Source organism: Aricia agestis, chromosome 5, assembly GCF_905147365.1.
Source record: "Aricia agestis chromosome 5, ilAriAges1.1, whole genome shotgun sequence".
In the NCBI taxonomy this organism is placed as follows: Eukaryota; Metazoa; Arthropoda; class Insecta; order Lepidoptera; family Lycaenidae; genus Aricia; species Aricia agestis.
In genome coordinates, this window is record NC_056410.1 from 7,985,719 (window position 1) to 8,229,453 (window position 243,735).

Consider the following 243,735-nt stretch of genomic DNA (forward strand, 5'->3'; position numbering starts at 1 on the left):
GGATCTATACATAATGGGAATTTTCTGGGTTTACTTGAACTTGTGGCTCAATTTGATCCATTTTTAGCAAGCCATATTACAAGATATGGAAATAAAGGGAAAGGCAACCCATCATATCTATCGAAAACAGTATGCGACGAGCTTATCAATTTAATGAGTGGTAAAGTTCACAAAGTAATTGTAGAAGAAATACAATCAGCTGGGTACTTCAGCCTCTCAGTGGACTCCACGCCTGACCTATCACATACGGACCAACTAAGTATTATTTTGAGATACGTATCGCCGTCTGATGGTATGCCCGTGGAACGATTTCTTACGTTTTTAAATTTAAAAAGTCATACGGGAGAAGAGATGGCAAATATAGTACTCAGTTATCTAGAGGGTTGCAAAATAGATATTGCAAAGTGTAGAGGACAATCATATGACAATGCTGCTAATATGTCAGGACGATACAAAGGGATGCAGCAAAAAATTTTAGAGCATAATAAATATGCTATATTTATACCATGCGCTGCACATACTCTAAATTTGATTGGTCGCAGTGCTGTTGATTGTTGTACGATCGCAGTGAATTTTTTTTCAATTGTGCAGTTGTTATACTCTTTTTTTTCGGCTTCTACTCACCGGTGGGCAGTTTTAAAAAAAATAATAGGCAACGATAGCGTTCTGAAGTCGCTATCGGACACTCGTTGGGAAGCGCACGCTGTAGCTACGAGTGCAATATTACAATCCTATTCGAAAATTTTGGATGCTTTACTTGAAATTGCTGAGGACACAAACCAAAAAGGGGAGACCAGGCTTGAATCACAAAATATTTCAAACAAAATGCAAGAGTTTGAGTTTATATTTATGCTCACTTTGTGGAATGATATTCTACAAGTTTTTCATCGCACCAGTAAGGGGCTTCAAGAAGAAGGATTAGACCTTAAAACGTGTGCCAATTTGTATCATTCTTTATCGGGCCATCTCGTTGAAATGAGGAATCAATTTGAAAAATTTGAAGGCGAGGCAAGAAAAATGATTCCTAATGGCGAATATAAGGAAACTCGAAGACGAACTAGGAAGAAACAAGTCAATGATGGAAATGCAGAAGATCTTGATTTGAATCCTAGAGACAAATTCCGCATTGAGACTTTCAATGTAATAATTGACACACTTAATGCTCAAATGCAAAGAAGAGGTGATGTATACCACGAAGTTTCACAAAAGTTTTCATTTCTTGCGGATCTAAATAAGCCATGTTCAGAATATGAAAAAGATATCCAAATACTCTTACAAGCTTACCCAGAAGACTTCAATGAAAATTTCCTCGGCGAATTTAATCATTTTCGTAAATATGTTCGAATAAAATATGAATCTTCAGAAACAAAGGTCACCCATTCCAATCTATATGAAATGATTATTAAAGATAAAGTAAAGTGCGTTTTCCCAAATATAGAAGTGGCATTTAGAATCTTTCACAGCTTAATGATCACTAACTGCTCTGCTGAACGATCTTTCTCACAACTGAAAAGATTAAAAAATCCGCAAAGAACAAAAATCCGTCAGGACAAACTTAATTCTTTAGCATTAATGTGTATTGAGGCAGACATACTTCGTCAGATAAATTTCGACGATGTAATCTCGGAGTTTGCTCTGAATAAGGCAAGGAAAAAAATGTTTTAAGTTTTAAATTATACATACTACACATATTTTTAAGTTTTAAATTATACCTATTATACACTTTTTAATTTTGATGGACTTTCATTTTATACTTTATACCCACCAAATTTAAGCAATAGAGGGCCTACACAGGCTCTGTGCTTAGGGCCTCGGAAACGGTTAATCCGCCACTGATCACTAGGTATTAACAGGATTTATGAATTATCTATATCTATTTTTGACGATTCCTAAGTAAGTAATAAATACTTAACGCGCGTTTAATTTTGCGTCTCAAAGTTACGGGAGACATAAAGTAGATATTATAATACTAAAATTATAGTGACTTATCTACGAGATTAAAGTCTTTGGTGGCTTGTAATTAATTCTGAGCGGGACTCGTGCCCCTGGAAAACGTCAAATATCAGACTTGACATTTCTTTCGGCCGATATACAAAACGATATTAAATTTATGAATTCAATAAAAGATTTTTTATATACAAATATTTCCGGTACGTATTTTAATCACGGCGCGGCAAAATTGCCTGGGGTGGATGTCTTACTTTTATTATATCGCGTATTTTATTAGTTTTTTCCTAGAGTTTGTATTACAGTATTAAATCTTTTGTATTATTTCTGGTTTCTAATACTTATGTACCTCAAAGTATGTACATGATACACAAAATTATATAATATGTATTATACGAGTAACTTAGTATTATAATGTTGAGCCCACAGGATGCCAAAGAAAGGTGCATAAATTATTATTAATAACAAAAAACATGAATAATTCTTTTTTCATTTTTACTCAACTGAGTAAAAATGTAATCTGAATGGTATACAGCATGACTGGTGAGACATGTTCAGTACTAGAGGACGTGATATTTGGCTATTATATTAACTAGTTGAAAAAAAATATATAAAAAAAAATATCAATTGATCACTGAGTAAATGTAGCTTAAAGTTAAATAATTATTTACCCAACGCATGGACACCGCGCGCGGGGGTGGTAGCGCGCGGCGCGGGGAGCACGCCGCCGCGCCGGCTGCATAGTAATTAATACTAAGTGTCCATGATTCATATTTTATTTAAAGAGAAATTTGGTCAAAAATTAAGTACCTAATTTTATTACATAATTAAAATGAGAATCGAGAACCGAGTACTCTACTTAAGTATTGATCATGTCTCACCAGTTGTGCTATAATAAAATTTTGTATAAGAAAGAATTTGCTAGAACTTTCATAAGCGTAATCCATCGACCAAAGAATTTTCTGTCACAAACACACGTAAAGTGAATTTCCATATTATAAAGACTCTGAAACATTATCCTAATGGGCAAGTAATGAATTTTTTGCTACCTCGGACTTTGCTTTAAAAGGACCGGTACGTACGAAAAACATTTGGATGTGCTATTTATGCAACAGCGATTAAAGTTTTAAAAAATTAGAAAAAAATATATTAAAACAAATTAAAAAATAAATACTAGGTAATGTCCGCGGATTCACACGCGTAAAAAATACTCCCATATTCATTTGTACACTCTGCAGCAGATCAGAGAATGTAGTGAAGGTAGGTATCAAAATTTATGGTAAATATTTACCATAAATTTTGATACCTACCTACCTATAGTTATAATACCACCTCAATATTTTATCTTTCGATATTAGATACAGATTAATTTGGAGTTGTTGACTCGGATTCGTATTGGACATGTATAAATGAAGTTTATTTATAGCAACATTTCCTATTATGAACTTTAGTATTGACTTGAACTTCTTTGAGGTATGTATATTCTATATTTACATTGTTGGACTTCCATTGGTTGGGCATTTGATATTACATTAGTTTAATAATGCTAAATATAGTATCTGCCACGACTGAAATTTATGTATAAGCTATATGCCAGCCGCAAAACAACCTCATATTATGCTTATTCAAAGTAGGTATCTTCATGCTGAATTTCGCCAAAATTGATGAAGAGGATTTTTTTTTAAATTTATTAGAGTCAACAAACAGTAACCAAAGTACATATTCCTTAAAAGAGTATACAAATCAATGTTATTAACTGTGGTACCAACAACGTTAAATACAAATTACTACAATATAATAATTAAAACAATGCACTCAGTAAAGGGGCAGATGTAGACAAAATATACAATAAATAAGAAGATAAACTATTGATAACATATCCATACAAATCATAATACAAATTTACAAAATATGATTTATGATTCGTAGATTTGAAGAATTAAACGATAAGTACATAGTGTCTAAATTACTGTACTAGGTAGTTATGCATGAAAAGGTAGACAGATAACCATAATTTAGTAAAGAATAAAATTTTCTTAACCCATAAAATAGTCCTAATGGTCATAATCATAATATAAATAAGTGTATGTATCGAAGAAAATATATATTTTTATAAATACCGTATCAATATTTTCTCACATCCCAGTCTCCTCATTAGGCGAGCACGGTTACCTGACAAATTCCTAAAGCCTAGCGCTAGGTTTGAGCGAAGTTAATTTTGTGCGACACACAGCGGTCTTCCATAGTTTTCGACCGCTTAAATCTTTTTCTCTACGATTCTTTGAATATTACCTGCTCTCGAGCGCGGAGATAATAATGCAATTTTTGTATAAATAAGGTTTAGTCTATTTTGTTTTTTCTGTAATACAGTATGAGTATTTTGCGGCTGCGTATTCATAATATTATTATGTTTTCACGTCATGTTTTTTGAGTTTTCAATGCCCACGCTCATTATGATAAGCTTTTCTAAAAAAATGTCAAATCAAATCAAATGTCTTTATTGCCAGAATGTTGTTAATATAAAGGTCTTAATAATTCTTATGGTTCTAACATTCTGCCATAACAATGGCGTGCAATGAAATTATTAAGTTTTTCATACATTTTTACGACAGAAAATTTATAAGTAATTATTATCATTCATTAGTAAGATATTCTAAGTAATTTCTCATTATTACAAATGTCAAAATTAAGTTAAGAAAGTCAAATAATCTAAAATAATGTCAAAGTTAGCGCATGTCAATATAACCTTAAAACTAAATCAACTACTTATCTAACTACTTATACATTAGAAAACATAATATTATACAGTATAATCTAAATAATTTTATATTATGTCAGTTTCATTACAAAGTAATATCAATTTCAGTAATAGTCAATATATCATGTCAAAATATAAATAAAATTAAGCAAAATATAATGTCAAAGAAGTTAAAATAGGGCTTTAAATGTCATAAATAAAATTTAATTAGTTACAGTAGTTCTATTAATAATTATTACCTATTATTAAGAAATTCTTTGATGTCGTTATTACGACAAAAATATTAATACAGAAAGCATAATATTTGCTTTCTGTATTAATATATTTTTTAATTCCCTTAATGAGCTAGTTGTTGTCATTGATGTTATGTGTGCAGGTACCTTGTTATAAATCTTTACACACATTGCATTAGCTACTTTTTGTGGCATTAGCATTATTTAAGAAAACACTCGTCTTTGGTTTTTTGTCTATGATTAACCTATTCCCAGTCCCAGTCCCAGTCCCAGTGCGAGTTCGACTCGCGCACGAAGGGTTCCGTATTATAACCATAAAGTTAATATACCTAGCGGAATAGAGAAACAAAGGCCTGAGCAAGAGAGATGTCACTATCAGTAGCACTGCGTGGTAAAAAGAGACATGTGATACATGACAGCAGCATTCTTTTTTTGACGTCCAGTCGGCACGTGCCGCACGTTGACAATAATATTAATCTCATAGAAATCATGTTCAATCATGCTTGTGTAAGTGTATACGTACACATATTTTTACACACAGATGAAACCAATTTCGGTTACGTTTGACAGCTCGAGATTGTTGCTCTATTCCGCTAGGTATATTAACTTTATGATTATAACAGAGAAAAAAATAAGAAAAAATTGTAATTAATAATTTATTTTATTTTAATTTTACTGTTAGTTATTGAAGTATAAATAGAACTGTGTATTTCTTGAACATTTCAAGTAGGTATTAGTACCTACTTGTTGCCATTATTGATTCGAACAAAAAATGTCCCATATAACAAATGCAAAAAACACGTTTGTTATTTATGGGAGCCTACTTAAATATTAAATTACTATTTTTAAGTAATTTTTGTTTATATTGCGGTAACAGAGATATATATTTTGTGAAAATTTCAACTCTCTAGCTATCACCTTTCTTGAGATACAGCCTGGAGACAAACAGACGGACAAACATCCAAGTCTTAGCAATAGGGTTAAATTAGGGTAAAAATGGGACCCATTTTTATCCTTGGGTACGTACTTCTTAATTACTGAACGTAAAGAAATCACGAGCACCGCAACAAAACCTCAAATTACGTTAAAATTAATAATTAATCATTCGAAAAAGTAATTTTATAAAACAGAAGAAACAAAAAGATTAAGTGAAATTTCTTTGCGAATATTCCGGAGCCCGCCAGTCCCTTGGGCTCTGATCACTGAAACAATCAGTTCAGTGGAAGGATATTCTTTTCCCGCCAAAGAATTCAGCTCCCCGGAGAATTTGTTTTTATTAAAAATTCAATAGTGGTCTTGTAAGCTGGAAACAATAGCGGGGTTCATTTATTCAGAACATTGATTTTGTGTGACCTTGAGGCTAGTTACACAAAATGTTTGAGTTTTTTGTTCTTATTAAACTACTATACAGTATATTATATTATACCGGGGAGTAATTGTGATTGGGATGAGAAATCAAGTGCTCTGTGCTACCTTTCGCTACTTAAAATTCGTTATATACGAATATTTAGGATAAAAGGTGTAATTGTTAAAAACTAGTATCCTAAATACGCGTAAATACAAAATACCTTAATGAATATTATAATATGTAAAATTAGCTAGGCTGTAAAATAAATATTATCAGTTAACACAACACCACAGAAAAGATAATAATACAAGTAATAATACATCCAATATATTCAATATCGCTTTCAAATAAAGTGACTTCCGAGGGTCCTAAGCCGCGCATAAAAGTGATCCTACATCCCAGAAACCCCCACTTTTTCAATATGGAAAATAATATGTCGACCCAAATCAAACTGTCAACGAGTACAATAAATCCATATGAGCAGAAACGTGTAAAAGTCGCAAATTCACTATAATATTGTCCACAGGTAATGCACTGGTAGGTAATCCATCATTTACTAACGTCAGAAATCCATTACTGGCTGACTGCGACTCGACCGGCTGTCTAAGCAAATAGCCACGTAATGGAACCGGTAAACGTGATGGTTGGAAATTATTTCTTCAATATGTTCCTTTTAACGCTAGTCCTAAATATGAAAAGAATTGGCTTTTACCTACTGTCATCTTATTAAGGCTGTCCAAAGTAGCAAGCTCACAAAACTTCATACTAAATACCAAATGTTGTGTGGGTAACTCGTATTGTATTTTAGGCCAAAGTTACGCCCTCATAAAACCTATACAAAATTGATATCTTCACGTTAGAACGTGATGGATAGCCACGATTGCCAACATGATACCACAACTGTCTATAAGTACTACACATTGGAAAGGAATAGAAAATTATAAATCAAGTACCCGGTGAACCTCTTATCACTTTCCCCGTAATAAAGGGTGCAATTAAACCTACCGGCTAAATTTTTAGGGGTTAGGTTAGGTAGAGTCCATTTAACCAAAAAAATAGGGTGTGAATTTTTTTACAATAACATATTTTATCGCACTTAAAATCGTTGCAGATCGGTCACTTGGCGGTGGTGGGTAGAGCGGGGGTGACGCGGGGGGTGGCGCCAGGAAAGCGCGTACCTTACGCGCCGGCGTCGCGTAGTGTCCATTAATTGTGCTGTTTTTTAAGGAAAACTTTCGGTAGCTATTTCTCATCATTTTAGTACTCAGTGATTATAAAAGAAAAATACGAGTATTTTTATTTTTAACCAGGATCAATATATCGAAATTTGGCCGGAAGGTTTAATTGCAAACGTTTCGAGACTAAAACTAACTCTCTCTCTCAAGTTTTAGAGTAACGAAATCAAAAATTCTTTTTTACATTATACAGAATGTAACAAAACTAATTCATTATACTTTAGGGTGTGTAATGTGTATGTGTCCCTTTTATTATAGAGTTCATTGTTAAAGTAGCAGAGCTGAAAGAGGATTTTTTTTTGTTATTTGTAAGGACTATTATCCCAGCGTCATGACTTTTTCTATACAAAGGTAAAAAAAGATTAATAGATAATATTGTGTCCCTCTTAAATCTACATTCTACATACCCTAAATTATGACATAGTTTTGTTACATCCTGTATAGATTTTTATTTATATAAATAGATAATATTATGTCCCTCTACATGTTTATCCATCATCTCGAATATGACTTAGATAGGATGTTCTGCGATCGCTCGACTTGCCACAGTTGCATTCACCGTAGAGATCGAATGCCAGGTTAATAGTGTTTGGAGCATAGTTTCTGTTTTAGAAATTCTTTTTGGTGAATAGACAGTTTCACAAATCTCCGCTATGATTGCACGTCTACGATACAATACAAGTCCACAAATTCAATTCTATTCCTTTATGTTCGCATTGAGAAATTGAAAAGTAGCAAAAGTTGAAAGGTTTTCATGTCCAATGTAAAAGTAATTATATTTCGATAGTTCATGCTATTGTGCTACACCGATTGATGCTCAGTTTTGTTTTTCGAATGTTTCAGCAACATTGTACCTAAATAATAATTATAGTAATTAATGTTTGATAATAATAATCATAGATTGTCTGAAATGTTTGATAATAATAATCATAGTACTCATTTCTAAGCACCTAACCAAAAAATACTTTTGAAACCACTTCATGCTGCATGCATGGCAAAAGTATAGCCGCCTTTAGGACGTTTCAGAACTTGCAAAAAGAAGACCCACCGCATTCTTTTGAGAGAAAAAGGAATGAATCGCGACCAGCTTAAATATTATTCCAGCGAAAAAAACGCCGTTCCAAAAAGTTCAGTTGCGTACCAAACGCGGCTAAAGTATGCAAAGGTAAAAACCGCCGAGCCGGTATTGTGGCGGTAAATTGAAACGGATACAAGGAGCAAATCCGTTTCATGAGATTTACTGACGAGATTCGACTTTTGTATCGTATCGGCCGTACGTTTTCGCTCGATTCAATTCTTGAGTAAAGGCGATTTAGATTTTCAATTTTACTCCCATTCGGTCGCGTGTATGGATATAAGAATTTTTTGTTTGATTTGTAAAGATCCCTCCGAGGACCCTATTCTTTGTGATAATAGTTTGTCTTTTTGGGGTATGAATATTTTTGATGGTTTATCATATTCAGTAAAAAGTGAAGGGACTTGGATATAAGTTATACGAATTTCAGATATGCTAAACCTTTTATAGTCTAAAAAATTATATTCGTTTGTTGTTATCGCATGCGGCTCCATATTCTTAATTCGAAATTTTTTTTATCGTCCAAACTACGAGGCAAGACACTTTCATAATATTTTGAAAATAAACGTGACAAGGCTTAAACTATAATTTAATCTATAATAATTGGTATCAGCTATACAATTAACTTCGAAATACCAAATAACATGTTAGCAATAGAGTCAACACGCAAGTTGGCGTTATACAAATTTAAAGCACACACTGCTACAGAACTGTTATGTTACGATTTGTACCACAAAGCCAGGGTCAGAGCCTCAGGCCAGAACAAAGGTGCAGCCCGTTTTTTATTCCGAGACAAGGAAGTCGGAGCAAAGATTAAAGAGATTTATTTTGTTACCAACTTTTTGTTGGTAACGTTAAGTAAATATTCGCGTTAACTCACTCGAGCGCAGATGAATGTGTTTGGCAGATTTTGTTATATTAAAACTGGAATTATATTTCACTTAACTTATTTTCAAAAGTTTTCCGAGCGGAATTTCGAGTTGTTACTATCTAATTGTTATATTCATTGTCATCAATGAGCTCAAACAAAGTATTTAGATCAATTTAACCTACGAATACGAGTAATAAAAACTAAGGAATCGTAACTCCCATACTATTACCGTTTTAAATTTGGTTCCTTTTGATCTGTCATGTAACGTCAGCCTAGTACCGCTCAAGGACACCTAACTATTGCAAATGTATTGAAATGTGTACCTTTTTTAACAAGTATTTGGGAGCATGTTTTTTGACGGAGTTACTGTTCCTTAGTTTGTATTATTCGTAGAATTTAACTCATTCATTATACATCTGCATGATATTATTTTGTCATAAAAACAAAAGGATAAATATGACATACTTACTGTAATTATGTACAACAATAATAATAATTTATCAGCCAAGACCAGTTTTTTTCAACATGTAGGTCGCGATCCCCTGGGGATCGCTAAAGGTCGAGAGAACTATTTCAGTAAAAAAGATAAAGATTAAATTAAATATTGATTATTAAATAGGAGAATTTTAAGAAAAGGATATATTTTCATTAACACACACCTACTTTCTTCATTAAAAGCAAGGGCTCGTGAAATATTTTTTTCATACCAGGGGGGATCGCATCATGAGAAGTTAGAAAAACACTGGTCTAGACTAAAAGAGCAGCGTAGAGAAATCGGCGTAGAGCGTGACGTAGCGCTGCGTAGCACGGCGCGTAGCACCCTGCTAAATCTTCTATTTTCTTTCTTAATCTTTAATATTATAAAGTAAAAAAAAAATAGTATCGCTACAAGTCGAGAACAGCTAAACCGATTTCGCTTGAAATATTCATGTCATGTCATGTCAAGTCCGGCAAAGATTTATATTAGTAAGGAAATGGTACAAAGTGCACCGGTTTATACCTAGTTATAACAAAAATATTTACACAATATAATGTCAACTTGTCTTTCACATTGGAAAAGTCACATGACAGAGAAAGACAGAAAACATTGAATAACACTCTACGTAAATAACTTTATTAGTAAGCATAGTAAACTACAATATGGCAGGCAACTCGCGTTTGAGCCGATTAAACGGTATAACGATGACCGATAAAGGTCTACAGGATTAACCCATAAATTTTCATTACTCCGCATCCCAAAACTGACATGATATTAAACCTGTTACTATATCATCGTTTCGGAAACTGTACACTTTTCAGCAACAAAATCATTCTATTACTTCCGTCATCTACGGAGTACTATTATACAGGGTGTAACAAAAATAAGTGATAATACTTTAGGGTGTGTACGTGTTCCTTGTGAAAGTAGCAGCGCTGAAAGACCAAATTTTTTTTCACTTTTTTGTGGGGAAACTCGTGACGCTCGGGCCCTTGCCCATATAAAAGTGAAAAATTTTTTCGTCTTTCAGCGCTGCTACTTTCACAGATAACTCTCTACAAAGAACACGTACATACCCTAAAGTATTATAACTTATTTTTGTTACACACTGTATATTCTGTGGTTCCGTTTAACAGTTAACTTAGATTTTCACAAGATTTTAAGCTATTGCATAGCTTTTATCGCGGCTTAGAGCGCGGCAACCAAATCAAGAAATTCCGTAACGAGAAAACCTTACACCCCCCACTCCGACTGGCACAGTTCTGTACTGGTAGGTGCAACGTTGCCAGACTTTGGCAAGGTGTTTGTGTGCATGCGACTAGACGTATGCGAATTATAATTAAATTAGTTGATAAAAAATGCGATACGATTTTTATGATTTTTTTTTTTTTTAATGAAAGAAGGGGGCTAACGAGCAAACGGGTCACCTGATGGAAAGCAACTTCCGTCGCCCGACGACAACGAGCAACGACACTCGCAGCATCAGAAGAGCTGCAGGTGCGTTTCCGGCCTTTTAAAAGGGAATAGGGTAATAGGGGAGGGTAGGGATGGGAAAAGAAGGGAATAGGGGAGGATAGGGAAGGGAATTGGGCCTCCGGTAAACTCACTCACTCGGCGAAACACAGCGCAAGCGCTGTTTCACGCCGGTTTTCTGTGAGAACGTGGTATTTCTCCGGTCGAGCCGGCCCATTCGTGCCGAAGCATGGCTCTCCCACGTATAAAATATATAGGGGGTTTCGGGGGCGATAAATTGATCTAGCTTGGAATCGTTTTTAGAAAATGTCATTTTATTCGTATTTTATCGAATACCGAGCAAAGCTCGGTCAAATAGCTAGTTGCATTTAAATGCGAAAGTGTGTCCTTCTGTCTGTCTGTCAACTCCTCACGCCCAATCCGCTGAACCGGGCGGGTCGAGAAAGAACATAATATTAGAATCTTTTATCCTGGAAAATTTTACAGTTCCGGCGCGAGAAACAAATTTAGGCGTAACGGAGTTTTGGGCGACATCTAGTATAATATTATATCGAGCCGTCACGCATTGAGATTTGAAAACAATTTATAAAATTCAATGCAAAAAAATGAAACAAATATTCGATATCATAAATGACACAGGTCACAGCTTATATTATAATTAAAATCGGCAAGTACATACCAGCACAATTCATAGAAAAGCCTTTGTAGCGTTTTCGGGAATCAAAAGAGAATTCCGATTCGGTTAAATAAGAATTTTAATAAACTGGGGCTTCGCAGTATTCCGGAGAATAGCCCCCTTTATTAACGGCCATGTTGAGTTCGCCGATTCAACTGTAAAACTATAGTAATACTAATTGGAATGTCAACTTGAACTTTAAAATACTAGATGACGCCGTAACTCGGTTATTCCAAAATTCGTTTATGGCGCAAAAACCGTACATTTTTCTGAGATAAAAACTATACTTTGTCCTTTCCCGGGACTCAGAGTATCGACATACTATACATTAAAATCGGTGCGGTGGCTTAATTGTGAAGAGGTAACAGACGGACAGAAACACTTTCGCATTTAAAATATTGGTATGGATTAGTCATAATATACTCGTAAATTATCATACTTGATGGATATGTCGATAGATAAGTACAGAAATATTTTTGATTGTCTTTCACAATCAAAAATATTTCTGTACTTATCTATCGACATATCCATCAAGTATGATATAGTAAACAAGTAAGAAATAAATATAAAAAACTTTATAGGTGTCAAGGACACCCGAATGGAACGAAGTTATTTCTTATGTTCAAAAAACCTGTATACATATTATACACTCACGAGCTTTTGCCCGCGGCTTCGCTCGCGTTAAGAAGTATTATTATTTATTATATACAAACTTTCATCCCCTATTTGAACTCCTTGGGGTTGGAATTTATCAAAATCCTTTATTAGCGGATGCCTACGTCATAACATCTACCTGCATGCCAAATTTCAGCCCGATCAGTCCAGTGGTTTGGGCTGTGTGTGATAGATCACTATGTCAATCAGTCAGTCAGTCACCTTTGAGTTTTATATATATAGATAAAAATTAGTAAAGAAAAACGCCCAGGTACTAATAAAAAAGTGTCGAGGCCAAATCATGGTCAAATATCGTTCTGTCTAGCCTTCAGATTTATGCCGAACGCGCGATAGAGAACTTCGTTCCAAAAAAAATTGTCAATATACACAAGACACAATAATATCATCAACAGAGAGCAAACAAAATAGTATAACATTATAACAAAATGTCGCTAAAAAGTAACCACCTACAGATCAATCGCTCAATTTCAAACTAGACGATCGGGCCGCTACATATATTAAAGTATTTTTACCTTTTTTCAGAAACCTGCACCGGGTTTCTGAAAAAAGGTTTTCGTTATTTTGTTGAGCGGCCTAGATACAACAAGAGACAGCCGGACAGATTGGCGGTTTACAAAACAGGCGCATAAAGAAAAAATGTTAAAAATTCAAGTTAGCTTATTTTATGCCTAGTCTATTGAAGCGAGCTGGCAGCCCTCGGGCTATAGAAATGTCTATAGAGTATTGACTTACTCATCGTCAGCTACTTTTTTGAATATTTGCTGGTGATGTATTTTTGGACTATATATTTCCAGTTTTGGTGATTTAACATCTTGACACACTTAGCTGAAAGCATTTTGTATAATTATCTGGGAGCACGGCAGTGCTCCAGCCAAGCTTTTTAGCAAAGGCACGGCCGTAGCATACTTTTCTCGAAGCGGTTCGCTGCTTTTTCACACCCCCTTTATCTTCGATGTTAACAAAGCTAGGGATTTAGAATTTCGATGTCTAGTAGCAAGTATTAAAACTAGCTTAACCTCCAAATTACATAACATTTCGATAAATAGTTTAATAGTTACGGATGATCAAAGTTACTACATTTTGTCACTCACTGACTGACAGATCATCAATTCTAAGGTACTTCTAGCAGACTTAGAAGTAGCTTAGAACCTTGAAATTTGTCAACAAGGTAGGTTCTTATCCACAATAAAAGGAAAAATTATGAAACTGGCCAAGTGCGAGTCGGACTGGCGAAATCCTGAGATCTAAGTCGAAGGAATTCGTGTCGAAATTGTATTGTTCACGGGTGACAAACGATATTCAGCATAAAGCAATTTTGTTTTTAATTCCCAAAAAACTTCCAAAAATTAGGACACAATTTGACGGTCGATTAGCAACGGGCCCCTTAAATCACTTTCGGCTATCCAATCTACGCAGTACACACACCTACTTGCTATTCGACGAAATAGTTTAGTTACAAGGTTTGTTCACATTATAACGAAAAAAAATAGTAGCTGCTATTATTGTGACGACCTCTGTAGCTCAGTGGTGAGCATGTTGGTAGCTCAAGCCGGGGGTCGCGGGTTCGAATCCCGCCGATGGAACAAAAAGTTTTCAAAGTTCCTGGGTCATGGATGTGTATTAATTATGTGTATCATATATATAATAAAAATCTTAAATGTATGTATAGTATAAAAGTATTAAATATATTTCCGTTGTCTGGTACCCGTAACACAAGTCCTTCAGGTACTTACCACGGGGCCAGACTGACGTGGTGTGGAGCGTCCATAGATATTATTATATTAGTTATCCACTTTATGTACTTCATTCTTAAATAATTATGGTAGGTATAGAAATTGTGTACACTTTTTTTTTCGCTAATAATGAGGACACAATTTGACGGTCGATTAGCAACTTAAATGCACACGGGGCCCCACAAATCACTTTCGGCCATCCAATCTACACACACCTTTATCAACCCTCGTCATCTGTAATCGCGGCAGACAGGCCCGTGCTAATGAGAAAAATAATGAGCGCGACTCAAAGCTGGGCTTAATCAACACCTCGCTGTATCGAAATAACTCTGCCCCTTTTTTCGTTAATGACATTGATATATTAGACGATATCCTTTATGCGTTTCTGCTATAAATATTACTAGCTGTTTGACGAGCTTTTCTTTTCTAGAAATGATGAATCATTTTTAGAAAATGTCATTTTATATGTGTTTTATCGAATACAATGCTCGGTCAAATAGCTAGTTTATTATAATCAAATAATATGAATGACCAATAAATATGAGAGATATCATTACAATACCTTATTATCTAAATCTAGCTCGTGGCATAACTAGATATTACTCCGTTTATCATGAAATAATATCAAACAACATTTCAATATGTACGGATAATTAACAGTAATCCTGCAATGGTTTTTCAGACGTGATGTATCTTTGTCCCGTTTCTTTGCGATTCACTCTTTTACTTCTACAAATCTTTAATTAAAAACAGCACTCGATCCACATCGGAAGAACCGATGAGTTTCTTTTTCAATTACAGAAATAAGGGTAGATAAGAATACTGATGTACAAAAGCCTTTAAAGCTAGTTGTTGAGTCCTTATTGAACGCTGTTTTGCTTTAAATATTCAATAACTTTTAAGCTATTGCATAGTTTTTAACGTGGGATTTGAGTTATTGAGCGTGGCGACCGATTGCCGAATCAGAAATTCTATAACGAAAATTAACCTAACACTGTCTAGACTTCAGCACAGTGTTTGTGTGCGTGCGATCAGACGTATGCGTGAGGACTAGCTGCTGCTAAATGTAATAGCTTGACCGCGGCAGTCCCCGAGTGCCATACTTGTTTTTTATAATATTCAAGGTGACTGTATATCCTTCAAATAGAATTTAGAACTAAAACTTTGTAATACGTATGTATGCATGTAAAAGTAAACAAAACTAGACACCGGAGTATCCAATAGAGTTTTTGAAAAGCGACATTTTATCACAGTTTTGAATCGTTCATATTTTTCCTTTTACGTTACAACTGCCCTGAGGCAGCCCGAGAAAAGCCTTTCCAATATAGTTATTTTTCAGGACAAAATCTACGTTTGCTTTTTTAGGTCTACAGTAATAAAAATAATATTGTCAAAGTGTGTATGTCTCTTTGTCTGTCTGTAGTACACAGCTTACCTCTTAGCCAAGACCTTTTCTTTATCGCTTCTTTATAGAAACGCCGATCAAAATATACGGAATTGACATAAATAAGAGTTCGTTAATATGACGTTGACGTTCGACTCGTCTTATGTCAATTACATACATCTTGATCGACGATTCTGTAAAGAAACGATAAAGCAAAGTCTTGGCTACAGGCTCTGTACAGTGTACACAGTACACACTCTGTTCTCTTTTTACGCTTTTTGGTATGGAGATACTTAAAGACCCGTGGTACATAATAATTAATAAGTAAGTATATTTATATGGTACGAGTATGAACAAAGTTGTGGGCAATACCTAAGAACCTTTAAATTTAGATTTCTGTAATAGGTACTTAGCGCTAGCTGTAAGTATACTTCTAGCAAGTAATTACAGTACTCAACTACATGTACAGTGCAACACAATACTATCGGTACTACTTCGTAGTCGTGCAGATAACTCTAAAATTAGTTTAATATTTCAAAAACTTTATTTTGGATAAACAAAAAATTATAGCAAAACCACAATAGGTCCTGTGAATTATTCATATCAATCACGAATGTAATTCAAGATAACTCTAGTTGATACAACGTTGAAATTATAATGTCCCGTAATCGCGAACAAGAAAAATGGCGCCCGGAGGATCGTGACGGGAATGCCACAGACAATATTTATATCCGCACAAGAAATGTTTATTTTGTGTCTACTATTTATCATTTTATTCTTGTACCATTCCTTTGGTTTAGTTAGAGATTACATGTTTTTAATATACTGGTTTTTCGTATTAATCTAAGAGATAATGTTTTTTTTTGTTTCTACTTTTAAGGGTGGGTTGCACCAGAGGCGTAGTTATAGTTAAGGTTGAGGTTATCGTTAAATATGGCGTCCATTATGGACTTTACTAGGGAACAGTTCATTTTGTTATGGTTAAAGTTAAAGTTATAGTTAAAGTAAGTGGTGCAATTCACCCTAAGTGTAGTAATGATTTTTCTAGTATGTTATTTTGGCGATGGTCATTAACCCATCGATCGTGGAAAAACGAGACACAATAGCTTATCTATTGTTATCGCGGCCGGATGTGGCCGCTTAAGGCTTCATGAATGGATAAACGTTGGATTAGCAATCAGATTTTTATAAAAAAAAATTATAATATCTGAGGTAAGTAAATAAAAAAGTTGTTATTAGTCAATAAAAAGTGTACCAACGCAAATAACCCATACAGTAGCCCAATTATTATGGTGGCCAAATTTAATTTTATGAATAACCTCAGTTCTCAGCAGCGCGGAAATAAAAACGCGCCAAATTTTATACCCCTGGCGATGAAATTAACGAAATTGTTAACATAACTGCCCAAAGGCGTCTTCACACGGTCATTGGTATTCATTAAAACAATTTAAATTAACAGCTGGACGCTCGATTGAATTGTAAGGGGTCGCGCAGACGAGCGATAGTCGCACGTTACCCGCGCTACATCTTTTTTATTTATGATTACGCAAGGGAAACGCTTCATGCGTGCCCCGAGTTGGGATGTGCCGCAGTTACTGAAGCACCCCAATGTTACCGCTATGCCTGTCGAGGAATGGCCAGAGATGTAGGGAATACTCCACTTTTCTCATGACTTTATGACGTGGCATAAATCAGAAGTAACGCTGTCAATTGCCATAATATTGTGTACTCTAAAGTATAATTTAGTACCGAGGTGTTTCATACATATTAATTGAGGCATAGTTTTGCACGTGCGTAAAATTTAAACTAACACTCACGTGACAGCTGCTTTGCATCCACGTTACATCCACGACTTGTCCAAGCACTAGAGCAGTTGTCACCAATTAGTTTCCCTCGGGGTCCATATTAAGAAATGAAATGACCTACGCGGGCCACACATTAAAAAAATTGAACAAAGGTAGATTTACATATCAGTGAGAAAAGTGTAAATTTTTGTAGCAAATTATCTCTCTTATGTTTGGAGTAAAATTGGTGCAAGCTATTGATATTAATCCTGGAGATGTTCATCAGTAAGTCGAGACTGAAATTTATTTTTTACGCAGTTCGTCTTCGAAAGTTCTTGGTCCGCACACAATGGGTCTGCCCTAGACGATACTTGTAGCTCCAAGTTCAAATCGTGTAGCTCGTTTGCGTCGATCCCGAATTGTATATTTTGCAGAAGCGTTGATTACGACTAACGATTCGTTTCATTATTTCCTTTCGCTTATCGGCGTCGGCCTGCATGAGACCTGCATGCAAATGCATGTAACCTCTACTTTGTGTTGTTATTGCTTTCATTGTTGTTTCATTGTCGATTTATTTATTTTTACGTACAAATATTATATATATTATTTTTGTACCAATAAAAAGGTTTAGTAAAAATATCGTTATTATAATATAAGAGCTATTCGTATTCAAAGTTTCAATTTTACTTTGTTCTTCTGTACTATTTGATTTCAGTCCATGACATTTTTGATAAGTTCGATAGATTTATTTTCTGAGCACTCCTTTTACTATAAATACTTTATAATTTTATATATTAAAAACAAAAAGCACGCACCCATATTTTAATAAGTTTACCACAAAGTAAAATACTTTATTTGAAAGACAGTCACAAGTAGACCACGGAAAAGAGCTACGTTTTGTTGCAAAAAAGCGGTTTTTTGCAACAAAACTTAGCGGTAAACGTCTAGTCTATCATAATAGTAATAAAACACCACGATTCAATAACCTCATATTTAGCGGGATAATTCGTTCATCGTCTCAATAAACACTAACGAACGTGTTTCAGATAGCGCCGGCGATACTGCCTCAGTAAAGACCCCCATTATTTCCCTCATTAGTTCGAGAATACCAAGGCTTTGTGAAAATCGTTTTTCCCCTGATTGATTTTCCTCTTTTTCTTGTTTTCTTTCATTATTAAAGTGCTTTAGATTTTATAGGAGCACGCATTACCATGGCAATTGCTTACCTAAGTTGATTTTGGATTGAGTTTTTAATGTAGATTTCTACTCCTGCTCCTTCACTGTCCATGCAGTCAGATTATGGAACTCGCTTCCTCATACTGTACGTGATAGCTCCACCATCAGTTTGTTCAAAAACGCTTAAAAGAGCATCAATCTTAATCCATATAATTATGTATCTATATATTATTATCTCATATATAAAAATGGATTTTCAAATGTGTTAGTCGCGCTAAAACTCGAAAACGGCTGAACGGATTGGGCTAATTTTAGTCTTAAAATATTCGGAGAAGTCCAGGGAAGGTTTTAAAGTGACACGAAGTTCACCGGGACAGCTAGTATATATATATATATATATATATATAAAAATGGATTTTCAATTGTGTTAGTAACGCTATAACTCGATAACGGCTGGATCGATTCTGCTAATTTTAGTCTTAAAATAATCCTTGAAGTCCGGGCAAGGTTTTAAAGTGACACGAAGTTCGCCGGGACAGCTAGTTAAATATAAATATATAATATTATAGTTATGTTTATTATAAATTATTTACTTTGATTAGTATATTATATAGTATATTATTATATTTGTATATTTTATTATTATTGTATATTTTTTCTTGTATAGAATGTATGTATTATATACTTAGATTTAAAGTTTAATCTTATATTTGTGCACGCTCTACCTGATGTCTTTTATATCTCTCTCCTTAGGGCTGCTGTAAGAAATTTCTTTAGAAATAAGCAGTTCCTTTGTGTCGTCTTTCTGTGTCAACTTTTATGTAAAAATTTCTTGTGTGCAATACATAAAGTTAATATACCTAGCGGAATAGAGCAACAATCTCGAGCTGTCAAACGTAACCGAAATTGGTTTCATCTGTGTGTAAAAATATATTGTGTACGTATACACTTACACAAGCATGATTGAACGTGATTTCTATGAGATTAAATTGTCAACGTGCGGCACGTGCCGACTGGACGTCAAAAAAAGAGTGCTGCTGTCATGTATCACACGTCTCTTTTTACCACGCAGTGTTACTGATAGTGACATCTCTCTTGCTCAGGCCTTTGTTTCTCTATTCCGCTAGGTATATTAACTTTATGGTGCAATAAATGTGAAAAAAAAAAAAATAAGGAGTTTTGTCACGTCTTGTCTGTTTCATCCAAGCATTAGTGATACGTGAAATTAAAGTACGGTATAGAAAATTGTATGACAGGCTGATAGCAGACCAACGTAATTTGGTCGTATCATGTCAATGTTAATTATGCAGTAGCATGCAACGCATGTAAGTCCGACATCTACCTATGAATCAATTTCTTTGACAGTACATAATTACTCGTATATTACTCAAAAAGAACCTGTATCCAAATACTTTAAATTAAAAAAATACAACAATACCAGCATAGTTTTAAAGTAAAATATTCGTTTAAGGGTGGGCTCAGAGTTCCATTTGTTTCGCTCAGCCAATTAGCTATGCATGAATTTTGCTCAATTCAGTTATAATAAAACCAGCCTTTCCCGCATCGTAAATGAAAAACGCCTTTATATCGAGCACGATACAAAATATTTTTCACCACAAAACCTGCGACTTGAGTCGTATCGTGTCAAAATATTAATCAAATTGATTTCATTGCGACAATCAAAATGAAAAGAGTATTTACCCAGAAGAGAGAAACTTTCTTCATATTATAAAACATTGAGCTTATAGGTCTATCGAAGTTCAGATAGATCTTCAGAAGTGGATACCTCCTAAAGTAACCGCGACCGAAACTCCATAGTTGCTGATCGTTCTCACCTCTATAGGGGTGATATACATAATATACATAATATGGGGTGGGGGTCATATACAGGTATACTTTCAGCTTTTATAAAATAACTTTCTGTAGCTGGCTCTTGGGTTATATAAAGTAAACTGTGTCCTGAAACGCAACCTGAATAGAACAAGATTGCCTTCTCTGGCGAGTTTAATTCGCTCTAGTTATATTATTCAAAAGGATGTTAATTGCTATAGATGGTAATGAATGATGTTACTTCTAAAATTCAATCATTCAATGATAGATTGGAGATTACAGGGGAATAAATCGATAAGTGTTAATTTATATTTTATACATTTATTATTATACTAGCTGTTGCCCACGACTTCGTCCGCGTTAGTATAGTAGATCACGTCCCAAGTATTATTTACTCGTATTGTACAAATATATTCAATATACACCATTGACTTTCCTACGATTTTATAATTTAGGAATTTCACGCGACCGTACATTTTTCCGCAAAAAATAGCCTATGTCCCTTAAGGTGGTCTATTCTTCATGTTTGCCAAATAACATAAAAATTGCTCCAGTAGTTCTTAAGAATCTTAAGATAATAAGCAATTTCATAAAATTTCCCCCGTTTTTCCACATTTTCCTCTATTTCTTTGCTCCTATTAGTTGTAGAATAATAAAATATAGCTTATAGCCTTTCTCGATCAATGGGCTATCTAACACTGAAAGAATTTTTCAAATCGGACCAGTAGTTCCTGAGATTAGCGCGTTCCAATAAGCCCTTTCAAATAATTTCCCCCCGTTTTTTCCACATTTTCCTCTATTTCTTCGTTTTCATTAGTGTTAGCGTAATAAAATATAGCCTATAGCCTTCCTCGATAAATGGGCTATCTAACACTGAAAGAATTTTTCAAATCGGACCAGTAGTTTCTGAGAAAAGCGCGTTCAAACAAACAAACAAACTAACAAACTCTGCAAAATTATAATATTATATAGTACTAGCTTTTGCACGCGGCTTCGCTCGCGTGGAATTTGAAAATCGTGTACAATACGAATATTCTTGCAAATCTCCTTTAGAAACATGATGTTTTTCCAAGACCAAAAGTAGCCTATGTTACTCTCCATCCTTTCAACTAAGTCGATGCCAAAAATCAAGTCAATTGGTTGCTTCGTTAGGCTGCGAAGAAAGGACAAACAAACAAACAAATACACTTTCGCATTTATAATATTAGCATTGATAGCTGTTTCCCGCGACTTCGTAGGCGTTACCATATTGTAATAACGGAAATGGATAATTCCCTCCTTTTTATGGTCCCTTACTCAAATGGTAAAAAACGGAACCCGATTACAAAGATATAATATCAGCTTGTCCGTCTGTCCACATCGAGGCAGAGCCCTCCCTCCCTCATATTAATCAAATGACACTCGAAATCTGTATGTTTCACATGTTTCACTTTTAAGTAATAACTTAGTTTGTTCCTAAGGAAGAAGAATTAAAAGTCAACACTAACGGCGCAACATGTTTTTGCTTGGCAACATTACCAGGAGGGGGTATGGAGGGAGGCGCAGCCGCCCCAAGTACCGGCCAGGTGGGGGGGGGGGGGTTTGGGGGGGCATAGTAATCAAACGACACGCAAAATCTGCATGTTTAGTTTTGGCTAGATTAATTTAATTTATAATAAAACTGTAGAAATGACAATTCTGTACATTAAAGATATCCAAAAAATAATAAGTGGGGGCTGTTACTACATCGCTATAGAAGCCAAAATTGTGGTTAGTTTTTTGTCTGTCTGTCTGTCTGTCTGTCTGTATGTCTGTATGTTTGATCCACCATCACAAGGATAATTGAATTATATTATGAATTTTAATTAATTATGGTCCATCACGCCATGGACACTTTTTTTAAATAAATATATATTTATTGTTTTATAAATTACATAATAATAATATTAATGTCTTGAACGGTGAGGTCCCAGTCGGTGTGGCGGCCAGTAGGTCTGACATTTTCTGATTTCCTTAGATTTTATGCTGCTCCACCTTTTGCCTTTAGATGTTGTGACATTGGCTTGGTGGAGAGGGGTCACTCAAGCTGGGTGGAGTTTCTAGGGTGTTAAAAAGATATCGTTCTGTGTCGAATCTACCCGCCATGTGGCTTAGGACTTTATCGTTCCTGTCTTTTATAGCCATTTTTATGTTATAATATTTTATGTGTTCGGTTGACACCTCCGTGGCTCTTTTTATGAAGCTTGCCACAGCGTCTCCATCAGTGTCAGTGTAATAGACACAGGTGTTAGTGTGCCGGGATATGGCTACAACTGCATGAGGAACGCTGTCATGGATTGCCAGCTTTCGGGACTTGGTCTGTATAATGATCACCGAGGGACTCGTTAATCCCTGAGCTTCATGGATTGTGAGGACGCGAGAGTCCGTTCCCGATCCATAGCCTAATATAAAATAATACTAATACAGATTAGTGAGGGCTGCTTTCTCCTCTTGTGTGTGGACAAGATACAGGGTATTTAGATCGGTTTTAGGTATTCTCGCTCCTGTATACTTCATTAGCTTTAGGGACCTCACAATTTCCTTCGATGAATAGATGTTATTATAGACCATGCTTAAGGCGTATGCCACATCCATAGGGCTCCTGTGTGTGCAAGACAACTCCTGGGTGATGCTGGTTACCAGGTTTGGACGAGTGTAATTAAGTTTAAAGAGGTTTTCACGCTCTATAAACGGGAGTTGGTTAATATCTCCAATGAGGATGACATTGTTGGCGCCTGTTAAATGATTCGCCATGACGATTGAGCCGAAATGGTTCATGAGGGCCTCGTCAGCTATCAACTTTTTGTAGGTTTCTTTTGTCCCATTTACCAGCAAAGAGGCCATGGTACGAACTTTATCTTTAACTTTGTTGCCAGTTCGTAGCGATAGCCTTTGCTTTAGATCCTCGGCTGCTTCGATTGTCGTTGTTATTATAACGTCTGTTTCCTCATTGAAGTTATTAATGATCCAAGTTGTCTTCCCACATCCAGGAACCCCATTGACCCACGAGTAGTTGATAGGTTTCGCGAATATATCCCAGTCCATGCTGGATTCGGGGTCCCCAGATAGGACTTCTGCCATTTCTAGTATCCTGTCTTCCAGCATTATTCTGGTACATTCCGCTATTACCACTATTGGATCCTCAAATTTTGTGATAAATTTGAGTGTTCCCGTGCGTTTTGTCTCATCCTCGTCCAGAACCACGAATCCGCAGTCGGCACTTAATGCCGCCATATACTGCCCTGTCGTCGCCCCGGCAATTATTGTGGAGGTGACATTGTCGTATATGGCAGCTTTTGCATCCTCGAGTCTTACTTCTAACAGCTTTTGATTTTTCCGCTGATAGGCCTGCATGATCTTATTGCAGGCCAAGAGCTTTATGGTCTTATTTGCTCTTATTATCGCCTGGAACTCGAGGAAGGCATTTATTATATGATCTTTGGGGTTCTGGGCCAGTCTGAGTTTTGGCGGGAGCACTTGCCCGAGATCGGCTCTATATCTTTTGTTTTTATTTGCCGGTGTTTGTGTAGATGGTTCCCTCAAAAAAGCCTCCATTGCTAAAGCCTGCCGATTTGTTTGTGAGGAAGCCTTGATCCGAGAAAGGGTGTTTTATCCTTGATCATTCTTTCACGATGAAGTACTTTTTTGATGGAGCCCACAAACGCTTTTAATTTGGCCGTTGAGTTTAGAGACTTCTTTAATTTCATTTTTATCTCTCTCTTTCTCATCCTCTTTTTTGTTCTCCCGTGATGCTTGGAGTCGTCCACTTGCGGAGGATGAGTTCGCCTTATTGCTGGGTTGGGACGCTGCTGGCTGATCATCACGATTCTTTTTGAGGAAGCTTAGGTTTAGGTTAGAATAATTTCAATTTTAATAAATAACTTAGGTTGATCCTAAGGAAAGAGAATTAAAACTCAACACTAACGACGTAACACCATTGTCCTTAGCAACATTAACAGGAGGAGGGGGGGGGGGGGGGGGGGGGCATATATATCTGCAAAAACTTTATTCAAATCGGATCAGTAGTTTTCGTGTTAAAGAAAAAAGTTTGATACAAAATCTTGCCCCTTCTTTTGTCCGCTTAGAGGGGTGAGGGGAAAAATTTTATACACCAGATATTAAATTGGTAAATACAGTTTATAATATGATGTAAGTTTATTAAAGAAAAAAGAGTTTTATACACCAGATATGAAGTTGGAAGAAGACAAATATATCTGCGAAAACCATATTCAAATCGAATCGGTAGTTTTCATGTTAAAAAAAAGTTTGATACAATATCTAACCCCCTCTTCGGCCCCCTTAAAGGGGTGGGGGAAAAATTTTATACACCAGATGTTAAATTGGAAAATACAGTTAATAATATGAAGTTAGTCCATTGAAGAAAAAAGTTTGATACAAAATTTGACCCCCTGTTTGGTCCCCTTAGAGGGGTGAGGGGGGAAAAATTTATACACCAGATGTTAAGTTGGAAGAAGATCAATATATCTGCGAAAACCGTATTCAAATCGGATCAGTAGTTTTCGTGTTAAAGAAAAAAGTTTGGTACAAAATCTTACCCCCTCTTTTGACCCCTTAGAGAGGTGGAGGGAAAAATTTTTGTACACCAGATGTTAAGTTGGAAGAAGACAAATATATCTGCGAAAACCGCATTCAAATCGGATCAGTAGTTTTCGTATGACGCTGGAACAAACATACAGACAGACAGACAGACGGACAAAAAACTAACCACAGTTTTGGCTTCTATAGCGATGTAGTAACAGCCCCCGCTTATTATTTTTTTAATATCTTTAATGTACAGAATTGTCATTTCTACAGTTTTATTATATGTATAGATATAGTATAGATTAAGGTACTTAATATTGTGTATTATCAGTAAATAATATGATATAATACACAATAATGTGTGAGTGGAAGAGCCATACTTCGGCACGAATAGGCCGGCTCGGACCGGAGAAATACCACGTTCTCACAGAAAACCGGCGTGAAACAGCGCTTGCGCTGTGTTTCGCCGAGTAAGTGAGTTTTCCGGAGGCCCAATCCCCTACCCTATTCCCTTCCCTACCCTATTCCCTTCCCTACCCTCCCCTATTCCCTTCCCTTCCCTTAACTCCCCTATTACCCTATTCCCTCTTAAAAGGCCGGCAAGTCACCTGCAGCTCTTCTGATGCTGCGAGTGTCCATGGGCGACGGAAGTTGCTTTCCATCAGGTGACCCGTTTGCTCGTTTGCCCCCTTATTTCATAAAAAAAAAACAAGTACCTGATTAGGGAATGTTATTTTCTAATATTTTATAAATATTCGAATATATTCGAATAATAACATATTTTACCCTTTATGTATAACCCTTTACCTGATATGTGAAGTTTATTTCAGAAATTAAGCCCGGCTTTACCTTAATTAAATAAGATTTTTTTCAATATCTTATATTTATTTTATTTTATTTATTTAACAATTTGTTGCACATACAGTTTTACACAGAAAGAAAGACGACACAACAGGTACCTACTGCTTATCTCTACAGAGATTTCTTCCAACAGCCCTACGGAGAGAAATTTTATGGGAAATATCAAAAAGGGTACTAAATAATTATTATAATAATTCTCCGTGTAAACATAGAAAATAAAGAAAGTAATATATTATCAGTATAAATATTCCGTTATAAGACCTTGTAAAATGAATATTAGTTACTTTTTGTACGACAGCACCTTTTGTTTAGTTTAAAACAGTTAATTTTTTAAAGGTCTTATGAGCGTACTTCAAAGTCTCTTAAAGCGTATCTATTATTTTTCTTTAATTAATTTCTCAAATATTAAGTCTCCATATGAGACATTCGAACAATTATTGATAATTTAAATAACTACCTAGTACTAAGAACATAAAGTGCGATTACTATAACTAGAAATACTTATTGCTACGACTAGTGCTAGTCAACTTGTGCTCTCAAAGGATATAAACTTAACTCATAAACTGGGAATGATCTCACATCAATACGTGCTGCTGACAAACTCGGTTATATTACAAAGTTAACTGTATCTAGCTTAGATAAGTTACTATAATGAGAATAGGATAGATGAGCTATGAGTTATGACCTAACAATCAATAAAAAATACTTTGTTTGCACCTCATATCCCTCTCAAAATCTGTCAAAACTTTAAAGAAATCTTCAAAATATACTATGGTGGAAATCTTCAAAATATACTACGGACTATGGTGTTTTACGCTGTGGTCTTTCAAATATTTGTAGACCTGATTAGAGCAGCCGACTCTTTAAATATTTTATACATACAATAACATACATGCCTGCAAGAAAAGAGCGTGTTCCCTCTTAAAAGGCCGACAACGCACCTGCAACTCATCTGATGTTGCGAGTGTCCATAGTTGCTTTCTATCAGGTGACCCGTTTGCTCGTTGGCCCCCTAATTTTATAAAAAAAAATATACGCAATGCACTCTAAAAACATTACCCTCCTAGCACAGTGGGGTGAAAATCGCATTGGCTTGGTATTGCAAAAACGTAGCTGTTAGCGCAGTCACGTTATGCATCGGAATAGTGACAGTAAAAAAATCAAACTGTCAGTTCGGCAAATGTTTTCCAGAATTTTATGATGCCTACGCATAACGATTTTGGAACAATTTAGCTTGTAGTTTTAATCTAGACTGCAAAGAAATCTATTTTTAACCCCCAACAAGAAAGACGGGTGATATGAGGGGTGCGATTCTTCCTGATCTGAAATAAATGGTTATTATTATTATTATAAGTTTGACGTGTCTGTCTGCCTGTCTGTCTGACTGTCTGTCTGTCTGTCTGTTTATCTGTCTGTGTGTTGTCCGTGGCATCGTAGCATCCAAACGGGTGGACCGATTTTGATCTAGTTTTTAGTTATGATATGGTATGGTAGAGTAAAAGCTAAGCTTAGATAACTTTAAACAAATAGTAGAAATATGATATGAAATGACTGTATAGGAAGATTGTTGATTACAAAAAAAATCATATATATTTTGATATTTAACTGTTACAAAGTACTTAATAACAAGCACAAGTTAACGTAAATATGTATAAGTATTTATAATAAAATATAAGAAATAACAACTAAATAACAAACATCTCTTATTGTTTACCTGTGTTTACCTGCTCACTAAATATTAAGACAAACACGTTATACTAACAAGAAATGGCGAATCTAACTTATAAGTTTGTGTAAATACTTGTATTTGAATAGGACAGACTACATAACTGTTGTCACATATTTACAAATGAACAGCAAAATAAATAGAAAGTAGCAGCTACCTAAGGTAGAGCTTTTGTTGGAGTTCCAACGGTACACTGTACTAGGAAATGCTTGCAAAACATTTTCCGCAGCATCGGAGATATGTAAAGGAATGTATTTCATTACAAAACGTATTAAGTAACAAATTCAAATGCTATTAGTGCATTGACGGTACGTCCATTTAACCAAATGGCTGGTCGACATACCATTATTAAAATTGGTTTTTAACCTGATAATATGCCCCTCTATCCTAAAAATCTTAAATAGTAAAACAATCAAAATATATTTTGATAGTATGTTAATGTTAGGCTGTACCATCCAAGATCAAAAGAAATTAGAGAGATCCTTAAATTTCCATCCCTCTTAGGAATTCAGAAATGCATTTATTTTAATTATTAATATGCGTACAATTAGGTGATACGATGTGATAAATAACATTGTTATTAGCTTTGTCCACACTGACCTTTTTCTGTTCGTCAAGGGCATGCGTTATAGCGCAGTCAACAGCGAACCGTGACGCATGCCCTCTGACCGTATCCAAAAAACAAAAATGACAATGTTGGCATTGCGTTCGTTGACGCATTCAAGTACTGAATGGGCCAAAACGAAAGTTGAATGAAAGAAGATGACGAAAATTGAAGACGAAAGCGCATAGTGCGGACATAGCTACACATAAAAATGTGTCTAAATTTTGGCCTTTGCTACATTTATTAAGGCACTTGTCATGTTCTCAAACGTTTTCCGATGTTTAGAAAGTTGCACATACACTGCAACATGAACAGTCGTACGGAATTAATGGTTACCATCAGAATGCACGGAGCGCTCCCCCGCGCCCTACTGCCATCCAATTTACCTCGCTGCCGAATGCGATGCATTCCTGATGCTTCTAATTTGAGACCTAGCTCTTAGACGTTCTAGACTTTTCTTTGTACGCCGCAAAGGGTAAGGAACGAAATCATAATGATTTCCTAGGTTCACGCGTACACGGTTTTGTTCAATTGTGGACAAAAGAAAAGTACCTACTCAGCGACAAAATCCATAAATGATGAAAACATGATAAATGAATTCGGGATTCTGTAAAAACATTGTAACAATTAAAATCGTAGCAAACAAAAGCGTATATCATCAAAGAGACAAAATTATCCATATCCCGCTGCTGTGTGTCGCAGAAATAAAAACATAATTAACGCGGCCAAATTGTTATATATAAAGCGAATAAAATATGCATTTTTACCACACGGGATTCCGAAATATATTCCACTTCATCATCGCCATCCATTTATGTTAGGGTTGTCAAAAATCAGAATTCAAAAGTTCGTAATTTGATTACCAATCCACTCTGTGTAATGCATGTCACATAAAATATTATGTAAACTGTCTGTTAGTTCGGTCAACGTAGCACAAATATTCAGCCTTTGGCCTTGCCTTTGGCCTTTGTGAGCTGTCAGGCCAAACGAAATGCGACAGCAAAGACGTCGGCGCTCAGGTTTCAAACCGATCGTTACGGCGAAATTCAACTGAAAAGTATACGTTTCTTGACACTGTGTATTTTGTCTGTTAGATATTTGTCAAAAGTGCTTTATATTCCGAAAAAAACTTTCAGTTTGAAATGTCTCCGCGAATGAGGTTTTGAATTTAATCCTTTGGAGCTTGACACGCGTGCCACGTTATAAAATGATCTAAAAAATAAACTGAGCAGCTTAATAATATTTTAGTCGAATAATTTTGTATAAGTATATTAAAATGAGTTGATGGTCATACGTCATTATCTAATGAGGTATTGAACAATTTTAACATCAATTTTATAAATATGCAGCTGCGTTTATGCACAGACGCACACAACTAGGTACTACTACTGAAGGTCGCTCGACAAAAAGTTAAGGGTAAAATTTTAATTCCTTGTTTTTTTTGTGTACACTATTGGTAAAGCAGTAGCCAGTGAATATGTTTTTGGCAGATATCGCGTTAATTGTACCCATGTGCCGATGGGTCCCTTCAAATCGTCTGGTTAATGGTTATTCCGATCTTAAAGTTATGCGCAGCCCATGACATTCACTTTGCACCAAAGTAACAAAATTAAAAGCACACAACCCTATATGTATGTTATAATTAATTTATTCGACTGTCCATGCCATTTGGTGGTTTATGAATTTTTACTTTGTTGTCCAAGTTTTATGGAATATCCAGCGGGGTTCCGACTGAAATTTGTTTATTCTGTGACAAAAAATAGTGCGCTGCACACGGGCTAAAAGCGTTGATTACACCCGTAGGGGACGTTAAAAAAGAACAGATTAAAAACTTGTGAGTACCTACGGGTCCGGGATTTAATTTTATTTTCTGTGAGCTTCGAGTGACGAGGATTGAAATAAACGGGCATTTTCGATTTTCGGCTTGTACATTTGAATTTAGAATGCCAATATACGTACTCGAGTCCGGTCGCTGGGTAGTGTTTGTCTACCTATGTTCTATAATAACACGCGCATGAAGTTTTAAAACGAGATTGCTCTAGTCTTGAGCGCGTGTAAGAGTCCCTTCACATTAAGTCGCCAGTACGGCGGCAGCAGCGCAACTTGCATACCAAAAAAGAGCAGATTATATACAAGTCGCGCTGCTGCCGCACTGCTGGCGACCTGCAGGCGTAGCATGGTCACCATAGAAACGGTTTCTTTCTACGGAAGAATAGACAAAGTGACAGTTAGACAATGGAAATCCGCCATTTTGCCGATGAAATCTGCCAGTATGTCGATTCTTTCCCATGTCTACTGTTGTTATGCTAGCCATGCTGATTTGAAGGCACTCTAAAAGACTAAATATGACACACACAACTCCGTTGCACCAATACTCGTTTATCGCGGGAACTGTATATTTTCCGGGATAAAAAGTATCCTATGTCCTTTCATGGGACTCAAAGTATCTCTATAGAAAATTTCAGTGAAATCGGTTCCGTGGTTTGGGCGTGAAGCGGTAACAGACAGACAGACAGACACACTTTCGCATTTATAATATTACTAGATGACGCCCGCAACTCCGTTGCGCCAAAACTCGTTTACCGCGCGGGGACCGTACATTTTTTTCGGAACAAAAAGTATCCTACGGGACTCAAAGTATCTCCATGCCAAATTTCAGCAAAATTATTTCAGAGGTTTGGGCGTGAAGAGGTAACAGACAGACAGACACACTTTCGCATTTATAATATTAGTATGGATTAGTATGGATAGCTTAGCTGAATCTCTCCATCCGAAAACCGTTCTTTAGAAAAAGAGTTGCAATTGCGATCAAAAAACTTCGGTTCTAAAACCGTAAAGCTAATATCAATAGTGAAATCATGCAGCAAACGAGCCGGACAAAATATTACATCGATCCAGCAATTTATTCGAAACGGCGTGCAAACTATCCAAGTCTGTATCATAATAAGTGCATCGAGTAAGCACAGAGGGGCAATTTCCGAACGATTGTAATAACAATATCCAGCAGCCAATGGCCAGCCGTAAAAACAAAGTAGACAGTGGTTTTCGCCTAGAATTAAATTCCCGCCGTAGCCTAAACAAACGCGGCCGCACCGATTGGACATACTTTATTCGTACGATCGGTTCCATACCGCTTCTCCTATTCTGTGGCCCTGAAAAAGATCTAAAGCTAAAGTGACCACAATAATAACATAAAGCGGATTGTTTTGAAAAGTGCCATTCTGTTAATGCGACAGAATCAGACATCATTGTTATAGAGATCGTTAACTGTATGAGGTTATCATGTTTTTATATGGACTGTGGGATATATTCGGTTTATTTGAGTGCAAATTGAAAGTGTCCATGAAAATTTACAAGAATGGACATAATCAGATTATTATGAGTTTATCCGATACCCATGAAGACGGAATCCATTTATATAATTAGCTTCGTCGGAGCACTGGGAGCTTTTAGTAGGACATAAAATTATCTAAATTAATTAAACATTAAATTTAACGGTAGGATCATACATAATATTATATTAGGATATATAAATTGATTTTTGTACGCTTTTAAGTTAAGAAAGATAGAGAACATAATAAAAGAGAGGAAAACTTAAAGAGATATTCTTTTAGAAATAGTTAAAAAAACTCACAAATGGGGTAGGTAGTTACTAATCATTAGATGGGCTAATTTTATCCTAAGAATTAAGATGTTGTAATTAGCTAATGCCTTCCTTCATCACTTCATGTGATTAGTTAAGTTGTTTACTGCTACGAACTTATTGTTGAAATCAATAAACATAACCCAGTTAAAATGAAAAAAAACCTGAAACAGAATATCTTATATTATATAAAATTCTCGTGTCACAATTATGATAGTCAACGTACTCCTCCGAAGCGGCTTTACTGATTTTAACCAAATTTTATATGCATATTCAGTGGGTCTGAGAATCGGTTACTGGGTACTTTTTATATTGATACTCGTAAGTGCATTTGTTGAATAAATAATAGTAAAATATTACAACTCGAGACTGACGGCGACCATTGTTTGTGCGACGGGATAGCGATGGACGTTGCCATGGTGACATACTTATTTAGTCACTTCAATAAAATGATACGGGCGAAACACTTTATAATGGCAAATAAACGTTTGCCGGGACAGCTAGTCATTTTATAAGTGAATACTAACGCAGTAAACTATTTCCTTTTAAAAGTAGGAAACTAGATTATTTTAACAGTTAACAGTACGAAGTAATGCAGTGACGTATCGTGCAAGGGTCTGCAAGCCCCACGCTCCCCGAACTCATTTCCATCCGTATTTTATTTCGAGCTCAAGTGCGATCTGTGATGTGAAATACTTTACCATAAATCACGGTCGAGTTTTAGAATTAATACTCCTACTTTTAAATTGAATGCCAACTTTAACTTGTCAATTTTACTTTTCTATATGCAGTTTACGTGTAACATTTCTATTTGCGAGTATTAGGGCCTGTTTTACCACTTCCTGATGAGGCTATCCACCAATTAACTTGACAGATCAAGTATGGAGAATCTGTCAAAAAAGTTGTAAATAGCCTATTGGGCACTTTATCAGGAAGTGGTGAAACAGCCCTTAGACATGTAGCAAGTTGTCATTATGATCTAAGCCTACTCTATGGTACCTAGAGCAAAATGTTTAATTACAGACTTGAAGAGGAGAGTTTGTTTTTAGGGTTCCGTACCCAAAGGGTATAAACGGGACTCTATTACTGAGACTTCGATGCCTGTCCATCTGTACGTTTGTCTCCAGGCTGTAACTCAAGAACGGTAACATCTAGATAATTGAAATTTTCACTAATTATGTATTTCTGTTGCCACTATAAACAACAACAACAACAAAACATAATTTTTTACTATTTTGCCACTATAAACAACAACAACAACAAAACATAATGGTCTCAGAACACTTCGTGAGCGAGTCCAACTCGCACTTGGCCGATTTTGCTTTGTTGTTAAATTCATATTTCTGTAAGGCTTTCATAGTAATTTTAGTACTACTAAAGAGAAGGAATTACTATAAGCATTAGCATATTCAAAATTTAAAAGTCAAAATATGTAAAGAATATGGCGGGTTTATAGCGCTGGAATTTTTCAAGAGTAAAAATGAGTGAACACCGGCGAAATATAATGAGGCCGTTGAGAGACCAAAAAATCTCGTTTATTTCAAAAGTATTCAACTAAAAATTACCATTTCTGTAAGGCGAGGCAAAATAGACGAATTATTACTGAATAGGAGAGCTCGAATCGATTTGTTGAGGTGTCCGGAGGAGTTAGTTTACCGGAGGCCCAATCCCCTACCCTATTCCCTTCCCTACCCTCCCCTATTCCCTTTCCTTCCCTACCCTCCCCTATTAACCTATTCCTTCTTTTTTTTATGAAATAAGGGGGCAAACGAGCAAACGGGTCACCTGATGGAAAGCAACTTCCGTCGCCCATGGACACTCGCAGCATCAGAAGAGCTGCAGGTGCGTTGCCGGCCTTTTAAGAGGGAATAGGGTAATATAAGCGGAGGGTAGGGATGGGAAGGGAAGGGAATAGGGGAGGGTAGGGAAGGGAATAGGGTAGGTGATTGGGCCTCCGGTAAACTCACTTACTCGGCGAAACACAGCGTAAGCACTTTTTCACGCCGTTTTTCTTAAAAGGCCGACAACGCACTTGCAGCTCTTCTGATGCTGCGAGTGTCCATGGGCAACGGAAGTTGTTTTCCATCAGGTGACCCATTTTGCACGTTTGCCCCCTTATTTCATTTAAGAAAATGCAACTTATTTACAAAAAAATAACCTTTTCCTACTAAAGCTCTGAATATCCTCCTTAACACTTTTGTATATCATGTAAAAAATGAGTTTAGTCAACAAGTTGGTATGTTTCTAAGCTTCCATACTATGAAAGTTGTACATATGTACTATCACAGAAGTTGATTCCTAGGCAGATGGGGGACCTACGTAGTTTGGTCGCGTTACGTTAAACTTACCCGACAGGCGACAGATCACAATAAACATTGAATTGACATGATCTGACCAAATGACGTTAGTCTGTCAACTGCCTAGGAATCAATTTCCTCGATGGTACATTCAAAGGTAATATCAGAGTAGACAGAATGTATATTGTGGTAATATTATGTATTGACGCCTGCAGTATGCAGTATCACGAGGGCGAGGATTCGAAACTGTTGTCAATCAAAATGACACTGAATGCTCGTTCCATTTTGTTTATCCACAGAAATAGTTAGATGGCATTGCCAGGAGAATATTATTAGTGTAAAACCATAGTCTAGACGTCCATAGTGCACATCCTGTGATGCTTTAATGTTGGGGCGAAATTAACGCAGTACCAGGCCTGTCCCACTCGCGCCTTTAGGTATCGAACTGTAAGTACCCCTTTAAAGGGGCAGATCACAAGGGACTCACAAGCGAGCGGTGACGCGCGCGCAAGATTTTTTCGTTGCATTTATTATCTACGTACTGATTTAACCGCTGTGACAGAATCATTATTAATCTGATAAATATGAAAAATTGAAAAAAGTCAAAGAAATATTTCAATAAAGTAATTTAAGACTTTAAAATATGAAAAAAAGATAAAAAAAATACACAAACATAGCAAATAAACCAATTTGTTACAAACAAACCGCATACTACACATAAATAAACACAAGTTACTATGTTTAAGTTGTAAAAAAATCCTGACCAGCTCCTACACTATAATCGAATATAAAACTATTATAAAATATACGTTGGGTTACTAAAATTTGATATTCTGTGGCAATACGCACCTCGAGTTTTGTGGTAAGGGGCCTTGCACGAAAACGAAACGTGTAGTGGCGATATTTGCACTTTATTGCATTCAAGTATTTATAGGGGAAGAGTGGGAACAGCTATAAAGCATGCCTACGCTTTTACATAATATCTACTCATTTCAAGGTTTTATATAATTACGCGGAAATTTGCTAGAAAAAGCAACTTTTTAACACCTCCATCGTAGGTATCGCAGACACAATAATTTTTTTTTAAATTGTTATGCGGTAGCCGCCTGCCGTTTGAGGATTGATGAGTTAATCTTATATCTTTAAACGAGCAATTCTTCTTGTATATAAATATATAATTGGAAACTCGGAATCGGCTCCAACGATTTTCATGAAATTTAGTATATAGGTGGTTTCGGGGGCGATAAATCGATCTAGCTAGGAATCATTTTTAGTAAATGTCATTTTATTCGTGTTTTATCGAATACCGAGCAAAGCTCGGTCAAATAATTACCTGAGTCAATTTTGTGTTGCTCTTAAAATGTTATTAATAATATGTAATTCGATCAGATTTTTAATTGTAATTTATTTCTAATTTATGTTCATAATATAATTTATAATTGTTTTTAAATACTATTTAATGTAATTTTGCATGTTGTTGTTAACACTATACTAATGAATGTTGTGTTGCCTATAAATGTGTGTGCATCAGGTATTGAAGACTCTAGTACTACACTATCAACTGTAATTTTTTAAATGCATATGCTGTTGGTAACCATAATAAATAAATAAATAAATAGCTATAGTATACATAATAATATGCCATGGGTAAAGTAGAACCTGATTCTATTAAATAGTAGTAGTTCTCTGAAACGGTCATGTCTGTAATAGGTCCGCATTCTGCCTTCTGAATTTCCCTGATAACATAAATAAACATAATTTGGTCAAAAGTAAGTTCCTTATAACATTATCGTTCTAAAGTTACCAATAAAAATATCAAAGGTACAAAGTCGGCTATTAGGAAATTAGTTGGTGAACTAGGGGAACGTTGTAAAGGGAATGCGATCTTTATTCGATTTTCATTCGGATACACGATATTATACCCTGTGCACTAGTAATAAGATGGCTGTCAACTGAAAATCACATTTGGCATGTATGTTTTTACTGCAACCGCAAAAACAGGTACGTCGCGATTATAAAGGATTTATTAGAAGTGTATTTCACGAGTCATTAGTCAAATGGTATAATTACTAACGAAGCAAACTTTACACAACTTCCTACAGGTAAAAAGAAGACAGTTTATTCTTTAGTTGTTGGCACAAAGAAGTTTACCGAGGAAACTCTCTGTGTGTTGTGAAACTTTAACTCAATGCAGTTTTTGTACCACTGTGTAAGTAAATATTGAATTTGTATTGACTTGGTTCTACTATTTCGCAGCAGACGCAAAATAATAAAAAATCTGATGACGCCCGCAACTCTGTTGCGGCCAAATTCGTTGATCTTATTCCCGGGAATACGTGGGAGAGCCATGCTTCGGCACGAATGGGCCGGCTCGACCGGAGAAATACCACGTTCTCACAGAAAACCGGCTTGAAACAGCGCTTGCGCTATGTTTCGACGAGTGAGTGAGTTTACCGGAAGCCCAATCTCCTACCCTATTCCCTTTCCTACCCTCCCCTATTCCCTTCCCTTCCCATCCTTACCCTCCCCTCCCTGTTCCCTCTTAAAAGGCCGGCAACGCACTTGCAGCTCTTCTGATGCTGCGAGTGTCCATGGGCGACGGAAGTTGCTTTCCATCAGATTCAGGTTTCCATCAGGTTTGCTCGTTTGCCCCTTATTTAATAAAAAAAAGAACCGTACACTTTTGCGAGATAAAAAGTATCTTAAGTTCTTTCCCCACAAAGAATCCCCATACCTAATTTCGGCAAAATCGGTTAAGCGGTTTGCGCGTGAAGAGGTAACAGACAGACACATTTTCGCATTGATAATATTAGTATAGATTACGATGCACTTCAAAGAAAGATTGTATTTAATCATAAGCCATTAATTACAATATAGAAACCACAGTTTCAGAATTCAGATGAGCATCCTGTATCACGTATATTTCTATACCTAGATACGTTGTAAATGTTTAGCTATGCCCACACTGTGCCTTTTTTGTTAATTAAGGGCATGCGTAATGGTGGCCATACACCATCCTTCCTATGGTCCAATCGGCATGACGCTACCGATTGGATCAGTTAGAACTGACCGTGTGTGGGAGTGGATTGGCATGACTCATGGCGATGACGATAGGTAGGATGGTGTATGGCCAGCATTATAGAGCAGTCAACAGCGCACGTGAGGCATGCCAGCGACGCATGTGCTCTGACCGTAGGTATCCAAAACTTTCGCATTGTTATTTTTTTGGAATTTCTTATGACCAAATAAGCCGCACATATATTCCACCCAGTAAAATGTTCTCGTCGCACATGTTACAATAATTCTGACAGACACTGCAACTGAACAAAAATGACAATGTTGGCGTTGCGGTCGTTGACGCATTCAATTATTGAATGCACCAAAACGAAAGTTCAATGAGAGAAGATGACGAAAATTGAAGATTAAAGTGCATAGTGTGGACATAGCTTTTCCTCTACCTCTCTTTTCCAATAGAATAAAGTACAAACATCTTGAAGTAAAAAGATTCATATCTCTATTTCATACTGTACAATAACTCGGCTGGCTATTTGAAACTTCCACACAAAAGACATCAAGTCTTCGATCAAGCGATAAGTTATAAAAATTTTCTATACCATTGTCGATTCGAAATGAAAGAATTATTTCAACGAATGTTTGTTAAAAATTTTATCGGACATTTTCTTTTCTAAAAAACTTAAAAAGCATGTAATATAATTATTATTAATTAGATTACCGTACCGTATTACCTAAATAAACGTACATATTTCCAGTAGGTCTACCATGAGTTAAAAGCTATAGTTTTTATCGATACTCGATACCGACTACGTAAATATTTAGTATGGCAAATTTTACAGTGCCTCTAGCGGTCACTTGCAGAAGTAAAATAGCAATACTAAACATTTACGTAGTCGTTATCGAGTATCGATAAGTACTATAGCTTTAAACTCGTGGTAGAGCTACAGGATAAAAAGTATCCTGTATCTTTCCTCGGGACTCAAAGTAGGTATCTGTATCCCAAATTTTAACACAATTGTTTTAGCGGTTTGGACGTGAAGAGGTAACAGACAGTATGTCACACTTTCGCATTTATAATATTACGAGCTTTTGCCCGCGGCTTCCCTCGCGTTAAGAAGTATATACAAAGTTTCATCCCCTATTTTAACCCCTTGGGGTTGGAATTTATCAAAATCCTTTCTTAGTGGATGCCTACGTCATAACATCTACCTGCATGCAAAATTTCAGCCCGATCCGTCCAGTGGTTTGGGCTGTGCGTTGATAGATCACCATGTCAGTCAGTCACCTTTGAGTTTTATATATAAAGAAGAAGTATGGATATCATCTTCTCAGACAATTTGTTTTAAAAAGTATTACTATATTTTTTCTTATTTTAAAACAAAATTATAATAAACAACGTTAATGCCGTAGTCCTTATAAAATAATTTACACGTACTTAGTACTAAACTCAGTAGGAAACTTCCCAAATATATTCCTAAAGTTGGGCGTACACTGGCTGCCTAAATTTAAATTTAGGTTTTAGAACAACTTAGGGCATACAAAAAACTCGGACACAGACAAAAAGCAAATTAAAAAAGTTCTAGTCATTCAACACTTGTATATAAAGTAATCCTTAAACTCATAATAGGTACTCATAAATAGAGATTTAAAAATATATAATATAGAAGTTATGTTGTATAATAAGTGCCTACTGACAAAACAAACCTTTGTTTTGTCAGTGGGTGTACAATGAAAGTGTACAGGTTTAATTGATAACATAAAAAATCTTACAGAATTTCTGAAAAATGTTGAAGCCTCCATTTTACTGCGTTGCCGCTTTTCACTTTACCTGGCACGCGTAGACCTTTTTTTCCATAAGTTATGTGTATCTGAGGGGTTATTGCGAGTTTTATTCGATCATACGCATCGAGCACGTTAACGCGAATTTATATGGGATCAAAGCAGTATCCACGTTAGCCAGTAGATGGCGCTGCTTTGATCCCATATAAATTCGTGTTTACGTGCTCGATGCGTATGATCGAATAAAACTCGCACTAACCCCTCTGTATCTTCCCATGCGTATCGTAACATCTATAATACTGATTAATATTATATATGCGAAATTGTGTCTGTTTGTCTATAAGCTCTTCACGTCTAAGCCGCTGAACTGATTTTGCTGATATTTTGTATGGAGATACTTTGGGTCCCGCGAAAGGCCTTATGATACTCTTTATCCCGGAAAAATGTACTGTTTAGCGCGCAATAGACTAATATTGGCGAAACGGAGTTGCGGCCGTCATCTGATGTCTATTGTCCACATATTTCACAGTTTAATACAGGCTAGTGTGCGGTACCCTTATACACACATTAAGTACACACGAACTGCAATCCGTTCTCACTTAGCCCGCCGCTTTGTGCTCAAACACTGTAAAATGATTCGCTAACTCAAATTATAAGCGACAACAACCTACGTTAAGCATCTTGAGCGAAATTAAATGGGACTAGTGAGTGGCAAATGTGGCACGCGGCGCTTACTCTATTTTGGCAACGATTTTCATTATACATAGTACCTAATATGCTCTAGATTACATCCGTCATAGTCGCGAGCTTCTTCTTCATTATGGAGTGTAGTCTATGGAGGAGAACTATCTCTGTATGTAAACAGTGACGGATTAACCCTTCATCAAATTAAGCAATTGCATAGGGCATCACAACTGAGGGACAAAAAACATCCGTCCGGTCTGGTCTGGTCAGTTTCTGGAAAAAAGTAATGTTTTTAGATGGTAAAAATTTAAAGACCGATTCTAGTTGACATACGGATGGGGGGGAGGGAGACATAGGCATGGGTTGCTTAACCCCTTAGGGCATCAAAAAGTCTTAATCCGTCACTGTATGTAAAAAGTGTCCGCTGAAATGCGTTAAATTAGGGTGGCGCTACAGTAGCAACAGGGTAAATTTTAAATCATTTAGCAGCTTTTATTTTAGCTATTTTAGGTTATATTTTTCAAAATATATTGGTATTAACCCAGTAATTTTGTGACTCGGCTGTTCGGCTAACTTCAATTTATATTTTGTCACCAACGGCTACATTCATTCCATACCCTTTGCTGCAGCTAGCGCCACTCTTGGACGATTTTTCATCTGTTATTTACTGCGTACAGCTGGACACTTTTTCAAATATCCCCCATATAAGATAGTTCTCCTCCGTCTACCCTCCATAATCTTCATAGATATGCTCGCAACTCCGTTGCGCCAAAATCTGTTTATAGCGCGGCAGCCGTACTGTTTCGGGGATAAAAAGTAGCCTATGTCCTTCCCTGGGACTTAAAGTATTTCCACATCAAATTTCAGCAAACCGATTCAGCGGTTTGGACGTGAAGAGGTAATACATAGACAGGCGAACACACTAACGCATTTATAAAATTAGTATGGATTATTAAGGCTATCCCCTGAGCAAACGGCCTTGACCATACATTTGCCGCGTTGCCGAGATCGCACCAAAATTCTATTTTTTACTTATCGCAAAATATATGTAGTTAGTGAAATTCTCGATCTATTGGCGTGTGTTTCGTAATTTGTAAATACTAGGGAGATGCTGAATGTATGCTTGAATTTAAATAAATTGGTGCTACTTTGGAAGCTGATATCATGAGTATAATAAACAAAAATAGGTAAATAATAACGGAGAAAGGAATGTTGATTTTATGCTGAAGATTATTGCTGTGTTTTATTATAATTTTGTAGCTTTCAAATTATGAGTTAAAAAGACTCTAAAAACGGTAAATTACGGCATCTCCGTAGGGGGAGCGTCTTAAGAAGCGATTGGCCCTGACTTTGCTTGGGTGCAATTCTGATTTCAAATCCAAAATAATTAAAATTTATACGTGGGAGAGCCATGCTTCGACACGAATGGGCCGGCTTGACCGGAGAAATACCACGTTCCCACAGAAAACCGGCGTGAAACAGTGCTTGCGCTGTGTTTCGCCGAGTGAGTGAGTTTACCGGAGGCCTAATTCCCTACCCTAATCTCTTCCCTACCCTCCCTTATTCCCTTCCCTTCCCATCCCTACCCTCCCCTATTACCCTATTCCCTCTCAAAAGGCCGGCAACGCACCTGCAGCTCTTATGATGCTGCGAGTGTCCATGGGCGACGGAAGTTGCTTTCCATCAGGTGACCCGTTTGCTCGTTTGCCCCCTTATTTCATAAAAAAGTAGGTACTTAAAATAGGTTTACAAACACTTTTCTACACCTTTAACATTGTCAAAGAAATGGATTCATAGGCAGACCTATATAATTTGGTAGCATGTCAAACCCATCACAATTAACATTTTCATTGAATTGACATGATCTGACCAAATAACGTGGGTATGTCAACTGCCTATGAATCAATTTCCTCGATGGTAAATTACAAAATATTTTAAAAGACCGGCAAGTGGCAACAGACTTGCAAACATTCTGCGAGGATAAAATGGTCGCTTTGAAGAATCATAATATTATGAATCATGTTATGATTCATTCTTTTAAAATCGCATAATGCAAGTCTGCTTGCAATTCATATTTAGTAATTTGTACTAATTTGAAATTTGTCAGTTTGACAGTTTTGACAATTTATTTGCTGAATTGATTGAAAGGAATTGCTAAATGTGCCCCGCAAAAAAATTTTGCCCCGCAGATCTTCTGATCAATCCATGGGCGACAGCAGTGACTTTGCATCAGTCGATACATTTGCTTGTTTGCTTTCTTGTTTTGTAAAGTAAAAAAAAATAACGAAAAATATCGACAAATATCGACATTATTATTTACTTATAAAACCACAATTCGTAAATACGAATTCTGGTAAAAACACCTAACTGTATTTTTTTAAACATAAAACCGACTTCAAAATTGTACGTAATTGAGAATTAAAACTCCCTATCTCCAAAACTACTGAACCGATTTTGATGGAACTTGCACTATTCCCTAAGTTGAACAATATCCAGTACAACAAAAAAAGAATAATTGAAATCAGAACGGTAATTCCAGAGAAATCCGAACACAAACATAAAAACATACATACATATACTATTTGTTCAGACGCTGATATAGACTAACATATTATACGAAAATTGGGCAGTTCGGAAAATATTACATAACGTGTTGAATTGATAACCTCCTTTTTTAAGTCTGTTAATTAAATAGGCATTACTTACTATAATAATATTATGAGAAGCAAAAGAGGTTCGCAGTCGGTAGGATTCGAACCTACGCTCCCAGAGGGAATCTGATTTCTAGTCAGACGCCTTAACCGCTCGGCCACGACTGCCATACGATGGAGATTCAAAATTAAAGTCGTTTATAATATTAAAAAATAAATATACCAGTATGACACCTTTCAATTTTAACCTTAATTATGGTGATTAATCAGCTTTCATTTCTTGGCTAACCTTGAGACATTTCCTACTTTGTGCCGTTTGGCAGTGGGCAATATGAAGCAACCGCAGACGACGTGTCGCAGTGACACTACTGGTTTGTATGTATTTCTATGAAATAGGTACCCTACGCGCTACGCAGCTAGCGACACATTCATAGAAATACATAGTTAAACCAGTAGTATCGCGACGGCAGCCGTCTGCTGCCGCTTCATGTAGCCGGCTTCCAACTTGTACCTTCACTTATAAACCTAACATATTACCGACATAATAATATATTATATTATAATAATATGTATCTTATTTTTCTTAACAAAAAAACCAACAGTAAAAGTATAATATTACGAGCTTTTGCCCGCGGCTTCGCTCGCGTTAAGAAGTATTATTATATACAAACTTTCATCCCCTATTTAAACCCCTTGGGGTTGGAATTTATCAAAATCCTTTCTTAGCGGATGTCTACGTCATAACATCTACCTGCATGCCAAATTTCAGCCCGATCCGTCCGGTGGTTTGGCAGTGCGTTGATAGATCACTATGTCAATCAGTCAGTCACCTTTGAGTTATATATATATATATATATATATATATATATATATATATATATATATATATATATATATATATGAGTAGTGAAATTAAAATCGCTTCCTGATACAGTAATGCCTGTTTTCACCAACGGTCTCCTAACGCTAAGTGTTCCCTAGCGATCTTTGCGAGTCAAATATCTCTTAAAACAAACACATTTTAAAAAAAGTAATGTTTGCAAAAGTTCTTAAGACATGTACCCTTAATGGCCGCTAGGGGATCACTTAGCGTTAGGTAGCGGTTGGTGAAAACAGGCATACCTAAGTTTAAGTAAAATATTCTAAATATAAGTAAAATTTTGCATATCTTAAAGAAATCAAGTCCTAAGATCATTAAGAATCTAGTAAACTTTTGACTGCTCTTTTTACCCGTCTCAATCGAGACATAATTGCGCAACAACAAAAACCGAGGGTCCCAAAGTTAGAAATAAATTAAAAATTCATCACTTCGCCCGAAGTTTTAAACGATTTATATGAAACGGGACGCTTTACAGCAATTTTCATCTATTTCCAATCTAGCAGTCGAAAGTTATCGGTACTGTCATAGCCACAATCGAAAACTTCGAGAACTTTTGACACCATTTTAAATTCTTTATCATCCGACATTTTGTTGGAGAGCTTTATTTCTTTGGTAAATTAACCATTGAGAGATTGAGAAGCTTCTAGTTTAAAATCAGAGCCTTTATTTTTGTGACGTACAAAAATAATATTTTGCAATTAAAACGATTTTACTGTACACACGCGATAATTGATTAGTGATTCTATTGTGTACCCGTGGAAATAAGGTAGATAATATAAGCTTTGTCCACACTGTGTATTTTTCTGTTCGTCAAGGGTTGTCTGTTCAATCATTGAATGCGCCAATATGAAAGTTGATGACGAAAATTGAAGATGAAAGTGCATAGTGTGGACATAACTATTCTTGCGTAAGTGAAAGAGACAGGAAAATATATTAATAATTAATTTAATAAAGGTCAATTTACTTCAGATTTTATTTTAAATTTAATAACCAAATACAATGCAGGGTCTTAAGTTTTTTAATATACGGTATGTATTATTTTGTGAATTACGATTTCAACAATTTCGTGTGGTGTATTATCAATATAACAAGTAAAATGTGTCACCTTTTCCATTAATAACACCAATTTTATTTACATTTTACAGAAGTTACTGAAATATTATTTACTTACTTATATATTATGTGGATTGAGATATAAGATTATGTGGAAGACGGAACGTTTATCAATGACCGAATTACTGAACATTTGAATAGTGGCCATAAGTCACGTTTATTGGACGAGCAGGTACCTGAACAAAGAACGCCTAGACCATAAATCTGCGACAATTATTTTAAAATCCCATAGATACGTTTAATGTTCAGTAAATGAAGTGACTAATGAATTTATGATCGACCCCGATTTTAATAATTTACGTTTATGGTTTTAAATATACACGGAAGACCCAAAATTCAGTTTCCCTTCTGCTCAAATTAATGTGCAATGTACGGTGTCATATTAATAATTCTCTCTCTATTTTACCAAAATATTTCATAAAATAATTTCGCAAATATAATCACGTAAATGTTAATTGAGAATTTTATTTTGCGTTACATTTTGCTTATAATTTTATTCAGTGGCTTACGCAGACAGACACACTTTCACATTTATGCATAAGATAAGTATTTTTTGGTACCTCCGGACCGGACTATGTTAAGGGGGCGACTAACCCAAAATTTACGATATTTTTCTATTTCATTTTATACTTGAAAATAAGCCCCGAATTGTTTCATTTTCTAATATTAGATACTACATTATATTTCCAAGAATTCGATATGTCGATATATAATCTCGATAGAAAAAAATCACAAAGACGCATCTAATTTTCACGAATTTTTCATTTATTGCCATCACCGTGCATTGAACTAAGTTAATATTTTAACACATTATATAAAATTCTATCATTGAGATACCGACCAAGCGGATTTTTAAAATATTGTATATTTATCGAGTTATTAAGAAAAAACTAATTTGGCGATGAATCCGCGTCATTCTTTTTCACCTGGCATATGAAAGACGGGCGTGAGTGTGAAGAGCTGAGAAGGACGATATTTGATTTTTTTGGGTTAGTCGCCCTCTCAATGTAAAATGTTTACCGTGTAGGCATTCGGGCAAACTTAGAGCCACCTTAAAGCACATAATGTACTAATGGAGACCAAGAACGTTGGTAGCATATAAAAAGACGATAAATCCTTTAATTTGTCACCGGTTGGCGCTAATGCGGACGAATGGTCCTCCAGCAGGCCAAATTAAACTCAGTATAATGAAGTGGACGCATTCGTCTTCATTTAGCAGACCTTAGGATCCAACTAAGTTTATTAGATACATATTAAGTCGTCTGAAGTTTTGGGTTCAGTGGATGGCGCGGACCGAGATTGTTTGACAGTTCGGGTTTCGGATACACTTTAATAACTTCGGTGGTTGTGGGTTTTTTAAAAGGATTTCACGTTTAGTATTAAATTATTTATTGAATATAAAAGTTATCAAAATGATCACAGTGTTATGCTATGTTTGAAATACAGGCGGTTCGGCTATTACATAAACTTATATACTACGAATAATATAGTTTTTATTATTCGTAGCTTATAATAACTAGTATATTTATTTACATATTATTAACATTTTTGGCACAAGGTTATACTGAGCTATTTTAGGTACTATTTTATATAACATTGTATAAAATCCGGTTTTAAAACCTTGAATCTTTGCATCCATCCATCATTATGTATTTAATCAATAAAAATGTACAGACTAGTGACTACAGTAAATAACTTTAAAATATCACTGAGTTACTTTTCAATTATTAATATTAGATAGTAATTAAAATAAAAATTTGATTACTTAAATAACAAATAAAACGCTTTAAAATTCTGTTCTCGTGCAGCAGTTTATAGTCAGGTAAGTATTTAAAAAAACGTTCAATGGGCATTATCCAAAAAAAATCACATGTACTTTTTATATTTTTTTCGTTAAAATAGGGTATTTTAAGAATATGAATTAAATAATTTTGAAATTCGTTGGCTAGTTTTTTCTCAATAAATTTTTAAAGTTTCGCTCTGACGTCATCATCGGCCGCAATTGACCTCTGTAGTATGTTTTAAATTTCCGTTCAATATTATTTATAATGGCTGGTTCGTCAAATAAAAGTTCTCATTATGTGAAAGCTGATACGAGAAGCTTACCAAAAGTTCGAAACTTAATGTTGGTCGAATTTATTGCTAATTTAACGCCATTGAAGGTCAAACAAAGGTTAAACACATTTGTTCAAAAATATAAGTAACTAATGGGTATTTTTTTCGTTCATATACAGAAAAACGATCACTGACCTTATTCCTCAAAATGTTTTTGTAATGAGCAAAATTAAAAAAAAAATGGACAATCCCCATTTCACTACTTACCTACTACTATTAAAATATGCTTGTAGTCTTACACATAACTAATTACAGTATATTATTATAATTAATTTACCCAAATAAATTATTATTATATTTTTCAAAAAGCACTGTTTATGGAATGTTCTTGTTTATGATTGAAAAAAATCTAATTTAGTAGGTAGGTATTTTGTAAAATTTTACAACTTTTATGTCTTTAATAACTTTCACAATAAAAACCCATTATTTTTAATCAAAACCCAGCAGCACTCCCATCACTTCTCGGGTCAAAAGCTCCCTCTAACATACCATCTGGATGTCTCACTAAAGCGCCCGCGTGGCCAACCGTATCAGAAAACTTAGGAAGCATTACGACATTATGACCTAGGTCTTTTAAATAATCTATCGTGTCCTGATCGAACCTGTCCTCGATTTTCAAATCGCATGTGTTATCACCAACAATAGATCCATAAAGCCATCTAGGTGCGGAGACACTTGATTGCAAATCTAGACTTTGAATGACGTACCGATGAAAAATCGCCGCCTGCGTTTGTGGCTGGCCGTCACCACCCATCGTACCATAAATCATAACACGACCGTCACTCAACCTGGCAGCCGCGGGATTGAGTGTATGGAATGGTTTTTTTCCTGGTTTCAACGCTCTAATATGATCCTGTTTTAAACTAAAAGAAACACCGCGATTCTGCCATAAAATTCCAGTTTTCGGCAGCACCACCCCGCTGCCGAAATCGTGGTACACGCTTTGAATGAACGACACACAAAACCCTCTGCTGTCCATTACACCCATCCAAACTGTATCTCCGGGGCCCGTAGCCTTCCCGACCTCCGAAGCTCGATTGAGACTTATACGACCCGCCGTTTCGCTAATTGCTCGCCCTGATAGCAGGAAGTTAGGGTCCACTTTCATATAACGAGGGTCAGTTATGTGTTTGTCTCTTAACACAAATGCTTGTTTCGTAGCCTCCACTACGGCGTGAATAAATTCGCCTTCATGCTGTCCATCAATATTAAGTTTCTCGAGTGTTGCCAGAATTGACAGCGAAAGTATACCCTGTGTGGGTGGGGGAAGGTTGAATATTTGGCCGTGCTTATGACTCACTCTCAGGGGGGACTTCCTGACGGGTGTGTAATTTGCGAGGTCTGATTTTGTGATTGGCATACCGAGTGAGGCCATGTCCGCCGCAATCGAGTCTGCTAACGGACCCCTATAAAAACTATTTAAGCCATTATTCGCCAATTCCCGTAAAGTTCGCGCCAAATTCTTCTGGCAAAATCTTTGTCCTACAGCAGGTGGAGTGTTGCTGCATACAAATGTTTTCTTGAATTCAGAGTCTCCCTCAAATTCTGTCTGTAATGCTAGCTTGTCGGTCTGGGATTTGGACATTGGAAATCCATTCTCAGCATAGTAAATAGCATCAGCTAGTAATTTTGATACCGATTGCCTGGGATAGCCACAGTCTTGTGAGTATCTTAAGGCCTCCTCCCAGCCTCCCACCGTTCCGGCTACGGTGATAGCAGACTTGGGGCCTTTGGAAGGTATTTTATCAAGGCCAGCATACAACTGGGGAGTGGCCAAACTTCCAGCTGCACCGCACGCTTCAATGGCCACTGGCTCTCCGTGAGGTGGTACGATAAGCCAAAACCCGTCTCCTCCGATGCTATTCATGTGAGGATATACTACGGCGATTGTTGCAGCAGCCGATACCATGGCTTCCATAGCCGTGCCTCCGTCTCTGAGGACTTTGAGAGCACTTTGGGTTGCGAGATGGTGGGGCGTCACCACCATTCCTCTCGGAGCCACCTTGCTGGTTTCCATGTTTGGTGACCATTAACCTGCAAACAAAAAACAAAAATAAAAAAAAAATATATTCAAATCCCTGAGCTATGACTATCGGCTAAAATATAAATTGCTGATAGTACCGCGTAAACAAAATTATTTGTCATCCCCAATATAAGTCATCCGACTTTTGTCGAGAAAAAGTCGTAAAATATGTTTTAGAATACCCGACTGGGGACATATTGGGAGCCGGACGATATTGAAAATGAAGGTTTTTCTATGCATTGAAAGGTTTATAGCCCTTAAGTAACGATGGGATACGAGGGAATCGATGACACAGGCTGTTCTACATTCACTTTATTATTTTGAATTTAAGTATTATTTAAAATAATACTAATATACCTACTTAAGTAAGTACATAATTTTTTTTCTACATAAAATAAATTATTTATTTTATGTAGAAAAAAAATTATGCAGATTAATTAAAAAATTATCTATGGTTCCGACTTTAAAAAAAAAAACAGTTATTTGAAAACATTTCAATCTCACTTTTCCATAGAAGTGTCTGTTCTTTTATTGGTCTACAGTTGGTTAACATAAGCCAACTGATTTCCATTTCCGTTCGTTCCGTTGAAAACGATTATTTATTGTACAATTTTAATTAAAAATATTAAAGAAATGTCGACAATCCCAAAAATTTAATGACATCATAGTCAATAGTCATAATGTACTCACATATTCCAGGTTAATAACGGTACAATCACGACATAAAATGTTTGCACAGATGTAATTTCAAGCAAATATCCACACGAGTATATTATTCAAGACGGAATAAAACAGATGAAGGCAGTATTATTTACCATCGATTTTACAACGTAACATTTGGTATTCATAGAAACGAGTTTACGTGCGAACGGCCGACGATCTCGGCGACCATTAACATGAACAACGATTTTATTGTTGCTATACACCACATACTGTAATCTTGTATGTAACAGTATCAGTCACATAATAATTATTCGTTGCGCCAAAATTCGTTTATCAAGCAGGAACTAGGTATACATTATTATTGATAAAAAAATCCTTAGTATATAATCCTTAGTGACCTTTCCCAGACCTCAATGTAAGGGTATTTGTGCACTACACGGAATCTTACCTTCCGGCGTTCATAACTTTCACGTTTGCCATATTAAATAAGGTAGGAAATCGGGATGCCGCGCCGCGCTGGATGGTAAAATTCCGTGTAGTGCACAAACGCCCTAACTCTAGTTTATTATTGACGAAGTAAATATATTGTAGTTCTAGTGCAGTGGTTGTTAACCGGTGTTCCACGAACCACTGGTGATCCCTGGAGGCATTCCAAGTGGTCCGCGAAGCCATCCTAATAATATGTGAGAATTTAGAAGTTAGTAAAGAGTATGCAGACACAAAAATAACATTAAATTAAAACCTGTAACATTTAGATTTTTGCCGAATAAAAAATAAATGAGTGCTAATAATAATAATTATAAAGTTGTCCTTGTTTTCTTTATCAAACAAGCCTTAATTTAAGTAAACCAATTGGGTGGTCCCCGACAAGACAAAAAATTGGTAAAATGGTCCCTCATGACTAAAATGTAAAACCACGTTTCTAGTGTATAATTTTTCAATACATCTTCCCAATTCCAAAGCAACATGCGAAGCGAAGTTACTGCAGTACGTGTACTTACATAATTTTTCTCAACTTTCAACACTCCTTCGATTAAGATAATTAATATAAAACAATAGAAATTAATTCAAATAAATTTTCCAATTCAATGGAGGAATCAAGAATTCATCGTACAGAATTGCAAAGTTGCAGTACTTGCAGTTCGCTATTTCTTGGAACTTTGACTGTATGTCAAAGTTTTATCTATGGGTGCCAGCCAAGTTATTAGTTATATTGGATTGGTGAATTGGTTTTATAATTGCACGTACTTTTGCGACACTTTCTTAAATCCTATCTATCATTTTATTATCATATTTTTTTAAGAATTTTGTTGTTTGTCATACTAAGGAAGTCGGATTACTTCCGACTCCTGCCGACTCCTCCTATTTTCTTCTATTTCAATTTGTTGCGGGTCCCAAGACAGCTTTAGCATGTCCCTCGGGCTCCCTGAGATCGTATCAAAGGGTTTTCGTGGTTGGATACCGCTGTCAATCCTGGCGACACAGGAGATACTGTAGTAGTGGTGGACCTAAGGCTGTTAAAAAAGAAATAAATAGATTACCTTTGGTTATTATTTCTTCAGTGTACACACAAAGACTATAGAGTGGTTTTTAAGTTTGGATAGACCAGTAAATATGTATGGCTTCGACGTTTCGCTACTATAGCGGAGGTGATGCGAATATTTAGTTTCTGATCTGAAATTAGTGACGAAACAGCCGAGCCATACATATTTACTGGTATGTAGAATTAGTTTAAGTTAGTGTCAGTAGAGTTAGGCCGTGTATCTACACGGCCTAACTCTACTACTACATGTAGAGCCAATACTTCTGAATCTTCAGAAGTATTGGCTCTACATGAGATCTCATATCTTTTTCACAGTGTAAACCTTATGTGGTCGTCTCGGCAACATTTTACATTCCTGTTTTTGGTGGGATTTAAGTTCTTTTTGAAAGTACTTATTCAAAGGTATTTTAGTTAGGTACTATCTAAAGTCTCGTGTAAACTCTTATGTCCTAATTCGTGAAATTGGTGAAAGTCTCATATTATGCGAAGGTTATAGGTTTTTAATGTTTTTTTTTTGTTTATACTAAACTTAGATTACATACCCAGCATTACTAGCACTTCAGGAAGTAGCTAAACATTTTGATGATTATCAGTGTGTCAGTGAGTCAGTATGTCAGTGACGAAACAGTATTAAAGCTAGTTAGTCTATTATTGACATCATATCCTAAGAAAATTGGTACATAACTATCTGGTACATTGGAAACCAACTCTATGAGGGTTCAAATAAACGACGAAATGCGTTCGCTTGGCTCGTCTCGGCGGGTGCACGGTAGTCTGGTTATAAAACCGCTTATTTTCTCAAAATATTTTTATCTATTACATATGATGAAAATAAAACAGACCTTGGTGAAAATAAAATTGCTTACTAAACTAATAGATAAGTATTAGGTACTTACTTTGAGTCAACTTCTCAGTCGTAATTTTTATTTTTTATTTGGGAAAACGTAAAGGAACAGCTGCTTTGAATTCACTTGGTATATTAATTTAAATAAATAATGTATTATATCATTATGGTATTAAAAATTTAACCAAAACTGGTTTTATATTCATAGTTTGAAGAAGATAAAGCGATCTAGCTAGTCTTTCCCACTTACATAATAACGTGTGATTTAAGCGACAAAAGTGACATAAGTATAAGATTTATTTTCCGTCCATGCCTAAGCCCGAGCGCGCACTAGCGGCCAGGCCGCGGTGGCCATCGAAAGTATGTCTATGGCGGTTTCATACGAAGGTATCTATCTCGATGGCCGCCGCGGCTTGGCCGCTAGTGCGCGCCCGGGCTAAGGGGCGATTTCACCAAAGAAATGGAACGCGTTCAAAGCACTCTGAACCGGTTCTAAACGTATAAGCGCGATTATAGCATCGAAATGCATTTCACCAGTATAAACTGAACGCGTTCACAGCAAATCCGAGTTTTATCTTCTGAACGCCCAAAGTCCGAAATTTAACGTCATAAAACCCGTTCAAGCCCTGTCATGGCGGAACGAAAAACATAGACAAAATAAATGTCAAGATGACAGTTTTGACACATACGTTTATTAGTTTATGTATTGTTTCTTGCTATTTTGTAGTTAAATTAACGTGAAAAGGCTTCAAAATGATGAAAACATGTAAAATAATCACGTGACGTCACGTAAACTTAGATTTATTAATCGCGATCAAAAGAAGTTTGTGAAATCCAATCGAAACAAAACGAGATTCACGTCGCAGCATGAACGCGTTCAATGGGAACTAAGTTTTATGTGTGTTTGGTGAAATCCCACCTAAGTGTCTAAACACACTATGTCGAATTTCCGCGGCGGAAATTCCGCATGATTAGGTACGTCAGCAATGTCAAACGCATACCTACAATATAACGCGACGGAATTTCGGCATGGTGTGTCATCGGTAATTTAAAATACATTGCAGGCGGAATCAAGCCGAACTTCCGCCGCGGAAATTCGGCATAGTTTGTTTAGACACTAAAACCTACAAAAAAAGCTTAAAAGGCGTCACATTGGGACGCGTTAATAGAGTGGCGTCAGACAAGTTGGTGGCACTGAAAAAAGCCAGTCATCTGGCACAAGTAATTTCGAAGACGGATAGGCCTACTCTTATTACTTACCTCAAAAGCAAAAACATGTTTTCTCCCTAAATGCTCCATGATTGGCTCCCGGTCCCCAAAGTGATACGAAAGAAGGGGGAAAATTTCAATAATTCTTGCTCACTGGTTGTATTTGCTCCAATTCACAAACTTTTTTTTGCAAAAAGGAAACTGTGCTGTAACTTTTCATTCACATTTTTAAAAAGTACAGGCTAGATCGTTTGAAAAATAAAAAAGGAAGAAACAAAACGCAACAAATTATTGAGTTTATGACACAATTGTAAACGTCCACTGAAACTAACTTACATAATATTAAATAGCATTACTTGGCGAATATTTTGACATACATTTTCTGTCAGTCTTCGTTATGAAACCACGTTTAAGTAATCCCGCGGTATAAGGTACTGTTACCAGCGGTTTATTAGGGAAAATGAATTGTGATATTTTCCCATAGTTAAAAGTAGCCTATGTGTTAATCCAGGCTATCAGCTAACTCTGTACCAAATTTTATTACGATCGCTCCATTCGTTTAGACGTGAAGAAGTCACAAACATACAAACTCACAAACTTTCGCCTTTATAACAATTTACATCGATGCCAGCAGGGGCGTTTTTCCCTTAGGTGCAATGTGTGCACACGGGCGCCGCGGTCCTAGGGGCGCCGAGCGCCGCTCACACTCGGCGCGCGCCCGCACTGGACGGCCGCCCCGGCCCACGCTTTATTGACCAATTATAAAAAGAACTCCAGTTTGCAAACATTTTTGTGTAATATTCGAAGCTCTTCTTATATTTGTAGAATTACAGCAAAGCAAGGCGCGCCATGAGTGGCCCGGCTTTTGCAATATAAATATTATGATCTTTATTTTTCAACGTGCCAACAACCTTAAAACACATAAATGAAGATTATATTATTTGGTGTAATAGTGAGTGTCCTATCGCTCGTTTTTTCAAAATAGGTAGTGGGAGGATTTGGATTTAGATACAAAAAAGCACAGTGTTCTAATTTAGAAAACAAACTGTGCCATTCTGGCTCTTTGGATGTAGAGAAGTTAGAGCTCTTCAATGAAATCGAATTAATACCGATGTTGTGATGATGTGATGTTTGATAAGTATAGAACATGAAATTTAAAGTAAAATTGAAGTACTTAAGCGATATAAAATTTACGTTTTGGGGTTAGGCTTGTTAGGATCAGTCAAGATTCAAGAGCACATCATGGTCAAACCGAAAAAAACTTCAATCTACTGTAGCGATGTAGAGTGCTACTTATTATAGTGATGTACATTCGGAGGTAGAGACGTATTAAAACACCAATGGTCGGAATAGGAATGTATATTTATTTACACTTTACAGATCGGACTTCGGAGCTATATTTTGATTACAAGACGTAAGGTGTTAGTGCGTGTGAGCGGGACGGACGACACGGTATCAGGGCGTCTCTGTCTATCTGTAGATAAGAGAATTGTAGTGCAGCAATAGGCAGCTACACTACAATCAAATAACAATAGAGTTTGTTATCTATTTTATATTGGAGAAATTTGACAGTACCTATGTGGTAACTTGATGTGCTGTTATAGTTCGTCTGGTGGAACGAAAGAAGCCACCGCTTAGAGTCCTCACCCTTAAGCGGCCAGACAAACTGTACTTTTACTTTGTACCCATTTCATTTATTTTGACCGCGCGCGTGCTTGTTATGGGGCGCTAGGGTAATGTTTGCACACGGGCGCCACAATGGCTAGAGACGGCCCTGGATACCACAGATTATAAATAGTTACTAACTACGTAATCAATGTTTTATATTAGTGTGATGTTTGATGGTGTGATTAAATATCTCCGACTGCTAAAGATAGGTGTGATCTTCGATCACTCTAAACGTAACCGGGGGCCACCACCGAGCCACGTAAAAATTCAGTAGCAACGTATCCGTTGCGATTTACAATGTAGCTAGCGTGGCCGGCGGCTAGACCGATAAACAGAAATAAATTGGCTAAATAGATTACACGTCACTTTGATCTTTAGAATCAAATATTTAAAGCGCAAAGTGCATTGGCGCGCAGCCGGCGACTAGTGTCCGCCTGGAGGTCGATTTTAGTAAGCCGAAGCCGATTAATCACTTTAAATTTTCAGTCCGTCTGTCCGCTTCACGCCTAAACCACTGAACCAATTTTGCTGTAAGGTATGGAAATATGTACTTTGAGTCCCGGAAAAATGTAAGGTAAAAACGAATTTTGGAGCAACAGAGTTGCGGGCGTCATCTAGACTCTAGTTGCCTATACAACATCACGCCGCGCTGCGACCACTGATAGCCAAGCCAAGAATCAGTGGAAAATGTAAAAAAAAGGAAAAAAATATTTGTTTCTGTTAATTTGAATATGTTGACGCATATGAAGTTGCGGGAAACAGCTAGTAAGTAATAAATAAAATTAATTTTAATTATCAACATCTACGGCAACGGTAGTACCTATATGTACGGCGCAGCACACGTTGCTCGTCTGTCCCGCTTGGAGCAGACAAAGAACGGCCCTACAGGCCACTATTGGACCCGACGTCACGCTGCCGGCCATCGTTCGTGCGATGCTGGACAGCCAACACTCTTGGAACTTCAGTCGAGACATTCGCCGAAGTGGTAATGTCGTCGAAAGAGGAGGCGGAGCGCAGGCGAGAGGCGAAGGCGCTCGATCCTCGGAGAAGGCCGAGGCGGAGACCAAGCTCCCCTGCTAAAGCGGGACCAGACATGGTCACGATATCCAGCATTAGCAGGGGAGCTCGGGGCGTCAGTATGGGCTGCCGTCGCTTATGACATCGAGTCCCGGGTAGGCCACGATGCGCTTAGTGTTCCAGTGCATCGTCGCGGAGTCATGTGGAATTATCTATCCACGAGTTGAGCCTGAAGAGGCAAAGGTTCTGTCGTGTATCACGCGTTTCCCGTAGTCCCACCTTCAGGAGCAGGAACACCGTTGGGGTTTTAGTGGGTAGTCCCGGATGCGTCCGGCCGCTCCGGCCCCCGGGGAGTCCCACATTGCTAGGTGGTCCTCCCCAGGCCCCGGAGATGCGTAAACGCATTCCCCCAACGCAAAAAAAAGGTACCCTAGCTACTCTTAGATTTCAACGTCTTTTCTAAAATAAGAAACTCCGACGAGCCTTCTGCTTAGCCGTCATTTTGGCGGATACCGATGGTTTTGCCGGACATGGCTATTTAAGCCGAAGATGGCCGAAGCCGAATTTAAGATAAACACTATAATTGGCAACAATTCGCCGTATTCCGCCCGCGGCGGATTGTGACACGCATTTGTTTGCCTTCGACCGCAACATCGCGAAATCGCTAACGAACTTATTATTCGCCGTTCGGATGCTAATCCTCAAAGCCTCGGACACCGCTATTTATGTAAACCCGAAAATGTATGCGCATTTTCTTGCGAACGGAAATTCATTAAACCCGTCGCGTCGCTCCGTGGCGAATTTTAGTTCCAAATTTAAACCTGCAATTTTTTTTGTTTTTGGCACTGACACGGCGTGAACCATTGACTTTTTTGCCAAAGACCAATACTTACAAAACAAATGAAAACTTTTCAACATCATAATAATATCATCAAGGAGACTTTCAACGTCAATTAGCAATAATTATTATTGATAGGTAATTATTTATATTCCACTGCTTGACTTTGGCTTTTTGCGTTCAGCGTAGGTATGATAGAAATCCGTTTGAAATAAGGGTTCCGTTTTTTGCCATTTGGCTACGAAACCCTAAAAACTAGGAAAATAGGCCATCTAGAAATAAGGGGGCAAACGAGCAAACGGGTCACCTGATGGAAAGTAACTTCCGTCGCCCATGGACACTCGCAGCATCAGAAGAGCTGCAGGTGCGTTGCCGGCCTTTTAAGAGGGAATAGGGTAATAGGGGAAGGTAGGGATGGAAAGGGAACGGAATAAGGGAGGGTAGGGAAGGGAATAGGGTAGGGGATTGGGCCTCTGGTAAACTCACTCACTCGGCGAAACACAGCGCAAGCGCTGTTTCACGCCGGTTTTCTGTGAGGACGTGGCATTTCTCCGGTCGAGCCGGCCCATTCGTGCCGAAGCATGGCTCTCCTACGTCTAAAGATAAGGTATATGAGATACAGCCTGGTAAGTGATGATTGAATATTGATAGACGGACGGACAGACTGCGAAGTCTTAGTATAGGTAAAGGGCACCGTTTTACACGGTTTTACCCTTTGGGCACGGTCTACGTAACCCTAAAAAGCCGAGATTAAACAAACTACAACTTTCTTGAAATTTAAATAGTAAAGTCCACCCCACTTAGGTAAAGCTAACCAACTCTCTTAAGGTAAGGGCTAAGGAGATGTCCTAAGCAAACAAAAGCGAGTCCAAAGTTTTAATTTATTCGTTCAGGGACACATTTCTATTAGAATAGTGATAATATTAGGTCCTTACATATGAAATTGGCATTTTGCATGAGAGGATTCATATAAAGTCGATTTCTTTGTATACTTAATATTTAATTAATCAAAGTATGTACTATGTACCATCGAGGAAGTTGATTCCTATGCAATTGACAGACCAACGTTATTTGGTCGAATATGTCAATTCAATGTTAATTGTGATCTGTCAGCTGGGTTTGACGTAACGCAACAAAACTACTTAGGTCCCCGATTTGCAGAGGAATCAACTTCTCTGATAGTACCATTATTATCGATGCATTTTTGCCATAAGGGTAGTTCGTAGATCCCTATAATAAAAAAACGGAGGGACGAGAATCAATAAATTCTTTGAATGCGGTTTGGACTGCCACATCAGAGTTGAATTTTTTTTCTTGTAGGAAGTTATCCAAATTCCGAAAAAAATCGTAATCTGTTGGAGCAAGGCCCGGGGAGTACGGTGGATGTCGCAGACATTCCAATTGCAGCTCCTCCAGTTTTGCGGCCGTCTGTTGTGCTCCCGCACGCGCACCCTCCCCTTGGTGATATCTCAAGAAACACTATAGCTAGACTTCTGAAATTTTCACAAATTGTGTATTTCAGCTGGTGCCGCGCGCTATAACAACAAATACTAAAAACAAAATAAAGTTAATATTTTAAGGGGGCTCCCATACAACAAACGTGATTTTTTTGGCCTTTTTGGCTTGTAATTCATAATGGAAACATGTAGACTATACTTGAAATTTTCATAAAATCCTGAATAGGCTACTTGACCTATTTTTTTTTCACCATCCACCACCATCCATTTTCACCAAAAAAACTAATATTTTAATATTTTTAACAGTAGAAACCCATAAAAATCTTGATTGAAAAATATGCTTTTTAAATGATGCCGAAAACAATGTCCCAACGAATACTATACTGCACTGTCCACAACACTGTCCGCCATAGTGTGACGTCATATTTTTTGTATTTTATACTTTCTTTATTGATTTTTTTTATTTGCTGAATGTAAGTACGAGTCTAAAAGTGCCCAAAAATTATAAAATAATTAAATATGAAATTAGAAATTATTTGTATTGTTGAAAACTTTTAGATATTTAAAACTGATGTTTTATTTGAATTATTCAAGAAAAATATATTCTACAAATCTTTCTAGGCTTATTCTTATTATTTATGTACAAATAAACTTACATAATATAACGAGCGCGATAAATAAAAGATATTAAATTACGAGTCTGATGACGTCACATCCAAATCGGAAGTACCGCAAAAGCGTTTTCGTCAGTACAAATCATATTTTCATAACATCATATTTTCAAATCCACTTTATTAATCAATCATAAGCTTTTATTTGATGATAAGGGTGAAATACGGTTTCCTAGGCCAAGTTCTACTAGAAATATGGATTTGTTCAATGAAATTGAATATAGGTCAATTGAATATAGGTCAATTATTTTTTTTATTTATTTTTTATTTTTTATTTTGGGAAACCTTACAGCTATTTACAACTCCAATAAGATACATATTACACAGCGATATGCCAATTAAAAGTTTCCACTAGTGTATAATAGGTTAAAACTTAAATGTAACATACTCAACATCAAATCATGACAAACACCATGATCTAAATTATTATGCAACATAATAAATTAAAAAATTAACTAACAATAAGCAACAAAGCTAAACTAAACCTTATTAAAGCACAAGAAAAGGAATATAATTAACCTATTATATCATGTGTACTTTATTATTTAATAATAAAATTAAAATAAAATAAATAATTAGGGCCAGGCACCGGCCCACACCGGAATGGCAGAGGCCGGCAGCGGTCGGCAGAGGCGCGGCGAGGCCGGCAGAGTCATTATGGCAGATATTGCTATGGCAATTTTACTATGGTAAAAGGAGGGGAAGTAGCCGCGGGCGGCCGCTTGTGGCCGCTTGTGGCCGCTGGCGGCCGCGCGCCACCTCCAGAGCCTACGTGCCTTTCACAGTTTAGATTCTACATTCGGCAAGGAAACTCCTGTCGTGTGTTTGCAGCAACAGTATGGAATTGCTTATTATTGCACTTATTGTCGAAGAATCCGTATCCTGTCGCTAGAACACAGAAAACAAGCGCGTGCGGCGGCCCGACGGCGGGAAGAGCCAACGCAAGGAGCGCGCGACACCTCGAGGCACCTCGCGGCGACGCGCGCGGCCGCAGGCCTGTCTGTCTGTCCGTCTGTCCGTCTGTCCGTCTGTCCGTCTGTCCGTCTGTCCGTCTGTCCGTCTGTCCGTCTATCCGTCTATCCGTCTATCCGTCTATCCGTCTATCCGTCTGTCCGTCTGTCCGTCTGTCCGTCTGTCCGTCTGTCCGTGTATGGACCAAAATATCACTTTACACTTAGGAATTATTTAAACTTAAAGTCAGTAAAATATATTATTTCATTACTTTTTAAAGTTGTATGGCGGGGTTTTTTTTTAAATTTCTTAATTTTATTTTATTGAAGATAAAGTTTAAAATCATATTATGACACTGAAAGTGCTCGCCCCGCCGCGCCGCTGCCATTCCGGTCACCCGGTGTACCGCGGCCCTATGGGAGCCCCATACAAAAGACACAATTTTTTCCCTACTTTCGCCTTTCAACGGTACGGAACCCTTCGTGCGCGAATTCGACTCGCAGTAGACTGATTTTTTTAAAATACAATGATATTCTAATAATGATGATAAGTTTATAATAAATAATACTTAATGTTACATTAAGAACCTTAGATAGAATTTGAAAACAATACAACGATGTGACGTTTGCGATTTGCGAGTGTTTTTGCTATAATTCGACATTCTACTGACATCTATGATTCTTTATAAACAAATTTAGATTAAAGCAGCCTGCAGTCTGCAGACCAGAGAAAGGAAATAGTTTTACTCGTCAACACTAGATGACACTTTATAAGAAGTAGACCTCGTGAGTCGTGAAGGGTCCATAAAGTTAATATACCTCGGTATATTAACTTTATGGAAGGATCATAGGCTATTTTTAGTGGAGTAATTTGTCTGTGAAATATCTAATATACGCGGGCGAAGCCGCGCGGAATGTCTAGTCGGACAATAAAATCGCAGCTGTGTGCAAGGAATGAGTCAGGACGCATCGCAATCGCTTGCGTTAAGTATATCATAGATACTTTTTTTTTTAATGAAATATGGGGGCAAACGAGCAAACGGGTCACCTGATGGAAAGCAACTTCCGTCGCCCATGGACACTCGCAGCATCAGAAGAGCCGCAGGTGCGTTGCCGTCCTTTTAAGAGGGAATAGGGTAATACGGGAGGGTAGGGATGGGAAGGGAAGGGAATAGGGGAGGGTAGGGAAGGGAATAGGGTAGGGGATTGGGCCTCCGGTCAGGGCCGTCTCTAGCGCATGTGGCGCCCGTGTGCAAATATTACCCTAGCGCCCCCTAGCAAGCGCGCGGTCAAAAAAAATCGACCAAGTTTGAGTCGGACTCGTGCACGAAGGGTTCCGTACGATTATAAAGCAAAGATAGGCAAACAAATTGTTTTTTTTTTTATAGGAGCCCCTTAAATGTTTAGTACAAAATATACCAATTAAGTATTTTGTGAATATTTAAAGTGAATAAGTACGTGTAGCCGTTATTGATATAGGTACTTATTGGCCAAAAATATAACATTTGTTGTATGGGATTGTATCTTTCCTTAAATGCTTAATTTATTTTGTTTTTAGTATTTTTTATTAAAGGGGGAACATAATCATATAATCTGAGAATTTAAACTATCTAGCATAGAGAATATAATGAATGCCATCTATGACCTGCAGTCTATGACCAGAATAAATATGAGATGAGCCGTAAGGCCCTTAAACTGCCTAAAAGTTAATACTTTTTTAAAGACCAGACCACCTCAAGTCCATGTAGGGGTCTGATCTGGTAGGGGTCTGTTCTTGGCCTTCTTCTATGGAACATCGGCTACCATTGCATCCTGAGTACGACCCATCTCCGTGGGCTACGTTTGGTCTGCTATCTAGACGACACATACATGCTGGCCCACGGAGACATGTTTGAGGAGACAATACGCCTGGCGAGAGTGGGTGAGTCTCAGGTTGTGGCGCTTATAGAAGCGTTAAGTCTGCGAGTCGCAGTCGAAAAGACGTAGCTTAGGCCATGTTTTTCTATGGGCCCCGGAAGCACTGCCCCCGCGGAAGCATCACTGCGCATCGCTGAGATGTGTAGGAGAGTGTGCAGATCGGCGTTGAAATGCAGTGCTTAGGTTTGGTCTTTGATTCTGAGTCTGAGGCGGCCTTCCTTCGGTCATTACCTGGACCATACGGACAGGTGGAAACCTTCGCCTAGGTGCCACTACTACCTGAGAAAGACGATTGAACGCTCTGCTTGGGCTGAGCCACGGGATGAGTTTTGCGCCGTCCTTGGATTGGACCTTACCACGTATTGGGAGGCAGTAGCTTATACCCTCTGCGAAACTGTTATGTTGCAAACGAAGGCTGCATAAAGAGAGCGGGAACCAAATTAATACGCAGATCCCATGAGAAGGAGGCACGGAGGGCGTAGGCTTCACGGCGCCCGGCGCAACCGCAAGGGCGGCGTCAAGAGTACATTTGCTTGTGATCTTGTGGCTCTTAGCGGCGAAATCGTGCTTACGCGCGGACGCATATAAATCCAGCCTAATGTGAGTCGTGCGGCTCTCATTTTGGAGCCCATTTTGACGACAAAGTAATATAATAATCTTCATTTCTGTGTTTTAAGTTTTTTTATTTTACGTTGAAAAATAAAGTTTATATTTATATCGCAAAATCCGAGCCGCTTGTGGCACGCCTTGCCATTAATTCGACAAATATAAGAAGAGCCTTAGATGCTTCACAAAATGTATGCAAACTGGAATTCTTTTTACGTTGTTCATTAAAGCGCGACGGCCGGCCAACGCGGGCTGATTTGCGAGCGGCGCTCGGCGACCCTGGGACCGCGGCGCCCGTGTGCAACGCACACCCTGCACCTAAGGGAAAAACGCCCCTGCCTCCGGTAAACTCACTCACTCGACGAAACACAGCGCAAGCGCTGTTTCACGCCGGCTTTCTGTGAGAACGTGGTATTTCGCCAGTCGAGCCGGCCCATTTGTGCCGAAGCATGGCTCTCCCACGTTAATACAATATAAATAGAGGCCCCATAGTTATATCGCGCCCACATACTAATAAGGGATACTACGTATATCGCGCCTGTCTGCGAGAGGCTTTACCCATAGATGAAGTATAATCCATACTAATATTATAAATGCAATATTAATATTAAAAAGTATCTCTGTCTGTCTGTCTGTCTGTCTGTCTCGCTTTCACGCCAAAACTACTGAACCGATTGCAATGAAATTTTGTACACAGTTATTCTAGAGTCCGAAAAAGGACATAGGCTACATTTTAATGTGGGAAAATATCTTATTTCCATGAAAATATCGATGAAAATGAATTCGCATTACGCGTGGCCAGCGCTCATCCCGGGGGTCCTGGGTTCGAGTCCCGCAGGCGGAACAAAAAGTTTTAAATGTTCCTGGGTCTTGGATGTGTATTAAAATAAAATTTCAAAAATCTTAAATATATTTTATGTATAATATTATAAAAAATCCAGGAATAATATATTGATGCAATGAACATTTTAGTTCTAATGAGATTTAACAGATGGCGTTTTATTTTTTACTTCATTGTAACATAGAACTAATCATACTTATTAGTTATTATGTTTTTGTTTATAGTTTTTAATACGTTAGAATATTATGTTTAATAATATTATCACTTGGTATAATAATAATCAATCTATCTTATCTTATAGAACTCCTACTGCATTTCTAATATATGTGACAAGTTGACGACAGAAGGCGCTCTAAAATAAAGGAGTTCAAGTGTACCGTGTTGGTCTATATTCCATCCAGAAAATATATCAATGCAATCAATATTTTAATTCTAATATATGAAAACAGATGGCGTTTTATTTTTTACTTAAATATATTTTATGTATAATATTATAAAAAATCCAGAAATATATCGATGCATTGAACATTTTAGTTCTAATGCGATTCAACAGATGGCGTTTTATTTTTTACTTCATTGTAACATAGAACTAATCATACTTATTAGTTACTAGCTGTTGCCCGCGACTTCGTCCGCGTGGACTTCACTTTATAAAGCGCGATGTCAACAAAATTGGTGTCAATAGCTTTTATAAAAAAACTCTGGTACCCCTTATACAGGTATACAGCTGTCCAGTGTGCACACAATAAGTATTTCATTTTTTATATTAAACTTTATATTTTATGCCAAATTTTAAAGCTTATTTAGCCCCCAATTACAAAACTTTACCCATAAACTATTTATCATTGATAGGTTTAAGGTTACGTCACTGCACAGATAAAGTACTGAGTTATTTAATACCGTAGAATAGATATAACAATCGAAAAAAAATTACGAAACTTAAATGTAAGATGATACCACCTCTTATAGAAAGACTTTTGAGCAAGCGTCAGCGCGATGTAGAAGACGCACGGCGCCATCTATTATGAATTTTTGGAACTAACTTAATTTGAACAAATTTACGCATTTTCACCCCCTGACAACCCTTTTTTCCAGTAAAAAAGTAGCCTATGTCCTTTCTCAGGCTTTAGACTATCTGTAAACAAAATTTCATTACAATCGGTTCTGTAGTTTTGGCGTTTGGCGTGAAAGCGAGACTGACAGACAGACAGACAGACAGAGATACTTTCGCATTTATAATATTAGTATAGATTATGTGCACACTGCACAGCTGTTTTTGGGTATTTTGATTAATTAAGGGCCGCGCTACACCGGAATGGCATCGGCGAGGCGAGCACTTTCAGCGCTGCCATTCCGGTGTAGCGCGGCCTTAAGAGGGGTACCACTTACCAGGGTTTTAAAAAGTTTTTATATTTGACACAAATTTTGTTGACACCGCGCGCTATAAACTAAAGTCCACGCGGACAAAGTCACGGGCAACAGCTAGTAAATTATAATATAGATGTAACCATAGCCCGTCATCGCGTGGCCATTTTGTGCTTATTTTCATAGTAGTGTGCGTTTATTTTCTTGAATATTTCTATTTGTCGATTATTTCGAAGCACATTATGATACAGGAAAGAAAGTCAATTAGTTCATGATATCGATTAACTATAGTTCAAATGAAGAGAATCCGCAAACACACGTAAAAAGCTATGCAATTTTTATAGCCAAATTATTAGTGCGAGTTTCTTACGCCGGTTCTTCTCGCCGGGTTAGTAATTAGTTCCCGAACCGGTGGTAGGCACCGTAGTATCGACGTTCGGTAAAGTTTGTGTAAAAAAATTACTCCGAATAAAAATATTTTTGATTTGATTTGATTTTGATTTTGATTAATTGATGTGACATTTTTAGCACTAATGCTTTATATAGCACGAATAAGGGATTAATAAACTTATAAATTATCTTTTTAGCTTACAAAAATACCAATTGAAAAGCCCAAAAGACGTTGTTCAAAACTTATGTATTTAATGTTAAATCCACGTGTTTGAGGCATTCTTTGACCATTCTTATGGTTGATTATTTAGCAGAACCACAAAACTCAACAATATCTAGCATTAAATGTTTACTAAAAACCTTTATTAACACTTTTTTTACATGAAATATGCAGACCGACTCCCTTGTTATGTCCTAGTAAGTAGGACATAACATTACACGCTTTTGACGCTTATACACCGAATACCGATATAAGGCTCTCTCCATTCTATAGTACCTCAATGGCTTTACCTCACATTATGTCAGATTTACACGGGTAACTGCCGCACGATTTCCGCCGCACGGCGAAAATCGACCGTGTAAATGGCAATTCGAGTCCTACGCCGCGCCGCATGCGGCTAAAGTCGCAAGCCCCAAAGTCGTGCGGCCAATGGCCGCATGCGGCTGGTGACTAAAATCGACCGTGCAAACGCTCGCCTCAATTGCAAGCGATCGCTTGCTGCGAATACTACTGTCGACTGGTGACTTGCCGGGTGACTAAAATTGACCCGTTAGTCACCCTTGTAAATGGGGTGGCGAATGGCTATTCAAATGGTAACTTGCCGGGTGACTAAAATCGACCCGTTAGTCACCCGTGTAAATCGGCCAATAGATAATAGATACCTAATACAATATAAATACAGACTTTACCTGTAGACACGAATGCGACTGGGCACTATGTATGGCTATGTGCAGTGTGCACCTCTAGTTGTTCAGCAGTATGATGATTATAATTTATACCAGATTCATAAAACAAACAACGATGCCACTCTGTTGTACTTACACAATCATTTGGAACAGGATAATGACTATGGAGCCATCTACCCTCCATAATAATGACTAATGAGTAATGACCATAGTATTATACCTTCATGGTAATGACTAATGACAGATGACGTACCAATAGGGCTGTCCAGAACGGATTTATGTAGACTATAGCACAGAATATAATATATTAGTAGTACCAACTATAGGCAGCTGCTAGACATGTTCGATTTTTTCTGTATATACCTATTAAAAAATTTAGAATGAAAAAATAAAAATATTATTTATGTTTTCATTCTAAATTCTATAAGTACTAACTACTAAGTACCACTTTCCACACAACAAATTATATTTTGTGTTTGTTCAAAATCACAAGTCACAGTCACAGCGTCGTCGTTGCGCGTTAATTTTTATTTAATTATGGTTGGACTTATCAATAAATTAAATATCTAGTATTGTGGCATCATTATTGACAATATTATTGCGTGTACCGTCTGCCTTGAAAGCGTTTCCTCAACTGGAATATTGCCGCGCGCCCGCAAACGTCAATATTATTGACAATACCCTGCCTCCCCCCGATATTGCAGAGGGGAAATCAGAATATCTGGAAATCCCGCAATAATATTGAACAATATCACAATACGGGTAGCACACAGTCAATATTATTGCCAACATGTGCATTATTGACAATATTATTGCGTGTGTGCGGCTGCCCTAAGAGTTAAGACCTTTAATTTATTTACAAATCCATCAATCATTCAATAAAATAGTTTATTCTCCACCCCTGAAAATTTGGCTGCAAAATAAAAACATATTCCAACCAGGGATGTTGCGAATATTGGCATCCGCAACCGCAAATGCGGAGCATCCGCGCAAATTTAGACATCTGCATTCTGCGACTGCATCCACACCCGCATTAAATCAATGCGGCGGATTTTCATGCGGATGCGGATGTCATACGAGTTGCGACTTGCGACAAGAAAGAAAAGGGGCGGGTTTGATTTACGAACCTCTAAGTTCTTTTTATCTAATTTTTATAAACGACGTATAGCCAAATTGCTATTTAACTTTTTATATATAAACCCAGCCAAGTTTTTGGCTTCCCCGACTACTGCTTTTATTGAGCAGAATATTAGTCATAGTGTTAACGATTTGGAATATGTTCCAAATATATATTTAAATTAGATAATAAGACAATGGAGGATATCTCTTGCACAAATGAATTAAGTTCAAGTCTAAATGTTGAAAATCCTACCAATAACTTGATAGACTCAATTAAACTGAGGAAAAATAAATGTAATTTGATTAATCTGGTGCATCAGAATTAACAAGGTATGGTAGATAAAGAACTTGAAATTGAGTTATTTTTAAAGGAATTTAACATTGATATTATGTGTATATCTGAACATTGGTTCAGATCACATGAACTCATTTTCAATTTCAATGATCACCAGCTAGCAAGTTCGTTCAGTAGAGAAAATGCCATTAGAGGAGGCTCTCTAATTTTAATCAGAAACAATTTGAAGTTTAAGGAACGTAAGGATATCGTGAGTCTCTCTACTGAACGAATAATAGAAGTGGCCTGCATAGAGCTCAGCCAACTAATCATTGTGGGCGTATACAGGTCTTCATGAGGGTTGTACGATTCTTTTGAAGTAACAATGGAACAAATTTTGTCAAAAATATGTGCATCTAACAAAACGGTTATTATATGTGGTGATTTTAACAATTTATTAGATTTAACCTCCACTACTGTTAGATTTACATCTTTATTTTAATCATATAACCTTTACAGTTTGTTTCAAGAACCTACAAGGGTCTGTGAGACTACAGCCACTTGTGTTGACAACATATTTACTAATCTTATTCCTGATAAAAAAGAAATAATTAATAAGCTAAGTTCTGATCACTATGGACAAATAGCTTCTTTTAATATGAAATGTGACAGTGACGCGAAATTGAGTTATTTTTAAAGGAATTTAACATTGATATTGACGGTGTTTTACCTGTAAATAAAACACATATTAAATACTTACCTTACTTGAAGCTTACTGATATGAGATGGCGCTAGCGTGCTCGTCGCTTGACCTCGTCTTGTCTCTTTCCTTTTCGTACACCCCACCATGGCGACGCCACAAGAAGTGGCCTAATTTAATTTCAAATCATTGAGTCGAATATCACCAGGCAGTATTAAAAATGTAAGCTTCAAGTAAGGTCAGTATTTAATATGTGTTTTATTTACAGGTAAAACACCGTCATTAAATACTCTACGCATACTTGAAGCTTACTGATATGAGACCTGTTTGTTATCGCCTGGTGGGAAAAAGACGCCAATGTGAAGGGCATTATTATTATTATTATACATTAGAAGAACTTAGAAAATAGAAATGTAAAATACCTTACTGAGATCAATAGATTTATTGATTTGTAATAATTAATAAGTTGTAAATTAATTACAGAATAAAGTATCAGTAACAATAGAATCAATTTGTAGGGCTAAATAATTGAGCCAAACTTGTTTTACCTGTGCGAGACGGTTTTACTTCTCTGCGATAATAACACGAGAAAGTATTACTTGATCGTCAATTTCCTTTGGCCAATATTTGATCAAGAGGTAAATTATCAACCCAGTTTTTTGAAGCTACGGCGGAGCGAATACTTCCTGGAGGGGCAGTAATACCTGCTTCACGAAATACAGTTTTTACCCAACCCGCAATTACTGTTCTGGAGGCTGGCTTAGGATTTCCTCTTAGATTAATGAAAAGATTATTTAAATTACATTCTTTCCGTTTTTCTTTTAGTAAATCAATGGTCCGCTTAACCCAGAAAACAGGATCTAAATTTCTGGAACTATTGTTTGAAAATATCTTCCATCCCGACTGTCTGTAGTTCGCACTATCAGTTTTAGATCCGTAAAGAGGCCAAAAACAAATCGAGTTTTCATTTACAGTGAAGTTTAATGAATCAACCGCTAATAATAACAAGTCGTGGACTCTTCGGCTTGAGCATAAAAGAAGCAACGTGGCTGTATGTCGACAAGTTTGGAAAACATTGTCTTTATCAATATTTTGCTTTTTCAAATGCTTTAATAAATCATCTACATCCCAGACACTTGTTTTTCTAGAGATTGGTTTATTTACAGCTATCGATTTAAGCATATGATTTACCAGAACATGTGAAGATAGCTTGCCTGCATCTTCAACACTGCACAATGTTGACACGACCGACTTGTGTACTAAAATAGTATTGTAACCCTGTCGCCTTGTTCAAGTGCATGAGCACCTTGGGAACTAGATAAGGTGGTGGGTATACCCAAGCGAGGGGATAATTCCAGGTTCGGGAGAAGGCATCGTGATATATCGCCTCCTGATCCGTTTGGTCCAGACTCACATAATTGGAAACTACTTTCGACGTTTCGCTGGCAAAGAGATCGATCATCGGAGTTCCGAATTTCTTGAACAGATTCTCTGTGCAATGAGGTAGTAAATGCCATTCCGGAAGACTCAGATGTCGTGATAAGTGATATGCATGACTGTTGTAACTTGTACCTTCCCGGTAAGTGGTGTACCTGAAGTTCTATGTGGTGTAAGTCTAAAAGGTGAAATATTTATTTGTCAACTGGAGCAACGGTAATGATCTGGTCCCCCCCTCGTTTTTTAAATAAGATACAACAGTCCTGTTGTCGCATTGTAGGAGGACTGTGGAATTTCTTTATCGTGTGACATAGACTTTGGAGTGCCTTTAACACAGCTAACATTTATTTTTGGTTGCTGTGCAAATTTTGTTCTGGACCTGTCCACATCCCACTCAAAGATTTGTTCTCCAATTGGGCGCCCCAGGCTACGTCCGAGGCATCCGTTGTTAAGAAATGTGTTGGAGGTGAAAAATGATTTTTTGACGACAGGTCGCAATTGGCCATCCACCACCGCAGTTCCATTTCTACTGTGTTCAGCAATTGATACACGGCAGTAAGCGGGCTCTTTATGGCAACGTTCAAGAACAAGAGAGTATCTCGAAACTGTAGTCGTCCCCTCGGAATCACAAACCGAGCAAAATTGAGGAGTCCAACAAGACTTTGTAACTCTTTTAGGTGTTTTTTTTGAGTTTGTAAGATTACAGAAATCTTTTTCTTTAGATTTATCACCTTCTTTAAGGGAAGAGATTTTACATTGCGCCATGGGTCCCATTGAAAACCCAGAAAGGTCAGAAATTTGGACGGAGTTAGCATTGACTTTTCGAAATTGATTTGAAGGCCCAGGTATTGAAGTCTGTTCACTACAATTCGGATATGTGACTTTAGAATGTGGTAATTTTGATTGACCACTAAGAAATCGTCTAGGTATACCAAGACGCGTATACCCTGTTCCCTTAAAATTTGAGCAATCCAGTTCCTTAAACAGGCAAAGACCCTTGGGGCCGTGCTGAGCCCGAAGGGAAGACACGTCATTTGAAGAATTTCCTTGTCGTAAATCAGACGAAGAAATCGTCTGTGAGAATGAGCGATTGGTAGATTGAAGTAGGCCTGGGACAAATCCACTTGGCACAACCAATCGTTCGGTTGTAGGAAGTCTAGGACCCTGTTCACATTTATTAACCTGAATGGTTCGGTTAGTACATATTCGTTCCACTTGCGTAAGTTGAACACTGGACGGTGCGAACCGTCTTGTTTCGGAACGAGAAACATGCTCGAAATGAAGCTGGGGGAAGATCTAACTACTTCGAGAACTTTCTCGTCCTTCATTTTTTGAATTGCCTTTGACATTGCTTCGCACTTTCTTGTCACTAGGCAGGTGCGGTGTCGGGCAGGCGAAGAGGAGGTTTCTTGTAAAAGGGTATGCGATAACCTTTTATTTTTAAAAGAAAACGTGGTGCCTTCAACGCCCTCCAATGACTGTGATACGCGCAAAGTCGGCCCGCTTGGAATCTCGAGTCAGAATCTTCTTCTCTTACCTGAGTTGGATTCTCTATTAATAGGCCGTTTTCTATTGTCCTTTGCATGCTCAAGCCGTACCGTTGACTGCCGGTCGATTTGTTGTCGAAAGGAACTACGATTAGCTTTATTTCCACGCCATGCGTTAGAATTTAAGTGAGAACCCTGCGAGGGATAACTTGTGTACCTTCCCTGCGAGGGTCGGTAATTCTGTAACGGTCTTGTGTTTTGAGAGCCACAAGAACCTTGAGTAGTTGTGCCCTGCGAGGGCGCATGACTAGTTCCCTGCGGGGGATGATTAGAGCCACTATTAACTACCTGCGAGGTAGTTCCAAAACTTTTTAGTTTTATCAAAGGCAAAAAGGCTTTCTTAACGCCACCTGCCTTATCAAGAACTCCCGATAGCAATTCGGAATTAAAAAAGTTTTTGTTTGAAGGAGGAATTTTGCGTAAATATGATTTTGTTAGTGGATCACGAGCATATTTTATGATTCCATCTCGGCGCATCTGTATCACCTCAGCTCTGTGACCAAGAGTAAGAGGTCTGCAGAAACAGACGCATAATCACCGCTTGTAAAATATAATTCCCTAACCTTCGTATGCAACGAGTCGACATTTAGGTATACTTCATCTTTAGCCCAAGATAGTAAGTTAAGAGTCTGTTGCAGAGCATCGCGCTGTTTTAACAAACAAAAAGTAATACCGGCGTAAGCTTTATCTGCGTAAGCTAAATGGCGTAGACTATCAAAGGCTTTAATCTCATCGTTAGCTTCTAAATCAGTGAAACCTGGCGTATGATTATACCGCTTTTGCAATTCCGCATAGCAAACTTCGCTCCATTCATCTTTATCAAAATGTTGAATTTGTTGCAGCAAACTAAGAAATTTTTCAGGTGCCTTTGGTACCGAAGGCTCCTTTAATTTAACTTCAAGATCAAAATTAAAATCTAGCTTGGCATTATTAGTATGCTCTTCATCGTAAAGACTACCACTTGATACTTGATCGTCAATAATATTATCGCTAAAATATTCCTAGGATCTACGTTATCAATAATCAAAGGCGAAGCTTTTATCCACGTGGTCGTGGTTGTACCTATCTAAAATGTATTTTAAGTTCGCCTACTTTCTGTGTCAATTTTTTTTAAATCCTATTCTTGCGTATACGGTGGCGCTGCCGCCGTTTCTTGGTGCAAGAAGATGAGGAAGAGGAAGATGAAGAATCCGAGCTAGTGTCGTAGTTGGCGGTACTCGGGCCCGGTTTATCTACGACCGGGTCAACTTCATCATGACTTTTTCCATGCTAAAAACGAGGGAAAAATTGGTCTTTCAGCGCTGCTACTTTCACAGTGAACTCTCTATAAGGAACACATATACACCCTAAAGTATTATCACTTATTTTTGTTAAACCTTGTATAGGATCCGAAACATCCGCATCCGCATCTGCGGATGTAAGCCCATTAAATTCCGCATCCGCATTGTGAATTCGCGGATGTGAAAAAATCGGGATCCGCAACATCCTTAATACCGACTAGTCCGACTACCGTACAGGATTTGGCAGACGCGGCGACGACAGGTGAATTTTGACAGAACTACGAAAATTGTCGGATCCAATGTCGGATGGTGAGTGGTGACAACCCTAGGTCTCCTGTCTCATATTCCAAAAACAAAGTTGCAAAAATTTCTACCTACTTTGCGAATTGCGATTTGCGAAGTGCGAACGGAACGCAACTCAGTGGTGGATCATGAGCATCGTGCGTGGATATCTAAAATAGAATTGTGTATTTTGTTATATATTGTGACGTAATATCAACGCAGACTAACTTTACACACTAAAGCAAAACATTACAGCATTTGCACGAAACGTTTGTGTAGTGACAAAAAACACTGTAATGTTTAAGTTCTTGTCCAATTTTCTGATCACTCAGGCCAGTTGTCAAGAGGTGGGTAAGTTTTTGAATACGAATACGAAGGATTATGATGATAAATTACACATGCGATAGGGGGAAAGTTGCTATGCGGTATTTTCGCATCGCTTGCCCTTGAGACACCAGCTGTCCTTGAAATGTTAACAAACGTCAAATTTTCAATATCAAATCTATTTCAAATAACAAATGCGTAGCGCTGATAAGGTATCGCGGCCGTAACCAAATATTACGTCTTACGAAAATTTCAAATATCGAAGCAACTTGTTAGATAATCGGAGGACCTAACCTCTTTGACCTTAACCAAAAAACTTGATAATTAGGACGATATTTTGATGTTTTACTATTAAAATACTAAATTAACTTACGGTTTAGGCTTTAGCAGTAAAGTGGTTGTAATTTTATCATCGGGTTTTCATCTTGTCCGTGTCCAATGATTGAGTGGTCACATAAGATAATATTATAAGTAGTATGTATGGCTTGAGTACACAAGATGATAATAACCTTATCAGTTGCGTCAACTATTATGTGCATTAATTTAGTTTGATTCCATCCTTTGCTACACAATGACCTTACATCGGGTAATTTTTTTATTTTTATTCTCGTGATGACGGGCAATTTGGCAATATTTTTGGTGTTACATATTCAAAAGTGTTAATGTGAAGTGACAATTAAAAACGTGTGATTGAGATTAATGATATCAGTAAGAGAATGTTGGCGACTCAACATGTCTTAATAGAGTGTAATTGGAGATATATAGAGTATAGTGTTGAATGTAATTGGAGATAATCATTTGCTGATTTATTCAATAAATAGTGTAATGAGTGTAATTGAACTATTCACAGTTTATTTTTATTATGTTATCAGTATATTATAATGTATTAATAATCTTAAATTTAATCTAATATTGATTTTTACATACTTTATCCTTAAGGAGCTTTTTAAGATTTGTCAGTTTATTAAATTATCTCTTACAATTACATGATTTGATGGTCAGCAACTTTGATGTGCAGTAATTTGTTTATCACATGTTAACCATACATTTTCTGTTATAAGAACTAAATATCTTAAATTATGTCCCAGGAGTCAGGACTCAATGTATCTTTGTTTAATCCTTCGATCATGGATTCTTGGAAATCTATTGTTATTCTATTGTGTCTCGCTCACCGGTGAGCTTATGGGGCTATATGATGGGTTAAACAGAATGTGTTTACAGTTTATCTGAAATAAGGTTTCCGAAATACAGCAGACACACTTTTAATTTCACAATTATAATAAAATAAATAAGTTCAAATTATTCTTTAAAACATTTTTCTTCTTGCAGGTTCTTATAGTACGGGAGCCCTAGAACAATTTTGTTTTATTACTATCAAGCAAATTTTTGATGAGTAGCTTCATTTTGATAAGACAAACAACATTTTTATTTGCGAAAAATCTCGAAAGTGGTAGCTAACAGAATATATTTTGTTAAGTTTAAATGATGTTTTTCTTTAAAAAAAACTTTGGTAGAATAAATTCCAGGTGGTAAATTTTTAATATGATTTAAATTAAAAGATCTGGTGATCCATATAAATCATAAAGTGTAATAAATAACTTGAAAGATTGCATTCTAGAATTTTCTTTGCTTGTTATGTAACTAATCACACCATTAGGTATTTTTAAAATAAAATCAATGGGATTATTTTAATGTGTTGAAAATATGTTTTTACTCTGTTATCATCATGGTCATGACCCCATGTTGCAAGATTATTTGAAAATGTTTCTATTCATTAAATGACCCGTTAATCGTGGAAAAACGAGACACAATAGAATTTCTATTGTGTCTCGGTCCGGTGACCGTATGGGGCTTGATGAATTAAAAACGATATTTCTAACTAGGAGGGTTTTTGATATAATCTATGTATGTGTGTTTGTGGCATCAAAACTACTAATCAAAATTAATGAAGTGTCGATACATTCATAAAGGCTATATTTTTTTAGATGTTTATTGATGACAATTTATAGGTTTCTTCGACATAGTACTTAGTTCATGTTCATATATAAATATATATAATATATATTTTGTTTCAGGGGGCTGGTTATTTGAAACGGGCCGACACAGATCGCCTGCTTGAAATATTTTTAAAATATGCAACAGTAGATAAAAATGGTGAAAAATTCATCACTAGTGAAGACTTCGTACGGAAATTCCTTGGATTGTTTGACGAAGGTAATTTGATATAATTTACTTGTTTTAATCCATGCTCTTAATTATATGTTGCAACTTGCAGTTACAATTATTTTTATTGAATGCAGTTATTGCCATATTTGTAGTAGGAATAAAAAAGTAAAAATATTTTGTACATTAATGCCTATCTATATTATATAAAAATGAGTCGCTGAATGTGTTGCTAAGCGCAAAACTCGAGAACGGTTGGACCGATATCGCTAATTCTTTTTTTTTAATATTCCTTGAAGTACGAGGATGGTTCTTATGGAGAGAAAAATTAAAAAAAAAATAAAAAATTTTAATTTCCTGAAAAAGTCTAAAAACAACACTTTTCTATACTCCCATACAAAAATTAAAGAATCAACTGTTAGGCGATACGAAGTTCGCCGGGTCAGCTAGTGAATAATAAAAACGAAGGAAGAGTAACTCCGTCAAAAAACATGTCCTACAATACTTGTCAAAAGTGTGTACTTTAGGTACACATGTCAATACATTTGCAATATTTAGGTGGCCTTGAGTGGTATTAGGCTGACGTTACATGACAGTTCGAAAGGAACCAAATTTAAAACGGTAATAGTATGGGAGTTATGTTTCCTTAGTTTTTATTATCCGTAGATTATTGCAGTGATTAGTAGCTTGCCAAGAACCATACATGTAATTGATATTATATTCTGTAATATGATATCTTTATAAGTAATATTTACACACATAATATTTATGAATAATTTCTATTAATAAGCTAGGTAATTTATTAACAATGGTATGAATTTTAAGCATCTGTAAGCAGTGAGAATTCATAACATTTGTTATAGTAATTTGCTTAATTGTTTAAGTGACAATTAAACATACCTGGGCACCGTTAATCAAATAGTTAACTTCGTTAATCGTTACTCCGTTAAAAAAAGTTTGTAACTTGCGTTAATTCGGACGAATTAACGCAAGTTAACGTTAATCGTTAACCCGTTAATATGTGTAATATGGCCTTGTTATAACTTATATCATTGCGTTAGTGTACATACAAAACTTGTTGGCTTAGGTTCTGGAAGTTAACAGGTTAGGGACAAAACAAAATACTTCTATAATTATTGTAAATACCTAACTAAATTACACTGCACTCTTCTTTATAAACATGCAATTAATGATCACTGACAGTAATTATTTATAATAACAATAATAAACAAATTATTCTTCACTCTATAAGCACTAGTGCTGAGTAAGGAATAATGAAATGATAAAACGAAACAAATCTCTTCTCATTCGCATGCGCCTGAAAATATATCTAGTATTGTTTTTGTTTCACTTGCTGCTGCCGTGCCGCGGCGCCCGGCACTTGTCGTTTCATACTAACTGTCTGAACCTGTTTTTCGCGCCGCACCGCGGTGCCGTGCGGTAAATAGTAGGCATTGGATTAACGATTAACGGACTTCTGCATATTAACGGATGTTAACGAGTCCGTTAATATTTTTAAAAGTTAACTTAAAAGTTAATCCGTTAATCAAAATGTTAACTTCGTTAATTAACGATTAACGGATTAACAAGTTAATGCCCAGCTATGCACTTAAACAAATTCAAATTTTGGGGACATGTCACGAATTAATTGTAATTATTTAATTCAGTCATGATTAGCACTCCTACTATCAGTAGGTATGTTTTATTTACATGATTACAAAAAAAATGTGCAACTTGCAGTGTAAAACACTGAAATCTGAATAAAATGCACACTGCAGAATACATTGTGATGTGCTTTTCAAGGAAATCCTTTTATTATCCAATGCTAATGACTTCTTTTAGATGTATAGACTAATCAATTCTAGTGTAAATAATTGAGATTAGTTTTGTAAAGTTCATGTCATGGTTTAGTTTCTAAAAAGATAGCTTTCATTCATTGTCAATCTCTTTGCAACAACCCAAGCTCAAAGTGAGGAAGTTTTTATTCTTTTACTGTGTGCAAACATCTATTTGCCGCTGCTTAAATGCCTTGAATAAAGGTACAAGTTGGAAGGCGACTACATGAAGTTGCAGCAGACGACGTGTCGTCGCGACTCGCGAAGTCGCGACACGTCATTTCTATGTATTAGCTAACGCCTTCGTGGTCTAGTGGTATAGAGCGCGGCTCTTGACTCGGAGGTCGAGGGTTCGATGTTTTTTCCAAGTTTGGTTAGGACAATGCAGGCTGATCACCTGATTATCTGACAAGTACTATGATCCATGCGTCGGATGGGCATGTAAAAAGTCGGTCCTGCGCCTGATCTCTCGCCGGTCGTGTCGGTCTTCCGTCCCACTGGGTTATGAGAGTAAAGGAATAAAGAGTGCTCTTGTGCACTGCGCACACACTATAAAATTACTCCTGCGTAGCTGGCCTGGCTTCAATGAAACCGGCCACCGTCACCGAAACCGGCGTGGGATCTATTATTATTATTTTTATTATTATGTATCTAGCTTCGTGTCGCTAGCTGCGCAGGGTATTTCATAGAAATACATACAAACCAGTAGTGTCGCGACGACACGTCGTCTGCGGTTGCTTCATGTCGTCCGCTGCCAATCGGCACCTTTAGTCTAAAACAAATCTATGCCAGCTATAATTAGCTATCTCTTTTCGAACAATTTTTTTATCTCTTTCAGATGACAGAGTCATACAAAAATTTGAGATCTCTTATCTAAATATCAACCTCTCTCTTTCAGATGACTACAACAAAGAGTCTGTCCAGCTCATCGCTGGAATCGTGGATATGGACAAGGACGGGTACATATCGTTCTCCGAGTTCCAGGCATTCGAGGGTCTGCTGTGTGTCCCGGATGCCCTGTACAAGACCGCCTTCCAGCTGTTCGATACCAACGGGAATGGACTTGTCGCCTTTGGTGAGTTTTAGAAGTTCATCTTCTTCGTTTCTAGTATACCTCCCTGTTTTAGGAATTGCCAGAGTCTGAGCGATAAGTAGGCTAAAGTTAAATCCTTACTGACTTCCAAGTTAAAGACGGGTCTAACTTATACATGTAAGACTGGGTTGCACCAACTAACTTTGACTTTAACCTTAACTATAACCGGAAAAATTGACAGATGTCGTATGAGAATATGGGGTGTTTGGACGCCATATTTAACTTTAACTATAACCACGCCTCTGGTGCAACCCAAAATTACTGTCAATATCTGCTTGGAAAAGGGGACCTTGCAGAAGCTATAGGTGGCAGCACTTGTCTGGTAAATAATTAATTTTAAATTTAGGATTTGCGACACCAGTTTGCAGCTCTATTATTATTTTAAGCAACAAGTGAAGGGTAAGGTCCCTTTTTTAGTCTTCACTGTTAGCAATGTTAGCATGCAAATATGTCATAAGTAAACATAATACCTAGATAAGTGTTAGGGCACTACCTTGTTAATAATGGTTCTTGTTATTATAATAATTAACAATGATAACCCTAGATATATTTCGCATCGAGTAATTGGATGTTATATTAATTGCGACATGTGGGAGTTGCCTGTTTTACCAAAGAAAAAGGTCACACCCACATATTGAGCTTGTTCCATTAACTTCATTTAATGATGTAAATTGTTCCATAATATTAATTATGGTCAATTTTAAATTAATACTTTCAAACTACCACTGTTATAAATTTAAAATGTTCTAAAAAACTTTCTTTAAATCTAAGAATGTGTTTTTGCCAAGACATTGACTAAAAAATAATATGTTTCTTAGATGAGTTTGCGGAGGTCATGCAAAAGACGGCGCTATACAAGAAGTTGCCTTTCAACATGGAAAGCACATTTATACGGCTATACTTCGGCAAGGTATGTTCTAAAATTGTTATTCACATTATCAATCAAGTTATACTATGGAGATAATATTTGCTCCCTCTTTTCTTTAAGTAAGATCAATGTTTTATTGGTACATATTTTGAAGGCACTTCTAAGGCATAGATCTACTAATCCATTTTAAAAGCTACAGAATGGAGCATGTATTTTATGAGTTTAGTATGAGAGGACATATTTTGTAGTTCTTTAAATATTAGAAATAATCTCTAAGAGTGAGATAGTCCGAGTTTTTGTCATAAAGTTTTTAAGATTTAATTCAAGACCTTATATGGCTGGATATTTTGAAGACAAACACCTTCTACTAATGAAAAAAAATACAGCAGATCCCTCTACATGGCATTTATCGACTACAGCAAAGCCTTCAATACCATCAACCACGGCTATATATGGAAACATAAACATCAATTAATATTTAAACATATTAAAAACATAATATACAAAAACTGTACAAGCAGAATAAAACTAGAAAGCATTGGCGAACCCTTTAGAATAGAGCGTGGAGTAAGACAGGGTGACCTACTGTCACCAAAGCTTTTTATAGCCGTGCTCCAGGACATTTTCAGCCAAAATATAAACTGGGCACAAAAAGGCAAACAATTATATGAGACATACCTAAACCACCTAAGATTTGCAGACGACCTAGTTATACTGGCAGAAACACATAGAGACTTGGAAGAAATGATCACAACACTTGATGTATCAAGATTCAAGAGTAAAAAGGTGGAACTGAACGTGAACAAAAAAAACCAAAATAATGACCAACAACAACAACAAAATACCAATAAAAGTAAATAGACAAACAATCGATTACGTTGACAGCTATGTTAACCTGGGAAAACAAATAACAATGGATACAAACAGTAACGTAGAGGAGGTAACAAGACGAATAAAAAAAATCTGGTCTTTGAAAGATAAACTTAACTACAAAGAAAATTATTATGGATAGCTGCATCATGCCCTGCCTCCTATATGGCTGCCAAACATGGACATTCACAAAAAAACATTAAAACCAAAATATAAAACACCCAAAAAAAAAAAACAGAAATGGTCGCATAACATAGTTCAAATAGCTGGAAAAGACTGTATTAACAAAGCCATGGATAGAGAAGGCTGGAAAAGGCTGGGGGAGGCCTATACCCGTGAAGGGACAACTTCACCACATTCAACTCTTGCTAGTTAAACAATTCTTAATGTAATATTTACTGTGTGGTAAATTGAATAAAAGGCTTTATTATTACTAAAAAAAACAATGCAAATCAAAATTCGCAACTCTAATATTACAAATTCAAACTTCCAGGATAAGAAACGGCTAGTGACTTATCCGGAGTTCAGCCAGTTTCTTCATGACTTCCACGAGGAATACGGAGTGGAGGCTTTCAAGAAGTGTGACAAGAATGGCACGGGGTTCATTACTGTCGCTGACTTTAGGGACATCATGATTACGGTGAAGAACCATCTCCTCACTAAGGACCTGAAGAATAAGGTTATTAATGTAAGTATATACTATAGTACCATAATATAATGCTTGCATTGTTGTTTATTGTGCTATAACTGCATATTTTCCAACAACAGAAAATATCCTTGTTGTCCTTCAAGTCAAAGTATCTCGATACCAATTTTCATCTGAAACAGTTCAGTGGTTTGTGAAGAGACCACCACCCACATTCATTATGTAATATTAATTTTAATGTATTGTGTATGGTCTTGTCCTCTGTAAAAAATGTTTTCTATATATTATATGTAATGCAGTATTATAGTGATTGAATATAGTAATAGGATTAAGTACTTATCCAAACGATTATCTACTAGTCGACCACTGACGCTTGGCAACATCACAAAAATATAACTGAACGGGTAAAATCCCGCGGCTCCGACTACTTTCCACAAAACCTTAACAACTTATACACCTAAACCGTCTCAAAAATCCTCTATTGGTTTCTTGCCGATGTCTTGCTGAGGTTACCTCGAAATCTTGAATTTATGATAGGTAATTATTAAGTAAGGATGTCAAATAAGCTGTCTTACACCCACATTTTAAGCGGTAAACTAACCTCAAAAACTCTCATTCCAGTCGTCCGGTTTCCCACAAGGGGAGAGGAAGATAAGCTTCCCGTACTACATGGCCTTCAACTCCCTCCTCAATAACATGGAACTCATCAAGCGAGTATACCTCAACGCCACCAACGGCCACCGCACTCAGGAGGTGACCAAGGAAGAGTTCCTGCACTCCGCACAGATGATGAGCCAGATCACACCGCTGGAGGTGGACATACTGTTCACTCTATGTGATATGATACATCAGACTAATGGGTAAGTTCAGGCTTGAAACGAGTATTAGGTCCTGTTTCACCATTTTCTGATAAAGTGCCGAATAGGCTTTTCACAACGTTTCTCGACCGTACGACGCCGTGGAGCCCTGAGGCCCCGCGAGCGACATAAATTATTTTTAGAAATGTCATCAGACACCAGCATGAGGACAATTCAAAGACAGGACATTCTGTTTCTAGGGAGTCCGTCAAAAATGTCACTCCTTAAAACGGTTCCGCATCCAAAAAGTTTGAGAACCGCTGTTCTAGAGATAAGTACCTAAAAATTGAGCACTGTGCTCGGCTGCAACAATAGAAGCTAGAAGGGAAGCTTCTATTGTTGCAGCCAAACAGTGCTCAATTTTTATTCAACACTGTGCTCGGCTGTTATTTCCGAGCGTTCTTAAAACTGCGTGGCACATAATAGTCAGTAAATTATATTCTTACGTAGTAAATTAATTAAAGCAACGATAGACTGTTTTGACAGAGCTGATAACGCGTGCAAAAGTGATAAGGGCCACATTAATAAAGTACGATAAACTTCACACACGTTTTTACGCGACGTTTTGATAGCAAACCCTGGGTACTTACTCTGATAATATTTTAGGTTTAGGAAACTTAATTCTAGCAATTTAATGCCCGTTTTCACCAACCGCCCTTAACTTAGCGTTCTTTCAGGGTCATGTATTTCTTAACACAAACACGTTTTTGAAATCCCTTATATTTTGCTAATGTTTTTAGGCCCTAAGGACGTAAGTAACCCATAAACAATAATTAAAATGTGAGAATAAGCGTGGTGGCCACAAAGGCAGATCTTCCGACCGAGCGAGGTGTTATGCTCGGTCAGGCCGAAGCCCACGTGATACATCTCAGCTGTCGTATATATACCGACGCGCTTAGGAAACTTCGATGTTCGAAACTTGAAAGACAGGTACACTTAATGGCCACTACACCACCAACCACCTCCTAACACTTTTAGGAGGTGGTTGGTGAAAACGGGCATTAATCTCGTGTACATAATATTTCCGTGCTAAAAGACGCGCGGAAAACGTTATAGGAAGATCGCGATCAGGTTATCCCTTATGACACGTTGGTATTTTAGTGCGGAGGATAATTTTACACATGTGCCGAATATTACTTTCCATATTCGCCGAGCGGTCTTCAATTTGTTCGCGGTCTACTCGAACTTCTCAATAAAGAAAATGCATAGGAAACATATATTATTATGGCTGCCAGTGTAGGAACTAGGATAACACTATCAGTGTAGCTATCAGTATTAAAATGGATTAAAAATGTCCTATTCTTTAAAATTTATAAATAATCTTTCGTTTCCTCGGGAACAGATTCCATGTATATAAGTAATAATGGCATAATCTAATCTTGTCGGTTATTTTGATATAGCATAGTTTACATATCGGGAAGTATTGATTAATCTATCACCGGATTATAACAATTGCATTTCATTCGCAGATAAAAGATAACTTTAAAACTGGTAATATCGTGTAAATCAGCGGTGTAAATCAGCAATCAGCAATCTAAAACTTTTTGGCAATGATATTCTATGTTACTAACGTAACTAGATTGGAAGTTTACGGTAGCAACGCGTTGCCACTTCGAAGATGCCTGCAGGCATATCTCACATACATAATGACATAACGAATATATGACTTGACATTGTCTTTTGAACAAAAAAGTGGTTACGCATTTCTGAGAATCTTTTGTAAGACATTGCTACTCTAGTATTTTAGAAACTCATTGCTTTTTGGTGTCAGAAAGTCCTTTTAAGAAATTTCATTTTTGACGACCCCTTTGAATTGACTGTTTCTATGCTGGTATCTGATGGTATTTCTTAAAACCATTTAATTATCGCTTGGGGCCCCCCACATACGGGTATGTCTGGTGTATATAAACCCCTTTACTAATAAAGAAAAATTACACAACGAATATTTGTACAAGGTCAGCTGGTCTTTCGCTTTGTAAAATTACTCACTGTGTAAATATTCTTATTAAATAAAGGGCACTCAAACTGATATGCTTTACAATGCTTTGTCCTTTGATACACTAAAAAAGTAACTTGACACTCATGGATAAAACATTGTATTCATTGCGGAAAATTGTTAATAAATGGAATAACCATAATCATATCCTATTTAGCTAAATATTTGCAATACTTGTATGTAAAACATTTCATAATGCCGACTGAAAATAAAAATGTATCAACGACTGACGATGATATTATAGCTAGTCTGTTAGCTAATATAATATTATAATTATATTTATAGTGGGATGTCGGCGTTGGACGGATCTACACATTTTGGGTTCGGTAGATGTTTGAAAGAAGTTTGTCTTTACGCTTTTGAACTTATCAGTTAACCAAAAGTAGGAAGTTTTGTTTTACCTTCGGCGAGAGTTTAGAAAAGCTAGACGTAAAATAAATAACCTTCGTAAATCGGGAATCGGTCGTTCGGATGACACTTATATATTAAGTTTAAATAACCTTCGTGTTTCAAGGTCACGATACCGCGCCGCCGTTATTCTAGCGAAAAATAATATGTTAAAAATGCCGCGAATAGACTGGATAAGGAGGGCTCCTGGTCCTTTTTGTACCACGAACTTAAACCCAATAATACCTCTGCGTCCAATTTTATTTCAAACATTAAAATAAACAACAGTTATACTTGTAGCCTAGAGGATACGGCTAAAGCATATCTGAACATCTTGATTCCAGACGACGAGCCCACTTTAGACGACGAATACCATCGCGCCATTAGAAGTACAATGTTAGACCCCATCAAAACACCGCCTTCCGACTTGCCTTCATCCGATGAGTTTATTAAAATAGTAAATCTTTTGCCTATGAAAAAATCTGCGGGCGAGGATAAAATTTCAAACCTAATGATAAAACAATCCTGTATAGCGGCGAACTCATCAATTTTATTCGTATATAATAAATGTATCGCGGAAGTATAAAATTGATCCCCAAAGCCGGTAATAAACCTTCAGACGATCCAAAATCCTACCGTCCGATCACGCTTCTGCCGTGTTTAGGTAAACTGTTAGAACGCCTTATCGTACCGCGCCTGCTTCCCGGTGGCCCTAAATTTCATAGTCAGCAGTATGGTTTCACCACCGGGAAATCTACTATAGATGCGGCCTTAGAAGTCAGAAAAATTGTTAATCTATCAGAAACAAAATACGTTGTTGCTATCTCATTAGATATATCGGGTGCTTTTGATAATGCGTGGTGGCCCATGCTGCTATTAAAATTAAAAAATAGAGGGTGCTACTCAAACATTTACTACTTGATACGTTCTTACTTTTATAACAGTTTAACTAAGCTCCAACTTGGTCACTGCGTTCACGCTAAAACCCTGACGTGCAGCTGTCCACAGGGTTCCGTACTCTCGCCTAAATTGTGGAACGTAGGCTTCGACGATTTGCTATGCCTCCCCCTACCACCGCTTCGCATACTAGTTGGCTATGCCGATGATGGTTTTCTCATTATTCAGGCTAACTCACGTTCCGAAATTTAAACAAAAGCAAACCAAAGTTTAAACTTAATTTCGGACTGGGGCCACCGCAACCGCTTAAATTTTGCCGCGCATAAAACCTACCAAATACTCTTGAAGGGATCCCTCTTGTCGACACCCAGCATTAAACTTAACAATGTTAACGTTAAACGCAAGCAGTCGCTCTGTTATCTCGGGTTTTACTTAGAAAATAAACTTTCGTTTTTAGATCATATAATTCATACCGGTGAGAAAGCTAAACGTAACTTTTATTCATTTACCAAAATTTCCACTTCAACATGGGGTCTCTCATTTAAAACTCTCAAACTAATTTACTCAGCGACATTTCTAGGTACTATATGCTACGGGGCTCCCGTGTGGGCGGACCGAGCAACTATTGGTGCGGCTCGTCGCAAATTATTACAAAGCCAACGTCTTGCTCTCATATTCCTGTGTAAAGCTTACAGAACCACAAGTACCGAAGCTTTACCTGTGCTAGCCGTAGACCTTGAAATACAGCGTCGTGCGACTATGTAAGTTACCACAATAAAAACATTACTAGCCTGGACTTTTTAAACTCTCGCCATAAACCAAAAATTGCTAGATTGTTTGAACCCTTAGATGATTCATTACGTTTCCTAATGTCCGAATGGCAAACGCGTTGGGATAACTCCACAAAAGGTCGCCACCTTTATAACTTTTTTCCAGATATACGTCAACGGCTATCCAAACACTGGATGGATATTGATCATTGCGTATCTCAATTCCTGACCAGTCATGGTAATTTTAAAGCGAAACTCTATGGATTTATATTAGTAGAATCACCCATGTGCGAGTGCTCGACCGAAGGCAACATGTTTGAACAAACCACCCATCATGTTCTCTGGGAGTGTAACCTCTGGCATAACGAAAGATCTATAATGCTTAATAACATACTTTGTAAATCTGGAGTCCCATATTACGATGATCTCGTAGACAGCGCAAGGAACTTCCGTGCCTTTAAGCGTTTTTGTCATAATTATTACTGGAAACAGTGTAACACAAGAAATTCCAACATTAACTTAGATCTAGCTTAGTAGTCATAATTAACATTAATTATTCCCGTGGTGCTTTCCCTTTAGTTCTTTGACTTTCGGTCATTGCAACTTTGTGCTGTCTCCCGCTTTTTATGGGGAGGGAAAACTGTATACTTCCTACTCCTCCTATCTTCTTCTGATTAATTTCGTTGCGGGTCCCAAGACAGCTTTAGCATGTCCCTCGGGCTCCCTGAGATCATATCAAAGGGTTTTCGTGGTTGGATACCGCTGTCGATCCTGGCGACACAGGAGATACAGTGGTGGGAATGTGTGGTGGGCCAAAGCCCGTTTAAAAAAAATTGTTTTACCTTTAGTACATATTTTTAAACCCTACTAAATATTATAATATGTAATATCATTATAAATTCCATAATACTTTTTACATGCAACTCCATGTTGAATGGATTTTGCGTTTAATATTTTCGAATTCAATAAAGAATGAAAGTAGCACAACTTTGCTAGAGATGCATGCATTGAACCCCAGCTGTAAATATATGGCTGTTATAATCTTTGCAAGCTAAAAGTGCTTCTTCTTGGCTTAAAATTAAAAATATATTTTTCTTTCTTCCAGTCGGATAGTATACAACGATTTGAATGCGATCACCCCCGAGCAATACTTCAAGCAAGTAACCCGACGAGTCGCCGAAATCAAGGCAGTCTCGGTAAGCATCTTCCCTCTCTTTCACACCCACACTGTACATATACATCCGTTTCATCCTAACATCATAGAATAATTCTTACAGGAGCCGTGCGAGCACACGCATTTGATGTATGTTTAAGTATAATAGCCTCTCTAGGTCTTTACGTATAAGACTTGTTTTTGGAAACATCACTAACTTACTGCTATGTATTTTTCTCTTTCTTTCAATGCACAAAAGGAGGAGGTAAATATGGTTAATGAGCCTTCTCGATTAGACTTTTTGGGAGGCTTGCTGGTGAGTACACTGACGTGAAGAGTTTATGATGTTTCTATGTTTCTTTCTTTCTGTAACGAAAATTTGGATATTTCAAGTTAATATCGTGCTTGATCCTTTTATTTTCGTAACTCAAAAACAGTTTTTTTTTTTTTTATAATTAAAATACAACTAAGAAAGTTATTAAGAATTTATTATTTTTATTAGATAAATATCCAAAAGTTCCCGTTTTCCTCTTAACTATTTAGTAAATTAACTTTATTGTAATAAATAAAAGTCCTAAATAAAATATCTACGTAATAGGCTGTAAACAGTCGTATCAAAATTGTTTTCACACATCTTACAAATTAACTCAAACACACATTTACCTGATACAATAGAACAATTATATGTATTGAAATCCTTTGAACGAACGTAAGAACAACTTTCTGATTTTGTCTAGTAGTTAGTAAAATATGTCGACAGCAACTGTGAATAAAATATCCGCCAAAAATGTTTTCTCAAATGAGTTGGTTAGATTAAGGTTATAAAAGGTGTTTGCAAGGCAAAATGTTATTATTTCTATACAAATCGGTTTGCCGGTCTGGAAGGCGTACCCGTGCAGTGCACGCAAGTGCGTATACTTGAGTGCACTCCGCACACTTTGTACGTACAATCTTATATTAATTATGTTTCTTATATTAATGTTATATTATTGCGTTTATAGGTTTTTTTTAATTTGAAACTTGATGAGCAGGCAGATTATTACCTAGGTATTTTTTATTAGTATAAATGTCCTCTTTTATTTATTTATTTTAACAACTAGGTACACAATCCCAACTTACACTGAAATTGGCCTTAAAATTATGATTATTTATAGCCTATTGCTTATACAGTAAAAAACAACTTCTAACTTCATTTCTGTTAAAAAATAAATAAAAAATCATGTAGTTATTGCTACATACTTTGTTCACTAGACTACTTATTATCCATTCATAACCATTAAAAAATAATTAAAATGTTGAATTTATTTTACATCTTCCTTTGAAATTACCATAACCGTTCTTCAGTTAAAGCGACTAACATTTCAGTAGCAATAAAGCATTCAATAAACACCTGCATCTTCTCATACAATTTACATAAAGAAAACAACAGATTAAAAATAACAATGTCATGTTTTAGTAAAAATAATTGTTTTCCGTATGCATTTTAGCAAACATTAACAATTTGCAATTTAATTGAATAAACAAACAAAAATGACACGAAACTGTTGAAACTACATTCATCTTACTCGCTCGTACGGACATTATTTTGCGTCTCGCTCTGTACAACTTTTGAACTTTACTAGTACATAATATATTATATTACACAGTAAGTCATGCTCACATTCGACATGCTTGAACCACAGCGCACTATTTATTGAGTTCTGGATGAAATTTGTATGAATACGGTTTATTTGTTCCAGAGTCCAGAGGAGAGGAGCATACTCATACAAATATTGGAGAGCACCTACAGATTCACACTGGGATCTATTGCTGGCGGTGAGCGGGCTTAATTGAATAATACCATCCATTACCATGTCGGTAATGGATGATTTTATGCTAATTCAAACTCAGACTTGAAATTTATTTAAGTACTTTTCTACTGAATGGTTCACATGTTGGTATGTATGGTATGTATATTGTATAGGTATAATAAACCAACATCATTATCATCAGCTGCCTATTGCCGTACACAACTATAAACCAACACTGGATTTGCAATTGACGTTTTGCGATGGAGGGAATCATACAATTTTTATGTACCTTGATGTGCCACAAAAGCAGCATGTTTTAGAACAGGGGTCACCAATTAATTTCGCTCGGGGTCCGTTTTACGACATGAAATGACCTTCGCGGTCCACACATTTTATTTAAAAAAAAAAAATTAAACAAAGGTAATTACGGAAATTACAAAGGTATTTTTTTAGATATCAATGAGAAAAGTAACCATTTTTATAGCTCTAATTATCTCTCTTAAGTTTGGAGTGAAATATTGGTGCAAGCTATAGATATTGACATTAAATCCTGGAGATGTTGAAGTCCTAAGATGAACGAAGATCGTCTTCGAACATTCTTGGTGCGCACACAATAGGTCGGCGGTCCGGACGCGGACCGCGGTCCGCCATTTGGTGACCCCTGTTTTAGAAGCTCTATTTAATCTTTCCAATATTTATATTTCTAGCCGTCGGCGCGTCAGCGGTGTACCCTATCGACTTGGTGAAGACCAGAATGCAGAATCAAAGAACTGGCTCCTTTATCGGGGAGGTGGCGTATAGGAACTCCTGGGATTGCTTCAAGAAGGTCATAAGACACGAGGGTATCTTCGGCCTGTACAGAGGTCTGGTGCCTCAACTCATTGGAGTGGCCCCGGAGAAGGCTATTAAATTGACGGTAAGTAACTGTATTTAGGCTTTATGTTATTAGGGCTATGATAGGGTGGCATGGTTCTTATTTATATATAGAATCTTTATTAGTCCTATGTCCTATATGTAGTTGACTCTCGTTAGAAGGCAAAAATGTATAGGGCAACATAGCACATTGATTTTAGGTATGTTGGGAGGAAGTTATAATACGTTTTCGTCTCATCCAACTTCATATAGACCTATGAGATAATGGTTAAGTTAGACATTTTCACATCAGTGCAATAAATTGATGAATATTGTAACATAGTTTGCAACAAAATATATTTTTGCTGCAAAAACGTGAAAAGGTAACGATATTTATCTATAACGAGCTTTTGCCCGCGGCTTCGCTCGCGTTAACAAGTATTATTATATACAAAATTTCAACCCCTATTTTAACCCCTTGGAGGTGGAATTGATCAAAATCCTGTCTTAGCGGATGCCTACGTCATAATATCTACCTGCATGCCAAATTTCAGCCCGATTGGTCCAGTGGTTTGGGCTGTGCGTTGATAGATCATCATGTCAGTCACCTTTGAGATTTATATATAAAGATTACTGATTAAAGTTTATGATATTTTCAGATGAACGACTTCGTTCGCGACAAGTTTATGGACAAGAAAGGAAATATAAGCATTTACGCTGAAGTGCTGGCTGGCGGTTGTGTAAGTATTTTACGTATTGTATCTACTATTGCTACGACTTAAGATTTTTATTGGTCATAAATTCGTGTCTAAGTGTGCACACCATAAAGTTAATAAAGGTCAACACAACACACAATAGGCCGAAAAAACGCGGCCGAAGTTCGGCATGATTACGCCTGCAATGTATTTTAAATTACCGATTATACACCATGCCGAAATTACGTTGCGTTATATAATATATTGTATGCGTATGACATTGCTGACGTAATCATATCGAACTTTCGCCGCGTAACTTCGACATGGTGTGTTAAGTGTTTAGACACCGAGGCTTAAACCTATGATATTTTTGAAAGGCAAGGCATTTTAGGGAAAATAATAATTGACCGAAATAAACTTCGCAAAAAATTTCATCTCTTAAAAACATAATAAGTATTATAATGTCCATCGGCAACCATCGCTCTTAACCTATTTAAAGTAACTCTTCAAATACTTTAGGACAATTTTTTTTAACCATTTAGTTAAATCCATATAACTTAACGTAATAATCGAAGCTTTTAAAAAAAGAACTTAGGGTCTACACAGACAGACCGCATTTCAACTGCAAATTGCAGTTCAAGTGCAGTTTAAATGCAGTTCACACGACTGTAATAGAACTGCAAACCAAACAGTTCACACGACTGCACGCTGACTGCAACTGAACTGCAATCCGACTGCGCGTTTGGTTTGCAGTTCTATTGCAGTCGTGTCAACTGCATTCAAACTGCACTTGAACTGCAATTTGCAGTTGGATTGCAGTTGAAATGCGGTCCGTCTGTGTAGAGTGTAGACCCTTAGACACTGTACGCAATTTTTAAATCATATAAAATAATATATGAAAACCTTATCAAATCGAGATAAAATGTGCAAGGTGATAATATTTAAATGTATAAGCATTCTCTGTGGAAATACAAAAAGAAAAATCACGTTTGTTGTATGGAACCCCCCTTAAACATGAACTTTATTTTATTTTTAGTATTTGTTGTTATAGCGGCACCAGAAATACACAATCTGTGAAAATTTCAGAAGTCTAGCTATAGCGGCTCTCGAGATACACCCTGGAGACAGATATACAGACGACAGACATTGAAGTCTCAGTAATAGGGTCCCGTTTTTACAATTTGGGTACGAAACCCTAAAAACCACCTTTTGAGCGTGATCACATTTATAAAATGTACTGCGTCTACTCTATCTTGACAGACTGTAGTTATGTTTAATCAAACAGTAATATTTCAGGCCGGCGCTTCGCAAGTGGTGTTCACGAATCCACTCGAAATAGTCAAGATCCGTCTTCAAGTGGCGGGTGAGATTGCGGGAGGCAGCAAAGTCCGAGCGTGGACAGTCGTCAAAGACCTGGGACTCTTCGGCCTGTACAAGGGGGCGAAGGCCTGCCTGCTCCGAGATGTGCCCTTCAGTGCTATATACTTCCCCGTGTATGCGCATACTAAGGTACCATTATTTGTTATAACCACAGAATATATATTAGTAGTACCAACAGAATTCCCACTAGCGAAACCCGTTTAAAGAAACAACGACTCATGCTACGATACTATAAAGTTCAAATTCCGACCGCGCAGTGCTAGGTGCCTACTGTTATATTTACCTACATGTCCGCTTTCTTTCTATCGCATAACTCGTACCTTTTCTGACGAAATCAAGGTTTTCGCCTTTTAGGAAACAAACTTTTTTTTTAAATTACTATTAGTACGAATAGCAAACCTTTTATAGTAATATAAAATTTTAGTAATACAACCTATATCTTATAGTAGTTTTATATATCCGATTATTGTGCAGGAAACTTTTACAATTTAAACATAGTAACTTTTGATTATTTCTGTGTAGTTTGTGTGTTTCTTCGTATGAAATTGGTTTATTTGCTATGTTTGTATAGTTTTTATTTAGTTTTTGTATTTAAATACCTTATTCAAATACATGTTTAATTGGCCTTTTTTAATTGTTCATTTTTATAAGATTTATAACGATTTTGTCAGAGCGGTTAAATCAGTATCATTAATTAAATTCCTCTATGATCAGTAAACAGTAGATACGCGACGAAAAATTTTGCACGTGCATCACCGCTCGCTTGTGAGTCTAGTCCTAGTGATTTGCCACCCGCCGCGGGTGGTACTTACAGTTAAATACCTACGCGTACTTCTTAAGTTATAAAACGCCAGCTAAATAGCTAATGAGTAATGAGCTAGCTAATAATAGTCATTACTTAGCAGTTATTTCTCTCTTGGAAATGCATGTGACAGTTATAGTCATAAGTTATTTGCACTACTTTGATGTACGAGTTTCCACATATCCAGTAATTCTTTAGGTTTTAGTCAATACAATTAAGAGTCGTCATTTATCTCAGTTCCAACTTCTTATGTAGAATACCTAATTTCATTCACTACGCTATTGTGTAGTCAATTAATTTAAGTGCATATAAAGTCGATACGAATTTTTCTGTTTCGTTTCACGGCGTTAACGACTCTAGTGCACCGATGCTGTGTACTGCGAAACAGCGGCGAACCGATTTGTCTCATCCGCCACACGACAATGCGTTATATTGCATCTCGCTCTATTCCTGTTTCGCAGATATCTCGCAGTTCGCAGGGTCGGTAGACTAGAGGCGTTATAGTAGTAAATGATTTCAGGCAAAATTCGCGGACGAGAACGGCTACAACAGTCCGCTGACGCTGCTCGCTGCGGGCGCCATCGCGGGCGTGCCCGCCGCCTCGCTCGTCACGCCCGCTGACGTCATCAAGACGCGTCTACAGGTTATTTACATTTTTTTCTTCTTCCTCTTCTTTTGGCGTATGCCGATTTCAGAAGTTGCCAGTCGAGTTTGTTCATATTTTCCCCCTTATAAAAGGAGTGACATAAATTCTGTTAAGCGTCTTTTGACATGAAGAAAACTTTGTGTAACTTATGTACTATCAGAGAAGTTGATTCATAGGCAGATAGCGGACCAACGAGTTTGGTCGCGTGTCAAATATCGATACGAATGTCAAACCCAGCTTACAGATCACAGCTAACATAATCTGACCAAATGACATAGGTCCGTCAACTGCCTATGAGTCAATTTCTTTGATGATACAATTAAAATGTTTTTAGTAGCAAGTTATTAGGTTCGCTATGCTGAGTGCAAGTTTTATTATCTATTTACTGAAGCGGTGTTCACAAAAATTGTCATCTCTTCTTAGGCAACAGTTTATTACTCGTATCCTTTAATTATAGTTAATGACCAAATTAAAGGTAGATATGCGTATTGTACAGTGATTCAGTGCTTAAGAGCTCTATATTCAAGAGTATATATTTCACAGGTGGTAGCTAGATCTGGACAGACAACGTATAATGGAGTAATTGATGCAACGAGAAAAATATACGCAGAGGAGGGCGCTAGAGCATTCTGGAAGGGAGCCATAGGTAAAGTATTAATTGTTTTCGGTGTAATCATAGTATTAATACGCGAACGAAAAACTTTGTAACCCTTTTTACGAAAAATGGAGAAACGTAGGTGCATGAAATTTTGCACAGTTATAGTTTATATGGTGAAGGAGTGCATCGAGCTAATATTATTTTGAAATTATGCTTTAATCATACATTTTTTTAACAAATAAAACATTACACACACTACAACACACACACATGAGAAATGGCAGATTTTTTGAGTGACAAGCCTATACATACGAATTATACTCTTTTATTTATGGTTGAAGTCTGTTGACAACAAGTTGAGAAATTGAAAATGGATTATAGTTTTTTTTATTGAATCTTAGATACTATTAGACAATGCTTACACGGCCAGTCTGAGATCAGCTAAGTCCCAGAGACAAGAGTTGAAAAAAAAAATGATAAAGTCAACATTTTTTACAAAATATAGGTAGTAAGTCCTAATGTCGTTGAATCTAAGGTTGGGTTGGGACGACCATTGGGCGATCTCTAGTGATTAGAAAAAGACACAAAACAATCTTGTAGCATGTGCATTGTTCATATCTCAGGTATAAATTTATGTATTCACAGTTATTCAAAAACCTTACACTCATGACCCAGCCCGATAACGTCACTAAGTCACATCTCGTTATGTTTTCAGCCCGTGTGTTCCGCTCGTCGCCCCAGTTCGCCGTGACGCTCGTCACGTACGAGATATTGCAGCGTCTCTTCTTCGTCGACTTCGGAGGATCGTGAGTATTGTTTTATTCTAACAAAATTTAACCCAATCTATCGTTATAGACGAATATCTTCCTTAAGCTTGATTTATATGTGTCGGGTCCTATCAACTGGTAGATAAATGAAAGATGCAAGCCATAGAACTCCGATATATTATTACGACTGTTACAATGTTGGTAATTAAGTATGTAGTGGACGTGCGCGTGCGCCGGTGGTTCGGGGAGCCGTCGCCGCTCCAAACCCGTTCCGCCTTGTCCCCCGGCACCCCCGCAGGTCCGCGAGGTCCGTGCGCCAGGGACGTCGCACTTTATGCCACGATGTCCATACGTGGACAATATGCGTCCGCCCGATCTAGCGGCCCGGCCGCTACACAGCGAGATCACAGACAATTTATTTAAATAGCGGTGCGACAGCGCTGTTCTACTAACATAATATAATGGCTTGCCATCTCGTGGTGTAGCGGACAAACTGCTCTGTCGCGTTGACGCATATTATAGGTCAAGCCTAACGCGACGCATACTTTTAGCTATCTAGAATTTGATCCCTCGATCTCGAATTCTTGGAAATCTATTGTTATTCTATTGTTATCGCGGCCGAATTCGACTGCTTGGGAGTTGATAGGTTAAATTACGTGACTGCACCTCTTTTGTAACTGTGTCACATGAATAACATACTTTCAACTATTTGCTCGCCGACGTAACGAAGTAAAAAGCGATAGAGCAGCACGCAATATAACGCATTACTGTTCGGCACGTGAGACAGTATATCCAGGTATATCTGTGTGTTAGTAGTCTTAAAGCGCTCCGAAATGCGACGTGCTTAATTTTTTCAAATGTTGCAAAACAGCTTTATTAGGCGTCGCTACGACTAGTGTAAACTAATGGTTTCGTTCAACCTTTCGAAATATCTTTAAGGATCACCGTAACTCCGTTACCTTTACTCAACCTTCACAAATATCTTCCAGTCGTCCAACGGGCTCCGAGCAGCACGTAACATCATCAGTGGAGGAGTCGACGCGGCGGCCGCACCACATCGGCGGGTACCAAGTAGCCACGCCAGTACTCACCGGACTAGAGACCAAGTTCGGCATATCCCTCCCGCGCTTCTCTTACCGCCAGCAGTAGATATCGATACCTACAAGTCGTGTTGTTATCGATATTCCATCGTTATGTAGTTATCGATATTCGGTAACAGAATATCGAACGTTATCCAGCAGTTGTGTAGTTATCGATATTCCATCGTTATGTAGATATCGATATTCCGTGGTTATGTAGTTGAATATCGATAGCCAGGAGTCGATATGTAGCTATCGATATTCGGTAACAGAATATCGAACGTTATCCACAAGTTGTGTAGTTATCGATATTCGGTAACGATGTGTAGAATATCGATAGCCAGGCGTTGATGTGTAGTTATCGATATTCGGTAACATCGATCGAGGTGGAGACATGGCGTAGATATTCTATACATAGTAGCAATAATTGTAACTATGAACAGTGATCGAGGAGATTGTCCTTGAGATATTCTTATATCTACGGTGCTTTGTTTGCTGTACAAAATACTGACGAATCGATCACCTTTTGATATTCGATATTTTACTTCAATTCAAGTATCGATAACTACGTATGTAAATGCTTGTAACGCGGAGTATTGATAATTTCTTACACCAAACAAATCGAGTTTAGATAGGTATCGAGATTCTGTTGCACAGTAGATAGATCGTGCTTGATTTTAATTCAAATGCGGCATACTGTGATCAATTTGCCAACATCTATTGAAATATTCAAATACATAGTTATTCGATTGTAAATATTGATTTACAAGAAAGGAATAGAAGTTAAGATCTTGTGAGAAGATAAAAGGAGAATGGTAGATCAAGCGAATCTGATGAATCAATTTTCTCATATTAGACAAATTATCACTGCCTTGGCGAGAGTGCAGTAATTCTAAACGACTTTACTTTTATCAATGAATATCCTATTTTTTGGTTACCTTTTTTGTCAAAAGTTTTTTCTGAGGTTTTCCAACAATATTTTATTCTTCTTAATAGAAAGAAGTTTTTCTAAAAAGAAATAGCTTAATTTGAAATGAAAATGTTGATTTTACTTTTGTCTTAGAACAAACTGTTTACTTGCTATTTAGGATAAGACATTGACAAAAGTATAGCAAATCAGGAGTCATCGTAAACGTATCAATAATACTAAAATTAAAGTTATCAAAATTAACGTTTAAGAAAAAAACTCGTGTATAAAGTTGTTTTGATTTTGTTAAAAATATAGGTCGTTAACAGTGTGATGTTATACACGCGGTATTTTTGATAACTTAGATCTTGTTGAGAAAGACTCGTTTTGCCACGAAAGTCAAACAAAATTTTCATGTTTTGGAATCCATAAGATATATGCCAATAATTGAAATCTTTTAAAAAATGGCAACAAAAAACATAGAAAAATATGCAATGACTCTTTCTTAATAAGGTCTTAAATTGATATAATTATTATTATTAATTATTAAATATTAATAAATAGATAGAAATAAATCAAAAAACATTTCACACGTATAGTCCATTGCACCTCGCAGCATTTTATTTTTTATCTCAAGCTTTTATCTGAAAACATTTATAATTTATATACAACCTTAATATGTTATTAATTTTAAAGGGTTTTTTTCTGTGTACATTGTGATGATCGTGTATTCAAAAAGTTAATAATTTCCTCGGAAGGCCTAACTATTTGCGTACAAATGGTAAAGTAAAAAGTTGTAGAATTTTTCAAGTTCTTGCTTATGCTTTTAAATTATTTTTTCGCAGATGATACATAGATTTGAGCATTTTTGTGTGAAATTTTCGCTTTTAGCAGCTCAATACAGCACGAGGTTTTAAAATACTTTATTATTAAAATTCACTATAAACGCTTTTATTTAAGATTTAATTAAATGCTCGAATCTGTTACCGTCTTAAATCGAAATGGTCCTCTCGTCTCATATCAAGTTAGCTTTGGCAGAAACTGTGAATTTACACTGTACAAACTTAGTGAATTGTTGAAATATAAGCAGTATACAAACGAGATTATAATATTTTGTTGTCTTCTATGTAGTATGTAAGGAATTGATGATACATAATATTTCAAAACATTTCTTTGACAGATATAAATTTAGCTTGGACAGTTCCATAAGTATTGCAGTGACACATTTTAAACTATAAAATTAACTCCGCTGTAAAACCCTTCATGAAATTTAGTTAAAATTCCCGCTACTAAGTTTATATTCTTTGCGTTTATATATTTGACTCGAATCTATAGTTAACATATAGATATAAAACTAATTTAATTGAAACATAGGTTTTTAAAACCTAATAGATATAAATTTAAGTATCTGTACTTTAAACAGCAGTGCTTTAAGTCATTAAAAGTGCACTGTCGCAAGAATTAAATGCTATGGATTGTCCGCATTGCACAATTACGCTCAGAATCGTATTTTTTATTATATTTTAGCGTAAATGTTGTGTAACAACCTTTGTATAAAGTGAATACTGAATAGTTATAAAAGTGAAAGCCGATGTGATTAGGTTCTATATTTATTGATATTGTACATTTTTGTGTTAAATAAAAATACTTATAAAATATGTGTGTATCATTTATGTGAATTAGGACCAACAATATTAGCCCGTAACGATGACAATTATTGGTAAAATAATAAACATTTACAAAAACTACAGTTTTATGGTTTTAGCCACCATAATTTAATGTAGTACATACCATAGAACTTCGAATAAGTTCGACTGTAAATTCATAGGCATCTTGGCTGACCATTATTTGGTAGAGATATTTCAATTCAGTGTAAGGCTCGGACGACACGTGCCCGCCCCGCCCACGCCACGCGCTTCTGCAACCGCCTCAAACTCGCTTTAGTTGATTTTATTTAAGTCTTTAGGCACATCAATAGATCTCAAATTGCATTTATCGAATTCCACCCGCGTACGCCACGCAGACGCCACGCGCCCGCCGCGCGCTCATCCCGCATACGCGCTGCACATTCCTTGCGCCCGCGCTGTGGCTATTCTACTGAACGAAGTAGTCCAGTCACTAGTAGTTAATGCGTGCGTGGGACGTGCGCGGGTGTAATGCAGGCACGACGCGTGTGCGGGTCCTGCGCGTGGTCGACGCATGTCATCTGAACGCGGCCTAAGTAGTGGCATATAGTGGCTAGGTTTGTCATAACGCAACCAAAATATTCTGATCTACTATCTGCCTATGAATGAACTTCACGGTTAGTTCATAAATTTACATAACATTATATCTCATAGTAATTTATATGACAAATAATGATGAGTCTGATAAATGAGTTATTCCAAACGTGACTTAGCAAGACCATAATAGGTATTTCTCAATGAATTGATTTTTATCTTGATAGAAGATCTAGAAAACTTCAATTTAAAAATGTGTTGAAATAAAAACCTGATATAGCATCGTGATAGGATACCCCAAAATGCCTACCTTTTATTAAAACTTTGAATTTGCAATTATTAGTAAGTATGTAAAAAAACATGCTGACCATGAACCCTGTTCAAGAAAGTGTCTGCGTTTATAAATTATTGTCATAATATTAAGTACTTATATTATTTCTTGAAACACAATTCCGATTATAATATAATATTATTTTGTTATCTCTTCATCTCATATATTTTTTAATAGTTACCTATGTCTTTTATTGCTAACCAACTATGAATTAAATTATTTGTAAGCACAACCTAAGTGTTACTGAGAACATAAAATATCGTATTATATTATGTTGATGAATCTATTTTTACAAATAATTAATAGTTAGACCTCAGAACAGGAAAATAAGCCTGGGCGCGCACTAGCGGCCATCGAAAGTATGGTGTGGCCGCTGGCCGCCGAGCGGCCAGGTGCGCGTGGTCTATGGCGGTTTCATACTAATGTATCTATCTCGCGCCCGGGCTAAGAGTTAGACAGATAATAATGTATGGGGCTTAGGTATGTCAAAATTTTAAATTAATTACAATAATTAAGTAATTAATGTTCCACTCGTGAGTGCGGCAGTTACGGAGGGTTGCACCAACTTACTATAACTATAACAAAATGTCAAATTAACTGTCAAATCTCTGGTTGAAGTCAATAATGTTCGCCATATTTGACATTGACGGTAACCAAGAAGCTTATTTGGATTGTCGTTTGATAATCCAAATAAGCTTCTTATCTAAGATTTGACATTTTGAGTATCTAAGATTTGACATTTTGCGCTGTAGTTATAGTTAAAGTTACATTTATAACTGCAACTATAATAACGCCTCTGATGCAAGGGTGCAACCCACCCCCCAAGATGAATAATTCAGTCTATATTTATTAATAAAAAAATAAAATTTATCAAACATTTTTAATTAGAGAGCTTTGGTAAAACATAAAATATGAACCTAAAAATTTGATAGCCTTCAAATAATATGACGTGGTTGTATATATTTAATTTTCTGGTACTTAAAATAGTAAAATTTAAAAAATATGTATAGCCAGCAATAAAAGTTTTATTATTAAGAAAATAATAAGCTAACAATTATTTAGCACTTTTGTGATTTTTTTTTATTGTAAATGACTATATCTTATTAAATTTTCTTTAGTTGATTTCAATAGGTGACCATACTCAAACATAAAATTGAAAATAATTAACAGAACCATACACTACACTTCTCCAAAGTTTGCGTGTTTGGTCTCCTTAGCATGAATTTGTGCTTCTTTCTGCCCAGTGAGCAAGGTGTTACAAACCATACACTTTAGTGTAAACTTATTTAGGTCGGTAAACTGCCTTGAAGATTTTGCTTCATGTGCCAACTGTTCAGCTTCTCTGTAGATATCCATGTCTTCTAATGGGAAAATAGTTTGGATGCCTCCCTGAAATAGGAAAATTTGATTAATTGTAAACAACTTAATTTGTACTGTACACCAAATTGATTTGAAATGTGAAAAAACAGTGTGTCTAAAACAGTGTGCCGGACCGTTCATGTCAGATTTCAAATGTTAACTAAAAGTATTGAAGCTTTGAACATGTAAAAAATGGACAAAATACTTTTTCTTTTCCGCATGGCTGAAGACACAGATGTGTGTCACCTAATCATATGGCGCTGGGCACTGAACAGTGTCGCGTTATTTTTGTTCAACGCCACAGTTAGAAGTTAGCAAAATTAGACATCGCAACAAATCGGTTAATTAGACTGTCAATGTATGATTTCCATGGTTTTTTTTTGTAAGTACACATGAAATCACATGATACAAGTAACATACACTTTTCTAGTTTATATACTCACATCGGATTGTTCTAGATATAAAGGGTCATAATGTACCCCATCGAATAATAAGAACACTCTTTGTCCATAGTTTTTATCTTCTCCAAAGCGATTGATAATTGCATTTAGTGTGTCAACTACATCCATTTCCACACCATAAAAACGAGAGAGAATTGCAACCTGAAATTTTACTGTTTCAATTAAAATGAAAACATTATAAAAATAGTTAAGACAGATGGGTTAAATTTGGTATCTGCCAGAAGAATTTCAAAGATTACTTACTTTTATAATACAACATTAGTACCTTAAAAATTAAAATAAGAACAATTACCTCAATAGCACCACCCCACGAAGTAGGTTGTTGTATCCAATCACAATATTCTACATTAGATTTACCTAGAAAAGCTTCAGTATATGTATCTTTGTCGCTTGCTACTTCCATTGCTATAATTTGTCGCATTAAGGTATGACATGATGTATCAATGGTACCCTTTAATACAAATCCTGAAAATAAAAGAAATTGAAAGATGTTACACTACATAAGTGGACAACACTTTATGAAAGGAAATGATACTAAACATTAAATATTATTATAATACAAAAATGAACTTAGGCACAAGAATGGTAAAGGTGACATTATCAATTATTATTGATAGCACTAAAAAAGCAATGTTGCTCACTCTTGTATGGAGTATAATATAAATATTAAAGTGTCATTAGATATAATATTGGTGCTATAAGGTAAATTAGGTACCTATACTAGTAAAAAGGCATGAATTATCAGAAGGAACTACTTTCTTCATTAAGATACCAGGTCTACAGGGCACCGTCGGCTCCTGAGTAACGCCATTTTCGACAGGCTTTGTCTGATCTGGTTTCGTAACAGTAGCAGTTGTTGGTACAGTTTTCTCTTCCACAATCAAAGTTTCTCCTGTCTTTAATCCTATGTCGGTAATTGTTTTATCGTCGTTGCTTATATCCAACGGCTTGGGCGGATATCCACACAACACACAAATTCTGTCTAAACTTATATCTGATACACTTGAAAGAAACATTTTTAATTCACCCACAGTACTATCAGAGGTCAAGTCTTTTAATGTTTGTTGACCGTTTTTACTTTTAACTCTAAAAGCGAGCGCAGTCATTGTGATGTATTGTTTTGTATAGTTTTGACTAAACCTGATCACGTCGGATGCACAAAAATATTTAATTGATGAATTTATTTACTAAATTTTGTTACGTAGGTGTACAAACTTTTTTGTATGAATTATGAAATGTCAAATGATTGCAGATTGACATTTGACCAGTCACCTGTCAGCTGTCACAAACGGCATTAGATTTTTTTTTCGGCACTTCGGCTATAACCATGGCCAGTATCGAGTATAAAATAGGGTGAACCGTGAACATGACTAGTCATTGGACAGAGCACAAAAACGCTATTTACATTTTACTAAGGTTGCTTACTAAGGTTTAAAAACTACCTGTTTTTCTTAAAAATCAGGCGTTCTATTACTTTAAAACCAGGCAGTTTTTACAACAACCTTAATAAATATTGTGTTTTTTAAGGTGTTTTAAATTATTGTCCAATAACTAGTACTGTCCAATGTACTAGTCATTTACACTATATGGCGGGAAAATAATATACTTATTAAAATTTTCAGCATTGTTTTTCTATATCAAAAACCAATTTAATAGCCATCTAAGTGCCTACTAAAAATGATTTAGTCAAGGAGGTTGGTGAGGAAATTTCACTTGTAAAAATACGTCAATTATCGTGTCCAGTTATACTTTTGGTACGGTAATTATACGTTTTTTCAAAAAATCATTGATAACTAAAAAGAAAAGCCTCAAACCAGCAATTTACCAATTTTTACAAAATTATGAATATCAGAAAAACTTTTTTTCGGCAAGTTACATCTTACTCAATGAGAAAAAGAAAGCTTTTGTAAGAGCTTAGAAAGGGTAGAAATATAAAATTCCTATAATAACCAAAATATTTCTCATAGAACAGTACAAAAGTAAGCTATTTTCATATAGATATTATGAAATATGAGACCAAACATCCAAATATTAAGTCTAATGAAGACCATGGACGAAGTATAAGTCCAGCTAATCCAACAGCTCCAGCTGCAGCAGTTAACAAAAGGTCCAGGATGATGATAACTTACTTCACCTTTGATTTGACGAAGTGAAACCCGCTATACATAGAATTTCGTAGTGTGATTTCTGAGAATGCGGCAATGTATAATCGGCTAAACGTATACTTTAGGCATAATTATAGGTACAATATGAAAGCAGATTTCTCCAAATTATTATTCAGTCGCATGATTCAGATAGTTGACAATAAATAACTATTGCTAAAGTGTAACTTAGACCATTATAAATATCTTAAATGACATTATTTAAAAACGTGTCCTGCAAACGATCGACTTTGGCTTACATTTTTCGATTTTTTATATTATTTTTCTTTGAAACATTTATAATAGTATTTTTTTATTAAATCTAGAATAGTTTTTTAATAGTACCTATAATACAGAAACCTCATGAAAATATGGAATAATTTTCGAGCTAGAATTTTTTAAAGTAAACGTATAGCCCGCTATTTAGGGTCGAATTAAGGGTTAAAGACTATTGCCTTAGCTAGAACTCTTTTTTAAAATATCCTATGTGTGACTGTGTGAGCATGCATAATTAGTAATAGCAAAATCTCTCATGTGCCTGAGATGACACATAAGAAGATATTCAATTATTCACTGACCAATATTATTCAAATTGTTGGAAGTAACTTGCGAAGTCTTAGTAATAGGGTCCCGTTTTTACCCTTTGGGTACGGAACCCTAAAAAAAGAACTGGTACTAGTACTAAGTACTACTAACTGTACACTAAACGCAGATAATAGTAATTAGTATTATCACTTTCTTATAAAATTATGACACTTTGTATAGGTAGGGTAGACTGGGTACGGTTGTGACAATTTTGGTTTGGAAGACAATAATTTTGTTAATTTTACAGCTAGCCAGGAAAATTTTGTCACAAACCATAGTTTTTGTCTACATAAAAATACTAATATAGGATTGGTGTACCAGTCCCAAACCAGGTACCAGAGGTTGACCAAACGCATGATCTACTGAAAGAAATAAGAAATACCGGACATATTTTTTAAATCTTATTATTTTGTTAAGTTGCCTAGACTGTTGCCGACCTGTCAAACGTCATTTTTGCGAGAGTGAACAAAAAATATCCCCACCCTGCTCTGTTTCTCAGACCAGTGTCTCGTTCACTTGCCTTCCGGCGGCCATCACAGTTAGAAACGCACATGGACGTGGTAAGTTATATCTTAATTAATCACTCATTATTATAGTATTATTTTTACGAAAATGTATTATTAATAAAATTCAATAACTATTTAACTAATACGAATTATTTATTTTGAATTAAAATGACATTATTTAGTATTTTTTTAAATGGATAACTACTGGAACTCTACTTGTTTTGGGTTCCTATTGTTGACCAGCTGGTTTGCGACTGGTGGTCTATGGTTATTATTTTTTTTTCATATTTTTTTCGTAACGATGCTTTGGTTTAACGATTTAAAGATTTGTACTCGCCTATCATTGAAATCATTTGTAGTGTGCCAGTAATTGACCACTGGTTTGCTATTGGTACAATGTAGTGGCTCCTAAGGATGACCAGATTTTAGTTTAACTTTAGTTTTTATTGTTTTAGATGAAAGATGCCGCCTAAAAAACACTTTTTCAAATATAGTGAGGAAGATTTACATAAGTGTCTTGAAGACATTAGTAAAGGCGATAAAATAAGGCCAACATGTCGAAAATATCAAATCCCTCACTCGACAGTTATAAACAAACTGAAAATGAGACATCCTGTGCAGCGTAAAATGGGACCACCAACAATTTTGACTCCACAAGAAGAATTACTATTGACCAGATGGATCAATGCTAACGCTAAAAAAGGAATTCCTTTCACAAAGGATCGTTTATTGGAAACTGTTAGCCAAATAATAAAAGAAGACGGTCGAAAAAATCCTTTTAAAAATGGGACACCTGGAAGAAAATGGTTCCAAAGTTTTCTGAAAAGGCATCCCGATATAAGTCAGCGACATGCTGAATCTATAAACACAGCGCGGAGCAGGGTTACAGAAGAAAGCCTAAGAAAATGGCACTCTGAATTAAGAGAATTCTTAATTAGCCAAAATGCCGTAGATATTCTAGACGATCCTGATCGAATTATAAATGCTGATGAATCTGGATTCAATATTTGTCCATCTTCAGGTTTGGTGCTGGGTCCTAAAGGAATGCCTAATTTATACGAAATTCAAGATAAGGAAAAAGAAAGCATTACTGTCTTGGGGACTTTTTCAGCATCCGGGAAAATTTTACCTGTCCTTATAATTTACCCTTATGAAAGAGTTCCTCTTGAAATAGCGCGAAGTATACCAGAAGGCTGGGCCATCGGAAAATCACCAACAGGATGGATGACATCCAGAGTTTTTCATGGTTACATTGCCAATACATTACTACCAGCACTACGAAAATCCAATGTTAAATTTCCTGTTCTGTTTCTTATCGACGGTCACAAGTCGCATATTACCTACGAAGTTAGCGAAATTTGTACTGAAAATCGAATTATTTTGTATGCCCTTCATCCTAATGCGACACACATTATTCAACCAGCTGATGTATCTGTTTTTAGACCGTTGAAAAATTCATGGAAAAAGGAAGTTCACAAGTGGAAAAGCGAGACTGGAAATAGATTTATAACCAGGGCTCAATTCGCTCCATTACTAAGAATCGCAATGAAATCTGCAACTCCTGAAATAATACGTAATGGATTTCGCAAATGCGGATTGTATCCATTCAATGCTGAGGCTATAGATTTTACTAAATGCATGAGTAATGAAAGCAGACATAGCGCCATAGTTAAACCAGCTGAAATAAGCGTAGAACATGCACTCTATTTTGAATCTCTTATGCCGCAACGGCTTGTTCGAGAGTTCCGAGCAGTCAATCCTGATGAACTTTGGACTGGAGAAGAGTCAGCCAAGGAACTTTTTTATGTGTGGCGAAAGATCAGGAAGAATGTTCAAGAAACCGAAGACACTGTTTCATTACCTATTGAAAATGACCGGGCTGAAGAACATGAGAACAATCTTGAAAATGATACTCTGTGCAGTCGTGCAGATTTAAGAGAACATCGAACACCGAGTCCTATTTCTCCAAATTTATTAGAGGAAATATATTTAGCTGATTCTGTTCCAGGCCCATCAAATCAACAGCCAAAAGAAAGAGAAGTATTCCTACAGAATTACCTTGAAGTAACACCATTAAAAGATAAGGGTACCACAAAACAACTGGACTCTAGACCCGACTTGACAAAAATGCCAATAAGCCCTGCATTTTCCAACGCAATTTTGTGGCCTACCGAATCTCCAATAAAAAAAGCTGGTAAGAAAAAGTCATTAAAGCAGCGATTACTGAATGCTATTGGTGCGGCTGAGTGGGTGAAGTATTGGAATGAAAAAAAAGAAGAAAAGGAAGAAAAGGAAAAGAAAAAAATGGCTCGAGCAGAGAAGAAAATGTTAAAGGATAAAGAAAAAAAAGAGCAGCCTAAACGTAAACGGATTAAGAAAAATGTTAGCATAGAATCTGAGTCAGATGATGATATACCATTAAATTTGTTTGCCGAAACACCTGCACGCCTTGAAGGTAACTTAGAGAAGGGATATTACGTAATCGTGAAGTATGAGGGCGAATACTTCCCTGGGAAAGTCAAAGACATTGATGGATGTAACGCTCAAGTGTCTACAATGGTGTTATCATCAGCAAACACTTTCAAATGGCCTGAAAGAGAAGACACTATATGGTATAACCGTGACAGTATAGTGGAGGTAATAAAACAACCTGTTGCTTTAAACAGCAGAGGTTCTTACAAGGTTGAAGAGATGGGCAAATTTTTACAGTGGGCATAGATCTGGTTGTATTGCTATCTGGTCCGGTCATCTTTTCTTGTGATTTTGAAGATTATTTAATAAAACTTTATTAGCCCAATTTTTTTAATTAGGCTAATAAAGTTTTATCAGAGAGAGCGTTGAGACTGATTAATTTGATTTAAGTTCCTACTCAATTGTGATATACTCGTTAATTAATGATAATAATTTAATGCAAAGTTATGTTTCTCTTTGAAATAAAGTTCTAATTTTAATATAGTATCTTTATCAGTTAGGAAGTAACCATGACTGAACTATTGAAAATACTTTAAGATAAACTTTTAAGTAAATAAATATATGAAAGTCAATTATTAATAAAAAATGTGATTTGTTTTTGTTTCTGATTCCTTTTCTTTATTTTTTTAAAGTGGTCAACTATCAGGGCAAAAGTGGTCATTTATTGGAGCGTACTGGTCAAATTTAGGCTAATTCATATTTGTGGGATTGTTTATAAATTATACAAAAAAAATAAATTATTTGGCTCCAAATCATTTGTAAATATTACAACGTTAGTAAATTATAAACAATTTTTTATATTATTTTCCAGGTTTTAACTACTAAATGCAAGGTCAGAGCATTTCAAAGACAAAATTGTTCTTAACTGGTTTGGGACTGGTACACCAATCCTATCATGCTAAAATGCGATGTATTAGTCATGGAATCAAATTTAAAAGAAAGAGGGAAATTGTCACAACCAGCCACAACCCAAGGATGGTTGTGACAGTGGTTGTGGTCAGTAGTGACACCTTCAAATAGGGTTGCCATCCGTCCGGATTTCCCCGGATTTGTCCTAGTTTGAAGGGCGTCCGGGGTGCGTCCGGCCGGGTTTTTGAAAAGTGTCCGGTTGAAATCCAGACACTTTTGATGAGAAAAATTTAACTTCTAAGTCATACAGCAATAAATGAAAGATAAAAACTCGCTAAGCATACACACGGTTTCTTGAACGGACTTGAGTTAGTCAGATTTTTACAAATTCTTGTTAAAAAACCGGCCAAGTGCGAGTCGGACTCGCGCACCGAGGGTTCCGACAGCTTAAAGGTATTATAGACCTGAGTATTTGGTATGAATTTCAATTTAATACCTCTACGCGTTTATGAGGAAATGGGTAGTAAGTTTAAAATTATTAAAAAAATATATATTATGTGATGTAACTAAAAATTTATGGTTTTCGTAATTTTTCCTTTATCTATGCTATAAGACGTTGCTTCGTACCAAATTTCAAGATTCTGAGTTCACGGGAAGCACCCTGTAGGTTTTGATTCCCTTGCAAGTGTCGAAAATTTGCGGCATAAACGGCTGTATCTTTTGATTGCGTTGGCTTAGAAGTTTGATTTTTTCACAGCTTCAAGGAACAGTAGACCTGAGTAATTGATATAAATTTCAGCTTCATACCTCCACGCGTTCCTGAGAAAAAGGGTCTTGACAGACGGACAGACGGACAACAAAGTGATCCTATAAGGGTTCCGTTTTTTCCTTTTGAGGTACGGAACCCTAAAAAGCAAAAACTGGCAAGACGTTATCGTAAATACTGTTTAAAAGGTGTCCGGGGAAATAACCACATTTCGGCCAAATGTCCGGGAATTTTGTCGTGCCTGACCGGCGAAGGGAATTTGGGTGATGGCAACCCTACCTTCAAAACATGATTTATATGATTTTTATTTCATTAAAAATGTACCATAAAACATCATAATCTTATTCTAAACAATTTTATCTAGCGTATCAAAACATAGTCTATTTCTAAACATATTTATCGACCAAAACAACGACATCCGATTCATTTGATGAATTTCGCCGTTCTCTGTAAATAAATCCTACATTTGACTTCTTCGTAAGTATTTTCGTATTGACTAATAATATCCTGCGCTCGTTTGGTCTTCTGCAAGCGTTTTTAGGACATCGAAAAAATATAGGACGAATGTATGTCACAACCGTACCCATAAGATTTGTCACAACCGTACCCAACACAGAATTTCAATTATCAAACAAGTGCCACGAATCGGCTAAACGATTTACGTAATAAATAATCACTTGTAGCTAACTACTAATGATCAACTTATAATAAGAAAATACACGACATTTTTTTTTTATGAAATAAGGGGGGCAAACGAGCAAACGGGTCACCTGATGGAAAGCAACTTCCGTCGCCCATGGACACTCGTAGCATCAGAAGAGCTGCAGGTGCGTTGCCGGCTATTTAAGGGATAATAGGGGAGGGTACGGAAAGAAATAGAGGAGGGTACGGAAGGAGATAGGGGAGGGTAGGGAAAGGAAAAGGGTAGGGGTTTGGGCCTCCGGTAAACTTACTCACTCGGCGAAACACAGCGGAAGCGCTGTTTCACGCCTGTTTTCTGTGAGGACGTGGTATTTCTCCGGTCGAGCCGGCCCATTCGTGCCGAAGCATGGCCCTCCCACGTCAAAAGTCATAGGTTATTTGTATGCAAAAAATAGTAAACATTGAAATAAATCAAGCAAGAAAACTTACTTTTGACTGTTAAAAAGCAATGAAGGCCCCTGATAACGTTATCGTCAAGTGCTGGCGGAAGCAGTTAGGAGAAGCATTCAGACTTGCAAGACGCGTCTTTCTCTCTTAGCAGCCGTCCCCATATTCCGTATAGTTTCGCTGTTATGACGACTGTCACAACCCTTCCCTGGCACAACCGTACCCAGTCTACCCTACTAAGTACTAACACAGTTACATAAACTTCAATGAGGGTAATATTTTAAGCAAAACGAACATGCAATTAAATAATAATTTTATTAAAAATATTGTAACATTCCTACATTATAGGTAATTTCACGTTGGGTTACAAAATACTAGCTTAGCGCTATTTAAACAATATTATTAACTACATTAAGTAATTTTTGGCACCTCACAAAACCAAATAACCTTACAATAATATTTTGAGTCAATTTTTTTAACCAAGACTAGAATAAAATTCGTAATGAAACCAGCAAAACAAAGCTATATTATGTACTTAATATCATCAAACAAATGCACCCCTCTTTTTACCCTTCCTTACGTTTTATAACGTAACATTTTTGTATTCTGATTAGCGATTACTGAGTTAACAGAAGTCTGAGTTCTGACTTCTGACACAATAATTATTGTTAACTTAATAAATTGGTCTAAGCCTAAGGGCCTGTATTCTCTTTGAGTAGTGCTAGTTCAGGTGATTATCATCTGATCACTATCAGGAGAAAATAAAGGACTTGCAATCTAATCTGTCGCTGTCCACACTTACCTACTTTCTCCTGATTACTATAATCACCTGCACTTATCACTAATCTAAGTGAATACAGGTCATAAGTTTTAAACGGTATTTTTGTCGATCTAGATATTATTTTGTTAAGCTGGTTATACACGTGATCTTGAGTAGAGTTTGTTAGGTGGCGGGTAGACCAAAAGTAGTAAGTACCCCTAAAATATCGTCGGGGGAAGTGCCTCGCTCACTCGCTCGCTTCTCACCTCGATTTCACATAGCTGGCGTTCGGAATACAAGTTAAAATTTACAAAAAATATTGTTTTAAAATTTGTTATGTTTTAAAATTATTATCTATGTCCACAATATTTCAACCGTTCTATTGAAATCTAATCTAAAATAAAACATACAGGTATTTGGTTTCATGAAATTATTGACGATCGTCTGGATGCTTACTATCATCATAAATAATTATTATTAATATTAATTATTATTACACTTATACCCAACTTTGGCGCTCCAATAACCATACACTATCGTATGAACATTTAACAACTTACAACTAGTAACTAGGTAATGAGAAATTGATATGACATTCTACTACCCTAATAAATACATTACACCTTAAAATTAAAAATGTATTGTCTCAATAGTTCCACAAAAATTGTGCTTTCATTACTTATTTTTATTAAAATGAGTAAGTTTAAATGAGGATCTACCTGACAAGGCGTAGCCGTCCTAAAAAACTCAAAAAAATAAATAAAAATAAAATGCTTAAGAATATTTTGACTTTACTTATTTTTCTAAGTACAAAAAGAAATTTTAAGGTCTTAAAAAAATAAGGTACATAATCTTAAATCGTATGTATGTATGGCACATGAAATATCTTTGGTTTTATTTGGTTAAAAGTCATAAAAACATAGTAGGTAGGTATAGGTAGAGGGACCTACAGTTATTATGTTAAAATTAGTCTTAATTTTCTTTATCAAAAATCACATTAAAAGTGAAATTATAAATTGAATAATATTTGGAGTAAGTAGATGCTTGCCAAATTCGTCGTGTATATTATGCTTTATAATTACCTGCTTACGACTTTCACAGTTACCACATTCAGCGAAAAAATGTAGATAAATATTATATTGCTGTGATTATGGCGACGCGATTGTGAAATTCGTCTTCAAAGTTCCTGTAACACTAAACTTCTAAATGCAACACCCAAGACAAATTCGGATAAAAAAAACAAGTGTCATTCTGCATTCAAACAATTTGACATTGGCAACACCACAATCTCGTTCCTTTTTTAAAAGTGGCCATTTTCGGCCTTGATTCTATGCGGTCTGTGCGGGCGGCGGCGCGGGCGGCGGGGTATGGGCCACCGTCACGTGTGTCGGTGCACGAACTTGGGCGCCTGCTGACGCCTCCCCACTACAATGATCGGCCATTTCTCGTCCTCTTCTTCATCTTCGTCTTCTCCTCCCTCGCTGTCCTCGCCGCTCCAAATCTCGGGCTTCACAGCTTGGTAGGACGCTGAGAATCCTTTGAAGACTATGGTGTCGTCTGTACGGAATTTTATGAGGAGCGCTTCAGTAGTCGACACGATTTCGGGTGGCATCTGAAAAGAAAGATAATTTGACTGGAAATCTTACAATAAGAAGTGCCCAAACCAAACTGAAGCGTACGGGCACTTCTTGTTGATTCATAACAAAAAACTTGTTATGAATCAACAAGAAGTGCTCGAACCCGCACTTTAAACTAGCTCTTAGATTTTAAGTTTAAATTCTGCAACTAAACTCAGCGCATCAGAACATAATATTTACCTTGGTCCCACAGAAGCTTCCGTAATCCCCGGCGCTACCTTCCAAGCCGCCGAAGACTTGAACGTAGTCGTACCCGCACGTATTCTCTGGCTCCAGCTCAAACGTTAGGAAGGTCAGTCGGACGAACTGCCCAGCTGGTGCGACTATACTCCAGTCGCAGTTGGCTCGCGACTCGTAGGGTTCATGGCCGTACCGAGCATGGGAGTATACGTGCTTCACCACTTCAGACGCAGCGAGGTAGCCGCCGCATGCTGGAAAAATTGTAAAAATACCGATATTTATGACCCCTTTATTCGGAAGACCAGAGTAAGTAGCTATGTAACTATCTGATCTATACTCCGCCTAACGCCTCCGTGGTCTAGTGGTTTAGAGCGTGGCTCTTGACTCGCAGATCGTGGGTTCCATTGCCGCGTTGGAAACATATTATTTCCAAGTTTGGTAAGGACGATGCAGGCTGATTGTCTGACAAGTAAGATGATCTATGCGTCGGATGGGCATGTAAAAAGTCGGTCCTGCGCCTGATCTCTCGCCAGTCGTCTCCGTCCCACTGGGTAATAAGAGGAATAGTGAGTGTTCTTGTGCACTGCGCGCACACTTGGGCACTATGAAATTACTCCTGCGTAACAGGCCTGGCTAAACCCATAGTCTCATAGTCTTATGATAAATTATTGCAATCGTCATTAGGGAAATATTAACCAGATAAATATATTATGTATTTGCTGTGTTAAAAGCAGTAAGGTAAGGTGAAAGTAAAATAATCTCACCAGTAGAGTAAGTAGCTAGGAATCCTTTTCTCTGCACAGATGCGTCTGATTTGAAGACCACATACATTTGATTCTGCGACGCCACCACTGGGTGTGGTAGTTTGCTTCCACAGAACCGACCCAACGTCTTTTCGTCCGCGGATGACCCATCGTAAATGGTGACGTGGTCGTAAGTGCATTCCTGAAAAGAAATTACACATTGCCATAAATAATACCTAAAGAGACGTAGAAGTCATGAATTAATGCTCTTAAGTCTCGTACTGAGTCCTAGGACATTTTTCTGAGCTTGTAACCGATTGTATACGATATGATATACCTACGATACCTTAGACAACTAAAACAGTGGCTTGGTCAGGCCAAGCCCCTTGGTTGGAAATTTTCATTTCAGGCTTCAGGGTGAGTGAAAACTTATATAATCACTAGATGTCCCGCGCGGCTTCGCCCGCGTAAATTAGGATTTTTACGGAAACCGTACATTTTCCCATAAAAAATAGCTTATGTCCCTACTCTCTTCACGTGGTCTACTCTATATCTGTGCCAAATATTGCCATAAAATTTGCTCCAGTAGTTCGTGAGATAAACCCTTTCTAATATTTCCCCCGTTTTCCCCACATTTTCCTGAGTTTCTTTGGTCGTATTAGTCTTAGCGTGAATTATCATGCTAAGATACATATAATATAGCCTATAGCCTTACTCGATAAATAAGCTATCTAACACTGAAATAAGTTTATAGTTCCTGATTTTAGCGCGTTAAAGCAAACATACTCTTCAGGTTTATAATTGGATTTTTTTAAATTATCGCTTGACAAACTCGAGTCTCGATCTAAAAGACTATGAAAAGTACCAATAGGCTATTGCCTATTGGTACTTTTCATAGTCTTTTAGATCGAGACTCGAGTTTGTCAAGCGATAATTTGTTGTGTTATTACACATAATAGGCTCATAATCGACGACGTATAGTGTAATATGGTAGTGATGATGATGACGATGAATATAATTTGCATAGAAACAATATGCTTTCCGTTCTTAACACAACGCCGAAACTTCCAAACTTGTATCTATAAAGAATCAGGAGTTCTCTTAGCACCTTCCAAACCACGGTATACCAGGTATACCTCGGTGCAAAATCTTACTTGTTGGTAGCATATGCTTAGAATACTTCTCACGAAACCGAAGTCACCACACGTTTCCCTATAAAATTTGAGGAGATCCCTCGATTACCTATGGATCCTTCATCAGATCACCACTTATGTGAATATAATACTAAATTGGTATGATACCCTATATACCAAAAGAAAAATTTTGAAATTCGGTTTACAAACGGCGGAGTAATCGTTCAACATAAGAAAACGAACATAACACCTCCCCCATTTTGAAAGTCTGTTAAAATTGTAGCCTATGTGTTATTCTGATGTATAAGCTATATTAGTGTAAGGTTTCATTAAAATCCGTTCAGTAGTTTTTGCGTGAAAGAGTAACAAACATCCATACATCCACACATCCATACATCTATACATCCAAACAAACTTTCGCCTTTATAATATTAGTAGGATAGTAGGATCATCGGTGATCCCAATGTGATTACGACTTTATCGTCACCAATCCCTCTCTCTCTGTCACTATATCCCTATTGCATACCTACTACTTTAATTGGTTATTTTACCTGATGCGGTTCCAATTCGAACACGTTGAAGATAAGTTTTATCCGATGACCAGGGGTTGTGGAGAACTGCCACACGCAGTCTTTTCTAGCTGGATATGCTTCGGGATAGTTTGGACTGAAAACAATGTTTCATGATGTGTTAGATAAAGTTCTTTTTCTATTAAACTGCAAGCATTCTGCAAGAATAAGCCACCTGCTTAGAATCTCAGAATGCCCTTTCATGAGAAGAACACAACATTACTTTCCTAAGTAGGTATCTCAAGTGTGAATGAAATTAGGGAGCTCTTTTTTCCAGTCACCATAGTCACATACCGCAATAACAGTTCTATCCAGTGTAGAGCTGTACCTGGGTTATGAATAGGAAACATTATAACTGATAGCTCCCTTAAAACTTGCTTAGGCTTGCTCTTAATTCGACTCACTTGTTAATAGTGCCGTGTGCGTGGGTAATGCGTATTCGTATCCAGTCCCGCTTGTTGGGGTGCAGCGTGAAGCCGCTGTGGCAAGCGCACTCGAAGCTGCCCAATATGTTTTGGCACTCGTGATGGCAGTGTTGTTGTCAGCAACCTTAAAGTATTGCTAAGGTTTGGCTACTGCCACTCACCTATTGATGGTTCCGTGTGGGTGTGTGATGTCGTATTTGCAACCCCCCTCCTTGCAGTCCCGCTTGTTGGGGTGCAGCGTGAAGCCGCTGTGGCAGGCGCACTCGAAGCTGCCCAGTGTGTTGTGGCACTCGTGCTGGCAGCCGCCGTTGTTGTCGGCACACTCGTCTACGTCGAAGTAGTATGTGGCTGCGAACCCGGAGTGGTGAACTGACGTGTCTGATGTGAACTGCAAACGGTGGTAGGTAAGTGGCAATGAGTACGATGAGTCTTCGCATTTATTTTAAAATGCGCTATGTGCGTGCTGGGCTCTATAACTTCGGCAAAGTAGATTATGTTCCTATGGATAGAAGGATAAGGTCCAGCTAAAGCAAGATATATATTTATTAAAATACTTATATTATCATGTTCTCTGATGAAACCCCACAAAGCAAAGCTATTTCTACCACTTGTTCTGTCACCAAGGTCCATGTTTCGACTAAACTGTGAAGTGTGAACGGTAGCCTTCACAACATAAGCAATTAAAACGTTATTGTTCAGTCTATATTACCTGAACTCTCAATACCGAAGCGTCCGACGTGACGGGCGGCGGCAGCACGGAGCCGCAGAACGCGCCGTGACGCCGCAGCACGTCGGCGCCGAGTTTCGAGTGCACCGTCACGCTGTCGTACTCGCACTCCTGTAACAGTAGGAGGAGAGAGGGAGATAGAGCACTTTATTGGAAGAAAAATGACAAACGCTTCATGTACAGCTTATAATGGAATGTCTGGTCATTTGAATAGGTAGTATCAGATAAACTCTTAGAAGTAGAGGTTGGAAGACTAGAAACAAAAAATTTTGGTACATTGAGATCATTATGGAATATTGTCTGGTTGTTCAGTTTTTTGAGAGGTACTGTCACAGAAATAATAATTGACTCACAGGCAGATTGCGGATCTACGTAATTTGTTCAGGTTATGACACATCCATTCGCTGATGATGATTAACGTAGACTTGACAATATAACCGGCCAAACATAGTACTCTACTAATTAAATGGCCAGGTTTTTAGGCTAGGTAAACTAGACATTAAAAAAATTATCAAAATCCAAAATAATTATCTTCTATTTTGTTTAAGACTAGCGACCCGCCCCGGCGTTGCACGGGTATTAAATATATATCCACTGAAAAAATGATTAAAATCGAGTAGCCTTCACGTGGTCCTTCACGTGGTCCTTCACGTGGTCTACTTCTTATCTGTGCCAAATAACATAAAAATTGCTCCAGTACTTCGCGAGATAAGCCCTTTCAAATAATTTCCCCCGTTTTTTCCACATTCTCCTATTAGTCTTAGCATGATAAAATATAGCCTATAGCCTTCCTCAATAAATAGGCTATCTACCACTGAAATAATTATTTTTCAAATCGGACCAGTTACTGTAGTTCCTGAGATTAGCTTGTTCAAGTTAGCCTTTTCAAATAATTTTCCCCGTTTTTTCTACATTTTCCTCTATTTCTTCACTCCTATTAGTCTTAGCGTGATAAAATATAACCTTCCCAGATTAATGGGCTATCTAACACTGAAAGAATCATCAAAATCCGTTGCGTAGTTTTGAAGACTAAAGGGAACAAAGGGACATGAGGGAAAAAAAGCGACTTTGTTTTATAATATGTATAGAATGCATTACATAGAGCCAAACAACATGACATTTATATTGACCAGAAATGATCGTTTATAGATAAGCTGAACTTTTATGCCGCTCGTTTACTAAGGAAATATCATATTTGAGTAAGCAATTTTCCTCTTGTGAAAGGGTTCATATCGCCCTTTACAATCCCTCAGAAGCCGTAGGGTTGAAAAGATCGCTGTTATACAAGAGCGGCTAAAATAGATGCAAAATAAATATTCTTGGAAGTCTTCGTAAAGTTCAAATACGGAAATATAAAAAACGTTAATTTAAGATCGAAAAAATATACTATTGTGTCATTTTTGGGCCCTACTTATTCACTTATTCCTTGAGAAAAGCCAAAAAGTATATTTTAAGTAATGACGAATTTAACATTAAATTGCATTTCTAATCGTCAGTATTAATAGCTGTTTAGTAAACAAAAATATATTAAAAATATAGTAATGCCCTGTGTACTACAATGGACTCGCCTACAAAGGAAATCATACTACATTCCAGCTGTTGCCAGGCGCGGTCGCCAAAGACTTCTACATCAGTTTAAATAGAAGTCTTTGGCGGTCGCAGCCTAAAATTTTAGAGGAGGTCAGACAGTAGCACGAGGGGGGGGTTGGAAACTTGCCATCCTACTTCCTACTAATATTATGAAGGCGAAAGTTTGTTTGGATGTATGGATGTATGTTACTCTTTCACACAAAAACTACTGAACGGATTTTAATGAAACTTTACAATAATATAGCTTATACATCAGAATAACACATAGGCTACAATTTTAACCGACTTTCAAAATGCAATTTTTTGGCAATATTTGGCACAGATAAAGAGTAGATCACGTGAAGGGAGTATAGCTATTTTTTATGAAAAAATGTACGGTTTCCGTAAAATTCCTAATAGTAGAGGAGGGGGGGGGGTGCTATTTTTGTAGTCACTCGAGCGTCATGGAGACTGTAGGTTTTGTAGGTACATTAGATAAAACTGATTAAAAAATAATAAGAGCGTTTTTTTTTTTTTTTTTTAGTGGTGGGTTCAGAAACTGCAGCCATTTTAAAGTTTTGAAAAAGAAAATATATTCAGAAGTTATAAATATATTTTAGACAGCAAGGACTAAATCATTTAGTTTAGTGCAAAATAAATATCTCAATCAGCTGATGTTCCTAGTTTAAGGGCGATATCGTATTTTGCATACTCGATGTGAACTGAATATGAAGCATAAGTTTTGTCCACACTGTGCCTTTTTCTGTTCGTCAAGGGCATGCGTTTTAGCGCAGTCAACAGCGAACGTGAGGCGTGCCCGCGACGCATGCCCTCTGACCGTATCCAAAACTTCAAAAATTACAATATTGGTGTTGCGTTCCTTGACGCATTCAATTATTGAATGCGCCAATATGAAAGTTGATGACGAAAATTGAAGATGAAAGTGCACAGTGTGGACATAGCTATAATTTATCACTTCGAACTCAATTACCGCTACCGCCTCGTTTCGCCGAGTACAGTTTAGTCACTACACTAAAAAATAAAAAATTGTCGCTGCTATGGGGAGAACTATGATGAGAAATTTCCTTTTATTATTTGGCAAGATTTTGAGATTTATCCATTTGTCCCAGATTTTGGGGGGGGTCATGTCCCCTGTGACCCCCCCCTTCGGACCGCGCCTGGCTGTTGCAGTAAAGTTTACTACAAATGTAATGTAGTAGATAATATGTGTATTTACCAAGTAAACAGTTCATTACTTCCCTAAAACAAACATTCGGGTCAGGAACACAGAATTGCGGGTAATCGACTACTAGGTGATGCAATGACGTACAACGAACCATTTCCTACTATTATGACAAGGCCTCGGCCCACTAACGGGAGGCCATATATTAGTAAGGCCACGGTCAAGTAGAGACGTTCCGTATGCACTTTATGTAATCTTTTGATAAGATTTGACCGCCAATAGACGTTCTATATTTAAATAACCTTTGAAGAGTTTCTACAATAATAGCTTGATTAGATTTGAATTTAGTCTATCTATGTATCTATTTGTGTATCTTCACGCTTATACTGCGGAAGTAATTTTGATGAAATTTTGTATTCCTGATACTTTTAGTTCCGGGAAAAAACATAGAATACCTAGTAAATATCCCGCAAAAACGGTTCTGAATTTGGGTGCAACAAAGTGAATTTGGGTGCAACAAATTTGTAGTAACGTCTAGTAATAATGAAGACGTGAGTGGAAGAATCGAACAAGTAACATTTCGTAACATACGGCGGACAATAAGTCATTTTTTCCCTAATTATTTTATTAAAACTTGTAACTTGTCTACTTCATAACCTAGCTAATATATCTAGCTACACATATAATCCATAGTTTTCTATTTCAAATAATTTTTCCGGCCCTAAAGCTTTCATTTAAGCAAAAAAACGGGATTTTTTTTTCTTGTTACTTACCTTACTCTTCCACTCACGTCTTAAATTACTATAACTTACTTGACTATTACTATTTAACATCTACTATAATTATAATGAACAACGAGACTGCACACAGAATTTCATATTTTATGCCACGATACCCCGTTAAGACTTTAGTAACTTACTTGATGGTACATAGTATTGCTGCCCTCCAGGTCGAAGTGTGTGAAGTTGAGCGTGATCCGGTGTTGTGGTGGCGCCACTATCTCCCACAGACAGTTCTTGGAAGGCGGGTAGATGTCGGGGAAAGATGGCGATGTGATCGTCCCGTTTGGCGCCAACAGCAGTCCGCCACAGGCGTCTGGAATTTAAACAAAATTTTAAACAAAACCTCTATATTAGCTTCATGTTCACAAAACTAAGTGGTAATACTTTAGGGTGTCTATAATATGTCCCATAGAGTTCAATGTGAAAGTAGCTGCGCTGAAAGAGAAATTTATTGTTTGTATTTTGTACTAGCTGTTGCCCGCAACTTCGTCCGCGTGAATGTATGTTATTAAAATCGAGATTTACAAAATTGAACACCCATCTACGACTATTTTATTTGGATCTACATTACATACGAAATTTTTAATGCACCACGAAAATAAACTATAATTATAAAAATTGTAACTGTACTAAGTATAGCTAAATTAATATTGGAATTTGTTGTGTTAGACTGTTGCCAATAATAATTATCACAAAAACGCTTGAAGGCACGGATTAATTTCCTGCTGTCCACGATCACCGTAGTATGCGACATCAGATTTACACTGTAGGTTGTCTAGCATTGTAGTTCTTTCGTCTTGGCAGAAAAAACTCTCCCAGAGAACATGATTCAAACATACTGCCTTCGGTCGTACATATTCTACCATTTCTACATATGTGCTCGACCGATGCTAGTAACTTAGATCCGTAAAGTTTGACTTTAAAATTTCCATGGCTGGTACCGAATTGAGATACGCAGTGGTCAATATCCATCCAGTGTTTGGATAAGCGTTTACGAATATTAGGAAAAGTTTTAAAGATCGACCTTTGCTAGAATTGGTAATAACTTTGGTTGTCGTTGTAAATTCCGAGGAGTTTCTTCAATTCCATTACTTATCAAGTCACCGTTTTTAGGGTTCTGTACCCAAAGGGTAAAAACGGGACCCTATTACTATAAGACTTCGTTGTCTGTCCTTCTGTCTATCTCCAGGCTGTATCTTAAGAACCGTTATAGCTAGAGTTCTGAATTTTTTACAGATTGTGTATATCTGTTGCCGCTATAATAACAAATACTGAAAACAAAATAAAATCAATATTTAATGATTTTTTTGGCCTTTTTTGCTCGATACCAATAATTACAACAGGCAGGCAGTTGAAATTTTTACAGAATCCTTAAATATATGTGTTATTTAATAATTAATAATAAAATTGGAATATAATTAAAATTTAAGGGGGGCTCCCATACAAAAACACAACTTTTGGCCTATTTTTTCTCTATAATAACGGTACGGAACCCTTCGTGCGTGAGTCCGACTCGCACTTGGCCGATTTTATTGTAAACATGGTATCAAATTCGGGCAATCTATACAACAAAAAAAGAATTTTGAAAATCTGACCACAAACAGCAAACATTAACTCCTCCTTTTTTAAAGTCGGTTAAAAAAAGTATCTAAGATGTTGACCAGGGATGTAAGGTATCATCATGCCAAATTTCATTGAAATCAGTCCAGCGGATTCAGAGATTAGCCTGTACAAACAGACAAACAGACAAACAGACAGAGAAACAAAAATTTCAAAAACAGTTAAAATGTATTCTACTACTCTTCTAATATGCCCCTGACTCGTTTTTTCAAGTTTATTTTCAATGTACAAAAATTTTACCTCTACGATTTTATTATAAGTATAGATGGGCAAGCGCCCAAGTATCTAGAATTTTCTCATACAAAAGTAAAAAAAAAGTTACTCTTTTAGCGCTGCTACTTTCACAGTCTATGCAAGTCTCTATTATCACTTTGTTTTGTTACACCCTGTAGTTGTTTTATAATATGACAGGACTTTATCACATTAAACACCGAGGCTAATTATTCACAGATTTTCTTTTGGTTAGAGAATAAAATCACCTATACAGGGTGCAATTAAACCTCCCTGCCAAATTTTTTCCAGGGCTTAGGTATCATTAGGAGAGTCCACTTAACAAATAAAAATTGGTTGTTATATTTTTTTCAATGACATATTTTATCCCATTAAAAATCGTTGCAGAACGGTCACTCGCGGCGCGGGGGAATGAGAGGGGGTGACGCGGGATGAGGCGCGCGCGCGGGAGCACGTCACGCGCTGACGACACGCATCATGTCCATTTATTGTAGTGTTTTTAAGGATAACTTTCGGAAGGTACCTATTTCTCAACATTTTAGTACTGAGTGACTATAAAAGAGAAAATACTTGTATTTTTATTTTTAACAAGGATCAATATATCAAAATTTGGCAGGAAGGTTTAATTGCACCCTGTATAATACGGTATGTCCTCTGAGTTTAAATGAGCAAAGATCTAATTATGTAATCTTACTGTAGCGATTTGAACGGTATAAAGTAGTAACTAATTCTAGTAGTTTCATATTACACATTTCGATTCAAACTCAGATATAATTTTACCTTCTTGGAAACTGCATACCTGATAATATTCGCCATAAAATCTGTTAAAAAAGCGATAATTTTTTCTATTCAGTAGACTTACTTTCACACTTCTTCCCGTCCGAGTGCAGTTCATATCCGATGTCGCAAGCACACTCGTATCCACCCAGCGTGTTGACGCAGGAGTGGCTGCAGCCGTGGTCGATGGAGGCGCATTCGTCAAACTCCTTCATGAAGGTCGCCGAGAAACCAGCCTTCTGGACCGAACTGTCTGACTCGAATATCACCAACAGCTTGTTGGAGGTGGACCTGAGAATAGCAATGATGATGAATACGAAAATAATATTTACGACTAGTTTACGACATTATTTGTACATTTAAGATGAACATAATTTGATATTTTTGATTGGAAGGTCACCTAGATGGAATTACCGATTTTCTTATTCCAGAAATTGGGTAGAATTTTACAAAGTTGATTTAATAAAAGTCCTGCGTTACCAAAATATGTTCATAGACAGTGGCGATTGCATCCGTTTCCAATTATTACTTTATGCTCTTTTTACGAATGGAACCCAAAATAATAAGCCGTGAAGCTGCTTGATTGCCACTCTCAACCTGCCTAAGAACGTTTTACTCTGGTGATGCTCCCATAATTGACATTGCTGTTATTAGTGGGCCCCTGGACAATAAATTTTATTGTGCAATATCATTAATTTACAATTGAACAATTTAATATTGAACATTTTTTTTGACAATAAGATTAAAAGGCGTTCAATATCAACCCTAGCTGACGGTCAATAATATTGCAAAATACGTGACATGATATTACAATAAAATTGATCGTCTAGGGGCCCACTAGAGGGTCGTCATGACGCTACCTTATTCACTATCAAAACGCTTAAAGAAGATAAGGTATAAGTTAACTCCAAAGCGGCACCCTGGTGCCGCATAACAATTGAATATCTATTGTGTATATTATTCCCACGATTGAGGTATTAAATCATACCTGATATCAGGTGGTATCTTGTACCCGCAGAACATGCCAATGAAGGGGCTGTCCATGCTGTCACCGTCCCGAACGATGACCTTGTCGTAGTTGCAGTTGTCGTGGTTCTCCACCTCAAACGAGTGGAAACGAAGCGCCACTTGGTAATCCTGGAAAGTAAGTGCTGCTGTAGAAATAGAAAATTATTTGTTTGTACAACTTAAAACTAAACTTAAACTTGAAAACACAATATAGAACAACAAATTGATTCATAGGCAGTTACATACATATTGATTCATTTCTTAGGCAATATACGTGGGAGAGTCATGCTTCGGCACGAATGGGCCGGCTCGACCGGATAAATACCACGTTCTCACAGAAAACCGGCGTGTAACAGCGGTTGCGTTGTGTTTCGCCGAGTGAGTGAGTTTACCGGAGGCCCAATCCCCTACCCAATTCCCTTTCCTACCCTCCCCTATTCCCTTCCCTTCCCTACCCTCCCCTATTACCCTATTCCCTCTTAAAAGGCCGGCAACACACCTGCAGCTCTTCTGATGCTGCGAGTGTCCATGGGCGACGGAAGTTGCTTTCCATCAGGTGACCCGTTTGCTCGTTTGCGCCCTTCTTTCATTAAAAAAAAATACCTATGTCATTTGGTCAGATCTAGTCAATTATGCTAGTCGTGATCTGTCGGCTAGGTTTGACATAAACGCAAGTAAATTACAGTCCACCATCGGCCTATGAATGAACTTCTGTAATAGTATAAATAGGCGGTCTATATAATAGTATTTTTTTCAAAAAAAATTAACAAATTATTGCATTGCCATTGCTCTTAATGCGCATGCAAAGTTTCAAATTAATTAGACTACTGGTGATAGGTAAAAATCGTGCTCAAAGATTCCGTTACGTACATACAACCCAAGCTAACAAAAGCGTGTTAAAATTATTATTATTATCATTATTATTGGCCCACTGTGTCCCACTGCTGGGCAAAGGCCTCTCCTCTTTTCTTCCACAATTCGCGAATTTGTGGTGTTACTGGCCACTATTTGTCGAACGAACGAAAATACCTCTGAATAAAAAATATTTGATTCTGATTTTGATTCCAGTTTATAGTAACATCCTACCTACAAGTGTTACGGGAGGCTTCTACCTCCTTCCTCTTAGCAACTTCATTAAGAGGATACCACAGCAGCTAGAGAAATGAAAAAAAAGTACGTGTAATATCTATAGCTGTCTCCCTTACCTCAAGCTTATACCGCAGAACGCGATAGAGACAACTGCAGAAAATCCAGAAAATCAACGATTCGTTGTCCCCTGATTCCTTCTCCAAAACTTAACCGATTTAAGTACTTTTTTCATTAAAGATTAAAAAAAGGCTTGAGCTGTGTTCCTATGTTTTGATTTTTTTGTATAATCTATCCAAATCTGTTTTCTGGACGTTTGAACACAGTGGAAAATCTGGCCATTTTTTTGGGTTTTTGAACGTTCATATCTTATTTAATAATTAAATTATGAAAAAAAGGAAAACATAGGGACATTGTATTAGTGGCCGTAGATATTCAGGAAAAAAATTATAACTCTACTAGCATTATCCAGGGAGGAAACAGGGGACAGCGTTTGTATGGGAAAAATGGCGGTGTGGAATCTGCTTCATTAAGAGGATACCACAGCAGCTAGAGAAATGAAAAAAAAGTACGTGTAATATCTATAGCTGTCTCCCTTACCTCAAGCCTATACCGCAGAACGCGATAGAGACAACTGCAGAAAATCCAGAAAATCAACGATTCGTTGTCCCCTGATTCCTTCTCCAAAACTTAACCGATTTAAGTACTTTTTTCATTAAAGATTAAAAAAAGGCTTGAGCTGTGTTCCTATGTTTTGCTTTTTTTGTATAATTTATCCAAATCTGTTTTCTGGACGTTTGAACACAGTGGAAAATCTGGCCATTTTTTTGGGTTTTTGAACGTTCATATCTTATTTAATAATTAAATTATGAAAAAAAGGAAAACATAGGGACATTGTATTAGTGGCCGTAGATATTCAGGAAAAAAATTATAACTCTACTAGCATTATCCAGGGAGGAAACAGGGGACAGCGTTTGTATGGGGAAAATGGCGGTGTGGAATCCTCTTCATTAAGAGGATACCACAGCAGCTAGAGAAATGAAAAAAAAGTACGTGTAATATCTATAGCTGTCTCCCTTACCTCAAGCCTATACCGCAGAACGCGATAGAGACAACTGCAGAAAATCCAGAAAATCAACGATTCGTTGTCCCCTGATTCCTTCTCCAAAACTTAACCGATTTAAGTACTTTTTTCATTAAAGATTAAAAAAAGGCTTGAGCTGTGTTCCTATGTTTTGCTTTTTTTGTATAATCTATCCAAATCTGTTTTCTGGACGTTTGAACACAGTGGAAAATCTGGCCATTTTTTTGGGTTTTTGAACGTTCATATCTTATTTAATAATTAAATTATGAAAAAAGGAAAACATAGGGACATTGTATTAGTGGCCGTAGATATTCAGGAAAAAAATTATAACTCTACTAGCATTATCCAGGGAGGAAACAGGGGACAGCGTTTGTATGGGAAAAATGGCGGTGTGGAATCCTCTTCATTAAGAGGATACCACAGCAGCTAGAGAAATGAAAAAAAAGTACGTGTAATATCTATAGCTGTCTCCCTTACCTCAAGCCTATACCGCAGAACGCGATAGAGACAACTGCAGAAAATCCAGAAAATCAACGATTCGTTGTCCCCTGATTCCTTCTCCGAAACTTAACCGATTTAAGTACTTTTTTCATTAAAGATTAAAAAAAGGCTTGAGCTGTGTTCCTATGTTTTGCTTTTTTTGTATAATCTATCCAAATCTGTTTTCTGGACGTTTGAACACAGTGGAAAATCTGGCCATTTTTTTGGGTTTTTGAACGTTCATATCTTATTTAATAATTAAATTATGAAAAAAAGGAAAACATAGGGACATTGTATTAGTGGCCGTAGATATTCAGGAAAAAAATTATAACTCTACTAGCATTATCCAGGGAGGAAACAGGGGACAGCGTTTGTATGGGAAAAATGGCGGTGTGGAATCCTCTTAAGTTCCCGTAGCTTCACCTTCATAGTTCATGTAGACATTCTTTTACTCAAGTTGGCCTCCTCTTTCATTATTTCTCCGTGGCATGCTGAACTATATTAACATACCTAACTTACCTCCTTCTTAGCTACCTAATTTCTCCGTTTACTGAACAACTATAATTATAGTAATGTACCTAGCCTCTACTTGGCTACCTGATTATGTCCCATTGGAAAATAGCAACATTAGGACAAAGTTATATCTCATAGATAGAGTTGGTTTAGCGCGAGAAAACTTTACCAACGTTGTTGAAACCACCAACGATATTACATCCATACAGCTCAGTTATCCATGTTATAAAGTTATCTAAATCCTATTATCTACTTTCATCAAAATCTGGAAACTTGTTTGGATTTTAGACACAAACTTTAGTGAGCAATTAAAACAAAGTTACGTTATCCCAAATGGATTATATAATAATTAACACCGCTTTATATGTAGCGATATCAGGATAATTTTTGCCGTAACAAGTAATCATAAAATAGATTGTCTTCGACAGTGTATTACTAGGGATAGGGATTATGGACCAAAATTCCTTATGCTATCAGAAGAATTGATCAATAAGCAGATTGCGGACCACCGTATATAATTTGTTCGCATTACGTCAAACCCAGCTGACATATTGCGAATAATATTGAATTGACATAAACCAACTAAATAACGTAGGTTCGTCAACTGCTTTGCTTTTTTCATCCGTCAATTTTGTATTCTACATTATGGTAATGAATACAAATAGCAAAAAACCAATAGAAAATGAAATATTTACAAAAAAAGTGCAAAAACCGATTTTTGTGTCCTTTTGACCTTGAAATTTAATAGTTGCGCACACTCTACAAATCCTACAATATGTAGGTTTTGAGACAACATTTTGGGTGTCATACAAATATTTACAGACTTACAGCTGGGTATCTCAAATTTAGAGGTTCCTACCTAATTTAAGCCTCATTTGACTGGACCACTTATGAATAAACTTTTTCGACGGTACGTACCGGTGGCACAGATAGCCTCCACAGGCATATTTTGTTGGGCTGGTAGTCGTCCGGGTAGTTCGGTGACTCCAAGTGGCCGCTGCTGTTCACCTGGATATCACCACCACATACCGCTGTAATAGAGTAACGATTTATCACTTTTTCAGGCAGAGGCAGTGGCAGTTTTTTTATAAGTATAGGCCATTATGATTTTGCCGCCCCTATGTACTATCAGAGAAGTTGATTCCTAGGCAGATGGGGGACCTACGTTGTTTGGTCGCGTTACGTAAAACCCAGCCGACGGTTCACAATTAACATTGACTTGACATGAACCGACCAAATGACGATGGTCTGTCAACTGCTTAGGAATCAATTTCCTCGATGGTACTAACTCTGCCACCATCCTAGGACGCTGCCACCCCTCCTAGGACACCATAGGACGCTGCCGCCCATAGGCCATGGCCTATAATGCCTATACATAAATCTGGAGCTGGTGCACCTGCAATGCGATTGCAATTAGAATTCACTACTAGGTACTGCGAGAAAGACACAAGTAGGATTGGATCTATGAGTACTTATTGGACCTATTTGTCGATACAAATCACAGATTTTAGAAACATTAATGTTTTATTACCTTCTGTGTTCTTATATTTAAATATTTGTGTTCTGTGGTACAAATACTAGACCTAAAGCCCGTTTCACCACTATAAGTGTGTGTATCTGTCGCAGCCGACTGGTTTAAATAGCCGTTCAATCAAACAGCTAGCCCTTTGACTGAACAACGCCAACCGCCAAAACACAACTTATCTATCGAATTATCGATAGAGTATGCTCGATCGAACATACTCTATCTGTCGGGTAAATTGTGGATAGTCTATCCGGCACTTATCAGTAAGTGGTGAAACGGGCCCTTATCGTTCTTTGTCTCTTTCTCGACCGCCGCCCATAATAACTTTTAGAAATCTATGCTCGAGGCTAGAGCAAAAAATTACTGTCTAGTTATTCATACTTTTAGCATATTGTGAACAACACGTTTTAGCTGCTATTAATAGATTATCGCATATATTAGAATATAAAAAAAAAAACTAGTAAGCTACTACCAAGTACCAATATAAGAATTCTGAATACAAAAAAAAAACGTTGTCGAAATTTACTACTAACCTTCATAATGGGCCTTGAATCCCTTATGGAGCTTGGCCCTGGAGCCGGGCTGGTAGACCACGGTGAGCCGGGAGCCGGTAGATCTCATGATGGGGCCCGTGCCTGACCCACACACACGGCCCAGGAGTGGGGCGTTGGGCATGTACCCGTCTCGGACCTCAACCCACTCTGAGTGACAGCCGTCGGATTTGTGGATGTCGATTTCTGGGAGCAATCATAAGAAAAGTTTGTGAGGCACAAGTTTGCTCAGCTCATTTTAGACAAAAATAGCATTTTGTATGCTTGCCCAAAGACTAAGCAGTGTATTAGTGATCAATAATTGTGTTTTATTGAAATTAGATTTGTAGTTATTTCATCAAAGAGTAAATATTCTACTTATCTATAAATCTTCACATACTTTACGTAGGATTATGAACGTAAAAGCACTAAAAGCCAAAGAAGTGTTTTCAATATTGTCGTATAAACGAGAACACGCTTTGTAACAAATCATTATTTTAAATATTTTAATCAAACATTAATTTAAAATCAAAATACATTTTTACACTATCTATGCACAATCATATTTAAGGGTTTAAGGGTGAAGCCAAACGAGCGTATTTTTGTGAGTCGTGAGTAGCAGAATTTCGTTAGCGTAAATATTTTTTCATACAAATCATGACTCACAAAATTACGCTCGTGTGAATCAAACAGGACTTTTGTATGAAACTGAATGCAGCAGAATTTCTGCCAGCCGAAATTCTGCGACTCACAATTCACAAATTACGCTCGTTTGACTTCACCCTAAATACTAAAAGCAAATATTCGTAGCAGTAGGCCAACTACGAAACCGTTTTGAGACTCAAACAATCGAATGAGAATGCCGCGTCCTGCTCTAACAACGTAATTTCTCGTTTGTTAGAGCAGGACGCGGCATTCTCGTACGATTGTTTGAGTCTCAAAACGGTTTCATGGTACGGCCCCAGGCTACGCGCGTTGCTACGCTCGTAGCTAGTTGCTACGCTGATCTTAAAACACCCTCGGTGTATAAATAGCAATAATATACACGTCCCTAATTTATCACAGTATTAGATATCACTTATTGACTAAGATTTAGAAGGGACAGTGAAAATAAACCCTTATTTATCAACCCCGAGTCCCCAACCCTTGCAAAGACAACATTGACGCGTGCAGTAATGAAATGTCTCCTCACATCGTATCATTTAATTAAATTAGCTTGGTATTAATTAATTGTTGTACAATCGCTATACTGCCTAGTTCAGGGTAATTACTACGTTATTAGGACACATTTCAATGTTGCAGGCAGAATTTAACTTTAGACCTTTCTTCTATTTGTGTGGGTTAGGCGCACGCCTTCTTAACGCTAATACGCTGCAGGCTAAAAGTCAAAGTTTAATGTTTGTGACCCAATCACAATGTAAATTTTGCGAACATGTCATTGATCGTTTCGTCATATGGGATTTATTTATTTTACATCACAAATAACAAATGATTGCTATGATGTGTTAGGCCAGATGGAATTCGATGATTGTGTCATGAATTCCAATTTCCATCTGACGCTTAAAAAATATATCGCAATTTAACACTAGCAAACGTTACATAAAATTTCGTACATTATATTATATTTTTACTTTGCTGTCGCCTTTATTATGAGTTGTGTAAATACCTAGGTATAAGTTAATTTCTTTAAGGGTTTCTTACATTTAATTTCTAAAAAAACACATCTGTTCGTACAAAAAGTTGTTGAATGTATAAATAAAATCTGTTTGAACAAAAAGTGAAACCTTGTTGAATGTGGGAATAAACAAACACGTGCCGGTAATTTGGACTTTCTCAGCGACATAAAGCGAATTAATTCGAGTACAATAAATCAAGCTAACGTCACGTCGAGTACGCCACTCCAGCGACGTAAATGTTTTACACACATTTCAAGAAACCGTCTTCCTCGTGACAAGATTTAATTAAATGCGGCTCAGGATTTTACGAGATGCTAAAGATCCTTACGAGGCTTTAAATTAGGGCCCTGTACATGCAGTCACAGTAATGTTTGAGCACGCTAAGGGTTAAAGGGCGCACTTAGCATGCTTCAGAATTCAAATGTTTAAGTAAATGTCGAACATTAAGACAAGGACATTTAGATTCTCCTTTTTCTTGTTTTTAATTAATTATTATTATCCTTTTGTACACGCTTTACAACACGTCCGTTTGAAAATATTGTAGGTAATGTACTTTTTTAAGTGCTCAGAGTGCACAGAGTGTAGTTGTAACTTAGTAATGTCCTGTAAATAATTTTTACAACAATAATTTACAACTACGCTTTTATCTATCTAGATATATCTATCTATATAGCTCTATCAAATATTAATTTGAATAGTCTAGTATAGGTAATATAGTCTAGTATAGTTATATTTGTATAAAAACTTTAATTAATGAATACACAATATTTTTACTAAGTCCACATGACGTACCAAGTAGAGCGACCTAAGTATAAATAATAATCTAATATTTTCATTTAAACGAATATTTTTATTTCAACGAATCGGTCTCTAATATTAAGCAATTATTAATTATTTAAACCCCTTTAAAAGCTTCGAGTAATACCGCAGTGTAAACGGCGAAGGCGAAGCTCACCTCTTTGATGTTTGCAAAAACTCAAAGCGCCGGGGGCTTCGTATTTATATCCCGGAGAAAACAGCGGTAATGGTCACAGTTGGTGGTTCTTGATACAATTTTATTGGTTAACGATTTGAGCCATCTCGCCTCTCTGATATTTAAAAGTTTTAATTTGAAAGGAAAGAGCAGTGTTCTAATAAGGACGATAAAATGTACGCCTCTTAATATTATAAGAATAGAAATTTAATTCTTCTTTTGTCTTAAATAATTAATATGATCTGATACGTGGGAGAGCCATGCTTCGGCACGAATGGGCCGGCTCGACCGGAGAAATACCACGTTCTCACAGAAAACTGGCGTGAAACAGCGCTTGCTCTGTGTTTCGCCGAGTGAGTGAGTTTACCGGAGGCCCAATCCCCTACCCTATTCCCTTCCTACCCTCCCCTATTCCCTTCCCTTCCCTACCCTCCCCTATTACCCTATTCCCTCTTAAAAGGCCGGCAACGCATCTGCAGCTCTTCAGATGCTGCGAGTGTCCACGGGCGACGGAAGTTGCTTTCCATCAGGTGACCCGTTTTCTCATTTGCCCCTTTATTTCATAAAAAAAAAAACTACAGCTACGACTGCTACGAACACAGGGGTGACAAAGGCTCTCTCACGAAAATTCATAATTTTAGCAGAATTGAACTGGCTGGAAAAGGCTGTATTAAAATAACATTTCGGTCGCAAGTGGGTGGGAAATCGAACACGTCGCTAGTGCGTCGACTGCGGTCTGTTCCAATTAGCACGTGTTTTAATTAAACTTATACGTGACGCCGCACCGCGCCGCAAACGCAGCGGGTAATGAACCAGACTGTATACTTGAATATGTACAAACAATATATTTATTCAGCCCAAAACGATATAAAAAGTTTATTTTGGTAAATGCCTATTCAACAATAATAATATGACTTTCGTACACTGTATAAATTAGTGCTATCTTTGAATCTATTGGAAAATTCTTAGTTGAAATTTAGTATATAGAAACGCGGGTACAGGCAGTTAAATTCGACATGTGTTAAGGGAACTATTTGGCAGAGCTTTTGACCCTCTCATTATTCACTTTATTATTATTAAATAAATTATTATAATATATAATTATGTTACTTATAATATCAACATTACATTAGCTGTGTAACAAATGTATGAAAGTTTTCGTTTTTTCTCCGCAAAGAAATGGCTAATTACTGTTTACTAACAAAACTTTGTTTTCTTGTCACAAACAAGAAAACGTAATTTAACATTTCTCTGACAAAATGTATTGGTGCTTCCACACTGTCGTTAAAAAAAATATTTAGTAACGTTAATAAACACTTGTTAGCAAACATTTATTAATCACAAAATATTATGTTAAAAAATGTTAAAAATGTTTTCATGTTAGAAAATGCTTAGTAAACGTAAGTTAACAAACTACCACAAAATAAAACATGTGTTACCTTTTATAAAGGTGACGACGGGATATGCGGTGAGTGTTAGTAAACATTCGTAAGCATTTTCTAGTGTGAGTGAGTACTTACTACATAATATTATTGTAACAGTTACTAACAAAATGTAACAATTGACAACATTAATTGAAAGGGCGTTTGTGCACTACACGGAATTTTACCGTCCGGCGTTCCGATTTCTTACATTTTGATATGGCAAACGTGAAACTTATGAACGTCGGACGGTAAAATTCCGTGTAGTGCACAAACGCACTTAGTAAATGTTTTTAATTTTTATGTTAAGTAGTAAATGTTTACTTACAAACATTTTCTAACGCCAGTGTGGGAGGACCATGACGTTGCCTAAAACATTTCATTTATTCGGCGCTACCACTCGTATAATTCCAAAATCAGTTGGCTCGAAAAGGTTGAATCACTTGAAAGTAACAAATGGAGATTGAAAATGTATGCATTTTGTGGGCTGAAACAACTAGCTTAATGGATGGGCGGTGTAGTCAGTGGAATTAATGAATTTACTCTCATCCCTGCCATCCTCCACGTGTTACGTCAACGTGTGTGTGTAACTCTCAGTTTTCGGACAGGAACATTCTCTGCATACTCTACATTCAGTTAATGCTTACTGCCACACTCAGAGATATTTCGTGATTATTTGACTAATTTAAAGTTTGACAGAAAATTTATGAAGTTTAAATAAAATCTTCGTTAAAATAAAGCAATCAAGCTCTCTGCGTGCGTCTGTTGGTCATATTATATACTAGCTGTCCCGGCAAATGTTGTTTTGGCATCATAGTATTTCTACTTCATCAGTTGATACAAAATCTTACCCCCTCTTTTGTCCCCTAAGAGGGGTGGCCCCCCATCAACCACACAAAAATTTATACACCAGATGTTAAGTTGGAAAAACAGTTAATAATATGAAGTAAGTCATTTAAAGAAAAAAGTTTGATACAACTTTTTTCTTTAATGGACTGACGCCCTCTTTGGTCCCCTTAGAGGGGTGGGGGGGGGGGGGGGGGGTGATTTTATACATCAGACGTTGGGTTGGAAGAAGGCAAATATATCTGCGAAAACCGCATGCAAATCGGTTCAGTAGTTTTCGTGTTAAAGCAAAAGTCTTATACAAAATCTGACCCCCTCTTTCATCCCTTTAGAGGGGTGGGGAGAAAATTTTTTATACACCAGATGTTAAGTTGGAAGAAGACAAATATATCTGCGAAAACCGCATTCAAATCGGATCAGTAGTTTTCGTGTGATAGAGGAACAAACATACAGACAGACAGACAAACAGACAGACAGAAAAAAAAACTGACTACATTTTTGGCTTCTATAGCGATGTAGTGACACCCTCCGCTTATTATTTTTTGAATATCTTTAATGTACAGAATCTTCATTTCTACAGTTTTTTTATATGTATAGATATAGATATCGACGGTCCCTACGTATAAAAGGTCATGTCCAAAATAGCAATTTTTTTTATTGCATCATGCCCTTCCATATAATGAGACGCATATTCCTACATTATTATTATTTTTCTATCACAAGTAATTCCAAAGATAAAAAGATGTAAATGACGACAAGTAGGAGGTTGTATTAGATTATACTGTGGTAAATGCGGACATCTATACTTACCGTCTTGTACCGCGTTGAAAATTACGCGCTGTCCCGCGTCATGTCGTACATGTCCGTTTCTACCTCTAAGGTAGCGAATTATTTTTAGACTTGTTATCATTTACGTTTAGCTATTATAAGATTTTTGTTCGTTTTTATTGGGTCTAGTGCCACACATTCAATCAAATTCAAACCAATATGAGGATTTAAGTGTTATAAATAATCAGCGATGTGAAATAATTGCTGCAACGGAGGCTGAGGCTTCTTTTCATCATGAAAAACCATCAATGCCTTACTGTTATGGATATAGAGCAAAAAAATCGCGTTTGTTGTTTGAGGTCCGCAATAATCAATAAATTTTATTTTAATTTTAATTTATTTCTTATAGCGCCAACAAAAAAACGTAATTTGTGTAAATTTCTACTATTGCGGTTCTTGAGATGAAGCTTGGTGATAGACAGGCGGACGACATATAGAAAGCGAAGTCTGATAGGTTCCCGTTTTCAATTATTAAGCACGGAAACCTAAATGCTTGAAAATATACTATCATATTATTTTATTTAAAGAAAGAAAATAAAATATTTTTATGTTTGCGGCTTTGCAAGAACATTGAGTATGAGTTTCGACTGCATATTTGTTTTGCGAACAAAAGGCGTTGAATTGGCTATGTATTTAATGAACTGGTATTTATTTTATATAACACAGTTAATAAATAATGTAACATTAATTAAAAACTATAAAGAACAGTCCTTGTTTGCTCGATAGATGGACTAACGACGGTAAAAGAAGCCCTTTCAAATAATCTTCCCCGTTTCTTTCATTTTCCTGTTTCCTTGCTTCTATTTATCTTAGCGTAATAATTTATAGCCTATAACCTTTCTCGATAAATGAGCTATCAAACACTAAAAGAATTTTCTAAATCGGACCAGCAGTTCCTGAGATTAGGGCGTTCAAACAAACAAACTCTTCAGCTTAATAAGATAAGGTGTTCTGTCAATTTGGTAGTCGCAAATTGGGATGAAATACTATTTTGTTCCTGCGAGGAACATGTAAGATGCATCATGCTGCAGCTCTGTATTCAATAGTAGTGCCGAAAATTACGACCTTCATAAATTCTCAAAAGTCAGTAAAAGCTGAATATAATAATAGACTCAGAATTATATTTTGCCGTCCAGACTTGTCCACCGTAGAAGTTATAATGAAGCCTCAAAGAATTTATTCATATTAAGATGCAATAAAAGTCTGAGGTCGTCAATATTGGTCACCTAGGTCTCAAAATTGGAAAAGGTATTGCTCAAGTATACAAAAAGACCAAGAAGAAGAAAAAGGCAAATGATCTGGGCATTTGTTATCTTCAAGATGTAAATATGTTGAATTTTTTTTACAGTAGGTATCATTGACAAATTTGCAAAAATATTATATTAAAAATCTAAATCATAGCACCGATGCATTTTGTAAATAAAAGCATTATGATGCTTTTGTTTAGTGAAAACAGAATTAGTTTATATATTTATACTAAAATTTGTAGACTTTGGAAAATTAAACAGTTTAACTTATCAAATAATCACATTTTATTAGAATTTTTCATTATGGACCTATAGTTATTGATGACATGTCCTTTTATTCGTTCATTATAACATAGAAAAAACTTTTTAAATTAGCAGCGTATAAAAAGATATGTCTGTGTTTTTTAGTTTTTCTTACTGAAGAGGCAGAATTTGTATTACTTATACATGCTAAACCTATAAATTATGACAATACGAACCATTTTATATAGTGCTTAATGAATTTAGAACCTAATATAATATTTTAATTCTTCCAAAGTAAAAACGGACATGTACGACTTAACCGTTATGGGCAGTCTTGAATTGTTACCGTAAAAACGGTCACCTTCCAATTTTGGCAAAAATACTGTAAATATTTAAAATTGTGTTATATAATGACAAACGGCCTACATTAAGCTTTACAGATCAATAAAAATAATTTTGTTTATGTTTAATGGTAATCTACAGTAACAGTTTGAATCTTAAAAACGCTCTCCTGAAAACCACTACTTTTGACATGTCGCTTTATACGTAGGGACCGTCGAATTATGCATGGGCGTACCCAGGTAGGGACAAGGGGGCAGCTAGTACCCTAGAAGATAAAATAAACAACAATTATTTTTCTGGCAAGTGGGAATTACAAACGTGTTACCTACTCTGCGCAAAATGAGGTGTTGGAAACAAAATATATTTTCAGTCACATTTCAATATACTAGACCGACCAACTTCTCGAAACAGGTATGCTGCCCCCCCTAGCTGAAATCCTGGGTACGCCCATGTGTATATGAGAAACAACGCATAGCACTCCAGGATTTCCGGTAGAAAACAAAGCGGGCATACAATATATTCGCCGTGCAGAAATGAGACTCTTTCTCTCGGGCTTCTCTCTCGCCGGCGGTAAACTATTTCTCCATTCTACGAATTTTCGATCAGGTCACGTGTCCCGACGCAAGTTTAACATTTTAACCCATCCCAACGAAGTGTACAACGACGCATTAAAAGTTTTCACTTCAATAATAAAATGAATTTATACGTCTGGTCGCGCTTAAGATTCTACAATATGTGAGACTCAAGACTATTGACCTTTCATAACATATTTATCTAAAATTCATAAAACATTTTATTACGGTATAAAACACCGAATGCCACACATTTTCATAAGATTTTCTAGCTTCTAATGAACGTTTTATGATACCTCCATTAAACAGTCTTGATACTTTACGATCGTCACACAAAATTTTATGCGTATCAGCGAAATTAAGGTCCATTGATTGGGATCTTGATTTGGGATCAAGTGTCCTTTCCATTTTGGGGCTCTCGTACCCCGAGCAAACACTCCACTCTGCTTACACTGCTCTTTTCATTTCATATTGAATATCTTATAAGTACCGATCTAATGTTAAAATTTGAAGCGATCTATTTTAATTGTATTTTAGCTATATTTTAGCATTGATTATCTTACGGGTTTATACATCTTCAATTTCTGTCAGCGATTCTGTTAATATTATAGTGCTATCAGGAAAATTGAATAGTAGACAGAAAGTGGACTACATTATAATTATGGTTGGGTTATGGCAAGCCCTGTCAATAGATACACGACCAAATTACGTACGTCAACCATCTGCCTTTAAACCGATTTCTCTAATGGTACATTAATTATTAAGTTCACAGGGTTACTTACCAGTGATGTTAAGCATGACTCTCTCCCCGTGAGTGGCGACGATGCGCCACTCGCACTTGTCCGGTGTGGTGGGCTGCTGCTCCGCGCCCCAGCCTGGCGAGCTGAACCAGCCGGAGTTACCAAGGAACGTCTTGCCGCACTCTGTACGAAAACAAAAAGGTTACACAAATGACAGCAAGACTCGCTGAGCAGCAGAGTTGCAAATAATGCAATACTTTAGTAAATGCATTGACGTTTCATTACTCATTACTAAAAGTAATGAGTAATGGAGTCAGTGTCCTTTACTCATTACTTTTAGTAATGAGTAATGGTGTCAGTTCCCAATACTCATTACTTTTTTTTAATATATTTTTTTTTAATAAATTCTCATTACATTTTTTTGAATGAGAAAAGTATCATCTTTACATTACTCATTTTTTAATTTAATGTGCATTTTAAAAATGAACATTACAAATGGAGAACAGCGAGGGATCCCCCCGGCTACCGCACAAGTACCTTCGGGCAAGCAAACTTTCAAGACTTCACCAACATCACTCTCGTGAAACTTGCTCCCCCCCCCCCCCCCTTGGATGTCGAATCCAAAATAAAAAAAAATTATATGAAAATAGTTGTCACCCCTATTACTCGGTAATAGTTTGTATAGGTACTCATCAAAAAAAAAAAAAAAACAAACTCCTTAACTATACCATCCCAATATTTTTTTATTAACATAATGAGACGTCTTCCACTACACTTACATTACTTTTAATAGTAATGTAATGGACATGTAATGGACATGTCCATTACATTACTAATTATATATTATAAATTAATGTAATGGACATGGATTTGCATTACCCATTATTTGCATTTAATGGACAATGAAGGTCTGATAATAGCTCATTATTTTGTAAAATGGCAAATGTAAAATACTCCATTACATTTTTTTATGTAATAAGTAATGTGAATATTCACATTACTCATTACTTTTTTTTAATGTGTAATGGAGGACCACACATTACACATTAATCATTTAATGAGTAATGGATATTAATTAAATTTCCATTGAAAAAAGTAATGAGTAATGCATTATTTTTTACAGATTTTTGCAACGCTGCTGAGCAGGTCGTTGCAATCAGAATGAAAATTCAGACGAATTCTCTAATATTAGTCTTTTCTTAGTAATGCAAGATCAAGAGCAAGTCATGTTTTTATTCTTCGCTACGCTTACGCTATTACGTAAATAGTGCTTTTAGTGATAGTGCTGCGTAATACATCACAAATATTTATGACAATCATTCAGTAAGAGTAATATTGCGTAGCTACACCAAGACTAGTAAAAAATGTAACAAGTCTATAATATCAAAACCACTTACTCGCACACTTATACAGTAGATTCGTTTGAGCGATATCGCTAGCACTCAACCTCACTCTCTGTCCGATCTCCGGTCTCTTCTTCCCGTGAACTTCTAGAGGGAGAATGGTGTCCAAGTAGGTCCCCTTACTAAAGGTATTCCTGGCGTAGTGCATTATAGAGTCATAGTCGTAGGTTTGCCCCAAAGAGTTAACCTCCTCATCTGTCAGCTTGTTGAAGTTATATTCTTGCCCTGAAATAAGTTTTTATGGTTACCACAGGTAAAACTACCAAGGCTTCAGTTTCGAAATCAGCGGGCAGCGGGGCGGGAGCGGCAGCGCGTTTCAATGTATAGATTTATATGGATAAGCCGTCTAGTATGCCGTACGCTGCAGATATCGGTGCCTGTCCATATATACATAATCCATTATGAAGCGCCGCCCCCACTCCCGCTCCGCTGCCCACTGATTTTGAGACTGAAGCCTAAGGTTTTAAAGTTAACACAGTTAGGACACTAAAATTCTTTCGCTGATGAAAACAAGGACGAATTCAGATACAAGTTAGTGGGGATATTATGAAGCTTTAGTAAATGACGTGTGTTAGCGCTACTCCTGGTTTCTATGAATTGCTATCAAATTCCTCCCGTAGTTAGCAATATGAAGCTAGCAAGGGAATTTCTTGTAAATTCATAGATACCCGTGCTGTTGGCGATAAATGTAGTGCACAACTGACAAGCCATATTATGCTATACTTAATGATAGTTTGATCGAAAAGTTGCAAACTAGGTATTTGGCATATCTATACACTGTACAGTTGCAGAAACTTCTTTCTTGAACATTTCTCAAATTGCCTATTGTATTTTATAACTAAGACGATTGTTAGACTTTAAGTTCAGAAGCTAGGCTTTATCTAACTTGTTATGATATTCTTGAAAAGTCTAGCTCACATTTGTTACCCCATATTCATATTGTAATCAGTTTTGAAACAAACTATGTAAGAATACTCAAAAGTTTCCTTCGCTGTAGCTGGTAAACTAGACTCCCCTGCGGCTATCGTTCATAAATTTTATTGAAACTATAGGTTTACTATATTTAATATAAGAACTTTTTATCTACTCGTATTTATTAAAACCTTTTATACAGAAAGTAAACATTTACGGCTACACTCAGAGACATAATAACACCTCCATCGTGGGTATTGCAGACACAATTGATTTTCAATTGTTATGCGGCAGCTGGCTACCGCTTGGGGATTGATGGGATAATTATGTTTATACTTGAAGAGATTATCCCTATAGGTATCATCGAAGAAATTTTTTCATAGGCAGTTGACGGATCTGCGTCATTTGGTCGGATCTGTCGGATGGGGTTTTTTTATGAAAGAAGGGCGCAAACGAGCAAACGGGTCACCTGATGGAAAGCAACTTCCGTCGCCCATGGACACTCGCAGCATCAGAAAAGCTGCAGGTGTGTTGCCGGCCTTTTAAGAGGGAATAGGGTAATAGGGAAGGGTAGGGATGGGAAGGGAAGGGAATAGGGGAGGATAGGGAAGGGAATTGGGCCTCCGGTAAACTCACTCACTCGGCGAAACACAGCGCAAGCGCTGTTTCACGCCAGTTTTCTGTGAGAACGTGGTATTTCTCCGGTCAAGCCGGCCCATTCGTGCCGAGGTTGGCTCTCCCCATGGTTTGACATAATGCGCGTTTCATTTATTGTTAAAAACGATCAAAACGCTCAAAATAGGAGGAATTTGATCGTTGTCGTACGTAGGTCCGCCATATCCTGCGGCCTATGAATCAAAATCAACTTCTCTGATAGTATACATAGAAATATTATATTAATATCAATTTTAATCGACAGCAATCTGATAGATAAATTGATTCATGCTTCATTAGGATGCACAAGTATTGACTATTGAGCCAATAGTTTATGAATTAATTTCATCACTAAATATGATTTTTGCATTCAGAAGTATTTCGTAAACATCCCAATTACTTTTTGTCCTGTTATTAATGCAAGAAAAAAATTTACTGATAATTTCGTTATATTAATACAAAAAATGGCATATAAAACATAATTATGAGCATATTTGACAAGTGCAAATACATAAAAAATATTAACTATCAAATGAAGATGCAATTTAAGCAGACCTGTTTATATACTAGTAGCTAGTAGCTAGTAGATACAATATTTCTCATAAAGATGGAAATTCTGATGATATCACATTGACTATAGCTGTACTCATCTGCGTGGGCTATATTAATTATTGTATTACATCACCCATTCATCATCCAGGTTTCAAATTCCCTGTTAGGTTTCATAAGATCGTATCAAGAAGATAGGTATATGTGAAAAAGATTTTTCGATCTCGAAAAATTTATATTAAGTGGATATCATATTTTTGAAGATCTCGCTAAATTAACTTTGCTGCCTTTTGAAAGTTTACGTAAACTATTTGACTCTTCACGTATTCCGTTTATTCGTTTAACGTTACGTATAACATTTATTCGCTAGCCCATTTCAATACGTTCGCGTTTTCAAGATTATTATCAAGCAAATTTTTCGTGAGTTCATTTTGATAAGAGATTTCGAGATTTTGACGATAAATTGTGGTTCGCACAATTTCTCGACAAAAATCTCGAAAGCGGTTGCTAACAGAGATAGAAAGGATTTAATATCTCGATTTGATGGTCCTAAAATATGGATTGTTATATTTGTAGGACAATGTTACTCTTAAACTATTAGCCTATCAATATAAAAAAAAATCAGGGTATCCGTTTTAGGGTTCCGTAGTAAACGAGACCTTGTTGATTACAGAACCCTAAAACGAATATTTAACTTATAGAAAATATTAAAAATAAAAAGCAAATATTATTAATAAATAAGTTGTTTAGCACGTCTAAAGACGCAGCGTTATTCCACTCTTTTTATAAACCAACGAATTTAATTTCGAAATTCTTTCCCGAAAACGTCTTACAGACAGGATTCTCTGACGTATAAACTTTGAAATTAATTTCCATTAATCCGGTTTGAATGGATCGGAGTTGACAAGTGGATTACCGTGTTACCTGCAGCCTGGTGATACCGGATACGGCTAAGTGTGTCAAAGCCGTCAAAGGTAAGGAAACTTTGAAAACTTGCATAATTACTGGACGTACCTATTTGTGTAAAATATTACGTCAACGAATTGAATGCTGATAAAAATATTAGTCAGGGAGCCCTTGAACATTTTTTTTTTATTACTATCAAGCTAATTTTTTGTAAGTAGCTTCATTTTGATAAGACAAAAAAAAATTATTTGCGAAAAACTTTGAAAGTGGTAGCTAACCGAAATAGAAAGCATTTCATACTTTGATTTGATGGTCCTAAGATATGGATTGTTGTATTTGTAGGACAATGTAATTCTTAAATTATATACTATAATATTACTAAATAATTTACCAATATACAAAAAACAGCTGGTTAGGGTTCCCTTTTAGGATACCGTAGTCAGCCAAGTTTTGTTGATACTTGATAGTAATCAAAAAAATTTGTTCTAGGGCTCCCTGACTATATAACTTATAGTCAGGGAGCCCTAGAACAAACATTTTTGATTACTATCAAGTATATAAGACAAAAGCAACTGCTTTTGCCAATTAATGAATGGATAAAGGACACGCTTGTTAATCTATATTCCTAGAATTCTTCTTCCCAGAAAATTTTTGGGTCCTTCAAATATTTAAGTAGATGTGTGACTAAAAATAAATTTCAAAATAATATTAGAAGCTTGTTATACTAACAAGTTCAACTATTTAATTATAAAACTGTGCCCTTGCATTGCTATAAAGCTTTGCGCCATTTAGTTTGGAACAATCCGAACAAAGTTTAGCAATATGAAATTTTGTCAGGAAGTTGATTGACAAAGTACGCAAAAAAGTTAAGCGGCAAATTACCGAGTTTTATTTAGCTCACTTTTTCGGAAACTGATATTTTGTGGCCGAACTTTTTATTGTTGTAATTTAAAATAACAAATACGAATGGGTTTCACATTTTTATTAAACGATTTAATTCTGGAGAAACCCTCAAGTCCTCTACAGAAGACCTCAACATTATTATTCACAGTTGTTATAAACAACAGTTACTGAAGGCTAAGATAGGGCAACTTAGATACAAGCAACGATCTTAATTAGTTTATTGAGTTTATCATTATTCATTAGTCATTACGAAATAATTATGTACACATACATTTTTATCGCAGAGTAAAAATACTTTCGTGTTTAATATCATGCTATTAATTAATTATTATTATTATTTGTTTTACAACCTTTGCAGTTGCGTTTGTATTGTGTATAATATATTATGTTTTGGGACTGATCGAGCATTAGTTTTAACTTCATCATTTGTATCTCAAATCTTTAGCCAAAACTATCAAAGAAGCCTATCAAAGATACCTAGGCTGATGGCGTCTGGCGGACCTAAGTAATTTGGTCGTGTTAAGTCAAACCCATCCGACAGATCACAATGTATAACATGGAATTGACATAAGCCGATCAAATGACGTAGGTCCGTCAACTGTCTATGAATAAATTTCTTCTAAGGTACAATGTAACTACATACTACACAATTTCCAAAAATACAAATCGCTTAGGCAATATTATGTTGTATCCTCATTAAGACAGTCATAAGTAAATAAAACGTAGAATAATATGATATAAATCCTATATATAAAACATTTCCGCAAGCCTGCCAAGAATAATCGAGGATAAAGAATACAAAGAATTCTATTTATAGAAGTCTTTGAAAGAATAGCGGATAGGCAGTTCCGTACTTTCAGCAACTTTGACTGCTTCTGATGGAGCGGCGTGACATGCTCAATGCGAGTCACTGGGTCATACCGATGATATATGGATGGGGACAGACGTTTAAGGGTCAATTAAGAGGAGCCCACACCGCCCTTTTTTCCATACAAACGTTGTCCCCTGTTTCCTCCCTGGATAATGCTAGTAGAGTTATAATTTTTTTCCTGAATATTTACGGCCACTAATACAATGTCCCTATGTTTTCTTTTTTTTCATAATTTAATTATTAAATAAGATATGAACGTTCAAAAACCCAAAAAAATGGCCAGATTTTCCGCTGTGTTCAAACGTCCAGAAAACAGATTTGGCTAGATTATACAAAAAAAAAGGCAAAACATAGGAACACAGCTCAAGCCTTTTTTTAATCTTTAATGAGAAAAGTACTTAAATCGGTTGTTTTGGAGAAGGAATCAGGGGACAACGAATCGTTGATTTTCTGGATTTTCTGCAGTTGTCTCTATCGCGTTCTGCGGTATAGGCTTGAGGTAAGGGAGACAGCTATAGATATTACACGTACTTTTTTTTCATTTCTCTAGCCCCTGGTGTATCCTCTTAAGACACATTACTAAATTAGTATGTATTTGACAGACTTGTATGACGTGCCGGTTTTAGCACTACAAGCGCCCTGGGCGAGAATTCTTTGGCGCCAGTGTGCTGGTAGTGTTGAAAAAATTGGCACACAAATTTTGTATGCTTTTTATCCGGCGCCCTTGGCGGTGGCCCAGTGTCCCCCCCCCCCCCCCCTAACGCCGCTACTGCAAGCACTTGAAGTTTGTCAAATCCATACAAATTTAGAAATGCATCTACGCGTCGCATTGCCAGTGCGGTCTGAATTGACACACGCGTCAGCTGATAGTTTAGGTCTGTTGCCGAGATTTTGTGAGAAGTTTACGTTATGTCTGCCTGTCTGCTCATGCTGCAACTGCTGAACTGATTTTTATGGAATTTGGTATGGAGATACCGTGCTTCGAGTCCTTTCAACCTGGTAAAATGTACGGTTCCCACGCATTTAAACGAATTTTAACGCAACGAAGGTGCGGGCGTTATCTAGTACTTAAATAAGTGCTATTTTTTGCTATGGCTACTAATAAAAAAGGTTTCTATGATATAATAGACAAAGTGAGATATTGTGACAACGGAAATCTGTTCGCCATAAGTTTTTATTCATTCTCATAATCTCATTTCTGCCAAGTCTGAGCCCTGATGGCGGTTGAAGGGGATAAGACGTTGATTTACCTCTATTATATTCTGAAAGAAAGGAGCAAAATACCTACTACTAAGTCGGATAATGTTACCTCTATTTACGTTCCCTCAATTTTTAAATAAGTATGCGAGCGTGCTACTAAAATAAACGCGCGGATTTTGGCAAAATAGAACTTTAATTACATCAAAATATATGTGATATGAAGTTAATTAAGGTGACGTTGTTGGTATCGCAAATGTGGACTTTAATATGGGAAGATTGGTTTAAAATTTTAGTTTCATAATAATGTACGTACTATCAGAACCGACGCAGTCTTTGTATGTAAAGATAATAAACTTTTTAGTAAGTATATTATTGTTACAAAATGGGCCATAAAAATAATTACGCAAAGTAATTGTCTAGTTGACCAAATTGTAAAATTTAACCATTTTGAAAACCCACTTAGACATACGCAAATTTCATCAAAATTGGTCCACCCATTTAGGAGGAATTTTGTCACTATAACACACGAACAAAATCTAATGTATAAGATTTTCGTGTCACGGTGTGCGTGGTTGAACTCGACCGAATCGAATGGGCTCGACCGATTTTCGTGAATCTTAGCGAGCATATCGGCTAGGGTGGAGAATCGGACAACATCTACTTTTTATATTGATAAGTGCATTTGTTGAATAAATAATAGTAAATTTCCGAGAATAGAATAGAAATAACATTTCTATTCTATTCTCGGAATCGGACAACATTGACAAGAACATTTGTTGAATAAATACTTAAATTATTACACCTCGAGACTAACGGCGACCATTGTTTGTGCGACGGGATAGCGATGGACGTTGCCATAGCAACATACTTATTTAGTCACTTCAATAAAATAATATGGGCAAAATACTATGGCAAAACAACGGTTGCCGGGACAGCTAATACAATAATAATATAAAGATTAAAGACTGTAAGAATTTCACTTTCCCTCGTTGGTCAAGATAAAGTACAAGATTACGAAATTAATCTTTTAAGTCGGCATGGGCCATTGAAGGCCAGTCCTAAGTGCTTAGAACTGAGGCTAGTAGAGTTCGCAATGAAAAGGTTGTTCGGTGTAAGGCCTATAAGACGCACATGAATCGAGGTCAAGAACCACGTTGAAGGGAACAAGCTACGCACTCACCCCGGCTTACCCACAAATGCTTAGAAAAATATTTTATTTCCTCTTTCCCTTATACTTTGAGGTTAGGTAATCTTAAGTGACTCTGAGAAAACGGACTCCATCGTGGCAATTACGAGAAAATTATTCTGAAACGCTGACATTTAAGTAATTGCTTTGGAGTCTTTTGGCCTATGACAAAGGCAAAGGTATTTGCCGATAAAGTATAAAATAATGATACCATCGCGCCATCGTTCAAACCTTACTTTCCCTAAAATGTAACGCAATTTTCTCATAATGCGGCATTTTTGGTTATATGGGATAACATTTTTAGTGTTATTACGAAGCTTGAAAGCTTTTCATGGTATAATTCGGATAAACCATAAACAGTGATTTGGTGTGCATCAGAGGCAATTATTAAGAATTTTTAAAATTATTATTATTATCTACCTATTTCTTTATATTATAACTAGCTGTTCCGGCAAATGTTGTTTTGCCATTTAAAGTATTTCGCCCATATTATTTTATTGAAGTGACTAAATGAACTATGTCACCATGGCAACGTCCATCGCTATCCCGTCGCACAAACAATTGTCGCCATCAGTCTCGAGTTGTAATAATTTAAGTATTTATTCAACAAATGCTCTTGTCAATGTTGTCCGATTCCGAGAATAGAATAAGTAGAAATGTTATAACAAAAGTGATTAATTCATGTTTTATTGAAAATTGAAACTGAGCCTTTAGTAAAATTGCTATCGTTATTTTCAACATCGAAATTATAAATTTAACAATATAAGCGACGGATATCTAACCTTTATCATTTTCGACTTTTTGGTACGTTTTGGATTTTATCGAATGCAAGTCTAAGGGCCTGTTTCACCACTTCCTGATAAGTGCCGGATAGGCACTTATCAGGAAGTGGTGAAACAGGCCACCATCCACAACTTATCTGACAGATACTCCTAACTCTATCTGCCAGATAGCTTGTGGATAGCCGGCACTTATCAGGAAGTGGCGAAACAGGCCCTAAGTGCCCTAAACATAATTCGCCTAAGCGTTTGGAAATGGGACCACAATATAATATTTTATATAACATCAGCCTATAATAATATGTCATTTTTAAGAGGAGTCCACACCGCCGTTTTTCCATACAAACGTTGTCCCCTGTTTCCTAAACAACCCAAAAAAATGCCCAGATTTTCCTCTGTGTTCAAACACCCAGAAATCAAAACTGGCTAGAATATACAAAAAAAAAAAAACATAGGAACACAGTTGAGCTGTGTTAAGTTAGTACTTAAATCGGTTAAGTTTTGGAGAAGGAATCAGCGGACAACGAATCAAAGATTTTCTGTTCTTTTATTAGAACCTTTGTCGTGTTGTCTCTATCGCGCTCTGCGGTGGGAGACTTGAGATTGGTGAGACAGGAATATATTTTCAATTTCTCTCGCCCTTGGTGTATCCTCTTAACCCCTTACCTGACATAATATTATCTCGTATGATCTGCACGTGTTTGTCTCTATCCGGTCGGGTGTGCTCGTGCCAGAACCCCACCACGTGGCCCAGCTCGTGCACCACTATACCGAACTTGTCGCAGTTCTTCCCGATGGAGATGGCCTGGGCACCACCACCGCGTTTGCCGACGAAGGAACAGCATCTAGGTGGAATGAAGAAAAGTCATATTTAGGCGAAAGTGTCTTATAAATTTAATATACCTAGCGGAATACAGAAACAAAGGCCTGAGCAAGCGAGATGTCACTATCCGTAACACTGCGTGGTAAAAAGAAACGTGTGATACATGATAGCAGAACTCTTTTTTTGACGTCCAGTCGGCACTTACCGGCACGTTGACAATTTAATCTGATAGAATTCATGTTTAATCATGCTTGTGTAAGTGTATACGTGCACATATTTTTACACACAGATGTAAACCAATTTGGATTTCATTTGACAGCTCGAGATTGTTGCTCTATTCCGCTAGGTATATTAACTTTATGGTATGTCTGCTATAAAAATAATTTTATGAAACTTGGCTGATAAACTTTGAGTCCCAGAAGAGGACAAAGGTTATTTGTAAATTGTAATATCTGCGGGAACACCTAGTCAGTAATGTGATAGTTACAAATAGATACAATAACAAAACACACAACTTGTTTTGGAATGGACATCGAAATGTATTGCGTGTAGTTACACAATTATTTTTATAATACTGGAACTTCTACGTTGTCTTAGCCACCTCATTTCTAACTATTTATTTCGGCGGACGTAGCCTTAATTGCACCACTAACATTTGGTGTACATAAATCATAATATTGTAAGTCATAACCATGAAGAAAATATATCGAAAATAATTTATACTTCATCCGTCGCTCTATCGAGGGCGGCGTCGCACAAAGACAATAGAAGTCTATTCTTCAAAGCCTTGAATCATGTCAATTGTGATCAAAATCTACAGACTTATCGAGAACTTTCCGATGTAAAAGAGGCATTGAATAGCGAAGTGACGTTCACTATGTTAATCGCGGATTTTGCACTGAACTTAGCGATTAAATCATTGAAAGGGACTTTTTGTTATGTAGCTGGAACTGCTGGAAGTAACTATTTTCGCAGAGCTATAGGTACTAGATACATAGTATCCGAATATACTAAAACTGATGTGAAAGGTAAAGGATTTTTTGATATTTTGGTATGTCTTTTTGCCTATCGATGACCAAAGGAGTCATTTTTATATTGTTCAAGTATGTAATACACAAAGACACTATCTGTTTCTTAGCTTCCACAACTATCATGGCAGACCACAGAAAAACTAACATTCAACACGGTCACATTAACTTGACGCATCGCTGGAATGCAATAACATGCCCGCTCCATAATGACGTCATCAAACCATGCGTCTTGTAATAGGTAGCAAGACAATTTATTTTCACGTATAATATTGGGCTCCCGTAATAAAGTGTATTTACGCTGTTACCAGTCAAATAATTTTAATGCTTTGCACAAACTCTGCGAAATCTATGAAAGAGGTATTTGAATTCAACTTTAAAGCTCATCTGAGCGTAAGCGTTTGAGATGTGCTTTCAAATCTATTGATAGTCGAGTGGATCTGAATTTACTATTAGCGTATATCACTCGAACACGCGGAACACGTGCTTGCTATGTAGGTAAGTATGCATTTCAACTCGTGCTATCTACTAGATATTATTTTGCCCAAAACTGTTGCGTCTTGAGTTTATCACACGTGACCGTACATTTTGCCGAATGCTCAAAGTAAACTTTCATATTATTCCGGTTTAAAAGGTAAACACTTTCACATTTATAATAGGTATTGTTCACTTCAGTATAATGGATGTCTCAGATTTAGAGCAATTTTCCGATAACTGTAAGACAGTTAAATTTAGTGCCATAGTTTAAATTCTTCGTGTAGTTGTGATTCATGAATGGGCCTTTACGGAATAACTGGCGGTTAAGATGATATTAAATCATTTACTCAGTTGCCATAATTCAGGTCAAACTTGCAGTAATTTCGGTACTAAATTCTGACATGCAAGGGTACAATTTGTTAATTCCATTGACAATTTGCTTTAGGTATAACGACAGACTCAATTGCTAAAATTGCAATTTGCTGCAATTTCCAAATTTTCATGATTTGAGTTACGAAATATTATATCATAATGCAAATGTATTAAACTATTATGTTAACATAATATACATTGTACAAAAAATATAGTTACCTACTTTTCTTTTGATAAAAAATCTCCCATTTATTTTGAGTTAGGTGGATTTGCTATTAAGATGGTAATGAAGGTTTGCTATTTGCTAATGGTTTGCTATTAAGATGGTAATGAAGATAATGAAGATTGTTAAAATTTCTCGTTAACGATCCTAAAATTTTCAGAACTATATAGGTGAAAATTAAAGACCTCTTCCATTTTCAGCTTTATAGTTCTTCAATAATTAAGACCGCTAAAACGTTAACCTTAATGGTTTTTGAATTTTAAAGATCTTTGAGACGTTATTAATTAAAGTACTCTTAAAGACCATTGAATTGAAAATTCGAGGGACATTAAAATTCCCGAATTGAATTTCTTACCCGCAAGGCCTCTCGGTGAACACAATGTAGTCTTTATGCAGATCGGCGTCTCGCTCGACGAACTTGACGCAAGTGAAATTCTCCCAATGCCTCATGGCTTGTTTGAACAGTGATTTGTGGGCGCCGCTGAAATTGCCATCAATCTCGTAAGGAATTACTCCGTTCTCCCAGATCCTCTCCTTGCGGTTGGTTGCAGCGCGGGCGGTGCGGTGTCTACGTTTTATCTGGAGGTAATTAAAATTGAGGGAAGTTTAAATTGAATTTATAGATCATTTCTATACTTACTAGAGTATCAGAAAAAATAGGCCATGTGCGAGTCGGACTCGCGCACGAAGGGTTCCTTACCGATATAGAGCAAAAATAGGCAAAAAATTGTGTTTTAAAATTATTTTATTTGATTTTATTTTAAAATTATTATTAAATATTAAATTACACTCAAAAAAAAAAGAAGTGTAAAAAAATCAAATGCCTACCTGTTACCACTATTGATATAGAGCAAAAGAGGCCGAAAAAATCACGTTTGTTGTATGGGAGCCCCCCTTAAGTATATTTTTTTTATTATTTTCAGTAGGTGTTTGTTGTTATAGCGGCAACAGATATACATAATCTGTGAAAATTTCAGAAGTCTATCTATAGCGGTGTTTGAGATACAGCCTGGAGACAGACAGACGCACAGACAACGAAATCTTAGTAATAGGGTCCCGTTTTTACCCTTTGGGTACGGAACCCTAAAAATCAAGGCATAGTCTTAGGTAACTTGGTAAGAGTACTAAATAATAATGTGAAAATTTCTTTATACTGTGCCACATTAATAATGATATTTGACTTACCTCTGTATGGTTAAGCAATTGACTTTCGTCAGCTATTAAATCATCATCAGTGTCACGTACAGACCAATCTTTAAACTGTTGGAATTCGGTAGGTATCTCTTTCTTCACTGGAGGCTTCGGTTCAAACCTTTCCTCGAACTCATGTACTGGTATTTCATACTTTTTGTAAGTATCCTCAATTTTCTTTTGGTGACGAAAAAATTTTTTCTTCGGCCGCAGCAGGGCATCATCTTCGTCGAGAAAATTATTGTGACCTGTTCTTTCAATAGACTGAATATTTCTTAACCTATAAACAAAGATTAAAACATTATTTAAGCCTGTAAAAAATCTTGTTAAATTTTATATTCGCATGCAAATAGCATAACTTAGGTAATTTATTATAAACATGTAAATATTGGCACAGAGCGGTAAACATAGAATGTACTTGTAAGTGAACGAGGCTTGTAACTAATTTAAGTTCTATTTACAGTCACTCGACTAATAAACCTAACGAACACTTTGCCAGCGTTTGAAGCATCGTGTTGACTAGAGAAATCCATGTTATATTATTTGTTTTCTTTATTTGCTTTTAATTAATTGATGTTTACTCTTCGGATGGTATATAATTAGTGGAGGAAGGTCTATCTTTTAATATTACTCTGCTACATAACACGACTATTAAAGTTATAATATACTTATGATACGCATTTAGTTCAATCAAATTACGAAATAAATAAACATGAACGAACACAGTTTGGGGATTTTAAGGATCGATAGGGGGGTGTATTCTGAGCATGAATTCCAATTTGAGGGGTTCTACTGAGGTCAGCTCAAGGTCCTTTCGATAGAAACTTTTTTTTTATGAAATAAGGGGGCAAATGAGCAAACGGGTCACCTGATGGAAAACAACTACCATCGCCCATGGACATCCGCAGCATCAGAAGAGCCGCAGGTGCGTTGCCGGCCTTTTAAGAGGGAATAGGATAGCAGGGGAGGGTAGGGATGGGAAGGGAAGGGAATAGGGGAGGGTAAGGAAGGGAATAGGGTAGGGGATTGGGCCTCTGGTAATCTCTCTCACTCACTCAGCGAAACACAGTGCAAGCGCTGTTTCACGCCGGTTTTCTGTGAGAACGTGGTATTTCTCCGGTCGAGTCGGCCCATTCGTGCCGAGGCATGGCTCTCCCACGTATAGCGTGTGTAAACGCGTTTAATTCGCATTTTATTGGACTAATTAATTATTATAGAATCAGAACTTACCTTCTTCTGCTGCCGTGACGTCGTCTTCTTCGTCGCTTGTGACCTACGGAACTATCAATTAAAGTCTGCAAACTCTCAGTTGGTTTTGGCAATTCATTTGCTTCATAATCCTTTCTTAACTCTTCCTTAGTTTTATTTATTAGACTTTTCTCTTTTTTGTCGAAATTTTCTTCTTCATCTGTATGAAGCACTCCATTCGTAGGAGCAGGCGCTACAGTAGGATGATCTGGCATATTTTTAAATCTAATATTGTTATTATTATCACCAGTTATTTCCCGACTATTACTCTGTATCTTATTTGTTACTTCATCCATTTTGTTAGAGTAATTGGCAAGTTGGATATTGGGATAAAATTCGTCAAGATTTAATATGTTATCGCTTGAAATATTCACGACTAAAACGCCGTCTTGTTCCAAGCTTTCTGTTTCTGTTAGATTATCAGTAATATTTGGAGTATTTGTTTTTGCTGGAGTATTCATGTCAGTATTATCAATAACTTCTTCTGGTGGTAGTTTCCCATTTTTCATTAGTAATGACTTATCAAGTCCTGCTGGCAGTACCTAAAGAAGTAAAAAAATATATATTACACATATAATCTAATATATAAAAATAAGTCAGGGTTTCCTTCCTGACGCTTTAACTCCAGAATGCACGCACGAATCGATTTCCACGGTTTTGCATTCGTTGGAAAGGTCTCGGGTTCCGTGAGGTCTATAGAAAAAAATATCAGAAAAAACTTCAAGAGAAAAGCAGGAAAACAGGGAAAATCATTTGCCGGGACAGCTACTGTGATCTTTAAAAGTGCTGTGAAAATAGAAAACTTTCATACTTTGGTTAGCAAAGAAGCTTCGTTGTACTTCTTCGGTTTCTCTTGTGATAATGGAAGAGGTTGTTTTGTTCTTTTTCTTAAAATATCAGGCATTCCTTCTTCTTCTACTTGTAATCCTTCTAATAGTACTTCTTTTTTCAGTCTTTCAACTTCTTCCTGTAGAGACTTATTGATTTTGGAGGTCGATGGGGCAGTGTTAGCTGGCTTATAATTATAATCGGAGCTGGGTATCGCGATATCTCCTTGGAAGTTCTCTGAAACAATTAAATGAATAAAAATTGAAATGATTTAAGACTTTTCATAACTAGCTAAAATAAATATTTTTATAAAATGAGCGCGGCGTACAAAAATAATGTAACATATGAGAGCGTAGATAGAAAAATGGATTTAACTTTTCCTCGCTTCGGTTTCATCAATAAATCGCTGCGATAAACGCAAATGAATGGATACAGCTTCGAAACAAAAAAAAATAAAAAGCAGCCAAGTGCGAGTTGGACTCGCCCATGAAGGGTTCCGCAACAGTTATAAGGTTTATTTTAATGAAATTAAAAGGTTTTTGATTTATTTTCATATTTCAGTTGATTTAATGAAAATTAATTTAAGGTTTACCATTTATGACGTATAAAAAGACTACTTGCTAGATCTCGTTCAAACCAATTTTCGTTGGTAGTTTTTATAGTAATGTACATCATATATTATTTGTAGACTTATGATTACTTTAGAAGTTAAAGGGGGGGGGGGGGGGGGGACAAAAATTTTTCCAATTTGGAAGAGTGTATCTCGCAAACTATTCAGGTTACAAAAACATTATAGAAGAAACTTGAACATGATTTTTAAAGACCTATTCATAGATACCCCACACGCATAGGTTAGATGAAAAAAAAAATTTTTTATTGGCTTAAGGTTTACTTGGCATTTATGACGTATAAAAAAAAACTACTTGCTAGATATCGTTCAAACCAATTTTCATTGGTAGTTTTTATAGTAATGTACATCATATATTATTTTTAGACTTATCACGCCCCTACTTTAGAAGTTAGAGGGGGGGGGACACATTTTACCTCTTTAGAAGAGTCTCTCTCGCAAACTATTCAGGTTAGAAAAAATTGTCATGAGAAACCTCAATATGATTTTTGAAGACCTATCCATAGATACCCCACACGTATAGGTACGATGAAAAAAATTTTTTTTTGTTTCAGTTGTACCTATGGGGCTACCTTAAATAAGTACCTAAAATTTCTAATAATTTTTCCATTTTTGTATCAAAATCTTAATGCGGTTTACAGACTACATCTACTTACCAATTTTCAATACTATAGCTTTTATGGTTTCGGAGGAAAGTGGCTGTGACATACGGACGGACAGACAGACAGACAGACAGACAGACATGAAGAATCTATAAGGTTCCGTTTTTTGCCATTTGGCTACGGAACCCTAAAAACACGGCCATAACAGATATCGTTAACGGAAACGTTTCAATATTCCGCACTAGAAGTGCCCGCAGAGTGCCGCATGCGGCTATTTCACTGAAAAACTGACCTCGTCTTTATGCTTAGCTTTATTGTTTTTAAACTTGGATGATCATCGTCGTCTATGGTTTACATAACGTTGAAGTGGCAGGACGTTTCAGCTTTGTAAGTTTCCGAAACGTCGGGAAAACCGTAATGGAAAAACAAGGTATGTAATTCCGTAAAAAAAACTGCGTGATCAGCTGATTTGCAGGTTTAACAAAAATTACAAATATAATAAATAAGTAGCTGTCCCGGTGAACTTCGTGTCACTTTAAAACCTTCCCTGGACTTCTACGAATATTTTAAAACTAAAATCAGCGAAATCCGTTCAGCCGTTTTGGAGTTTTAGCGCGACTAACACATTTGAAAATCCATTTTTATATATAAGAGATAGATAATATTAGTATTTTTGTTCACTAATAACCATTTTGCCGCTTTCTTAAAATTCTATTAATATTCTCTTTTCTTTATAAAAAAAATAGTAAACTTCGCTAAGAAAATGTTTAGTAATTAATTTAGGTGCGGGAACGAACTGCTAATTTATGCATAGACTGCTATTTTTCGATGGCTCAAAGCTACCACACTACAGCCTTTCATAAGCTCTCTTATTAATTAGTGTGCACTACAGATTGACTAAGTTGGCTGTTTTTGAAAGGCACGTAAGAGCTGGATACATTCGCAAGTTTACAATGCAGAGCTTAGAGTAAGGATGTAAAGACTTAAAGCACGAAGTATTCAGTAGACGTTACTAGTTGTAGTGTTAGTACTATACTACCTAGACATAATTTGTTGCACCTATCTACCATAAAGCTTTTTTCTTAACTTCTTAGCTAAGAATATTAATTTAAGAAATATTCGATTTGCATTAATATCATAGATCCTTTACAATTATTTTTATGTTTCTAGCTGAGAATAGTTTATAACGCTTCCTCTCTAGACTTTATTCAAGTTAGTACCTACAATTGAATGTCACTTTATGTAATAAGTATACTTTTTTAGAGTATTTGTAATTAAAGATTAAAAATGTAGTAATTAACATTAATATACAGGGTGTAACAAAAACAAGTGATAATACTTTAGGGTGTGTACGTGTTCCTTGTAGAGAGTTCACTGTGGAAGTAGCAGCGCTGAAAGACCAGAATTTTTTTCACTTTTGTATGGGGAAACTCGTGACGCTCGGGCCCTTGTACATACAAAAGTGAAAAAAAATGTTCGTCTTTCAGCGCTGCTACTTTCACAGTGAACTCCATACAAGGAACATGTACACACCCTAAAGTATTACTAGTAAACTAATTGAGAATTTTACATTTGCAGTGTAATATATCGTGCATCGTTGCAGGCGATTAACAGCGCATACATCTGCCGCGCCATAAAATTTAATGATCGTTTCCAAACATCTGCGACCCACTGCTTGTTGCCAATTAATTAATTCTGCATACACGCCTACAACACCCGTATTGGACAGTTTTGTTTACGATAGCAACGCGGCAACGTCCGTGTAATTTGTAGATTGATCCAATACTTGCTTTGCAAAATATTTCGTTGGCGAAAACAAATTGAACATGAGAAATTAATTTTAAGCATTGCACTTTTTGTGTGTTCTTAAACTCTTTCTGCTCTTCATGTCCAAAATGTTGGACTGACTTTTGAGTGAAATTTTGCACCGAGTTACTTTGTGTTCCGGGAAAGGATAGTAAAGTTTTTGATTTCGAAACATAATAAATACTTTAATATTATTATATGGTTTCCGCACGATAAACTAATCCAAAAAAGGAACTAAATTGCGGTCATTATCAAGTTTTTTTCCTTCCTTGATTAATTTAAAATTACGCCTTCGATTTTTTTTGATTAAAAGCACAAACTTTTTGGAAACAGGCTTGCACTGAAAGATTATGTAGGTATACGATTTTCTCCATCGATTTCCTATGAGTAATCCAGTCACGGAACCTAACCAATTTGTCCAAAATTACTTCTTTCACCCTTTTCTAATACGACAAAGCAAGGAATTGAAATGGTTTTGACTTGTATAACACAGCGATTATGTGACAAAAGCTACGAATAATAAAAAAAAAAAACTAGGCCTTTACTGATGATTTATACAGTATTTTTCAGAGCGAACTAACCACTCTTCAAATACTGTAAGTGCCTGGGACAAGATTTTTAAATGTCCGTATGGTTGCCCAAGCGCATAGGTACGGCATTCTCGCATCATAGTCGGCCTATTCCAGAGGAAAGAACTAGTCAATACGTCTGGGACCAACTATGTGCGGGTTTCCTCAAGATGTTTTCCTTCACAGTACGAGCGTCCGTATTATGTACTTGAGATCATAAAATGTCTCTGCCTCCATCCGGGTTCGAACCTGTACCCTCTAAGAGTGCGAACCGAAGGTCAACCCATTAGGCCACGGACGATCTGAATAATAAAGTGGGACAAAATGCCCTTCCAGCGCTTCTATTTTCATAATGAACTCTACATATTGTAACATAAGGGACACATTACACATACCTATTACAGGCCCTAAAATATTAAAAAAGTTTTGTTCTGTAACACACCGTATAAAAATATTATGATTTCCCTTTTTAATATTTATAAGTGTATCTGGTTGAAATTCTGTGCAATATGCATATAGTAAATGTTGTTACGAGAAACCTCCCAAATCTCAAACAGATTGAGTAAGCTGGGCCCAAATCAAAAGCGATAGCATGCGTACGCGTATAAATTAATCTTTGTTTATAAACCTATTAACAGAAACACTGCAATTATTAACGATTAAAAGCTGGATAAGACCACAGACATTTTTAGTTAAATATAATATTTTAATTTAAAATATAACAAAACCTGTAATAGTTTAGTAGTTACCCCAGACTCTAGTTAAATATTTGTAATATTGTTTTTAATAACCGCTAATATAGACGCTTTAGACCAGGTCAATCTCTACCAGACTGGGGGGCGCATTTTCATTGCATGCGAGCTCTATCGACCAGTGAAAATGCGCCATGACGTGGCACATTCTCGAAGTAAGATGATGTTCAGAATGTTTTCAAATCAACAAAATAATAATAACGCTTCAGCTTATGAATTATACACCTTGTATAATTCAATATAGACCAAACAGCACGCAGATACAATCGATCAGACGGAGGCTTACACGGCTGATGCACAACACGACAGTTCCGGGTGATCGCTACATGATAGCCCTGTCACTGGCAATTATGTGGATTAATCTACCGTATACTGTAGTTATATTTTGTATCTTAATACACAATATAACTACATTACACAGTAGAATAACTAAACCGTCTCTTTGAAATTAAACTCGAGACATAATAATATGTATCACTTGGCTACCTAAATATTGCATTAAATAGTAACAAAAAATATCTTAAGACTGAGGTGCCTGCCCTCAATTTCTGCGGCTAGTATAAAGCTAGCAGCTATTTTCAATGAAACTATATATAATAGTCGAAGCCAGAGGATAGTTAGCATAATATTATTTTAGATTAAGAAAAATTAAACCAAAGAAACAATATTTTTTCTATTGAACCCCCGTAAAATTGTTATAGCTATATTATTTCTCTATAAATTAATGTTTGTCGGTAATTCTCGAATTTTAACTACATCAAAATATATACATAATATCGAAAACGATTGCAAAATCTGTATAAAAATAGCCCAACATTTACCCGCAATAACGTTCTCGTACAAAACGTAACTTAAAACAATTTCACATCACATAAACGTGAAATATATTTTTCGACGTATTACACCGCAAATACCCCATTTCGTCCATATTCGAGCAATGAGTGTAGTGGACCACGCTGAGCTGCGGCTGGCAGTTTGATGTGTTATCGCGTGCTGAAAAATGCTATGATATATTTTATTTATTTTATTTTATCATGTTTGGGGGGCTTACAGCTAACTATATTAAATTTACTCTAAATTATAGAAAACGAAAAGCCAATTACAAGCCTTTTGATACTAGCTGTCCCGGCAAACGTTGTTTTGCCATATATATATTTTTCTTTTTGTATGAAAAATAGATGTTGGCCGATTCTCAGACCTACTCAACATGCTCACAAAATCTCATGAGAATCGGTCAAGCCGTTTCGGAGGAGTATGGCAACGAAAACTGTGACACGAGAATTTTATATATTAGATTTGTTGGCTTTTATCTAAATTGATGTTTATCAGTGTTCATGAAAATTTTTCAGGAAGTAACATAATCGTAATATTACTGAGACTTCATCGTCTTTTGATTACCATCTAATTTAAACCAGGCAAATATCTACAAGGTGTAACAAAATAATCGGCCAACTGCGAGTCGGACTGGCGTACAAAGGGTTCCGTACCATTATAGAGCAAAATTAGGCCAAAAATTGTGTTTTTTGTATGGGAGCCCACCTTAATTCTTTATTTTATTTTAATATTATGACTAAATATTAAAGTACATAATATATAACTAAGGACTTTGAGAAAAATTCAAGTACCTACCTGTTGTCATTATTGATATAGAGCAAAAAAGGCAAAAAAAATCACGTTTGTTGTATGGGAGCCCCCTTAAGGGGGCGACCAACCCAAAAAACCTTTTCTCTTCACACTCACGCCCGTCTTTCATATGCCAAGTGAAAAAGAACGACGCGGGATCATCGCCAAGTTAGCGGGCAGTTATACTTAGGTATTCTTTTTTTTTAAAGGATATCTATTAAGTTATAAAAAAAATATGAAACATAATCCCGGCCTTATCTATATTGTAATTATACTAAAAAGTTTAAAGCTTTATTTTAATACATTACTCGAATACTAGCAGTATTTAACGTGTTAATTATAGGTGATTTAGAAGCAATTTGCTGCATCTTGATTTAACATTCAGTTTTTCATTAATATTGATATTACAGACGATCATGATCATATATATACAACAATTTTCAAGAAATTTAGTATATAGGGGGTTTCGGGGGCGATAAATCGATCTAGCTACGAATCATTTTCATAAAATGTCTTTTTATTCGTGTTTTATCGATAATCGATAAACTGAAAAATATGACTGTTCCTGACATCTATTGGCGAATAATAATACTATTTTGTTGGCAACTAATTGTTTTAACGACCAGTAGATGGCGTTATTAAGTAACACGAAGTCAATGAGTGTTTGCTATACCGAGCAAAGCTCGGTCATCCAGTTACTAGTATATTTAACTGTTATTATTTGATTTATTAAATATTTATTACAATTATTTATTACAATAATTATTATGCCAGTCACAATATGAAGACCTTTACTTGTGGTATTTCTATCCACCTAAACATAGAGAGCTAAAATATTAAGGTGCCCACGGGACAATTAGTCGTTTCGATCGATCGTCAAGAAAATCGTCCAATCGAAATTTTGAACGTAAAATCGTTTGCGATATTGCTACACACGTACAATTTGTCGTTCGATTTTAACATCGAGGATATAAATCGTTACGATAATTGTCCCGTGTACGGCCACCTTTAGAGCATTTTTTGTACAAAACGATTTAGATAACCGGGATTAATGGAGTGACGTTTTGATTGAATGTCGAAGTCGTCGAATAAAATTCTATTAAAATATGAAGTCTCTTTCATTTTCAGTATTCGTTTGATATCCTTCATCATTTACATTTCAAAGTATTGCCTTGGTAAATCAGTGAAAATCCCTGAAACAAGGGTGTGTAGGAATAAAAAAATATGGACAATGGGTATAGATTCGTATTCGGAAGATTTAATTATTCACTGGCATTATTATGAACGTTTCATTTTATTTATGGATCACTGTTAGTGTCTAAACACACCATGCCGAAGTTCCGCGGCGGAAATTCCTCATGATTACGTCAGCAATGTCAAACGTATACAATATAACGCGTTACGCGAAGAAATTTCGGCATGGTGTGTCATCGGTAATTTAAAATATATTGCAGGCGGAATGACGCCGAACTTCCGCCGCGAAAATTCGGCACAGTGTGTTTAGACATTAAACTTTGTTAATTGACATTAATTTATTGGTAAGTATAATATTATTTACATTTTAGCATGAATTTTTCATCCACACAAAAACACATTTTAATACAATGCAATGGTACGCGGCCCGCTAAGCTAAGTCAGGTTGTTTTATAATTAAAATTTTGAAATCAAATATATTTTAGTTATACCTACCTACTATACTCCACTCCCGGGGCTAACTTATCGCTAGCGGTCGTTGACTCCCTGTCAAAAACTTGTCATTTTCCATATAAACCGCGATTGACAATGAAGTGTCAGATATAGAAATGAAAAGTTTTTGACAGGGAGTCAATGACCGCTAGCGACAAGTTAGCCCGAGTGGAGTATAGAGAATGTATAATTAAGCACCAATTGTCTTTAAATCATAAAATCAACTAGCAAGTCAGCATCTAAATCATTAATATTTCACATGAATAATGTATTTGAAAATTAAATGTAAGTATTTGAAAAGCAACGGAATCCACTAATTGGGTAGCTTGGAAAGAAATTTGATTTGTAAAGTGTCACTTGTGTAATTGCCATCTTGAAATCGTAGAAAATGAGATTTGCGGCTTTGTTTTTTTTCTTGGTATTGTTATGAGTTTCATTTTAATAATTGGGTGGATTTAAAAATAATAAGTGTACTATTATTTATTATTAAATGCTTGTAATTAGGGAAATATACAAATTTTATGTAAACAATTCAATCATATAAAACAAATCGCTACTTATCCAATTTTCTACGATTATAGTGAAAGATATAGAATAAAATAATATACAATATCAATAATACTTCGTTAATATAAAAAACAAGTTACAAGGACGAACAAACTTACAATTATGCAATTTTACCTTCCTCTACCTTAAGGTAAAGACTACACACTGATTAGGTAAATAAAACCAATTATGAATTTTAGCAAAACCGCCTTTTATATTTATAGAAATTGTTCGGCTTTATAAAAAATCAGTAGAATGGTCAATATGTTTGTTATATTATGTTACTACTATAAAAACAAATATAATATACAAAACTTGAGAGGTGTCAAGGCCCAAGGGACACCCGAATGGAACGAAGTTATTTCTTATTTTCAAAAAAATATGTATACACTCAAAAAAATATTTAAAAAACGCTATCTATTGACGACCAGGAATGCTAGCAACGCGTCGCTGTTTACTTACTATCAACGCCCTCTGCCCTAACTGCATTACTGCAGGTACTAATAAAAAGGTGTCGAGGTCAAATCAAAGTCAAATATCGTTCTGTCTAGCCTTTAGATTTACGCCAAACGCGCGATAAGGTACTTCGTTCCAAAAACACTATACTTTTTTTTCAATTCGTTTCTGTCAACCCTATTTATTGTTTGAATTATTTATGTTAGCACGACAATTCAAACTTGCACTTTATTTACGATGATTGTGAGTACATTTTTCAACAGCTTCGCTCCTTATTGTCTTGGTCGTTAATTGTTCGGGAGTATTGTCTGCCCTGGGACCTTGCCAAACTGTTAAACGAAAGAATTTATAGATAACTCACAGGAAATTGGAAATTTTCGGGACAGGAAATACCAATATTCAAGCTTCTAAGAAAATGTAATCAATAATTGTTTTATGAAATAAAATTTTGCTGAACGCTTTTTGAAATAAACGTACAGTCTTGCCTGCCTCCTTGTAGGCAACTTAACGTTATAGTAAGTGTTTTTGGTAATTTCCTATTAAATAAGAATTCTTTTAAAAAGTGAAAATGTATGTTACAATTTTTAAAATAATTACTATATCCACACAGTAACCATTGGCTTGACAAAGCCTGTAACTTAGCAAAGATTCTGTTTCCACAAAAAGTCACGAATAAAATACCACACGATGAAAACGCAAACAAACCTTTTTCAGTTTACCTTGTGCTAACAAAAACTTGGCTTAAACCGTAATAAACATCCTTGTCAAAAAATCTTCACGGCACGAAAAAGCCTTGGCTCGAAAGTTTATCCCGGCTATCAATTATGAAAATAATTAAATGGGATTTAGAAAGAAAAAGTAAATTGTATGAAGCAGCCATTCTTCGTAATCTCGCCGCACCGGGCCGTAGTTGGTGTGCGTACACACTACGGCACGCTGCCAGCTGAATGATTGAAACCAGAAAATGATTATTTATTTCGAATATTCAAATCAATGTGTTATAATATTTTGATGGTATACAATTGCGATATACAAATCATAAATAACGAAGAAGGTTCTAAGAGACTTATATGAGGCTGCTTGCCATAATGTTATACATTATGGTAAGCTAGTTTGCTTGGTCGGGTCCAATACAGAAGAATCCGCGTCAATTTCAGTACCTCCAATAGCGCGTTTCTAGATTGTGCTGTTTGGTTTTTTTATTAGGTAGTTCCACTTAAAAACTTAAAAACTGAGACAAAATCATGTTAAATAGAGATTTTACATAATAGTCAGAGGACTATCTACGCTAACGCCAGCTCTACTGAAAAGTGGCAAACGATTATCGTAAACGCCAACAAAATGTATGCGATTTGACATAAGTCACCGCTTCGTTAGCGAATAGTAATGTCAAATCCCATACATTTTGTTGGCGTTTACGATAATCGCTTGACACTAATTGTCTCTAGGCCCCCCTAGTAAACAAGTGGCAAGCTGTCTGCTAACCTTCGAAAACCTATGTATATTTTTAACTGATTGCCGCGCTTTAATGATGATTAAACTTCAATTCAAGAGTTTGACAGACAATAAAGCTGCGTTTCCACCAGAGCTGTGTTGCGAGGGATGTGTTTTTGAGAACCAATAGAATCGCTTCATTGACATGACCTTGCCATGACATCGCTCAGCGTGGCGATGCTATTGGATCTTAAAAACACATTCCTCACAACACATCTCTGGTGGGAACGAAGCCTAATGTTGCTTATCTTAAAATCTTAATTTAATTATAACTTATTAATTAATATTTGTCTTTGAGTACGACAGTAAATCAGCTAAGCAGTAAATCATTATTTCATATTGCTGGATAGGGATACCAAGGGGACTCCAAGTGCGTTCGCGCTCAGAATAAGCAGTTATTTTATGGGCGCGCTCGCGAGCTTTAGTGCCAACATTCAAATTATCTCCCTCTCAATTGTAAATGTATTTAAATCTTGCTATAATTTTATTTTATAATATTATTATATCCTAGATTTATATTTTTAAGTATAATCTGCGTAGCTTATTGTTGTTTTACTTAATATTATTAATAATATATAGATTAAGTGGTTTAGTTATTGGTATATAATATTTAGTATCTAGTCGGTTTAGTTTGTTTAGAAGTTTTTTAAAATATATTTCAATATTGCTCGTTTTCTTTTTATTTCAATATTTTATTGCTCGTTATCTATTCACACGTAATTTCGTTTAAATCGGTTAAAAGGGTTGGTGGTTAAAGGCAATAAGAGTTGACAGACAGACAGACACACTTTTCCATTTATAATATTAGTGTTGATGTGACTCAGATATAAACTATATCTATTCTATAAGAAACACTTAGCCGTATCAAAATAATAGTGAAATATGTTTTGTAGCATAATGGCTGTATTGTTTCGCCCGTTTCGAGCTTACTCGCAAAAACGAACAATGTGCTAAGCCGTCCTTTATCATAACAGTCTTAATATGGGACCTCGTCCCTCGTCTCGTGCCTCCTACCTTCTTACTTTGTACCTTGGACCTATGAACAATGATCTCCTTTGTCCGACACCTTAAGGTCGGTAGTGATTAATAAACTTTTCCATTTCGGAAACTTATCCCGAGCTTCCAGTTTGTGCTCGTCATTTTCATTATTATCAATTACTCATATTACTGGATCCTTCCTGAAAATTAGTGTCATGAAGTTTTTAATACAATGCTCTACAGTGACTATGTTCCGTTCCGTATTTAGTTGCCACGACATCACACGAGTAACAAAAAATATTTTGTTGAAGGTAAAAATTAGCATGTTTTGGACTTAGTTATTATCTATTATATTATATCTATTATTTGGACTTTATTATTGTCTTACCTAATTGTTAATATCAAACTCATATACACAACTTTTACATAACACCAAACTTTTTATAAATATCACACAGACAACTGCAGATGATTATTCGTGTAGATTACGCTCTAAAAAGCTTACCTTAAAGCTACCTTAGCTTTAAGCTACCGAAGTACGTAGGTTTTTCCAATTAATTCGTTTACTATAGTCAAAAATCTTAAAATAGAGACATATAGAGATTATCCTTTGTATTTAACAATGCTACACCTTTAACGACCTATACCAGTATCAATGCTGCCGTGAATAACCGGCGTCGCCCATCGTTCACGGTACAATCGAGTAGATAATAACAACCTCAACCTCTGTGGCTCAGTTGGTGGGCTGTTGGTAGCTCAAGCCGGGGGTCGCGGGTTCAAATCCCGCCAACGGAACAAAAAAGTTTTAAGATATATTTTATAACAAAAAGTCAATTAAACTTTCGCATTTTTAAGAGTACTAGATGATGCCTGCAACTACTTTGCGCCAGAATACATTTATCGCGCGGGAACGGTACATTTTTCAGGGATAAAAGGTATCCGAGGCCCTCTCAAAGTATCTCAATACCAAATTGTTAAATCGGTTCAGCGGTTTAGGCGTGAAGAGGTAACCGACAGACGGACACACTTTCGCATAATCATAATATTAGGTTGGATTCGTTACATGTTTTATAATGTAAAGGTGTTTGTAGTTTGTGATATTTAACACAGAATATATAAATATCTTAAACTAGACGTTCCGCGCGGCTTCGCCCACGTAAACTAGATATTTCACAGACAAATTAGTCCACGAAAATAGCCTATGATCCTTCACGTTGCCTACTTCTTATCTGTGCCAAATAACATGAAAATTGCTCCAGTAGTTTTCAAATAATTTCCCCGTTTTTTTTACATATTTTCTCTCTAGTCTATTTATTCGCTCCAATTTTTTTATTTTTTTATTTAATTCTCATCCCCCTAACTGTGTCAGGGCTTGTTGCTATCTAATTACATAATTTTGTACTTCAGTATTAAAATTTCTTATACATAAAAAGTTCCAATAAATTATTGCTAAATACTAACTAGATACTTACAATTTACAAAATACTATGTCAAAATTAAAACAATAAAAAAAAATACGGCACAACGTTCAACTACCCTAATATCACAGCTTACAATCACAATAGTGTACTAGAATTTATCTTGTTCACAACACGTACTATCCTCTTACAAAAAGAGAGAAACAAATCTTTCTTTTTTCCCCCCAGGATGAGAGGCAGATTCTCACCCATCATCGATGTGACCAATTCTTGCTCAATATCATATCTATTTCTAGCAAAAATTGGACACTCGAGTAACAGGTGAGGAACCGTCTCCTCAACTCCTGGCTGATATAGGCACGACGGATCCTCCTTCAACTTGAATCTGTGCAAGTAGAATGCGAATCCACCGTGTCCAGTCAGAATCTGTGTGGTGTGGTGTGATCTTTTTGACTATTTTGTATGCAGCAGCAGCGCTTGGGGAAAAGAGTTTCGTGACTCCAGCCGTCCTTCCCACCCCGTATCTCCTGTCCCATTCCTCAATCGTATCCTCTCTCAAAATACGCTTGACGAATGAAACAGGACACAGATCGTAGTCAGGTTTCCTTCTCAATCTCAGCGCGGCCTTATTCGCTCCTATTAGCCTTAACGTGATAAAATATGCCTATAGCCTCCTTCGATAAATGGGCTATCTAACACTGAAATAATTTTTCAAATCGGACCAGTAGTTTCTGAGATTAGCGCGATCAAACAAACTCTTCCGCATTATAATATTAGTATAGATTTTCAGGGTCTGTGGTATACAGTTTTTGTTTTTCCCCGCTTATTCATCTCATTACCTAATTCGACAGATACATTTACTTAACCTCCCGCTTTCATGACTGGCCAGATATTGGTTTTGCCCAGTCATCAACTGAAGCTAAATCTATCAATATAATGTATTTAATACAGAAATGGACTACGTTTATCTAATTCTTTGAAATATCTATCAACTCTAAGTTGCGACTACGGCGAAGCTAAAAGAAAAGGTTATAATAATTATAATATTATATTGGATCGGAGAAATAGACAGTAAAAGTAGATAGTTGACAGACCTGCGTCATTTGGTCAGGTTATGTCAATTATTCGTGATCTGTTGGCTGGACTTGACGTAAGCGGACCAAATTATGTAGGATCTTACCATCTACCTATGACTAAATTTCTCTGATAGTAGGTATACTATGCTTGTTCCACCAAAGCGCCCTAAACTATGCAATTTTATGAATAAAAAAAGTAACAAAAAATTAACACTTTTCTACGCGACAGTCCACAATACATTTTGTAACAGCAGCTGACAGCGCGGCCGGTATCAATAGTACAGGCGTGTACATTCGTGGACTCGCTGGACAGTCGCAACGCTCGTAAAACGAGCCGCGCGCTTCCGGTTCACTAGGGATGTCACTTCGCATATCGATGTACCTAATCATCACTATTTTGTTCACGTACTTGTCGGGATACAAAATTATCTTAAACTTTACCCAGGTAGAAGTATCGAATTCGTTTAAATATTTGAGAATAGAAAGGCAACAGACAAAGAGAGACTTTGACATTTTTAATATCAAGGAAATAAATTAATTACTTCATAAAGACGTAATTTGATAAAAATCGAATTAAAATTTTCTTTTGCTTATGAATAAAAATTCTTTAAATACGTTGGGATTTGTGATTACATGAGGTGTAAAAGATTTTATGCATAACTTGTATAATATGAGAAGTATGTGAAACAATATATTTTATTACAAAATCTTACATCTAAATACAATTTGAGGATAGACATGCCTAAAAACTCTTGTCGAGTTTGTCCAGGCATAACGTTCTCAACTACAAAGCTTATTTATAACTACTAGAGATCGCCCAATGGTCGAAATTCGACCTTAGTTTCAACAACATTAGGGCTACTACCTATATTTTGTAAAAAATATTGACTTTATCATTTTTTTTCAACTCTTGTCTCTTAGCTGATCTTAGACTGGCCGTGTAAGCATTGTCTTATCTTTGTATCTAAGATTCAATAAAAAAACTATAATACATTTTCAATTTGTCAACTTGTTGTCAACAGACTTCAACCATAAATAAAAGAGTATAATTCGTATGTCTAGGCTTGTCACTCAAAAATCTGTCATTTCTCATGTGTGTGTGTTGTAGTGTGTGTAATGTTTTATTTGTAAAAAAAAATGTATGATAAAAGCATAATTTCAAAATAATATTAGTTTGATGCACTCCTTCACCATATAAACTATAACTGTGCAAAATTTCATGCACCTACGTTTCTCCATTTTTCGTAAAAAGGGTTACAAAGTTTTTATTAATATATAGATGGTTAACCTACTAAATAATAACAAATATATAATTGGTTATTAGATAAAATATCATAATATTACGTCATGCCCAAAAAACTTTTTATACCTGTTAAAAATCCTATACCTGTTAAATAACCTTTTTCAAAATTATCGACACGTAACAACACTAGGTCGTGCATTGCTCGGACGTCCTTTGCCGTACAATATCAGTAAATGAGGTGGAGTTTTGCGGAGACATGTTCGATGTTTGATGTATCGAACACGGAACTCTATATCGGGACATATAATACGGAACATTTATACATCGGTTTCATTTTTATTTACCTTATGGTCAGTTTACATTGCAATATGACGAATGACGTAGCGACATGATGCATTATAAATTAGTCAATCAAAATTGGAATTTTAGTGAGATGAGATAGGGTCAACTCAAACCACTGACCTCTATTATACAAGTACGCTGGATTTATGATACCCTTTGAAATGACAGCTATTTTTGTGCCTATTTGAAGCGGAATCAGCGCCCCCAATGCGGGGGGGGGGGGGGGGGGGGGGGGGGGGAGAGAACTAAATCTGACGTAAAAATAACATTTGAAAGTCGCCATATCGGCGCTGATAGCAGAAGTGAGAGTACTTGGAACAAATACTAGTGATGACAACCAATAACGATTGAGCGGCCATTTGCAATTTGCGTTTTTTAAGATTTAGCTCTCTTTCCCGCGTTGGGGGCGCGGATTCCGCTTCAAATAGGCACATAGAGCTGGTGGATATCATGAGTCTAGCGTACTTGTATAATGGAGGCCAGTGATTCAAACCGTAACGCGACGCGTAGATGCATTTCTAAATTTGTATGGATTTGACAGATTTGCAAGATGTCTCACGCAATCGGAATCTGTCAATTGAGTACAAATTTAGAAATGCATCTACGTGTCGCCGGTCGCGTTGTGATCTGAATTGACCCTTATTCAAAATTTGAATACGCAACCCAACACCGCGGACGACTAGTCTGTCAAATCAATATGACGTATCCATCTGTCCTGTGTAGTAAATAAAGATTAAACATTATTACATGGCACAATTAAATATGAAAATTATAATAGCAATTATTCAAAATTAAACTTAGTAATTAAACTTAGAATTCGCAAGAAAATATACGTGTAACTAAGTCTTTAAGAGCCTATGCAGTCCCACTGCTGGTGCCCACGGCTTCCCCAAGTTTTTCCACTCAACTCAATCTAATTGAGATTATGTAATGATAATAATAAGCAATTTCAAAAGGTTGACTGTGGGTAGTTCGGCACTCCACGTGACAATAATAATTTAATGTCACGTCTAATAGTTATTCTGTGGTCACGTGCACTAACAAACAACGTACCTAATACCTTATATAACGGAGGAACTCATTTTGACAGTTTAATTTAGAATTTTGAGCCCTTCAAGGAAAATCCGTATGATTGAATTCGCCGTCATGTCGCTGTCAGTGTGAAGCTCCTTATTAGGGGGTGTTTGCGCTGTCTACTCGTTGGCTTCAATGCGTGCTCGAGTCAACAGAATACCTAACTCATATTGCGGTCGGAATACGCGGGAATATGAGTTCAGATTCTAGACTAGATGGATCGTTTAAAAATAGAAATTGTATGTGCTAAGTATTATGCTATCAGCGAGGTGAAGGGAGATCGCAGACGACAGGAGTCTGCGGCGCCCATACAGTCGGCATGGCGCGGCCATCTCCCGAAATGTAACTTAAAAATGAAAGATTGTAGCCTATCACTGGCATTTACAAATTTTTATTATCAATAGTTGAAATTCGGAAATTTGTCATTTGTAGCATTGTCATGTTTTAATCGCTAAACCTACGAACAAGAAAAACTAAGGAAAAGTAACTCCGTCAAAAAACAATTCGTCTTATCAAAAATGTGTACTATAGGCTACGAATAATAAAAACTAAGGAATCTTAACTCCCATACTATTACCGTTTTAAATTTGGTTCCTTTTGATCGGTCATGTAACGTCAGCCTAGTACCTAAATATTGCAAATGTATTGAAATGTGTACCTAAGGTACACTTTTTTGACAATTATTGTGGAGCATGTTTTTTGACGGAGTTAGTTTTCCTTAGTTTTTATTATTCGTAGACTATAGGTAAACATTTTCAATACATTTGCAATATGAGCGGTATCAGGCTGACGTTACATGAAAGTTCGAAAGAAATCAAATTTAAAACGGTATTAATAGTATGGGAGTTGTTTTTATTATTCGTAGCGCTAAACCAATTTTGATGAAATATGGTATGGTGATATTATGAGGACCTGGGAAAGGACAAGGATAGTTGAAAAGCAAAACTGATAGTTCTAGCGCAAACGGATTTCTGGCGGACAAAGCTGCGGGCAGCAACATCGTAAACAACTGTACCTAAATTTTCCTGTCTCCTTCATTCCACATAAATCAAATTACCCGTAAACGTTTTTTGTTTGTAAGCAATTTCATAAATTGGCCTATAATTGTATCATTTCGAGACCTCGGCTATCATTTGAATAATGCCTCAAAGTCATCCCTAATCTTGTTTCGTATACAAAAGAAAAAACAGCCCATTCCCTCCATATAACTCAAATCGAATTTCTCAAGGGAATTTGTATTAAAATCGCATCGTCTGTGTTCTTTATTCACGTCTTATTACCGTGACCGCTCTCAAAATTCCAATGTAGGGTCCATAAACATCTGAGATGCTTTTGAAAATCATTGAAGTGTTAAGGCCTAGACATAGAAAGCATTAGGTAATGAAAGTTATTTTAATAATTTTAAAGTTAAAGTGTGTCAATCTTCTGTATCCTCACATGTATGTATCTGCATGACTGCATCATAATGTTAAGATAGTGTTTTCTAATAAGTATTACGGTCCTGGAAGACGATTGACTTAAATGAAATTGAGATTTATATATTTATTTATTTTTCGAAACTATGAATCTTTCTGGGCCTTTCAACAAAATATCTGTTACACTTATTGAGTTACTATCATTAAATAACTTGCACTACTACAACCACACACTTTATAAAATAATGGCTAAAGGAAATATTAACACTGCAGTACACGCGCCCCTTTTTTTTACACGATTACTCGCGTGGTAGGCCTATCTAAAAATGTTAATTGTTTTCATAATTTTTATTATTTAATTAATCAGCTTAAAAAATATAATTAATCAGATTACTTGTGTAATCAAAAACTATTTAATTAATTATTAAATTACTGAAAAATCAACAAATTTGTTAATTTCTATGAAAATGTGACCAAAATCGTACTGATGAAATCAAACATGTGTATTCCTTACGTGGAAATAAAATAAGTTAGACTTTTGTTTGTTTTATGTTATTCAAGATTCGATCCTACTTACAGGTCAGAATAAAACTAGAAATGACGAATCTGTCACCACTTTCTTGGCGATCAAATTTGGGCTAACATACAGCGTTGACATTACCACATACGTCTTATCAGTGGCGCTAAATTGTGTTGGATTCTTAAAAAATTCTGAACTTTACTAGATAAAATACTTATAAGTTATTTCTCCTATTTATAAACTCAATTATTTTTATATTTTGATAAATTTTTTTCTAAGAATAAACGCCCCTTAACTTCAGAAGTCACCGGGTTAGCTCATTTTCATACAAGTGTGACTACTAGACTGGGGTTTACAAAACTAGTCAATATTTATCACTTGTATTACTCTTGCTCGCTTATATAGTTACAGCAGCCAACTTAGATCACAATTTTCCATTTCAAAATTCACACTAAAAGCTTGACGAGGAAATTAGATAACCGGCACAGTTTCTAGCGAGCTTTACTGAAAAAATATCGCTGAAAAAGTGACCCTGGTCTACCATGGTAGTCCACGCGTGTACTGCAGTTTTAAGGTTCACTCGGCGTAACTTGGCGGTAGCGGTCAGTGACTCCCTGTCAAAAACTTGTCATTTTCTATACAAAACCGCGATTGATAACATCTGACACCTTATTGTCAATTGCGGCTTATATAGAAAATGACAAGATTTTGACAGGGAGTCAATTACCGCTACCGCCTAGTTAGGCCGAGTGAACCTAAGTAATCATCAAAAACATTTTTGGGACATTAATACGACCTTTACTTTCGTGCTATAATGCGGGAACCGCTGTTGCGCGATATTGTTCACTATTAGCTGCAGCGCAAAGCACAATGCACGGTGGCACGATTCATGGAATCAGTATAATATCACGATTGGAGGATAGCGGGGTGTGTAGGCGGGACTAGCGTGCTTTGATATTTCTGACAGCAGGCTCTTAAACCCTAAAATAAATATTTAAATCTTGGGGTTCTTGTAAAGAACACAGGGTTATAGCTTCAGCACAAATAATCATAGTTTTTATGATTTATCCCTGCTACAACTATAAAAGTCTAACGATAAATTTTCTACCGACATATTTTATATCCATTTCTAGAAAATACTGTGTTCACACTCCCTGGAAAATGTGAATATTTGTGTGGAAGTATTTTCGTCGGAATTGCTGAAAGATTCAGTTGACGTTTCAGTTACATTTAACGCTGAAATTTTCCGCCCTGCGAGCCTTTGACGAGAAATTTTACAAAATTATTTATACGTGGGAGAGCCATGCTTCGGCACGAATGGGCCGGCTCGACCGGATAAATACCACGTTCTCACAGAAAACCGGCGTGAAACAGCGCTTGCGCTGTGTTTCGCTGAGTGAGTGAGTTTACCGGAGGCCCAATCCCCTACCCTATTGCCTTTCCTACCCTCCCCTATTCCCTTCCCTTCCCTACCCTATTACCCTATTCCCTCTTAAAAGGCCGGCAACGCACATGCAGCTCTTCTGATGCTGCGAGTGTCCATGGGCGACGGAAGTTGCTTTCCATCAGGTGACCCGTATGCTCGTTTGCCCCCTTATTTCATAAAAAAAAAACCTCTCGCAAAGTTTTTTTTTAATTGGCGAATAATTTGTTTGTATTTAAAACAATATTAAACCAGGCCCCTTAGACAAAGTCCCTTTCGTTAAAAACGATGACGAAATTCGTTATCAAAATGTATGCGGTTTGACATAAGTCATCGCTAAATGACATTTCGCTTGCGAAGACTAATGTCAAATCCCATATGTTTTGATAACGACTTTCGTCATCGTTTTTAATAAAAGGGACTTTGTCTGGGGCCTGGTATAGTAAAAAAAAAACAATAACAAGTTAGAATCACGGTTGGATGGGGTATTGTTATCTGTAATAAGTACTTAGTAACAAAAAAGTTAAAAATAAGTTTTGGTAGTAGTACACCTCTTCTTGTTCTCATTCACTAAAACAAAGAACATCCATGAAAGACACACATTGGAAAAATAAGCTTTAAGCTGCGGTCACACTGTGGGTAAAAGTTATTCTAATTTTGTCCCCAAGCGTTCAGCAATTACAAACGTAATCTGCCAACATCTGTGACAAATTAATGTAAATTGAGAAATATTTGGCCCTTTTTGACGCCATGAATACGTGAGGCATTTGTCATTGTTAGGGCGGACTGTGTTGGGGAAACGTTTAATGTTAAAACCCTTTAGCCTTTCATTTGTTATGTATTTTGACACCTCTATATCGCGTACGTACGCGTACACGTAAAAAAAAACGAAGATGGAACATCACGTCATGGCATATTGTGTTTTTTTTAAATTTAGAATGTTATGGTTTTAGAGTAAAAAAGGTTTTGTTTTGAGAAACAGTACCAGCCGAGAAAGCTAGTATATCGTAAGGCAGTTAAGCACTTAATATTATTTTTATTTAACACATTTTACTTGCATATGAATGTACTATTAATTACTTACAGATTTATTATGAACTGTTTGATATTAAAATGCTGTTAGGTACCTTTTGGAGCAATTATGATGTTAGAAACCTGACATCACGCAGATGGGAATAGGGACACGAACAAGCACGTGACATCTGACACGTTACCTGAGTGACGAATAAAATCACTGTCGCAAGACGCAAAACCGAAATATCTCCCTAAGCTTTGTCCACACTGTACCTTTTTCTGTTCGTCAAGAGCATGCATTATAGCGCAGTCAACAGCGAACGTGAGGCATGCCCGCGACGCATGCCCTCTGACCGTTCCGAAACGCTTTCGCTTTGTTATGGTGCCTTCTCACGGCGCGTATTATCGCAAGCCACGCCGCGCCCGCTCGAGCCACGCGCTGTGTGAAGGGGCGGCTCGGGCTGGCTCGAGCAGGCGCGTTTAATATCACGCGCCAGCTCGAGCCACGTGCCGCACGTTCTCACGGCGCGTGCTACCACGAGCCGCGCCGCGCCCGCTCGAGCCACGCGCCGTGTGAAGGGGTGGCGCGGCGCGGCTCGTGCAGGCGCGTCCCGATCCGATTAAAGTCTGTAACTTCAAAGGCGCGGCTTGAGCAAACAAGCGAGCACGAGCCACCCCTTCTCACGGCGCGTGATATCACAAGCCGCGCCACGCCGACAAAAATTCAAGTAAAAGGAAACTTTATTAACACGATAATAGATATAATTTTGCTCTAAGTCACTTCGTTAAATAAGTAAATTTTAATGAAATGCAACTTTATTTACTAGGCAACTAGGTTGCATTTCGATCTATGCCGCTAATTTGATTAAATTAAGTGTAATTCATTTATTTGATAACAGATGCCGCTGCTTGACGGCTACATCGCGCTATAGCTAGCACGAAGATTTTTATTATAGGTGATTAACTAATATGAAACTCTTTTCACTTACAAGTTACACTCATTCTTGGTGTTGTAGAACGCCAAAGGGGCTTAAGTCCCAGGGTGCGATACCCTGGGCCCTGGGGGCTGGAACTAAATTCCTATGGCGTGTATTGGTCCTCAAATACTGGTGGCAGTTCATCTCAATGCACTTTAAAACTCAGGAATGCCTGAGTTTTAAAGTGCATTGCAGGATGTTACGCAAAATATGCACGGTGGAAGACTGCCACTCACCAAGGTGACGAGGATTTATGATGGTATGTTTTTCGCGTGGAATGATGACGAAAGCTTGCAGGATGTACGATTCCGAACAATAATAATTGCTCAAAACCTTCCCAGTTCCTCGTGATGCTATACTACTTTTATAATTCACAATAATAATAATTATTATGTTTCCACTCGTACTAATGGAAGAATGACGCTTCTGTTCGAGCACAACATCACGAAATCCGTGTGTACGGCTACCCTGGGACTAAAATCGCTCTGGCATGATAATTCTACAACACCAAGAGTGAGCGTGAATGGAAATAGTTTCATACTAGTTAATCACCTTATACCTATAACAAATATCTTCATTCTAGCTATAGCGCGATGTAGCCGCAAAGCCACGCAGCGGCATCTGTTATCAAAATAAAGGAATTAAACTTAATATAATAAAATTAGCGGCATAGATGAAAATGCAACCTAGTTGCCTATTGAATAAAGTTGCATTTCATTAAAATTTACTTATTTAACGTAGTGACTTAGAGCAAAATGATATCTATTATCATGTTAATAAAGTTTAATTTTACTTGAATGTTTGTCAGCGTGGCGCGGCTTGTGATATAACGCGCCGTGAGAAGGGGTGGCTCGTGCTCGCTCGTAATAGCTAGCTCGGCGCGGCGCGGCTTGTGATATCACACGCCGTGAGAAGGGGTGGCTCGTGCTCGCTCGTAATAGCTGGCTCGGCGCGGCGCGGCTTGTGATATCACACGCCGTGAGAAGCCAGCTTTATTAAAAATGACAGTTGGCGTTACGTCCGTTGACGCATTCAATTATTGAATGTGCCAAAACGAAAGTTGAATTAAAGAAGATGACACAAATTCAAGACGAAAGCGCATAGTGTGGTATGTCCACACTATGCGCTTTCGTCTTGCTACTTTTCATTCAACTTTCGTTTTGGCGCATTCAATAATTGAATACGTCAATGGACGCAACGCCAACATTGTCATTTTTGTTTTTTGGATACGGACAGAGGGCATGCGTCGCGGGCATGCCTCACGTTCGCTGTTCGAACAGAAAAGGCACAGTGTGGACAAAGCATTTGAACCTATACTATCAATGCTATAAATTCGAGAGTATTTCTGACTGTCTATTACTTCTACACGATTCAGGCGGTAAAACGTATTAACTAATTAATATGGTTTGAAGATATTTTGATTCCCGGCAATAGATATATGACATTTTTATCTCGGAAGATGAGTTATTTCCGTGCGATATACCTGCATAGCAAAACATTGTTATGCGGAAAGTAAACCTGCAACTGCAGACAACATGGTCTGATGAAACGGAGCAACAATATTAAATTCATAGTCATTGTCTAATATCGTTTTGTCATTTTAAAAAACGTTTCCAGCTTGTCTATGGCCGAAGGCATGGCAAGGCAATATGTCGGAATGAGGATCAACACGAGCTGTCTATAAATGCTCAGACCCTCGCATTCCCAGCCATGATTTATACCAAGGCTAAACGAGACGAAGATCTTAACAATTAGGAAAACTTTTCTTGTCCATTTAAAACGTTTTTCTTGTAATTAAGCTTTCGTTTATGCAAATGGACTTTGTTAATGATAGAATTATCTTAATCTTAAAGTAAATAAATGAGTATGAATTATTATTCTTTTGTTCATTTACTTTTACAATATTCGTGCGGTCTTATGAATATCTATTTAAATGCATACAATAATACAGGATGTAACAAAACTAAGTGATAATACTTTAGGGTGGGTAAGTGTTCCTTGTAGAGAGTTCACTGTGAAAGTAGCAGCGCTGAAAGACCAAAATCTTTTTTCACTTTTTTATGGGGAAACTCGTGATGCTCGGGCCCTTGCCCATACAAAAGTGAAAAAAAAATGTTGGTCTTTCAGCGCTGCTACTTTCACAGTGAACTCTCTACGAGGAACACGTACACACCCTAAACTATTATCACTTATTTTTGTTACACACTGTATAATGTATATAGTACTCGTAGTAAAAAGTATGAGATACTTTACCGTTTAATTAATCAGAATTTTACTTTGAGTTTAATAATAATATTTTTATACCGTAATAGGGTGTATACTGTGAAACTCTTGGCCGCATTTTCTTTTGCGAAATCGCTTCTTGTTAATTCCGTTTTATTTCGCAGCTTAACGTCGCTCAATCTCCATAATCTTTTGTAATCAGTAGCCGCTTTTATTGTTTCCCAAGAAAATGTTATTTTAAAATACTTTTACTATAATCCAGCTTTTTCTCCATTCCACGCGAATGACAAACAACGCTGAATAATACTGAATTTGTTTTATAAAAGACACCTTTTTAAATTTCAATTTTCGTAAGTAAACATTAAGAATAAACAAGGATTGTTTATTAATTTGAATAAAGAAGGTTAGAAAATAAAGTCTGAACCTCTGAGTAGTGGTGTAGACTGTATTGTAGAGCCTACGGCTACGACGTGCTACGCGCTACGGCGATCGACGTAGGCCGCTACGAAGTGCTACGTACGTATATCTTATCTTATATCTTTAAACGAGCAATTCTTGTATATATATATGTGTTAATCATGTTAATCAAACGAAACGCAAAATCTGCATGTTTAGTTTTGGTAAGATTAATTTCACTTTTAATTGGGGATTGGGGCGGCGCAGATGCTAAGTTTGAATAAGGCATATATATCTGCAAAAACCGTATTCAAATCGGATCAGTAGTTTTCGTGTTAAAGAAAAAAGTTTTATACAAAATCTGCCCCCTCTTTGGTCCGTTTGAGGGGTGGGGGGGAAAAAATTTTATACACCAGATATGAAGTTGGAAGAAGACAAATATATTTGCGAAAACCATATTCAAATCGGATCAGTAGTTTTCATGTTAAAAAAAAAGTTTGATACAAAATCTTACCCCCTCTTTTGACCCCTTGGAGAGGTGGGGGGAAAAATTTTTGTACACCAGATGTTAAGTTGGGAGAAGACAAATATATCTGCGAAAACCGCATTCAAATCGGATCAGTAGTTTTCGTGTGATGGTGGAACAAACATACAGACAGACAGACAAAAAACTAACCACAGTTTTCACAACAAACTCTTCGGCCCCCTTAAAGGGGTGGGGGAAAAATTTTATACACCAGATGTTAAATTGGAAAATACAGTTAATAATATGAAGTTAGTCCATTGAAGAAAAAAGTTTGATGCAAAATTTGACCCCCTCTTTGGTCCCCTTAGAGGGGTGAGGGGGGAAAAATTTATACACCAGATGTTAAGTTGGAAGAAGATCAATATATCTGCGAAAACCGTATTCAAATTGGATCAGTAGTTTTCGTGTTAAAGAAAAAAGTTTGGTACAAAATCTTACCCCCTCTTTTGACCCCTTGGAGAGGTGGGGGGAAAAATTTTTGTACACCAGATGTTAAGTTGGGAGAAGACAAATATATCTGCGAAAACCGCATTCAAATCGGATCAGTAGTTTTCGTGTGATGGTGGAACAAACATACAGACAGACAGTCAGACAGACAAAAAACTAACCACAGTTTTGGCTTCTATAGCGATGTAGTAACAGCCCCCGCTTATTATTTTTTGGATATCTTTAATGTACAGAATTGTCATTTATACAGTTTTATTATATGTATAGATTTATGTCAACAAAATGATGGTAATAATTATTATTACCACACTAGTAAAGGTTTTTGAGTGTGTATGTTCACGCGAAACGAATAGAATATGAGCCATGTATTTATGTTGACATTGTATAATTTTAAGTTACAGCATTGTAAATTTTATTTTAAAAGATTAATTTTTTATCTCGCTTTTTTTTTGGTGAAAAAGTGGCCCCCTGCGAGTTTCTTACTTCGGTTCTTCTCGCCGGATTAGTTCTCGAACTGGTGGTAGGCATCATGTAGACTTTCAGAAAATATTTGCAAAAATTTATTCTGAACGAAACAATTTGAGTTTGATAATAGGCAGCTCAATATCGCTGCCGAAAAGTCTATTAATTCGTTGTATAATACCTTCTCATGTAATAAATAATCTGTTTTTAACAGCACATTAATTGTAATTGGATCGTATAGCATAATTCTGTGTGAACTGACCCTTTTTGTTACTCCCACATCAACCCGTACACACATTAGTATTTGGTTAAAAAAGGTTCTATTGGGGCGCGTGTAAATCCGGGTGTTGTTTATTTTACGCTTCAATAGGGGTCCTCTATTGACTTTAAGGCTTATAGAGTGCGAGATTTCAATTTTGTTTTGCGACCGAGGTGATAAATTTTTAAAGCTACGTCGAATTGGGGCCGTAATTGAATATTTTATTGCGAAAACGTGTTAAAGTAAAGCGATATTAATTTTTGACCCCTTATGATATAATTGTTTTGGCACTCGCTTATAACATAATATTATTATTACCTATTTACAGTAAACCGTATTTGTAATTGTAGGTTTTTAATACAAAAAAACTTGTGTAAAAATATGTGAGTGTGTATGTGTGAGACTGCATGTTAGTTTGTGTAAAGGTGGCTTTCGGACCTTTACCGCGAGCGACCGCGACCGATAAAAATTCAAATAAAATGCTACTCTATGATATACACTATAGGCATCATTTTCTATTGACATTAGGCTAAAATCTAGTAGCGTAGTAAAATGAAACCTATGTCATAAAGTGGCATTTCGTTTGAATTTTCGTCGGTCGCGGTCGCTCGTGGCAAAGATCCGAAAGCCACCTTTAGTATGAATGCATGAGTCGTTGTAGCTTACGTGACGTTTTTGTTGTTATCAAATGTATGAGCACGTGTGTTTGCTTGTGTGTCTGCGGTTACAGACCACCTGCATAGTAACAATAATATATATAAAATATGTGAAAGTGTATGATCTGTTTCTCTGTCTGTCTGATCCATCTTCACTCTTAAACAGCTGAACCAATTATGCAAATACTTTGAAATCCTGGGATAGGAAAGAGGATAATAATTTACATAGAAAAATCTACGGTTTCCGTGCGATAATCGCCTTTTGGCGCAAAGGAGTTGCGGGCTTTATCAAGTTGCTTAATATTTAGTCGCATAAATAAATGTAGTCTTTGGTAAATGTTGGTGACGATGTTTACTCACTCAGTGTAACCACAGCCCTAACGAGTAGCACACAAAGCTAATACCAAAGGCTTGTTAGATCCTTTGACTAACGACTTTTATATCCAATTCAATGCGCAGTCAAGTAAAATGTCAAGAATATTTAATAGGAATGATAAATGTTAAATGTTTTTTTTTTCTTAAGTACCATAAAAATCATTTAACTTATTTCAATTAACAAAATATATGCTTGCGTATGTTTAAAGTCCATTTTTTGACTTCAATTTTAATTCACTTATCGCTTCAGATTAAATATTTTATACAGGAATAAGTAAACAAGAGGAAGACATTTTTTTAAGCTTTTACCACAGCAAAATGCACGGAATAATTTACTTTTAAATTATACATTTTATAAGCGGCAGATATTTGTTACAAAACAGTTATTTGTTTGCACAATGAATTATAGTGTTGCTTTAGTAGTAAGAAACTGCCTTTGAACCGAAGCCAAGTCTGTACTAGACAGGTCGTTAAATTATTATTTTTTAGTGTAATTTACAGTATAAAATTGTGGCATATTTTACAATTTAAATACAAAGTGACAAAGCCGTTTTTTTCCATTCATTCATTCGTGCTCCAATTTAATAACTTGATTATTAGGGTTCCGTACCCAAAGGGTAAAAACAGGACCCTATTACTAAGACTTCGTTGTCTGTCTGTCTGTCTGTCACCAGGCTGTATATCAAGAACCGCCATAGCTAGACTTCTGAAATTTTCACAGATTGTGTACATCTGTTGCCGCTATAACAGCAAATACTAAAAACAAAACAATATTAATATTTAAGGGGGGCTCCCATACAACAAACGTGATTTTTTTGGACTTTTTTGCTCGTAATCAATAATGATAAGGGGACACTTGAAATAATCACAAACGCCTTAAATATATGTGTACTTTAATAATTAATAATAATATTTAAATAAAATAAATAATTAAGGAGGGCTACCATACAAAAACACAATTTTTGGCAAATTTTTTCTCTATAACGGTACGGAACCCTTCGTGCGCGAGTCCGACTCGCACTTGGCCGATTTTTAATCATCTTTAAAAAGTATTCTAATTTTAATTAATATTATATTGTGTTATTACAAAAATATGATTGTAGAATACTTATTGTATAATAATGGTTATTAATTAGCACCTAAATAAAGTCTTATTTAAAAGTATTTTCCAAGTGATATATTATTTAAATATGTAGTAGGTTTTCTGTTGATAAATAATAACAATAGAAAATGATAACATATCTAACCCTTACGAACGCAACTAATCCTCAGAAGCTAGAATCCCTGAGCATTTTACTACGATTTTGACGTTATGATTTTGACCTATATGTATGTATGTATGTATGTATGTATGTATGTATGTATGTATGTATGTATGTATGTATGTATGTATGTATGTATGTATGTATGTATGTATGTATGTATGTATGTATGTATGTATGTATGTATGTATGTATGTATGTATGTATGTATGTATGTATGTATGTATGTATGTATGTATGTATGTATGTATGTATGTATGTATGTATGTATGTATGTATGTATGTATGTATGTATGTATGTATGTATGTATGTATGTATGTATGTATGTATGTATGTATGTATGTATGTATGTATGTATGTATGTATGTATGTATGTATGTATGTATGTATGTATGTATGTATGTGGGTATGAATTTTCATATTTTCCTTTAAAATTAACTAGTAACTAGTTACCAAATATAATATTCATTAAAAATATATCGATACCTGCTTTACAAGGGTCCATCCCTACGTCGTCCGAGCGTTTGTTCTCGTAGTGCGTCGACAGTAGCTCCTCTATCGTGAACCTGTGAGGCTCCTCCCTAGCCAGGGATGTGCTCAGTAGTATCGTCATTATCGCCCCCACACCCACTTTGCTATTACACCACATTGTAACCGCTCACTGTTCACCGCACCATAACATAGTTTAGCCTTATACCTGGAACAAAACGGAACTTTGTTAAAATTTACAAGTAATAATTGTTCTTACTATATATTATACATATTATACAATTTTGGAACTTTTTTTTGTCTGAGGCTGACATTGCATGGCACATCTTACGTCTAAGTCAGCCTTGGATCTTATTACCCTAAATAAGTATAAAGTCGTTTACCAAGTTTGTCAAAGTACCTCAAAAGTAAATAAGACGATTTTTTACTTAATTTCCTTTGTTTGTAGATCTTAATGTCAAAAGACGTTTTCAAGACAAACAAAAGTAATGACGTAAACGACATCCCAAGATGTTCTTCACGTGCCTCGGGTGAAGTAATTAAGGCAGGGGAGGTAAACATTTTTTGTGTCTTGTATGATTTACTCGGAAACATAACAATATACTTTGAGAGAAATGTATTCATGGGTAGTTAGTTGTACCTTGTTAGTTCAGGTGTACCTACGTGATTTAGTCGGGTTACGTCTGGCCCAGCCAACAGAACACGACTAACACTGCCTTGATATATCATTGGCCATCAACGGCGAATCTACACCATCTGCTTAGGACACAATCTCTCTTCTGAGATAGGTAATACGCATAAACAAAAAAAATGAACTGTATTAATAAATGTATATAATGTAAAATCGTACTTCTTACTACCCTAATAAATTATATGACTTGTGAACATTGTTCGGCAATAAACCCGACTATAAATACGAGTTCTGATATTCCTTACGACTGACGACCCCGATTCCTGACCCCGAGGGAACGCCTAAATTCTAAAAGGGAGTCATTTACATATGAAACGCAATATGTCAATACGAATAACATGGAGATATCCAAACTGTCTGGACTTTGATTGTGTTCAAACAGACATAAAAATGCGATAAAGCAGCTGTTTATTTTATTTATAGAGTAACAAACTCAGTGAAGCTTTAGAGTGGGGCAGTTATACACAGTTAACTGGGAAAGTTTGATGGAAGAGTTACTTTTTTTTATATAATTGTATGAGCACATTCTTTTTGTGGCATTTTTCATACAAACATATCTTATAGAATGTCAAGAAAAAGTGACTCTTTCAGCGCTGCAACGTAAAGTATTATCATTGTAGGCTACGGGAGGAGGAATGTAGAATAAAATTCTAGATGTACGAGTTAAGTCACAGTATATTAACGGAAGATCACATAATAAACACTTTTCAGAAAAAAATAAAATAGACTAAAATTATCCGCCGACAATTCTCTCTTTTATACAATGAAAAAACAGTTGAAATTCGAGGCGTCGCTTAGCCATAGACAAAACATAACTTCCTTTTCCTGAGAAACATAGACATTAAGTAACCTTTTTTTACATTTCTAAAACGTGGCAAGGTGCATTACGGCGGTGGTCGCGTCGCCAACAATCATTATATTTTATTACTTAGTTGTATAACAAATCGTATAGAATAATATTCTTATTAATTGAAGAATTATATCCTATTTATATAGAATGTTTTTAAATTCTACTTTCATTAAATTAGTAAACACAAAATGGCTTAATCGATAGTTTACCTTTATTTTAAGATCCACGAGTTTAGAAGCGTCTAATAAAAAAACATTAAGCAAATAAATAAACAATTATACAACTGATGTTTGCCAAAATTAAATTTCAATTAGCCACTTTGGTGAAATTTTGTTTAGCTAATGACGAAATGTTTGGGTTGTTTATGACAAATGTACATTAGACGAGATAAATGGAGTTCATTAGCTGCTATGAATAAAATATAAACTTTGAACCATAAATATCTGTGATAGGTCCGACTAAATGTATCAAGTTGGGCCAGCTGCGGGTTTATCCATTAGTACGGCTCTCAAAGTGGCTAGAGATGTACCGAGTTCCTTTTAAAACTTTTTAGACCGCGTACCTAATGGTTGGAGATCTCTGGATCCGATGGGTTTGTAAGTGAAATGTTGTGTATCCAATTTTATGCTGTTTTAATTGTTGTTTGTAACATCGTTAGGTGCTCTTAGTTGCTATAATAAAGTATAAGAAGTTTAAATTAAAGCATTACTGAATTGTGGCTCTAATGGCCGGTTTACATTATTCAAATCCAGTAATCCAATGCAGTGCTGGCTTGCATTACTACTGGAATAATACAATGTGTAACAAAACTAAGTGATAATACTTTAGGGTGGGTATGTGTTCCTTGTAGAGAGTTCACTGTGAAAATAGCAGCGCCGAAAGACCAAAATTTTTTCACTTTTGTATGAGGAAACTCGAGACGCTGGGGCGCTTGCCCATACAAAAGTGAAAAAAAAATTTGGTCTTTCAGCGCTGCTACTTTCACAGTGACCTCTTTACAAGGAACACGTACACACCCTTAAGTATTATCACTTAGTTTTGTTACACCCTGTATAAAGGGGAGGGGCACTAGAATGCACTGGAATGCAATTCATTAATTCCAGTGTCCGTTTAAATTATTCCAGTAGCAATTCCGCGCTACATTACATCACTGGAATTATGTTGACAGGCCATAAATAATTTCAAATAGTGAACAGTAGGATTAATTAAAAAAAATAAGTATCATCAACCAATCTGCGATACACAAATTGATTTGATTTATAGTGACCGATAACTTACGGATAGTTTACATGAGGATCCCAAAGTTTAGAGAACAATAACACCACTGTAATTGTCGCCCAGTTGTAATTGGTGTAAGACAAGGGAACTTCCAGTCCCCTACGTTGTTTAACGATTAAGCTTGAATTTAGAAACTTTGGGTAGAACGTCCGAAACTCTAGTTTAAACTCACTGCAAAGTTGTCCCGAGACTAATTTGACGGTTTTCACTTCAATAAACTTGTAATAAATTTTCGTTTTTGAAGTGCCACGAACAAATTTAAGATCACAGAATAAAACTGTAAGGAGCAATCATTGCCAGGTCATATCTATAATTAGTATCTACCAATAACGTAAAATGCCAATGTCGATTCTCATTACAAGTTTACTTAGCGATTTGTAACTTGTGCGAGGCCTATCCAGTAAAGATCATTAGGATACAAGTCTTGCCACCTACAGAGGTGATGGATGAATCTAAAAAAGTGTGTCCCTAGCAGATAACATTTCATGACTTCGCGTTTTAGAGATGAAAAGGAACTATCTTCGCTTTTAAATAGATTAAAGGGAATCATGTTTCCTTTTTTATGAGATCTAAACTTTTTTTCTTTTTTTATCGGAAGTGCTGAACGTGGACGCCGTTGAACTTTTGCGATAACTGGCGGAGGTCATGGCTCAGATAACGCGTCCTTTTTGTGTATTTTTCACTGTACAAAAGTGATAAAATTAGGTTCGCTCGATTGGAGTTATCTATACGCTTTCACCGATACCAGTAATAAAAGGTTTAGGATCCCTCTAAAATACATTATTATTATTATTATTATTATCAGCCTACAGTGTCCCACTGCTGGGCAAAGGCCTCCCCTCTCTCTTTCCAAAGTTCACGATCCTGTGAAGTTGTTGGCCACTCTTTATCAAACGCATCTAGTTCGTCGCGCCACCTTTTCTTGGGTCGGCCTCTGTTACGCCGACCATTCGGTAGCCACTCCGAAACTAGACGCGCCCACCTGTCCGGGTGCATACGGGAAACGTGCCCTGCCCAGCAGGGCAAAATACATGTCCATACAAATATTATGAATGATACTGAAGACTCCGTCCGTCTGTTACCTCTTCAGTCATCACGATTATTGCACTAAATCGATTTTGATGAAATTTTATATGATAGTTTTAGTCCCGAGAAGGAAATAGAATATTTTTATCCCGGAAAAATCTGCGATACCTACAGCAAACACTCTGTTTGTAATTTGAGCTGTTTTCGTTCAGGTTGTAATTCTAAAGCTGAAAGTTAGTATTTAAGTCATTTCTTAGATTACAACTTTCTAAGCAATTATTTTTAATTAATATTTTTTAAACTAACCTTATTACCGTAGCGGTGGAAGAAGGAATAAGTTCAACGTTGTAATAATATTAATAAATTTAGCGGGAACATATTTTATGGGTAAAGATATCACTTAATAGTTTATTTGATTTAAGTTTATCTTTTATATATTTAAATAAACTACGATTACTCAACTAGAAAAAGGGCATAAAATCTTTATTGAGTTCGTTCTCTAGAAAACATCTGCACATAATTCCCACTGCGTGGGTGACGTCATTTTATTATCCTAAGTTTCTTAGCACCTCTGTAATTTTATATCGAGGGGCTGAAATAGATAGCTGGCATTAGTCATACCTTCTTTGGGTGTCTTTTACTTCAGACAATGCAATATTATTATCTATTTATATTACGTCATCTTGCAGAAATTTAACGACTAATCTAGCGTGGACTGGGCAAGCCTACGTTACAGCTTGTCAAAAAGGAGTATTAAAAAATATGAAAATCTTATTAAATCGAGATAAAAATATGGAAGGTGATAATATTTAAAGTGTATAAGAGTTTTCTGTGGAAATACAAGGAGAAAAAAACACATTTTGAGAGTGATTACGTTTAGAAAATTTCGTACTGCGTCTTGTGTTGTTGACAGACTGAAGTTAAGTTGCTTCCATTCCTGTATATAAGATTAGAAGTTGCTTACTCTGCATACAATATAGTACAATAGGAACTCGACTAACTGAACTAATTGTTGTCATTCGAATATTCGAAAATCTAGATAATAATCAAATGTATAAAGAAAAGCAAATTCGGTGCATATTTTCAGTGCATAATGTTATTTCTTGGTCAAAATGAAATCAATTTTATTTAACCCTCGGTTGGTCGCGTGGGGTCTTTAAAAGCCCGGAGTTTGCGAAAACGAGAAAAAACTATATTTAAATTAATCGAAGTAACTCCGCTCTTTAGGTAGCTTCCTAAAAGGAATTATATTTCGATATAATTGCCACTCATCTGAGCTCGCGTGCATGTATTGTGTGTTACAGATGTGTTTATTCACGCTGGGGTCTTTAAAGACCCCAGGTGACCAACCGCGTAATTAAATTTAATTTGATATTTCCATTCAGTTTTCACACCGAAATGGATTTCTTTTGTGATTTTCTTTGTATTTTAATAATAAATTAATTAAAATGTACGTGTGTTGGTTCTTATTGTTTTATATATCGTAAGAAGTTTTAGACGCACTTTTCCAGAAATGCATATTTTGCTATGTAGACCAAAATGATGATGATTATTTTTTGGTGATGATTATAAACTAATTGTCGGTATATTTACCATACGTTTAAAGTATTAGAACCTTGTATAAAATATACAAGGTTTTGGTGCTGAAAATATGTCAATGTTTAACATTCAATAGTTTATATGTTATTTGGACTTAGCTTTTTAAATTTCAATCTAAGTTATAGGAAATTTAACTATTATTTCAGTTATCTACACGTTTTACCATAATTTAAAAACTATGTTGATTTTTTTTACAATTTTCCTATCTGACGGTTTCCACTTGAAACTTTTTGACTTCTATTTTTAAATTGTGAGTTTTGGTTATAAGTATTCAAAATAGAATTAATTTTTTGATTTACTCTGATTAATATTAAAATAAATAACAATAATTTGCAGAAAAAAGTTAAGAAATATATAAAATTATGCCATTTTTATGTCATTTAATTTTCGGGCTTTCAAAGACCCCAGGTGACCAACGGCGTTATTTTACTCGTAAAAGCGCGACCAACCGAGGGTTAAGAGACACACTTTCTGGTGTTATTCCGGATAATCGCCAATCCATATAACTAAGGGCCGGGTAATTTTTTTTTCTTTATACGTGGGAGAGCTATGCTTCGGCACGAATGGGCTGGCTCGACCGGATAAATACCACGTTCTCACAGAAAACCGGCGTGAAACAGCGCTTGCGCTGTGTTTCGCCGAGTGAGTGAGTTTACCGGAGGCCCAATCCCCTAACCCCTACCCTAATCCCTTCCCTACCCTCAACTATTCCCTTCCCTTCCCTTCCCTACCCTTCCCTATTACCCTATTCCCTCTTAAAAGGTCGGCAACGCACTTGCAGCTCTTCTGATGCTGCGAGTGTCCATGGGCGACGGAAGTTGCTTTCCATCAGGTAACCCGATTGCTTGTTTGCCCCCTTATTTCATTAAAAAAAATGAAGACTTTCTACTGTATTTACATTTTAAGGTCCAGAAAAGGAATAAATAAGTCTTAATGGTCTCGAAAATACATTCAAAACATTTTAGTTTGTTGTATTTCTGAACTAATTAATCCCGTTTACTTCGATCATTCAAAGTTCCTATTCAGAACTTAATGAGTCTTTTATCTCAGTAAATTAATAACGATTTAAGCATTATTACATAAATTGTCATTACTTGTTATACTTTTGTTCAAGCTAACAAATACTATAAAATACAACGCGCAACGCAAAAACTCTTATCAGTACCTAGAAATTGTTACAGTCATGAATATACTTTCTTTGTTTAGTATTTTTAGGGTTCCGTACCCAAAGGGTAAAAACGGGACCCTATTACTGAGACTTCGATGTCTGTCCGTCTGTCTGTCTGGTCTCCAGGCTGTATCTCAAAAACCGCTATAGCTACACTTCTGGTGCCGCTATAGCAACAAATACTAAAAACAAAATAAAGTTAATATTTAAGGGGGGCTCCCATACGACAAACGTGATTTTTTTAAATATTTTTGGTTTGTAATCCGTAGTGGCAACATGTAGCCACTTGAAATTTTCACGCAGTTCTCAATTATATGTTTTTTAATATTTAATTATAAAATAAATAATAAGGGAGGGGCTGGGCTTCCATACAAAAAACACAATTTTTCCCTACTTTCGCTTTATAACGGTACGGATATACCCTTAGTGCGCGAGCCCGATTCGCACTTGGCCGAAGTCCCCTGTAATTCACATTTATTCTGTCTTGAACTGTACATTGGGCAAAACATTTGTGAATCAAAACTATTAGAAAGCTCGGTCAAGCGAATAAGTACTTTCTAGGTAAGTCCATAATTTGTCATCAAGAAAAATTACTAGTTGTCTCTTTTTTTTTATGAAAAAAGGGGGTAAACGAGCAAACGGGTCACCTGATGGAAAGCAACTTCCGTCGCCCATGGACACTCGCAGCATCAGAAGAGCTGCAGGTGCGTTGCCGGCCTTTTAAGAGGGAATAAGGTAATAGGGTAGGGATGGGAAGGAATTAGGGGAGGGTAGGGAAGGGAATAGGGTAGGGGACTGGGCCTCCAGTAAACTCACTCACTCGGCGTGAAACAGCGCTAGCGCTGTTTCACGCCGGTTTTCTGTGAGAACGTGGTATTTCTCCGGTCGAGCCGGCCCATTCGTGCCGAAGCATGGCTCTCCCAATCTTATTTTCAATTCGGAAGTCAATCACTTCCGAATTGAAAATAAGATTAAGTGACACATACTAGACGAACTCTGAAAAAGATACTATTAAAGAATAAGAATGTTTGTACATGCATACAATTATTTTTTCTTGTAGGTATGTTTTCAACAACAAACAGCTCTCTCAATTTTAAAATTCTCGAAGAACGTTCTCAATGGAATTTCTTTAGAAGCAATATCATAGATCGAAGAGCCCTGCAATAGGATCGTAATGGCACATTATATCACAATGCGTCCATTTCCTCCGTGCTCTCTACACTTATTTTACTGAAATATATTATATTACACGATACAGTATAGGGTAAGATAGGGTACCCAATCTCACAGAATACTAGCTCTTGTCGACAATGATGTAAGTGTTATTATGCTGTGAGCTTTAGGTAACCATTTTGCCCCACCGTTCCATATGATGCGAAGAGGGTATGAACAGTACATTAAGTTAAGAAATCTGTAAGCATACCTTAAGTGCAAGAATAAATCCAACCCCTATATTCTTTCTCTTATAATATACCTTTTCGTGAAGGAAACACACTGTTTTTTTTTTTTAATGAAATAAGGGGGCAAATGAGCAAACGGGTGATGGAAAGCAACTTCCGTCGCCCATAGACACTCGCAGCATCAGCTGCAGGTGCGTTGCCGGCCTTTTAAGAGGGAATAAATATGAGGTTAGGGAAGGGAAGGGAATAGGGGAGGGTAGGAAAGGGAATAGGGGAGGGTAGGGAAGGGAATAGGGTAGGGGATTGGGCCTCCGGTGAACTCACTCACTCGGCGAAACACAGCGCAAGCGCTGTTTCACGCCGGTTTTCTGTGAGAACGTGGTATTTCTCCGGTCGAGCCGGTCCATTCGTGCCGAAGCATGGCTCTCCCACGTATTTAATAATTATTAGTAATTTTATAATATTAGAGGTAGTATATACTCTATAGTCTATAGTTCTATACTGTAAACGTTTCTGTTAAACTGTACAATATATTATTATTGTTATTTACTTAGAAAATTATGTTTATGAGTGTGCTCTTATCATTCCGTGATAATAGCGACCGGGCCTTCGCATGTGCAATTATGAATGACACAAGTACGTGCACGACGTAACAAAAATTGTATTCTATAACATAAGGATAAGATCCACTTTTGTTTGTTTTGGTCAAACTACATAATATTGTTCGGTATGCGTCAGAGGTCAAAGAACAGAGGCCGATATCTATTTCTCGATTATTGTATGAATAAAGCAACTTATGAGTTGCAATTTGGCATATAAGTTACTGTAGTAAAATGATGAGGTGTATTCGAGATAGTTCATTTTAATCCATCTATATTCACACTAATAACATGGTTAAGGTAAAATAATATTATGGCGTCCATTTTTTACTTTAACCAAAGATTTGACATTTTGCATTGTAGTTAAAGTTAAAGTTATAGTTAAAGTAAGTTGGTGCAACCCACCCTAAGTGATAACTGATAAAACTTTAGGGTGTTAAAAATTTTCTCTTTCAGCGCTGCTATTTTCACAGTGAACTTTAATATAGGAGACACGTACACACCCTAAAGTATTATAACTTAGTTTTGTTACACCCTGTATAACTTTATCAATTTCAATGTCACGTTTTATGGCTGCCATACACGCTACGGTCTACCGGAGAGGTCCACCTGTGCAGGTATACCTGCTCCGGTAGACCAGAATGTGTGTGGGAATAGACCTGCGCAGGCATAACTGCACAGGTGACCTCTCCGGTAGACCGTAGCGTGTATGGCTTATATTAACCTCGCAAAAGATACACTTAAGTTTTAATTTTTGTTTATATTTTAGGAGACTATGTTTTCTACTTCAATAGTTGAACGAGTAAACTGATGTCCAGTTTTCCAGGTAGTTGTACTATTTCTGGGAACCCCACAAAAGTGTATTTCCTTGTAAAGCCATGCCGGCATCAGCATGAAAAATACCTGGAAGTTCTAAATTTAAAACGCGAGCGCGGGAAATATGAACCAACATCACTCAAGGAGGGTTTCTCTCAGGTAAAAAATCTGTGGATGTTGTAGTATCCGGACCTTTAATTTTGAAAATGATTTTTATTAAAAACTAGCTGTCCCGGCAAACATTTTTTTGCCATATAAATTATTTCGCCCGTATTATTTTACTGAAGTGGCTAAATAAGTATGTCACCATGGCAACGTCCATCGCTATCCCGTCGTACAAACCATGGTCGCCGTCAGTCTCGATTTGTTGAATATACTATTATTTATTCAACAAATGCACTTATCAATATAAAAAGCAGCCAGTAGCCGATTCTCAGAGCCACTGACTATCCATATTCAGTGGCTCTGAGAATCGGAGGAGTACGCGGCCTAACATTGTGACACGAGAATTTTATGTATAAGATGTTTTTTGTTTAATGTATTTAATTGAAATATTTAAAATTGTTGCTTTTATAAGTAGTTTCATGAAGTTTGAAGGCAGTACATATTAAGTACATTTTTTTTAATGAAATAAGGGGGCAAACGAGCAAACGGGTCACCTGATGGAAAGCAACTTCCGTCGCTCATGGACACTCGCAGCATCAGAAGAGCTGCAAGTGTGTTGCCGGCCTTTTAAGAGGGAATAGGGTAATAGGGGAGGGTAGGGAAGGGAAGGGAATAGGGGAGGGTAGAGAAAGGAATAGAGTAGGTGATTGGGCCTCCGGTAAACTCAGCGCACAGAGCGCAAGCGCTGTTTCACGCCGGTTTTCTGTGAGAACGTGGTATTTCTCCGGTCGATCCGGTCCATTCGTGCCGAAGCATGGCTCTCCCACATATTTTTATAAGCACAAAAGTGTGTTTGTACGTCTGTTATTTCTTAGAATTAGGTATGAAGAAGTAACGTTATGAAAAAAAAACCGGCCAAGTGCGAGTCGGACTCGCGCACCGAGGGTTCCGACAGCTTAAAGGTATTATAGACCTGAGTATTTGGTATGAATTTCAATTTAATACCTCTACGCGTTTATGAGGAAATGGGCAGTAAGTTTAAAATTATTAAAAAAAAATATATTATGTGATGTAACTAAAAATTTATGGTTTTCGTAATTTTTCCTTTATCTATGCTATAAGACGTTGCTTCGTACCAAATTTCAAGATTCTGAGTTCACGGGAAGCACCCTGTAGGTTTTGATTCCCTTGCAAGTGTCGAAAATTTGCGGCATAAACGGCTGTATCTTTTGATTGCGTTGGCTTAGAAGTTTGATTTTTTCACAGCTTCAAGGGACAGTAGACTTGAGTAATTGATATAAATTTCAGCTTCATACCTCCACGCGTTCCTGAGAAAAAGGGTCTTGACAGACGGACGGACGGACAGACGGACAACAAAGTGATCCTATAAGGGTTCCGTTTTTTCCTTTTGAGGTACGGAACCCTAATTATCAAAGAAGTAATGAACGTATGAAGTCCGCCTTTGTACCATCATTGTGCAAAAAGTATAAATATTAAATAAATACCTAAACAATGAGACCAAAAACTTTTAGCCCTCTCCTGAAGTATTAAGGAAATTATTCCGGAAGACACATATCGAGGAAACATGTACGGTTCCTGTAGGATAAGCTCTTTATAAACAAGTGTAAAAAATTACTGGGCAAGCGGACATGTAGTAAGAAATGCCTAAGGAAACTAAATAAAAAAGGGTGTCAATAAATAAATAAAAAGTAGTAAACTAGTGTAAAAGATGTGGCAGTGATAGCTATTTATAGTGGGGCTCTGAGATAATTCACTTACGACGGATACAAGTCGCTGACATGGCTGATATAATCACATTTGCCGCGTTCTTTAGATGTACACTTTTTAATTTCTTACATCTACGATACAAACAAAATATTCTATATTAAAAATCTTTTTTAAGATTTATATCTTATCTATATTATAGATAAATCTAAAATACTCGGTGTAAGTTGTAACAAAACAAATTTTTAATACCTTAGGGTATGTGACCCCTGTATAGAGTTCACTATAAAAGCAGCCAAGGGCGAGCAGGGAGGGGGGGCAGCTAAAAAAGTTGCCAAATATAATCCAAACAACGACCACTATAATATTAAAATCTGGTAATAGATGTAAGGTTTGTAGTACAAGTGAAAAGCTTCATGTGCTGTCGACTTTACCTACAATTCATACCTACTTCTCTCATTTATAGAGAGTGAGTAAAGTATGAATTGTAGACTGTAGTAGGTAAAGTCAAATTGCCCCTCCCCTGCGCCATCGGCTGGCGACGCTCTTGGTGGCAGCGCTGAAAGAGTATTTTTTGTATGTAGAGTATTTTTGTATGGGAAAATTCATGACGCTGGCGCTTGCCCATACAAATCAGAAAAAAAACTCTTACACCCTGTATTGCCTCCCTCAACTTGTCTCATGTAAAAAGAGTTTCCTGTGGATGCCGTGTACTTGCTTAAACATGACTAAAGTAAGTCATTTTTGGTGCTCCTCCTTGCCGCAGCCCGTCCGTCTCCATCCCACATATCCTGGCGGCCCCCCAGGTCGTCGGGAATGCATCAGGCATTTCCCAATGTTTAAAAAAATAAAAAAGGGTTCCGTACCCAAAGGGTAAAAACGGGACCCTATTACTGAGACTTTGATGTCTGTCCGCCTGTCTCCAGGCTGTAACTCAAAAAGCGCTATAGCTAGAATTCTGAAATTTTCTTAGATTAATGTATATCTGTTGCCGCTATAACAACAAATACTGAAAACAAAATACATACATACACAGGCTCTCATATAAAAAACTTAATTATAATATGTGTACTTTAATATTTAATAATGATATTAAAATAAAAAACAATTAAGGAGGGCTCCCATACAAAAAACACAATTTTTGGCCTAATTTTGCTCTATAATAGTACGGAACCCTACGTGCGCGAATCCGACTCGCACTTAGCCAATTTTGTAAGTCACTTTTAGGAAAGGAAGTAATGTCTCTCACTAGTGTCTGCTTCAGCTGCTGTTTGGTTTTCGTCTCTATCGCCACTTTAGGAAGCAACTATTATTTTTTCTCTTTCCATTACTTACTATGCCATAAGGTTCCATTCAACGATCCTGACAGGTATGCTCACTCATCCAAAAAAACCTATTACCCAAAATTGAGAATAGAATATCCTCAAATAAATCCGTATAGAATAAATTTGACCGGATATAATTTTGGAAGTGATTCAATTGATTTCCGAACATCCGGATCGGTTGGGCGTGCATTGTCTGCGATATCGACCTGCCCAGTAATTGAAGGTCTATTCAGCTCAATCCTGTTATTATATCACATTTGAAATTATTGAATTGTTAAATCTCATGTGGTTATTAAAATAATTGTATAATTTAATCGTGTCGTTGATAAACACCTTGCTCATGCTAGTGTTAGATAGACTTACGTCGACATTTATTTCGTTTTAATCTAGAAGTAAAAACTTAATATAATAGCCACTATTATATTAAATAACCTTAACCATTATAGCGTATTAATAAAAACATAAAATCATAAGTAAAGGCACTTATCGCCCCCTCCGAGTCCTCCGACAGACTTGCGTAGAGGCGTAGAATCACAGGCTACGAGTCTCTTTGCTTTTCGTAGCACCACTACGATGTTAATTAAAACTAAAATAATACCTATTTTTATTTCTTCTCATTATTGTTTCTGGCTATGTCACAGATAAAATGATAATCCATACTAATATTATAAATGCGAAAGCGTGTCTGTCTTTACGCCAAAATTTTGAGTCCCGGGAAAGGACAATTAGGATACTTTCCATTTAAAAAAAATACGGTTTTTGCTTGATAAACGAATTTTGGCACAACGGAGTTGCAGGCAGCAATTACTCGTGAAATGACAACTATATCGTGAATTCGTGACACATGACAGCTATTCGTGACATATGACAGCAGTTTGAACGATAGACCATAAGTCTACATAGCGGCACCTGATGGCAAATATAATTTGAAACACACTCATTAAATAAAACTATTACAAGTTGTATTATTGCAAAAACTTTATTTCCTCTTTAGAATTTTATCTTTGATGAAATGGTACAGACTGAGTGTCAAAATACAATGAATGTTGTATATAAAATTATTTATGTAAGTATATTAGAATTGATAAACTGACAGTTCGTTGTGAAATTGGAATAACAAGATAATATGATGCGTGTGCCAAATACTTAGTTGGTATTGCTTTGTCTACCATAATAGTATAGTCTGAAAAGGTTTAGCAAACCTTTTATTATTTAAAGTATGTGACATAATAATATCTTTACTCTCGTTGTAAATAGATCAGCCTTAAGGGGGCGACTAACCCTAAAGTGTCGATTTTATAATTCATTTTTATACTTGAAAATTGTTTCATTTTCTAAAATTAGATACTACATTATATTTCCGAGAATTCGATCTGAGCAAAGACACGATATCTTAAAATTTTCTTGATAGAAAAAAATCACAAAGATGCATCTAATTTTCACGAATTTTTCATTTATTGCCATAACCGTGCAACACATTGTATAAAATTCTATCATTGAGAGATCGACCTAGCGGATTTTTAAAATGTTGTATATTTATCGAGTTATTGAGAAAAAACTAATTTGGCGATGAATCCGCGTCGTTCTTTTTCACCTGGCATATGAAAGACGGGCGTGAGTGTGAAGAGAGAAGGATGATGTTTGATTTTTGGGGTTAGTCACCCTCTTAAGTTAACTAGTATATTGTAATATTATATACCCCGTTGCGCCAAAATGCTTTTATCGCGCGGTAAACATACATTTTTCCAGGATAAAAAGTATCTAATGTTCTTTTCCGAAACGTAAAATATTTCTATACCTTTAAGCATAATCGTTTTCGGTGCTGGGGCGTGAAGAGGTGACATACAGACACACTGTCGCATTTATAATATTAGTATCGATTTACCACTTCAAAATATATTACAGAATTACATAAATACAGTATCATAAAGTTTATTACTCGTAGATTTAACCCAATAAATATAAGTTGGAACTTCACCGTGCTAATGTGTTCACGACTGTACTAATCAAAAGTGACAGCTTCTATTTACGACACTTTAAAGGTGCCGACACGTTCAAGTGGCGATGAAACTACTCCACATCCTCTCACTTTTATGTACGAAGTTTTAACTTTACATCTATAGAAAAAGGCTTTTAGGGGTAGACGAGCATCATATAAAATTTCCTAAGTTTTGTAAAATAAGTATTGTTTTATATTTTCCTGCCGTCTATAATAATAATCCTGTATAAATCAATTACAAAAACAATGTTTATTTTCTATTCCGTGATTACAAAGAACTTAAGAGTAGTTGTAACTTAAAGAAGTTTCAAGTCGCAATTTAAAAAAAAAAATGTCTCAAAAAAACTTTAACTACTGATAAACTAATCAAAAAGCGCTAATCTTTCTAAACTCAAAAACACAACAACAAACAAACAAACACAACACAATACTTACACAAACACTGTCACTAATCACACCGAGCACACGACAGCCATGCGTCGCGACTTCCCGACATCAACTGATGCGTGCCCGGGAGACGAGTACGCTCGCACACACAATGCATTATGCGCTTTTGGTAGAGCCACAGTATAATATTCACACAGTAGAGTACGATACAGAGACACGCACGTTCGATACTATTGTTTTGCTACTGCAAGCTGTTTGAAATGCGCGTTATTCAAGTGGTCTAGTATTAAGATCTGCTACATACTACTTCTACGGTAGGTATAGATCCACTTTGGTGGCCCTTTGAACTTATATCCATCAATTTCAAATAGGTTTTGAGACGTGTTTTTGCTACATTATAATACATAAAGTGGCAAGTAATTTTTTTCTTTTTTTTGTGGCTAAAACGAGATGATGAAACCAGAAAAGCTGCGTATTTTAGCTATACAGTGATTTTGTAGTTGAGGTATCATAATACAAACAACATTTTAAGTGATTAGGTTTTAATATGTATGTTTGGAATTTCTCCGTTATTTTTATGACTAGTTATCAATAACAATCGAGAGATGCGTAAGTATTAAAAAAAACCCTTCGTAACAAATATTGTCTACGCGATAGTACCTATTCTCTATTTAAACGCTTGTCAAAAGTGTACATACTACATTCATTATGTTAAAGTTTATCTCGTTGTGTAAACAACACTTAATAATGCTACAATATGTAGTTCTGAGCTGAATCGATTACTAGAACATCGATTATAGATACCAATTATCGTCCCAAATATAATATAACCTAACAAAATAAAAAAATCTATAACAAAATGAATAAAATAAAAAAAAAAACGATTTCAATTCAAAATTTAGCGGCAAGTAGAGTGTAAGCTACGGAATAAAATTTAATAAAATGGGAAAAAAATCAACATATTGCTGGTAACTGAAACATATTATTTTGTTTGTAGAATACTTACAAATATCGCGTATCGTGTCTTGTTTGTATGTCTGTTTGTTACCTCTTCACGCTTTATCCGCTAGACGGATTTAACTTGTGTTTTTGGTTCTCAGAAAAATGAACGTTACCACGGGATAACTGAACTGCGCGAACAAGGTTACGAATAAGATCTAGTACAGAAATATACCTTATAAGTTATACACAATGCTTTGGTCAAATTCAATTTGAGTACTTTCTAACAAAATTAAATTCTATCAATCTATGTACCTTTATATAGTAGATAATATTAAGTTTTGCTATACTTACAAGCTAGTGTATTTGCAAAATACTATTAGGTTCCTAGAATCCCTTTGTGTAATATTCTCCTTTATCTATATCCTAGACACTTACCAGAAGCGCTCATGCTGAATATACCCTAACATGAGATAGCATCGAGGATCGGAGAACAAACTATATTATATTATTATAGACTAGAGCGGGGGTTCCCAAAGTGTGCGCCGCATCACCTTGGTGCGCCGTGGAAAAGCAAGAGGGGCGCGCGCCGTGAGTGTCTAAACCATAAAGTTAATATACCTACCGGAAATCGGAATAGAGCAACAATCTCGAGCTGTCAAACGAAACCGAAATTGGTTTTCATATTCTGTGTGACAAATATGTGTACACAAGCATGATTGAACATGAATTCTATGAGATTAAATTGTCAACGTGCGGCACGTGCTGACTGGACGTCAAAAAAAAGTGCTGCTATCATGTATCACACGTCTCTTTTTACCACGCAGTATTACTGATAGTAACATCTCGCTTGCTCAAGCCTTTGTTTCTCTATTCCGCTAGGTATATTAACTTTATGGTCTAAACTCTAAACACACTACGCCGAGTTTTCGCGGCGGAAGTTCGACTTGATTCCGCCTGCAATGTATTTTAAATTACCGATGACACACCATGCCGAAATTCCGACGCGTTATATTGTATGTGTTTGACATTGCTGACGTAATCATACGGAATTACCGCCGCGGAACTTCGGCTTATGTTTAGACACTAAGTCGATCCTCCATCATTATTCAAACAACAAAATATATTATAAAATTAAATTAATATTAGTTATGTAAAGCGGGCAGATGATTAAATATATTTTGTTCATTATCCTAACCTAACTATAATCATTAAAGTTGTTTATTTATGTATATTTTTCTAATAGCTAGGTAGAGTAGGGTACCTACCGTGACAAAATATTGTGACGTCGCCGTAGGCTGAAAAAAGATTGGGAACCTCTGGACTAGAGATTACGTGGAAGCAATTAAGTACCAATATTATATCAAAACCGATGTTATAGGTTTAATAGTTGACCTGAATATTATTGTAATGACCAAGTTAAGTTAAATTGAACGTAGGTTAGTATTTACGTAATGAATGACATGCATGGTGGCCGATGGGATTCATAGAAACTTAGCCAAAAAAGTCAATCCCTTCATTGACACAGTTCTTAAGACACAAAATTGTCCCGGGGCCTAGAACCTCAATACGGATTTAGCGCATGAAAATTATTATTACCGTGAAACATGAATTTCCACCAAGACTGTTACTACAGTACATTCAGTATCATATACTAGACGTTCCGCGCGGCTTCGCCCGTGTAAATTAAATATTTCACAGACTTATTAGTCCACTTAAATAGCTTATGATCCTTCACGTGGTTTACTTCTTATCTGTGTCAAATAACAGAAAAATTGCTTCAGTAGTTCTTGAGATAAGAGAGCTTACCCTTTCGAATAATTTCCCTCCGTTATTTTCACATTTTCCTCTATTTCTTCGCTCCTATTTGTTTTAGCGTGATAAAATATAGCCTATAGCCTTTCTCGATAAATGGGCTCTCTAACACTGAAAGAACTTTTTAAATCGTACCAATAGTTCCTGAGATTAGCGCGTTCAAACAAACAAACAAACTCTTCCGCTTTTAGTATATAGATATAAATTGAACGTGCCAAACATGCGGGAACCGTACATTTTTCTACCTGCTGGTGAACTATCCCTGTACCAAATTGTATCAATAAGTCAAGCAGTTTCGAAGTTTTTCCGCCTATTAATTGCAAACCTCTTGCATCTTATGATTCAGGCATTTACAGGCAGTTTGACAGATGTTATTACAAAGTGTAGAACAAAGCTACAATCAGAATTTGAAAGTGTTTTATTTGACTTGCCAAATTAAATACAGTGAAAGTCAGTATTGAAGTAAAGTTTATTGTGAAACTGGGCCGATTAGTTCTGTGTTCGTGTTGATACAGTCCTGAGTAACATTAGGGAATAAACTTGTAAAGTTTATAAAGTGACGAGCTTTTGCCCGCGGCTTCGCTCGCGTTAAGAAGGATTATTATTTATTGTATACAAACTTTCATCCCCTATTTTAACCCCTTGGAGTTGGAATTGATCAAAATCCTTATGGACGCCATATTTAACCATAACCTTGAGCTCGACAAGGCTTTAGATGAACGTGGCGAAAAAAGGAACTAACTATCATAACTAACTGTCATCATACAAAAACTCCATTTTTGACAGTTCTCCTTTACCAGCAGCGCCCCCGCCCACGTTCATATAAAGCCTTGTCGGACCAGCTGTCATTTGTCAAATTCTGTGGTCAAAGTTAAGGTTAAAGTTAAAGTAAGCCTTAACTATAGTCTATAACCATAACTTTGACCATAACTTTAACTTTAACCAAAACACAAAATATACCTACTATCATAATAATATTATGATAAAAAATATTGCTTAATTAGTTTTTAATGAGAGCACAATATTTTTATTATTTTGATTTCTAGCTACAAACAATTTATTCCAAAACTTGAGAATTTGAACGTCTAAAGTTGTAACAGATGTTAGAGCATTAGGCCTTGGGCGGATATGATGAATTGTTTTGCAATAATCGTTTCTCAAGTTCCGGATAACAAATTATTCAAATCACTGTGTTATTTACACAGAAATTTCAATGTGTTTACTTTAAAAGGAATGCAATTTTTTTACTTGTCTAGACTAAAAAAAATCGGCTAAGTGCGAGTAGGACTCACGCACGAAGGGTTTCGTACCGTTATGGAGCAAACATAGGTCAAAAATAGGTAATATTATTATTAACTATTAAAGTACACATATACATAATTAAGGCATTTTTGAAAATTTGAAGTGCCTCCCTGTTTCCATTATTATTGATAACGAGCAAAAAAAGCCAAAAAAATCACGTTTGTTGTATCCAGAAAGCCTTAATATATTAATTTTATTTGGTTTTTAAATTTTAGTATTTGTTGTTATAGCGGCAATAGATATACACAATCTGTAAAATTTTCAGAAGTCTAGCTATAGCGGTTCTTGAGATACAGCCTGAAGACACACAGACGGACGGACGGATGGACAGACGGACATACGGACAGACAACGAAGTCCCGTTTTTACCCTTTGGGTACGGAACCCTGAAAATTGGGTACTCTTATGTTTTTCATGAGAATTTTAGGCTGGTCGGCGGCCGCATATATACGTTTTCTGTATTCGATTTCCTAATGTGGAATAACGATATGGAATTCCGTTAGACTCGAGCAAACGTTCGTTTTTCTTCACTTGCGAACGCGCCGGCTTGCACTCGAAACATAAGTGCGGAATTGGTCCCGTTCAGAAAAAAGCGAATTCTACTGGTTCCATGCATTCGGATTTCCGAATACGGAAAACAAATTTGGAAATGGAATACGCAAAACATGTGTATGCGGTCAGCCTTATACTGGAAACAGACTGAATCGAACGAGGAACGAATTTGTCTTATTGCATAAAAATAGTGTACTTAATTAGGGTACATTCGACAGATCATACAACAACAACTCTAATAAAATAGAAGAATCAGGGTATTATAATCGTAGCCACATGCGTATTATTGCGTAGACGGCCCTCGAGGAAAGTGAAAATTAAAACGCAATAACTCTAATAAAATAGAAGAATCAGAGTACTATAATCGTAGCCACATGCGTAGACGGCCCCTAAGGGGAGGTTATTCCTAAATTAGCAGGTCGATGTCTGTCAGTACGAATATCGACGTAAATGGCATTAAAATAACATTCATATCAGCGCGCCTTGTAAGGTGGCGGTTACGACGCTCGCCGCGTCCATGTTAGGGCGAAATAGGAGAAAAAACCTTTTTACTTAGATAAAAAATAGTATAACTAAACATGTATCCGTACATTTCCCTGTAAAATTTTAATAGTAATCGAACTGTCCAAATTATTTTTTGATTGAGTCCGTGGAAGTCCTATAAAACTCAAAATGTTTTTAAAATCGAGGTTGTTTCGGATTTTTTTTTATCGAGTAAAATTATCTGTATTGTGTTTCTAACCATAAAAGTCACTGTTAAAAGATGTATCTATACATGTATATATTTTTCAGTTTTTTTAATGACGCTTTCTTTAAAAAATACTCATTCTAGAAACGTGAATTTGGAATAACCTGCCCTTAAGTGTTGTGAAGTGAAAATTAAAACGTCTGAACAGTGAGTGCGGTGAATTTTGTAACATTTTGCCACCGCTGAGTAGTCTGAGGGTAACAATATACAGTATAATATAGTATTGTATAGTAGTAGCGGGGATCGGTGTCACAAGAGCCCTCAGACGGTGGCGGAAAGCTCTTAAAATATCACTAGACGTGCTTGAACGACGACGCTAAAAATACAATTAAATGAAACGCAGTTTTAATTTAAAATGGCTTATTCTAAGCCAGCCCCTAGACGGTCAATTGTATTGTGCAATTGATTATTTGACAATTGGATTGAAGGCAATAATAATACGCAATACGTGATATTACGCAATAAAATTTCTCGTCTAGGGGCCCGCTAAGTAAAATCACAATATCATACAGACAAGTTTTAGGCACGTGTGACGTTCAGCGTTATGCAAGGTATTAGCTTAAAATGCTGAAAGGCACCAACTGCCGCAACCAGAGACAAGTATTATAGGTGTACCAGAATCTGATGACAAAAAGTGTGAAAATAAATTGAATCTAGCAATACCGGGGTAATAGATATAAAACATTTTCATCCTTTTTTATTCCTTTAGCGGCTTATTTTGTGTGTGAAACATGCAAATATAAAAATTAATCCAATGATCAAGGATATTTTTTGAAAATCTGCTGTCAAAAATTGCCATCAGATTCTGGTAGACCTATAATTACTAAAATGTAATTAAATGGAAATTTTTGACATGGGGTTTGAATTTGATAGATAATGCATGGGCGATAATGCCCATGCATCATCTATCAAAATCTTCATTTAATTACAATTTTGTACTTAATATAAATGCTGCACTTTACGGGTACTCAATAACACCTTACCTCTAAAAACAACACGGAGGAACCAACAAATGCTGCTATTCTCCCAATCGCACTTACCTCATCAGCATACCACCCCAGAATTCTAAAAATAGCTTGCCGATATTGAAACAGTTAAAAAATTTATTAATTCATCACTGTCACCTGCATACCTTCGCTTTTATTAAACCAAATCCGTAGGCTGGGGGGCTACGCACGCTGCCGCCGACGCCCCATTAATCCCTTCAAAACAATCAGGTGGCTTTTATAATGCCCTAATAGGGTAGTGCGAATTTTAAGGTGCTTTAGAGGGTTTCTGTTTACTTGTAATTCATAAACTGTATAAATATGCAAACACCGTACTTATGTGCTACGGAAACAGATGAAACCTAAAATGATTTAAAGCCAACCCAAATACGTAAATTAACTTTATCTCATTACTCATTAGTGATAGGTATGTAGACTAGGAGTGTAGAGTTTTAGACTCTACATATATTTTATAGTACACAACAATAACTTGTATATCACTACATAGTACAAAACAAAGTCGCTTTTTCTTCCTTCATGTCCCTTTGTTCTCTTTAATCTTTAAAACTAAGCAACGGATTTTGATGCGATTTTCTTTAATAGATAGAGTGATTAAAGAGAAAGGTTTAAAGTATAATAACAATCATTAAATAGTGGAGAAATACTGTTATTTTTGAGGTTTCTAATCTGGTGTCGTAAACAATTACATTTTTTTTCCACTTACATTGCAAATGCAGACTGAACCCTATGAGATTTATCAAAATAATGCACTAAGTATTGTACACAATGAAAAGGTCAACAGAAAATTTCGTGATGGTATATTATGTCTATCTCATATGGATCCCACAATAACATTTTTTTGTCATTTACTTTTTACTAATTTTCGAAGCGATTTTAACCAATACGGTATTAATCCTTATTCAATTAAATATGTACCTACTTTAAATACATTGTTGATTTAATATAGATCTCTATATTATGGCCATTTACAGTATAATATGATTTAAATGAATATTATTTTCTAAGATAATTAGTAATATTACAGATTTAAAAATTGCGGGACGTGGCTTCTGCGGCGGTACCGGCCATTAATACCAGCCACGGGTAGTAATGAATATAAATCAAAACAACTGAATCGATTTTAAATTTTAAACATTTTTTCAGTGAGTGACATAGGTAGGCTATATTATATTTTTATACCCGTGCGAAGCCGGGGCGGGTCGCTACTCGCTAGTATATAATATTATAGTAGTTTTTAACCGACTTCCAAAAAAGGAGGAGGTTATATGTTCGGCTGTGGATATTTCAAAAACTGAACCATCTCTTTTTCATATACCTACTAGCTGTCCCGGTGAACTTCGTGTCACTTTAAAACCTTCCCTGGACATCTACGAATATTTTAAGACTAAAATTAGCCCAATCCGTTCAGCCGTTTTCGAGTTTTAGCGGTTTTCAATTGTGTTAGTAATAACACAATTGAAAATCCATTTTTATATTTATAAGTGTTGTTTTAGACTTTTTCAGGAAATGTTTTTTTTTTAGATTTTTTCTCTCCGTAAGAACCATCCTCGTACTTCAAGGAATATTAAAAAAAAAGAATTAGCGAAATCGGTCAAACCGTTCTCAAGTTTTGCGCTTAGCAACTCATTCAGCGACTCATTTTTATATTATAGATAAGGGTGGTAAACTTTGTATAACAAACAAACTTAATGAATTCACGAACAAATTTCCAGATAATATTTTCATAGCTTGAAGAAAATTTAATTACAAATAGCAGGATAAAGTGGTTTCCGAGAAGCGGCCACTGCAGCTTAACACAAGCCCCTCAATGAGACGAAGAGAAATAGTTCTTTTAAAGTTTCACAATTTCCTCGATAATCCCACTGTAACAGTTCAAACTCACTTAGAATGTTCAAATTCTCATAATTTATGGTCATTAAAACTATTGTAACTGGTATTTTGCGATAGAGTTTTAAAATTGGTGCAGTGCCAGGAGATTTCAGCGTCTAATGTCCAGTACCTATGCACGTTAAAAAGGTAATTAAAAAGATAAATTAATATAAAACATAAAGTTAATATACCTAGCGGAATAAAGCAACAATCTCGAGCTGTCAAACGAAACCGAAATTGGTTTTCACATGTGTGAAAAATATGTGTACGTATACACTTACACAAGCATGATTGAACATGAGTTCTATGCATAAAGTTAATATACCTAGCGGAATAGAGAAACAAAGGCCTGAGCAAGAGAGATCTCATTATCAGTAACACTGCGTGGTAAAAAGAGCAGCACAGTGTGATACATGATAGCAGCACTCTTTTTTTGACGTCCAGTCGGCACGTGCCATTCGTTGATAATTTAATCTCATAGAAATGTGTAAGTGTATACGTACGCATATTTTTACACACAGATATAACCAATTTCGGTTTCGTTTGACAGCTCGAGATTGTTGCTCTATTCCGCTAGGTATATTAACTTTATGGTTCTATGAGATTAAATTGTCAACGTACGGCACGTGCCGATTGGACGTCAAAAAAAGAGTGCTGCTGTCATGCATCACACGTCTCTTTTTACCACGCAGTGTTACTGATAGTGATATCTCGCTTGCTCAGGCCTTATTGTTTCTCTATTCCGCTAGGTATATTAACTTTATGATACAAAATGAAATCTTCTAAATTTTTTCGAGAAAAGGAGGCTTGTAGTCTAAATTTTTAAATTAGATTTCATACAAAAAACAAGTGATATTGTATACTTTTTAATATAAAACGTTAAGTGCGATATGAATTTAAATCAATAAAGTGAGATTTTATTAATCAGTGTACCAGTAGTATAAGATATTTTGCCACTAAAATATACCTTTTATAAAAAGAAAGAAAAGGGAATAAGTTTGAATTTCGCAATTCAAACATTGATGACATGAAATTCTAACGCTGTCCGATCACTTTCATATAACAAGCACCTTAGCTATTTCCCTTTAAATTCGAATTTCAACGTTTTCCTATAACCAGCATTTTGTGCATTTCGCAGTAACGAGCATTTTGAGCTGTTCCTATAACGAGCAGTCGGAAGTTTGGGTATGATTTGGTCCCGGGATAGCGAATTCGGGTTAATCGGTGATCCTGGGAGGCAGTTGCACAAATTAATGGGACGTCACAAGCAGATTTTCCAATGCAAGGGTTCGGCTTGTGGCGCATACGGCAGAGTTTCGGCGCAAAACGAGATTTTAGGCTCGATTTATATTCTGCGTCCGGCCAAACGCGCGGTTTGGCGGCTACATCGCGAGATTACAAGCAAATGTATGTAACGATTAATTTAAATAGCGGTGCGGTCGCGTTGCCTTTTACATATATATATTTTTATGTAATAAGGGGGCAAACGAGCAAACTACTGTGTACTGTAACGGACGAAATACTGTGTTTGTTTGTGAGTTCGGTACTCAATAATTACTTACCAAGAAAATATTAAAAAAAACCGCTACTGTTACTGCTACCAGGAAAAACCTGGTAGCTAGTAACACGGGGCTAATACAAAGACAACACTAACGGCCTTACTACAGAAGATTTAAACACCTGTCGAACAGTTGATTAGAAAAAAATTCAGCACTTAATGGTCTCAAAACAACTGTTCAATAGATGTTTAAATCTTTTGTGGTAAGACATTAGTATTAGTATTCCCATTCAATAAAATATATCAACAGCTAATAATGTGAGGCCTGTCATTTCAATCTAGACAAGCTCTACCATTATATTATTGCCACCGGCATTTTCTAAAAATCGCTGCCTCTCGAAGTTTGTGCCCACCGCGCAGGCAAGGGTGACTACTGTCTGGGGAAATATTATTGGAATTCCAACCGAGATAACCGGCCCGGTACACCGGCGCACCGGATTCCGACCTCCTAACCTCTGTTTATACAAATTATCTTGCGAAGTTATCCTGGCTATATTTAGAACTTGATATTTATGAGTATTTCTGCCTCTAAATTGAGTCAGTATCGTAGTCCAGATACTCTATGTCCGCTTTTAAATGTATCAATGTAAAAAATGCGACAGATATAATAGAAAATAATAAAAATAATGTTTTGTTTTAATATGTGAATAGAACATAGGTTAAATTCAATGATGTTTTAATATATCATCGGGTTAAATTGAATAAAGTTGCCACTATTTGCGTGGTTACCTATTAAGTATTAATAATAAATATAAAATCTTAAAAGTCAACCGACAATGCACCTACAATACTCTTCTGATGTCGCGAGTGTCCATGGGCGACGGCAGTTGCTTTCCGTCTGGTTCCGTTTTTTTTATGAAATAAGGGGGCAAACGAGCAAACGGGTCACCTGATGGAAAGCAACTTACGTCGCCCATGGACACTCGCAGCATCAGAAGAGCTGCAGGTGCGTTGCCGGCCTTTTAAGAGGGAATAGAGGAGGGTAGGGATGGGAAGGAAAGGGAATAGGGGAGGGTAGGAAAGGGAATAGGGTAGGGGATTGGGCCTCCGGTAAACTCACTCACTCGGCGAAACACAGCGCGAGCGCTGTTTCACGCCGGTTTTCTGTAAGACACGTTCTTACTTCGTATTTCTCCGGAAGAGCCGGCCCCGGCTCCCGTTTGCTCGTTTGCCCCCTAACTTTATTATTAAAAAACACGTCTTTATTCGTAGTTGGTTGTAAAATCTTGTGTACCTATATCATCCAAGATTATTTCTAACAAAACTGTGATAATATTATCTGCCTAAGGTAAACGCCCGATTAACGGAATATTTCGCAGACACTTTACAGTTTTCATACAAAATGTTTCCCATTAAGCATTCGATTTAATTTATTCATTCGTCGTATGTGCGACGATTTTAAATAGCCCGCACCCCCTGAAAGTATTGAAAGGACACATTACCCTTGTATTCAAAGGTTTCAATTTAAATTAACGCTGGCAATGACAACCTCTGTGGCTCAGTTGGTGGGCTATTGGTAGCTCAAGCCGGGGGTCCCGGGTTCGAATCCCACCGACGGAACAAAATGTTTTCAAAGTTCCTGGGTTATGGATGTGTATTAAATATGTGTATCATATAATAAAAATCTTAAATATACTTATAAATTTAAAAGTAGTATAGTACTTATAAATATAAAAGTATTAAATATATTTCCGTTATCTGGTACCCGTAACACAACTCCCTCAGGTACTTACCACGGGACCAGACTGACGTGGTGTGAAGCGTCCATAGATATTATTATTATTAATGATGTTTCGGAGCAAGGTGTACAAATAAGTTTTTTAGGGTTCCGTAGTTACCCGCTCACGTCAACAAAATAAGTTGTGCAGCTTGTGCTAAAACCTCTATCATCGTCATTATCATCAGCCTATTGCCGTCCATTGCTGAACCTCTATATTCCAATGAAATAGAAAAAAAATCTTTTTAGCTCTTTGTAGGGGCCAACATTTGACTTAATTTCTACTCCGATTCTAATATACTCCTTTCGTTTCTCTATTCAGTATGTTTCCTGTAATGGCCGGTTTATTTTAATCCAGCAGCGACCACATGCATAGCCTCTATGTGGACGCTGTAATCCAGTAATCCAATCCAGCGCTGGAATGCAATTTTGATAAAAAAGGACTGGATTGGATCACTTAATGGTCAAATTAAAACCTCTAAGGGCGGATTCGACCAAACTGGAGTAAAATTTTACTCGAGTATGTCTGTTTCCTGATCTAAGAGTAAGCTGGTTTTGCGTTTTTCCAACTTCTAATCCAAGAATGAAGTAATTACACGGGAGTAAATATTTACACGGGCTATTTTGGTGGAGTAAATATTAAACTGAGAATAGTTGCACAACAGGGCGGTGTCCTTGTGAACTATAATTGACATTGTATTTCATACTCTTTGAGTAACTTGGTAAAATGCAAACGATAATATCCTAAAGTACCTAAATTAAAGGAGTAAAATTATTCTCATGATACTTATACTCGTGTAACTTCAAGTTTCGTCGAATCGGGCCTAAAAGTCTGTCCTTAGGAAGGTCCTTAGTTGTTTTTTTTTACTTTTATAAATTATGAAAAAAAAAATTTTTTTTGGGAGAATCTGTGCAGCCTCGTATAATCATTGTAAGCCCCGTTACGATAAGGGCGTGGATCGGAGTTATTTAGGGAGTAAGTATACGGGAAGTAATCACATATTATAATGAGCAATGTTTACAGAGCAATGTTTACAAGGTTTTTTCAAAGATCATTCTTGGGAGACTCACAAAGAACTTAGATGAGAATCAGCCACGAGAACAGGCAGGATTTAGAAAAAACTATTCAACAATAGACCATATACATGTTGTTACTCAACTAATAGAAAAATGTAATGAATTTGGAAGGACCTTGTACATTTGTTTGGTAGACTTTACGAAGGCGTTTGATTCACTGGAACACAATGCCATATGGGAAGCCCTAAGAAGCCAAAATGTAGATGAAGAGTATATAGAGATTTTATATAGCATATATTGCAAGATATGGTCCAAAATAAGATTGGAAAGAGTAGGAGAAGAGTTCCCAATAAACAAAGGAGTGAGACAAGGAGATCCCCTCTCACCTAAAATATTTTCGGCTGTACTGGAAATGGTATTTAGAAACATTAATTGGACAAATCAAGGAATAAAAATTGATGGAGAATTCCTTAGCCATTTACGCTTTGCTGACGATATTGCCATATTTGCTGAAGACAGTAAACAACTAGAAAACATGATAAAAGACCTAGAAAGGGAGAGCAAGAAAGTGGGCTTGTCATTAAATGCTTCTAAAACAAAAATTTTAACTAACAGTAGACAACAACCTATAAGAGTGAACGATCAAGATATAGAATATGTGAAAGAGTATATTTATCTAGGACAGTCAATTTCCTTTAAAGACCAGACAGAGAAAGAAACTGATAGACGAATAGCAATTGCTTGGAAAAAATTCTGGAGTTTAAAAGAAATCATGAAAAATAGAGAGGTGAGCATAGATGTTAAAAGTAAACTATTTAATATTGTCATTCTACCGTGCTTAACTTACGGCTGTCAAACTTGGTCCTTACGGAGGAAAGATGAAGACAAGATAGCAATCCATCAACGCAAAATGGAAAGGAGCATGCTGGGCATAAAGATAATAGATAAAATCAGAAATGAAACTATAAGGAGCAAGACTAAGGTCGCAGATGTTTTACAGAAAATTAGAATGCTTAAATGGAATTGGGCAGGACATGTAATCAGAATGGACAATGGAAAATGGACTAATAAAATAACAGAATGGCAACCGAGGGAAGGACAGAGAAAAAGAGGGAGACCAAGAAAAAGATAGGAGGATATATTCAAGGAAAAATGTGGATTAAATTGGAGAAGGAAAGCGAGAGACAGAGATACCTGGAGAAGACTGGGGGAGGCCTACGCCAAAGAGGCGACTTCCACATCTTAGGTTTAAGGAATTACTAATAAGATATTGCTAAACTAATATTACTATTATTATTAAAATTATAATTGAAAAATCTTTAATATTAACAAGTTAAATGTTTAAAACAATTGTTGTGATACCAATAATAATGATTTAAGAAAATATATATTAATGTGTAATTCTAATAAAATTATTAATGTAGCAACATTCTAATATAATTATAATAATTAAAAATGTAGCAATATTCCTGTATGGTGGTAGAATAAAGGCTATTTTTATTTTTATTTTTATTTTATTTTATATTGATTATAATCAAAATATCACATTCTTGTCCTAATACGTTATCCTTCCCAAGTACATACTGTGTAGGTCGATTTTGTGTAAATTATTCATGTATTTATAAATTCTTTATTTGCATAATATAATCAATATAACATAACAAACATATAAACAGACGAACATATTATATCCATACCATACACAACCATACATCGTATACCTTGGTGCAATATCTTGCGTTTTGGTTGCATATGCTTAGGATACTTCTCATAAAACCAAAATCACCATATTATGTTTCCATATAAATTTTGAGGAGTTCCCTCGATTATTCATGGATCCCATCATCAGATCACCACCTTTGTGAAAATGGGACCAAATTGGAGTGAAACCTATATAAAAAAATAAAAATTTTGAAAATCGGTTCACAAACGGTGAAGTAATCGTTGAACATACAAAAATAAAAAAAATAAAAAAATACCCACAGCCGAACATAGCCTCCTCCTTTTTGGATGCCGGTTAAAAATAAATTAAGTCGCAAATAACCACTGTATATAATATTTTGGGTAGCCAGCAAAATTTAATCATTATTATATCAAACATTACACAATATTCAAATCAGCCACTTTGTTTTAAAAGGTAGGGTAGCTAAAATCCTTTATCCTTCGACGTAGTCAATGGAGCGTAGTCTACCGTTGCCTTAATGATGTGTGTTATAGAAATACTAGATGTTCCCCGCTACTTTGTCGAGTAGATATACGTTATTTTCAAGGAAACCGTATATTTTGGCGGAATATTGAATAAGAACAAAGTATCGCCATAAACATCAAAATCGATTCAGCGGTTTCATCACGAAGAGCTAATAGAAAAACACAAATTCTCACCTTAATATTAGTATGGAGTTACTACTTATAAAGCAGTTTACACACAGCAGCTATACTGTACCTATAATATTATATTAACGGCCGTTCCCAATATTCCATAATACGACAGTATATATTAAGTCTATGCAATATTCAGTCTATCTCTGGTTTCCGATCGCAGCTAACATTGAATTGACATAAAATATATGTCTCTAATGTCTAATGTGAGCTATTCCTATCTCTAGTAGGGCAAAACCAGAGACAGATCAAATATTGGGAACGGCCGTAAGAGCCTACTATCAAAACGCTAGCCCCGCCTACACACACTGCTATCCTCCAATCGTGAATCGTGATACAATGATTCCATGAATCGTGCTCCCGGGCAAAGTGCTTTACGCTGCAGCTAATAGTGAACAATATCGCGTAACAATAGTTCCCGCATTATAGCACGAAAGTAAAGGTCGTAAGTCCTAAAAAATATGTTTTTGATGATTACTTAAAAATTAAATACAATACTAATATTTCCATTAGCTATTATTTTATAAAGTGTTTAATTGTAGTACTGCAAATTATTTAATGATAGTAACTCAATAAGTGTAACAGATATTTGTTAAAAAGCCCAGAAAGATTCATAATTTCGAAAAATAAAACTATCGAGTCAAAATAAGTGAATCGTGTTTTCGGTTAGCTAAATATCAGATAAATATACAATGATTAAATAAATCTCAATTTCATTTAAGTCAATCGTCTTCCGGGATCGTAATACTTATTAGAAAACACAGCAAAATTTGACTGCCCGCTCTTAATGTACATTACATCCTGTGATTAAATAGCTTATAATAATATTATATTAAAGCTGCCGTGTCTGCTGCTTCACATACATATTTTAATAAAACTGTGTTAGGTATTTTGTTTTTTTTTATTTTCACAATTTTCTTAATAATAAACTCTGCGAGTTCCTATCAAGATATTTGATTAAAAAGGTGTTATGAGGGACACGTTTTCCTAGTGTCTGCCTATTGTTGGCTTTTACAAATGCAAGACAAAAGTTCAGCCTGTACTTTCGCCATTGCTGCCCTACTTGTCGCCATCGCATAAAAGTTTTTTACACTTGTTACTTGCACACGTATACTTTTATGAGTATTTCACAACGCGAATAATATTGTTAAAGTATATTATCTTCTCGCACTTTACGTTTATATTTTGTACGAGCTTTTGCCCGCGGCTTCGCTCGCGTTAAGAAGCATTATTATATCAAACTTTCATCCCCTATTTGAACCCCTTGGGATTGGAATTTATCATAATCCTTTCTTCGCGGATGCCTACGTCATAACATCTACCTGCATGCCAAATTTCAGTCCAATCCGTCCAGTGGTTTGGGCTGTGCGTTGATAGATCACTATGTCAATAAGTCAGTCAGCTTTGAGTTTTATATATATAGATTAACTAGAAAGCTTTGTTTTGTAAAATTTCCGACTCGTAAAAAGTAAGTTAGAGGTACTGAACTGATTTTAGACATTTCACAGATTCTGTAAACTACAGAGAGCAGGATAGAGACTTCTTTTTAAGCTAATGAATCTAACACCGCCCACTGCGGCGTTGCCGTGGATCTTCTAACGTCGTCTAAGTTCGGCAGATATCGGCCGCAGGGTGTTTGTGTGCGTGCGACTAGACGTATGAGAATTATAATTGCATAAGTTGATAAAAATGTTATGCAATCATTAGCTTTACCGCGGTAGTCAACGAGTGCCACACGTATTATTTTTTGGCGCCAAAATGAATGGTTCCTACAAAACATTCAATATGCCGCGTGAAAAACCTAGTTATTAGTATGATAACCTAATTTTATACAAAAATGCATGTTACTCCTATCCTATACCACGTCAATGCATTTAAAATTTTACAAACCACTCTCATAAAGAATATTATTATAAAAGTGAGGCGCATCAAACTATGTTCTGCGGTAGATAATGCAGTTATTATGTACCGCCTCTACAAAGTCGATTAAACTATTAGTCTTAGCTAGTTTCCATAATATGTTTAGCTTGAAGGTTCGCCTGCTCTATCTTTGAATTTTACAATATACAATGTGTCCCGACACCGGTGTCCGATCCTTTAATGTCATGATCTATGGTATATTTTATCGACAAATTAGCTCTCAAATTTTTTCTCTCTCTCACGGTTGTAAAATGGCAGCCATTTTAGTTTTTCTCGGGCTTTCACACTGATCTGACCACTACTTCTCATGTAAATATCCTATGAAGATAAAAAAGGTCTCATTTGATAGCTAAACTTGTGGACTACGCTTACACAGGCAATATGTTATAAATTTCGTGAAATCAAACATAGAAAAACCAAAGTTTAAGAAAAAAAATGTGCATTTTTTAATTATTGGCTTTTTGTGAAAAATCTAGCACATTAAACTGGTTCTTTTTTATTTAAAAATATAGAGGAGGTATTCATCTTAAATAAATTCTTTACTTCAATGCTCTAAGTCAGATAGTTTAGAAGTTATAACGATTTTCCTATGAAGGTCAGATTAGTATAAAGCCAGAGAAAAATTATTTTTTTTCAAAAGTTGGAGAAAAAAAATATTTGAAAGCCAATTTGTCACTTAAGTATGCCATAAATCATGAGTTCAATTTTTTTTTCTCTAACTTTTGAAAATAAAATTTTTCGCTGACTTCATACTAATCTGACTGACTGACTTCATAGGAAAATCGTTATAACTTCAAAACTAATCTGACTTAAAGCATTGAAATAAAGAATTTATAAAAACATGAAAACCTCTTCTATCTTTTTAAAACAAAAAAGAACCAGTTTAATGTGCTAGATTATTCACAAAAAGCCATTAATTAAAAAATACACAATTATTTTTCTTTGACTTTGATATTTTTATGTTTAATTCCACAAAATTTATAACATATTGCCTATGTAAGCGTAGTCCACAAGTGTAGCTATCAAATGAGACCTTTTTTATCTTCATAGGATATTTACATGAGAAGTACTGGTCAGATTAGTGTGAAAGCCTGGAAAAAACTAAAATGGCTGCCATTTTACAACCGTGAGAGAGAGAAAAAATTTGAGACCCAATTTGTCGATAAAATATGCCATAGATCATAACATTAAGGGATCGGACACCGGTGTCGGGACACATTGTATAATATGTACCTCCTTGCTTGAATAAGTTTTTATTTAAACCAAAAATTGATACTCAACTTAATCTAGATTAACGTGATTAAATAAAAAATAATGCACTTTTATTGTTCGATTCGCTGTTGAATTGAAAAATATATCATTATAGAATTAAAAGCATAATAATTTATATTTTGTCTTCATCATTAATTATGCGGAGGACCGATTTTCATGATTCTTTTGTTGTTGTACAGGGTTAAATCCTAATTTGGTACCATATTTACAAAAGCGGTGATCTGATGATGGGATCCATGAGGAATGGAGGGGAGTCCTTGAAATTTGTATGGAAACATATTATAGCGATTTCAATTTTTTCTGAAGCAGGTAAGGCGAGGTAAATGCTACCAAAAAGTAAGACTTTGCATTAGGTTATACCCTGGATACGAAGGTACCGAACAGAACTTTTGAATCCTTATAGATAAGATACAGATTCGGGGATTTCGGCGTTGCTCAAATAACTGAAACCATAAGCCAACACATCAATTCGATTGATCATCATTGTATTGCATATTAGAAATATACTGTATAATGTATACCTATTATATATAAACGCAAGTAGCTATTTCAATACTTTCAGGTTTTTCCTCGGTTTCATCAAAAAACTTATTTTCCTGTTCTGAGGTCGACATATATGCTATATTAATTATTATAATGTTTTATTTGACTGTTTTATTCCCTTTTTAGGATTCCGTACTCAAAGGGTAAAAACAGGACCGTATTACCATGTATTACTGAGACTTCGATGTCTGTCCGTCTGTCTGTGTGTCTCCAGGCTGTAACTCAAGAACTGCTATATCTAGAATTCTGAAATTTTCACAATCTCACTAAAAACAAAATAAAATTAATATTAAAGGGGCTCCCATACAACAAAAGTGATATTTTTGGCCTTGTTTGCTCTATATCAATAATGGGTTAATAAAAAAAACTCAAAGTCTTTAATTATATATATGTGTGTGTGTGTGTGTATTATATTTAATAATAATATTAAAATAAAATAAAAAAATAAAGGGGGCTCCCATACAAAAACATAATTTTTGGCCTATTTTTGCTCTATAATGGTACGGAACCCTACGTGTGCGAGTCCGACTCGCACTTTGTTGATTATTTACGATACTTAGTACATCATACAGGCCTTACAGTTGGAAATTCGACATTTCACAAGCGTATTTCGCTTTTTTATGTAGGTAAGCAACGACTAATGCTAAGTACTCATATACGGTTTTGCTCGATCGATCATCGAGCAAAACCCGCGGCTCGGGATTTCGTCCGCACATTCAGCATTGCTCGATAGTTTTATTATTTTATTTAATTCCATCGATGCGAGCTTTCGAGCTGTGAGTTTTGCGGTCCACACAGTAATTATTACTCGATTTGGAGTAAAACTATCGAGAAAAGCCGCATGTGAGTACTTAGCATAAGAGACGATGTTTTAAATTTCACCCCTGAAGGAGTTGAAATGGACAAAGTTTGTACGAGATAGACTATTTCTAGCGGATGAAGCCACAGGAAAACGCTAGTTTGCTACATCACATAACATTACTCTGTCTTATATCCCTGGGAATATTTAAAAAATATATGTAGCATACAGGTTTTCATAACAAAAAAATATGCCTGAAATATTTTCTCAAAGTAACCGAAAAAATTTAATTTTATTAGTGATGAAAATGTTTACTTGGCACATAAAATGATAATGGAATCGTGTGCCATCGACGTCTGAACGTGCCTAATTTTATAGACCCCGGCTGTGTAACCTCGGGGTGTAAAGACCCTTAAATCAAGCTAGCCTTAATTTAATAGGCTTTACTTCGCATACAATTTGAAAATCCAGAAAAACTGACATATTTGATGCCCGTGGTGTTGGACTGCCTATCTGCCTATTTTTAACCAAGCAATCTGACCTGATCCTTCGTGGGCAAAAAAAAATCATAAACACCCAATCACTTTTTAGTAACAATACCTACCTATCTATCTAAAAACCGTCGAAATAAACCAGTTTAGTGTTATATCCACCAGAAAATTAATCCGAAAATCCATTAGAGTCCCATCTCAAAGAGTTTTCCATTCCGATATGAAAAAACGCCTTCTCGAGGATTCAATTTGAGGGGGGTTATTAAAATTGTACTTTATTACTGGTCGCTCGTGTAATGTGCCTCTCGGATTAATCGCGTGGCTGCATAATAATGGGATTCTTTAGAAATATAAAAAGTCTCCCTTACTAAACTGACGTTGATTGGTCAATATTTTAGCATCAGCCAATCAAAAGAGATACTGAATCCATACTTCTATACTCTATAATATAAACATTATAAATGTGAAAGCGTGTCTGTCTGTCTGTCTGTCTGTTACCTCTTCACGCCCAAACCACTGAACCGATTTTGCTGAAAGGTATGGAGATACTTTGAGTCCCGGGAAAGGACATAGGATACTTTTTATCCCGGAATAATGTACAGTTCCCGCACGAAAATCGAATTTTGGCGCAACGGAGTTGCGAGCGTCATGTAGTCTTCTAATATCCATATCCATACTTCCATACTAATATTATTAATGCGAAAGTGTGTCTGTCTGTCTGTCTGTCTGTCTGTTCCTCTTCACGCTCAAACCGCTGAACCGATTTTGCTGAAATTTGGCATGGAGATACTTTGAGTCTCGGGAAAGGACATAGAATACTTTTTATCCCGAAAAAAAATGTACGGTTCCCGCGCGATAATCAAATTTTGGCGCGTAGGAGATTGGGCCTCCGGTAAACTCACTCCCTCGGCGAAACACAGTGCAAGCGCTATTTCACGCCGGTTTTCTGTGAGAACGTGGTATTTCTCCGGTCGAGCCGGCCCATTCGTGCCGAAGCATGGCTCTCCCACGTTTTTTTTATAATTTCTTCTAAATATTAGTTTAAATTTTGATTCACTCTTATGTGCCCCATAATTTAGTTAGATAGCTGTTTGATTGAACTGCTATTTATACCAGTTGGCTGCGACACATATAAAATTCTCGTGTCACGATGTGCGTAATTGAACTCGTCTGAAACGGCTAGACCGGAAACGGCTAGACCGATTTTCGTTAATCTCAGCGAGCATATCGGCTAGGGTTGAGATTTGAGAATCGGACAACATCTACTTTTTATATTGATAAGTGCATATTTTGTTGAATAAATAATAGTAAATTATTACAACTCGAGACTGACGGCGACCATTGTTTATGCAACGGGATAGCGATGGACATTGCCATGGTGACATACTTATTTAATCACTTCAATAAAATAATAATATGGGCGAAATACTTTTAAATAATAATTATGGCAAAACAATATTTGACGGGACAGCTAGTAGTACTTAAATATATAAATTACTGTTAAAAAGAACATCTGAAATCATGTTTCGATTCGATTTGTATCTCTAGTAATTCTGTCTGTCTGAATTCAGCCATCTCTAAGAATTTCGTGTGAATAATTTACCCAATATAATTTCCTATGAAAATTACATTTATAATTTTTGTTCAGAATAAAATGAGTTTCTCAAACAAAATTACAAACCAACATCCTGAAAATAGTCAAAAAGCTTTTAATATTAATGGAAAAACCATTTACTTGACCGAAAGTAATAAAACACCTACACAAAACGTGGTATAAAGTTAGGAATTTCATAATTTTAAATACCAAAAGTTCTAGGCGTTATACGTCGAGTTGGGTTGGGGACAATCAAAGCCTTAATTCCGCCACAGTAGAATTTTCTTATAGTGGTATAAGTGGTATAAGGCCAGCGATATAAGTAGTCAATAACCATACTTCGAGCTCAATGGATCTGAGGGCGTCGTGTAGACGACATTTCCACCTACAACATTCAGCTGACGACGGTTTTCGTTTGAATTAGTTATTAAATTGCCTCATAAAACAATTTTATTCGGTAAGTAATTAATTAATTCGATTGTCAATATTTGCGAGGAAGAATTTTATATATATATATATATATATATATATATATATATATATATATATATATATATATATATATATATATATATATATATATATATATATATATCTTAATATATATATTTCTTGTGTGCGTGTGTATGTGACTGAACTCCTCCTAAACGACTGGACCAATTTTGATGAAATTTTTTGTGTGTGTTCGTGGAGATTCGAGAATGGTTTAGATTTACAGTTTGGTCTACTGGAAAATGTTTTTTCAATTAATTTCTTATTTATAAGGAGTTGTTGATTTTGGAATGTTTTACATTAGATCCGGGGGACGGCGCTATCATCGCATTCAATATTATTCTATTTCAATTTTAGTTTGTCCTGACAGATGGTGCTACGATTAATTTGAAAAAAAATTTGTTATTCAATTCATGTGCTGATTAAAATATTATATTATTTAGGCATCAGCTAAAAATGAAGTTTTCAAAATTCCACCCCTAAAGAAGGAATTAGGTAAAAATAGTATCAAAATTTGTATGTCCACGGGGAGGGCGGGAGAATCCTCATGGATTCCTTATTGGCCGGCCCATAAGGATATGTCCAACTTTACTGTGCTGTTACCCAGTAACCTACGGACTAAACTCCCTCCTGGTTACAACCTGCTGCTGTCAAATTATCCTACTAATATTATAAAGGCAAAAGTTTGTTTGGATGTATAGATGTATGGATGTGTGGATGTATGGATGTTTGTTACTCTTTCACGCAAAAACTAATTAACGGATCTTAATGAAACTTTACAATAATATAGCTTATACATCAGAATAACACATAGGCTACAATTTTAACCGACTTTCAAAATGGGGGAGGTGTTATGTTCGTTTTCTTATGTTCAACGATTACTCCGCCGTTTGTTAACCGATTTTCAAAATTTTTCATTTGGTATGTAGGGTATCATCCCAATTTGGTATTATATTCACAAAAGTGGTGATCTGATGAAGGATCCATAAGTAATCGAGGGAACTCCTCAAATTTTATGGGGAAACATGTGGTGACTTCGGTTTCGTGAGAAGTATTCTAAGCATATGCTACAAACAAGTAAGATTTTGCACCGAAGTACACCTGGTATACCGTGGTTCGGAAGGTGCTGAGAGATCTCCTGATTCTTCATAGATACAAGTTTGGGAGTTTCGGCGTTGTTTTAAGAACGGAAAGCATATGCTACTATGCAAATTACATTCATCATCATCATCACTACCATAATATTATACCATGCATCGTCCCATGATTATGAGCCTTTTCATAGACTTTAAGATCGAGGCTCGAGTTTGTCAAGCGATAATTTAAAAAAATCTATACTTAATATTATAAACCTGAAGAGTATGTTTGTTTGAATGCGCTAATCTCAGGAACTACAGGTCCGATTTAAAAACTTATTTCAGTGTTAGATATCGCATTTATCGAGTAAAGCTATAGGCTATATTATATTATATTATCACGCTAAGACTAATACGACCGAAAAAACTCAGGAAAATGTAGTAAAAACGGGGAAAATATTAGAAAGGGTTTATCTCACGAACTACTGGAGCAATATTTGGCACTTATACAGAGTAGACCACGTGAAGGAGTACTTATAGCTATTTTTATTTGAAAATGTACGGTTTCTGTGAAATTCCTAATATACGCGGGCGAAGCCGCGCGGGACATCTAGTATATATATATATTCACTTGTAAAGCGCCAAGCAATAATACCTATCGAACCTAAATGTTTATAATCTAGATATGAACATTTATTGGGTGTGAATTGGGATCTTTATGATGTCAATACAATATGTATTCCCAACAACAACTTTGAGATACTCTCAATTTTTTATTTACCCGTTTTGAAGCAGCTGACGATCAAAACTCCTATGTATGGGTGGAATACTATTATTGTTACGATTTTCGCTCGGTATGAAATGACTTTTCAAAATGAATACCACCTCCTCTGCTATAAGTTTTCAGAGTATGCGACGCAAATTATCACGTTGCATGCTCTGAAATTGCAATACAGTAAGTATTGCTTAGTTATTGAAATTTACCTCAAATCACGCCAATGTGTGCGTACGCAATTCGGACAGTTCTACTGAATATTATTTACATTGTGACACCTGTGTGACGCAAACACCTATCTTTATTACGACGACCTCTGTGGCTCAGTGGTGAGCGCGTTGGTAGCTCAAGCCGGGGGTCGCGGGTTCGAATCCCGCCGACGGAACAAACAGTTTTCGAAGTTCCTGGGTCATGGATGTGTATTAAATATGTGTATCATATAATAAAAATCTTAAATGTATGTATAGTATAAAAGTATTAAATATATTTCCGTTGTCTGGTACCCGTAACACAAGTCCTTCAGGTACTTACCACGGGGCCAGACTGACGTGGTGTGAAGCGTCCATAGATATTATTATTATTATTATTATTATTAGAAAACTCCATACAGACAGTTCACAGATTTGCCTTCTGAAGGACTTTTATGCTAATTAAATAAGGATCATAGTGGTATCAACTCAGTGGTAAAACATCTCTGAACGTTGTGTAACTCGTGCACATATTTACTAACTGATATATTTTACTGAACACGTACAATGTACATTGCTTTATTGGGGAAATAAAATTGCGAGTGTTTTGCGTGAGGCTAGTATTCCCTAGTAACGTGGCGCCATATTAATTTAACAATTACAACTTGTATAATATAATATAGTATTGTCTCTAGATATCTTTTGGGTAAATAATAATATATTTATATATATTTTTGTTATTATTTCATTATCAATATATTTTTTAGTCCCTTATCGTAAGCAGGCTGAATCGAGTCAGCATGACAAATTTTTGACACAGTTACTATTCCTTAGAGTCGTAGCTAATTTCCTTCGAAATGGAGTAAAACTATCGAGCAATGCTGAATGTGTGTACGAAAGCCCGAGCCGTGGTTTTTACTCTACGTGATTGCTCGATCGAGCAAAACCGTATGTGGGTAATTACACTCAAAAATATTAAAATAAAAAAAATTGATGACGATAAAAATATAAAAAAATATTTACGGAGCAAAGGATTTGAAAAGTTAAGGGTGGGTTGGAGCTTGAATACAAAATAAATTATGTACTTATAGCAAATTTGTTTTTATACCCAAGTAATAATTACACAGATAATAATATTATAATTAAATAGAAACAGAAATTAAAAAAATTTTTATGTATGAAATTTTCAACTTACAACTTTTAACAAACACACAATGTACCTACTTAATTCTATGCTCAAAAAAAACATTTTGAACTCTGGCACAAAAGAAACATACAATAAAATAACTCACCATAGACAATAAGTTCACGATCGCGAGATACTTGGCGGTAGTCAGAGCGCGGCCGCCCTCCGCGCCGCCCAGTGACAATCTGCCCAGCCTCAGGGGGTGAGCGCCAACTGGAGGATTTATTTACACAGCATTCTACCTCGGAGCCTCTATAAGCCACTCTTATGTCGTCGCCATAAGGGTGCTCTCAGGGGCAAAATATCTGTGAACACACCGTACGACTCTCTTGACGCCCGATCCGGATTTCACCGGATTTGTTCAGTTTTTTCTAGTATCGAGCTACAATAGGATATTGGATATTACACACCTAAGCTTTATTTTGTTGAAATTCCAATGTTTGGTATTTTGTTCTTATAAACAAAGCTATTTCTATATATTTTGATAAATTCTGGAGTATGTAGGTAAATGTTGCTTGGAGATGAATTTTTACCTTGTTTAAAAAAACATTGGCATTTAAATACTTATAAATTTCTAATAATATAGTTATTTATGAATATTAATTAATAATTTAAAAAAAATAGTAATTTATAAATATTATGCTCCCAAGATTGCCATCTTGGGAACCAAGTCAATAGAGAGAAATTGTACCAGAAGCGTAGTGTGCCTTTGGAGCCCCGTATAAAATTTTGTTTCGGGGCCCTGAGAAAGGTTTGCCTTTCATGAATTTTGTCAATGAAAAAGTTGAAAAGTTTTCAATAATGTTTACTTTTTCGTATTACATATTCCGTACTAGCTGTCCCGGTGAACTTCGTGTCACTTTAAAACCTTCCCTGGACTTCTACAAATATTTTAAGACTAAAATCAGCCCAATCCGTTCAGCCGTTTTCGAGTTTTAGCGTTACTAACACAATTGAAAATCCATTTTTTTTAAATAAGGTTATTGATACGGCACACAGCCATAGTAAAAGGAGGGGAAGTAAGTTATCTTCATACAAAGGCACCGCGCGCGGCTTGTATGTGTGCGCCATAGTATCAATGCGTCGCCATACAAGCCGCGCGCGGTGCCGTTGTATGAAGATAACTTACTTCCCCTCCTTTTACTATGATACAGCAGTACTGAAACTGCGACGCGTTTTTACCCGACTACGGCGAAGCAAAAAGGAGGGTTATGATTTTGGCCTGTATGTATGTATGTATGTATGTGGGTATGGATGTTCATCTGTTCCCTCATAACTTTAAAACTACTAAACGCATTTGGACAAATGAGGTGTCGTTAGAAGCCTCTTGACTGTCCGCTGGTTATAGGCTACATGACATCACGTTAAATTGACTGTAGCACTATCTAGGGGACTGAAAGTAAAGAACAAAAAAATATATTTTTCCTGACAATATCGTGTGGGGTATCAAAAGAAAGAGCTTTATTAGCACATTTCAAATATGTAAACATTATTAGCAATTTCTCACGGGTTCACGAGCAATCACCTGATAATTGCAAGAATTCATAAATCACTTCAATACAATATCTATACAAATACATATTATAATAAAATCGGGATCGGAGGGGGGGATGGGAATAGGAAGGGTGGATCGAGGGGGGGGGGTAGGAGAGGGGGGGGGGGTCGGAGGTAAATGTTGCTTATATATCAAAATGGTGTGGGGGGACTTCGCCTCTGGCCTGTACCAAACCTCCCCCACCTAGAAATGTTGTCGCGTCCCCCCCAAACCCCCCACCCCCTGGAAGTGTAATCGCGTCGTTATTGTTGAGTTTTGATTCTCCTTTTTTAGGAACAAAGTTATTAATTAAAGTGAAATTATTGTACCCTAAACTAAACATACACTTTTTGAGTGTCATTAATTAATTACCATGTCCTCCACATGCTTGGCCCTCGGCCGGAACTTGGGGGGGCTGCTACCCTAAACTAAACATACACTTTTTGACTATCATTTAATTACCTATATGGAGGGCTTGGCCTTCAGCTGGAACTTGGGGGGCTGCGCCCCCCCAAACCCCCCCTCCCTCGTGGAAGTGTTATCGCGTCGTTAATGTTGAGTTTTGTTTCTCCTCTTTTAGGAACGAAGTTATAAATTAAAAGTGAAATTATTGTACCCTAAACTAAACATATTACACTTTTTGACTATCATTTCATTACCTATATGGAGGGCTTGGGCTTTGGCCGGAACTTGGGGGGGGGCTGCGCCCCCCCAAACCCCCCTCCCTCGTGGAAGTGTTATCGCGTCGTTATTGTTGAGTTTCGATTCTCCTCTTTTAGGAACAAAGTTATAAATTATTAAAAGTAAAATTATTGTACCCTAAACTAAACATACACTTTTTGACTATCATTTAATTACCTATATGGAGGGCTTGGGCTTAGGCCGGAACTTGGGGGGGGGGGGGGGGGGCTGCGACGCCCAAACCCCCCCTCCCTCGTGGAAGTGTTATCGCGTCGTTAATGTTGAGTTTTGATTCTCCTTTTTTAGAAACAAGGTTATAAATTAAAAGTGAAATAATTGTACCCTAAACTAAACATACACTTATTTTGGAAAAAAAATATTCATCTCCTTTAAAATGATTACACTATGCTAACGCGGACTAAGTCGCGGGCAACAGATAGTGAATCAGAACCAAATAATTGTAAAACATCCTCATGATCCTCGATCATTTGAGGAGTTGAATAGTTTAAGATCGAGTGAATCTTAGCCCCAAAATAATTGACCACCTACTAGAGCAAAACAGATTAATTATATTATATTAATATAATAAAGGGCATACATACGACCACGGCTATCCTTTAAACATTTCCATATCCCTATAAACTGTTTTCTTGTTTCGTACTTTTTAGAGCGTGTTTTAGTAGTCGGGTTTTAGTTTTTTAAACTTTATTTTTATCCATTATAATATGGTCAATCGTTAGCTTTACCGCTAATACATAATATCTGTTAAAATATCAACGGAATGTTACTAGGCAGCATACGCTTAAAATAAACATTAGCGTAAACCTTGAAACATTTATTGTTTGTCATAACCTACTGAGCCTTTGATGAGGGTTTAATTTACGCTCCAGTTAGTGAGTATTAGAAATATAGCCTTTTAAACGACATATCTTACCTAAGCACTAGGGGTTACAGACACAAACTATTAACAAGCGACGAACAGCCTTCCCATTATGTTGGGGTTCCGAGACTGATGTTTGCTTTAAACCCCCAAATATTCTAAACATAAACCGCTGCGTAACAAATTAAGATAAGGGGTTTTACGTACCATTAAATGCCGGTTTTAAGGCAAAAATTTCGCAAATTGTAGCACAAACTACGGAACCCTAAAGAGCACAGTAAAACCCATCGATTTAAGCAAAATAATATAGTGCCAGAAGGCATAGAACAATTATATTTAATCTACTATCATACATAAACAATTAAATCTAATTATTATACTATCTTAAGTTTTAGCGATTTTTAATGTTGTAACGGTTAAGTTATTTATGCGTGAATATGTCGCTGACAGATTGACTACCACACATACATGTAACATATTGTACAGAGTGTTTCAAATAAGGTATACTAAGCCGAAAGGGAGTAACTCAGGAGTCAAGGGTCACTCAGAACAACTTTTGGAAATTTGCGAAAAAAATTTTGCTTTTCTATAGTAAAAAAGTCACGTGACCAACAAAGTTTCTATGGAAAAATAAGAAGAACAAAAGTTGTTCAGAATGACCACCTGAGTCACCCCCCTTCGGCTTACTATACCTTATTTGAAACACCCTGTATATTTAGTATTTACCTCGTCTGCACTGCGCAGAAACTATTACAATACGACATTAAAACTAAGGCCATGATATTTCTGGGAATCCATTTCCTTTGTTGACGCGACCGGAAAATTAGTGGCGGTTGAAAATGGCAATCCCTGCTTAAGCCCGTGAGGGTATTTCCGATCGCTGAATAACCGCGCTAATTTACTTAATACAATAGCAGATTTTTTTTACTTTTTCAGGGTATTTTTTTAAAGATACGCTGCAAGGAAAAGTAGATATCGTGAATCTCCGTAAGTGTAAAGGTAGCTTTTTGAACTTAAAATAGCCTTTCGAAGCGAGCGTCTATTACTCCAGTCATTACGTCGGAAAAATCGGGTTATGTGTGTGTGGGTAATGCAAATGAACCGAGAAAGCCAAATTTTGGATATTACGTGGGGGATGGCTAGAAAAGCTTAAGTTCAAATTGTTGATCAAAATAAGCTTGTGGGTTTTCTGCCATCTTGAAAAAAGGGCTAAGTTCGATTTTTAGGGTTCTGTAGCCAAATAGCAAAAAACGGAACCCTTATAGATTCGTCATGTCTGTCTGTCTGTCCGTCCGTATGTCACAGCCACTTTTCTCCGAAACTATAAGAGCTATACTATTGAAACTTGGTAAGTAGATGTAGTCTGCGAACCACATTAAGATTTTGATAAAAAAATGGAAAAATTATAAAAAATTTTAGGGGTCGCCATAGGTACAACTGAAGCAAAAAAAAAATTTAATTTTTTCTAACCTGAATAGTTTGCGACAGAGACTCTTCCAAAGTGGTAAATTGTGTGTCCCCCCCTGTAACTTCTAAAGTAAAGTAGAAACACTTCGATCACTAATAGAAACATGATAATTAAAAAAATATATATGATGTACATTACTATAAAACTACCAACGAAAATTGGTTTGAGCGAGATCTAGCAAGTAATTTTTTTTTATACGTCATAAATAGTAAACCTTAATTTAACTTTCATTATATCAACTGAAATATAAAAATAAATCGAAAACCTTTTAATTTCATAGAAATAAACCTTATTGCTGCTGCGGAACCCTTCGTGGGCGAGTCCTTGGCCGATTTTTCATCATAACTCGGTTCCCCGTCGAAATACGAACACTTTTTTTTTATCTCGACTCGAAAAAACTGAATTTAACCCTTTTTTCATGATAGCGGAAAACCCACAAGGTTATTTAATTGGTCGACAATTTGAACTTAAGCTTTTCTAGACATCCCCCAATATCCAAAATTTGGCTTTCTCGGTTCATTTGCATTTCCAAATGTATAATGATATACCGTCAGACGTCAGTGACGGCGCGTTAGTATCGAGCAGTGCTTGAATGACGGTTTCTATAATTTCATACATAGCTGCATGGAACATCTCAGATCTGTAAGTCCGGGGTCACTAATTAGTTTCGCTCGAGGTCAGTTTTAAGAAATGAAAGGACCTTCGCGGTCCACACATTTAAAAAAAAATATTTATTTACATATCATTGCGAAAAGTGTCAATTTTTGTTGCTTGTTTTGAGTAAACCAATTAGTTTCGCTCGCGGTCCGTTTTAAGAAATGAAAAGACCTTCGCGGTCCACACATTTTAAAAAAAAATATTTATTTTTCGCATGATATGTCATTGCGAAAAGTGTAAATTTTTGTTGCTTGTTTGGAGTGAAATTGGTGCAAGCTATTGACATTAAATCCTGAATATGTTCATTGGTAAGTCAAGACCGAAATTTATTTAGAAGTTCATCTTCGAATATACTTTGTCCGCACACAATGGGTCGGTGGTCGGTGGTCCGGATGCGGACCGCGGTCCGCCATTTGGTGACCCCTGGTCACAGTCGCGACTCGCGACGTCACTGACGCTATAAAAATATAGTAATTATTTTTAATCCTAAACAATTTTGGTTGCGACCCGCGACACCAAGACCAAATGAAATAATCCGCCAAGTGCGAGTTGGACTCGCACACGAAGGGTTCCGTACCATAATAGAGCAAAAATAGGCAAAAATAGTGTTTTTTTATTTTAATTTTTAATTTTATTATTAATAATTATTAAATTATAAATACAACTGATTATTTTGTGAACATTTCAAGTGCCTATCTGCTGCCATTATTGAGATCGAACGAAAAAAAAAGCAAAAAAAATCTCGTTTGTTGTATGGGAACCCCCCTTAAATATTTAATTTATTTTGTTTTTAGTATTTGTTGTACAGCGGCAATAGAAATAAGTACGTAATCTGTAAAAATCCAACTCTCTAGCTATTACCGTTCTTGAGTTACAGCCTGGAGACAGACAGACAGACAGACATCGAAGTCTTAGTAATAAGCATAGCTGGGCATTAATAACTCGTTAATCCATTAATCGTTAATTAACGAAGTTAACATTTTGGTTAACGGATTAACTTTTAAGATAACTTTTAAAAATATTAACGGAGTCGTTAACTTCCGTTAATATGCAGAAGTCCGTTAATCGTTAATCCAATGCCTACTATTTACCGCATGGCACCGCGGCGCGGCGCGCAAACAGGTTCAGACAGATAGCAGAGTAGACAGAATGATAGAGTATGCCGACTTAGAACTTATGTTGAAATTTTTAAATTTGACGTATTATGACGAAAATCGTCGCTAGGGTTGATAACTTGTTACCTACGAATTTAAAAATATGACATATTCGATGGACGTATTCCTCTTTGGTCGTATTGTTGTTTGTGTTTTGGCACATGCAAATTAAATTGTCAGAATCCAATTTTGAAATCTTTATTTTAAATATTTAAAAATAAATTATATCAGCCAGCGCGAGGCACATTCCGTTCATAATCCTAGTGAAACCCGACGAATTTGACAGATATTGAAACCTGTCCGTCTCTTTGCAGTCGAACTACTGGTAGTTATGTCTATTGTGCAGATAGTATGAAACGACAAGTGCCAGGCGGGCGGGCAGCGCGGCGACGCGGCACGGCAGCAGCGAGTGAAACAAAAGCAATACTAGATACATTTTCAGGCGCGCGCGAGTGAGAAGAGATATTTTTCGTTTTATGATTTCATTACTCAGCGCCGGTGCTTATGGAGAGAGTGATTTGTTTATTGTTATTATAAATCATTTGCATGTTGATAAAGAAGAGTGCAGTATAATTTAGTTAGGTAGAAATTAGAATACAATAATTATAGAAGTAAGTATTTTGTTTTGTTCCTAACATTTTAACTTCCAAAACCTTAAACCAACAGGTTTTGTATGTACACTAACGCAATGATATAAGTTACAACAAGGCCATATTACATATTAACGGATTAACGATTAACGTTAACTTGAGTTAATTCGTCCGAAATGTAACGCTTTAACGTTTAACGAAGCTAACATTTTTTTTAACGGATTAACGATTAACGAAGTTAAGTATTTGATTAACAGTGCCCATATGGGATAGTAATAGGATAATTTGACGTGGGAGAGCCATGCTTCGGCAAGAATGGGCCGGCTCGACCGGAGGAGGAATACCATGGGCTCACAGAACACTGGCGTGAAACAGCGCTTGCGCTGTGTTTCGCCGAGTGAGTGAGTTTACCGGAGGCCCAATCCCGTACCCTTTTCCTGCAGCTCTTCTGATGCTACGAGTGTCCATGGGCGACGGCAGTTGCTTTCCACTGTGTTATACGCTTGCTTCGAAAGTACAGACAATCAGTTTAATAATATTATTATTGCGCTCAAGAAGATAAGATAAACGTCAGTTTTTCTGGTAAGTGGGAATTAGAAACGCGTTACCTACTCTGCGCAAAATGAAGTGTTGCAAACAAAATATATTTTCAGTCACATTAATAAAAGTAAATTTTAACCTGATACTAGGTATCTATACTGCCCCCCCCCCCCCCCCCCCCCCCCCCCTGCTAAAATCCTGGGTACGCCTATGTTATTAATTAGTTATTTATGACTAGCCTGTTTATTATTAGGTCGTTATAATATACAGTACCTATTATTTCTATAGCTTGTACCAGCCTAATTTAGAATAATTAGTAATAGGGTCCCGTTTTTACCCTTTGGGTAAGGAACCAAAAAAAAAACATAGACTACCTCGTAAAATATGAAAAAGCCTACTGCTCAATTTTATAATGCCTATTTCTTATAGGTATAGTAGATAACAGAGAAACACTTAAAACGTAGATATTAAATTCTTATCGGTCCCATATAAAATCCTTTACGTGAGCAAACAGATCGGCTGGAATAAACACAGACGAAAATAGTATCAAACACTACACAATTCAACGTCAAAACGCCGTGATAGGCGGTGAATGGTGATTCGGTGAATATTATTGACTTGTGTTTTTTTTCTGTTTTTAAGAAAATAATAATATTATTGTGTTTCTTTTATAATACCTAAGTAATTATAATTGTTGGGCGTTTAATGACTCAAAGGTATTGAACTTATTTTCATATTAAATTCATCTAATAAGAAAAAGTGTGAGCTTGTGGTGGTGTGTGTTCTTAGATTTTAATGGTTTTTACACAGTCAGTGCCGTAAATAGGGCGGTGCCACCGGTGCCCAGGCACAGGGCGTAGACTCTGGGGGGCGCAAGAAATAAGAATTGTCAGACCAGACAGATCCTTATTTTTCGAATTGCTCCCGATAAGTTCCCGCTGCGCCCCAGAGATGTTTCCCAATGTAGTAAAAAATATTCCCAATGTAGTAAATAAATATATCCCCAGCCGAACATAACTCGAGCGGCGCGGCTCGTGGCTCGCGCGCGAGTGTAAATCGAGTATTAAGCTGGCTTCCCACGGCCTGATTTCTCACAGTGCCAGGACAGACCGACAGGCCATGGGAACCGTCGCATCCGATGAGGCCTGCGGTGGCCTGATGTCGCCCGTTCGATCCATCGGAAGTCGGTAAGTTCAAAGGCGCGGCGCGGCGTGGCGCAACGGTGCCTGTCGCGGCCTGTACGGGCGCGTCTGCGTCGGTTGTAATCGTTCATTTTACCTGCGGCCGCGCCTGAGCGTACACGCAAATGATGGAGTGGATGAACGAGCTGATATTCGAGTTTTTAGCTCTTTAGAAAATTAACAAGCTTTGGAATAATTCGTCGCCTCAACATAAAAATAAGAATGATTTCTATAATGCGTGGTTACGCATAAAAGCTAATTTATCAGCAGGAGCTATCCCTATCACGGAGTTAAAAAATTTAATGTCTACCTACAGAAAGTTGAAAACCAAAATTAATGATTCTATAATGATCCTCCGTATCACTGCTCATGTTGGAATGTCAGTCAACAGGCTGACATCTGCCGTGGGAACACTCACGTACAGGCCGTGACAGGCCTACACAGGTGGGGCAGCGCCTGGCGAGGCCTGTCGCCTAGCGGGTCGTGGGAATCCACCTTTAGAGTTTTAGCCATCTGATTCATTCATCTCGTATAATACGAGATTTATACTCGCGTCTCGTGGCTCGGCTCGCGGCGCGTCTCGCAGCTCGCGTCGAAGCGCGAGTGTAAACACAAAGCTCACGTCCCCCTCGAGCTCCTTTGGAAATCGCTCCCGACGCGAGCCCTGCGAGCCGCGCCGTGAGACGAGACGCGAGCTCGAGTTTACACTCAGGGCTCGCGGCGCGTCTCGCGGCTCGCCTCGTGGCTCGCGCGCGAGTGTAAATCGACTATCAGAGAAATTGTTTTACAGGTGATAGCGGACCAACGTCATTTGGTCGGGCTATGTCAATTCAATGTGATGTGACCGGATCACGGAGCTAATACAATTAGCTCCGTGGACCGGATTGACATACCTACTATGTTAAACAAACATATTAGCTCCGTGGACTGGATTGACATACTATGTTAAACCAACATATTAGCTGCGTGGACTGGATTGACATACCATGTTAAACCAACATATTAGCTCCGTGGACTGGATTGACATACTATGTTAAATCAACATATTAGCTCCGTGGACTGGATTGACATACTATGTTAAACCAACATATTACCTCCGTGGACTGGATTGACATACTATGTTAAACCAACATATTAGCTCCGTGGACTGGATTGACATACTATGTTAAACCAATATATTTTATTATTAGCTCCATGGACTGGATTGACATAATTTTATATTAAACCAACATAATTTGGTTGCGTTACGTCAAACCATAAAGTTATAGTTTGTGCGTTATAAGATGATATGGGTGACAGTTTTCATATTCCTTGCTACGGGTTTTTTTTTACAAGAAAACAAAAAAAAACAAAATGTAATAAATTATATTCCATCTACAAAAACAAATGTTTCCTATAATTGTAAATGAATAAAAAATAAAAGTTGCTAAATGCTAACTTATTAATATAAAATTATAAATATTAACTGTGAAATAGGAGTATAAAATTATTGTTACGAAAACATTTGAAAAATATCAGATGCATGAAACGGAACTTATGTCAATAGAGATTGACTCTGTTGAATCGAAATCAAATCGATAAAAAAGGGCGGCCTTCTTAAATCGCCGGCACCACTGAATTGTCAGTACGAAATCGATAATTTCGATTGCAATTTCTTTACGAAGTGATTCCATTTTTTTAAATTATCGATTAATGTTTGTTAGGTAACTTACCTACTATTGTCAATTATAATGTGTCACGCATATCATCATAAAACGCACAAACTATAATATACCTAGCGAGGTATAATAAGTATATGCGTCAAACCTGACCAACGTGCCGACTGCCGACAGATCACGATTGACATTGAAATGATATAAACCGTTATCCGACTAAAAGACGTAGGTCCACCATCGGCCTGTGAAAAATTTATTTGATCGTACATTAATAAGTGAAAGGGTTCATGGAAACGTGATTATAATAATAATGTGGAAGTGGAATTACCTTAAGTAGGTATATCCTAAATAAAAATGTCTTTATTTATTCTGCACCAGGCAGGCTTAGGCAACAGTGCTTTAAGTAGGTATGATTTTTTGCAGGCAAGTCTATATGACTGATTTGGTAATAAAATAATCTAAAATTTGATATACTTAACTTTCGATTTAAGTTAGGAGAACGATGGAGCCACCTACATTGACTTACCTGTTCACATCGGCTTGCCAGGCAAAGAAATGAGTAGGCAATTCATTTGGTTATCAAAAGAATGAAAGTGATGAAAAAAAAAATCGATTATAGTTAATTTAATTAAAAAGGCATGTATTTAAATCAATAACTGTATATTCACTTTTCTCGATCAAAATATTTGAAAGTTTCACCAAAAATACTGACTTGCACACTAATTATGCACCCTAAATAATGCGAATTCAGCATACTATTTAAAGTTATTTGCGAAACTGTTTTACTGAACGAATAACTATTGCTAAAATAGTTTATCTAAGAATTCCTTAGTTCAACAAACATACTACAACTTTTTAAAGGAAAACCATCACCTAAATTACTTTTAGGAACATCATTTATTCTAAATAAAACACAATTTAATCTCTTATGTTCATATTATAATTAAGAACACATAAAAATCATCAAGTGCTAACCTAACATGGACTAAACTTTGGCACAGTGAATGGTAACTCAGTTAACAATAATAATAAACAATCGGCAAAGAGCGAGTCGGATTCGCGCACAAAGGGTTCCTTACCGATATATTGCAAAATATTTAAGCCTCCGGCTTAGGAATTGCACTCTAGGGGTTGACAAGCTACTAAAGAAAAAAAAAGAAAAAACAACTGGCTTCAATTATGAGTCGACGGAGCCCCGCTACGCGGGGCTCCTACTTCTGGGTGGTTCACAAAAAATAACCACGATGGCTAAGGCGGGAGCGTAGCGCAGCGTAGCTCCCGCCTTAGCCATCTAACCTAACCCAATCAAGTCGTATTGGGCCAACATTGTAATTAATTATTTAAGAATCATTAATGGGTCCACCCACGTGGATCGATGCAGATTTTCCCCGGAAAAAGTATGTGGAAATATTCCGAAATCCAAACTTAATAGTAATTTGGCTCATTACTTTTTATTCTGCTAAAAATATAAACAATTACCAAAAAAGTGCAGTGACTTGTATGAGAATCATATGAGAAAAGCGGTCACGAGTTTCCGCCGTCAACCGACCCGCGGCGTTGCCGTAGCTTAGCAACGATATCCAAGAGGCCTATAGAAATTGATTTTATTGTGGTGCCTTTTGATGCCTTTTGATATCGTTTTTAGAAATTCCTTTGTAAGATTGTCCAATTTAGAGTGCAAGTTAGTATTTTTGATAAACAATTTAAATGTTAGTTTTACAAATAATATATCAGATGTATGAACCATATTTTTGGTGTGAATTCGGTTATAAAGGTCGTCTCGTTTTGTATGATGTTTAAGTTTTTTTTGAGGGACATGTTCAGTTAATCAATTGTTTTTTTTATCAGCATTAGTTTTTCTGGTATGCATTCAGTTAATTAGCGGAGTTAAGGTAGTGTGCTGAAAAATTATTCTGATGTGCATTTAATAATATCCCAATTAAAAATAGCCATGAACACTTTTAGATAGGCAAGTAATTATAAGCATATTTGCTACGAATAATAAAAACTTAGGAATCGTAACTCCCATACTATTACCGTTTTAAATTTGGTTCCTTTTGATCTGTCATGTAACATCAGCCTAGTACCGCTCAAGGTCACCTAAATATTGCAAATGTATTGAAATGTGTACCTAAGGTACACTTTTTTGACAAGTATTGTGGAGCATGTTTTTTGACGGAATTACTTTTCTTTAGTTTTTATTATTCGTAGCATATTTGTTTATAAATTATATTTGATAAAAAATATGTATCATCTATGGTTATCAGATCGGTGAAGGTCGATCTCCCACCTGCTCTTAGACCATTTAATTAGGGATTGTCATTATTATTATCACCCACGCTGCACCTAAAACGGAAGTTATTGCTGTGTTTATAATTCAGTTAGCAAAGTAGAAAGAAGCTAGGTTTGCGTTTTAATATTATGCTTTTGACTTTGATAATATTAATAATTTTGGATTAGTGTTGGTTTATTTACTCCTAAAATCTGTGGTTTATGCCTCGTTTTATTTTACATAATATAGACCGTACAAAATATAAAGAAAATATTTTCTCAAAGTTGATTAAGATTTAAGAGGTAGGTACTGACATAGGTACAACTTGTACCTATGGTAGGAAGGTATTAGGTACCTACTTGTATCGTACAAGACGTAATACCTTCCTACCTTATTCATTATTAATGATTTCTTATTTTGCAGACAAAAATATTTATTACGAAAATATGAATACTACAGAACTTTTAGCAGCCTGGAATTTTTTGTATACTCGTAGTAGAAACATTTGTATTCGTTCTTACGATTTATCAGATGGTTGGCTTTATTACATGCGAAAAATTTTTATGCGTAAGTATTAAAAATGTTTTAAAATTTCGCGCGTTTTTTGTTAACTTCAAGTATTCGTGAACTGTAAAACAGTTTTGGCTTCGAAGTGCATGTTAACTGAAATTAATGGGTGTTAAAAACGAAATTTTTGCAGCGTACTTATTTGATTTAAAAAATATGATATATTTTTGGCAAATGGCTATCTATGAAATTATTACGAAGAAGATGTACAAGATTATTTGAGCTGTCAATAATTGTCATTTGTCTTTTTTGAGTTTTGTCCATAGATTAAGTATTATAGTATAGATGACGTAGTCTTAGCCCGTCATCGCGTGGCCATTTTGTGCTTATTTTCATACAAGTATATTTTCTTGAATATTTCTATTTGTCGATTATTTCGAAGCACATTATGATACAGGAAAAAAAGTCATTTAGTTCATGATATCGATAAACTATAGTTCAAGTTTTTTTTTTTTATGAAATAAGGGGGCAAATGAGCAAACGGGTCACCTGATGGAAAGCAACTTCCGTCGCCCATGGACACTCGCAGCATCAGAAGAGCTGTAAGTGCGTTGCCGGCCTTTTAACCTTTTAATCCCCAAGCGGCCGGATCCGGCCGCCACAGATTATACTGCAGCAATTCCGTCTACACCCAAGCGGCCGGATGTGGCCGCGCTCTTTCGTTCGATTGAATTACGTATTTCGTTGACTTAGAGACTACTTTTGTATGAAGAAGTTTGGTTAGTTATGATCTACGATAAATTTGCCACATTCTGAATGCAAAATATTATACAATCTGTGGTCGACGAATATTTGTCAGTCATTTGAAAATCGTGAATGTTTCGTGTGTGTTCTGCCATGTTGTGTTGTTTGTTTGATATTATTGATGGATTTAACGAATGTAAGTAGTAAAATAGTTTAATTTATTAATTATAATTTATAAATAGTTTTAGATAATCATTTGAAAGAAATACTTACATCGTAATAACTTCTAGTTTACACGAGAAAATTTGGTTGTTATTTATGTGATTTGAACGCGATTTGTTTAATATTTTTGTAAATAATTGACGTTAAAAGCGTATATTATCGTGTACAAAACGAATTAGATCCTAGTAATAGTATATAATAGTATCGTTTTAATAAAATAATCAAGATAAAAATTACCTATTTATAACGGCTTTTTGCCGGCCGCGGCCATTTTGAACTTTATTTGTATTGCACTAAGGACGAAGTTTGCTTGTGTATAATACCAAAACCGGTTTTTATTACTCTTATCTCTTATCTGTTTATTGATAACAAGTTAAGTTATTTCAAAGAATTGTTTACATAAACAGTTTGTATAGCTCTGTGTTATTGAGATTATAATAATGTATTAATATATTTGTTGCGAAATAGTTAGAAACATAGATTTCAAAGTTTACAGTGATGAGACAAATATCACATCTGACTAAATACTATATTATGATGGCTTGATAGATAGAAAATTTAACATATATTATAATATTTTTCACACAAACATAAAATATGGATTAGATGTAAGGTTATTACATTATTTGTTCAAAGAGGGTAGGCCGGGTGCCATTTTTTTTTTGCAAACCACGTACCCTACATTTTTGCAAAGATTTTGGCACTTACTGAAGGGTTAAGAGGGAATAGGGTAATACGGGAGGGTAGGGAAGGGAAGGGAAGGGAATAGTTGAGGGTAGGGAAGGGAATAGGGTAGGGGTTAGGGGATTGGGCCTCCGGTAAACTCACTCACTCGGCGAAACACAGCGCAAGCGCTGTTTCACGCCAGTTTTTTGTGAGAACGTGGTATTTATCCGGTCGAGCCGGCCCATTCGTGCCGAAACATGGCTCTCCCACGTATAAAAGTGATGATCAAGTGATGAGAATCCGTAAACACATGTAAAAAGCTATGCAATTTTTGTAGCCAAATTATTAATTAATGTGACATTTTTAGCACTAATGCCATAAATAGCACGAATAAGGGATTATTAAACTTATAAATTATCTTTTTAGCTTACAAAAATACCGATTGAAAAGCCCAAAAAACGTTGTTCAAAAATTTATTATTTAGCGGAACCACAAAACTCAACAATATCTAGCATTAAATGTTCACTAAAAACCTTTATTAACACTTTTATTACATGAAATATGCAGACCGACTCCCTTGTTATGTCCTAGTAAGTAGGACATAACTTTACACGCTTTTGACGTTTATACACCGATATAAGGCTCTCTCCAGTCTATAGTATCTCAATGGTTTTGTCATTCGCTGTCACTTGTCAGATGTCGGCGAGTGTCAACTGTCAAAGTGCATAATTCGAAAAATTCTTTTGAGGATAGAATTTGCCTAAAATTACAAAAAAAATGGCTGCTATTGGAATGTGCGAAACCCCTGGTTGTAAATCAGTTGCACAGTTGCAATGCCCGACTTGTATAAAACTCGGTATACAGGGCTCGTTCTTTTGTAACCAGGACTGCTTCAAGAAATCCTGGAAAACGCACAAAGTCATTCATTCACTAGCAAGTAGGTCTTTATAGGTTAGGTTTCTCTTTATTTTAGTGCAATATAACAGTGATGATTTGTTGTAGAGGGTGAAAATACTGATGGTTCAAACGTCGAATTTAATCCTTGGCCGTCCTACAATTTTACCGGTAAGCTGCGGCCTTTCCCACCGGGACCCAAGCGTACTGTACCGCCGCATATAGGCCGTCCGGATTACGCCGATCATCCCACCGGCTTCCCTGCATCAGAGAATGAAGCGAAGGGTTCGGGTCATATAAAAGTTCTTGACGATGAGGAAATCGAAGGAATGCGCGTTGCTTGCCGACTGGGAAGAGAAGTTTTAGACGAGGCAGCCAAGTGAGTAATGTACTGGTGAACTTAAGTTAAATTTTGTGTGTGTTATGCTTACTTACAACTTTATATGTGGCAGTGCAAACAAAAAGGTACCTTGTCACGGGTATTGAGTAATGCATAGTAAAAAGTAGATTAAATTTGCTATCAATACAAAAAAGAAAATTCTGGCTCTAGGTGGAACCACTATTTTTTTATACATTTTTGAAATTGGACTTCTGTAATCCATAAGTTGAGAAAGTTGCACTTAAATTAAAAATGCAATATTTTTATTCCTATTCTGCATATTTCAGGGTTTGTGATGTTGGTGTGACTACAGATGAAATAGACAGAGTTGTTCATGAAGCTTGCATTGAAAGGGAGTGCTACCCGAGCCCGCTGAATTATCACAATTTCCCCAACAGCTGCTGTACGTCAGTGAATGAGGTTATATGCCACGGGATACCTGATACACGCCCATTAGAGGTTGGTCAAATTTTACGGCTTTTAGCTTACCACACAATTATACCCATGTACAAAATAAACAAGTAAAAGATATGGGTAAGGCCGCCAGAATTGTCAAATAGTTACACAAAAGATTTTGTGTTACGTTACACAAAAGTGACACAATTTTTGGATAAAGGTGGTTTCATAATAGTGAAATAAATTACCTACAATTTTTTTAATTTTATTTCTATAAGACGATTTAATACAAGACAAAATGTGTGTCTGGGTTGGTTGGTTGACACAGGTGTACAACATGTAAGTAACTCACAACATCAAAACCATTACTACGGCTCATCATTAAATCATTAAATCAGCTGTTCCATACTTTTCAAGTGAAGTCAGTTGAAATAAAATTCCTATTTTTTTTCACATTTTAAGTGTTATTTCCATACAAAAGTCATTTGTGATGATGAGCCCGAGTAGTAGTTTTCAAGTTATGCGTTAATTTAGTTACACAAAAGACTTAGAATTTACAACAATTTTAGATAATATTTCGGTTATTTATTGCAACTAGGCATTAATGGGCGATTTATAATATACCTTTGACCTCATCGCTAACAAACTAATACAACTAGCTGTTGCCCGCGACTTCGTCCGCGTGGACTTCAGTTTATAGCGCGCGGTGTCAACAAAATTGGTGTCAAAAGCCTGGTACCCCTTAAATCAAAATACCCAAAACAGCCGTGTAGTGTGCACAAAATATGTTTTTTTTTATTTAATTAAACTTTTTTATACCAAATTTTAAAGCATATTTAGCATTACACAACTTTAGCTTTGCCCAATGCCCATAAACTATTTATTATTGGTAGACAAACTGTTTCTGATATCTATATTGGTAGGTGAGTTATTTAATAACATGTATAACAATCGAAATAATCGCAAATATTAACTCAACATGGTACCATCTCTTATAGAAATACATATGAGCAAGCGATAGCGCGATCTAGGCGACTCTTGGCGCCATCTGTTCCAATTTTTGGAACTAACTTAATTTGAACAAATTTATGCATAAACACCTCCTTACAACCCCTTTTTCCAGTAAGAAGTAGCCTATGTCCTTTCTCAGGCTTTAAACTATCTGTGTACAAAATTTCATTACAATCGGTTAGTTATAAAAATATTGAATTGCAAGCAAATGACAAAAATTAGTTTTATTATTTTTAATTTTTATACATGAAAGTACTAAATAATATACTTAGTAGGGACGTCAACATGATCCAGGGGGGGGCAGCCGCCCCCCCCTGCCCCCCCCCCCCCCCCCTCGGTACGCCCATGATTTGATATCTAAGTTGGTAGGTGAGTTATTACTTATTAGTTATTAACGTGTACTTATAACAATCGAAAGAATCGAAAAACGTATCTCAACAGGGTACCACTTATAGAAATACTCATGAGCAAGCGATAGCGCGATCTAGGGGACTCTTGGCGCCATCTATTTTGAGTTTTTGGAACTAACTTAATTTGACCAAATTTACGCATTTTCACCTCCTTACAACCCCTTTTTCCAGTTAAAAAGTAGCCTATGCCCTTTCTCAGGCTTTAGACTATCTGTGTACAAAATTTCATTACAATCGGTTCAGTAGTTTTGGCGTGAAAGCGAGACAAACAGACAGAGATACTTTCGCATTTATAATATTAGTATAGATAACATTAAAATATCTGTTTATTACCTCAGAATTCACATTTACTTTTATTTTTTTCCACATAAACAAAAACGTAACAACCAGTTTAGACTCATTTACTCCTGAAACAATAAACCTAGCATTTTTTTCTTAATTTTGTTGATGACAGTGCTGCCGTGCTAACACTGCATTTGCACTTTGACTCTTTAAATAGTAGCTTTGTTATAAAAATTCGTCATACAAATAATACGTAACACAAAATAAAAAGCCATATTTTATTTTTAACTATCGATAAAACAAGTCAGTTGAAGGGCTTTCGCAACAATATTAATATTAGAGCAAGGGACTATCATCTAATTCTTCGATGGTATACTTATTATTCAGATATTCTCTTCAATCAAACGTCAAAAACGTCACACAAATAAATTGACAATTTTGGCGGCCATATACATTTTTAAATTGAATATTTTGGTTTTAAATAGTCCATAATAATAATTTGTAATATCAATTTCTAATCAGTAATATTGAGTTGAGACACAATCTTTACAATATACTCTTAAATGTCTTATTTGTAGGAAGGTTTTCTCAATGTAAAGACCAAAAATATCCAAATTTTGACATATCTAACTAAATATGAATTATAAAACTTTTTCTTTCTTACTTGAGACTGGCAAATGTTTTGCTTATAAAAAAGAAGAAGGAAATTTGATGATCAAAATGTAATTTCCCAATTTTTATAATTATTGATTTGTAATTTACAGGATGGTGATGTGTGCAATGTGGACGTGACAGTTTATCATCGAGGCTTCCATGGTGATTTAAATGAGACATTCTTTGTTGGAAATGTGTCCGATTCTACTAAAAAGCTTGTCCAGGTCACATATGAGTGTCTCCAGAAGGCTATAGAAATCGTGAAGCCGGGGGAAAAGTATAGAGAGATTGGCAATGTGATTCAGAAGCATGCTCAGGCACATGGCCTTAGTGTGGTCAGGTCGTACTGTGGCCACGGAATTCATAGACTCTTTCACACTGCTCCTAATGTGCCACATTATGCGAGTAAGTTTCATTTGTCATTTTTAAATTAGTAGTTATATTGCTAAGAATAGCCTTTTGTTCAATTCACCACCCAGTAAATATTACAATAAGAGTTGTTTAATTAGCAATAGTTGAATGTGGTGAAGTTGCCCCTTCTCTGGTTGAACAAAAGGCTATAATAATCTATATATTAATACGTGAGCCAAAAACTTTGTATCCCTTTTGACGAAAAATGGGGAAACGTAGGTGAATGAAATTTTGCACAGTTATAGTTTATATGGTGAAGGAGTGCATCGAGCTAATATTATTTTGAAATTATGCGTTTATCATACATTTTTTTAACAAATAAAATATTACACACACTACAACACACAGACAAGGAAAAATTACAGATTTTTGAGTGACAAGCCTATACATACAATTTATAGTATTTTATTTATGGTCGAGGTCTGTTGACAACAAGGTGACAAATTGAAAATGGATTATAGTTTTTTTTTTATTGAATCTGAGATACTATTAGGCAATGCTTACACAGCCAGTCTGAGATCAGGTGAGTCCCAGAGATAAGAGTTGAAAAAAATATGATAAAGTTAATATTTTTATTAGTAGTCCTATTAATGTCGTTGAAACTAAGGTCGAATTTCGACCATTGGGCGATCTCTAGTAATAATAATTGTTAAGAATATCCATGACATTCTCATGATGACAACGGTGAAATGTTCTGACTTGCTTATATTGCTAATGACAATAAAAAAATGTACACACACTTTCGCATTTATAATATTAGTATGGATTGCTACTTCTTTATTTTATCTTTCCTTTTTCCAGAAAACAAAGCTGTCGGTGTGATGAAGCCGGGACACTGCTTTACCATAGAGCCAATGATCAACGAAGGTGGGTGGCGTGATGAACAGTGGCCCGATCACTGGACAGCGGTCACTGCTGATGGCATGAGGTCTGCCCAGGTAATACAAACTTCTGAAAATATATCATGTAAAATACTCATTTTAAGTTATCCTTAAAATTAAACTTAAACAATAATAATTTTAAATAGGTTAACAGCAACGTTAAGGTTGTAAATTATAACAATAAAAAACGTCAAATTGGAAACTCCATTTTGATGAACTCCTAGTGTCAATCTCACTTCTAAGACAAATCTAACAATATAATATATCTCAAGCAAAGCAAAAATTATGTATCTCGTATGGGGCCCTTTGATTATATTATTAAAATACAATTCAGTATTTTGTGTACATTTCAAGCTACTATCTTAATTTTCAGCCTACCTGCTACCATTATTGATATTGAGCAAAGGAGCCCAAAAATCGCGTTGGTTGTATGGGAATCGGGAGCCTCCTCTAAATAGTAATTTTGTTTTGTATGTTTTGTTATAGCGGCAAGAGATAGCATCACTTCTGAAAATTTCAACTGTCTAGCTTGGTTCTTGAGATAAAGCCTGGAAGCAGGCAGCCAAGTCCTAGGCCCGTATTTTTGGTCAGTACTCAAGATGCATCTCGGTCTCAAGACACGGTTAAGGCTCTGTGATTGGTTGGCTGTCAAAATTTGGACCAATCACAGAGCCGAACCGCGTCTTGAGGCCGGGTCGCATCTTAAGTACTGACCAAAAATACGGGCCTTAGTAATAGGGTCCCCCATCCTACTCTCTGAGTATAGAACTCTATAAAGGAACTAAAACCCTAAAATTGTTTGATTCCAGTTTGAACAAACACTTCTCGTGACGGAGACAGGGTGCGACATCCTCACGCAGCGAGCTTCGGGACGTCCGTGGTTCATGGATCAACTGGAGAACCTCAAGTAACGTCCACACGCTCAGTTTACAAACAATATTCCAAAGTGCAATATCTTAACACAGCATATAAACGATTTTTTTTTTTAATTTTGATTTTGGAATGACTAAGGCTATATCCCTAGGATACAAGGTTTTTAAAGTATGCATTTATACTGTTTGTGACGTACAGCAATAAGTTATTTGTGTCAAAAAATAAACTAGTTTCCTCAAAGGACTTAAATTTTTTGAAGTCTCATCAAGTCATCACCTTCGCCCATAGATAAAGACTGATATAGAACCATTTTTTGCAAAAGCTAAACAAAACCTGTCAAATTATGCATCACCTAATTTAACTGATAAACTATAATAATATTGTAAAATTATTTAATTTAAAACTACTAACTTTTGTTATTATAGAGTATACAATTTGAAAATTTTGTAAATGAAGTGTTTGAAATATAAGCTAATTCAAAAATATTATGTCTATTATTTCAAAATTTTCTAATTACTTTTTTTTCTCATTTGCATGAGCAAACGCCCAAGCGTCATGAATATTCTCCATACAGAGTTAAAAAACGTTACTCTTTCAGCGCTGCAACTTTTACAGTGAACTCTAAAGCTGCGCGTGCACTGGATCGGAATCGGAGCGTACGGATTTGTTGCTTTGTATTGATTTGTATGGTGCTGCGTGCACTGGATCGGCATTTCTGCGCCTGAGACCGGAATTTATGCCGATGACGTCATCCGCAGCCGCGTCTGTGGGTCAATTTATATCTTTAGTGCAGAGTCAAAGCGCATCGAAACAAAGTATCAAAACTGAACATAGCAAATCCAACCTTAACTACAAAGCATTAACGCACACATTTAATATATATATTAATAACTAAATTGCCGATGCGGAATCCGAATGCAGTGGACGCACACCATCGGCATTTCGTAAATGACGACGCTCCGTCCGCTCCATACGCTCCGATTCTGATCCAGTGGACGCGCAGCTTAACCCATTTAGACCCAAACGAAACTGAGCCATGGAAAATATGAAATTTCTTTATTAATTTATAGAAACCAATAAAATTATAAGGAAAACACAAAGAAACTTATTTTATTTTTAATTCTTATATTAAAAAAATTGCCGTCCTCAAATGGGGCCAATGGGATCATACGATGTGAAATTTTTCGATACATATTTTATGAATGTACCGTGTTTTCACACATTTCTCAAATTGCTTTGACTTTTTCATGACGTAATGCTAGCCTACCAGAAATACGCGATTGTTGGGACAGTTTTTCGGGAAAGTGACCCTTCATGCTGCAGGTTTAGCAGTACAGATATGTATTGCTGGTTGCAGGATTCCACCGCTTGTATGTCTCAAGTAATGACGACCAAATGCCATTAAAATTGGAGCTGATTCAATTCTTGTTTTTATTACTTTGACGATGCAGCCACCATGCGTTTGCCACTGCTACATCCAGCATGTGCGTAAACAGTACCTACCAGTTACCACCAATTTTTGTTTCGTATAACAGTGCGTGAAAATCGATTGACCAGTTGACTTGACCCTACGCATATCCTTGTTATGCTTTGATAAAAATGTAGAAAGCTAACGTCCACATTCTTTCAACAGTAATACATCTGTTTACTTTTCCCAGAAGAAAAACGCTGTAATGACTTCCCCCGATCGCATAGACATTATAATCCAGCCGATGTAAAACAAATTCTGATTTAGTTGGTCGAAACGGTAATCAAACTCGTCGTTTTCTTTTTTTTTTTTTCATATCCTTGACGGATACGAGAGGGCACTTTCTGTAGTGCCTTGGCCAACATTATCAGTTGCACAATAGCCAGCTACCCCTTGGACTAGTGAAAAACTGGTAAAGAGACACATGGTTGCGAAGGAAATACGACTAAATATATCTTTCCACTGTCATCTTCAATCATAGCAACTTCCTGAAGTCCATAGTATTTATCATAGCCCTTCAGTTCATTGATTATACGAAATTGATCGGTGGACAAAAATTTAAATAATTTACATCCAATGTGCCCATTGGCCCCAAATAGGGACACTTGTATAAAACTACTCCTAATCTTATAAAGACTAAAGCTTTTCACACTAATATGTATATTTTTAATAGGTTATAGTGTAATGAGCTCTTTCAAGTGAAAAAATATAAATGCCTAAAAGCAAAACTTAAAAATAAAAAATACTAACTTGGCATCATTTCGGATGTTAGAAACAGCTTCAGAAAAATCATTATAAAACACTGTGAACTATTTTAATATTATTTGTACCTTCTAGGGATAAAAAATACACTTTTAGCAAATTGACACTTACAATAAAAATAAGTATAAACTTGAAAGACAAAAAATTTCAGTTATTTTAAAAGTGTTCTCGTTTGGGCACGGCGGGTCTATATGGGTCGGTTGCACCAACTCACTTTAACTTTAACCACAACAAAATGTCAAATGAACTGCCAAATCCCTAGTAAAAGTCCAATAAGGACGCCATAATACTTGACGATAACCTTAACTTTAC

General features: G+C 36.3%; 5 protein-coding genes and 1 non-coding gene across 14 annotated transcripts; 2 read left to right on the plus strand and 4 right to left on the minus strand.

Annotated features, from left to right (window-relative positions):
* Window positions 1-42,582: 42,582 nt before the first annotated feature.
* Window positions 42,583-42,664, minus strand: Trnas-aga. Its single transcript has one exon. It is a non-coding gene; the product is annotated as a tRNA-Ser (tRNA).
* Window positions 42,665-46,991: 4,327 nt separating this feature from the next.
* LOC121727231 (oxamate amidohydrolase proenzyme-like) lies at window positions 46,992-72,993 on the minus strand. Of its 3 annotated transcripts, none has more exons than XM_042114945.1 (2): window positions 72,849-72,934; window positions 46,992-48,638 (listed from the first exon to the last, which is right to left on the minus strand). In XM_042114945.1, the coding sequence occupies exon 2, from the start codon at window positions 48,619-48,621 to the stop codon at window positions 47,038-47,040; it is 1,584 nt and encodes a 527-aa protein (XP_041970879.1). In that variant the 5' UTR covers window positions 48,622-48,638; window positions 72,849-72,934; the 3' UTR covers window positions 46,992-47,037. The 3 variants fall into 3 exon arrangements, 2 of the variants coding, with proteins under 2 accessions (XP_041970879.1, XP_041970880.1); XM_042114946.1 differs by lacking the exon at window positions 72,849-72,934 and adding an exon at window positions 65,516-65,673; XR_006035632.1 differs by lacking the exon at window positions 46,992-48,638 and adding an exon at window positions 72,543-72,614 and having other exon boundaries at window positions 72,849-72,993.
* Window positions 72,202-113,035, plus strand: LOC121727230 (calcium-binding mitochondrial carrier protein Aralar1). Of its 5 annotated transcripts, XR_006035631.1 has the most exons (17): window positions 72,202-72,498; window positions 74,551-74,689; window positions 77,372-77,548; window positions 78,385-78,476; window positions 79,798-79,992; window positions 80,572-80,810; window positions 85,963-86,053; window positions 87,750-87,825; window positions 88,508-88,716; window positions 89,312-89,392; window positions 90,644-90,856; window positions 92,050-92,172; window positions 92,719-92,821; window positions 93,489-93,579; window positions 94,530-94,783; window positions 107,775-107,781; window positions 113,025-113,035. XR_006035631.1 is itself a non-coding variant. In XM_042114942.1 (15 exons), exons 1-15 carry the CDS (start codon window positions 72,448-72,450, stop codon window positions 94,687-94,689), a joined length of 2,040 nt encoding a protein of 679 aa, XP_041970876.1. In that variant the 5' UTR covers window positions 72,202-72,447; the 3' UTR covers window positions 94,690-96,629. The 5 variants fall into 5 exon arrangements, 3 of the variants coding, with proteins under 3 accessions (XP_041970876.1, XP_041970878.1, XP_041970877.1); XR_006035630.1 differs by lacking the exons at window positions 107,775-107,781; window positions 113,025-113,035 and adding an exon at window positions 94,861-96,629 and having other exon boundaries at window positions 94,530-94,752; XM_042114942.1 differs by lacking the exons at window positions 107,775-107,781; window positions 113,025-113,035 and having other exon boundaries at window positions 94,530-96,629.
* LOC121727232 (ubiquitin thioesterase OTU1) lies at window positions 99,112-101,119 on the minus strand. The gene is made up of 4 exons (XM_042114948.1): window positions 100,612-101,119; window positions 100,189-100,361; window positions 99,879-100,037; window positions 99,112-99,465 (listed from the first exon to the last, which is right to left on the minus strand). The coding sequence occupies exons 1-4, from the start codon at window positions 101,000-101,002 to the stop codon at window positions 99,256-99,258; spliced, it is 933 nt and encodes a 310-aa protein (XP_041970882.1). The 5' UTR covers window positions 101,003-101,119; the 3' UTR covers window positions 99,112-99,255.
* Window positions 109,878-195,154, minus strand: LOC121727229 (tolloid-like protein 1). Of its 3 annotated transcripts, XM_042114940.1 has the most exons (21): window positions 195,062-195,154; window positions 180,043-180,253; window positions 151,291-151,544; window positions 150,462-151,021; window positions 149,226-149,511; window positions 148,396-148,619; window positions 145,784-145,962; window positions 137,152-137,382; window positions 135,797-135,937; window positions 126,870-127,073; window positions 125,730-125,842; window positions 121,629-121,777; window positions 120,726-120,931; window positions 118,150-118,325; window positions 114,461-114,595; window positions 113,943-114,139; window positions 113,731-113,760; window positions 113,309-113,423; window positions 111,646-111,826; window positions 110,882-111,132; window positions 109,878-110,676 (listed from the first exon to the last, which is right to left on the minus strand). In XM_042114940.1, the coding sequence occupies exons 2-21, from the start codon at window positions 180,203-180,205 to the stop codon at window positions 110,443-110,445; spliced, it is 4,029 nt and encodes a 1,342-aa protein (XP_041970874.1). In that variant the 5' UTR covers window positions 180,206-180,253; window positions 195,062-195,154; the 3' UTR covers window positions 109,878-110,442. The 3 variants fall into 3 exon arrangements, with proteins under 3 accessions (XP_041970874.1, XP_041970873.1, XP_041970875.1); XM_042114939.1 differs by lacking the exon at window positions 113,731-113,760 and having other exon boundaries at window positions 113,913-114,139; XM_042114941.1 differs by lacking the exon at window positions 113,731-113,760 and having other exon boundaries at window positions 109,879-110,676; window positions 113,913-114,139; window positions 114,461-114,589.
* Window positions 195,155-235,708: 40,554 nt separating this feature from the next.
* LOC121727200 (methionine aminopeptidase 1) lies at window positions 235,709-241,675 on the plus strand. The gene is made up of 6 exons (XM_042114896.1): window positions 235,709-235,939; window positions 236,005-236,275; window positions 236,563-236,734; window positions 239,139-239,433; window positions 240,241-240,377; window positions 241,130-241,675. The coding sequence occupies exons 1-6, from the start codon at window positions 235,780-235,782 to the stop codon at window positions 241,229-241,231; spliced, it is 1,137 nt and encodes a 378-aa protein (XP_041970830.1). The 5' UTR covers window positions 235,709-235,779; the 3' UTR covers window positions 241,232-241,675.
* The last annotated feature ends 2,060 nt before the right edge of the window (window positions 241,676-243,735 follow it).

Excerpts from the sequence above, each read along its gene's own strand:
- LOC121727231 (XM_042114945.1), bottom strand. The coding sequence starts at position 48,621 with ATGGAAACCAGCAAGGTGGCTCCGAGAGGAATGGTGGTGACGCCCCAC.
- LOC121727230 (XM_042114942.1), top strand. The coding sequence starts at position 72,448 with ATGTTTAAGTTCTTGTCCAATTTTCTGATCACTCAGGCCAGTTGTCAA. Across the intron at positions 78,477-79,797 it reads TACGGCTATACTTCGGCAAG|GATAAGAAACGGCTAGTGAC; the intron begins GTATGTTCTAAA and ends TCAAACTTCCAG. Across the intron at positions 79,993-80,571 it reads TGAAGAATAAGGTTATTAAT|TCGTCCGGTTTCCCACAAGG; the intron begins GTAAGTATATAC and ends CTCTCATTCCAG.
- LOC121727232 (XM_042114948.1), bottom strand. The coding sequence starts at position 101,002 with ATGACTGCGCTCGCTTTTAGAGTTAAAAGTAAAAACGGTCAACAAACA. Across the intron at positions 100,362-100,611 it reads ATGCCTTTTTACTAGTATAG|GATTTGTATTAAAGGGTACC; the intron begins GTACCTAATTTA and ends TTTTATTTTCAG. Across the intron at positions 99,466-99,878 it reads TATATCTAGAACAATCCGAT|GGAGGCATCCAAACTATTTT; the intron begins GTGAGTATATAA and ends TTCCTATTTCAG.
- LOC121727229 (XM_042114940.1), bottom strand. The coding sequence starts at position 180,205 with ATGTGGTGTAATAGCAAAGTGGGTGTGGGGGCGATAATGACGATACTA. Across the intron at positions 120,932-121,628 it reads AAGATACCACCTGATATCAG|GTCCACCTCCAACAAGCTGT; the intron begins GTATGATTTAAT and ends TGCTATTCTCAG. Across the intron at positions 113,424-113,730 it reads GCACACGGCACTATTAACAA|TCCAAACTATCCCGAAGCAT; the intron begins GTGAGTCGAATT and ends CATTGTTTTCAG.
- LOC121727200 (XM_042114896.1), top strand. The coding sequence starts at position 235,780 with ATGGCTGCTATTGGAATGTGCGAAACCCCTGGTTGTAAATCAGTTGCA. Across the intron at positions 236,276-236,562 it reads GTTTTAGACGAGGCAGCCAA|GGTTTGTGATGTTGGTGTGA; the intron begins GTGAGTAATGTA and ends TGCATATTTCAG. Across the intron at positions 240,378-241,129 it reads ATGGCATGAGGTCTGCCCAG|TTTGAACAAACACTTCTCGT; the intron begins GTAATACAAACT and ends GTTTGATTCCAG.